We start from the raw sequence: 266,626 nt of genomic DNA on the forward strand, positions 1-266,626 counted from the left end.
TTCTAGCAAAATGAGTTCGTCAAAATGAAGTGGTGTGATTCATACAGGAAAATGTGTTTCTCGTTAAAAATGTCATAGAGGACACTTCTTGAAACTTGAGGAAATTCTTCTGATAAGAAAAAAATTGTGAAATGTCTGTTTATTTTCTCGTTATCATTAACTTTCTGCACCAATTGATCATTGGTGAGCATTGAGGGTTGTCCACTGCATTTCTCATCATTAACATAATTTTTTGGCCATCTTTTAAAGTTCTTACCCATTTGAATGCCATTTCATCACTCATGTTTGTCCATACACTTCATAATTCTGTTAGTGAAATTCAATTGCTTTCATGCCTTTAGCATCAAAATAATAAATAACACATACTTCACAGACAGTGGGATTCTCAATTGATGGGGGTATTTAAAATATAGATTGAAAGATGTAAAACGTTCGATTTTTGACGTTATTGTGTCTATGGCTTGCTAACAGATGAGGGTTAATGGTGCGCAAGTACGGGACACCGGCTGTAGTGCTGCAACGGCGGACTAGTACGTACTCAAAAAACATGCCTCGTACATATGGGATATCAATTACTCGAGTCTCTGTTATTTGTTACGTCTACTACAGTTTTATTGATGTTAAATCATTTATGACATTACGAAGAATGCTTACCTTTGAGAACACCTCAAGTTTAAGGAGTCGGGAGTGCCGATGGTTGAGCGTTCTAAGATACAAACGCTCAACCAGAAGGGAGATTTTGGATAATGTTGGATTTTCAAACTTTTATGCTCTTATTTTTTGGTTGTAGCTTATGGAAGATTCCTTATTTTAAAGGAATAATGAATACATATTTACACGCTTTTTAGTTTTTCTTGTAAAGTACATACTTTATGGATAGTTTGTGTTCAAATCCTGTCTGACTAACACCTTTTGACCTTGCCCTGTACTGACTCGCCTCCTTATCGTGTTTGATAAGATTGTTACACAGGCCAGTGGTCCATGAGGATGGTCAGAATAAGGCTTAAAGGGGGATCAACTTCTCTTTAAAAATGTATATAGTTCTACATGTTATCCTAAAGTATTTAAGTATAATGTAACTGGATGCAGTAGCAATGTACAACAAACGTCCGCAGTAGCAACGTACAGTAAACGTCCGTTGTAGCTGGACAACACAGTTATGCTAAAACGAGTTGCCTATAGAGCTGTACACACTTTGGCGTAATTTACATCTGTTACTGCTTATAAATTTGTTTTCGTTTTATTCAATTGAAAACTTCCATCCATTTTATTCAAGTTCATCCATTATTAATAACTATAATTATTGTAAAAAAATGTGAAATTACGTCTTTTGCTCATATTGGAGGAAAATTTCCATTTATTACAATAGGTAAGTACAATAAATATAAAACAGATATGTAGGGTGGGTCAAATTAAACAAGATGAAGAAATATAAATCAATTGTGTATTTCAAACACATCTTATAAATATGCTTATCTAACAAAATACTGTATTGTAAAATTACAACAACTATATAAATACAGACCTTGCCCAGTGTGGAATGTGTTGGATGATGATCACTGAACCTTCTGTATCCCAGGCCAACCAGTTTACATTATAGTAAATGTGATTCTCCTTATCCACTGTTTCATCTCCTGGGTTAATATTGACCAAAACTACATTTGTTTTGATGTCACATTTGATTGCAATGCATATATGGTTACCATGTCACTGAGTTTCACTGGAGATCATCATATTTTCAGGGTAAAAATATAGCTCCAGGAAATTTCTGCAAAACTAAAAATCTCCTGTTTTAATACACTTTATTAGTATATACAATGAAGCTTCTCCACTGGTAACACCAAATTCAAACAATAATACAAGTCCACAACACTGGGTGACTCAAGGCATTAAAATTCTGCCTAACACAAAAAGCAGTTCCATTTTGAATTAAATTGGAGTAAGGATCCAATTTTTCAATTACTACAACCGGTATGAAAAATTGTTTTTAGTAAGGTGTCCCTCTGGGAAAATAAAAATGCAATGATAAATTTGTAATGACAGCTGAAAACAAATCCAAAACTACTCGAGCAGTAATAAAAATGAACTAGGGTTAAACATTTCAAAATCAGACATGCCCATTCAAATTAAAGAAACTGGTGCAATGTCCAACACTTAATATTATTGGGTAATAAATATAGGAGCCTTTCACATAGTTGGGAATCCTCTTTCTAAATTGATTAATCAATCACTTGCACAAGGCATATTTCCAGAAAAATTCAAACATGTTAAAGTGAAACCATTATTATTCACAGAGGGCTGTTGTTCTCGGTAACCTATTTAAGGGCTTTTGCTGTGTCAATCATGAAATCCTAGAATAAAGTGATAAATTATTGGGGGGGGGGGGAATACAGAATAAGGTTGGTTTATCTCATATTTTTAAATCCAGAAAATAAAGAGTAATTGTAAAAATTTTGTTCACTTAACCCTTTGGACGCCAACGCCCAAGGCTGTCGCCCTACCCAACTGTACTAGCCAAAACCACCAGCCCTGTTTTGATGTTCTTGTTACGCTTTGCTCTGTATTATCCTTAGTTTTTATGTTAATTGAATGTTTATTTTTTTATTTGTAGGAAATTATATGCGCTATCGAATAGTGTTATTATAAACAGCATTTAGAATGGAACAACATTGTTTATGATGTGGTAATGCCTAACCAAAACATTTGTTTACATAAAAATTTCACTTCAGGCCAAAATATTGGTACGAAAAAAAAATATTTTTACCTATCGGTGATATTTTTATTCGTTACAGATATTATATATAAGACTACTCACAAAAAATTCAGAACTGAAAGTTGAAAAATAGTTTCACAAAAAATACTTTTAATTAGTGTTGATATTAGAAAAAATTACTATAACTAGAATTAATTTTACAGTAAGAAATACGTTTGTACATACTTACATAGTATTAAAATGAGAGCATCTTCTCACTACTATAAGTCTATATCATAGATTTTCTTCAAAAAAGTAAGAAAAATCTTTGTCAACAAAATAATTATTTACAAATAATATACATTTGTCCCCGTCACTTCTAACATGTGTGTTTAGGGAAACACAGTGGGTGGACACTAAACTGAACAAATTTAATTACAGATAGTCTTATTTACTTCTAAAATAGTCCTACTAAACAGTTTAAACAGACTTTTCAAGTTAAAAAATAACTTTTAAAAGATGTTTTTCTTGAATGGCTGATCAATCGGACGTTGGCGCTTTTCGCCCGGACCTCGGCGGTCCGATCGATCGAAAAGCGATTTTCGACTAGACTTCGACGGTCCGATGAACCGGACATTGGCGTCCAAAGGGTTAAAAGACCAAACTTGAGTAACCTACAATATGGTGTACCACAGGGTTCCATTCTTGGACCCTCTTTTTTCATAATATATATGCATAGAAAGGCTGTGAGAATTTTAGCAGGCATACTCCATGTGCCCATTGCAAAACCAGTTTCATTAATCTAAAAATGTTAACACTTTATATCCACTATATCTTGAAGATAGCATGTCCAGTAAAGTCCCAGTAACAGTACACAGACAAAACACAAGACATAAACATGTTATAAAACTATACGACATAGACGACGTTGTTACGCCTCAGTACAGTTCGAGGAATTTAGCTGCGCACATGTAGCCCAAATACTACCCTTTCAACAAATACACGCTATTTGTGTGGCGGGTTGCGTTTACGTGCTAGCCGCTGAGATGAAGGCATGACCATCTCTTTAACGACATTTTAAACTCACGATTCAATTTGCCAATTAGTATTGACAAATAAGTTATTTTCAAAACCACGTTAAACAACACAATAACAACTGAAAAACAAGTATAAGTCCTATTATTGCTATTATTTGGTATTCTCTTATTATTTGGTTTACAATCGCTTCAATAATATTTAGTTAACAAAATTCAAGAATAAATATAATTTTCTAATAACAAATGTGACTTAAAATTATTGTTTTTTCATTGGAGTTCTTCAATCCCACTCAAATTGTCCTCCTCTTTTGGGTCACTGTCACTGCTGTCTGTATTCGAACCAACTGATATAATAAGGGATTCTATAATATTGTCAATCTGGGGTTCTACGGCTGCACAGTCCTTTTTGGATTTTCTCTACGTGCTTGCACTTTACTGACCACTCTTCTGCGCTCATACTTGATATCTTGTCTTCACATAGAGCTTTAGCTTGAGACATAGTACAAGATGTATTTCTCATAGCCACATAACTTTTGACTTCAGCCCAAATTAATTCAATGGGATTGAGGTCTGGGTGGTAGGAAGGAAGTCGTAAGAAGTCATGACCCTCTAGTTGAACAGTTTCGTCAAGGCGTACTTACTGGACATATATAAGGCATATATACTGGACATTATTGACGCCATGTTATTTCTTGAAGAAATTAACAATAAAGAATTCTTTGATTTGATTTGACATGCCTTGGTTTATGTAGCTGCACAAGTTTGTTGAGTTCAGATAAAAACATATCGTCACAGAATTGTATCTTTTTTTAAAGCCACACCTTCATATCTAGCTTCCTACTTTTTGAAGAAATTTGTATGTTGTGGTAGGGCGTGTTATCGACTACCAGTCCTTTCTCTCCACCCACATAGATCATTATTATCACTCACCCTTGGAAATCGGCACGTGTAAACCTTCATTTGAGCCATCCGACCAAGTTTGGTTAGATAAGTGAGACGATAGTATATAAGATTTATCTAAATAAATCATTGGGCATCCTTGCTCCCTTTAATTTTTCAACGCCTTCAAGTATGTTATCCTTTTCTCTCGAATTTCTGGCTTTTCAATTAATAATTTCCTATTGTTTGCTGTCCTTCTCCAAGTAAATCCCAGGTCCTTTAATATCCACCTCAAACTTTTCTCAAAACCCTGGAAATTTAATTTTTCCCTTAGCGCCTCCCTTAATAGTTTTGCTGTTGGTATTCGATGATCTTCAATATGAAAATTGTATACTAGTCTTCTCACTAAACATTTATTGAAGTCATCTAAATGAGTAACTGTTCTACGTCGTTGACGGTTTTTGTTTGGCGTAGTAAAACTTGCCTCACACTGATTAACCTTCAATTTTTTAAGCTCACTGTTTTTTGAGTCACAATTCACTCTGACACTCCAGTTGCTGTAGCAGCTTTGGCGAGCCTTTGACAACGGAAGTTTAACAGTTTGATGGTCTGCCTCTCCCTTTATAAATGTATAAACATTACTCACAATTTCATGAGCCTGACTATGAATAATTCTACCTTTGACTTTCGACTTTAACTCAACAGACATTGTCGGTAAAAGCGAAGCACAAGCTACCACCACACTCAGCATTGTCACAAAACAGACTGATTGTAGCGAGTGTGATGAGTTATTTGGGCCAATACGATTTCTAAAAGAAGGGTTTTACCAATGAGGAATGGTTTCATGATGCAGCGCATAACGGTACCCTGCATCCCCTCCCGCCTATCACCTACACACTCAAGGTCACGCGCACCGCTAAAGTCCTCAAACTGTAAGTGGGGCCAAAAGTGTACAAGTTATCTATGCATATCTGAGATCACTGGCCCAAGTAAATTCAGAAAAATATACATCAGTGGCTTGAACAAAATACATTCTATTCTTTAATAGAATTTTTAGAATATCAGTATGAAATGTCATATATTTGGTCAATATACCAACATATTTCAGTTGCTGTTTTATTAATTATAGTTATAGTTGTTTATTTATTGTATTTTACATATTTTCAGTTATTGATCTGTTGTATTGTTTAACCCAACAAACAAAATTATTGAATGTACAGCCAGCCCCCTTAATATACTTTATAGTTTTTTAATGTACCATATTTTAAAATTGTTTCATTTATTATTTAGTCTATATTTTAGTATAGTTTAGTCTTTTAAGTTGTATTACAATTGACCTGTCATAAAATTATGCGATGCTTAGGAATAATTAAATAATTGTTAGAGATGAGTCATTTTAAAGATTGAGAAGCATCCACAGGTTTTTGAGCTCTTCTAACATGAATACTTTTTTAGTTATAAGAGGTTGCACTTTCACAATATACTTTTCGAATATCTAAACAATGAACAAGCAGGAAATTGTTCCTCAACTCAAACAAATAATATCATTTAAATATAATACATTATCTCAATCACTTACACATTATTAATGTACAGTATTGGTAATTCTGTTCCACCTCATAGTTTAGCAAACCAACCGATTAAATATGGTGTTGTTTTTACTTCTTTTTTATACATGTTTGTCCAAACATAGGTGCTTATTTCGTGTCTTATTTATTTATATAAACTATTTTTATTATCGCTTGAATGTTGCCTACGCATAAATAGGCACATCATGTCAAATTTATCCATAGTTCAGAAAAACTTAATACAAATTGAAATCTTGTCTTGAAACAGCACTTTGGAGGCTACTCTATAAAATAACACGCTGAAGTGAGGATTCATCCAACACATTGACCAACACACTGGGAAGATCTGTATACATTTTCTTAATATAATGACCAGAATGTAGCAAAGCAATAAATTAATATTAAAACATACAATTGTGTATCATTAAATGATAGCATCCACATTAATTACATTAAAACAATCAGAATAGTGGTTATTTCGCTTTCTTCAGCTTTTTTGTTTTCTTACTTTTCTTTTCGATTTTAGCTTTGACTTTTTTCTCTTTTTTAATATCATTTTCTTTTTTAATGTTTACTACGCTTTCCTCAATAATTTGTACTTCATCATCCTCTATAACACTATCTTCATCATTTATCTCAATTTTAATATCAATCTCTTCTTTAATTCTAATGTCCGAGTCCTCTTTAATTTGAACTTCTTTTTCTTTCTTAGTTTGAGCTTCTGAATCTGTTTTAGTTTCTGTTTCTTTGATTTCGATTTCTTCTTTTACTTCTATATTCTTGGCTTTGTTTTCTTCCTTACTGCTAGATCTGTTTTCTCCAACAGTGTTAATACGCTTATTGAGTGGTTTCTCGCTATCAGAATCACTTGAAGTATCCATCGCTGAGGGTGGGGACATTTCGTCGGAGCTGTCTTCAACTGGTTTTTTCTTTGCCTAGAAAATAACATTGTGCAATTACAATGATTTTTTCAGTCCCTCAATATTATAACTAGTTAGTATATTATTTAATGAAACTTGTCAACTCATCAATCTCCTCGCAAGCAGAAGAAATTACATAAAATAAAAATGAAGCAAAGGATATATTTTCTTCACTGAGCAAGACTTTTTGATGTTGAAAAACGTACCATTTGGTGTTTTAATTTATGTAACTGTTAAATTGTGTAGAAGACTATCGTAAGGTAAATAAATAATCTTTCTTCCTACTTACTGTAAACTTTGAGATTATTTATACTTGTTTTAATATTTTGATAATTCCTTGTTTTAATATTTTGATAATTCCAACTTTCATAAAATTACTTAAATAGCAAAATTGAACTGAGGTTGTGTAATAGTTCAGAGGAGATAGTGAATGCACAATCTAAGATGTTTGTCTTTGGATCTGAGTTAGAAATAACGTCAATTCAAATCCTTTCTGTGACTATAACACTTTTCATTATCATTGGCAACCTTGCACTTTTACAGCTCTCTTCTCTTCTTAATATCCTCACACAGGCCAATGGCCCATGAAGATGGGTAGAATAAGGCAAAAAAGGAACCAGGCTCTCATTGAAATAAATTAATAGATAAATGAAAAAACAACATTTAAACAAAAAACTAAGTGTGCATGTTGTGCGCTGCAATACACTGTTACCAAGAAGCACAACTGTTAATCAGGCAATACTAAAGATGGAGAAAATGGCCAAACCGTTGTTGGTATTCCTATCAATTCTTTCACCAATCAATATGTATATCAGCAAAAACTTTGAAATTTCAAATCATGAAAATTAAATCATGATGAGTAATAATTACAATTGATACATCTTATTTAAAAATTATTGGGCAATAACATCAGTGAATCAGATTGTTTATGTTTATGATATGGACAAATTAAAAATTATAGTAAGGGTTTTTTAATTCTTATATGAAGAACTAAGTGCATCATACATACATCATATAGACCATGAGGAATGATGATACTTTGGTATTATCCGAAGGCCACTACTTTTGAAAGAATTTTTTCTACCTGAGACCTAAAAAAAAACTACATTATTAGAAAGAACAGACTTTATTTGGCTTGCTATTAAAATTACATGTCATTATGATGACTTGTTCTTATTTTCTGCCTCCCAAAATGAAGTGATCTCGGCGGTAAGGAGGCAATTCTGTCCTTATCTACTATTTTTACATACATATTGCAAATATAAAAAGTTATGTGCTCATGAGATCTGAGCTCAAATTTAGGTACTATTTTGAGGGATTGTTTTCTTTTTCCCCAGAAGTGCAAGGCACCAATGTTCCACTAATGGCCAAGGGCATTTCCCCATCAGTACTTTCCCAACACGTTCCAGATCACCCAACTCTACCAACGTCATATCCCATTAGACAGTCTAGCATGTGATCTAAGGTCGGGAAAGTACCAATCGGAAATTCCCCTGGCCATGAGTGTGAGCTTCGACATCTGATAATCTGATAGTACCCAAATTCAAGTGTAACATATTTATGGTAATCAAATCTAAAACTACTTATTTAGTCTAATAACAGTTCGTAGATAGGCACAGAATTGCCTCCTTATCGCCGTAATCAAACCTTTTGGGGAGACAGCAAACAAGAAACGATCTTCATAATGACATGTAATTTTCACAGTAAATGAAATAAAGACTGTTCTTTCTAATAATGTAGTTTTTTAGGTCTCTGGTAAGAAAAACGCTTACAAAAATAGTAACCTCAGGATAATACTAAAGTACTAGAATGATAAGTATATATATATATCGTATGGGGGACAAAGGCAGCTATCCATAAATAAATAAATTAAAAATTACAATTATTAAAAAGTACGTAAGAACAAAGTTCTTGAGTCATAAATTAAAAATAATATTAAAATCTCCTCCCGTCACAAAGCAAAATCCAAATTACTGAGCCAGTTTAGAGACCCATCCTCTAAACCACTCAGACCAGCCAGACCACCAGAAAACAATCGCAAAGGGCAGTCGTTTACAATGTGCTCAATTGTCTGAGAGTTTGCGCCACAATCACCACGTCTGGTCGTCAGTAAGACCCCACTTGAATTTCCAGTGATTGCTTCTCCCAACCCCAGTTCGAAAACGATTCAATAAAACCCATTCCTTTCGAGGAATTTCCAAGCCACCCGCTGCTTTCGTAGGATCGGATATCAAGAACTTGTTCCGTCCATCGAATGATTCCCAGGATGACGCCCAGTTAGCATTAGGCGTAAAGTTCTCCTCTATCAACTGGGATGCTGTTCGTAGTGATGGCTTGCGTGATTTGAGCCGGCTATCTTGCTGAGGAAGGTCGCGCGTAACGGCAATTCGGGATTGGACACGATCTTTATTGAACTCTCTCTCAGAAGAGCCTCTTTGCGTCTAATCTCAGGTGGTGCTATATTGCTCAGCACTGGGAGCCAAGGTGTTGGTGTTGCCATGAGAGTTCCAGTAATTGTCCTCATGGCCCTATTAAGAACGACATCGACCTCTCGCACATGTGCACTATTAAGCCACACAGGAGCACAATATTCAGCAGCGGAGTACACAAGGGACAAAGAAGTGGTACGCAGTACTTTAGCGTTGGCTCCCCAAGTTGATCCAGCAAGATGCTGTACTATATTAGCCCTTGTTTTCAGCTTTGCTGCTGTCTTTGAAGGTGACTTTTAAAAGTGAGAGATCGGTCTAAGGTAACTCCCAGATACTGCGGATGTTCATTATGTTTCAATTTGACACCATCAAGAGTTATATTTAACTTGTAGTTCGCCAGTCTGTTATTTAGGTGGAAACATGATACTTCAGTTTTATTAGGATTTGGATTTAGCTTCCAGGCTCTAAAATAATCTGCGAGGACTGAAAGATCATCAGTGAGTGCCTGTTCTGTTTTCTTTTATGTCATTATGTTGGTAGGCTAAGGCAATATCATCCGCATAAATAAAACTTTCTGGATAACGTTGTTGGGATGTCGGCAGAGTACACGTTTGAACAACAAAGGAGCAAGTACTGAGCCCTGTGGAAGGGCCGTTTTTAAGTTGCCTGAAAGAACTTTCCTCACGGCCAAGGCATACTTTTATAAGCTGTCGCTAATCATTGAATTAAGAAGCCGCAGAAGGAAAGGGCAAGGAATTAGATTATAGAGCTTTACTAAAAGGCCTTTTCTCCAGACAGTGTCGTAAGCTGCAGTAAGGTCTATAAAGGCTGTAGAGGTTTTTTGCTCTCCTTTCAAAACCATTCTCAATAAAAGTTGTTAGCGCAAGCACCTGGTCACAGCAGTTACGACCAGGTCTAAAGCCAGCTTGATCTATAGGAATGCTGGCATTGAGAATGGGAAATATTCTATTATAGATCAACCTCTCCAGCAGCTTATAACACACACTCAACAGGGGCTATGGGCCTATAGCTCTCAATACGCTCTGGGTCTTTGTTGGGCTTCAAAACTGCGATTATTTTAGATCTTTTAAATGCTGCAGGCAGGTTACCTGTAGCCAGTATTTCGTTGAACACTGTAAGAAGCCAGTATTTAACTTTGATTCCTGAGTACTTTAGGAATCCTGGGAAGAACATTATCGATACCGGCTGCCTTCCCAACTGACAGAGCGGAGATGGCCACTTCAATTTCATCAAGTTCAAATGCTCTCGATATTTCCAACGGAGCTCTTGCCGACTGCTTATAAATTCGTTTAACTTGTAGTTAACCAGCTTGTCAGATGGGTGGCGAACTGACTTGGACAAAGCAACAATCGCTTTGCTATTGCACAGGTTTCGGATGTGACAAAGAACTGTTCGTCGAAGGCTTGCCGGTGTGGAGAGCTTTCTCAAGAGGGACCAAGCTTTACGGCTACTATGGGTGAAGTTAAGATTTTCCATTGTGTGTACCCACTTTTCTCTTCTTGCTTTGTCAAGTGAGATTGTAGCAGCCGATCAGCTGTTTCTGTGTTCCCGGTGTCATTGAACTCACTGTAAAGGTCCTCACACTCTTGACTCCAACCTGGCACATAGCTCTTTCGAAATCCTCGTGGAAATGCACAGTTTAGCAGTAGCCAGGACTAGCTTTGTGAAACCGGTCATAGTTTCTTATCGTGGGAGGGATGAACCTGATGCCATCATCAAGTCTAGAAGTAAAGGCTTTCCAATCAGCTTTGTTTAAAATTCCAGCGAGGCCGAGGGAAGGATCTTACAAGAGGAATCTTGATTCCGACTGAAATAAGCACAGGCCTATGCTGAGAATGAGGAAAGGCACCAAGAACTTTCCTCCCAACTGCTAAAGGCTTAAGAGAGCGGGCACAAGAGCAAAAACATAGGTCTGGAGTATAACCACGACGCCAGCGGGCTGAATAAAAAGTGTGGGCGTCTTTGGCATCATGTATTAATTATTAAGTTGTTATTTTCAGCCCAACTAGTTAAACTCGTACCATTGTCGTCATTCGATGAGTATCCCCACGAGCTGTGATGACTGTTAAAGTCCCCAATGTAAAGGACGGGGGTGTCCCCAAATATGGGAAGTACTGTGTCAGACCATTGTCTATTAGGTGGTTTGTAGACATTTACTATAGTTGTTTCTGACACTTTCACCACCAGTACAAAAATATCGTCATCACAGCTCTTGTTAAATCGGGGACACATCATCGATGCCCTGCCTAACATAAGTTGCCACTCCGTTATTTCTGTGGCCAATGGCTTCTACAAGTGTATATCCAGGGATATTGCCTCTTGCACAGGTGTTAGAATTCTCAATGTGAGTCTCCTGGAGTGCTAGGACATCGACGTTGTTCTTTATCATAATTTTTGCTTAGGCACTCACATTTAGATCTGCTCAGACCCTCGGCGTTAAAATAACATATATTTAAAAGAGAGCCAATATTTAAAAAATCAGTATTTGTTTGGCCCTGAGAAGGACCGTTTGTTTGGTCTTCGATAGCTGCCATAACTGGGAGATCACAAGAGTGACGGTCCAGCTACCAAAAATTGCTGTTCGTTTAGCGTTACCCAGGGGAGCACGTGTAGCAAGCTACGGACGCGAACAACTTCACCCCCAGAATGATAAGTGGAAGATTGGTGATGAAAACGGAGTAACCACAAATGATGTCTTAACTCTTCATTTCCCAGTCGTGAGTCTGGGACCAAAGAGTGATCTGGTCTAGGCAATCTTCCTCGTGCAAGCACAACATGCTACCATGTCTGATTTAATTACATTCCAAACACATGATTTGGTTTTATTTATTACATCTTCACAGCGACTCAATACTGAGTGAGACTAAATAGTATCAATCTGATTCTACGCCGTAAGGCATCTGCCGCAGTCAACATGTTAAAAAGTACCAGGATGGTTAGATTGAGTAAAAAATAGTTTAAAATCTTCTGTTTAGTTAGCTTTTTATTTGACAATATTAAGATAATATATTGTTTCTAAAACAGTGTTGTTTGAGGAGGAGGGTTTAAACCTAGCTTTCTTAAAAATATAGCAATAAAAAAAAGTCTGAAAAAATAAAATGGATATTCGGACTTATACTGATCACACTTTTTGTACCGTAAAGTGTTTTAATATTTTTTATACAAACGCTTCATTCTTCTGAGGTAGTTTATACCTTATTTTTTATGTAACATACATGTACTGAATGTTTTTTATGAAAGCAAATGTATAAAATTATTGGTTGGTCCAACAGTAGCTCAGAACAGAGTGATATTTCAGTATTTAAAAGTATTTAATTTACTCTTAACTCATGAACAAAATCTATAATTAATTTATTATCTGAAAGATCTGAATGAACCACAAACTTAAAGAGATGGCTTAAGTGCTTGCAGCTATCTCTTACCGTTTTCACTGGTATGCTTATCCTCTTCCTTCTCCGGTAAGTGGGCAGATACTTCTCTGCCCCAAGCTGCACTCTCCGGATGTCAAAATCTTGGTCGACTCTTGTCACAGTTTGCAACCTACAGCAAAACCAGTACAATTACATCTTATTATTTATATACACCCGATCCTCTTTACTGGAAGGTTTTTGGCCATGCTGTAGCACCTCTCTGCCAGGTGAATCTTTACAATCATCTATAGTATTTACAATGACAATTTCTTAAAATTAATAATTAAAATGTAATAGAAATGTATGATTGTGGATTTACTAACAATTAATTTACAATTTTATAAATTCTGTCCACATTAAATTCACTTCATCCAAAATAATTCTTCAGAATTGTCATATTGCTTATACACAATATCTTCGTCTCTATTACTACCGGTCTCTAACATACCAACCGATTACTATGCAGACAATAAACAAAAACAAAACATGTTGAACAACATTCAGTTAATTTCACAACATGAGCTTAGTAATAGTTTCACAGTTAGCCATTAGAATAGAATGCAGTAGCACTACACAAAATAAAATATCCACATTATTAAACAAATTTCTTGATTGTTTCTACAGATTTGAGGTATCACAATTATTATTATTATTGGTAATAATCAAAAGGTCTTACATTCTAGATATGCCTTTTGTGAATATTCTACATATGCCTTTTGTGAATTTTAAACATATCCGACTATAGGATCTCATGAGCTTCCAAGCTTCCAATGTTATTCTCATGAGAGTGTTTTTGTTTCATTTCACAAACAGCTGATTTACTCACATAAACACACATGTGCAGTTACTCTAAATTCACTAACCAACTTAATATTATCAGCTGATTGGTTATAACACACTTGTTTTATTAATCTTTTGAGTGATAAAAGTCAATGTGATCGGCCCATAGGTATTTCCGAAAAGTGCAGAGTGCTGACTAGATCGGCTTTTTGAACATTTATTATTCTGTTACAAAATGTTGAAATTGTACTTAGTCTCATATTATACATAACAAGTTAAATACACAAAGATTATCTATCTTGATTTGATATTTTACAGCTGGTAAAAGCTACTTGCCTAGAACAGACAGAAATGTGAGTGCAGATTTTCAATATTTTGCACTAATATGAAACGTCATATTCAGTATTGCACATACTTACATTTTTTAAACTTAGCAAGTTATACTTGTTCCTACTTACATAGGAAACAATGAAAAAGTGTAATGAGATAAAAAAATACAATCTGTTTATCAACACATAAAAAAATTAAAAATAAATATTTTAAATAAAATTTACATTTAAAACTTTCAACAGATTTTATGATACAAATAAATATTATAAGTCATATTTTACTTTTACGCCAATACAATACAACCAAAATCAACCCAGTATATGTATTTATTTTTGAAAAAGTTTTGTGGAACACACAACACAAAATACAATACAAATACAAACACACAAATACCAAACTTATAAAATAAAAACTCAACTATAAAAATAATCGCAACTCAGTCATACAGGTAACTACATGTTGAAATTTGGTATGTTTGTTCCTATGTACAGAAAAATGCCTAGAAATAAATTAAGACCATAACATTACAATCTTTTGTTATTCCAAAGTTTTAAACAATTTAAGTATTATTTTTTTATTTCACAATTTTAACATGTTTTATCATTCAAATAAATATTACAAGTTATAGCCTACTTTCCTTCCTACAAAATAAAATAAAAATCACATCATTATATTAATTTTTTTTAAGTTATGAATTATTTTGTTGTACACCAAGAGAGTGCTTGGCACTGAAAGAGGTGACCTGTCATAAATGCTTGTTACTGACATATGCTTGCTACCTCCTCAAACATGCTTAGCACTCAAAGGATAAAAAATCTGGTACTGTGGGATTATACCGACCACACCCAGACATGAATCGTTATTTGACATTTTGCTTCTACTGATTACTAGATTAGCGTAGAAACAATATTTCGTCAATATAAAACAGAAATTGTCTTATCGCAAACCCCTCCCCATCCTCAGACAGAGGTCAAAATCGAGCGGTCTAGTAGATAACGTGATTGCAGAGTCTCGCCGCCCGTTCAGCTGGTGCGTCGCTTTGTTGTACTTCCGTGTTTTACCCCTACATTTCTCCAAACACAAAAATTCAACAAAAACAAACATTACCAAACAAAAACTAAACTCTTTATTGAAAAAAACACTCAAAACTTGTTTTTATTCTTGATCACACTCCGCCACCCAAAAAGCGAGTGCCTCCGGCCATCAGCATGGGGTCAACGAAAGAAAAACATCCCTCGAGATAGTACCTATCAGTAAAATATCAAATTCTAGAGGGGCTGATCAGAAATATAAATTGAATTGTAATGGAAAGGCAATTATGTACAGTGCAAATCATGTGATGCCGCGCGGCCTGCCGTAATCGGGATTCTCGAGAAAGATAAGATAACAGCGACAAAAATACCGATCACAATACCTGGAAATGCTTGTAAGTTTGTAATTTTGCAATTAAAGAGTTGTTTTTTCGTTCTATCATGTCTATTTCTATAAATTTATATTTTTTTGTTCTTCATACTGGTGTGGTCGGTATAATCCCAAAGTACCAAAAATCTATTTACTTCTTCAATAACTAAAGTACATAGAAATAAAATACACCTTTAATTTATCACACATTTACTTGAAGGCGATAAACGTCCAATGCACCAGATTTTGGTGTATGTTGTGCGAGCATACAGAGTCTCCACGATGAGCCCACGTAGGTGAGGATGTATTTTGCCCATATTCCCACATATTATGACTACAGTATATATTTCTTTTCACAAAACACGACTTCTTACCTTGTTCATATTTATACTAATAAATCAAAGAAAGTATTGAAAAATAGTTAAACCCATTTACTGAAACAAGTGACACCAGTTATACCTGGAATTTTTTAGAATCACTGTAGCATTTTTAAAGCTGCATTGGTTGTTTTTTTTTATTAAAAATTAAATTAAATTAAATTTTTGGGAAAGAAATATTGGGATTTAATTTAAATTAGATTGTGAGAAGATAGGATAAATACGAATATGTAATCCTTTGGCAAGTTAGTGCTGGTAACTTTAGATTATTAGGAAGGCGGTTCACTGCCTTGAATTGATCAGAACTTGTCTTGTGCAGTTACGTCAGATCTGAGAGGGCTATTGTTCTCGAGTTGGATACGGCTGGGCCAATGAGAGAACACCGCAGATGTCCATCAGAGGGGGGGGGGGGGGGTGGAAAGGGAACTATAAAAACTGCTAGCTCATAATTTTCACTCTTCTTTTGGTAATTATAGTGAATTAAGTTGATGACAGTGCGAGCCGTGTTTAAAAATTTTTTCCGCGAGAGATTTTGAGGTAAGCCCTAAATTTATTGTACGTTATATTGAAATAGTCTTCCAGATCTGATATTAAATTATTTTGTTGTCTTTTTTTATAAGAAAAAATAAATTTATAGAAACTACAGAGAAATCTGCATAACTGATTCTTGATGAACAATAAAGCAAAATACAATCAAATAAGTTACATTTGGTTCAAACTTGCAAGAAAAGTGTATTAAAAGTGAACTTTGTTAATAACTTTGATTGAATTTTGGAAATTTAGTAATTTATTAATATTTAATTTGAACTGTTTTATTGTGAATTATTAATTGGAAATTAATTGAACTTAAATAATTGTTTGAGAGAGTTGTATCTGAATTGCAAAGACTTGAAAGTTAAGGTAACCAGATAATATTTAATAGTTAAAAATTTAGTAATAAATTGTACTGAATATTCACTCGGAGCTTACTAATAAAAAAATATTTTATATTGTCTTGGATATCTCATTGATAATTTAAATCTTAATATTCTGGAATATTAACCCTTTGACTAGTAATCTCACAACGCATTCGAAAGCGCCCTACGTGCCTCCTGCAGTAATCCCGATAGCCGTGCGGGAAGTGCTATGACGCTAAACAGTTTTCATAATAATGTTTCGTGATGAATAATCTCTCGCTTGAGTACGAATGTGATCTAGCAAAATAAATAAGAAACCCTTTCAAGTAGTTTTCGTCATTTCCCCATAGATCGCAGTTGTTCTTTTATTGATTTCTTTCAGACCCAATAGATGGTATTCAATCAGTTGTTCCAAGTAATCAGCTGATTCTATTTCTGTTTGTGTAGTGAATACAGGTTGTAACCTCACTTTTACATTATCAGTTGCCTTGATTGTACACGTTTTGTTGTGTTTATCGTGAGTAAATAAACGTGGCTCTTTTTGTAATTACTGATTACATAAAATGGCACAAGAAAAACTTACAAACGAATTTTTGGCTAAGATGCTCCCCTGAGACTTACTGCTTGGCATTTTCCTGCCACCATCCCTGCTACAGATAAGGACAAGCCGAAGAGAGCATGCCACATGTGCAGATAGAACAGCGTCGGCGAGCAGCGGCGTTGGGACACGGTGTGCCGGGATTGCGCCGTTCCGCTTTGTGTGCCCGACTATTTTCGTGCCTTTTATACCATCAAAGATTTATGAGGAGACTGGTGTACTGTTACTAACTTGTACCTAACCTGTACTTTAGTATGTTTATGAGGAAATGCTGAATATTTTATTTTATTCTCATATTTTGTAAATATAATAACTTTCGTGCATAATTAGATTAATTTCTGTATAAATACAAAAACTTTCAAAAACGTTTAATTGAGTGTTTTTCATAACACATCTACTATAGTAAACTCAAATCACCTAAAACAAAAACAAAATAAAAAAATAAAACACTCACTTTTTAGGGCATTCTTACTGAGGACAAACCCACCAGTCAAAGGGTTAATATCTACAATCCAAGTCGTTATAATCACATAATACAAATAACACTTTGATTACCTTCTCTCATTTGATTTATATTAAAAACTGTTCTTTATTAACTTCTGTATTTTTGTTTATCTTTTATACCACAAGTTTTGGACTATGCCAGATCCTTGTACGCTTTATAATGATATGAGCGGAGCTGTAAAGCAGTGTGAATTGCCTACAAAATTAAACGTACCTCGGCGATAGTGTGATACGTACCACATTCCTCACTAACAGACTAGCATACCCAGACATGCGCATTTGTGCTTAAAGAATTAATTACTAAACACTTTACTGGATAAAAACATATCTAAAAATATGGAACTATACCTAGTCAAAACAGTTCCAACTGTTGTAGATGCCCTCCTACAAAGAGATACTTCTGCTTAGTTTGCATTGTACTTTTCGACAAGAACGTACAAGAAGAGGTGTAACGTAATACAGCTGCACTCTACAACCTGTGTACGATCCAATGAGTTGTGACTGTGTGTGTGTGTGTGCGCGCGCGCACGCGCACAATAGGCCTATTGTTATACAGGTATGTTCTTATTTTTTATTCTAATTTATTTTTGTTGTATGTATGTGTTATTTTTAATTCTTGACAACATTATATGGAGCAATCACGTTTTTTAACCACCTGATCAAGGAAATTTTGTTCTGAAACATGTAAGTGGACGTCTATAACATTTGGAAATATTCGGATGAGTTTTAGATCACATTTTAAATTAATTATAAAGTTCCATGACTATTATGGACCATGAGTTTTGAAAACAAATCATAACAACACGTAGCTGATAAGACTAACCTCTGCTGTTCACTGGTAACGTACAGATCGTCAGGCTTATGGTACATGTTGTGATTCTGGTACGCCTTCTGACTGTAGAACAGTGCATCGCAGGTGGTACACTTGACTAGGTCCATGGGTGCATTGTCTCTCTCCTCCTTGGTGTGCTGCCTCTCCAGATGTTTCTGTCACAGAACATACATTCACGCCATCAGTGAGTGACATTAGGACTGTAGAACAGTGTGTCGCAGGTGGTACACTTGACTAGGTCCATGGGTGCATTGTCTCTCTCCTCCTTGGTGTGCTGCCTCTCCAGATGTTTCTGTCACAGAACATACATCAGGGTCCCCACCCCCGACCGTGAAACCGGGAATAAAGCCGTGAATTTCGTTCACCGTGAAAAAACCTTAAATAAGCCGTGAATTTTGTTTACATACCGTGAAAATCTCTACAACTTTTGAATAAATAAAATCAAACAACGGGTCGTCATCAGACGATCATATGGGAAAGTTGACCTTCGCTATTGCAAAGTAAAAAAGTAGCACAACAATGTAGGGATAGACCACGAAGTTTGACAGGTGCTGCTATCTGAGCGATTTTACTGATAATATGGTTTATAAACAAATGAGGAAAAAGGAAGAGCCGGTGGGAGATGACGCTTCCGGCTCAAATCACGTGAGGCCTGTCTATGTCTGTCGCCAGGTTCCGGGCCTTGGCTACGCTACGCGGGCTGTAAACAAGGCATTCTCTGATTGAACGCGAGGATTAATAACACAATTTAATTACTTGATAGATTGTCGTTCAATGTAAACACTTTTCGTATTGGAGTTTTATTGTATCAGATATAGTCTATTATTGTTTTCATAAAATAAAAAAGTATACAAATCCTTAATCTAATGTAAGGAATTTAAATTACATTTTAACTTAATTTCATTCTATTAAATCCCTTATTTTATTTAAATATTAATGAGAAAAATGCTATTCAGTACGATATCTATATCGTTGTGTGTAATGACTATTAACACAATGTAATAATTATAAAAAATTTTAATTTATAGTGGACAATAAATTGAATTAATTTAGGGTCTTGCGTAAATAAATAGTATAATAATGTGACGGACGATATGATACAGGAACTTAGCAAAAAGTGCAAATTCGTAATTCACTTTTATTCTAGACATTTTTATCAATTTCTTTATTTATGTGTACAAAATATAATTTTTTTTGTATAAACTGGTACCAAATAACTTTTCTTATAACGAGTTGTATATAATTTTTATTACATTTAACGTTTATATGTTATTTTAATTTCAATAAAATTGCCTTTTCTTATGTACTAATTAAAATGTGAACCTGTGATTATTGTGAAAATTTTCCTGTGGAAGAAATCGATCGAAATAATAATAATAATGTGTTAAACAAGAAAATAATTTTTAATAATCACGCAAGTGTACTTCATGGACTCAAACGAGTTAGCCTTAGCCAACGTACGAATCCTGTCACCCTGCATCTTGTCTAACCTGTGTCAACAAAGTTCTCTTCAGATTTCAACAAACTTGTAAGTTAAAGAAAATTATGACCTATGTGCATGCTAATTATATTGAAATTTGTCTTTGTCATTGCTTTGATTGACTGTTATGATGATGTTTTTGTAAAAATTAATATGCCTTGTTATATTCATTATGTAGCAAATCGCACATAAAATCGGGCGCTCGCCGTCCATTGCTTGCGTCGTAACCGAAGCCTATTGTTATTTCGTTTCTTTTAGACGTTTCCGTTCAATTCCTGCACGACCAATGACATCGTTAGTCAAATGGGAAGAAGTTTTATATTGTATTTTACCGCTCCGCCGCGTGTGTAGTGTTTACTGTCTCAACTTCGCCCCTCTCCAACACGATTTTGTTTGTACCGGTAACGTTGTTTATGAAAACTTTCCGACCTTGAATTTTAATTTTTTTAACCGTGTGAAAAAACCTGTGAATTAGCCGTGAATTTGAGTATTTAGATTGAGTGGGAATCCTGTACATTCACGCCATCAGTGAGTGACATTAGGACTGTTAGAACAGTGTGTCGCAGGTGGTACACTTGACTAGGTCCATGGGTGCATTGTCTCTCTCCTCCTTGGTGTGCTGCCTCTCCAGATGTTTCTGTTACAGAACATACATTCACGCCATCAGTGAGTGACATTAGGACTGTAGAACAGTGCGTCGCAGGTGGTTTACACTTGACTAGGTCCATGAGTGCATTGTCTCTCTACTCCTTGGTGTGCTGCCTCTCCAGATGTTTCTGTTACAGAACATACATTCACGCCATCAGTGAGTGACATTAGGACTGTAGAACAGTGTGTCGCAGGTGGTACACTTGACTAGGTCCATGGGTGCATTGTCTCTCTCCTCCTTGGTGTGCTGCCTCTCCAGATGTTTCTGTTACAGAACATACATTCACGCCATCAGTGAGTGACATTAGGACTGTAGAACAGTGCGTCGCAGGTGGTACACTTGACTAGGTCCATGGGTGCATTGTCTCTCTACTCCTTGGTGTGCTGCCTCTCCAGATGTTTCTGTTACAGAACATACATTCACGCATCAGTGAATCACATTATGATTGTTAAGTCATCAGTTATTAAGTCCATTAACACCTTTTGGCTCTTAATGAGTGATACTCAGTATTCTTAACCAGGGGCGTAGCTAACTTGGGTGGCACCCGGTGCGGAAGTTGGTGGTGTCACCCCATCGAAAGTAAAAAGCAAAAAAATTTATATGATAAAGGTCATGGATCATTTATTATTTATAATATTGAAGAAATAGCAAAACTAAGACTAAGACAAAAGGAATTGTTGTACAATTAAAATCTCTTCTTTCTAGCTTTGACAGCTGCAAACTCAGTAATAACTTCATCAAAATTTATATTTTGTGTTGCCTCGTGTTCGATGGGTAATATACCAAGATTGCTAAGCCGTGATTGGGTCATTATTGCCCGCAAATAGTTTTTTATTAATTTTTATTTACTGAAACTCCTCTCACATGAAGCTAAGGACATGCAACAACACACTTCACGAAACAAATGAGAAATGTTGCAACTGAAATGTCAAAGATCACGAGTATGGGACGGGGAATCCCCTATGACAGCGTCAGGTTCTTTAGCGGGAATCCCCGGATTATACAAAGAGCTGAGCTAGTGCTAGTGGAGGAATCCCCGAAAAAGAAATTTTTGTGCTTGTGATTTTTTTTTTTTGTACATTGTTCTTAAAGTTGAGAAACTGGGTGGGTGTCACCAAAAAAAAGGTGACACCCGGTGCGGACCCACCCCCACCGCCCCTCCCTTTGCTACAACCACTTGTTTTCAACAGGCGTACTATTAAAAAAGTACATTTCATTTGTGAAGAAAACACATGCTACGCTTTTAGGCAGGTGTATACTATGTCTATATGAAACAGGCATGGTAACTGATTTCAGTTAGTTTAACCTAGATAAAAAGTAAATCACCTGCAAGTTGAACTTGACGATGTACTCAAAGCCGCAGATGTGGCAGTAGTAGACACTCTGGGGATCTCCAGCATTATTGACCCTGATCTTCTTACTGGGCGGCGGAGTAAGCACTGGCTGGTACAGGGCAATGATCCTGTACACATCAAACATTCCAGGATCTCTTGTTAACGGTATTTAGCAAAATTCCAACACTTATTCAGTCAATAAGAGGATTTCTTTTCAATCTTATGTTAAATATGCTTCCAGCACTGAGAATTTATAATCTAAAGTTTATCTTTTCCTGAGGTTTCTTGGAACAACTGCTCCAACATGTACTCATTAAACGTTCACATTCAATTTTTAACATTAAACAGTAATGCATAATATGATTGAGAGCATCAATAAAATCATCAGATTGTAAGCTAACATTAGGAATATTTTTCCTTTAGTTTGTTAATAATTACGTGATATCAACAGGCATTTGAAAATAGTTTTTACTGTTCCATCTAACCATTTTGGTAGATGATTTGCATGTTTGGGTCATTTATTTGTTGCATATTTACCATGATAGATTAATCTCTATTGGTAGGCCACTTATATGAATGTTTTAAACTGGGGTTTGTACTAATAAAATATTTATTGTGGTTATTTATGTATAATAATATATTAATAGATATGTATTATAAGAGAAAAACATGCCAAGTGTTTTAATACAAAACACTTTAATTTAGTAGACCAGTATATGTTAATAATAAATAAATATACTTTAAGAAAAAAATCACATTGCCCTTTTTGAACTTGATTATCTGGATGAATGTTTTATCTCTATGTTAGTATCACTATCTTCCTTTACTTTTTGGTTAAAATACAATTTTCTACTTTATGATGAACCCCAACATTGGATAATATTACACACAAGTGGTCTTCTATTATGAATAGATTTCATTGATATCTTGGTATCATATAAAACACTGTGAATTTAAACAAATTTTAGTAATGCAAATGTAAATCTAATGTTTTGTTGATTTATAAAAGTCTGGTTTTTAGTAGTTTAATTGTTTTTTAACTACATAGCTCTGTTGTGTGATTCTTGTATCAATCCGCAATGCCTAGCTCAATTTACATTTATTTGTAGACACTACACAATTTGAGAATTCAAGTAACTTTTGAATACTATATGAAGTAGAATATAATAAATAATAAAATATATCATAAAGCATATCACAAAATATTTGGAAGAGTTGTATTCATCTGTATATTACCTCTCATAGCTAAAGACTTTCAATCAAAATTATGAAAAAAAAACAATAAAAAAGTAAAATACATGATGACTACAAAAGTAGTTATGGGATTTGAAAATAGATTAACAAAAACCAGCACTTATTAATACTTTATTGTTGTTTCAAAAATTATATATATTTTGAAAAATATTACATAATGTGTAATAAATTCTTGTTGGTGATGTTATTTAATTTTTTATTTATCTCATTATTAAGTTCTACGAATATTGTGTAAAGTTGTGTAAAACTAATTTAAATAATCATAAATTGTATACCCATGAATAATTTATTACTTTGCAAAATATTTGTTTAAAGCAATCGTTATCAATTTGACTCATTTTGTCATAATTGGTTTTTCTCTCTTATTTCCATTTATTTTCCTCTTTATTTCCATTCCTCCTGATCAAACAAAATTTACTGATTCAAAGACTATTATTAAGGGAAATGGCCTCTCCTTTTTTTCTAAAGATAAAATAATTTAAATGTAAAAGCGTATAAAGTGGTATGGTATAGAAAATATTCCTCGTCTAACCTTTGATGGGTGGACTTGGAATGGTATTCTAAAGCGTTTCTGTTGTAGAACTTCTCCCCACAATCGTTGCACGGGACTGTCAGGCGTGAGTTGGTGGGAGTGTGTTCAGCCAGGTGTTTATCTCGGTGTATCTACACACACATAACACCAATAATTTCTTTCCTTGAAGTTTCAATCAATCAATCAATCAATCAGTTTGTTTGTTTGTTTTTTATAATGCAGGGTTTGTAAAGGTAATGATATTTTTTTGGACATTTACCATCGTTAAGTGAAACAAAAACAGTAACACAACTTTCGAGATCTGCAATCTGATGTCTTCCTGGAAAAACCCTGAAACAAATATGCTATAAATTACGTTGAAGTTACCAAATCACATCAAAGCGTTGTGACAAGCAAGTCACAAATTAGATCAAACATATTGTGTGCCAACGTGATACACACTTTGAAACATGTCCTTAATTAAACTAACATTGATTATTATAAATATACTACAGAGCACATGACACAATACAACTCCTTGCATTAACCACTTATAGCAAAGGGTTTTTTACCACTTTGTAGGCAACAAAGGTAATTTTATTTTCATTTAGTAACTACGAGGGCTGTCCAGAAAGTAATAGACGTTTTTATGTTGCGGGGCAATGGGCAGGACTAGCGCCACCATCCTGGTGTCAGTGTTCTTACACTACGCACGAAACCAGATGTGGCATTGTTCATCATGCCTATCGTACTTTGCATACAGTGGAGTGTTGAGATGAGCGGTGCAATTGAAAATCCCCCAGTTGTGAAGTTTGATGTGTTTGCGGTGTTTGTTGGTAAAAAATCATCAACCAATTGAAATTTATCGCCAGATTTGTGGTTTGTACGGTCAAGGAATAATGAGTGAGGCAGTGTTGCAATGATTTAAAAAATGGACGACTCAGTGTTCATGATGAGCACCATAGTGGTAGGCCAAATCTTGTGAATGAGAAAATCAACAAAACAATCCGTGAAAATTGTCATTTCACAACTACAGAACTCTCAGAACATTTCCTCCAAATTTCACGGAGTTTAATTCATGAAACTGTGGTTGGTAAACTTGGTTACCACAAATCTTGTGCCAGGTGGTTTCCGAAAACTCCAACAGAAGTCCACTAAAAACAGAGACTTGCTGCAGCATAGACATTGTTGGAAGACTTCACCAAAATGGAAATCAAGTCATAAATCATATCATAACAGGCGGCGAGACTTGGGTAAAGTACTTCAACTGTAAAACAAAACGGCAGTTGATGGAATGGGAAGACAAACATTCGTCTAAGAAACAGAGGAAGTGTCTGCAAAAGCTGTCAGCAAGAAAAATCATGGCTATCCTGTTTTGGAACACTTAGGGAGCAATTCTCATTGATTTTCTCGAACATGGTCACACTGTCACTTCAGAGAGGTATTGTCAACAGTCAAACTGAACCCCAATCACTCAGGAGGTATTATGAGAATAAATGTAACTATTACATTTTTGCAAGGTACTTCATTTCTAAAAATAAGATCGAATTCAATGATGGTGCATGTCCATCCATGGGATTTTACTGAGCGTTAGCAAATACTATCACTCGAAGGGCTGGCAAAATTCTTCTCTATGTCTGCAGTAAATCTCAACAATGATACGTGCTACAGACTTTAAATTTTACAGTTTTAAGTTCTAAATGTGTAAGATCAAATATGATGGTGGTGTACATCCTCCAGGGGATTGCTGAACGTTAGTGAAGACTATCACTCAAGAGGATATCTAAAGAACAAATTGGACTATGTACTTGAAATTTTGCATGGAACTTTTTCGATGATAGTGTATGTCATTTCATGGGGGAATGGCCTTTTGATTTTATCTTTGTTATAGCCTATCATATTTATGTTAACATGAACTTATTGGCAATTAGTATATAGTTACTAAATATTGAATATTTACTTGATTTGTCATTAATTTTCTTGAATATATGCAACTTTAGAAAAAGAAATTGACAGAGGCATGGCTGCCCTTGAGATGCTGGATGGTTAAGATGACAAGTTAAACTGTTGGCAATTGATTTTTAATAGAATTATAAACAGATATCATGTATCTTCATGTATTATGTGACTGCTCTTGTCATGGAAAGTTTCTCAGTAGACATACGACCAATGGTCTTCCAACAGGCTGAGTGTCTAGGGAGAACCCACACGTCCACCATTTCCCCCTAACACTTTGGATGTTGTATGCAAACATAAAGACCCCATCTTTTTTGTCTCATCCTCTGCAGCAATACAATCCCCGATTCTACTTAGCTACTACTACTATTATGTCCAACCATGTTTTGTTGGTTTGTTATTGGTATTGATAAAATTTTCTCTACAAATAACGTCTGCATTGTCAAACTGATTGGGGTTATTCTTCTTGTATGTTCGGAGTAGAGGGAGGCTACCACATATGGTTTATGATGTTAGATTTTTTACACTTGGCAAGAACCGCTAACACTCAACTATTACCCTCAACACAAGAGTACAGCTGACATGAGAGATGGTTGTTTATATTAAATACAGTACCTACACCATCCCTCACAGCATGTGCAAAATTGCAACCGTTATCCTAAATGTATTGAGGAATTGACAGGCATATATGGCAGACAATGAATCTGTGCAGAATAACTTTCACAAACACTTACCAATTCATAACATAAACCACACTGAGCCTTACTGCTGATACTCATGGTATATGATGAAAGCAAAGTCCTCACCTTCCATGCTATTGTCCTCTTACGAATTCTCTTACGAATGAACAACCAGGAAAATTTTACAACTACAATTCCTTTTAAAATGTCCAACAATCTTTTTCCATTTTTCCTACCTCCAGGGAAAATATTCAAAAGCATTGTGACTGAAGTTATTGAAAAAAACTAACCGACCCCACCAATATTGCACATGTGAAAAGATTTTAGTCTGGTTACTAAGGGATTAGGTAGGACTGACCATTTTCCATCAGTTATTTCTTGGCTTGAACTAAATATACACAACAGCAGGCTAGAAGTGATTCATTTAAAGGACTGAGAACTAACCTTTAATGGAAACTGCATGCCACATTGGGGACAATAGTACTTCAGTGAGCTCGCCGGGTGTTTCCTGAACTTGTGCTGGATGGCTGTAGTATTGCACAAGAATTTCTCCCCACAGACATCACATGTGATCACCCCATCCACAAACTTTGATGCGGACCCTTTCTCGTACGCTCGACCTCTAAACTGGAAACAAAAAACAGAAAATAGCTCATAAATAAAGGTTTGCTTTATTTAATAGATAAAATATAGTTCTAATGTAAAATTTAAAAAGTATTCATTGATCTGGCAGTTATGTTCAATATTAGCAAAGTAAAAGAAATCACACGATCACTTTGTTTAAAAGTTTATGTTTTTATTATGTAAAACATCAATAGTGGATATTTATTAATACTTTCATATAAAAAAGAGCATTTAAAAACAGTTAATATGAAAAAATCAATTACTTTAGTCAAAGACTTACTGAGTTTGTAATTATAACATTGCACAAGAGTTTAGCGACTAGGTCTAGAAAGGTACTTATCAACTTATTAACTATGATGAAAACACAAGTTTTGGAATCTTTTATTCCAGATTTTTAAAAGTATCCACTAAAAATTGTCGTCTCAATTTAAAAATATTTCTTTAGAACCAATACTGTTCCGGCATAAACAGGGGTTCATATTTAAAAATTGAGTAGATTTATGATTGTGTAATGAGAAAGACACATTCTACAAATTGTACATTAGTTTTAGATGGAGGGAAATACTCTACAGAATTTTTAGACAACAATTTGGTTTATTATAAAAGAGGCTATGGCTTATTGTATTAAATATATTGTATTAATGTATCGTGCTCATACAGTAACTAATGTATTGAAAGCAGTAATTATTTAAGACAGGTGTTTCCCTATGGTGTTGTGATATGCAAAATGATATGACAAAAACCAAGTGCAATAAAATTTATCTCTCACTTCAGTAAATTTATATTTTCAAACAATATTTGTCAGAACAGACGACATATTCTCAGTTGAACAAATGTTAATGACAACTATAAGAGTGTAATTATTTTACTCTTGAAATATACGAGACTATGCTGCACAAATTTGGCAAGTGTAATCCAGAAAATACGAGAAAAGTACTCTAATTTGCAAATTACTTGGGTAAATTACTATGGCTGAAAAAATATTCAATGTGATTTGATCTTTATTTGTCGAAAGACTCTCTGCAGCAAAGCATGTGAGTATCTGAACAGCTGTTTTCACACACAGCAAGAGTGTATTACTCTTATATACTAAATGGGCTAGCACTACCCAGCAGGGATCACTTACGGTTGGTTTACACCTTCCAGTTGAACCTACCACTGGGCACAGCACACACCTCTGTAATCACTTAAATATAGACACCCTTATGGAGCAGCACATCACTAACCGCAAATGTCGAGATTCAAGGGTGCAAGGGTAATTTGATAGGTCTAGTCTACTGCGAGAGATGACTGTTGGAGTTGGTGGGGTCTGTTCCCTAAGTGTCAGAGGTTCTTGTGAGACTCAATATAAGGGTGTGCCACTCCCTGCCTGCTTTGACTGGAGAGGCTGGTTCAGAGCTGGTTTCCCCTTCTTTTGAGGTGACATGACTTGAGATTAATGCTCTAAATCCTTCCTCATAGATCTTGATAAGAAGTGGCCCCTACTTCCAACCTTACCCATCCAGAATATCCTGTCATTCGGGAATCAGCGCAAAGGTCCAATTTAGGTGCAATTTATAAGCCTCTTGTCCTAAGAGAACAAAAAAAGGGCTAGCAGTGACATTACAAACAATTTCTACCAAGTGTCATGCAGCATATACTGCATTATTCAATGAGAAATATTTTTTAATAAAGGCATGCCTGAAACGCTTTGTACTTTTCTGAAAGATGCTATGAAGGTAATTAACATTAGCTAGAACTATCACTTCTCATCAATTCATTGTTATGTAAAGATAAGGCGAGTAAGTCTAAAACTTTACTCCTTCACACTGCAGTAAGCAAGGTGGTCTAATGGCAGGACTGTAAACAGAATAATTAAGCTGGACTAAAGATTTTATATTTCTCAGTGAAATAATCCATTTCTGAATAATTACACTTTAAATTAAATTGGTCTAAGAGCCATGAGCTGGTTGGCCATTTTGGGTCCATGAAGTTTGAGATCTAAACAGTTTTATAAGAACCAATGAAATAAATAGAATTACTCTTATGATTTTCCTTATTTGATTAAAAGCTGCAACAGTTTCAGACCAACAACACTCGAACTGTTTTAGACCTTTGTGGAGGAATACCTAGATGAAGTCTGAATACAGTACATATTAAGCACATAGTATTTGAGTGCTCATAGTTAAAAGGATCAGAGCTTAAAATGAATTGCGATTGGCTCGTATTTTAGGTTTTACGTGTGCTGAAGCACTTCTGGTTCGAATTAATTATATTTCCAGTGCCACAGTTGTCTCGATCAAGAAAATATATATATATATATATATATATATATATATATATATATATATATGTACGTCTCGGAAGCCTACACTGGTCAAGAAGTGTCTATTTCCGATCTTTGTAATCTACGTTCAACATAGAGTGAAAAATCCTTTGTACCCTTGGTATTGTTCTTTGAAAGTATGAATCTTTAATCTTCATACAGTACAGATGCCATTGCTTCTTAATTTGTACTCTCTATATCATCATATTTCTTTAGTACAATCCAGTAATAATATAAAATGTTATAAACCTAATCAGTATCGTATCCCTTGGCAGTGTAAAACAGACTCACTAGTATACTCACAAGATAATAATTTGTACTCTCTATATCATCATATTTCTTTAGTACAATCCAGTAATAATATAAAATGTTATAAACCTAATCAGTATCGTATCCCTTGGCAGTGTAAAACAGACTCACTAGTATACTCACAAGATAATAATTTGTACTCTCTATATCATCATATTTCTTTAGTACAATCCAGTAATAATATAAAATGTTATAAACCTAATCAGTATCGTATCCCTTGGCAGTGTAAAACAGACTCACTAGTATACTCACAAGATAATAATTTGTACTCTCTATATCATCATATTTCTTTAGTACAATCCAGGAATAATATAAAATGTTATAAACCTAATCAGTATCGTATCCCTTGGCAGTGTAAAACAGACTCACTAGTATACTCACAAGATAATAATTTTCTGGCAACAAAAATAATTTGTACTCTCTATATCATCATATTTCTTTAGTACAATCCAGGAATAATATAAAATGTTATGTACCTAATCAGTATCGTATCCCTTGGCAGTGTAAAACAGACTCACTAGTATACTCACAAGATAATAATTTTCTGGCAACAAAAATAATTTGTACTCTCTATATCATCATATTTCTTTAGTACAATCCAGGAATAATATAAAATGTTATGTACCTAATCAGTATCGTATCCCTTGGCAGTGTAAAACAGACTCACTAGTATACTCACAAGATAATAATTTTCTGGCAACAAAAATAATTTGTACTCTCTATATCATCATATTTCTTTAGTACAATCTAGGAATAATATAAAATGTTATGTACCTAATCAGTATCGTATCCCTTGGCAGTGTAAAACAGACTCACTAGTATACTCACAAGATAATAATTTTCTGGCAACAAAAATAATTTCACTTTGTCTCATGTGATTTTATTTACTATGGTCATGGGCTCATTGCGCTTGCTTGTTTTCTCAAACTAGTCATGGAGTAAATAGTTCGTTGAATAATTCCCTCTATTCATTGAATTTGTACGTCTATTTTTGTCCCCTTAGCTACTGCAAGTATGTCGTCCGACAATCTCATATAAAGCCAATTTCAAGTAATTTACGTGCACACATTCATAATGTTATTTATGAAATTAAATTTGTTTGGCAATGTTTAAATGAATAATGTTCAGAACAAACTAGATAGATTGAATTTGTTGATGCTGCCAATTATAACAAAAGTTAGGTAACATTCCTATTTACAATAATACAGCTAGTATTGTATTCATTTTGTTCACTGAAGATATCCAGCTATTCTTTCAAGGAAATGGTAGAAATAATTGATGTGCATATTTATTATGTTTTAGTTTTAATGTTTCTAAATTTATATTCTTAACTAATGTGATAATGTATTTGACTTGCATGAAAAACGTTATGAATGACGAGGATTACGGGGCAGATTCTAACTTCCATATTTTTGTACAAGGGAACTCTTGGTGATGGCTTAAAAGTTATTTGTCCTATCGATATCAAGTTGTTTCAGTTTTAGGCCATACAAGTATTCCTCAGAAAATCGAGTATGGGGTTTTGCTGTACAGTACACATACAGTACTCTTGATAACTTGATTTTCTGAATTTTTGTAAAGGACATTTTTCTTCATGCGGACAACACCACTTTGTTGTTTGAGGGTAAAGATTGGAGGAAGTGAGGGATGTGGCTGAGCGTAGTAGGCTACTCATTGTCAAGCGTTGGTTTGACTAATGTCGACTCACAGTTAATACAGGGTCATCGAAAAATAATGCCTAGATTTTAAATAACTGTCATAAAAAAAACTATTAAAGGTAATTTAAAGGTTGTAGTCTTAAAATGTGCGGAAAGAAATACATTTTTTTTCATACCTTAGTATGTTTCAATGTGAGCACCGTTCGTTGCCCTGCAGATATCAAGTCTGTAGTCAACTTCCTGCCATGTGCGTCCAATCATATCTGGCGTAACAGTTAAGATTGCGGAAGAAATTCGCTCCCGAAGATGGTCCAAATACCGAATCTTTTCTACGTAAACTATATTTTTTATGTACCCCCAGAAAAAGAAATCCAAAGGGGTAAGATCAGGACTTCTAGGAGGCCATGAAATGGGGGCTGCTCTACCAATCCAACCGTTTGGGAAGCGTGCGTTTAGTGCAGCGCGTACCTCGCGATGGTAGTGAGGTGGAGCCCCATCTTGCATAAAAATGATTCGCTGTCCAGTCTGTTGTTCGATATCGTCTAATTGGGGGAACACAAACAGTTCAAGCATGTCCAGGTAAACTAAGCCTGTAATGGTTTTTTCTACAAAAAAGAAAGGTCCAATAACTTTGTCATGAAATAACGCGCAACACACATTGAGTTTGGGAGAATCACGCACATAATCATGGATTTCATTTGGCTGTTGCGATCCCCATACACGGCAATTGTGACGATTTACACATCCATTTATGTGAAACGTAGCTTTATCACTAAACAACACTCTCTGTAGAAAATTTGGATTATCATCAATTTCATTTAACATAAAACTTGCAAACTCAGTTCGTTTAGGGCGGTCGGTAGGTTTTATTTGCTGTTGTATCTGAATTTTATACGCATGAAGTCTTAGCCGTTTGTGCAGTACATTTTGTATTGTTGTTTTTGGAATGTTTAGTTGAAGACTTCGTCGAGCAATGGATTTTTTTGGGCTCCTAACACAAGATTGCCGGATACGCTCAACATTCTCTTCTGATGTTCTTGGTCGGCCTGGTCTAGATTTTTTGCCGACGGTCCCTGTTTCCCTAAACTGGCTAAACCATTGAACGATAGCTTTGTTATCAGGTGCTGTTTGACCCGGATATGTTCTCCGAAAGAGCCGCTGTACACTGACAATTGACTTTGACTCCGCATACCAAATCACGCACTGTGCTTTTTGTTGCACGGTCAACATCGTACTGAGCGGCAAGATGGATTTCGTCAGTATTTTTCCTCAATCTACAACTAAGTATGTTGTACTCTTGGTGCATTGAATTTTTATTATATGTTTTTGTAATACATTCGATGTTAGTCCGAGTGTGTGGTGAGGTTATGTAATCTTTAGTATGCAGACCAGAGAGGATGTGTGTTGTGTCCATGTGTGTGAGTACTACATACATATTCTTTAGGTTTTGTTTTTAGTATCTCTTTGTACAATAGACAGGAATTTACAATTCTTACCTCCAACAGCCAAAAAGAGGTATAAAAATCACCTTGATCGTGGTTGTAGTACATTTGCCAAAATATAGTTAGAAATTCATTTTTGGAAAATACATTATTAAAGAACTTCATAAGTAATTCCCATTTTGTGCAAATATTCTTCAATAAAGGTCAATGGAATCAAACCTATATTTATGATTAGACCAAGGAAAGTATACTCGCTAGGGGCGCTTCAAGAACCACGACCAAAACAGTACTAAACAAATGAACCGTTGCAGTGTCAAATACTCTGTGATGTTCAGTTTGCACATTAGTAAGACAGCACCAGACAGCAAAATTGACTTGCCCTGCCATCTAGCGGCAAATTCACCAACTAATATAAGCCCAAATATTTTAAAGTACCTTTCAGGATAACTCGCATTGAGTGTTACAGGGATTTCAATGCTTGCAAAACAACTTTGCTTATAGTGTTTAAAGGGTTTAATTAAATTAATTTTTTGTATGTAATCAATTAGTTATGCTTGTATTTTAAATCATCTGTTTTTTAAATCATATATTTAAGTTAACACGTTCACAACGACGTATACCCCATTGGGTACATGCGATCTTTCACAACTGGCGTCATGTACCTGAACAGGTACACACCGGGCCAATGTAGTACACGTTGCTATGCATTTCCTTATTGCGTTTTTACTGCTTGCATGTTTTGGTGGTTAGTTAAATTTTATCCTGCGCTTAAATAAATATCTCAGACTATTGTGTATCGGGCACACGATTGCTAATTTTGAAGGTAAATTAATTATTTTAGGTACCCTTAGGAAACACAGAAAAAAATTGAAAAACACATGGAAAAAATTTTTGTGTGTCAATTTCTACATACTTTTCTTGTTATACTGAGACGTTTAACGTAAAAAAAAACAGATTACGGTTTTTTGCCATTATTATTAAAAAATTCAACGGCAAATAAGAAGTACGGAAAAAAGCCGCCGTTGTGAACATGTTAACTTAAAACCACAAGCCATTGTGGCTACTATTGTTAGGTTATAACAATAGTAGTCTATTTTGAATATTTTTTTATGTATATTGTGTCTTCACCAGCTATTATAAATACAAGCTCGAGCCTGCCCTCTATTACTTAAAGTAAATAAGACATACGTTTGGAACTATGCGTATGTGGATTGCATATATTCTTACAAACTGATGATGAGTTAATAAACAAATAGTAATGAATTGGGAATATTATGTTTACTTTCGTATTCTACAGACTTTTAATGTAAAAAAAAAAATATGACTATACAATAGTTTCACATAAAATTATACGTATATTAAATAGTTATACAGGGTGTCCAAAAAGTCCTGGGTCAGTTAAATATTTTTCAAAATATTTAAAATAGAGCTACAAAACCTTACACAAAGTTACTGGACATAAAAATCTATTTTATCACATATTCAGTGATCCGCTAAATGTATGCATATCAACCTATGCTTACATTTAAGATTTTCTTCTGACTCCTGTCGGGCCGCCCCCCTGAAGAAGTAGCGGATCACTGAATATGTGATAAAATAGATTTTTGTGTCCAGTAACTTTGTGTAAGGTTTTGTAGCTCTATTTTAAATATTTTGAAAAATATTTAACCGACCCGGGACTTTTTGGACACCCTGTATAAATATAAATTAATACAGAACAACAAAATTTAAACAGGAATCAAGAAAACATAAATGGAAACACAGTGCATAGCATTTGATAAAGTACAACTAACGTTAAATTTTTCTAATTTAATTTTGGTGGAACAGTTGATTTTTGTAAAAAATTATATATATATATATATATATATATATATATATATATATATATATATATAAAACGGTTAATCCACATATGGTATATAAGGAAAAGCAAGTACCTTTGATACGTCAAGTATTGACTCTCCATTCGGACCAACCACCAATTTCCGGCCTTTGCTATCAATTTCCTTGTTTGCATGTTTCCTGGTAACAAAAGAAGATTATGGATCATATACAGTTCCAAGGTTCATAAATTGAAGAGAATTTATGATTACTTAAGTCAAGAGGGTACCTTGATATTATCCGGAGGCCACAATTTGTAGGAGTTTTTCTTACTGTGCACCTAAAAAAACTACATAATTAGTAATAACGGACTTTATCTGACTTACTGTTAATATTACATAACATTATGTTGATCTATTCTTATTTTTTTTCCTTTGAAAAGGAGGGGATTTCAGACAGGAGGCAACCTTGCTGTCCCTATCTACTATTTGTTATTAAACCTATATAAGTAGGTATAGATAGGTTATAAATAACTTACAATGAAAACCACAGTTAATGAAAATCTTCATGAGCGCTCACGTGATCTGATCTTGAATATGGGTACTATTTTGAGGGATGTTTTTCTTTTTTTAACCAGAAGTGCTGAAGCCCCGACTCGCGAAGTGAATTTCTGATCAGTACTTCCTGAAGTCAGATCATGTCCGACATTGTCCATTTTTTCCTACATCAGATTGGAAAAGTACTGATTGGAATTACCCCTTCATAGCGAGCTTCGGTGGACCCTGCACTTCAGATGAAAAAGTGAAAAACATCTGTCGAGATAGTGCCTAAACTTAAGCTCAGTTTACATGAATAATTGTTACCTTTATATATTTATTATGCGTAGGTGTGTATTGACCTACTTATAGAACCTAATAACAAATAGTACAAAACAAGAACCAATCATCATAATAAGGTAATTTTTACAGTAAGTTAAAAAGTCTGCTCTTTTCAAATATTGTAGTTTTTTTTAGATCCTCAGCAAGGAAAATTCTTCCAAAAATAGCCTATGGATAATACTAAAGTACTGTAAAAAAAATGCTTATAGTGGGTTATCTGAAAAAAGAGATAAAAAATTAAAATACTGAACACAGGCAAAAATACTTTTTTAACACAACACTAGTTGATAACCCAAGCTACTATCTTGTTATCCTACTACAGATGTTTCTAGTTATCCCAGCTACACCTGTCACACATTAATATAAGATTGGCAAAACCTCCGCTAAATACCACATATTACTAAGAGGCAAATGCAAGCTCCGTACAAGAGAGGGCTACAAAATGTTTGTGATATATATCAACAGTATTATAGCACAAAGAATGGTAGCAGGGTGCCTCTCTTTTTTAGAAGACTACTGCTATTTAAGAACCTGGATAACTACCAGAGAGACTTCTGATGTAGATAACGGGATATCAGGGTGGCCATTGTTTTTTTCTTTATTTTGGAAGGAAAGAGACTCAGTCTGCACATAGTTCTGAAAAATCCCTTGCACTTCTTTTACCTTAGTTTTAGACCCTCTGAATCTGAGACTTTTTACATTACATTGACTTCTTACTACATAGGCTACTTTACTCATTGGTACTATTATGAAAGATGTTATTCATTCATTGCCATTAGTGTGGCGTAATAGCATCAAAGATGCTGCAGTCCGCGCTGATGGCTTGAGGCATTACTGTCAGCCCATTCAATTTAATTGTTTTCTTTTCTTTATGTAATTTACTCTAACATATTTTCATTTTGAAAACCATAAAATAATGTGAAGTGCCTGTAAGTAAGTATTTACATTTCTTTACGTAACAAATATAAATGGGGTAGTAATGGTTCCACTCTGCTACAGTAACGGCTCGGTGCTGCTGTACATATTAACATGTCTACAGCTGTTAAGGAGTTAATGTTCTAAAATTCATTATTTGTAATTTTCATTCCCTAAAGTCTTAAATTGTAATTTCAGGAATATGATTGCAATAGGTTAATAGTTACCAGTGTGGATAAAAGCAAATTTGATATAATGCAAAAACAATTAACCAAACTTTTTACAAACCAATAAACAGCACAGTGTTAAAAATCCAGTAGGTTTAATAAATAAGCAAGCTAACATAACTATCAATCCTTATTTTGTATATACGTACAATCTATTTACAGACCACCAAGTAGCTTAACTTCCGATCATATACAAATGTATTTTCCTCACTTCAAACAATTACACGTTCATCTCGGTATCTATTGGGTTAACGGTCGACTCGGCAAACCACGGCTTTCAAGTTATTAAAGTACTCTGAACAAAATTATAAATAATTTTAGGGGGTGGAAATCACAAATACATTTTTTTTTTAATAATTGAAATGTAAATGTACATTTGTGGTTATAGGCCTATTTGTGTACTGTGCATCATGATTTTTGTGTCAGCTATGATTTTCAGAGTTATCTGCTCCCGATACCTTATTGAGTGTTCCGTGGTCAGAACAGTTTAGTTATGCACCTTCTACCGGTCCGTTCAGTCTATACAACGATGCCGACTACTTGTATTACTCAATCGCGGCTCGTTAACACTAATACAGTTAGTTTTTAACGTGTTTTATTACTGATTATGTGAGTGGATAAAATATTAGGAAATTAATTTTAAAATCCTGTACTTTGGGATTATACCAACCACACCCAGACATGAATCGTTATTTGACATTTTGCTTCTACTGATTACTAGATTAGTGTAGAACAATACTTTAAACTTATTTGTTACTGTTTTATACTTGTTTTGTCAATATAAAACAGGGATTGTCTTATCGCAAACCCCTCCCCATCCTCAGACAGAGGTCAAAGTCGAGCAGTCTAGTAGAGAACGTGATTGCAGAGTCTCGCCGCCCGTTCAGCTGGTGCGTTGCTTTGTTGTACTTCCGTGTTTTACCCCTACATTTTTCCAAACACAAAAATTCAACAAAAACTAAACTCTTTATTGAAAAAAACACTCAAAACTTGTTTTTATTCTTGATCACTCTCCGCCACCCAAAATGCGAGTGCCTCCGGCCATATCAGCGTGGGGTCAACGAAAGAAAAACATCCCTCGAGATAGTACCTATCAGTAAAATATCAAATTCTAGAGGGGCTGATCAGAAATATAAATTGAATTGTAATGGCAATTATTATGTACCGTGCAAAAAACTTAAATAATCATGCGATGCCACGCGGCTTGCCGTAATCGGGATTCTCGAGAAAGATAAGATAACAGCGACAACAATACCGATCACAATACCTGGAAATGCTTGTAAGTTTGTAATTTTGTAATTAAAGAGTTTTTTTTTGTTCTATCATGTTTGTTTCTATAAATTTATATTTTTGTGTTCTTCATACTGGTTTGGTCGGTATAATCCCAAAGTACCTAAAATCCTTTTTAACCGGTCATCGTGTTTTTCAGAGTTTTTTCAGTCGGAATTTTTTTCTGTAATCGTGTGTTACTTTTAAATCAAGGAAAGCTATTTTTATGTGATTAGACATTACCACGAGCTTTTTAAGTACATGTACGTACGAAGTTAATGGTTACGACAGTTTGCTTATTTATTAAAGTATTGTTTTTTTACACTATTAATTGATTTGTTGAAAGTTTAATTCAATTTGTATGTGTTATTTTTAATACTTACGTATTAATACCACCGCAGCAAAAGTTTGGTTATCAAATACAGACAATCTAAACCTAAATCTTTGGCGAGAAAATATTAAATAATCACTTTACTTGACATCAAAACACTTCAGAAGACGAAAAACCTTTATTTAAAAGCGAAGTATACATTAGGATTTAGATGGAAACTGGACCGATAAAGAATTCAAAATAGATTCAAAACTGATTTTATTCAACTAATGCTGTCGCCATATGAACTCTGATAAATAAGATACCAAATGATGTCTCGCTGTCAACCCATGTTAGATTTTTAGCTGTGTTAATATGTTGACTATATAAACTAAAGAAAAATACAAAATAAAAATGTCAAACCGAATAACATTGTAAGTATTTAAAGTTATAGTTCAGCTATGTTTTTATATTTAGAAAACTAATAATTGTACTTTAATATTATCCGGAGGCCATTACTTTTTTACAGTTTCTTGGTGTTAAATTTTTGCTGTTATAAACTTTTATTCTTAGAAGGTCTAATTGAGAAAAATGTTTTTTAATTGGGTCACATTCCCATGATTTTAACATTAATGTTATTTTATGTATCCAAAGATGGCGTAACATTTGACAACAGCAACCAACACGAGGTTAACTTATGACCATAACAAAACAACGAGGCGACAATACAACAATGAAATATTACTATGCACGAGAAAAGTAAACTCCACTTTTAATGTTCTATAACTTTGTTATTTGTCATTTCCACCCAGTGAAACCTCATATTGTTTTTTTCAGGAAGATTATAGCAATAGGTTAATAGTGCGTAACTCATATTTTGCTGTGTTGGCCGTTATCTTCACAATTACCCCACGTGCACTGAAACGTGTAATTTAAAAACGAATTGAGGGCATTAGAGTTAGTGTCGTGGTATAGTAATGACCTCCATGGTTTCTCAACAAGGCAATGAAGGCACTTCACGGGACGGTTGATGAGGCTGCATGAAGCTGTTCTGATCACAGAACAGTCAGATAAGCTATCAGGTGCAGGCATCATGGAAAATCATAGATAACAATGAAGCACAGTACACAAATTTAACCACAATATGAAATTTCCATTTCAAATATTAAAATAAACATAGTTATTTGTGATTTACACCTTCTAAAACCATATATAGTTTAATTCAGGAGGTCAAGCGAAATACATTAAATTTTTAATAGCAACTCCAGCAGTTAATTTCACTGATACCGGCCTATACCCTAATGAAGATACATTTTCAAAATAAGATCAGCTACAGTCTAGGCCTATGCTGTAAACAAAGAATTACAAGCAAATAATCTAATAATCAAATAAAAACATGCCCAAATCAGTTTTGAATAAATTAATGTACACCAAGTAATTATTTTCTCTCTACTGTTACCTGAAATGTTCTTTCAAAGCTTCTTTAGATTCCAATTTATTATTACACAAAACACACAAATGGCTTTCCTTTTTACTATCTGACATTGCTAAGTTATACAAATTACTAAACTAGTGACATAAACAAATTTTCACTCAAAACATATCAATTTTGACACTTCCCCACTTTTACTTCATTATGATTTATTTTCCTCACGATATGCCTCAAATCATCACAAACTCTGCCCCTCGGCCTGAAATAGAAAAAATTTCTAAACAGGCAGCAAACTAGACACTTTGCAGATGAGCACCTCACAGATTAACCAACAACAAAACAGGGCAAATCGCGCTAAACATCACACTCCATTACCATAATTTATATAAATCAGAATCAATTATTATTGTTATCAAACTCGTATAATATATACAACATTGATTGTAATATTACATCACAATATATAATTTATATATTTATTGAAATTATATATATATATATATATATATATATATATATATATATATATATATATATATAATATATAATATATATTAATCAATATATATTATGTCAATTAATCATTATTCCGTGTCACACCATTATCTAAACAAAAGCAATAACTAGTACAAGTAACATTTATAGTTTAAACCAATAATTAGTAATTGCATATAAGATCTGACTAAGTAATGAGATGCTCGAACATGATCTTTATAGACTGACAAAACTGCAATATCACCATGTTCATTTTCTGAGAGGTCAGCGGTATATAGCAAGTATAAAAATGGACAAAGTACACTTCCTTCAGAAATTCTGGATTATATTGAATGTAGCTGAGTAAGAACATCTTTGTATTTTATTTGAAAAGATTGGTTTGAAAGATATGATGTTAGTATTGAAAAATGAACAAGACACAATTTCTTAGTTTTGTATAATAGACCAGTATGCCACACATTATCAAACGCTTGATTGACATCTAAAAATGTAACCAAACAATAACTTTTATTTTGTAAGCACTCCCATTCATTCTATGGTCTTGTTCTATTGTGCCACGTTTTCGCATAAAACCAAACTTATGAGCAGGCACTACAGAAACTTCATGGATTAATGTTTGTAGTCTTCCTAGAAGAAGCTTTTCAACCAGTTTTGAAATAATAGGCTTATTTTTTTTTTTTTCAAAAGCTTTATTTCTGGTTCAATTACTACAAGTAAATAATTATACACAGAAGTTTGAATCATAGAGAACAGAAGAACATAGAAATATTAACATTAGTGGGGTTTGCTCCAATGGAGACACCCTATAACATAATACAGTTAACAGAAAATAAACAATAAAATTATAGTACTTGACAAACATGTAAGTTTCAAAATATAATAAAATGTCTTGAACAAGACGTGCTTTCAGTCTTCTGTTGAACAGTTCTTTGACCAATGTTAAAATGGACAGCACCTGTTGATTGGTCCAGAGTTTCTAGAAATGTAGCACATAGTTTTCGGATGTAGTCACAGATGGTCGGAATTTCTAATTCATTATGAATCTGTCGGTTCTAACAAACCATGGAGAATTTGTTGCTATTCTCAAAAACTTGTTTTGGAATACTTGAAGTTTGTTCATTTTTTTGATTTATGGAGGCAAGGACCCCAAACTGGACAAGCATAAGTTAAGAGGGGTCTGAATATTCCTTGGTAGATTAAAAGAGCGCATTTAAGTTTAAGAGATGATCTTCTATTGATAATTGGGTACATTTGTGCCAATCTTGTGTTTGCTTGATTTAATTTTGAATTTAATGTGCTGTTTATAAGTAAGTTTAGAGTCTAATAAGACACCCAAATATTTAACAGTTTCTGTCATTTTCATTCCATGGTATGATGTTTATCTTGAATTTCTATATTCCTTAAGGGATTGAATTTTCTTAGCGAAAATATTTCGCTTCACATTTTAGAGGGTTAAGTGCGATTTTCCAATTAACGAACCAATCCAACAGTAGGTCTGTATCAGTCTGAAGCATGTCAAACTGCTGTGTCAAAGTCTTGATGTTGGGAAATCAAGGCAGTGTCATCAGCGAAAAGAGCAAGCGTAGAATGAGCTGGAATGGGTAGGTCATGCATGAACATATTAAACAGGATAGGTCCTAAAAATTGAGCCTTGTGGCACACCACCCGGATTCTGTCGAACAGTGGAATGAGTAGAATTTTATTTTTACTGAAAAAGTCCGGTTTTTCTAAAAATGATTCGATGATGTTTTGCAAGTAATTTGGAAGTCCAGTTTGAAATAGCTTATACAGAAGGCCTTTGTGCCATACTTTGTCAAAGGCCTGAGCAACATCCAGAAACAAAGCAGCAGAGTGTCTTTTATTTTCAAACCCTTGCACTATTGTTTGTGTTAACCTCGCAAGTTGCTGCGTAGTAGAATGTTTTTGCCCTAAAACCGAATTGGTGGGGAGGAATACATTGAGCATCTTCAATGAATCTGCATAGTCTCTTCTGTATTAGCTTTTCAAATACTTTTTGCCAGAGTGGGTAGTAGGCTGATGGGTCTGTAACTAGAGGGATTTTTCTAACAGGCTTACCGGGCTTGTGGATAACAATAACTTCAGCATGTTTCCAGGATTTAGGAAAGTAACCAACGTGTAGGCATGCATTAAATAAAGTTTTTAATAGCTGATGGGCTGTTGGCGGGAGTTCCTTTAATATTAAGTTTGTTTATCAAGTCATAACCCAGGAGCTTTCCTCAACGGTAGGTATTGGATAACATTTCTAATTTCAGATGTTGAGATATACTGAGTGGGAAGCTCAGCAGATAAGAATTGTGCTATTTAAAAACCTGTTGACTTCATCTTCAGTTTGCAAATTAAACAGTAGGGTTAGGGGAAAAAGCATTTTTCAAAATAATTCGCAAAAACCTCACATTTTTCAGAGTCACTCTGGTACGTCTCCTGGCCTTGTTGAAGGGGAGGGATCGTAGAAGGCGTTCTGAGAATTCTTTTGGTTGCCAGCCACATTGAACTATCGCCTGGGTTTATTTCACTCAAATATTTCTGATAGTCATTAATTTTTGAAAATATCTAATTCTGATTTTATTTTCCTGATGAGCCTGTTAAGCTGCATGCGATCTTCTGGATGCCTGTGTCTCTGCCACCGTCTCCTAAAAACATGTTTTTCTTTAATTAAATTAAGAATTCTTTGCGGAGGGCGATTAGGACAAAACATGGTTTGTGATTGTTTTGCGACTGCTTTTTTAACCGAATTTTTAAATCAGCTCAGTGAATTGTAGTACACAGTTGTCAATATCTTCGAAAGACTGTAAACAATTCGGCAAGATAATATTAGTTTCTAATTCGTTATGAAATACAGCCCAGTCAACTTTACCATTTATTAGTTTCAATGGAGGATTGGTAAAATCGGTTTAATTGAAAAAGTTACAATTACTGGTAAGTGGTCAGACGTTAACTCGCATAAGGTTTGCTGTACTATCGGTTCAATTGAAATTATTAAACAAAAACAATATCTAATATGTCAGGTTGCTGGTTTCTCTGCCACGGATAAAATGTTGGTTCTACAGGAGCAGATATATTAATAGTTGTACGCATCAAGTAGTCATCTCAATTTATTACCCTTTGGGTTATTAGTGCGACATCCCCATAAAGTGTTTTTACTGTTTAGATCTCCCAATTAAAATAGTAGGACTATTATTATAGAGAATCCTATTAAAATCTTCATCAACAAAACGTTTGTTAGGTAGGTAAGTATGCTGATACTAATGAAAAGTTGAGTCCATTTTGTAAAAATATTTTTATGGAAACAGCTTCTAAACTTTGTAACTGGGGAGCAAGAAAATTCGTGGTGTTTTATGTTTCTTTTGATCAAAATTGCGACACCCCCAGAGGCATGAGGAGCCACTCGGTCCTGTCTGTAAATAGAATAGCCACTTATTTTAAATTTATCATTGGGCAGTAAGTGAGTTTCAGTGACACATGCAACATCTATATTATGTCTTACTAGGAAATCTGTAAAGAGAGATGTTTTTTGTCTTTCAAGCCATTGGCATTCCAATTGAGAACAATTAAGTTTTTAAAGAGAGTTGGGGGCCTGATTGTTAGTCACGTACAGGGCAATTTTTAAAGAAAGAAGCAATAACCTGCTGAATAACCTTTTTCAACTGGGTATGAGTATTTTTACTACATTGCTTATTATTTCGTCAAGAACCTGAGATGTTACCTGCTTCCAGAGATTGTGGATCCTCTACGGAGTTTGCAGTTGAAGGAATGTACGACGGATGAGCTACCTCAGCATAGCTGGGGGAGTTCATATTCAACGGAGAATCGAGGTTGGAGATGATTTTGGTTGAGTTTTCCCCTAGGTTCGTTGAGTTTTCGGGTCGTGTCGTTGTAACTTGTGGACGAGATTCTTGGTCGTTCCCCTATGGAGGATTTCTTGCGACCGGTCAATTTCTGCTTGAATGCCCTGGTAGTATTTACACCTCCTGTAATTTGAAGTATGTTCCTCGCCGCAGTTAACACACACTGGTTTGGTTTCTTTACTGACCGGGCAGTCTGAATAGAGATGGGATCCCGAGCACCGCACACACGCGAGGTCCAGTTTGCAGAAGTTTTTTTGTGTGACCAAAGTCTTGGCATCTCAGACACCTGTGGGATGTTTTTTGACTTCCTTTTAATTTCCACTTTAACTATGGCGTGAAACAATTGTTCAAGGTTCATAATATCACGACCACTTTCCGAATTCTCCAGCTCTACAAAACAGAGTGGCATTGGACTTTTGTTTTTGTTGAACAATCTTGATACTTTAATGGTCGGGTAACCCATGTCACATAACTCTTGATTGATTTCTTCGTCAGTTAGAGAGTACGGGAACATTACGAATGATCACTTCAAGGTTTTTGTCCTGGAAGGTTTAAAAACGTGAAAAAACTTTACTTGATTTTGTTTCATAAAAGTTAGTTAGTTTTCCTGTAGTCATTTATTTCTGTTAGGTTTTATCTTGATCGATTTAGCTTTGATTTCAGTTGTGAAACTTGATATTACATTACACTTAATATCTTTTATTATTTCTTGGTGGTTATTTACGTCACGCAAAAATATTGGTGGGAATCTTAGATCGTGATTTATTTTTCTTTATATCATCAGGAGATCCTTGTTCCATTTCATGTCCTTGTTGTGAGGAAGGAAGACAGTAGCTATGATCTGCAACATTGGTATGGGTTGGTTCAAGTATCTTGAATCGGTTTTTTTGAATGAATCTCACTCACATCGAGGTAGTACTTCTTAGGAGGTGGAGAAGCATTTGCAGTTTTAGTAATATGTCGCTTTTTTTTGGATTCACGAAGTCGTTGTTGTTATCGGGAAGAGAGAACAGTTAGCATTTCATTCATTTCTAACGTCGAACTTTGTCCGAGCGGGAACAATTCATTAGCCTGGCTGGCTGTCATAGCGGTAGGAGTAGGTTTAAAACATTTTAGGTTAAGCCTTTGTTTACAATATTTGAATTGAACATCAAATTTCTTGTGTGAACGAATCTTGTGAATTAATCAAACAAATACAATCTAAAACACGGTAAAAAAGTTAAAAACAATAATTAAAAACACTTTAAATAAAACTTTTGAACAAACAATTCGAAGAAAATAGCGGACTAGAAAACACTAGGTAAAACTGTTTTGTCAGTCAGCTGAGAGTATCAATAGGCTTATTGGTCTACATGAGGTCAGCTGGGTAGGGAGGCTTCCTACGTTTTGGGATGACAATCAGCTGGGCTCTTTTAAATTGTGGTATGTGAGGAATGTTGTAAAGGGTATGTGTTTCAGTCTCAGTATGGCGTTAAATAAGAATGTGAAGAATATAATCTCCTTTCTTGAAAGTTCTTTCAGTATTTTTCCGGTAATAGAGTCATAACCAGGAGACTCTGTGGATTGAGGTTGTGAGTAATAACTGAGCGAACTTCAAATAATTTGAATTTTCGTAAAGGGAAATCGAGTTGAAGTGGAGAATCTAAATACTTGTGTATTTCCCCTTCATTATTTACAAAGGCGTCATTTGGTTTGAAAACATTGGTGAAATATTCTGCAAATGCCTCAAATTTGTCAATGTTACTTTTCGCCCAGTTTACGTCAGTTAGGGGAAATGGATATCTTATGCTGCTTAATTATGTTAGGTACTTTCCATAAAGAATACTTCTTCTTTCTGTTCTTTATTTTTGTATGCACTAATACGTTCCCCACCTGACGAAGAGGATAGATTCTAATCCTCGAAACGTTGGATTATACCTTTTGTAACCATAACGTTGGCAAATATCCGAAATCCTGTTATTTTGTTATAACGAATAGTATGTAGCTTATGTTGCTGAGAGAGATTGGGTATACTTTTCAAACCACTGGTATTTTTAAATTACACCATAATCTTTTCAGATGTTGAACTGCCCTGTTGAAGTATGCCTTATCATTTGGATTTCTACTGTTTTGCCATATTCCTCTTATTCTTCTTTTCTTAGCGATTTTTTTTCTTTATGTAGGTAGTTAGGTTAATATAACCCTATCTTGTTATCTTTTGAAGAACGATGTAAGGGTGCAGCCTCTTTGGCAGAAGTTTGCAAACAATCAATAATGTAGTAGGTTGCATTTCTTAAATCTTCAACACTTTCAACCAAATATTCAACTTCAAATTTTTATTGAATGAATCACGAAATCGAACCCAGCTAGTAAATTTGTTATGCAACATTTCACTTAACTTTTTTAATACTGCTGTGCTTAAATTGAGTATAATCGGCGAATGATCAGAAGACAGATCAAGGGAGGATAGTTGTCTATTAGTGGCCAATCGAGAACCCCATTCTTGGTGTTTCGCGTTGTAATCACCTCCTGCCTAAAATGTAATCCCCAATGTAGTGAAAAACTAGTGAAAAAACTGCTCAGGTTGTTGTTTGGTTATAACATGTCTGGGGGGGGGGCAATAAATTGCTGAAAATTTAATAGGGCCTAACCAATCTTCAAGAACAATACTGGAAGCTTGATGGTGGTTCTCTCTAAACCTGGGTAGTTCATAATGTTTTGTGGACATACTAACTATGCTGAGTCAACCCGTTTGCATTCCATAAAGCGATTTTGAGAATAATATTGATTTTAGACGAGAAACAATAGTAGTCAGCAGATTTTGTAACCTATTGATCTGTTCTGCATGTTTAAATAAAATATTTTCAAATAGTTCAAAATATTTTTGCATTATATTGGCCAAACTTTCAGATTCATCTATGTATCCGTTAGATTCTTATTTCCTTGAAGGAAAACTGTCATTTCTGTAATTATTGTCTGCAACTTGAGCGATGTTACTCCTTCAGTAACTAAACTATTGAGAGGAGTTGTTTTGCTCAACATTAGTTGGGTTGTTTCGTCTAGAATGATCCTGGTTGGTTTTAAAAGTCTTTTTTCTAAGCAGAAGGAATTGTTTATTTTGTATTTCTCTATACACGGGACAATCTTTGTAGTTAGCCGGATGCTCACCAGAGCACGAAGCACAAGAAAGGGGTACTATTGAAGGTTTATTGCAAACCTTTGCATCGTAATCCTGAGAACATTTAACAAAACGAAATGCATTTTGACAATATGATTTTGTATGTCCATAACGTTGCCAACGTTTACATTGACTGACCAACTTCTTTATTTTTATTAGGTAGTTAAAAGAAAAATTTAGCGCTGAGTAAATATTTATTTATTACGATCGCAAGGTTTCAAATCAATAAAGAACAGAGACATTGGTTTTATGGTGACTCAATTTCTTACATTTATCAGATTTCTTACTTTGTGGCCGTTTTCTTTAATCGCTATTTTTAGGTTTTCAATGAATGTTCTTCAGCACAACCCTATTTGCTCATTATTGCTTCAACTGGTAAGTATGAAAACTTACGTTTAAGTCTGTAAGCCCTATTTTCCGGTAAGAGTCAGAAGACGTAAAAATGTAATTCTTTCTAGATTACGACACTTTTATGAGTATTCAGTTTTACTTACCATAATTTGAATCTAGTGCTTTGATCATATGTGAAACATTGTTCACTCTTGGCAAACATATGGGGGAGTGGCTTTGAATCATTTATTAGGTTGTTAGTGACGATATGTTCATCCATAGAATTTTCTTTACTAGAGGATAGTAATTCATAACTATTAGTGAGTTGAATAGGGTCATCATTTTTTCCGGTAAAGAATGGCGCCTGAGTCCATCATCTGGCGAAGAAGTAATGTTTCTTTAAGTGTTTCTTGACTTAACTGTTTGCCAATTATCTAATTCGTTATCACAACGTAACCATCCGATGATGTGTGCTGATTTAATTCCAATACGTCAAGGTTCTTCCTAAATGAGGAAATGATGATCATATATACAAGTACTTAACGAGATAAAACAAAAATAAACGGAATATATCAAAACCAAGAAATGTTCACAATTGAAACAAAACTAACTCACTGATTTTATCCATTGTGATTAATTTATAGCGCTTTAACAAATCAAAACACAAATATATACAACATACATAAAATCAAACAAGTAATTAAATAATGTTCCCACAGAAACATGAACGTGTAATGCGTGTTACTATCGCAATAATGATGAGTGAACAATAACGGAGTCTTCTCTTTAGTCGACAGACTAGATTGGTCGTCTTATCTAGTAACAGGTGAATAACAATCACTTTCAACTCACTCGTCTTATTCAGTTGTGCTTGCAACAGCAGTCAGTAGCTTCAACAAGACCGCGCGTGGAGCGTTATATTAACTTTACTGAAATGATAGAAGTCACGGTAAGTAAAAGTTAATTTCTAAGTTTCCTATTTTTACCAGCCCTTTTATTACTAAATGCTTCACGATAGTGGAAACAGAAAAAATTATATTTTAGGACTCTACACTGAAAATTATTACTTTACCATTTATTATTATCTACTGAATCCAATTTTGCCTTTTGTTATAGTATTATTATCATTCGATTTGTCATATTATAGCAGTCTACGTCCTGCATTCACACATTTACGTGTTAGGACCTGAAATTAAAGTAATAGTATGAAATAATGATACGGTACGTTTAAATGACTGATCAAATATATTTTAAAATGATTAGTAACTACTGTGTCTAATTAACGCCTGAATTGGCATCAATTTATTACAGAATTACTATAACATTCCTGTTGCAGTTTGGCCCATTATAATGATTTTTAATCCATTACTTCATTATAATTCCGGAAATTGACCATATAATATATAAACAATTTTACAAGCATAACTTATAAAAATGTAACAACCTTTTATACTACCGATACATATTTATAAAGAAGAAGTCGTAACTTTCTTTGTTAAGGGCCTGTGTTGAAGAAATTCTGTTCGTAATTCTAGTTCTGAGCGGTGACGGTAGGTAGTGCCATCATATTTTACAATTAAATCTTATGTTTAATTTTTAGAAGTTTAATTCATTTTAGTTATGGAAATGGCCTCGTTTTAAGTATTAAATTAAGTAATAATGTTTGGTATTATTTTATTATTTTTATTATTATTTAGATATATATATATATATATATTAATATTTGTTACTTTTCCCGCACCGTTTCTTTTATTAGTCGCCAGATAGCATGCAACCACAACGCTTCAAGTGGCAACAGAGTTTAATATTAGATGCTACATCTCCTCGTTGATTGTTACATAATCATTGGTGGTTAGTAACACCGCATAACTGATCACGTCCAGGTGCTAACACAGTTTAGCACATCTCGGCGGGGTGATTCATTTTTCTTGGACAACTGACTTTATATTCTTGGCAATAATAATTAATATGAAATGTGAATTAGCTCCAGTTCACCTTCTTCTTATAGCAGCGCCTGGAATCAGATGCTGTCACAGACTTACTTGTGGAATCTGGAGTCATGTTTGTTTGCAGACATCCAAACACGTTGGTGACGAAAAAGCAAAAAAATGAACTCTTTACATTGTTTTGACATTAGATTCCAGGCGCTGCAGTAAGAGGAAGGTGAACTAAAGCTATTTCATAACTCAGTTTGAATCAACCCTTCCACTATAGCTACGAGTAGAAAACTTGGTCGCTTAAAGATCGTTTCCTGAACATCGTAGTGCACTCAGTTGTGTACTTGATGAGACAATGAGAATACCTCTTCACCTCTTACACTATATCTTTTAGTCTACGTGTGTCTGTTAGTAAAACGGTGTAAATAGTTCATTTTGAGCTTCTTCGTTGCCTACGTTTTTGGATCTCTTCAGGTAAAGTTGACTAAATTCCAGGAGTCAAGTCTGTGACAACATTATATTCCAGACGCTGCAATAAGAGGAAAGTGAACTGGAGCTAATTCAAAATTCACTTTTAACCAACCCTTACCAACATTGCTACTAATATGAAATGTGTTAGTACATTAGTTCCGAGTAAATACTTTGAAGTTATATAAAGGAATACATTCCTTAAAACTTCCGCTAAATTTATGAACCATTGCACAAGAAAAGAGAACAAGATGAACAATTCTTATCAATGCGAGTATTTCTATACCTACATAACGTGTTATGTTTCTTAAAACTGATATTATCTATTTTTAATTATTATTCTTTATTCAAAAGGTAATAAATCTAATTTAAGTTGTCTATGCTCTAATACAGCTTAAATGAAATCTACAGTTTTTTTTTCATAGTATCTTTCAAAATTATTGGCCGGAGTTACCAATCATAATTTTAAAGTTATAAACATACTTTACTCGTCCTCTAGAACAAACCTGTATCTGGTTTTAAAGGGCGATAATCACATGATATGACACTTTTAGTATTAAAAACGGAAAGGTCATTATTGTAAATTATCCTTATTGTTATTTGAGATTTTCATAATTATCAGAGATGCATGGTTTCTCTGGACACTACTAACTAAGAAGCAGTTTTTCTTGAGTGTGATCTAGAAAAGTGTTCAAGTGTGATCAAATCAACTTAACCATTGAAAATACAGTTTAACTTGGCGTTACAATATATTCATTCTATTAATCTAAGTGTTGTGAATCTCACATGCCGTACGGTAATTTGGGATGATGACGTGTTGCTCTTCAGGATTTATCCTATCTTTGGCAACATGCTCTGTAATATTCCATCTTTAGACACATGCGTTGTAGTATTCCTTTTTTGGACACATGCTCTGTTACATTCCATCTTTAGACACTTGATGTTTTACTGTTATCTCACAGATTTGAAAAAATATTTATATATAAAAGATTGATATTTGTTTTACCTTAAAGGATTGTAGTATAATAACTAAAGCAACACTTAAGTAAATAAAAACAATCTAACACGACATTGAACACAATATAACAAAGACCAATATAACAGGAGATTATACTGCCGCAGCTGTTGTACGTTTCCACGATAAATCCAAGATCAAACAGCGATCCGATGACTGGAGTTTTATGTTCAATGTTATGTTTGTTTCTTTGTGTCTTGTCATTAAATGTTATAAAAATCATTACATGGTGACGATTAAAGGCGACACGTTATTTTAAAAATCTCTTGTTTTCAATCTTAAAATTACAGTGAATTTAACAATTTTATTTTTCTACATAATTTTTTTAATAAATTCAAACAGTTACCCTGCATGACTGAATGTAGGATAGCTCCAGAAAGGCGTTATGCTAGAATCTGTCAATAAATATGAGATTAACATATTTTAAGTTATTCTAAATAGCAATAATAGAGGCATAGTAACAGTAGGCCTAAGCAATATTCATTCATGTTAGTGATGAGTAACAAGTCTGAAGTATAATGGTTTTTTTAGGGGATACCTGTCAATGATGGGAATATAGTCAAGCAAAGTTGGTGAGTATGTATTATCTTATAAATAATAATAATGAATCGCTAAATGTTATGCTAAGCTCTGATCTCTAGAACGGTTGGTTTCGTTTGGGTTAATGTTTTTTAAAGTCCGATGTAGGTTTATGTGAAGAAACATCAAAAACGTTTCCCGGAGTAATTTGTAATTCGGAAAAGTAATGAGAATATTTATTTATGTTTCTTATCTTAATTTAACCGTCACTAAATAGTTATTGACACTTTCATCTGAAGTTTGTCAAAGAGGAAGAACATTTTTGTTTACGTATAAATATTAGAAAAATTGAAGTATACAGAGTTTGAACATTAGTGTAAAGCTAAATATCAAAGACAAATGAATGTACAACCTAAGTTTTACTCCAGATTGCGCCAGTAGCGAATTTAATACATCCAAAGCATTGGAAATACTGTTATAAAACCCGCCTTCAAGAAAAAAGCTGTAAATTTTGACAAATAAGGTACTCGAAACTGGTTAGCTTCCTGGAATTTGTAATATGTAGTTTTTTACAGTGGCCTAAGGTATAACCAAGACGGCCATTATTTCATAGACCACAGTCCAAAATAAAAACAAGAATTTTTTGAAGCAAATCCTATTACAGCTGATTATTCTGAAATGTAAGGATTTCCCCCCTTACACCGTAGTTTGATGCTTATTGGCCATATTTGCTTTCCCAGTCCTACGTGTGTATGTGTATTTATTTTCTTCGTCGAAATAACAAGGAAATTAAATACGGCACTAGAAATACATCGTAGTGCACTCAATTGTGTACCTGATGAGATAATGAGAACACCACTTTATCTTAACTACACTTGTTTGTAGTCCAGGTGTCTCTGATGTCGAAACGATGTAAAGAGTTCGTTTTAAGATTCTTCGTCGCCGACTGTTTTGGATCTCTTTAGATGGATTTTGATTCCATATGTCAAATCTGTCACAGCGTTAGTTTTCAGACGTTGTACTAAGTGAAAGGTGAACTGGAGCTGAACTTAACATTCTTATTAAATCGACCCTTCCCACCATTGCTCTACGTTATGTGTAGGAAATATAGTATCCATTATTTTTTGGAAGGTGTTTGCATGGTTCGGGATTATTATGTGTTTACGGAATAAAAGCCTCTTTAAAGACATATAGCCTTTCATCGGCGCAGCGCAAGAAATTGTGGTGCGATGTTGGTACTGCTGCTCTAAGCACGGCAGAAGTAGTTCATGACATTGCTGCTAGGTTGCGCCACTGCCTCAACTGTTGCATTTGAGCGCGCGAGCCCGGCACTATGACCAGGGTGAGATCGATTCGGCCACAAACCCTGTCCCTAACCGGGTGTTCAGTTCTAGAATGAACCTTCCCCGGGATCGCCGCGAAACTTACTCTTACACTTTGTTAACAGCGAACGAAGTGGGGCCCCGTTTGGAATTCAGCCGCCGGAAGAGGTAAATATATTTTTGTGATAAAAAGCGACCATTTTATTATTTCATTCATATCTTATTTCTGCGTGACAACCCCAACATCTGTTGATTGATAGATATTTCTTTCCAAATTCTCCACGTCAGACTACTTTTTTAATAGAAGATTTATAAATATTTTTAACAAATTTGAAAATCCAGATAGACAATAAGTCACGATATCCTTTTGTTTTCAAATGTATTGTTATCATTTTGTAAACATTGATAAGAAAGATCAAGGTCAATGAATGGAATACAGTGTTCTTAAATTCTTTCTCACTCAAGTGCAAGGGCAAATAACGTGTTTAGTTGCATAGTTATTATCAAATACATACTATACGAGTATACTCACAAAGATGTCATGTGCGGACTCTATGTACAGGAAACTACTCAATTTATTAATAGTTTTTGAAAATGTGGACCTGCATTTTGAAAAATTAGCTAAAAAGGAACGCCATATTTCCCATCGTGCTATTCATTTAGTTCGGCACACGTGAGTTTGTGTATTCGTTAAAAGATCCATAAATAAAAAATTGACTAAGTTGCAAATTTTGCACTTTTAATTGTTTATTTTAATACTAGGATTTTAAAAGTCCGTTTTGAAAAATCCAATTTAAAAAACACATTACTTCTTAAAAGTTTCAAAAAACTAATTTCGTTTTTGTTTTAGGCCTGTTAATTTTTAAAACTTTCTTCTTACAAACATTTACGTACATGTTATGAATGATATAAAGTAGAACGAATACCACATGCCTGTGTTTTACAATAATATATTTGCTAAAAAAGTAAAGAAGGTTGAGTTAGTGGCATTGTTAAATTTACAACTAACGCTCGAAGTGCATGCTATTTTTCGAGACATAGCTGATCCCGTTGTCCACGAACAGGCCGTAATATAGCCTACTTGTGTACGATAAGAATATAGCTAGGTTAGAGCGCATTGTTGAAGTTTTACTTATTATCGTAGCGAATACAGCGTTTCAAATATTTTATGTTATATTTTGGCCCTTTAATTGCATATCTACTACGTTTATTTACCGCAGTCTTTCAATAGTTAGAGATATAAAAGAAGTTTAAATGTGGACATTATTAAGTTTTGTACGGACTTTAATTTTAATGTGGCAGAAACCCCCATTACGATTTAAAGTTTTGAGATTCAAATATGGAACCACAGAGAAAGAATCACACGTATAGACATATACTTACTTAATCTGTGATGGGACACCTCTGTTTTAGGGACACCTGTATTTTTATAGATTTGAATTTATTTTAAACAATTTTTTGGTCTTTGATTTAGTAGGGGATCCGTTCAAACTAGATCTTTTCAGTGGGTCTTTTGACCATTTGACATTTGAGAGGGGTGGTCTGAAACGCCTGTATAGCTAAAACGTTAATTACATTTATTCGTAAATTGAATAATCTATTAAAGTTATTGTTGAGGAAGAATATTATTCAAACACACACACACACACATATATATATATATATATATATATATATATATATATATATATATATATATATATATATATATAGACATACTAATCCAATCTAAAATAACAGATTTTAGAAAGTTCTATAGAATTATGTGGGTAATTCAGTGATCTAAATCGATATTGAAATATTTGCAAACTGTCATGAAAACTCCTCTTTATACTTTATTCAATATTAATTAATAGTATTCACTAAACATGCGTTCATTTGCGGGTATTTTTTGACCTTGTATTATTTTATAAAGATCAGTGAGTGTCAAATTAGATGATTTTAATCGACCGTGGCATAAGCTTTTACAGTTTAGTTTGACATTTATTTTAGGATATTCATGGAAAAAGTAAGTATTTTAATCAAAATTGTCTTCAATAAAAATAATTTAAAAAATATAAATAGGCCTATTGCATGAAATCTTTCAATCATTTCGATGCAGTAACTTGTTTAATCAAAATGGGTTATATTGGGGAATTGTATCATTCAAAATGAGTTGAAAATTGTTCATGAGACAAAATTATGGTGACTGTACGTAGTGCCTGCATAAAAGAATGCTGCAAGAATACACATAGTATCGTTCTCCTTGCTGCATTCAATTTGAAGGCGCTACAAAGAGTTTGTTACATAATGTTTGTAGCTTCTGAAAGGTAACGTAAAATGTAAGTCTACGTTGCAGAAAAAAGATAGGAACTAAATATTTAAACTTACTGAAAATGTACAAATTCGTGTATATCACAAAGATTAAATTTTTACAATCTATTAGAGTTTCCAATAGCGATATTAAATTAATATTTTTCGCGAAGCTTAAAGGTCGCAATGCTTATTAGTATCTGTACCAGTTGGTACTGTATTTGCTATAAACTGCTAAAGAAAAATTTGTGGAGTTCAGTTTTATTAATTACACGTAATTAATCTCTTACTCGAAATTCCAATTTCAAGGATCGCATGTGGATGATTGAAAGTACACAATCTCACCGAGGATAGGATCAGGCTGTTCCGTCAAGACTCACCCCCTCCCCCCTCTCACTGTAAATAAATCAAACTGTCGAGGACTCATCATGAATATTTGGCGCTACGATTTATATATTTATTTTTCAAATAAAAAAGTGTTAAGAACGCTGCTCATATGTGTACGTTGTACATAATGGAGTTACATGCTGTTGGGCTTTCAGAGATAAGGCCTTGGAGACTTTTTGCATGGTTAGCAAGAAATCTAATTGTCATTGTTAATATCCTGATGTACTGGTGATCATCTTGATTGAATCCCCATAAGAACAATGCTAAATCTCATGTACTTTTACGAAGCCATTTTTAGTCGTGGACTCAAGAGAGATGTCTCATATTAAAGATGTAATTAATACGCTGTCTAAGGTTCTTTAACTTTTTCAATTTTTTTTTAATTATTCAGAAAAAAATCTGCAACTAATTGTTTGAATATTAAAAATATATACCTTAAAAAAGGGTTTGGATGCGTGTTAATTAAACATTTAAAATGAGATATCTCACATCACGCTTCGATCACAAATAAGGCCATTAAAGTACACGAGGTTTAACATCGTACTTATGTACAAAAACTATAGCAGGCCCTTAAAAGCATTTTGCAGAGTACCATCACTTTACAAATCAATAAGGGGATCTTGCTTTGCTTCTGTTAAATGTAGGTTTTACTTACAAGACTTCTATACATTTGTCTTGAACTTCTGAGGCAAGAATGTACACTAATATTTTCATTTATACTATCTCAGGCAACTGTTTCTCTACAGACTCTAAACACTTTTTTAAAGTAAAAAAATCAAAGTAAATTAAGCTATTTTCAACTCTTTTGGTCCACAATTTAAACGTCGTAACTGTTGCTTCAATCTTGTCTTTTATTCTGAAGACATAAAAATGCTCAAACATATCCATTAAGAGAAACACTCAAGGTCTCTGATATGAAAAAACATCTAAAGTAACAGTACGCGACTAAAACTGAATGTGACCATTCTGCATATCATTGCATAAGGCTTGAAATAGCCAAAATTGGAGGATTCGGGATTTTATAGAATTTATTATTTTTACAACTTTATCAAGTTGCAGGAATTTTCTTGACTGCTACAGTTTTCCTTTGGATACAATAACGAATCAGTTTAATGTTTAATACAATAGCCTGTAATAGTAGGCTACTAAAATTCTGTTTTATAGCCTGGGACTGCCAAGTCTACATTCTAGAGACAATATTATTGTGTATGTTTAAATTTGCTATGACTTACGTGGAGGCAGGGGTTCGCTTTATCAACAAATGGCCTGATTCATTAAAAATACCACAACGCCCAAGGCGTTAAAATCTCGTTGAGGACGCTTTCTAGTGTCTCAAACATTTTGCAGTGCTAAGGAGTTTACGAATGGGTGACCGCACAGTTATCAGACTGACCAGATGGATGTGGGAAAAATTGGCATGAATGAAATAAGTCTGATAGATGAAATTGTAAGTTTGACTGGGGTTTAAATATAGTAAGAAAGAAACTTTATTTCTCACATATAAAATGACAGATACGAATTTTATAAAATTGTACAGACTAACCAAAAAACATTACAATTACTTACACATAAACAATACATGCATATGCAACTACAACTACTATTACACTATACATCACTCTGAGAAATAAAGAGAAAAAACTCCAAGGCAAAGCCTGTTTGGAGTAATAATATAAAATTAACAGAAAACTAGCAGCTTCTGATATAGTGTGAATGTTAGAAATTTTAGGTTAACATTGACTATTGCTATACATTGTTATATTTTGGCAATGCAATATTTTATTGATTGATTGATTGACAACAAACCAGCATTGTAAGTTATAATTCCAACGCATCATCACAGCTTGTGCCTTGTTTGGAGAGAAAACGCTGGTTGAAGGTCAACTATCACATAACTAGTGCAAGCGCCAGTGTTGCCAGCCTAACCTGTTGTAATCACCAAAGTACCTGAAATATATAAATCTAACTAGTTGCCCACCCCCTGGAAACAACCACTTTTTGAGAATCACTACCCACTCTATTTCTGCCACTGCCTTCCCCCAAAAAAGGAATGGGCTCTATAATCCAGAATAGTACTTACTAATCGAAACTCCCTTCAAAATGGAAATGTGTCTTTACATAAAAATTTCGTGTCAAGGTGGTCGTGTACGGCTGAACCGATTTCAACGAACATTTTGTAGATGTATATTGTTTGGTCCACCTTAAAAGATAGGCTAACTTTGATCTCGATTAATAAACGTCAATTTTTATTGCGAATTTAAGGATTGTTTTATAGATAAAAGGTTGAATTCACTTCTAGAGCCACAATAACAATATACAATAACCAAGCCACAGCGAGTGTGGCCGGGATAGTTAGTTTCTTATAAAACGTCAATTGTTCAATACCCATTGTATTGCCATTTATTATTTTCGTTATGTATTGTAACTTTGTAAAAATAACAGTGGCTGTATAAATAAAGTTATAATTATTACGAGTGCGTGTATGGCGTGAATGTATTAACATATCGGTGTTTAGTTCTCAGGAAGCCAAATATATTTTTATAAAATTACATTATTTGTATTGTGTAATGAGATAGTTCTAAAATATATGTTTAAAAAAATATATAGCGTTTGGAATACGTCATGTCTGTTTTTAAAAAGAGTGGCAAAAGGTGAACAAATTCCGCTCCTGAGGTGTAAGTTATATCATTATATCATAATCATTAATCATAATCATTTAATTAACAACATTTTGGGGTGAGAATACAGTAATGTAATTCACAAGAGATGAGTCGCCTCGTTCGACACCTAGAAGCATCGGTCCACCCGTTAGAAGCTCCTATCGCTAGTGTATATATGGTGCTGTAACAATACACCATCAGCGCGAGAACCTCAACTTTAACATATTTTTTTCTTTATGTTAACTGTTAAAAACTTAAACTTAATAGAATATCTGTCTATTTTTAGAGTTTTTCTTTGCATTTAAATCGTTTAATTTTATTATTTTCGACACGATTCAATAAATTTAGTCGTGAACGTCATTTATCGCAATCTTTTATACCGACGTTTTAGTTCCTGTTGAGACCTGCAGGTAGCAGCGCTTGTCTGCTCTGCGTTACCAACATGTGTTGGTACGACACCAACACACCTCCTATGTACAAGATAACACTCGAGCGTCCTAGTAATCATTCCGATTCAAGATAAACTTCATTAGAATTTTATTTTATCTTTTTATAAAACGTATATTAAGTATAAAACGAACCTAAGTATCTAGAAGAAACGAAATTATTTGCCCTTTAAACTTCTTTTATGGTTTGATATTATTAACAGTAAAATACAATCTAGTAGCTATTTATAACAATAAATATCATAAAGAATTACTTAGCGTACAGAATCGTACACGTATTTTAATACTAGTTTTATTAGATCCATATGCATTAACAGTATTATTTTACTGTTTTCTAGTTTTACATTTGAGGATTTACAACAAATGGAAAACACTCATAGAAGAAACTGTGTCACGTAGAAGTAATCAAGAAAATCGTGGTAGTTACGAATTAAATTTTTACAATACAATGAACCCGTTCACCAATGGTCGTCTGCAGAATGCAAATGCTTGTCCTATCTTTGTCCTCAATTAAGGAGTAGTTTAGTCTGACTCAGGGTATAGGATACAGGTACTGCGTCATTTCGATTTAAAACCTTGACACATGTCTAGAAGGCTGTGACGTCACCAAGTCTGATTCTCGCGTTTTCAGACACCGTTTAATGCCCTGCCCTCATTTAAATGATGTAAAAGATATGATTGAAATTGCACTTTCCTGACCAACAACAACTACTCATTTTGGCCCATTATCGTTCCTTCGGAGACTGAAGACCTACCTGAGATACACAATGAAAGGAGGGAGTTTTAATTACTCTTGCCGTTATGACAATCGAACAAAAGTAAGTTTATATGTAAATGGAGAGTGATAAAATGTTTTGTGCTTTGTATTCTTGATGGAAGTCACCAGGTTTTAATATAAAAGACATTTCAGACACAATCAGTTATTGTTTTTATGTAAACAATAACTGATGATGACTTAACCGTCGAAGGCGCTTTTAAAATAAATTAAAATTGTGGAAGAATAAAAAATGTCTTTTGTATTAATGATAAAATGGACGAGTTAGCCAAAAGTTTTGCTAACAAAAAGCAAAAAAGTTAATGTTACCAGAGAAAATATAATTTTTTTTATTATTTACCCATTCAATAAAAGGCGTTCTTTTTATACGCAGTAAGGAAAAGGAGCAGATTCATAAATAAATACCCAATGCAAGAAGTTAATGAAGTATTTAAGTGACAGTCCATGTATAACTTGATTTACAACATGTTAATGAAAATACCGTAACCTGTTTACTTTCTAGTGCCTGTAAGTTGTATTGATGCAAATAAAACGTTTGCGTGTTGAAATTGCAGCACTGTTTATGCAGGAGTTCGTTAAACGACAATTTGGTACCACGTAACAGAAAGTACTGTTTTTTCATTACACTGTAATACAAACTGTATAATAATACAACTGTAGGGTTTTCTTCATTGCAGGTACAGTTCTTCTAGGAGCTTCACTCAAACAGTTTATAATTATTCAATTTTTAACTGCATACAGGAGCAACAACAATCGTTCCGCGACCAATGAGTAAATCGAAAGTTGTAAAAAGAAATACGCATAGAATGATTTATCTAGATTTTTTTATTGCATAGAGTACACTGTAATTTTGGATTTAACCCAACAACTATACGTTTGTATGTTTTAGGCATATCGGACGTATCTATAGGTAAAACTTTCAATGTGGTTTTGAATATTTCCTTTGTTGCAGCAGAATAAGCTTTTTAACAATGTTGCTACGAATATTAAGGCTTTAACCTACGAGTTATGGAGGTTGGAACCTAATATTTTTCTTCTTGTGATGCTTGATATTTTTACCATGAATTTATTTTAAAATTTAATAATTGATTCCATTTAGGCGCCACATTTTTTTACTTTAACTTTTATTCCACAAATAATTTGTTGAGAGACGTTTTATTTCAGTTGTTGTATTAGTAATTTCATATCTTTATTTTTGTGTCTCTTACAAATTTCCAGATGTGTCCCAAAGATAACAATGACCCGTTTAAAGAAGGGTTAGCAAATATGGTAGAGTTGCAAAATTTTCTTTCCCCAAGTTATCAAACATTTTTTGACGTTCCTTAATTAACTTAGGAGATAGGGAATCTCAATCTATAGTACAAAGCATACTATCAAATTTTAAATTTCATACGATCAAATAAACTAGTAAGTCGAGCAGTGTTGCCAACTGACCGAGAACATGGTTTCAATTTATTTTTTATTGACGCCCTTCTAACATATACCGTTTCAAGTAATATACAGCAGTGTTGTATAATAACTACACAACTATTTTATAATTGTCATCGTCGCTGAACGCTCTGAACATTGAACATGCACTGAACAGGATAATTAACTTATTACTGAGGCCACGAACTAATTTGCATGATCTATTGAGTGTAACGACAATCATTCAATTATAATTTCAACCTTCATCGTCGCTGTGGACAAGGTTACTTGGATCTTCTACCTCCACAACTGCACCGAAGACTACGTATTTATGGAACTCTTGTGATTAAAATGTGCCCACGAAAATGTAACACCAACCAGTTGCATGTGATATGAATGACCAGATCGCTACGTTCGTGACACGGATGTTGCGCAACACTCGACTACCTTGAAGCAGTGTTGTGTTTTAGAAAGCGCTTCTGTCCCTTCACACAAAGTTTAGCTCGTAGTTGCATCGTAAATGTCACTTCATGCCGAAGCATATGTAGCAAACCTAGAGTCCTTGTTTAAAGTCTGTTATTGACGATGGAAGGTTTGAAAGGATGACAGGAATTCGGACATTTGCCATCGTTATAGGGTATAAAAGGAATAACACAACGTTTCGAGGATTGGAATCTATCCTCTTCGTGACTGACCTAGAAAAATAAATTCTTTCTCGTTATTTTTTCATCTCCATCCAGTCTGTGTACATTTGTAAAATCCCTAGTGAAACAAAAAGGAGTTATTTTACCATGTGTGGTGTAACAGGCTTCGCTAAGGTTCAATGCAAAATAACAGGTTTATAGATAATTTCATTATTGACAGATAGTATTACAGTCAATCATACGGAAAGAAATTTTTACACCCCTCGGCAAACAAAAGAGAAATGTGTTACCTACTGAGTGATAGGCTTCAACGACGCTCAGCCAAACTCCATGGTTGAACATGCACCATCAGTTTATTCTCGAATATGTAGAATTAAAGTTTCATGCAAAACTTGAAGTCTCCAGATGAAGTCTTTCTCAAGATGTCTTATCACACGATACATTTTCAGTTTTGCTCATTAAACTAGGTTTAATATTAGTGTTTAAATAGTAAAAGCCTACACCCAAGTCACCGTAAAATTGTGTTGTATGATTAGGCTACATGTGTTAATATTTCACATGTTAAAATCTCGAATGAATGTACTGAGCTCGTTTACAAATGTATTTATGCTGCTATTGTCTCGTTGCTGGCATGGTTACCCATAAGACTGATGTAAAGATATATATTATAAGGAACACTCAGCCAAATTCCATAAAGAGACACAATCGAACTCAGCGATATAAAAATGAAGCGTCACGCACAATTTTAAGCCTATAGGTAAGTTTGTTTTCGAGATATCATGAGGACGGACAGACAGACAAACTTTTCCACCCCCCTCCAGTGATATGCTTTACTAAATCTCAGCCAAAAAGTTGTTCGATATTGTCTATTAAGACAATAATATACTCGTATATTTAAAGTAAGCGTAGCTCAAGATGTACATCGTTACGTACAAAGTGTAATGTAAAATGTATAGTGCAATCAATGAAGAATTATTGCTCCGAATTTTTTTTTACTGTGAACCGAATTGCATACAATTTTGGAATTAGGTTCATCTTACCCTTAAATTCAAAAGTAAAAATGATTTGAACTCCGCAACCACCCTGGGGGTGGTTGCCACCCCTTCTCGGGGGTGAATTTTTTTGTTTCAAAATAACCTCGGATATCGATAGAAGGCATCATTTTTAAGCAAAAATTCATCTATAAAGTTTTTCGAATAATCCAATATTTTTCAAGTTACTGGCAATTGAAAATTTTTTTCACGTTTTTTTTCATCGGTTTTTTGCAAATAAATCCAAAAATATACGTTTTATCGAAAGTTTTATAAAGAACAAAATTTTAGCAGGTAATAAAATGAACAATTTGGTTTTTTATAAAGTATTCTAAGTGCAATATTAAGCTAGATATTAAAGATCAAAGCCGTTTTTTTATTTTGTCTGAAATTTAATCGATGTTGTCAATGCCGTCTAGCGGCGAGCAGATGCATTTTAGGGATTCTAACAAAAAAGAGTTTTGTAGTGCTTGAAATAAACTTTAAAATGAGCACTATTAAACGTCTTTTGAACGTAAATTAAGTGAGCTGTATTGCAAATAAGAGGAGCATCTAATGTTTTTTTTTTCTTTGAAATCAATGGGTTTCATAAGTGCCATTTTCCACCAAAATTAAAATTAATCGGATTCCGCCTAGAATTAACTTTATTATGAAGAGTTTGATAGATTGTATCAGTTTTGCTGCTTCTGGACACATATTTTTCCAAAAAGTCACGATTAAAAAAAATTTCAAATTAAAAAATACCACCTTTTTTCATAATATCTCGAAAATGACTACAGATACGTATAAAAGTGTTGGATAAAAAAATTTAGGTATTTTCTTACAAACAATTTTTGTTTTTTATTTTTTCTGACACACAAAAATTGACGGAGATATGATTGTTTAAAGAGCGCGTGGCAGCGCAATCACAGCCTCTCTTAAGCCCTTTAACCCTTCACCGTTTGAGGAAAAGGTTTTTTACTATATATTGCAATTGAAGGATGTTGTAGCTCTCTTAATTACCTTTACAATGGTTTTTTTAATAAATTGTGATAGCATGAAAATTGAAGGAGTTGTGGTCCAAAAACTAATCATATTTTTTTCTACTTAGTAACTGAAAATTGCTGAATATTTTGAGCAATGTGAAAGTACGCATCATAATAGAGACCCAAAACTATTGTAATGTGTGTATATATATATATAATATATATATATATATATATATATATAAATATATATATAAATACATACTATGGCTCATATATTTTGGAAACGTAGGCATGAATACATACTAACGTTCTTATATGTATATTATAACACATTTGAGTGAATTTTATATAATTTGAATTTTTTTTATTCTATAAATGGCAATTTTTTTACTCTAAATTAAATTGTTTTTAAATATGTAATCATATATATATTTACTGTTTTAATTTAGGGGTAGTTTTAAGGGTAGAAAAAGCTTAAGAATATGATAATCATTTTCGAGAGTGGTGGAATAATATTTAAATCCTTTTCATTTTATCAAAACAAAATGTTAACCATTTTTTTATCAAGGGGTAGTTTTTCAAGGGTTGAAAGGGGATTAAAAATTTGATAATTATTATAGAGAATATAAAAATAATACTTACTCTATACTTACATCTTTTTATGTCATACCAAAGTATTTTTTGTGATGTTTTCAATTTAGGGGTTGTTTGCAAGGGTTGTAAGATTTTCAAGGGGTTGAAAATGATATGAGGTAATTGTGTTATAAAACACTACAATTTCACCACTTACTATTAGACATGTGTTCTAGCGATAAAACGGCTCAATATCACTTTTTCCATTAAGGGGTTGTTTACACCCCTTAAAAATAATAGGCGGAGTTCAATCATTTTCACAGTTAAGGCGATGACCTAATTCCAATATTTCATGCAAATCGGTTCACAGTAAAAAAATTTCGGAGGTAAGACCGTATTTTTTCGCTTCAATGACTGCACTAGTAGGCCACATAAAGTAAAGTCCAAAGCCCAAGCTAAAAATAAGAACTATCAGTTATAATAACTGATACCAGGATTTTCCCTTTATCATTCATCTCTGCTAGACAACCCACTTATAACAATGTACACCTTTATCTATGCTTACTTTAATGCATATACTTTGCCGAAGTCCTTGTAGACCATCATTCATTGTATGTGCGATCAAGTGCCTTAAAAACTATTTCCTAAGTCCAGTATTCATTTACTAATTTTAACTTCCACAATTAATTTGAGTCAAGATAAAAATATTAAACCACCTAGAACAGGGCTTACATTGTACAGGTTTTAACATTCGAATCAGGGTAACCTTTTAAAGAGAGAAACTTTTGAGGTCGGATTTGCGGTATTGTGTTCTACTAATAAAGAAAATTAATTAGACATACTACTTTACGTATGCTCTCATTTAAGATTTCATTCTGAGTCCTTGCAGGCCATCCAATTGGCATGACAAAAATTTGTCGTTTCTTCAAAAACTAGATTTATAGGTGCAGTAATGACGTACCAAGTTTTATTGCTTTACCTATAATCGTTCGGAAATTATAAAACCCGTGCGGGTCTCTTTTTAGATACTGTATAATTATGCCTCAGAAAAGAAAATATATTAATTTACATGAAAAGAAACTATTTTTTATTTAACCCTCTACATTTGTTTTTCTTGCTTTTATAACAACAATGACCTGGTAAGAAGGAACACACACACACACACACGCGCGCGCGCGTGAAGAAAACTTATAGCGAATATTTTTTTTATTTTGTTGATGTTAGTAACAAAATGATAAAACACAAAAAAGTGCGTTTCTGTGTTGATTGAATTCATAAAAATTTGAATCCGTTTACTATTTAAAAACACCCTATCTTATGTTTTATTGTCCTTTACTTAAATAATAAATTAGCTTATTTTATACCGATAAAACGATATAGTTGAATGAGTTTTATCAAAGTTCTTTGGATTGGGATTTTAAATTAACGAAAAATTATTAGTCACAATAACAGGGTATGTCGCTAAACATCGATAGGTTTGTGTGAATTTCCAAATCAATTCATTTTCATTCATCTAAATTGTTTAAGTTTGTAGCACTGTGAAGCGTGTATAGTAGAGTTTATGTTTAACACAATATTATAATTTGAATGATCGGCGGAGATTGATCACTCGTCGAATCGATGGTAGAGCGCCGTGGCTCGCGCCGGCGCGACACCCGAGGGGTGGGTATCGATCTACGCCCTCAGCGTAACACTCGAGAGTCAGTAAGGCACGGGAGGCGAACCGAGGGCGAGGAGCCGAAGTCCGCGGTCGAGGAAGTGATGGAGGTGGAGGGTGTGTATGGCTTTGCGGAGACTGACCAGCGGCCGTACCGGGGCAGTCGCTAGACTCCGGAGAAGGCGGTACAGGAGGGTTTCGCGGGAGGCGGAGGTCCAAACCATCCCGGAGGTCGAGAAGAGGTAAGCGACCTGAAGGTGACGGTTCAGGGTTGGAGGAAGTGAGAAAGGAGGGAAGCTGAGAAGACTAACTTTTTATGCCAGGGATTGCTTGGAAAAGGTGCGTTCAAAGTACGCCATAATTGGATTCTCCATAAAATACATAAATGAGGTAGTGCTGAATCCAAGGAGTGTGTGATATAATACTTAGGTACATCACGAAGTAAAAGTTTTTGGGATAATTTTGAGTAAACATTTAGATCAAACGCAGGATTATCATTGTACACAAGATGGGTGACAGCCGGGAACACACGTGTACTTACTTATAGAGGGGTGGCATATGGTGGGTTTTAGCATAGAGTAACGTATTGTATCTGATTGGTTTGATATGTTACTCTATGGTGGTAGTGTGGATCATTTTCGCCAAACCTCCCATACATTTTGCATTATATCTCTCAACTATACAGCCTTTTATGAACTAAAAGGCTGCATCACAAATATAAATTAAAACCGTATAAATACGTAAGGTTGGACTTAACTAATGGGTTTATAGAACCTATATGTTTCAAATGTTTATTTGGTTTCGAGTACTGTAGTAGATAACAATAAACGAATTCTGAAAAAAGTTTAAAAATATAACTAGTGAATAAGCAAACAGTAATGTAAATAAAATGTAAACCTGCTGAACAAATTTACGACGGTCTGGTTCGATTACTCCACCGATCGTTGGCCCAACGACCCAAACATTAGTTTAATTTTAAATAAGACGGTCGTTGGTTCAACGATCAGTGGTGTAATCGGACTGATTTGTTTCACAAAGTAAAACATAACCTAAACGGGTCGTTGGCTCAACGACCCAAACATTAATTTAGTTTTAAATAAGACGGTCGTTGGTTCAACGATCAGTGGTGTAATCGGGCTGATTTGTTTCACAAAGTAAAACATAACCTAAACGGGTCGTTGGCTCAACGACCCAAACATTAATTTAGTTTTAAATAAGACGGTAGTTGGTTCAACGATCAGTGGTGTAATCGGACCGATTTATTTGATAAAGTAAAACATAACCTAAACGGGTCGTTGGCCCAACAAACTTTATTTACAACTTATACAGTGAATCTACAATCAAGGTTCGTTGATCCAACGATCCACAATTTACTTACAAATACTAATAGCTTGTATGGATGTGAAATTAATTTGAAATATAAAATTTGTATGACCACTAAGATTACACATTGAAGATAAATAAGAACGAGGTTTTCGAATTAGATTGATAGGATAGGACCAATAAAATAATACCATTTGCCTTACAGATAATTCAAACTGCTCAATGAAACAGACTTAGTTGTGGGCAGCTATATTGTTATACCGCAATAATTATACCTTTATCGAGCGAAAACATTGTGATTGTTTGCTTTAATACGCTGAGTATGAAATTGCATACTCGGCAAAACTATGGCGTCAATCGTTAAACATCCGGTCTTTACCCTGTACTAATATTATGATTAGTCAAGCAGTCAGTACTACTATTGACTGACGTGTAGTATTACGGTTGAAACACGGATTGACAGTATCATGCTTGACAGTCTGACTGACAGTCCAGTTGACAGTATTGTTATTGACAGTAATGTGATTTGCAGCTTTCCTTACAATAAAACATTGTGCCCCCATACTCATCAGTATTCTCTTTAGTCCTTTATGATAAATTTTAAACGTGGTAACATTTAATGGTCAGTATACAAAATTAGCTGTTTTCAATTTTGATTTGTTGATAAACGCAAAGTATGTTTGTATTATTCCTAATCATATTCGTAAAATATTTGCATGTTAAATTAAGTATTAAGACAAGCGAAAGGCTGTAGTAAAAACAGAATTGAAACTAGATGATCAATCCCGCAATTCTTTCAGAATCTGATAGTGATGCCGTTTGAATTAAACTACCAATATTGATTTCACCATTTTTAAAAGATATCAATCAAATAGTTCGTATAGAGCCCGGTTTGGAATAGCTAAATAAATCTTGGTCTTTTTGAAAATGGCCAAGCAATCGCCGATTGAAATGCACCCCATAAGAACAAACAATGGTGAACTTTTGTTTAATAGCTAATCATTGTTTAATAGGATGAAATTATTGTTCTTTTCATTTTTTGGTCACATGTTTTTACAAGATATAATAATAACATTAAAAGTATGATATATGGTGATTGGATTTTTGTAAATACCTAGTGGTTTTTTGGGATTAAGATTAAGAAATAAAACATTTTTTTTATTTGGTCTTACCAGTATTATTAGAGGAATAATCTGAAAAATATTTAGATCTGAATACATTATATAACAAACATGACACATCTCAAACATTTCTACGGTTATAAAAACGGTGAATTGGTGTAAGGATCATTGTTCTTATGGGACAAGAACATTTATAGAAGAAGGATGTCAATCTGTATGTATAGACGGTTTTAACGTGATGTTCGTATAAGGTAAAGTTCCAAGTCGTCTCACTACAACTGGCTTGGCCAGTGTCACAATATTTTACATTATTTGCTATAGCAGTACTGTACTAACAAATTTGTTGCATTTTACGTAAATATGTTCGTAGTATAATTCCAAACCTTCAGAATTTTTCATTTTTAGAGATCCTTGTCACTTTTTGCTATGTTTTTTATTAAAATAAATACATCCATTTTGTTACATGTATCAGTTTTTTACTGCATATATCATATCTAAGGATAGTGAATAAACCTCGGATATACAACAATATCTGTTGTAACTCCCCTTACTTTAAAAGTTTTTAAATGTTTGTTCTCTTATTATTATACTTTAGGATTAGATTCTATTATCAAATTAACAGAAGAGTTCTTCTAACTGTGTAGACTCCCTAAATTCATTTGTATTTTATCTGTCTCTATTTTTACAAAAGAATATATTCGTATACTGTTGGAAGTTGCAGGATTGTATTCTGCCTTTATCGTATTAAGCTAACTTAGAGTTTATTAATTTTTGTATTATTATACAAAAAGGTTCAATGGTTTTAAAATTGTTGCAAAAAATTAGCTACTTAATTTAACGAATATTGGCAAATTTAAATTTATATATTACATATAATATACGGTTTCAAACAGGAAAGTATTGGTACCTTACTTTTTCGAAACTGTTGGGAAGTAAATGAGAAAAAGATTTTTATACTGCTTTAATGTAACAAAATTTAATGAATGTTCATTGGACTTATGTTTGTTTAAATGTTAAAATTGTTCCCCTCATTATTAAAGACTCGACAGAGGTCCGTTTCAAGTTCGTGACGTAACCTGTACGTCTATCTGTCCGTCTGTGCGATGACTCGGTAGAAGCTTGAAACTTGGTACGTAAGGTTTGTTGCTTCAAGGAGAACTCAATTTATTTTTGGATATACAAAGGTCAAAGTATTGCAAAGTTATGACTTGAATTAATTAGTATGAAAAAGGAACATTTTGAGCTATTGATTATTCATTTTTCACTAGCCCGGAAACAAGTTAGGCTACATACAGTTCGGTAAACACTAACGTGAGGTTTTCTCGGGTTCTATGATACTAAGTTGTCCCTTTTATCGGTTATTTTTTCAATCAATTCTCAACGTTTTCATTTTTTGATTGACCTAATTTGTCGTTACTGTGGTTCCATGGAATTCATACATCAACATCCGTCCATATCTAGGGGCAACCATTTTAAAACCAATTCCGTACACATTAAGCATTATTTTTAGTACAGAGAACAAGGGCTTGAAACAAATACCTATGCAGGATCACAATAATTGAATAATGAGGATTTTTATGTCTAGAATTAGATTCAAACATGCCAGTGTGTTTGATCCTCATGTTTTGATCGTGGAGTCGTTTATTGACACGTGTACGATCACGTGACTATCACAGCTCATCTACTGCGCAGTCAGATAAAGTCAGCTGTTTCTGTTTGTAAGAGAAGAGAACAAAACACCTGCACCGTATCATTCGTCTTCGCCGCTGTAACGAACAGTGACTAATATTATCATAATGGCCGTGTCTGTGAGTCATTCAAAACAGCTGATAACTCCGTGATAATGTTCTCCAAGTCACGCCGTTGTTTAACCACAACTTGGTTGACTGTATTTAGACTAAACATAATAAATGTCTTTTTCGCCATCTTCTATATATAATTTCTTTCCCAGTGCAATAACTGCTGCTGATTGTGTATATCATTTCAAAATGTGTGAAATGAAGGAAAACCCATGCATGCATTGAAGTTTGGCGCATAATGTTGTAGAGATAATTCTCGTTACAGACCACAATAGAAGTACATCGATGAACAAAGAAATTATATTTCTAGTGGGTGTTGTAAAAGATAAAACAATTTTTTGATAGTTTTAGTAGACTATTTTACAGTGTGCGATAAACATTGTAAATATATTTGAAAACTTCCCACCGCAAGTAGAAGTCTAATTGTTCATAAGCACACTAAAAATATAAAATTACTAAAAAGCGAAATGAAATTTTAATGATGGCATTTTTAATGTATAGAACTTTAATTTATATTTAAGAATATAAAATAGTTCAAAAATGTATAGATAAGTTTTAATATATTAAGGATACCATTCTGCAGCGACAAGTGACTTTTTTTGCCTATTTAATAAATAAAATATGAATTTAACAATAACTGCAGTCCATTTGTATTATTGTTTATATTTATAATTAAGTTTTCAACACTCAACACTTTCATTTATATAAATTTATATTGTTTTATATTTGGCTCGAAAAATCTTAACTTGCTTTGCAATACATTTACCCGTTATTGGCATAGGTGATGTAATCTTTTATTATGAATAAATCATCAATATTTCTTTCCAGGTGAAATTAATAAATAAAAGTATCAGTAATGTGCCTCTCTAAAATACCGATTTCTATTACTGATCCTTGTATATCCTAGGTCGCAGAGGATAATCAAATTTGTATTTCGGTAGAGGGAAGAGTAAGAAACAGTAGCCTATATGTAAAGCAAGATTAGCCTACTTGTATATATAGTTGGTTTCTGTTATGGTATATGCATTTCAATCTTGGGATTCAAATTTCTTTTGATCATGATTTCAAATGATCTCAAATTGATTTCAAATTTCAAATGATCTTTTATATCATTAAATTCGTGGAGGATTCATACCCGATCTACCCCCTGGATACGCCCTTACTAGTTTGTATATAATCTCTTCGTCATCATTATTACTGACTCGTAAAATATTGCTTTAGCTGTATGATTTTAGACTCGACTACGTATAAATTTGTTTATGGTATTTTTGTACATTCCATTTTAGTCCTTTCAGCAAGAAGAGATGAATTTGTTTCCCGGAGTTGGTAAGACTTTTTTCTCCATATCTAAAAATAACCACTTGTACGATCTTGTGAGTAATAACTCAACACCAAATAATATATCTTTCAACACGTAGATATAAACCGATGGCAAACATTTCCAACAAAATGTGTATACATGTTTTAAACGTTGCTGTAGCAAATTTAATTTGCTGGCACTGCGAGAATCGAGATCGTTCGCCACGTAGTCTTTGTTCTGTTTTGAATAGTCCCGTTACAGTTATGCGAGCTCGAGACTCGCTCGAGGTCAGACGAAGGCGTTGCCTCTTGGAAGGAAGGAGGTGTTAAAAATAATCCAGTCATCATTTCTGTATAAATAAACACTGACTGTAAGACAGCAGAAGCACGGCTTTCTTGATCTACTTTGCTTGCAAGTGTCAACAAATTTTCCTTATCCTATATCCACTTATCAGATCCATTACTCTATGCGCTCAGTAGTTTGCCTTCTCTGATTCTTCCCGCATTAGGATGACAAACGATGTAAAGCAATATGATACAATAACTGTGACCTATTAGCATATAAACATTACTATTTACTTTCTAGGAGTAGGCTATTGCACACATCGTTTTACAGTTTTCTTTACACTTGTCACTTGTTTATTTTATGACCATTCTTAATTCAGATATTTTTGATAAATATCGGCTAATGCAAAAAGACGTGACAATTTAATAAAAATACAGATTTTGTATTGTGATTATTGCACTTGAGAATATAGATGAGTATTATTGCCTATATTATTGCTTACCAGGTTTAAAATCTAAATCTTTGACAAAGGAATATTCAAATATTTAAAAACTGCCGGTTTGTACTGTAATTTGCATAATTAATTTTCAATAATGCGCTCTCTACGAGATGTATTAAATGTTTCCAGATGCATTTAATCTGTTGTTGGTGGTAGTGTATCCTTATATTTTCCCAATATATAACCATGAAAATTCCTTACCGCTTGACATTATACATACAAATTTCCCTATGGCAAAGGATACTACAAAATGTCGTGGTTAATTTAGTTAATTAATTGCTTTGCGCCAACACTATATAATCACTAGTTGGAACTGAAAACTGAATTAATCTATATAGTCAGCATTACTTTTATCGTTCTTACTGTGATAGTTTGATTAAATGAATTACTCTTATCTACATTTTGTAGGGGATTAATGTTAATTTCTAATATGTAAATTATGTATAATTTAAAATGTAAATTCTAATAAACATCAGCATTTGTAGATACTTATAGATCGTCCACGCCAATTTGTGCTGCGTTTAGTTTTTGTGTTAAAATGATACAATTGGTGTTCGGTTGAGTCTACTTTATAACATTTATTTTTAATCACAGGCCTTTAACATATATTTCCTGAGGACAGGAAAATAAAATAATATTTTGATCATTCTATGAAGTAGATAAGTAGAATAAAAGGTAAGTAGATAAAATGTAATAATATACTGGGGTATCTCGTAATCAGGTCTACAGGAAAAAACTACTAAAGGATATGCAATTTTTACATTCCGCTCAAAATATTACTATAGTAAATGGCGGTAAAGTAAGTAAATCTTATCCTCAGGAAAAGATATATTTTTCTTAAATTCTATTTCAGTTTAGAATGTCATATTCTTAGGCCGTAAGTCATTAGAAAACATGTCATTGCCTGAAGTCATTAATTATTCTTCTACACATTATTGTAATTTTACATTCTTATCGCCGGCCGTTTTTCCTTAGGCCTGGTTAGAAAATTGTCAACAATTTCTTCTTTAAATGTCCATAATTTCTGATGAACTGATCAAATTTTTTCTATTTTCTGGCTTCAGGAAAGTCAGTAACTGCCTTAAAACGATGTCACTCTGATCTTTAAAATAAACCACCAAACATAAATGGATTGTACGACAACTATTTAAGGCAGTCTTGTGTTCTAGATGTCTCTACATTATTTATTTAGAGTACAAACAATAATACAACTTTAAAAACAAGGATTGGTAATAACACAAACTAACAAATACGTCGGTATACGCGCGTAGTACGTAGATATTTCTGTATAGAAATATATTCAGTCCGTGGTACTACGCACGTAGCCTATACCAAGGTTGACGCGACTCCAGATTAGGCACACGCGCTGTCATTGACTCGAAGGCACCATAGAGAACGCCAAGGTGGCATACCGTCTCTTCTTGCCACGCGCGGTGGGGCACACCAGCTATTGACCAATCAATAGGGAAGTGAAGTAATAACATGTTCGTTAATGAGTTTCTCCTTGTGGAAAATTCTGCTATAAATAAAAGTCCGTTCTTTCACTCCATGACATTTAGATTGTTAAGTACTTTACATCACTTTGAGAGATATCAACAACCTCCCTCCCCCCCCTTTCCTTATGCCACCCGTAATATTTCATATATTTTATCTTGTATTCCATTGTTTCGTCATCAGCGTACATGAGATGAGTGTATAGACAAGAGCGTAACCGGGAAAACATTTTAGGGGTCCAGACAACTGATGTTTTCCCGTAGTAGACAGAGTAAGGTCCCAATTTGTTCCTTAAGAAAGATCTTGATCCGTTTCTTTGTTGAGAACGATCTTTCAGCAGTACATGTCAGTAATACTGAAATATTTAAATAATAATAATCCTTTACTAAAAACGTAATTATTGAAAAAATTGAAAATTGGTGGTGAGTCCGGACCCCTTATGCCCCTCGGTAGCTACATCCTTGTGTATGAAATGATTTTAATGCTCTGTGTAGTGTTGAAACCACAGGGCTCACAATTTAATACGAGATCAGAATCTTTAAGTATTGGTCTGTTTGATTGAAAAAGTTCAGTTCTTTCCTGACCAAAGAGAGTTGCCTGGATCACGTCATCAGGAATTATCACACTTCCGGTGCTGTGGTTGACTAGAAACTGCACAATTACACGCAGTATTAAAATAATAACTATTATAAATAAATATCATAAATACATTTTATTTGTGAAAATATTAGCCGTCATCGAACGTGTTTTTTATTCGCTATACAAATTTCTTTATTTATTTGTAACTTTTAAAATCGCAATAAAGTCACTTACATTAGAGTTTTGTGAACATCTTCGCTTCAACGCCATTTAAAGAAGTTACGCCGTCTGTAACATGACCAGTATATCCTTTATTTAAAAAAAATGTATAATTGATTATATTTGATTTTTTGAAATGCTAACAGGATTATCATTTGCCATCCCTATATGTTCCTGATATTTTTAAATTGTGTCTTATTGAAGTGTATCTAAAATAATCTCTTTCTGTGGGCCATATTAATTTTTAAATTTAAAAATCTATTTTGCTTATTAAGAGAACCTAATACACAAATGTATTAAACAGTATTTAGATTTTTTGACATAATACACATTTAATGTTTTCCCAGACATTAACAGTAAATTGCAATATAAAATTAATTAACCAATACCAATTAAATACGATATTAATTACAGCACCGTTAATATTTAAATAGGCTCTTTTTTAATAGCCCTACTGTAAGTAACCTACTGTAAAGTAAATGAGTGAGTCACTAATTCCGTTGCGTCTTTACAAGTACCACGATTCTCGGTAACTGTCTACGCTTTGAGAAAGTGTCAGTTTTATTGACAAAGTCAAGGGGCTAATGACTTGGCTTCTTGTTTGACCATTAAATCTTTTGTCATGAACAAAAGTCATAACGTGCACGCACCCTAGTCCTATGTTATACATTTTGAAATCACCGCTTTAATAAAAAAAGTCAAGAATTTGAAAATAATTACAATTGCGAATATTGAGTTTATCTCCATTTCACCATCCACTTAGAGCAGCATCTCTCTGTCACTGCCACTGCCACAGACTTGACTACTGGAATCTCGAGTTTCAGACGCTACGCTGAATGGGAAGTAAAACGGAACTGAACTCAATATTCGCATTGAATCAACCCTTCCTACGTTATGTCTAGAATTGCAATTGCATAAACAATTATTATGAATACTCTTTTTTAAATTAATCGGGCAGTTATAAGGTATCCTATGAATAATAATAATAGTATGTATGCCTAAGTACAGTAATAACTCTGATCTATATGTGTGTTATTTGATATTATGCAGTATTGCAATGGCTAAATGCGAGTATATTTCTCATTTAAAATGGTTTAAGACTGTATTTTGTATAAAAAATAGAAATTTTGTATAAATCTGTAACTAGAAATTACAATTTCATCTCTTCCTAAAGAGAAAATTGTTGAAAAAAGTTCCAGACACTTGATCTGGAAAGAACCCAATTTGCTTTTGGTCAAAGGATCTTTGCGTCTACGCGATAACTATTGGCGGAAATGTCATAGAAATTTGAAACTTGGTACATAGTTGATACGAAAAAAGAACACTATATATATCTTGGGGTCTAAAAGTCAAAGGGCAGTCAGTCTGTCCTTCTCAGTGATTAATCTACATAAAAAGATCCTAGAGGTTTGAAACTTGGTACACATCTTCTTCTTGGTCCTGGAGAGATTTTGGGGTAACAGACCAATGGGCAGTCCATGTGTCTATCCGTGTAATCCACCTGTGTGATAACTCTTGATAAGAATGCTGCAAAGGGTTCTCTTGATCCAAGAAAGAACCCTATTGATTTTGGGGTCAAAGGGTAGTCGGTTCGTCTGTCTGTCCGTCTGTGATAACTCTTTCGTTGAGTTTCGTAGGGTCCTTCCATATATATTAGCATCGCTTTAATTCTAATTAAAGAAATTATTATAGAATGTTGAACTCTGGACCACTAGCAAACAAGGTGTACGCGTAATTATAACTTTATTCGCAATGAGCGGATCGTGGTTATAGGAGTCGGGCTGCGCGTCAGGTTGGGTCAGGTCATTAACCCTTACCTGTCTGAACTTAGCTTGTCAACGGGCAGGACTACATATATTTCCTCTTTGAATATATATTAGAATCTCAGTGTGAGACTTCTTGCCGGAGGGGGAGGCTAGTTCTAACCTAGATAATCCTAGCCATTTTACCACTCCACTGATCACTGTAAACGATACAATGAACAATAAAACATATACTAACGGGTGCCTGAATGGCACAAAAGTGGATTTTAGCACCATAATATATGTCTATGTCCGAAATAGCAAGATCTGAAAAATGAAGTAGTCTTTTACTGCAGTCAGGGCCGTATTCAGCTTTGGCGGGCCCCGTAATAGATATTTGGCCGAGCCCCCTCATGTTCCGCCACAAGCAGTCTGAGAAGGGCCTGGCTACAGATAAAGCAGTTTGTAAATCTGATAAAACATTTGTATGTGTCGATTATATATATATTACATTGTATTTTGAGGTCGTAACATCAACTCCGATATTTTGGTTCAAAATCATCCACAGATTTCACTCCTGCTGCAGTCAGTCAGAAATAATGCAGTTTCTATTATTCTATTCATTATATTAATGGCCATTGAATCTGTTTTGATTTAGTTCACCCTCGAGATTATTCTCTACCACTGTGTATTGCCAATTCTTAAATGCACCAATGTTGACCAATATTTCATTAATATTTCTCCAAATTATTCATTAACGGAATATTTTAAGTAAGTTAAGTTTATTTTTATCTGATCTTCTTGAATGCCTAAGAGTCAATGGTCAATTATTTATATTAAATCCGTTTTTAGATAACTTCTTTAAGCATAAACTTCCAGTGACCTCTCGATATTGCCTCTGAATTATTATTCATTTCTTGTCCACCTCTGTTCTCAGGTCCGGCCTCAGGAAGCGGTACGTGTTGGTGTCTTGTGCAGCTATATTGGTGGTTTCTGCGGCTACTGCTTTGCTCACTTGGCAGCTAGCAGCCTATCACCAGCCGCTTCCGCCACTTCTCCGAGAACCGCCGGATCCAGAAGACCACCAACCACCCTCGCCCTCTTATCAGCATGTGTTCCGCCGCGCCGCTGTCTGCACTGATGGCACCCCTTGCTCTAGGATCGGCAGGTAGAAGGAATAACTTGTTGAAGAAAGTAATTAGCTTTGATTTTGATTTTTACCTCATAAAAAACACGTTAAACATTTTTAATGTTTGTTTGTAGAATTCTGCGTGATATAATTTTTAAAACGTTACTTATATCCATCCAAAATGCGTTTAGTTTTTATATATTATTGCTCGTTATTGCAAATGTCAATTGTATTCCATTAATTTAAAGACCTTGACAAAATGTACAAATTGAAACTCCTCCGAAAGGCGTTAGATGTTTGTATGTATTATTTGTAATCATGTCATATTACGGAGCCGTATCTTGAATATGAACTATCATAGATTTTGCCCAAAAAACAAGGAAGAAATATGTGTTTAAAGTTTAAATTTATCCTTATGAGAGAAAACTCAGGGTTGTATCGGTCCATTCACCCTTTAAATTATACAGTTACAATGAAATTAAGATTTGTATAAATGGTATCCAAATGTCGGTTTTATACAACCATAGGCTATATAGAGCAAACGGTTTTCCACAGTTCTACAAAAGTACTATACATCATACAAATATTAGCAAGATCGAAAACTTGAAGTACATAACAGCCCTAAATAGTGGAGATTAATCATAAAAAATATTTCAAAGAAGATTTGAAATAGGTACTTTAAATTTAATTAAAATTTAAGCATAGAGGAAAGCGGTTCCTTGCCATTATGCCGTTCTCGCAGTTTCTTTGTTCACCCATAATGCAATTGACCTTCATTCGACCAATCGGACAAGAGAGCGTGCGCATGCGCTAAGCGAACAGGTTATCTGCGACGAAGGACGGTTGGAAATTAGATTTGTGCAATCCAATTCTGAGTTCGTTCAGGATCAGGTGAAGTTGAAGACTCGTTTCTAAAGTAAATCACACTCAGTGTTTTAACGGTTACTTTGCGAAGTATCAACAATCCCAACCATGTCTGAGAGCCATTTTGATGACTACGAGCACTACAACTATGACCAGGACAAACAGCTGTATTGTGGACATAGTGGAAAACAACGTTCGAAGAAAGAAGCAAGTGAACATACGAACCATTTCGACCCCAGTGGACACACAAGAAAAATCGCAGACAAACTTCAAAAGACCGAACAGCACAAGAAAAACGGGAACTCTAAACCGAAGGGTAATTAACTTAGTGTAATTTTTGTGAATGGACTTGTACTTCGGACTCGTTTCTTCGATCTCTGGACTGACTGAATTTTCGTGAGTTAAGTATATAAGTTATGTTTCTTGTACCCAAGCAGTTGTTGGGATTTTATTAAAATGGGACTTTTACTGGAAATGTTCGATGAAGTTTGTTTATCAAAGCAATGGACTAAACATAGGTTAAAGTTGTTGAGTGGCATTTGATGTCCAACTTCAAGGCACTTACATCTGCCGTGCTCTGCGCTTCAAACTTCCAGGAGCTTATTCCCTCGCTCGCCTTTGTAAAAATGTGTCCTATGGACTTGCTGATATTATTTTGTACCAACATACGATTGTGTATTTTATACGCATTTAAATAAAATTAGTTAAGTGTTTTCAGTGTTTGTGTATCGCCTGTTGTCCTTGTGAGTAGGATTAGACTATTATTGCATCTAGTACTCAAAATGTTAAATATGCTTAATTTAACATAGATTGCTTAAACCTTGAGTCATATGATAAACTTCAACTTCCACATTCAGTGGTAACCATCATTATAGGCTTAATCAAGAGATACTGAGTAATTAACCTGAACTTAATCTAAATCATCTGTAAACATTATCAGATTGCAAATATAGTATAATATTTGATTTAAAAGTGATTTTATTTAAATGTTAAAGACAATGGTAAGACTTAACTAAATAGGTCTAGCCCTATTCCTAGGGTTGTTGCAATATGAGGCTAGTTCCGATATTTGTTATCGATATCAATATCAAGCTTGGATATCGATATTATCGAATCCAAATATCGATATCCTTAATATCGACCTATATCGATAAATAAGGGAAGGGGAATGATTAATTTGGTGTATACAAACAACCTTTGATTGTATGAGTGTGTGTAACTAGTATAATCAAAGATACAACTTACGAGTTCATTTCCAAAATAATGTTTTTAATACTAGTACAACTTAATACATTAAAAAATAAACCATTATTTAAAGATAAAAAAGAAATTCCTTAAATTATTCTATTTAACATTTTTTAACTAAGAACCATTTGAAGCACAATTATTAAAAAACAATTGTTAAAGTAAGAATAAAAATTACAATTTTACATTTCAATATAAATCTACAAGAATCTAAATTGAGTTTTAAGAACAACAATTACATTTTAAAAAGCAACTATATTATATATGCTTAACTGAACCAAGCATCGTCTGGTTACTTTTTACTTAATATGCAAAGTTAATTTCTTTGCTGGCGTTGCATTTAACAACTGAACAAAGCAAGTTGTTTGAGTTTTGCTTTTGTACAACTAATACAGCCAAAATAATAAAGAATTACAACTTTTCATTCAATATGATATCAAAACTCCGATATTTGTATATTTCTTCCGATATCACGATAATATCGAATAACTTATATCGATATCAATATAGGACATATCGAAACGATAATATCGATATATATTTATATCGATAATATCGCAACATCCCTACCTACTCCTAATTGTTTGGTTTCTTTTTAACTTGATGGGTTTTTTCATTATTTAAAGAGATTTTTCCTATTTCCTGTGTGGTGTTCCACAATGGTTATGGTTCCTGTGATAGATATAAGATTAAATTGTATAAGCTTTTAGTAAATTAATTTCAGTACTTTGGTAATATCTCCAAGTTACTATTTTTTCTCAGTTTATCTTACCAGAAACTTAAAAAGAAACTACATTATTATAGGGAACTTTATTATTTGACTTACTGTGAAAATTAAATGTCATAACGTTCGGTTCTTGTTTTTGTCTTCCGAAAGGAAGCGATGTTGGCGAGAAGTAAGCCACTCTGTCCCCATCTACTATTTGTACTAGGCTATAGGATACATTGTTTTATAAATATAAAAAGTTAATCAACATTATCAGCAATCATGTGATCATCTGAGCTTGAATAACCCTTTGAGCCCCAGCCGCCGGTATATCGTCGGTAAATTTCACTGTCTAAAAACCCCAGGCCGACGATATTCCGGCGGTAAAAATAGTGCGAGAAACCCCAGCCGACGATATGTCGTCGGCATGATATAAGTTATTATAAATGGCTCTTAAGTGTTTAATTTTAGCGACACCAGTGGTTTTAGAACTTATAATTTTATTTTCATACATATACAATATGATTTCATGGTCAAATGTTACTAAATAATATTTACACTACTCCTAAAGAAAGAGTAAGAAGATCAGCTGTTACTAAGAACAACATCTGCATCTGCTGTGACATTGTTTACGTTTAGTAGACTGTGTTGATGTTCATTACGTTTGTGTGAGTAGACAGTTATATTATTGTTTCGGTACTTTCAGTATGAAATATTGTTTTATTTTGTAAATAATGGGTGACTCAAACCGGTACTTTGGGATTATACCGACCACACCAGTATGAAGAACACAAAAATATAAATTTATAGAAACAAACATGAAAGAACGAAAAAACAACTCTTCAATTACAAAATTACAAACTTACAAGCATTTCCAGGTATTGTGATCGGTATTGTTGTCGCTGTTATCTTATCTTTCTCGAGAATCCCGATTACGGCAGGCCGCGCGGCATCACATGATTTACAAGGTACATAAATGCCTTTCCATTAAAATTCAATTTATATTTCTGATCAGCCCCTCTAGAATTTGATATTTTACTGATAGGTACTATCTCGAGGGATGTTTTTCTTTCGTTGACATCAGCGCGGGGCAGCACCGAAGGTGCTGTCAATGCCCGCGCTGATGGCCGGAGGCACTCGCATTTTTGGTGGCGGAATGTGATCAAGAATAAAAACAAGTTTTGAGTGTTTTTTCAATAAAGAGTTTAGTTTTAGTTTGGTAAATGTTTGTTTTTGTTGAATTTTTGTGTTTGGAGAAATGTAGAGGTAAAACACGGAAGTACAACAAAGCGATGCACCAGCTGAACGGGCGGCGAGACTCTGCAATCACGTTATCTACTAGATCGCTCGACTTTGACCTCTGTCTGAGGATGGGGAAGGGGTTTGCGATAAGACAATTCCTGTTTTATATTACCGAAATATTGTTCTACGCTAATCTAGTAATCAGTAGAAGCGAAATGTCAAATAACGATTCATGTCTGGGTGTGGTCGGTATAATCCCAAAGTACCCTCAAACCTAGCAGAACATTCAAGTGACATTGACAGACAATTGAATATTGACTTTTCAGATGACGATTCAGTATTATCTGATATTTTTGACGATGATAGTGACCTTGATCCGATGTATGATCCTAAATATGATAGTGACAATGGCAGAAATGTAGGCCTATTTAGTGCTAAAGACTTAACACATGAGATACCATCTACATCAGCTCAGAATAATGTTACACAACCTAGGCCTAGTACGTCACAGGTTTTTATGTCATTAAAAAAAAATATTTTACAAAATATTTATTATTGAACTAATCTGTCTGAAAACTTTTTTCTATGTTTGCAATAACATGACAAATGAAATAAAATGATTTCCCACACGTTAATTGTTTCTTGTTTTATTTCTAAAAAATGTTAAATGTAACTTTTTTCTTTTTTTTTAGTTTGCACATATGCGTTATTTTACATATATAAAAGTACACAAACATTTTTTAGCCCTTATTAAATTTTTTATTTGTAAAGTACCTTATTTCTAACATTTTAATGTATTATTTAGGTCATTAGCTAGTATATTAGTGATGTTATGATTTTTCAAATGAAATCGTACAAAATCACTGAAAAGGCCTTGGGGTTTTTAGACAGTTACTTGCAAAACTAGACTTGGTAAAAATTTGCACAAACAATATTTTTAGGTCCGGGGCTCAAAGGGTTAAGCACTATCTCGAGGGATGTTTTGAGTTTTTGCCAAGGAAGTTGTCTCTGATGACCAGAGGCATTTCTGATCAGTACTTTCTCGACTTCAAATCACGTGCAAAATTGGCCAACTTGATCTGATGTCGGAAAAGTTGGGTGATCAAGAACATGATCTGAGGTAAGAAAAATCCATGGGCATAAGTGCGGAGTTAGATGGTGCCTTTCATCCCACACTGCTGGTGAAAAAAGAAAAACATTGCTCGAGATAGAACCTAAAATCAAACTCAGATCAATGAGCGTACATAAAAATTATCTTTGACTTCGGTACTACTAGTAACATATTTATATCTGTTCTGAAGTTACTTGTTTTGAATAAAAAAAAAAAAAAAAAATAGTTAGGCATAAAGATAAATATAACAAAATAACACTAATTATGATTTACTGTTTTGAGATGTTTGTTTCGTTATTGCATTTTCTTCATTATTTAAATAACACTTTCCCGTCGCCTGTCTTTATTTTATGTTTGATTATTGATTTTTTTTGTATTATTTACATAATTACATAATTGTTTAAAGTAGGCTAGATTAATTTAAAACATAAGACTTTAATTTATTAGTTGATATCGTTTAATGGTTCTGTTATTCAATAAATTTTAATAAGCGATTTAAAAACCGGGTCTGCTTATCGTACTCCACCCATCGATCTTCATAAAGACATGTCATTTTCATAGTGAGTCAAATAAAGTTTGGTCATTTAGCTTATATTAATAGGCCACAAAGACTATAACTATCAATTAGATATATCTAAATTATCAAATATAAAAACAATTGACCTATTTATAATAATTTCCAGCTGTTTTTTCGTTACAGAATAAAAACATTGCTTAAAATTAAGCTAGTTCAAACAGTAAAATCATTTGCGAAATGAGTAATGGCATTGGGAAGAACAAAGGGTAATGGACATTTGCTTTATATGTCAAAATGTATTTTTAAACAATGAAAAATGTTTCAAATGGCTACAAGATCTTGCTTCTGTAATTCAAAGTGTCCAGTTTGCAGTGAGGAGATGAAAACTATAACTAAACAGTGTTTCGTTGTAAGAAAAGTAAAATAAAAAACCGTTACAGAAAATGCACTTGAGAATACTTTTTCTAACAATAAATTTTGGTTGGAACCAAACCAATTATGACTCTCTAATAAATGAATGTAGTGTTGATAGCACCAGTATGTGCAGAAATACTATAACAGATTGGCTACAATTTTGTAGAGAGGTTTTGATTTGTATGGTTTTAAAAATAAAACTAAAGTATTATTTTCTATAATCTTAAATACCTATATTTCTTTAACAATAAAATATAATATAAAACCTATAATGTAATTCGGTTCGACATTATTTTTCCAAATTAATTGAAACAATGTCAAATCGTGTGTATGGTGTATAAGTAATAGCTAGAAGTACATGTATTACTTGAGTTACAAGGTGTCGAACACATTTATCCTTCAAAATAGTAAAAATTAACTAAATGGCTGTTTTGGCTGTTTAATTTTATAACTGTCTTATCCTTCATAAAAATTTTTTATTTATCATTAAATTATTACTTACAAAAAGCCGACCTATAATGTGATTTCAAATATCTATAACGAAACTTGCTGCGGGATTTGGCTTTCAGTAGTTTTAGATCATGAATATCAAGGTTTCGATTGTGGTGGTGGCTGCTTATTATACCACAGCAGATCATTCTCTATCTTTCCACTTTGTTCCTATCTAGTAGTTGTAATTATAGTTGCTATATAAGTAGGTAAATTACATATCTACTATAAAGAGAAAAAGTTAAAATAATATTTACATGTGCTCACGTGATCTGAGCTTGCATTTATTTACTATCTCGAGGAAAGTATTTCTTTTTTGTCAGTAGTTTGAGACGTCACCAACCCCCTCAGATCGTGCAACTTTTTTGAAGTCAGATCACGTTAGATGATCTGGCATGTGGACTAAGGTATGGAAAGTACCGATCGGAAACGCCCCTGGCCATCAGTACTCCTTTGATCTTGGCACCACTCTAAAATTTTTGAGTTTTTCTTCCCAGAGACCTATAATAAACACTACATTATTAAAAAAAAAAAAAAAACAACTATTTTTACCTATTATGAAAATTACGTACCATTATGCCGTTGTTGGTTTTTACGTTTTAAAAGGAAGTGATTTCAGTTAGAGTGAAGTTATTCCGTCCCTATCTGCTATTTTATATTAGGCTATATGAGTATGTAAAAACATACATGTTTATTCTAAATGTGAAAATTTATTAAGCGCTCACATGATCTGAGCTTGTGTTAGTACTATCTTGAAGAAAGTTTTTCACGTGAAGTGCGGGAAGGTGCTTTAGAACATTTAAACAAATTTTATTGTGTTTTACAATTAACACATACTAATACACACAGTTCTATAACCTTACAAATAAATAGTACATATGTCGCTAAAGTAAATTAATTAAATATTATTTGCTCCAACCATAGAGAACAATAGTGGTTAGATTTAGTAAAGTACAGTCTTATTGACTTTAAATCGCACATTAAAGTATCATCAGATACATTATGTCTTTGGAATTTTGGCTTTTCTGAGCGTAAAACAAGCCTTTCTTGCTTGAAATAATAACTTTAAACTTGGATGAAAAGAATTAAGAATAACACCAAAGTTTATAAAGCACAAATTAACTTCGCCCAAACTTGAGTTTCATGATATATTTTCAAGTTTAATTGGGGTGGTATGAATATTATTTTTTATAAACCAATTCGAGCAATTAACATTTTACCCAAATTGTTTAGTTCAATTTCTGAGGTAACATCTTAGCTAATTGAAAGAAGTATTATAGTTATAAGTCAAGAGTACTACGCTCTTTGCCAACTTGATTTAACAGAGATATCCTGGCCAAGAATGGTTCAGCAGTGGATGCAGCTGTGGCCGCTCTCTTCTGCAACGGCGTTGTTAATATGCAGAGCATGGGCTTGGGTGGCGGCTTCATCATGACACTGTATGAACGAGCCACCAGGACCGGTCACTCCCTTGTTGCGAGGGAGACTGCCCCAGGCTCTGCCACCAAGAATATGTTCCATCGCAACAGCACTCTGTCACGAGATGGTAGGTTTTATATATCTCTTTTTATTTCCAACTTTTGGATAACTTTGTCATAGAATTAACGTAATATACTAACTGAAATTTGGTTTTTTATTTTTGTTCATGTTATGTATAAGTTAGCAGTGATGTAATAAAACCTAAGTTATAGTGTTATAAGATTAGACATAGCTGTTTTTGGAATGTAAGTAACTAACTGTTGGTTCTTGAAACTTTTACCAATTTTCTTAGTGGATTGTAAATTTCAAACGATTATATAAGAGATTAAAATAAAAAAACTACGTAGTAACAACTAAGTGTTTGGTACAATAAATTAATATATACATGAACTGAGCAAGTTTACTTCTGAGTAAGTAAATTTACAGTATTCCCTTTAAATTCATATGTATCATGCTGATTAAAAAAAAGTATTAATCAAAATTGGATTTATTTGTTATTATACTGGAGAGGAAAATATGTATTTATTTTTTTGCCATTGTTTTAGTAACTTTCAAGTACTGTGGTTTTTGTATTCAGTTGTGGTAAAATTTTGTTTTGCACCAATGCAGTTTAGAATTTTTAACAAACTGACTCGGTTATTTAGAAATTATTGAAATATCAAATCAAATCGAAAACATCTTTATTTCCATTAAGGTACAAATAATTTAGAAATCATAGGAGCACAATTTTACATTTATAATATAAAATTACTTAGTAATTAACACCATAACATAAAATTGCAAAAAAAATTAATACTTATACTTATATAGACTGCTCTAATGTTCTTGGAAATATTTCCTCACATAGGTGCATAGCACTTGTGCGTGAGAGAATGAGTCCCATTAATTCAAAAATAATTTTCTTAGGGAAATAAGACGTTTAAATAATGTTTACTAAAAAAATATATATATAGAAAAATAGTTGATTTAATGGATTATAAATACAGATAATGCTCATAGTGGTAAAGAAGAAAAAGCAATATGAGGTTATAGAAGAGACACAATAGCAAACACTTATCAGTGAATGAAGGTAATCAAAATAAGGATAAACGAGGAACTGTTAGATGATAAGAAATAAAAAACCGACAGACAAACGGACTCCTCAGTCGGGACAATGCTTGAGGCTTCTGCCCCTCCTTTCAGTTATCCTACCCCAAACTAATCTTACCCCGCACCTCTACCGGTTCTTTTCCGTTAATTCACTACAAATCCAATATTTTAAATAATATCTCTATTAAATTTCATTATGACAAGTCACTTAAGACCCTAGCTTGCCTATTCAAAGCTCAGATCACACGATGCTTGCCCTCTGCGCAGCGCTTCGCGCTGCTTGCTCTTTTGGAAAAAAAATTAACTCGAGCTTGCAAACTCCAAGCCCAGATCAAGCGGTGCGCGTTTATCACTAAAAAAAAAGATAAATCCTATCGTTTCCGTATTCTGTATTCCGATTGGTCCATCCGTAGGAATTTCCTCACTGCGCATGTGCGTGGAGATAGAATATATAGGGTGAACTGTTAACACGCTTATATAGGTAGGAGGTGGCCAAACTCGTGATTCGTCGGTTAAAAGTGACCAACCAGAGTTTAAGGATTTCCCGCTTTTCAATAGACAATGAATTAACCACTTTAATCGGACGATCTTTGTTCGAAATGAACCTTCAATCTTCATGCGACCGCAGTGATCAGTACTATTTACAACAATAACAATTGTACATTGGTTATCCTTTTGAATTATAAATAAAACATATGACGGCGTGTAAAATGTTTTTTAGATGCTATTTAAATCACTTCATTCCAGGTATTTACTATTATTAACTAACACAATTGGCTAAAGAAAACCAAAATTAATCTAATTTAAGTACAAACATCATTGGTAATGAATTAACGGAATTCCAGACCATAAAACTAATGGTAGTGAATTAACGGAAAAGAACCCCTCTACCTACCACGCTGGCAACCACACCACACGCACGCACGCGCACACACACACACAACTATCACAATAGACAATAGACAATATTCTTTATTTGCAGTTTCTTTAAGAAATACAATGGCGTCAACATGTGATAATCTTGCTTTACAATTTTATGTATCTATTTGTTTATTAATTTTTTGTAATGTTTTGTCATCTTATAAAAGGTCAAAAAACTCCTTGGTCGAGTATAAGGGTCGCTCCACTAGCCAGTTCTGAAGTTCATTTTTTAACTGGTTTCCTCTCTTGTCCTTAAGGTTTTGTGGCAATGAGTTGATGATTTTGCGGCCCATGTATGAAGGTTTTTTGCTAAATGTTGTTGTGTGGTGAATAGGAAGACTGTAGTCGGCTGCTCTCCTAGTGTTGTAAGAATGTATGTCTTCATTTCTTGGAAGGTCCAGCTGATTGGTGTAGATGACAACTGCAAGTATGTAGAGTGATGTGACGGTCAAGACCTTAAGTGACTTGAACGCTTCTCTGCAGCTATCTGTAGGGCCTAGGCCTGCAAGTGTTCTAATAGCTTTTTTTTGGAGGATCAGGATTTTGTTAAGGTTGGCCTCGGATGTTGAGCCCCAAGAAATTAATCCATATCTAATGTGAGATTCCACCATCGCGTAGTAGGCTGTTTTGGCTAATTCCGGGCCTCCCATCCACATCATTCTTTTGACTACAAATATCCCAGATGAGAGTTTCTTGGTCAGTGCATTAATATGATCTCCCCAGGAAAGGTCAGCATCAATTGTGAGCCCCAGTAGTTTTGTCTTTTGTTCTGTTGAAATATTGGGAATATCTGGTATTTGTTCATGTCTTCTGCTAAAATTGATATGTGTGGTTTTGGATGGATTGATAGCTAAGTCGTTTTGAAGACAGTATTGGAGTGCTTTGTCTGTAGATGATAAAATGCTAGTTACTAATTCATGTGATGTGTCATTTGCAAATAGAAGAGTTGTATCGTCTGCGTACATTATAGTCTCTACATTGTCATCATTGATAAAAACAGAAAAGTCGTTGGTGAAAAGAATAAATAAAAAGGGGCCCAGTACTGAGCCTTGAGGCACTCCTCTTCTCACTGGCAGTGGCTTTGATCTGTATACACATTTTTTTTTTTCCATTCAGATTTTGTTGAATTTCAGTAATTTGTGTGCGATCTTTCAGGTAGCTAGCCACCCAATCTTTTGCTAGGCCGTCAATACCTAAAGCCAAGAGTTTTCTCAGGATGAGGTCATGACCCAAGCAATCGAAGGCTTTGCTGTAGTCAAGTAGAATAGCTGAGACATGTTTGCCATCTTCCAGGTTGTCTGTGATTTTTTCAAGTAAATTGGTAACAGCTGTGGTGGTGGATCTACCTTTGAGAAATCCATGTTGATTTTTTGTAATAAGTTCATTTCTTTCCATGTAGTCTAGCATTCTTGACAGAGCAATCTTTTCTATTATTTTTGAGAGTGTTGATATTAGCGAGATAGGGCGGTAATTCTCTGGTTTGATGAGGGATCCTTTCTTGTGTTTTGGATATATTTTAGCAGTTTTTAAAGCAGAGGGGAATTGTCCTGAACTAAATGATTTGTTTATTATGCTGACTAATGGAGGTGCTAGTTGTTTGGCACAGTGTTTTACGACCTTTGATGGAACCTCGTCTACTCCACAAGATAACTTAGATTTTAGTGAGGATATTGTTGCAATGACTTCCTTTGTGTTAGTAGGTTTTAAAAATAGTAATCGGGTATCACTTTGTGGGAGGGTAATTTGGTGAGTTATTATTGTGTTTTTAAATTGTTCCCTGATTGTTATCCAATGTGGAAGCTGCTATTTTCGAAAAATATTTATTAAAGTGTTCAGCCACAAGAACAGGGTTATCCTCTATTTTGCCATCCATCTCCAACTGCATATTTGCTTCACCTTTTTGTTTATTTTGTTTCTCCGAGTTGATTGTGTCCCAGATGGCTTTACTCTTGTTGTCAGCCTGATTAATATATTCTGCTGTTATGCTTCGTTTGAGATTTCGGAGTTTAAGGTCGTAGGTTTTCTTTTTTTCTGTCATTGCTATTTTGTCATCATTATTTCCAGTTAGTTCATATCTGTGTAAGGCAGTTAGAAAGTCTTCTTTTAGAATTTTTACTTCTTCATCGTATTGTACATTAAGCTTCCTACTTGGTTTTGCTTGTACTTTCTTCTTAGGACATACATGGTCTAGTGTTTGTCTTACTGTTGTTAAAAACAAGTTATAGCTCTCTTCAACATCTGGTGCAGCATGCACGCTCTCCCAATTTTCCAGAAAGAATTCGTCTTTAAGTATGTCAAGATTTTTCCTTGAAAATATTCTCCTCACAGTAGCTTCTTTCTTAGAGGACAAATTTGTTTGCATGTTGACGGTGCAAATCTGGCCAGTGTGATCTGATATCCCAGTCTGTACTACTGTGAAGTTCACCATATCTTCTGATATGTTTGTGCAAATACAATCAATAGATGTTCTGGAGTGATAAGTAGTCCTTGTCTCTGGGAGAGATAGCCGCTTGATACCAAAAATTGATAGTTCATCCTCAAAGAAAGTGTTGTCTGTATTTACGGTTAATCTGTCTATATTGACATCTCCCATTAAGATTTGGAGTTTAGCTTCAGCTTTATATGTAGTAAGTACGTCAGCTAATATGTCAACAGCTAATTTGACTTGTCCTCCTGGAGGACGATAAAACACCAAGTACATAGAGTGTTTTATTCTGGATATTAATTTTTGTTAATGCAGTTTCACATACCAGTTCCACGTTCCTATTAGATATGTCTATTGCTTCTGTTTTTAGGTTACGTTTTTCCTGTACATAGATTGCAACTCCTCCCATTTTATGATTTTTCCTACTGTAAGATGTTACTAATTCATATCCACTAATCTTGGTAAGTAATAGCTTTTCTGTGCTCAATCCATGTTCAGAAAGTATCAGTATTGTTGGTTTTAAATCATTCATTAGATGGTTTATTCTCTCTACTTTTTTTGATAGTCCTTGGACATTTTGATGAAATATAGTTATGGGAGCTATTTCATCTTGTGTAGGATAGAATTCCAAAATATTTTGATTTTGTGTTTTTTTGTAGCCTGTTTGTGCCTTGTCTTTCTTGGACGTCGAAATTCTAAAAAAGGAGCTTTTTCAGTATGGTAATATTGATCTGAAGAGGTGTTGTTCGTGAGTTTTGTCTCATGTCCATTTTCCTGGGTTTCTTGGTGGTCTTCACCTACTGTAATGGGTGGCAGCAAGGTGTGGTGTGTCATGGTTGAGTTCTCTTGAGTAATCGGCAAGGGTGTGTTATTACCCTTCTCCGTATTTTCCAGAGTAGAGGCACTGTGAGTCTGAAGTGTAAGAGATTGACTTACTGGGATGTGTTCATCTGCTTGCGTGTGTGGTACTATGTGTGATTCAGCCCTAAGATGTTTTGCTAGATCATTGTCCGAATAACTGTTCATTTGCTTCACCCATTTGCTTAGTGTGTCATTTGCCACTGGTGAGAAATATTTGAAGGTTTTTCTGTGTCTTGTAATTGCCACAATGCAGTGTGATTTAGAGTTGTAGAGCTCCTCTTCTGGGATCTTTGATGTTCGTACAACCGCAATGTGGTCAGTTTGTTTTCCTTGATATTCGTGGATAGATGACACATCATACCCTAATTTTTGTAGCTCCAGTTTTTCAGATTGTTTAAACACTAGTACTTTGTGTTCATGTTTGTCAATGTTGAGTTTTTTTATGTCATCCAGTTGAAAAGTTTGAGTTTCTTTCTTTATGGAGCTGCATGTTGTCATTCCTTGTGGGTAGAAATGAGACATTAGAGCTGCCACACTGTTTGTGCACCTGTATGAATGGTGTAGGATTTTATCAACAGTTGTCAGCTTCGTGATGTCGTAGTAGGTTAAGTCATGTGTTGTTCTATTTATATAAGGTATCTGGTTAATGTCACCAATGAGAAGGGCTTCCTGAGCATTTGCTAATGCGCATGCATAGAGTATTTCACCAGCGTGCATCATCAGGGCTTCGTCAAGAATCACTCTTTTGTAGGTGCCTCCCGATTCCATATATTTTGTCTTGTTTATCAGGAATGAGTGGACTGTCCTGCATGCATCCTTTGTGTCATCACGGTTTGGTTGTTTCTGGCTTAGTCTCTCTCGAAAATCTTTTGCCCCTTCTTTCGTAGGGAAAAGCACTAGGTCTCCATCTTTATAGTTATTGATGATAAAAGTGGTTTTACCACACCCTGGTACTCCCTGAACCAATTTGATTTTGATGTTAGAGGGATCTTTAATTTGGAGGTGTTTTACACTTTTGTAGAGTCTGATTTGGTTCATAATGACTGTTTCGTCAGAGACTAAAATAATTTCATTTGTTGGTTTGGCACTCGAGGGAACCGAGTACTTGAAATTGTTGTTGCATTGAAGTTCTATGAAATGAATACCATCAAAGCCAAATTGATAATTTATTTTTGGATGGTTACCTAAAAGCAGTTTTCCCGTCTTAAGATCAATTACATCGTAACTGAATTTCGAAGCACCATGCGATCACAAATATAAAAACACACTCCCATCATGTAATCCAACTAATTGTAATCATGTAACTTCCAATATGTCTAGTTGCAGTATGAAAAACAACTGGCTTGATTATTATGTTTAAATTAATTCAATGAGAAATCGGTAAATGAGTTGAAAGAATCTCTTTTGTAACGAACGCTAACTGAATGACCTCATTTCATGTTTGATTACTCAGTGGAATGTTGATTTTACAAGTAAAAAGATAAAACCTTTGCCTGAAGTGTGATGGAATTAACTGTACACACTAATTTATTATTATGGTAATATATGTTTATTTTCTGGCAACAAAATGATAGTCTAAAGACTTAATTAGGTATATTTCACAAAATCTAAATATCCATTGGTGGTTTTTTATATCATCTCTGAGAGGTTATACGGAATGAAACTGACTGACCTTGCTGGCTACTGATACAGTAGTGCGGTGAACATTGTAAATGAATTTTTACTTATAACTCATAGTTATAGTAGTCTTTTTAACTAGAATTTTTAACTCTTTCACTGCCAGGAAATGTTACTATATATTACCATACTGCTGGTTCTTTCACCAGAGACATTTTTTCAAAGGATCCACCCAGTTATAGACATTTTGTAAAGTTTTACATAAAAAAATTCATATCTTATAGACGGCTAAAATTTGTTTTGTTTATTTTAGAATTAAAACTTATATTAGGAACAGTAAAATACAATTTTTCTTTTTTTTTAAGTTTAATGATTTTTGAGTTTCACTTTGTACGCAATATTAAAGATCCAGCTCAGTATGTCCTCTAGATTTACAGGTATTAGTCAGTCCATGCACAATATACTTCTGAATAAATAGAAGTGGATGGAAATCTTAAGTCTTAAATTCAAAATAGGGAAATTATATGCAACATTAACAAAATATTTTCCTCAAAGACAATACAATGTTGGGTATTTCTAATTTAAAGACCAATTGTATAATCATCAAAAGGGAACGAATTATAAAAATTAGTTTATTTAAGAAATATTAAAATATTTACAAGAATCAAAATTTCAAAATTTTTAATATTGATGAGTCATATGCTTTTATGTCAAAACAAACCTTTTAGACAAATATTAAATATAAAGGTAGATAAATAAAATACACTTGTGTTATACTGTAAAACTTGAACACAACAGAAAGCTTTTTAAAGTATAGTTTATTAAAAAATTATAAATATATTTACAAGAATAAAACTTCTTTTAGTAGGAATGAAGAAGTTAACACTTAGAACTGAACTTGGGTGCTTGCAAAATGTTACTATAAAAGAGCTGACAGTTATGTTAGTTTTTTAATGTTAGTAAATCTCTTTAATGGAATTAAAGAGTTCAAGAAATATGGTTTGTAATATTAGCGAGTAGTTATGGCTAATATTAGCTGTAGTTACGGCAATAGTTACATGCTGTTATGGCTAATTTTTTATTATATTGGCTCGTTGGTCTGTTTCATAAGCACACATACAGACATCAAAGCATTTGAATACATGTTCTTGCTATCAAAAGACTTCCAACAAAAATTTTAATACACTTGTAAAAATAATGTTGCCAGAACGATATTGTTTCTCCCATATACTTTATATAGGAATACACGTAATATTTTTTACAGCTTGACAGTTGTAAAAGTGGTTATTTTGATCTATAACTTTAATTTGTATATTTGAGCTCTCCCCCCCCCCCCCCCACCCCCCCCCCCCCCCACCCCCCCCCCCCCCCACCCCCCCCCCCCCCCACCCCCCCCCCCCCCCACCCCCCCCCCCCCCCACCCATGAGTTTACGCAGTGTTTTGCTGTTTTACGTAAAGGCGTGAACAGCGTTACAGGACCCATACGCACTATGTATGAAGAGCATACAGTATGATAAGGATTAATGGTAATGATTGGTTTCAACATAATTTCATACACACAGTGTTATTTATTGAGTATTTGCAAAGACACTGCAGTTGTTTTCTAGCTTATTAATGAAGATAGCGTTGTTGGTTAATTTCTTGGAATTTTGGTTAACAATGACAGCTGACATGTACTGCAAAAATCTTATCTAAGTGTGATCAGAAATTGACGTGGTAAAGTTCAGGCAACAACCACAAAATGCATGACCTTTCACCAATTCTTAACCAAAAAGAAGATTAACTATAATCCTGACTTTGCACCAGAAACAACGTTCTTTTCTTACATTTGAAAAAGTGGTTTAGTGGACAATAACTAGAAAGTGAAGAGGAATTCAGAACTATTGTTGGTAATTAATTCAATTCCCAGATGGACTCAATACAGTGGGTTTGGAAAAGCTGCTGCAGCATTATGAAAAGTGTTTGGTTTTTAGTGACTATTATGTGGAAAAGTAAGATAGGAACACAGTGTAAATATAATACTGTAAATAAATCCTTCACTCACAAGCTTATTTTTTACAAACTATCATATAGCTCTTAATTTAAGAATATACATTGTACTTATGGATTTGGAATAAAATTTATTTTTAAAACTTAAAATATATCATCGGTTGGTTTTAAAAGGGTTAAAGCGTTTAGAAGTAAAACAAATTAAGTCTCTGATGTAGAAAAAAGTACACACAAAATTGGGCTCTATGAAAGAACCAAATTTTTTACTTATTTATCTGATACAATATTTACTTATATACCAGATCCTGATACAACCAGGCAGAGAAAAATTATAGCTGTTTGGAAAAACTTACCAGTTTAAGAAACTTTTATATTAAAACTAATATACTGGTTTTAAATTTACAGGTTTTAGAGTTTTAGGCAACATCAAAGAAACAACACTAAATAAAAACAATGGCAAGCTAGACCTCTACATAATATATTTTCTTATAAAAAAAAATATATATAAATATTATTGTTAGTAATATTTTCGTCGTTTTCACAGGTAGTACATATTTTCTTTCAAAGACGCACATACAATACTAACTAGAGATTGACGGTGCTGGTAACAGAGACTGCATCACCGTTTGGGGCAAGGATTGAGATGTGCGCCGTGCCAGAATCCTCCTGGTTGTAGTAGACTGCACCGTAGTGCTCAGGCTGCTCTGAAGTCTCATTGTCCAGGATCTTGGCGCGGATATGGTTTGCGTACTCGTCTGACATTAGATTCTTCAGGTACTGTTCAACGAGAATTAGGTACAAAAATGTTCTGCTGATATGATTTACAAAAATCTTTACAGATTAATACATTTCTACACTAGCCAAGAAACATAATAATGAAGAAGGAAAAAAGGAATAAATGCTAACCCAAAAGGCTACGTGATATGAGGGTGGTCCAAAACGTCACCTCCATTAGCACTAAATGATACAAAAATTAATTTAATTACACTTCTGTTTGATTTAAAATGTTGTACCCCTTTACATTTTGTATTGAAAATGTGTCACAGTGAAAATAATTTAAACAAGTAAACAATTTAAACTTCGGTTCAAGGTATGAAAGTAGATGGTCTATGTACACCTCTTTGACAAGCATGGGATAAAGAGAATGCTGACCAGTTTAATGCAAAATCTGTTTCTTGCAAACATATGTTTCCTTACTACTCAACTAGGCAACATTAATGATATTTTGTGAGATAAAAGAAATGTTAAGTTGATTACAAATAAATGTTAAATCATTGAGGAGGTAGAATCCTGCATTTAGTTCAGTGCCAAGTTCCTCATTGCTAAGAGCAATACTACTATGTTGTGAAGACTACACAATACTCAAACTGTTTTGTTAGCTGTCTAAATGAACATAGCAAAACATCAGATAGTTAGAATTCTGATTAAAACATTTCATACATAAGACAACTTAAAAGTTGATATTCTATTTACTAATGACATTCAGGGTGAGGCAGACCACCTGTCCGTGATGCATAGAGGCCGAACAGTGAAACTTAACTTCTTCGTTTTAAAGAAAACCCCCAACTTTCAACCCCAAAGATTCGGGAAAATAATTTTTAACACCCAAAAATAACTCAAAATGGTACTTTTGGCTGGGTAGAGTGCTTAAATTATTTTTGAGAGGCCTATAGAAAACTTTACTTCCAGGGTAAAACTCTGTTTGGAAAACAACGGATTACAGTTCAAACATCTGAAATAAGGTTAGTTGAATAACATAATTGCAGGAATAATAATTAGTTAAATTACAGCATCTAACGGAGAAAAAAAGATTTAAATAATTAATCCACTACAAACCTACAGCAAATTCAGGAGCTCAAAACAATGTAATGCAAAAAATATTTTGAAAAATAGTATTTTTGGCACCATTTCTCAACCATCCAAGATAAAGCTAAACTTTAAATATAAACTTTTTTTATTTTAAGAGAGCTGTTAATAAGTGTAATGAAAGTCATACATTGCTATTTAAACTTTTAGCATTTACAAGTTTGAAATATCCTAAAATTCAACTATTTAAAAAGATTGAAAATGAGCAGAAAAGTGACAACAGTAAACATATTTTTTGAAACAGTACTTCTTTGGTAAAATTGGATAAAAATTTGGATTTTCTATAATTGTAAATGAGGTAACAGTAAAAAAAATGTAAAACCGTACAACTTTGACATTTTGGACCACCCTATATGCTAGAATCAATATAAGTTAAAACTTTCTTCAAAATGATCAGTCAACCTTTAAAATGAAGTACGGCTTGATGTACTTTGCACTTTTTAAACTTTAAAAATGACCCCAAACCGCCCTGTCATTTTGGAGTATTTTTAATGAATTATTTGGGGTCGAAATATGTAGCGTTTCTTGGTTCAGCCTCTATACATCGTGAGGACGGTAAAGTTGGTCTGCCTAACCCTGTATAAGCACAAGTAACTGAACTTCCAGTCTCTGACTGCTAAATCAGCTAGTTGTGACCACTGCCGATCCAACATACCTGGGTGATATTGACGAAGTCAGGGTCACCGATCTCAGTGCGCCGTGCATAAGCATACTTGAAAGCCTCGACCATGCGGTGTGTTGTGACTGTCATGTTGGCAAGAGTGTCCATGCTGTGTTGAGTCATGTTGAAGCCATCCAGGATGTTGAGGATGAAGGCCAGAAAAGCTCCACTGCCTGGGGGCGGGGATGTGTACAGTGTGTTTCCATGGAGACGAACAGTAATGGGGTCCCGCCATAGTGGTCTGGAAGTGATTGAAAATAAAGAAATAAGTGTGCTGTGTGAATCAGTAATTTCAATGGTACTTAATTGTAGTTAAGCTCATGCTTAATAACAGTTTATGTTTTAGTTATACAAAAGCATTACAGAATATAAAACATAACATTACTTATGCCACATAAAACAACACCTGAAACATATTAAACATTTCATATTGCAGTCTTGGATTCTTCATTAATGTAATGCAAACAAATAATGTTTACCCTTGTATCCCGAATCTAGCGCAATGCTAAGACAACGATGGTTCAGTTCCTCTGTATGACTGTAGCATTTTGTGTACTCCTGATCTTGTACTTCTCCTTAATCTGTTTCATAAGATCCTAACACAGGCCATTGGCACATGAGGATGGGGATTGCCCTCTCCTTCTTAAAATAAAGAGTTTTTAACCTGCAATGTAGAAATAGAACTCAATAATTTAGAATAGTTGGTAATAAACTAATATGGGGATAATTTTTAACAAGTTATTTTAACTTAACAGATTTTAATCCATGGTACGAAATACATTTTTTTTCAGGATAAAAAACTTAGTGGTAGGTTTCGATGCTACTTCTGCAAAGGCCAGCCTATTTTTGAGCTGGTTATCACTGAAAAGATGATTCAGAAGCTTCAATAGTTTGATAAGGAGTTTATGAAAGAAATTTTGGCTCCATAATTTGAAAAAAAGGAAACTATAAAGTATAGATTGAGTACCCTAGTCTCTTTTGAATTTCAGATATCTACAGTTGTTGCTCATTTCTGAGTAAGAATCCTTTGAGCAATGTAGGATAAGGATTTCCACAAGCTCTTTTAGCATCAACATCTAAAATAACACAAGACTAGGAGAGTAATTTTACGCAATAAGGAAGTAGAAGAGCCCTAAGTTAAGGATAGCTTAGACCTACAGTATCCATTTGTAGATTTATAAAATTACATTACTCTTAACCCACCTGAATTTCCTTAGGTCGGCCTCCGTGATGATACCACCCAGAGCCTGTATGTCCTCTGCAAAAGTTTGTGTAAGGGAGCCATTGTGTATAGCTTCCCCACCTTCACGCGCGATCACCTCCAGTGTTGCGCACAGTCGACGTGGTCGCACAAGACTACCTGCTGGGTTCATCTGACCGGTCCCCTTGTTGAAAAACCACTCCCTGAACAAACAGGATCAGTTATGGACTCCAAATTGAAATTGAATTTACAAGTGTTCAGCCCCTATATCAAAAACAAGAACCAATGAAAAACAGTTACTACAATACTTATTCCAACAACAAAAACTCATTTACAAACAAAATTTTTCTGTAAAGTGTTTGAGCAAACCAATATACAGTATTCCAGATTAACATGTTTTGACTGAGGCATTCTTTTTTCAAGAAACTATTCTTTATTTCTTAATGACTTTCAGGATTTTATTGACCATACAAGTTAATTAATTGCCTTTCCATTCATATAAATTGATAACATAACACTTCATTTCACACACTGAGCAATTGACTGTTAAGATTCATCATTAATCTGATCCGGTTCAAAACAAAATCACGTGAAATTTTCCTTTAATACAACCTCCAAATCAAGGCATCAACAGTTACTAAATTTAATTTCAGAAGAATATTGGAGCAAACACTATAAATTCCCAACATCTAAGCCAGAAAGTCAGTCAAAATTACTGGTAATGCTTTTGAGACAGTTCTTGTTGTAATACATGATCTCATTTATACTGCTTGGGTACTGCTTTATATAAATAACTCCTGAACCAATCTACTGATGCTCCTATAACCCCAGTCTTTTTGTTTTTTGAGGAGCAAGTCTTGATGCAAACAATTCAATGCTTTAGTGAAGTGTAGGAAAATGGCAGTTGTATATTTAAACTGTAACAAAACCGTGTTGATCTTGGGGTAGCAGATGGTCTTTATTAAGATATGCTAAAAATCATATGAGAGCAATTTTCTCACTAGTTTTGGATACTACAGAGAGCAAAAAGATTGGCTGCTGTCTTGGGTTGGGTGTACTTTTTGTACTTGGGATAAAATTTTGCTGATTTTGTTGGAAAAACACCTTGTGTAAATAATTTGTTGGTTTTAGCTGTCAGTGGGTGTACTATACTTAAATTTGAGTTGTCGGCTAAAGAACAAGAGTACTGTGTATTTTCTGCCTTGGAGGCTGTATAAAAAAGACACCATCACAGACAGATTGAGTTAGTGCATTATTGGACATATTCACAAATTATTTATTTAGTTGTTCTGCTACTATCATGGGGTCTGAATGATGTCAATGACCCATTAGTGTTAAGTTGTATTGTTTCATTTGTACATTTTTGCACCTTTCTTTATGTAGTACATTACTCTGTTTTTGTTGTTAGCATTATCAACTAATTGAGATATGATATGATTTCTTTGGGCCTTGGGGTGAAGGCCTCAAGTTCTCTTTCTTTCTATTTTAGTAGCTTTGTTTTCATCTGTGCCAGCCAGTAGGCATTCTTCTTGTGCTAAGAGAAATGTACTGTGCTTTAATCTAGTTTTTATGTCATATTTAATCAATTGTCTTTTGTTTCTTCATGTGAGTGTGAGTATAATGGCATACTAAACCCATGTAAGTAAAAATTCCCAGAAAATTGTGAATAAGATTCTTCTGCTGTTCTGGACCCAAGTACATCACTCCATTTTTCTTTTTTCAATACATTATTGAGTTACACCAGGTTTCCATCAGAGAGAGAGAGATTTCTGCTGTATATAATTTGAGGAGGTAATTTGTTTATAAAGTTTTTTTATTACTGCCTTGTATGGTCAGAGATGAAGGAATTGATGGTGGAGACTTTCAGGAGAAAAAGGTAGCAGAGTTAGAAGCTGGTCAGAGCAGACCATATCTATGGATGTCGCATTTTGTGGGGTGATACAGATGATAGATGTAGTGTGATGTGCGACTTAAGAGTATCTTGGAGTTTTTTTTTTTATTTGTATTGATCTCAAAGCAATCAAAATTGATGTCACCCATAATTAAATATGGGCTATTCCATGTAAGCTTGATGGATACCAATGGCTTCCTCAAAATTATTGGTCTGTAGATTCCAATAATGTAGAACAATGTGTTTTGCAATATCCGTTTTATTGCACACATTTCATAGACCTGCTCCAGACTGTTTGTTTTCATCCAGACCAGTTGCATAATTTTTAATCTCATCTTCAACCAAAATATGTGACACTTCCCTTTTGGTGGTCCACTCTATAGAAACTTTCAATTAGTGAAGTAGATGTTCTGTTATGATTAAGATATTGAAACTTATAATGTCACGAAGGTGGCTCATAATGTATATTTGATTGGAGAGACGATCAACATTTTGTTGGAAGATTTTTAATTCTGCAATTCTTTTAATTGAGATAGCTTCTGCAGTTTTGTTGTTGTTGAATAAATCTCTAAACATTGGTTGATCTTATTAGGGCTTTCAGTGGATTTGCTTGGGTGAATATTATTGGTTACTTCAGCTACCAACTCCATCACAGTTAGGGTACTGATAAATAATTGGGCAGCAATTGAAGTTCTTTGAAAGGTAGATGTTGCAAAGTGACTAAACAAGCCTGGTGATTGTTTCTGGTTCTGTATGTTTTGAAGTAATCTATGTGCTATGTGAAAAAATCTTCCAAACTTTCTTCACTATCCCGTATTTTACTGACATAGGTGGATATCTCTTTTTTGGTTTCAATTTTTAGTAGGAGTTTGGCTTTCTATCCTAGTTATACAGATGTAGTAAATTACTCATGACATATTTATAGAAATTCCCAAATATTTGGGTTTATTTTCAATCAAAGAAATCATGTTTTAAGTAATAAAATCAAAGTTTTATTTAAAATATCTCTGGAGCTCTCATCTATATTTTTATTTTATTTCGTCTTTAAAACTAGTGCAAACTGTATCCATTTAAATATAATTAGTTATTAAACATGTATTTAAAGTTTTAGATTATATATATGACAGAAACGGAGTAATTAAATCGTAAAAAGTAAGGGCTTTATGGTGTAGTGGGTAACATACTCGCCCGGCAAGTGAAGGACCCGGGTCCGGTGGAGCAAATACTTTTTGTGATTTAATCTTCATTGAAAAACTAAATCAGGCTATTGCCACTTACACAAATTCAATTAATGTTAAAAGTCGTTTTACAGGTATTTGGTCTTCCTTTCATATGTTAGCTAGCTAATTTAAAACACATTTGTGACAGAAATGTCCATATACAAAATAATTGAATTATAAACAGTAAGGGCTCTGTGGTAAAGTAGTAACATGCTCGCCTGAAAAGTGAGAGACACAGGTTCTAGTCCCGGTGGAGCAAGTACTTTTTGTGATTCTATCTTTATTGAAAATTAAATTTTATATATATATATATATATATATATATATATGTGTGTGTGTGTGTGTGTGTATGTATGCATATAAAATATATCTATCTATATATAAAAATGAATGATGTTTGTCCTTTATGGAATCGTGAACTATTGGACCGATCATGATGAAAATTTGTACGTATATGTATTTTTCCACGGAGAAGGTTTATAAGCTATGCCCATCCCTTTCCCGATTCAGGATTCCGCCCCACTGGTTACAGAAATACCCATAAGAAATGCATTGCAGCAAACATATGTTAACGTCTTTTCAAATTTTTAATCAGCTGTTCTTTGTAAACATATATTACACTTATAGTTTTTAAAGCATAGAGTAAGCTTAAGAGAAACGACAAATTTTGTTTAAACTGTTTTTGCAATCACTGTTAAACATAGACTTTACTATCCAGATAATACAATTCAAATTTGACGTAAAAATTCACCTTTAACTGCAATATTTATTTAATATAAACCATGCTCATGCTTGATCAGAAGAGTAATGCAGATATCATAATTACTATCTTACGTTGGCTACAAATATAAAGAATGTTATAAAATCAACCTTAGTTGTTTTTTTTTGACAGAAGTATGGTTCTCAAAACTCCGTGTGTACATATTCTCTCGATCAAGACAACAAAGCAAGCTCAATCGTGGCATCGGAGATATAACTAATTTAATCTAAAATTTATTATAGTAAAAAAAAAAATTTACTAAGTAATATAAGGACTTCGGTTCTTAAGATTTGCGTGCGAAGGGCGTGAGAGCAGAGGCACAGCTAGATACAGGAATGAGGCTACTCATAATACTCAAGGCTCACGATGGAACGACATATCAATGTTTAGATGTAGAAGAATGAAGTGAATAAGTTGTAATATGTGTACGGGTTTCGGGAAGCGTGCGAAGCCGCGGGCAATTTTGCAAAAATTGCCGCAAGCGCGGCAAAGTAGTACTATATATAATTAACCAAATCTGCATGAGTATTATTAAGGACCCGACAGTATCTTATTGAAATCTTGTCATCGTGTGTATGTCCATCCTTTCATCAGTGTGACCTTTATGTATCTTTAAATTAGCAAGCTGTGATATTTTATTGTTGGAACTGACGAAGCCTATTGTAATTTTGTATTACTTAATGGCCAATAAAGATCTTGATTCTTGATTCTTGACCTATCGATAGAAAGGTCCTGACGACATGAAACTTGGTTCATAGGTTTCCCTTGGTCCAAGTAAGATCACTACTGATGTTTAGATCAAAAGGACAAAGGAGAGTCTACCTATCTGTGCGATAACTCTTGGTAGAAAGGTCCTACAAACTTGTAAAATAAATTCCTCTCAGTCCAAGAAAGAATCCAATTGATTTTATGATCAAAAAGTTGAAGGGCAGTCCGTCTGTCTGTGCAATAACGCTTGATAAGAAAGTCATAGATACTTCACAATTTATATACAGTTTTCTTTTGGTCCAAGGAAAACTTAATTCGTTTTAGGATCAAAAGACATATGGAAATCTCTCCGTCTATGATATAACTTATTAGTTTCAGTCCAATCCTTTGATACATAGTTAGTTTTAAAATAATGATTTCATTATGTTATTGTATAAAAATGGATTTGAAATCAACAGAATTTAAACCAGAAATTAAAACTCTGGTAATGTGAAAACAGGTATGTATTTTGAGGAAAACAGTTAAACAGAACACGTTAAGACGCAGTTACACTCCCTTTCTTATCAGCAGAAGCAATAAATGACTCATGTTCCATTTTCTCGATAAACTATTGTTTTGAAAGAACATTACAGACTGTGAGCATTTGTGTGAATGTTTCTATAACTGAACATTTTCTCTAAACTACAAGTAAAGTGGATGACACCATAATTAATTCAGTTAATTAAAAAATGTTTAAACATTGTGCATATTAATTCAAATGTTATAAGATTAGCTTTTCTTAACAAATGTTTCTTAAATATTAGTAATATTAGAGACCATTTAAAAATATTTTGTACTCTTCTTTGCATTTGATAAAAACTTATTTAGTATGAACAGTAACGTCTCAGTATAATGGATCTCTTGAGTCCAAGAAAAAAATTAGTTTTATTGGGATTTATTACAAAAAAGGTTTGGTATATTTAGATTAAATGCACCAACATTCACTAGAAAGGGGGTTCTTAGAGCTGAATAAGAACCACTGTGCATCTCAGAGCTTAATCTCTATTTTAATTTTACTTTTCTTTTCTTACAACTTAATTGCACCCCCAATCGGTACTTTTTAACCAGTTTTAGATAATGTGGAGGAAGAATACACTTCTCCTCCATATCCAAATCCTTCACTTCTTTAAAATCATTCCTTTTTGAGACCTCTTCTTCAAAGCCATGCACATTTCTTTGATAACCAATGGCTATTGTTATCAATATAAGAATTTTTGGAGAAAAAACAATTTTTTATATTTACCGAAATTTATTGTAATACTCTCCACAATGGTATTGCATTGTAAGGGATAAAACATTAACACTCGAGAGAGTATACCATTACGGGTGACCAAATATGTTCCAATTTATGTGTTTCTTAGTTTGATCAATTTCTGAAATATTGGTCTCACTAAAGATATTACTTTTAATATGCCAATAAAACTGCACTATAACTCTTTTGTTCTAGAAATTTTTATAACTGTATGGCCTTCATCCAGCTTGCCCAAATCACTTTAAAAAATAACCTCTAAACTCCTGGTAAAAATTATATTCAGAACAAGAGCACAGCCACAGGTACCTACATGGTTCCTTCTTACACCAAAAAATGTATGGATTGGCTAGAGAAGTACTTCTTCCAGAAACCTTACCCAGATTGGATTACACCTTTGTTTCATTGGCAACATTTTTATGATTTACACTGACACTGACCCAATCTTGAAATATTCCTCGAAATTCTCCAAAACTTCTCATCTCTTAATTTAAATTTACCTTCCCCCACAGTGAATTCCTTGGTGTGGATTTTGTAATATAAGGAAGGTTTTCCTTTAAACTTACATCCAAATCGAATTCACATCATCTCTGATACCCTACAGTTAAGCCACTTAAGCTGAACATATTATTTAAAGTTCCATGTACTGGAGGCCCAATTAGTCAGTTCCTTTCTCAGCAGAAGCTACCTTTTCAGGAACAAAATTTGACTAACCCAGTTCATTGTAAAGCCGAGCCCTAAAAACAACTACAAGAACATATCCCTCATAACTGGTCACCACTCTGGTCCCAATAATATTTTAAGAGAAAATTTCAACATCCTCAAAGGCTTTTCCATACTATAATATAAATCTTCTTGGTAAACCTTCCACAATTATCTTTCAAACAAACCAGGAATCTCTGCAAAATGCTGTTTTCTACCCACCGTTATGTTATCTGACCCAAACAAGGTTGTTGATCCATTGAGAACAAACCCCATGGATCAAATCCCTGCCAAAAAATCATAATGTCTTCTATTTTAATGTTGGTGTTGTGTCACCCTACACAACTTGTGTTACTGCAACACAAGACAGGAGTTGTGTACAGTCAAATAGTTTTCGCAATCAATTAAAGAGGCCCACTCGTTAAAAATCTCAGTGGTATTATGGGGTTTCTTTAGCTAGTTAGTATCTTATTCATACTTAGTTGAAAATGATTTTCTTTGTAATTTCTGATGTTTTTACTCAGTGGAATTCGTTTTAACTTATGGTAACAATTAATTATGTTCAGAACAAGAGCACAACCCAGATACCTGCATGGTCCCTTACTACAAAAAATATTTATGGATTAGCTAGAGAAGTACTTCTTCCAGAAGCTTTACTGTTTTTACATGTAATTTATATAAATTTTAATAATCTGTTATAACGAATTTACCTATTAGATGGACATTATGAAAATAAAATTAATGTTAAAAACAATCTAAAGTAATATAAATTTATAAGACAAATCATTATTTACAACCAAAATTTAATTGGACTATTTTTATTTTTACGCTACTCAAACAACAAAAGAAAACAGACAATAAAATTAAAGACAGATAAAAAGAAAACGTTTTTAGAACACTGATTTGATTACATAAAAAAATAAAATCATTGGAAAATAATAAGTAATTTTAAAATAGATTTAATGGTATGTGACTAACATTTAATTGTATTCCTTCTTTGAATGTTATGAACTTCACAATAAAAGTTTAAAAACTAAGTTAAAGTTAGTTCTATTACATTGACTGGATTCATATAAGTTAATCTTTTATTATTTGTAACAATGATTACATTTCTGATTTTGTGACACCATTCATGTACACCTGTGTATCTAATGGAAAAAGTAGTGTCTAATTCTAATCCTGATTCCAGTGCTCAATTTGGGTGAGTCTAACTCGTTTCGTATCAAAATGTCTTAACCATTCTGGCCCAGTAAAGTTCTCACAAGTATTGTATTATAAACCAAAAACAAAATAATTACATCAATAAATTTGAGGTGGAGAACAAGATAGTTCTTGCTGGCAAATTTTATTTTTCACCACAACCAAAATAATGATTATGGGTCACAAATATCAGTATAAAGTGTGTTGCAATTTAACATACTGTACAAGCTATAATAAAATGTAAAATAGTACCCAGTACACAAAACACTGAATAGAAATGTTTAGTTATGCAATGACATATTTGCATTTCACAGTAAACAGAAAGTGCCACAAGGACATCCAGTTGTTTGGACACATTCCAAGCACAGTTGGTGAATTTACTAAAAGTTGTCATAAAAACTGGTCAAACTTCCTCCGAAATCATCCAAGCTGCCTCACCTGAGATTCGGGTCTCTGGTGATGAGATAGCTACGGATGCTGAGAACGTCCGACTGATGCTTGGACATGTGATATCCGTCCCGGCAGATCTGGAGAGTAGGTTCTACGACTTCGGCCCACGGCAGCTTTCCGAACCTCTTGTGAGCTTCCCAGTATCCCCGTAACTCCCCTGGCACCCCAGCTGCCAGAGCACCTGCATCAACACGTCATTTACCTAACAAGCTCTGGCTTGTCAAGCACATCTAAGGCCTCTTTCAATCACGAGGTTTCATGTTGTGATGTAACATGCTTACGCATTATGATTACTGATAGGCCTAATATTACATTGCACAATGTCATAGATTTATTTTTTCTAAATTTTAATTTGAAAATGTGAAAAAACAAACTTGTTTTAATTATTTCAAATATTGTTTTTGAATGATAATCATTGTTACATCAATTGTTTTAAAAATTGTGTTCCTATACTCACATTACAATACAACAGAGCTGTCCAAAATGAATCTGTGATCGTTGAAAACATACATTGTCTTACAGAACTTGACTTGTAAAAAGGAAACAATACGTTTAATAATTCTATATTAAAAATATTGTAATTAACGTCATAGTGTTATGTTAATTAATACATTTAAGATGTATTTTATTATTTATGCTAACTTATTCTATTAATTGTTTCAAATATTTTTTTATGAAACTCTTAACTGCATGAATTATTCAAAAACTATGTTATCATACTTGTATTAAAATTAAACAGCTGTTTGTGATAAATTCATTAATATATAACTACCAAAAACTACCAACGAAAAGCTAGCTGTTTGTTTTCGTTGAGCTTAGTCTACTAATGAATTTCTTTTTTATTAATTTTGTATTTATTTCTTTCGCCTGTTCCAGCATTTTATTATTTTTATGACTAAGACGGAAGCAACTGGCCTACGTACAGGTACAGGACTGCCCATGTAGCTTTTCCTATAGATTATTATTTTAATGTAGTTACATTTTTTTAAATAAGATGTCTATAGATTAGCAATCACACAAAATTTATAATATGTATTTATAATAGTTTAATAATATCTTTTGTATACATGTTTTGGCTGGAATAAACTTATTAATTAATTCAAATGAAAAATGTAAATTTACATACAAGACTTGACTTGTATGAAGCAAACCATACATACATCTATATTAAAATGATAAAAATTTTAAATTTAAATTCTAACAAAAGTTTTAAATTTCCAAGTCTATTACTTGTTCATAAAGAGTTGTGATAGCTAATAACTTAAAGATGTATTATATATATTACATTAAATTTATTAATTATCACAACTCTTTATGAACAATTAATAGACTTGGAAATTAAAAACATGGTAAAATTTAAATTGAAATTTTACTGTTTTTAATATAGAGGTATGGTTTGCTTCATACACGTGCACACATATATAATTAAACCAAAATTGTCATTTCCATTTCACCCAATTTATTAGCCAGTAAACTGCTTCACGATTTATAAATTACACTCATGTATGACACAAAGGTTTTATACAGCTAAAGAATCAATATCTGAATTAAATTTTTTCTACATAAAACACCAACACAACTGTGCCTCTTGTCCTATTTTTAGTTCAACTATATTGACAGTTCTTATCAAAGTTGTTGCTCTACACATGTGGTTTTAATCATGCCTGTGGGAGTTATCACTTGTTCTCTGACCTTTGCTAAAGTGTCTGCCAGCAAAATTTTACAGACCGCTGACTCAGTTGACCCTTTGTACCAGATTTCCATGGAAAAGTTTCAAGACAAGGTTAAAGATCTTTTATTACTCTGTTACTCAACAGTAGCAAATGATGATTGATGTACCAATACAATACATTTATTTTCAGTTTTAATTCCAATAACTAAACTTCAATGGAAAAATAATAATGTTTTTAATCTCATGAGTGAATTTCACCATACCGTTGACATTTTACAATTTGACTCAGTTCAAAAATTAATATATAATAATAAATAATGAGTCTTGTAAACTGAGCGTGTGTACAGGTCTTTTACTAATGGACAAATGTAATGTAATCTATCTGTCCACCAGCAAATGGAGAAAGCACCAAGATACGTTTAATCATCGTACACATACAACAACATATTTTCTTCGATCCTTTCCCGACCTCATAAGTCAAACGCCTTCATATCCAAGGCCTACACATTGTGCCAGGACTGGAATAATTACAATTTGTGAACAGTTTTGTTTACAGCTTTGAGACTTATAAAAAATTCTTTCAGCAGTTTGTTTCTGAGTAAATTAAATCAAATTTTTTATTTGCAATTAACAAAATGCATTGTATACCACACATAATTTTTTAAATCTGGCATTTAAACAAAACGTTGAAACCACATTTAAATATACGAACATCCAACTAGAATGGGCGACTTAATTCACTACGCGAATGACACAACTCTGATTTAGTGCAAAGTAAAACTTTGAATTAAGACAATTAGCAATTTAGATGTTGCTTCATGTATTCACAGATTTGGAAATTGGAATTAAAAAAAACTTGGGGTTGAGAGACTTTAATTGAAAAACCAATTAACAGTAACATTTTGTCAAATTCAATTTAGGAAAGATATATAATGACAAGTTTATATAAAGAAAAGATTCTCTAAGTTAATATTACAAAGGGTGGAAAGATCAGAAAATAAATTTATTAAAATTCTTTGTTTGGCAAATAATCTATGATTTTTACTACAGGAGATATGAAACTACCTTCTAGAAGGAATAATTTCTACACCTTACCTTGCATTAAAATTTTATTAACATTTTACTTAAGGTTCAAATGAAATTCTAAGCTGAAACATTCATAACAATAACACAATATTTAAAGTATATAGACTTCCTTAACACGTATTGAAATGAATTGCCCTCAAGCTTGTCAAGTTAATGAACAAGCCTTACAGCGAAATAAAAAATCGAACCAACTTAAAAAACCCCAATAACTTAATTTTGCGTTGTACAAGTGTTTTTAAAACTATAAAATAATCTTATGTCGCACATGACAATATACTTATTATTATATTGTGATAAATAAATGTTCGCTTTGAAGCAAATCAGTGCCCAAAGGTAACCGTATCGTAAATCATATGTTTATAGTTCTAACCAACATAAAACTTCACATTAACAGACAAACACACACACACACTTATTAATCTCTGCGATGGCATGCACTGCAACAATTCGCTCACATCTTGTAAGATTGTCTCTCACTCTCATAATTGTAATCTTTTTAATATAATAATACTTTTAAGTATTGTTTGGTATGTTTCCTTTAATATATGTGTTGATATCATTCAGTAATACTTCTTCAATATTGTTTTATAAATTTTATCACAACATCGTGCAAAATCGTAGTGTTATTTAATTACACCACAGCACGCACTATCACAGCAAAGTGCAGAGTCTCTGTTAATCTTTGCTATTGACGTGAGAATATTTTACTTTCTTGAAAGAAACGTGCTTATAATAAGATGCGGTAACAGCTTTCTGAACCACATATTGAATAGTTTTTAATTTTAAAAGACATTACACAATAGTACGCTCATGATAAAATTTCTAACATCAAAACACGACGGCATGCGCGTTAGCAAATTGCTTACAATTGGGGCAGTTTTTGAGTTTAGGAAGAACTGCATGTCTCTGTTTAAAATTTCAAATAAAAGCATAGTTTTAATTCTAGGTTATATTTTACAAAAATGGGCATTATTGTAATATATCTCAGTACGGATTTTCATGATAATTGCTGCATACCAACACTGAATATGACCTTCACTATTCAATCAAAATTTTCAAGATGGCAGTTGTAAACAACTCTATTGTAATAAAAAAAAACAATTGTTTGAACGGCTACTCTAAGAAATGTAATAGTGAAATTTTTTTACCTCAATTGTTGCTCCCAATCTAGACAAGAACAAGCACTTTTCTCAATTATTTTGAACTATTTCAAAATAGTTATTTATTGTGTACATAAATTTTAAAACATGATAATGCTATGACAAGATAGAAAAACTCAGCTTTGTATGTATTGACCTTTTTATAGCTCATACGAATCATATTTTATACATGATATTTCAGATAACAGATTCATATGAATATGAACCTTACTGTGCCAGATTCTGCTGGAAGAGATATCTTTCTATTGTAGTCATCACTCAAAAAACTTATCTATCACAATATAAAAAATATGGGGGTATAAAACATATGGATACTCCTCTTTTGCCCATAAATTATATAATATAGTTGAAAAATGATGATTTTAGATCCCAGGACATGAGTTTGATTGATTGTATGTATATTTTTTAATTGCCAGTAACATTTACTAGTATACAATTTACATTGTTCATAATAAACACTAAATATATGAATTAAACTATATAAATGATTGATTATGAAGTATTAAAAGTGGATCTGATTACAATATCTGTGATAAAATAAAACTTGGAATACATAACAAAAAATGTATAAAAAGCTGCCTATATGGACACTATGTTATTGTTATAAAATATTTCTGTTACTCAGTAAGACAACAGTAATGTAGATTGAATATCAGTAACTGTAGCAGGTTTAACTCAGTGAGATCCATGTGATAAAAATTTCACCTTGTTTAGCAATAACAGCTGAATAAATGTAATACACCTGCTCCAACAACATTCAGCTGTGAGGTATGATTAGAGAGGAAACCTGTGTAACGTATGACTAGAGCTCAAATATCAAAATTGTGATTAGAGCTCAAATATACAAATTAAAGTTATAGATCAAAATAACCACTTTTACAACTGTCAAGCTGTAAAAAATATTACGTGTATTCCTATATAAAGTATATGGGAGAAACAATATCGTTCTGGCAACATTATTTTTACAAGTGTATTAAAATTTTTGTTGGAAGTCTTTTGATAGCAAGAACATGTATTCAAATGCTTTGATGTCTGTATGTGTGCTTATGAAACAGACCAACGAGCCAATATAATAAAAATTAGCCATAACAGCATGTAACTATTGCCGTAACTACAGCTAATATTAGCCATAACTACTCGCTAATATTACAAACCATATTTCTTGAACTCTTTAATTCCATTAAAGAGATTTACTAACATTAAAAAACTAAAATAACTATCAGCTCTGTTTAGTTCTTTTATAGTAACATTTTGCAAGCACCCAAGTTCAGTTCTAAGTGTTAACTTCTTCATTCCTACTAAAAGAAGTTTTATTCTTGTAAATATATTTATAATTTTTTAATAAACTATACTTTAAAAGCTTTCTGTTGTGTTCAAGTTTTACAGTATAACACAAGTGTATTTTATTTATCTACCTTTATATTTAATATTTGTCTAAAAGGTTTGTTTTGACATAAAAGCATATGACTCATCAATATTAAAATTTTGAAATTTTGATTCTTGTAAATATTTTAATATTTCTTAAATAAACTAATTTTTATAATTCGTTCCCTTTTGATGATTATACAATTGGTCTTTAAATTAGAAATACCCAACATTGTATTGTCTTTGAGGAAAATATTTTGTTAATGTGCATATAATTTCCCTATTTTGAATTTAAGACTTAAGATTTCCATCCACTTCTATTTATTCAGAAGTATATTGTGCATGGACTGACTAATACCTGTAAATCTAGAGGACATACTGAGCTGGATCTTTAATATTGCGTACAAAGTGAAACTCAAAAATCATTAAACTTAAAAAAAAAGAAAAATTGTATTTTACTGTTCCTAATATAAGTTTTAATTCTAAAATAAACAAAACAAATTTTAGCCGTCTATAAGATATGAATTTTTTTATGTAAAACTTTACAAAATGTCTATAACTGGGTGGATCCTTTGAAAAAATGTCTCTGGTGAAAGAACCAGCAGTATGGTAATATATAGTAACATTTCCTGGCAGTGAAAGAGTTAAAAATTCTAGTTAAAAAGACTACTATAACTATGAGTTATAAGTAAAAATTCATTTACAATGTTCACACCGCACTACTGTATCAGTAGCCAGCAAGGTCAGTCAGTTTCATTCCGTATAACCTCTCAGAGATGATATAAAAACCACCAATGGATATTTAGATTTTGTGAAATATACCTAATTAAGTCTTTAGACTATCATTTTGTGCCAGAAAATAAACATATATTACCATAATAATAAATTAGTGTGTACAGTTAATTCCATCACACTTCAGGCAAAGTTTTATCTTTTTACTTGTAAAATCAACATTCCACTGAGTAATCAAACATGAAATGAGGTCATTCAGTTAGCGTTCGTTACAAAAGAGATTCTTTCAACTCATTTACCGATTTCTCATTGAATTAATTTAAACATAATAATCAAGCCAGTTGTTTTTCATACTGCAACTAGACATATTGGAAGTTACATGATTACAATTAGTTGGATTACATGATGGGAGTGTGTTTTTATATTTGTGATCGCATGGTGCTTCGAAATTCAGTTACGATGTAATTGATCTCTAAGACGGGGAAAACTGCTTTTAGTACCATCCAAAAATAAATTATCAATTTGGCTTTGATGGTATTCATTTCAATAGAACTTCAATGCAACAACGAATTTCCAGTACTTCGGTTCCCTCGAGTGCCAAACCAACAAATGAAATTATTTTAGTCCTCTGACGAAACAGTCATTATGAACCAAATCATAACTCTACAAAAGCGTAAACACTCCCAAATAAAGAAACCCTCTAACACAAAATCAAATTGGTTCAGGGAGTACCAGGGTGTGGTAAAACCACTTTTATCATCACTAACTATAAAGATGGAGACCTAGTGCTTTTTTCCCTACGAAAGAAGGGGCAAAAGATTTCGACGAGAGACTAAGCCAGAAACAACCAAAACCGTGATGACACAAAGATCATGTCAGGACAGTCCACCTCATTCCTGATAAACAAGACAAAATAATATGGAATCGGGAGCACCTACAAAATAGATGATTCTTGCGAAGCCCTGATGATGCACGCTGGTGAAATACTCTATGCATGCGCATTAGCAAATGCTTCAGTAAGCCCTTCTCAATGTGACATTAACCAGATACTTATATAAATAGAACAACACCATGACGTTAACCTACTAACGACATGCACGAAGCTGACAACTTTGATAAAATCCAGACACCATTCATACAGGTGCACAAACAGTGGTGGCAGCTCTAATGTCTCATTTCTACCCACAAGGAATGACAACTGCATCCTCCATAAAGAAAAAGATACTCAACACTTTTCAACTGGATGAAATAAAAAAACTCAACATTGACAAACATGAAACACCAAAGTACTAGTGTTTAACAATCTGAAAAACTGGAGCTACAAAATTAGTGTATGATGTGTCATCTATCCACACGAATATCAAGGAAAACCAACTGACCACATTGCGTTGTACGAACATCAAAAATGATCCCAGAAAGGAGCTCTACAACTCTAAATCACACTGCATTGTGCAATTACAAGACACAGAAAAACCCTTCAAATATTTCTCAACCATTGTGCAAATGAACACACTAAGCAAAATGGGTGAAGCAAATGAACAGTTATCAGGACAATGATCTAGGCAAAACATCTTAGGGCTGAATCACACATAGTACCAACACGCAAGCAATGAACACATCCCCAGTAAGTCCAATCTCTTCGTACACTTCAGACTCACGAGTGCTCACTCCTGGAAAATACGGAGAAGGTAATAACACATGCACATAACACAACACAGTCAACGGACACAACTCCACCAACACACAACCACCCAGTACCAAAACTCAACAAAACACAACAACACACAGCACACAACAGCCCCACACAGCCACAACAACACACACAAAAAGCACAATAACACATACAAACCCATTAACGCATATACCAACCCAACACACAATCACAGGACCAACATCACAGCTCACCCCGGCAACCCCAGGTCGCCACCCACAACCAACACGACACTACAACGCCTAATTGGCAAGAACCCGCAAACACACCATGGAACAACCTAACACTAATGACAACAAAACACAACACACAAAACACGGCAAACACACATCAACATGACACCTGCCAGCACAACACTTGCCTCGGCCCACACACCATCAGACAAACACGAACCCACCCAACCCGGCGTACCAACCGGAACCCGTCACAACACCCACAAAGCCGCAAGAAAAACAACACCATAACACAGGGTACCCAACCAACCACGGACACAAGAGGCATATAGTAGCGAAAAAAACACCAACTGTCAACCGCTGGACCAACGCACACGGACATGACCCAACCCCCACCAAACGTCCCTGCGCATAAGCGTACCAACATTTCCATACTTTACCAATCCCTCAATCTCCCCACGACAATGAAACCCTTACAACACACAACACCACGCCACAGTGATACATACGCCCCAGCAACCCACCCGACACACAATCGAAAACACCCGCAATCACAAGGCGCTCCATTTGCCGTTTAACTCAAGAGAACTTCAACATGACACACCACACCTTGCTGCCACCCATTACAGTAGGTGAAGAACCACCAAGAAACCCAGGAAAATGGACATGAGACACAACACGTCACGAACAACCACCTCTTCATGATCAATATTACCAATACTGAAAAAGCTCCTTTTAGGAATTTCGAGCGTCCAAGAAAGACTAGCACAAACAGCTAGCAAAAAAAACACAAAATCAAAATATTTAGGATTCTATTCCTACACAAGATGAAATAGCTCCCATAACTATATTTCATCAAAATGTCCAAGTGACTCTCAAAAAAAGTAGAGAGAATAAACCATCTAATGAATGATTTAAAACCAACAATACTGATGACATTTCTGAACATTGATTGAGCACCAGAAACGCTATTACTTACTCATATTAGTGATATGAATTAGTACCATCTTACAGTAGGGAAAAATCAAAAAATGGGAGGAGTTGCAATCTAATGTACATGAAAAACGTACCAAAAAACAGAAGCCATAGACATATCTATAGGAACGTGGAACTGGTATGTGAAACTGCTATTAACAAAAATTAATATCCAAACAAACACTCTATGTACATGGTGTTTAACGTCCTCCAGGAGGACAAGGTCAAATTATCTAGTTGACCATATTAGCTGACGTACTTACAACATAAAAAGCTGAAGCTAAACTCCAAATACTTAATGGGAGAATGTCAATATAGACAGATTAACCGAAAGTATCAGACAATACAATATCTTGAAGGAGTGAACTATCAATTTTTTGGTATCAAGCTGTCTATCTCTCCCAGAGACAAGGAACACTATCACTCCAGAACATCTATTTGATTGTATTTGCACAAACATATCAGAAGATATGGTGAACTTCACAGTATTACAGACTGGGATATCAGATCACACTGGCCGAGATTTGCAAACCGTCAACATGCAAAACCAAATTGTCCTCTAAGAAAGAAGCTACAGTTAGGAGAATATTTTCAAAGGAAAAATCTTGAACCATACTTAAAGACGAAAATTCTTTCTGGAAAATTGGAGAGCTTCATGCTGCACCAGATGTTGAAAGAGAAGCTTAACTTGTTTTTTACAAACGTAAAGTACAAACACTAGACCATGGTATGTCCCTAAGAAGAAAGGTATCAAGCACAACCAAGTGTAGGAAGCTTAATGTACAATACGATGAAGAAGTAAAAATTCTAAAAGAAGACTTTTCCTAACTGCCTTACAACAGATATGAACTAACTGGAAAATACATGATGACAAAATAGCAATGACCAGAATAAAAGAAAACCCTACGACCTTAAACATCCGAAATCTCAAACGAAGCATAACAGCAGAATATATTAATTCAGGCTGACAACAAAGTACAAGTCCAATCTGGATCAACAATCAACTCGGAGAAACAAAATAAACAAGAAAAGGTGAAGCAAATATGCAGTTGGAGATGGATGACAAATAGAGTATAACCCTGTTCATGTGGCTGAACACTTTAATAAATATTTTTTTCGAAAATAGCAGCTTCCACATTGGATAACAATCCAGGAACAATTTAAAAAACACAATAATAACACCCCCCCCCCCCCCACCCCCACAATCACCAATTACCCTCCCACAAAGTGATACCCGATTACTATTTTTAAAACCTACTAACACAAAGGAAGTCATTGCAACAATAACCTCACTAAGAATCTAAGTTATCTTGTGAGTAGAACGAGGTTCCATCAAAGGTCGTAAAACAGCTGTGCAAACAACTAGCACCTCCATTGTCAGCATAATAAACAAATCATTTAGTTCAGGACAATTTCCCTCTTGCTTTTAAAAACTCTAAAATATATCCAAAACACAAGAAAGATCCCCTCATCAAACCAAGAATTACCCCGCCCTATCCGCTAATAGCAACACTCTCAAAAAAATAATAGAAAAGATTGCTCTGTCAAGAATGCTAGACCTTACATGGAAAGAAATGAGACTTATTAACAAAAAATTCAACATGGATTATTCCTCAAAGGTAGATCCACCGACCCACAGCTGTTACCAATTTACTTGAAAAATCACAGTCAACCTGGAAGATGGCAAACATGTCTCAGGCTATTCTACTTGACTACTCTACAGCAAAGCCTTCGATGCTTGGGATCATACCCTCATCCTGAGAAAACACTTGTCTTTAAGGGTATTGACGGCCTAGCAAAAGATGGGGGCTAGCTACCTGAAAGATCGTCACACAAATTACTAGAAATGTCAACAAAAATCTGAATGGAAAAAAATGTTTATACAGATCAAGCCACTGCCAGTGAGAAGATGAGTGCCTCAAGGCTCAGTACGGCCCCTTTTTATTTATTCTTTTCACCAACGACCTTTTTCTGTTTTTTATCAATGATGACAATGTAGAGTACTATAATGAACGCAGACGATCAACTCTTCTATTTGCAATGACACAATGTCCACATGAATTAGTAACTAGCATTTTTACATCTACAGACAAAGCACATCCAATAACTGTCCTTCAAAACGACGAACGACTTAGCTATCAATCCATCCAAAACCACAAGGCATATCAATTTTTAAGCAGAAGACATGAACAAATACCAGAATATTCCCAATATTTCAACAGAACAAAAGACCAAACTACTGGGTCTCACAATTGATGCAGACCTTTTCCTGGGGAGATTCATATAATGCACTGAACCAAGAAACCTCGATCTGGGATATTTGTAGTCAAAAGAATGATTGTGGATGGGAGGAGCCCCTGGAAATTATGCCAAAACAGCCTACTACTGGCGATGGTGGAATCTCACATAGATATGGATTAATTTCTTGGGGCTCCAACATCCCGAGGCAACCTTAACAAAATCCTGATCCTCCAAAAATAAGCTATTAGCAACACTTGCAGGCCTAGTCCCTACAGATAGCTTGCAGAGAAGGCGTTCAAGTCACTTAAGGTCCTATGACCGTCACATCACTCCTACATACTTGCATTGTCAATCTACACCAATCAGCTGACCTTCCAAGAAAATAAGACATACATTTCTTGACAACACTAGAGAGCAGCCAGACTACAGTCATTCCTATTCACCACCAACAACATTTAGCAAAAAAACCTCATACATGGGCCGCAAATCTCAACTCATTGCCAAAAACCATTAAGGACAAGAGAAGGAAACCAGTTAAAAAATGAACTTCAGAACTGTGCTAGCGACTGGAGCGTCCCTTATACTCGACAAGAGTTTTTTTGACCTTTTTATAAGATGACAAAACATTACAAAAATTAATAAACAAATAGATTACATAAAATATGTAAAGCAAGATTATCACGATGTTTGACGCCATTGTATTCTTAAAAAACAGCAAATAAAGAATATTGTCTATTGTCTATTGTGGATCAGTTGTGTGTGTGTGTGCGCGTGCGTGCGTGTGGTGTGGTTGCCAGCGTGGTAGGTAGAGGGGTTCTTTTCCGTTAATTCACTACCATTAGTTTTATGGTCTGGAATTCCGTTAATTCATTACCAATGATGTTTGTACTTAAATTAGATTAATTTTGGTTTTCTTTAGCCAATTGTGTTAGTTAATAATAGTAAATACCTGGAATGAAGTGATTTAAATAGCATCTAAAAAACATTTTACACGCCGTCATATGTTTTATTTATAATTCAAAAGGATAACCAATGTACAATTGTTATTGTTGTAAATAGTACTGATCACTGCGGTCGCATGAAGATTGAAGGTTCATTTCGAACAAAGATCGTCCGATTAAAGTGGTTAATTCATTGTCTATTGAAAAGCGGGAAATCCTTAAACTCTGGTTGGTCACTTTTAACCGACGAATCACGAGTTTGGCCACCTCCTACCTATATAAGCGTGTTAACAGTTCACCCTATATATTCTATCTCCACGCACATGCGCAGTGAGGAAATTCCTACGGATGGACCAATCGGAATACAGAATACGGAAACGATAGGATTTATCTTTTTTTTTAGTGATAAACGCGCACCGCTTGATCTGGGCTTGGAGTTTGCAAGCTCGAGTTAATTTTTTTTCCAAAAGAGCAAGCAGCGCGAAGCGCTGCGCAGAGGGCAAGCATCGTGTGATCTGAGCTTTGAATAGGCAAGCTAGGGTCTTAAGTGACTTGTCATAATGAAATTTAATAGAGATATTATTTAAAATATTGGATTTGTAGTGAATTAACGGAAAAGAACCGGTAGAGGTGCGGGGTAAGATTAGTTTGGGGTAGGATAACTGAAAGGAGGGGCAGAAGCCTCAAGCATTGTCCCGACTGAGGAGTCCGTTTGTCTGTCGGTTTTTTATTTCTTATCATCTAACAGTTCCTCGTTTATCCTTATTTTGATTACCTTCATTCACTGATAAGTGTTTGCTATTGTGTCTCTTCTATAACCTCATATTGCTTTTTCTTCTTTACCACTATGAGCATTATCTGTATTTATAATCCATTAAATCAACTATTTTTCTATATATATATTTTTTTAGTAAACATTATTTAAACGTCTTATTTCCCTAAGAAAATTATTTTTGAATTAATGGGACTCATTCTCTCACGCACAAGTGCTATGCACCTATGTGAGGAAATATTTCCACAAACATTAGAGCAGTCTATATAAGTATAAGTATTAATTTTTTTTTGCAATTTTATGTTATGGTGTTAATTACTAAGTAATTTTATATTATAAATGTAAAAATTGTGCTCCTATGATTTCTAAATTATTTGTACCTTAATGGAAATAAAGATGTTTTCGATTTGATTTGATATTTCAATAATTTCTAAATAACCGAGTCTCAGTTTGTTAAAAATTCTAAACTGCATTGGTGCAAAACAAAATTTTTTACAACTGAATACAAAAACCACAGTACTTGAAAGTTACTAAAACAATGGCAAAAAAATAAATACATATTTTCCTCTCCAGTATAATAACAAATAAATCCAATTTTGATTAATATTTTTTTTTAATCAGCATGATACATATGAATTTAAAAGGAATACTGTAAATTTACTTACTCAGAAGTAAACTTGCTCAGTTCATGTATATATTAATTTATTGTACCAAACACTTACAGTTGTTACTACGTAGTTTTTTTTTATTTTAATCTCTTATATAATCGTTTGAAATTTACAATCCACTAAGAAAATTGGTAAAAGTTTCAAGAACCAACAGTTAGTTACTTACATTCCAAAAACAGCTATGTCTAATCTTATAACACTATAACTTAGGTTTTATTACATCACTGCTAACTTATACATAACATGAACAAAAATAAAAAACCAAATTTCAGTTAGTATATATTACGTTAATTCTATGACAAAGTTATCCAAAAGTTGGAAATAAAAAGAGATATATAAAACCTACCATCTCGTGACAGAGTGCTGTTGCGATCGAACATATTCTTGGTGGCAGAGCCTGGGGCAGTCTCCCTCGCAACAAGGGAGTGACCGGTCCTGGTGGCTCGTTCATACAGTGTCATGATGAAGCCGCCACCCAAGCCCATGCTCTGCATATTAACAACGCCGTTGCAGAAGAGAGCGGCCACAGCTGCATCCACTGCTGAACCATTCTTGGCCAGGATATCTCTGTTAAATCAAGTTGGCAAAGAGCGTAGTACTCTTGACTTATAACTATAATACTTCTTTCAATTAGCTAAGATGTTACCTCAGAAATTGAACTAAACAATTTGGGTAAAATGTTAATTGCTCGAATTGGTTTATAAAAAATAATATTCATACCACCCCAATTAAACTTGAAAATATATCATGAAACTCAAGTTTGGGAGAAGTTAATTTGTGCTTTATAAACTTTGGTGTTATTCTTAATACTTTTCATCCAAGTTTAAAGTTATTATTTCAAGCAAGAAAGGCTTGTTTTACGCTCAGAAAAGCCAAAATTCCAAAGACATAATGTATCTGATGATACTTTAATGTGCGATTTAAAGTCAATAAGACTGTACTTTACTAAATCTAACCACTATTGTTCTCTATGGTTGGAGCAAATAATATTTAATTAATTTACTTTAGCGACATATGTACTATTTATTTGTAAGGTTATAGAACTGTGTGTATTAGTATGTGTTAATTGTAAAACACAATAAAATTTGTTTAAATGTTCTAAAGCACCTTCCCGCACTTCACGTGAAAAACTTTCTTCAAGATAGTACTAACACAAGCTCAGATCATGTGAGCGCTTAATAAATTTTCACATTTAGAATAAACATGTATGTTTTTACATACTCATATAGCCTAATATAAAATAGCAGATAGGGACGGAATAACTTCACTCTAACTGAAATCACTTCCTTTTAAAACGTAAAAACCAACAACGGCATAATGGTACGTAATTTTCATAATAGGTAAAAATAGTTGTTTTTTTTTTAAATAATGTAGTGTTTATTATAGGTCTCTGGGAAGAAAAACTCAAAAATTTTAGAGTGGTGCCAAGATCAAAGGAGTACTGATGGCCAGGGGCGTTTCCGATCGGTACTTTCCATACCTTAGTCCACATGCCAGATCATCTAACGTGATCTGACTTCAAAAAAGTTGCACGATCTGAGGGGGTTGGTGACGTCTCAAACTACTGACAAAAAAGAAATACTTTCCTCGAGATAGTAAATAAATGCAAGCTCAGATCACGTGAGCACATGTAAATATTATTTTAACTTTTTCTCTTTATAGTAGATATGTAATTTACCTACTTATATAGCAACTATAATTACAACTACTAGATAGGAACAAAGTGGAAAGATAGAGAATGATCTGCTGTGGTATAATAAGCAGCCACCACCACAATCGAAACCTTGATATTCATGATCTAAAACTACTGAAAGCCAAATCCCGCAGCAAGTTTCGTTATAGATATTTGAAATCACATTATAGGTCGGCTTTTTGTAAGTAATAATTTAATGATAAATAAAAATTTTATGAAGGATAAGACAGTTATAAAATTAAACAGCCAAAACAGCCATTTAGTTAATTTTTACTATTTTGAAGGATAAATGTGTTCGACACCTTGTAACTCAAGTAATACATGTACTTCTAGCTATTACTTATACACCATACACACGATTTGACATTGTTTCAATTAATTTGGAAAAATAATGTCGAACCGAATTACATTATAGGTTTTTATATTATATTTTATTGTTAAAGAAATATAGGTATTTAAGATTATAGAAAATAATACTTTAGTTTTATTTTTAAAACCATACAAATCAAAACCTCTCTACAAAATTGTAGCCAATCTGTTATAGTATTTCTGCACATACTGGTGCTATCAACACTACATTCATTTATTAGAGAGTCATAATTGGTTTGGTTCCAACCAAAATTTATTGTTAGAAAAAGTATTCTCAAGTGCATTTTCTGTAACGGTTTTTTATTTTACTTTTCTTACAACGAAACACTGTTTAGTTATAGTTTTCATCTCCTCACTGCAAACTGGACACTTTGAATTACAGAAGCAAGATCTTGTAGCCATTTGAAACATTTTTCATTGTTTAAAAATACATTTTGACATATAAAGCAAATGTCCATTACCCTTTGTTCTTCCCAATGCCATTACTCATTTCGCAAATGATTTTACTGTTTGAACTAGCTTAATTTTAAGCAATGTTTTTATTCTGTAACGAAAAAACAGCTGGAAATTATTATAAATAGGTCAATTGTTTTTTATATTTGATAATTTAGATATATCTAATTGATAGTTATAGTCTTTGTGGCCTATTAATATAAGCTAAATGACCAAACTTTATTTGACTCACTATGAAAATGACATGTCTTTATGAAGATCGATGGGTGGAGTACGATAAGCAGACCCGGTTTTTAAATCGCTTATTAAAATTTATTGAATAACAGAACCATTAAACGATATCAACTAATAAATTAAAGTCTTATGTTTTAAATTAATCTAGCCTACTTTAAACAATTATGTAATTATGTAAATAATAAAAAAAGAATCAATAATCAAACATAAAATAAAGACAGGCGACGGGAAAGTGTTATTTAAATAATGAAGAAAATGCAATAACGAAACAAACATCTCAAAACAGTAAATCATAAATAGTGTTATTTTGTTATATTTATCTTTATGCCTAACTATTTTTTTTTTATTCAAAACAAGTAACTTCAGAACAGATATAAATATGTTACTACTAGTAGTACCGAAGTCAAAGATAATTTTTATGTACGCTCATTGATCTGAGTTTGATTTTAGGTTCTATCTCGAGCAATGTTTTTCTTTTTTCACCAGCAGTGTGGGATGAAAGGCACCATCTAACTCCGCACTTATGCCCATGGATTTTTCTTACCTCAGATCATGTTCTTGATCACCCAACTTTTCCGACATCAGATCAAGTTGGCCAATTTTGCACGTGATTTGAAGTCGAGAAAGTACTGATCAGAAATGCCTCTGGTCATCAGAGACAACTTCCTTGGCAAAAACTCAAAACATCCCTCGAGATAGTGCTTAACCCTTTGAGCCCCGGACCTAAAAATATTGTTTGTGCAAATTTTTACCAAGTCTAGTTTTGCAAGTAACTGTCTAAAAACCCCAAGGCCTTTTCAGTGATTTTGTACGATTTCATTTGAAAAATCATAACATCACTAATATACTAGCTAATGACCTAAATAATACATTAAAATGTTAGAAATAAGGTACTTTACAAATAAAAAATTTAATAAGGGCTAAAAAATGTTTGTGTACTTTTATATATGTAAAATAACGCATATGTGCAAACTAAAAAAAAAGAAAAAAGTTACATTTAACATTTTTTAGAAATAAAACAAGAAACAATTAACGTGTGGGAAATCATTTTATTTCATTTGTCATGTTATTGCAAACATAGAAAAAAGTTTTCAGACAGATTAGTTCAATAATAAATATTTTGTAAAATATTTTTTTTAATGACATAAAAACCTGTGACGTACTAGGCCTAGGTTGTGTAACATTATTCTGAGCTGATGTAGATGGTATCTCATGTGTTAAGTCTTTAGCACTAAATAGGCCTACATTTCTGCCATTGTCACTATCATATTTAGGATCATACATCGGATCAAGGTCACTATCATCGTCAAAAATATCAGATAATACTGAATCGTCATCTGAAAAGTCAATATTCAATTGTCTGTCAATGTCACTTGAATGTTCTGCTAGGTTTGAGGGTACTTTGGGATTATACCGACCACACCCAGACATGAATCGTTATTTGATATTTCGCTTCTACTGATTACTAGATTAGCGTAGAACAATATTTCGGTAATATAAAACAGGAATTGTCTTATCGCAAACCCCTTCCCCATCCTCAGACAGAGGTCAAAGTCGAGCGATCTAGTAGATAACGTGATTGCAGAGTCTCGCCGCCCGTTCAGCTGGTGCATCGCTTTGTTGTACTTCCGTGTTTTACCTCTACATTTCTCCAAACACAAAATTTCAACAAAAACAAACATTTACCAAACTAAAACTAAACTCTTTATTGAAAAAACACTCAAAACTTGTTTTTATTCTTGATCACATTCCGCCACCCAAAATGCGAGTGCCTCCGGCCATCAGCGCGGGCATTGACAGCACCTTCGGTGCTGCCCCGCGCTGATGTCAACGAAAGAAAAACATCCCTCGAGATAGTACCTATCAGTAAAATATCAAATTCTAGAGGGGCTGATCAGAAATATAAATTGAATTTTAATGGAAAGGCAATTATGTACCTTGTAAATCATGTGATGCCGCGCGGCCTGCCGTAATCAGGATTCTCGAGAAAGATAAGATAACAGCGACAACAATACCGATCACAATACCTGGAAATGCTTGTAAGTTTGTAATTTTGTAATTGAAGAGTTGTTTTTTTCGTTCTTTCATGTTTGTTTCTATAAATTTATATTTTTGTGTTCTTCATACTAGTGTGGTCGGTATAATCCCAAAGTACCGGTTTGAGTCACCCATTATTTACAAAATAAAACAATATTTCATACTGAAAGTACCGAAACAATAATATAACTGTCTACTCACACAAACGTAATGAACATCAACACAGTCTACTAAACGTAAACAATGTCACAGCAGATGCAGATGTTGTTCTTAGTAACAGCTGATCTTCTTACTCTTTCTTTAGGAGTAGTGTAAATATTATTTAGTAACATTTGACCATGAAATCATATTGTATATGTATGAAAAATAAAATTATAAGTTCTAAAACCACTGGTGTCGCTAAAATTAAACACTTAAGAGCCATTTATAATAACTTATATCATGCCGACGACATATCGTCGGCTGGGGTTTCTCGCACTATTTTTACCGCCGGAATATCGTCGGCCTGGGGTTTTTAGACAGTGAAATTTACCGACGATATACCGGCGGCTGGGGCTCAAAGGGTTAAATTCAAGCTCAGATGATCACATGATTGCTGATAATGTTGATTAACTTTTTATATTTATAAAACAATGTATCCTATAGCCTAGTACAAATAGTAGATGGGGACAGAGTGGCTTACTTCTCGCCAACATCGCTTCCTTTCGGAAGACAAAAACAAGAACCGAACGTTATGACATTTAATTTTCACAGTAAGTCAAATAATAAAGTTCCCTATAATAATGTAGTTTTTTTTAAGTTTCTGGTAAGATAAACTGAGAAAAAATAGTAACTTGGAGATATTACCAAAGTACTGAAATTAATTTACTAAAAGCTTATACAATTTAATCTTATATCTATCACAGGAACCATAACCATTGTGGAACACCACACAGGAAATATTAAAAATCTCTTTAAATAATGAAAAAACCCATCAAGTTAAAAAGAAACCAAACAATTAGGAATAGGTAGGGATGTTGCGATTTTATCGATATAAATATATATCGATATTATCGTTTCGATATGTCCTATATTGATATCGATATAAGTTATTCGATATTATCGTGATATCGGAAGAAATATACAAATATCGGAGTTTTGATATCATATTGAATGAAAAGTTGTAATTCTTTATTATTATTTTGGCTAGTATTAATTGTACAAAAGCAAAACTCAAACAACTTGCTTTGTTCAGTTGTTAAATGCAACGCCAGCAAAGAAATTAACTTTGCATATTAAGTAAAAAGTAACCAGACGATGCTTGGTTCAGTTAAGCATATATAATATAGTTGCTTTTTAAAATGTAATTGTTGTTCTTAAAACTCAATTTAGATTCTTGTAGATTTATATTGAAATGTAAAATTGTAATTTTTATTCTTACTTTAACAATTGTTTTTTTAATAATTGTGCTTCAAATGGTTCTTAGTTAAAAAAATGTTAAATAGAATAATTTAAGGAATTTCTTTTTTATCTTTAAATAATGGTTTATTTTTTAATGTATTAAGTTGTACTAGTATTAAAAACATTATTTTGGAAATGAACTCGTAAGTTGTATCTTTGATTATACTAGTTACACACACTCATACAATCAAAGGTTGTTTGTATACACCAAATTAATCATTCCCCTTCCCTTATTTATCGATATAGGTCGATATTAAGGATATCGATATTTGGATTCGATAATATCGATATCCAAGCTTGATATTGATATCGATAACAAATATCGGAACTAGCCTCATATTGCAACAACCCTAGGAATAGGGCTAGACCTATTTAGTTAAGTCTTACCATTGTCTTTAACATTTAAATAAAATCACTTTTAAATCAAATATTATACTATATTTGCAATCTGATAATGTTTACAGATGATTTAGATTAAGTTCAGGTTAATTACTCAGTAGTATCTCTTGATTAAGCCTATAATGATGGTTACCACTGAATGTGGAAGTTGAAGTTTATCATATGACTCAAGGTTTAAGCAATCTATGTTAAATTAAGCATATTTAACATTTTGAGTACTAGATGCAATAATAGTCTAATCCTACTCACAAGGACAACAGGCGATACACAAACACTGAAAACACTTAACTAATTTTATTTAAATGCGTATAAAATACACAATCGTATGTTGGTACAAAATAATATCAGCAAGTCCATAGGACACATTTTTACAAAGGCGAGCGAGGGAATAAGCTCCTGGAAGTTTGAAGCGCAGAGCACGGCAGATGTAAGTGCCTTGAAGTTGGACATCAAATGCCACTCAACAACTTTAACCTATGTTTAGTCCATTGCTTTGATAAACAAACTTCATCGAACATTTCCAGTAAAAGTCCCATTTTAATAAAATCCCAACAACTGCTTGGGTACAAGAAACATAACTTATATACTTAACTCACGAAAATTCAGTCAGTCCAGAGATCGAAGAAACGAGTCCGAAGTACAAGTCCATTCACAAAAATTACACTAAGTTAATTACCCTTCGGTTTAGAGTTTCCCGTTTTTCTTGTGCTGTTCGGTCTTTTGAAGTTTGTCTGCGATTTTTCTTGTGTGTCCACTGGGGTCGAAATGGTTCGTATGTTCACTTGCTTCTTTCTTCGAACGTTGTTTTCCACTATGTCCACAATACAGCTGTTTGTCCTGGTCATAGTTGTAGTGCTCGTAGTCATCAAAATGGCTCTCAGACATGGTTGGGATTGTTGATACTTCGCAAAGTAACCGTTAAAACACTGAGTGTGATTTACTTTAGAAACGAGTCTTCAACTTCACCTGATCCTGAACGAACTCAGAATTGGATTGCACAAATCTAATTTCCAACCGTCCTTCGTCGCAGATAACCTGTTCGCTTAGCGCATGCGCACGCTCTCTTGTCTGATTGGTCGAATGAAGGTCAATTGCATTATGGGTGAACAAAGAAACTGCGAGAACGGCATAATAGCAAGGAACCGCTTTCCTCTATGCTTAAATTTTAATTAAATTTAAAGTACCTATTTCAAATCTTCTTTGAAATATTTTTTATGATTAATCTCCACTATTTAGGGCTGTTATGTACTTCAAGTTTTCGATCTTGCTAATATTTGTATGATGTATAGTACTTTTGTAGAACTGTGGAAAACCGTTTGCTCTATATAGCCTATGGTTGTATAAAACCGACATTTGGATACCATTTATACAAATCTTAATTTCATTGTAACTGTATAATTTAAAGGGTGAATGGACCGATACAACCCTGAGTTTTCTCTCATAAGGACAAATTTAAACTTTAAACACATATTTCTTCCTTGTTTTTTGGGCAAAATCTATGATAGTTCATGTTCAAGATACGGCTCCTTAATATGACATGATTACAAATAATACATACAAACATCTAACGCCTTTCGGAGGAGTTTCAATTTGTACATTTTGTCAAGGTCTTTAAATTAATGGAATACAATTGACATTTGCAATAACGAGCAATAATATATAAAAACTAAACGCATTTTGGATGGATATAAGTAACGTTTTAAAAATTATATCACGCAGAATTCTACAAACAAACATTAAAAATGTTTAACGTGTTTTTTATGAGGTAAAAATCAAAATCAAAGCTAATTACTTTCTTCAACAAGTTATTCCTTCTACCTGCCGATCCTAGAGCAAGGGGTGCCATCAGTGCAGACAGCGGCGCGGCGGAACACATGCTGATAAGAGGGCGAGGGTGGTTGGTGGTCTTCTGGATCCGGCGGTTCTCGGAGAAGTGGCGGAAGCGGCTGGTGATAGGCTGCTAGCTGCCAAGTGAGCAAAGCAGTAGCCGCAGAAACCACCAATATAGCTGCACAAGACACCAACACGTACCGCTTCCTGAGGCCGGACCTGAGAACAGAGGTGGACAAGAAATGAATAATAATTCAGAGGCAATATCGAGAGGTCACTGGAAGTTTATGCTTAAAGAAGTTATCTAAAAACGGATTTAATATAAATAATTGACCATTGACTCTTAGGCATTCAAGAAGATCAGATAAAAATAAACTTAACTTACTTAAAATATTCCGTTAATGAATAATTTGGAGAAATATTAATGAAATATTGGTCAACATTGGTGCATTTAAGAATTGGCAATACACAGTGGTAGAGAATAATCTCGAGGGTGAACTAAATCAAAACAGATTCAATGGTCATTAAGATAATGAATAGAATAATAGAAACTGCATTATTTCTGACTGACTGCAGCAGGAGTGAAATCTGTGGATGATTTTGAACCAAAATATCGGAGTTGATGTTACGACCTCAAAATACAATGTAATATATATATAATCGACACATACAAATGTTTTATCAGATTTACAAACTGCTTTATCTGTAGCCAGGCCCTTCTCAGACTGCTTGTGGCGGAACATGAGGGGGCTCGGCCAAATATCTATTACGGGGCCCGCCAAAGCTGAATACGGCCCTGACTGCAGTAAAAGATTACTTCATTTTTCAGATCTTGCTATTTCGGACATAGACATATATTATGGTGCTAAAATCGACTTTTGTGCCATTCAGGCACCCGTTAGTATATGTTTTATTGTTCATTGTATCGTTTACAGTGATCAGTGGAGTGGTAAAATGGCTAGGATTATCTAGGTTAGAACTAGCCTCCCCCTCCGGCAAGAAGTCTCACACTGAGATTCTAATATATATTCAAAGAGGAAATATATGTAGTCCTGCCCGTTGACAAGCTAAGTTCAGACAGGTAAAGGGTTAATGACCTGACCCAACCTGACGCGCAGCCCGACTCCTATAACCACGATCCGCTCATTGCGAATAAAGTTATAATTACGCGTACACCTTGTTTGCTAGTGGTCCAGAGTTCAACATTCTATAATAATTTCTTTAATTAGAATTAAAGCGATGCTAATATATATGGAAGGACCCTACGAAACTCAACGAAAGAGTTATCACAGACGGACAGACAGACGAACCGACTACCCTTTGACCCCAAAATCAATAGGGTTCTTTCTTGGATCAAGAGAACCCTTTGCAGCATTCTTATCAAGAGTTATCACACAGGTGGATTACACGGATAGACACATGGACTGCCCATTGGTCTTTTACCCCAAAATCTCTCCAGGACCAAGAAGAAGATGTGTACCAAGTTTCAAACCTCTAGGATCTTTTTATGTAGATTAATCACTGAGAAGGACAGACTGACTGCCCTTTGACTTTTAGACCCCAAGATATATATAGTGTTCTCTTTTTTCGTATCAACTATGTACCAAGTTTCAAATTTCTATGACATTTCCGCCAATAGTTATCGCGTAGACGCAAAGATCCTTTGACCAAAAGCAAATTGGGTTCTTTCCAGATCAAGTGTCTGGAACTTTTTTCAACAATTTTCTCTTTAGGAAGAGATGAAATTGTAATTTCTAGTTACAGATTTATACAAAATTTCTATTTTTTATACAAAATACAGTCTTAAAAACCATTTTAAATGAGAAATATACTCGCATGTAGCCATTGCAATACTGCATAATATCAAATAACACACATATAGATCAGAGTTATTACTGTACTTAGGCATACATACTATTATTATTATTCATAGGATACCTTAGAACTGCCCGATTAATTTAAAAAAGAGTATTCATAATAATTTTTTATGCAATTGCAATTCTAGACATAACGTAGGAAGGGTTGATTCAATGCGAATATTGAGTTCAGTTCCGTTTTACTTCCCATTCAGCGTAGCGTCTGAAACTCGAGATTCCAGTAGTCAAGTCTGTGGCAGTGGCAGTGACAGAGAGATGGTGGCTGCTCTAAGTGGATGGTGAAATGGAGATAAACTCAATATTCGCAATTGTAATTATTTTCAAATTCTTGACTTTTTTATTAAAGCGGTGATTTCAAAATGTATAACATAGGACTAGGGTGCGTGCACGTTATGACTTTTGTTCATGACAAAAGATTTAATGGTCAAACAAGAAGCCAAGTCATTAGCCCCTTGACTTTTTCAATAAAACTGACACTTTCTCAAAGCGTAGACAGTTACCGAGAATCGTGGTACTTGTAAAGACGCAACGGAATTAGTGACTCACTCATTTACTTTACAGTAGGTTACTTACAGTAGGGGCTATTAAAAAAGAGCCTATTTAAATATTAACGGTGCTGTAATTAATATCGTATTTAAATGGTATTGGTTAATTAATTTTATATTGCAATTTACTGTTAATGTCTGGGAAAACATTAAATGTGTATTATGTCAAAAAATCTAAATACTGTTTAATACATTTGTGTATTAGGTTCTCTTAATAAGCAAAATAGATTTTTAAAATTTAAAAATTAATATGGCCCACAGAAAGAGATTATTTTAGATACACTTCAATAAGACACAATTTAAAAATATCAGGAACATATAGGGATGGCAAATGATAATCCTGTTAGCATTTCAAAAAATCAAATATAATCAATTATACATTTTTTTTAATAAAGGATATACTGGTCATGTTACAGACGGCGTAACTTCTTTAAATGGCGTTGAAGCGAAGATGTTCACAAAACTCTAATGTAAGTGACTTTATTGCGATTTTAAAAGTTACAAATAAATAAAGAAATTTGTATAGCGAATAAAAAACACGTTCGATGACGGCTAATATTTTCACAAATAAAATGTATTTATGATATTTATTTATAATAGTTATTATTTTAATACTGCGTGTAATTGTGCAGTTTCTAGTCAACCACAGCACCGGAAGTGTGATAATTCCTGATGACGTGATCCAGGCAACTCTCTTTGGTCAGGAAAGAACTGAACTTTTTCAATCAAACAGACCAATACTTAAAGATTCTGATCTCGTATTAAATTGTGAGCCCTGTGGTTTCAACACTACACAGAGCATTAAAATCATTTCATACACAAGGATGTAGCTACCGAGGGGCATAAGGGGTCCGGACTCACCACCAATTTTCAATTTTTTCAATAATTACGTTTTTAGTAAAGGATTATTATTATTTAAATATTTCAGTATTACTGACATGTACTGCTGAAAGATCGTTCTCAACAAAGAAACGGATCAAGATCTTTCTTAAGGAACAAATTGGGACCTTACTCTGTCTACTACGGGAAAACATCAGTTGTCTGGACCCCTAAAATGTTTTCCCGGTTACGCTCTTGTCTATACACTCATCTCATGTACGCTGATGACGAAACAATGGAATACAAGATAAAATATATGAAATATTACGGGTGGCATAAGGAAAGGGGGGGGGAGGGAGGTTGTTGATATCTCTCAAAGTGATGTAAAGTACTTAACAATCTAAATGTCATGGAGTGAAAGAACGGACTTTTATTTATAGCAGAATTTTCCACAAGGAGAAACTCATTAACGAACATGTTATTACTTCACTTCCCTATTGATTGGTCAATAGCTGGTGTGCCCCACCGCGCGTGGCAAGAAGAGACGGTATGCCACCTTGGCGTTCTCTATGGTGCCTTCGAGTCAATGACAGCGCGTGTGCCTAATCTGGAGTCGCGTCAACCTTGGTATATACGTGCGTAGTACCACGGACTGAATATATTTCTATACAGAAATATCTACGTACTACGCGCGTATACCGACGTATTTGTTAGTTTGTGTTATTACCAATCCTTGTTTTTAAAGTTGTATTATTGTTTGTACTCTAAATAAATAATGTAGAGACATCTAGAACACAAGACTGCCTTAAATAGTTGTCGTACAATCCATTTATGTTTGGTGGTTTATTTTAAAGATCAGAGTGACATCGTTTTAAGGCAGTTACTGACTTTCCTGAAGCCAGAAAATAGAAAAAATTTGATCAGTTCATCAGAAATTATGGACATTTAAAGAAGAAATTGTTGACAATTTTCTAACCAGGCCTAAGGAAAAACGGCCGGCGATAAGAATGTAAAATTACAATAATGTGTAGAAGAATAATTATGACTTCAGGCAATGACATGTTTTCTAATGACTTACGGCCTAAGAATATGACATTCTAAACTGAAATAGAATTTAAGAAAAATATATCTTTTCCTGAGGATAAGATTTACTTACTTTACCGCCATTTACTACAGTAATATTTTGAGCGGAATGTAAAAATTGCATATCCTTTAGTAGTTTTTTTCCTGTAGACCTGATTACGAGATACCCCAGTATATTACTACATTTTATCTACTTACCTTTTATTCTACTTATCTACTTCATAGAATGATCAAAATATTATTTTATTTTCCTGTCCTCAGGAAATATATGTTAAAGGCCTATGATTAAAAATAAATGTTATAAAGTAGACTCAACCGAACACCAATTGTATCATTTTAACACAAAAACTAAACGCAGCACAAATTGGCGTGGACGATCTAGATAAGTATCTACAAATGCTGATGTTTATTAGAATTTACATTTAAAATTATACATAATTTACATATTAGAAATTAACATTAATCCCCTACAAAATGTAGATAAGAGTAATTCATTTAATCAAACTATCACAGTAAGAACGATAAAAGTAATGCTGGCTATATAGATTAATTCAGTTTTCAGTTCCAACTAGTGATTATATAGTGTTGGCGCAAAGCAATTAATTAACTAAATTAACCACGACATTTTGTAGTATCCTTTGCCATAGGGAAATTTGTATGTATAATGTCAAGCGGTAAGGAATTTTCATGGTTATATTGGAAAATATAAGGATACACTACCACCCAACAACAGATTAAATGCATCTGGAAACATTTAATACATCTCGTAGAGAGCGCATTATTGAAAATTAATTATGCAAATTACAGTACAAACCGGCAGTTTTTTAAATATTTGAATATTCCTTTGTCAAAGATTTTAAAACCTGGTAAGCAATAATATAGGCAATAATACTCATCTATATTCTCAAGTGCAATAATCACAATACAAAATCTGTATTTTTATTAAATTGTCACGTCTTTTTGCATTAGCCGATATTTATCAAAAATATCTGAATTAAGAATGGTCATAAAATAAACAAGTGACAAGTGTAAAGAAAACTGTAAAACGATGTGTGCAATAGCCTACTCCTAGAAAGTAAATAGTAATGTTTATATGCTAATAGGTCACAGTTATTGTATCATATTGCTTTACATCGTTTGTCATCCTAATGCGGGAAGAATCAGAGAAGGCAAACTACTGAGCGCATAGAGTAATGGATCTGATAAGTGGATATAGGATAAGGAAAATTTGTTGACACTTGCAAGCAAAGTAGATCAAGAAAGCCGTGCTTCTGCTGTCTTACAGTCAGTGTTTATTTATACAGAAATGATGACTGGATTATTTTTAACACCTCCTTCCTTCCAAGAGGCAACGCCTTCGTCTGACCTCGAGCGAGTCTCGAGCTCGCATAACTGTAACGGGACTATTCAAAACAGAAACAAAGACTACGTGGCGAACGATCTCGATTCTCGCAGTGCCAGCAAATTAAATTTGCTACAGCAACGTTTAAAACATGTATACACATTTTGTTGGAAATGTTTGCCATCGGTTTATATCTACGTGTTGAAAGATATATTATTTGGTGTTGAGTTATTACTCACAAGATCGTACAAGTGGTTATTTTTAGATATGGAGAAAAAAGTCTTACCAACTCCGGGAAACAAATTCATCTCTTCTTGCTGAAAGGACTAAAATGGAATGTACAAAAATACCATAAACAAATTTTATACGTAGTCGAGTCTAAAATCATACAGCTAAAGCAATATTTTACGAGTCAGTAATAATGATGACGAAGAGATTATATACAAACTAGTAAGGGCGTATCCAGGGGGTAGATCGGGTATGAATCCTCCACGAATTTAATGATATAAAAGATCATTTGAAATTTGAAATCAATTTGAGATCATTTGAAATCATGATCAAAAGAAATTTGAATCCCAAGATTGAAATGCATATACCATAACAGAAACCAACTATATATACAAGTAGGCTAATCTTGCTTTACATATAGGCTACTGTTTCTTACTCTTCCCTCTACCGAAATACAAATTTGATTATCCTCTGCGACCTAGGATATACAAGGATCAGTAATAGAAATCGGTATTTTAGAGAGGCACATTACTGATACTTTTATTTATTAATTTCACCTGGAAAGAAATATTGATGATTTATTCATAATAAAAGATTACATCACCTATGCCAATAACGGGTAAATGTATTGCAAAGCAAGTTAAGATTTTTCGAGCCAAATATAAAACAATATAAATTTATATAAATGAAAGTATTGAGTGTTGAAAACTTAATTATAAATATAAACAATAATACAAATGGACTGCAGTTAATGTTAAATTCATATTTTATTTATTAAATAGGCAAAAAAAGTCACTTGTCGCTGCAGAATGGTATCCTTAATATATTAAAACTTATCTATACATTTTTGAACTATTTTATATTCTTAAATATAAATTAAAGTTCTATACATTAAAAATGCCATCATTAAAATTTCATTTCGCTTTTTAGTAATTTTATATTTTTAGTGTGCTTATGAACAATTAGACTTCTACTTGCGGTGGGAAGTTTTCAAATATATTTACAATGTTTATCGCACACTGTAAAATAGTCTACTAAAACTATCAAAAAATTGTTTTATCTTTTACAACACCCACTAGAAATATAATTTCTTTGTTCATCGATGTACTTCTATTGTGGTCTGTAACGAGAATTATCTCTACAACATTATGCGCCAAACTTCAATGCATATGGGTTTTCCTTCATTTCACACATTTTGAATGATATACACAATCAGCAGCAGTTATTGCACTGGGAAAGAAATTATATATAGAAGATGGCGAAAAAGACATTTATTATGTTTAGTCTAAATACAGTCAACCAAGTTGTGGTTAAACAACGGCGTGACTTGGAGAACATTATCACGGAGTTATCAGCTGTTTTGAATGACTCACAGACACGGCCATTATGATAATATTAGTCACTGTTCGTTACAGCGGCGAAGACGAATGATACGGTGCAGGTGTTTTGTTCTCTTCTCTTACAAACAGAAACAGCTGACTTTATCTGACTGCGCAGTAGATGAGCTGTGATAGTCACGTGATCGTACACGTGTCAATAAACGACTCCACGATCAAAACATGAGGATCAAACACACTGGCATGTTTGAATCTAATTCTAGACATAAAAATCCTCATTATTCAATTATTGTGATCCTGCATAGGTATTTGTTTCAAGCCCTTGTTCTCTGTACTAAAAATAATGCTTAATGTGTACGGAATTGGTTTTAAAATGGTTGCCCCTAGATATGGACGGATGTTGATGTATGAATTCCATGGAACCACAGTAACGACAAATTAGGTCAATCAAAAAATGAAAACGTTGAGAATTGATTGAAAAAATAACCGATAAAAGGGACAACTTAGTATCATAGAACCCGAGAAAACCTCACGTTAGTGTTTACCGAACTGTATGTAGCCTAACTTGTTTCCGGGCTAGTGAAAAATGAATAATCAATAGCTCAAAATGTTCCTTTTTCATACTAATTAATTCAAGTCATAACTTTGCAATACTTTGACCTTTGTATATCCAAAAATAAATTGAGTTCTCCTTGAAGCAACAAACCTTACGTACCAAGTTTCCAAGCTTCTACCGAGTCATCGCACAGACGGACAGATAGACGTACAGGTTACGTCACGAACTTGAAACGGACCTCTGTCGAGTCTTTAATAATGAGGGGAACAATTTTAACATTTAAACAAACATAAGTCCAATGAACATTCATTAAATTTTGTTACATTAAAGCAGTATAAAAATCTTTTTCTCATTTACTTCCCAACAGTTTCGAAAAAGTAAGGTACCAATACTTTCCTGTTTGAAACCGTATATTATATGTAATATATAAATTTAAATTTGCCAATATTCGTTAAATTAAGTAGCTAATTTTTTGCAACAATTTTAAAACCATTGAACCTTTTTTGTATTAACAACTCTAAGTTAGCTTAATACGATAAAGGCAGAATACAATCCTGCAACTTCCAACAGTATACGAATATATTTCTTTTGTAAAAATAGAGACAGATAAAATACAAATGAATTTAGGGAGTCTACACAGTTAGAAGAACTCTTCTGTTAATTTGATAATAGAATCTAATCCTAAAGTATAATAATAAGAGAACAAACATTTAAAAACTTTTAAAGTAAGGGGAGTTACAACAGATATTGTTGTATATCCGAGGTTTATTCACTATCCTTAGATATGATATATGCAGTAAAAAACTGATACATGTAACAAAATGGATGTATTTATTTTAATAAAAAACATAGCAAAAAGTGACAAGGATCTCTAAAAATGAAAAATTCTGAAGGTTTGGAATTATACTACGAACATATTTACGTAAAATGCAACAAATTTGTTAGTACAGTACTGCTATAGCAAATAATGTAAAATATTGTGACACTGGCCAAGCCAGTTGTAGTGAGACGACTTGGAACTTTACCTTATACGAACATCACGTTAAAACCGTCTATACATACAGATTGACATCCTTCTTCTATAAATGTTCTTGTCCCATAAGAACAATGATCCTTACACCAATTCACCGTTTTTATAACCGTAGAAATGTTTGAGATGTGTCATGTTTGTTATATAATGTATTCAGATCTAAATATTTTTCAGATTATTCCTCTAATAATACTGGTAAGACCAAATAAAAAAAATGTTTTATTTCTTAATCTTAATCCCAAAAAAACCACTAGGTATTTACAAAAATCCAATCACCATATATCATACTTTTAATGTTATTATTATATCTTGTAAAAACATGTGACCAAAAAATGAAAAGAACAATAATTTCATCCTATTAAACAATGATTAGCTATTAAACAAAAGTTCACCATTGTTTGTTCTTATGGGGTGCATTTCAATCGGCGATTGCTTGGCCATTTTCAAAAAGACCAAGATTTATTTAGCTATTCCAAACCGGGCTCTATACGAACTATTTTGATTGATATCTTTTAAAAATGGTGAAATCAATATTGGTAGTTTAATTCAAACGGCATCACTATCAGATTCTGAAAGAATTGCGGGATTGATCATCTAGTTTCAATTCTGTTTTTACTACAGCCTTTCGCTTGTCTTAATACTTAATTTTAACATGCAAATATTTTACGAATATGATTAGGAATAATACAAACATACTTTGCGTTTATCAACAAATCAAAATTGAAAACAGCTAATTTTGTATACTGACCATTAAATGTTACCACGTTTAAAATTTATCATAAAGGACTAAAGAGAATACTGATGAGTATGAATGGGGCACAATGTTTTATTGTAAGGAAAGCTGCAAATCACATTACTGTCAATAACAATACTGTCAACCGGACTGTCATCAGACTGTCAAGCATGATACTGTCAATCCGTGTTTCAACCGTAATACTACACGTCAGTCAATAGTAGTACTGACTGCTTGACTAATCATAATATTAGTACAGGGTAAAGACCGGATGTTTAACGATTGACGCCATAGTTTTGCCGAGTATGCAATTTCATACTCAGCGTATTAAAGCAAACAATCACAATGTTTTCGCTCGATAAAGGTATAATTATTGCGGTATAACAATATAGCTGCCCACAACTAAGTCTGTTTTCATTGAGCAGTTTGAATTATCTGTAAGGCAAATGGTATTATTTTACTGGTCCTATCCTGTTAATCTAATTCGAAAACCTCGTTCTTATTTATCTTCAATGTGTAATCTTAGTGGTCATACAAATTTTATTTTTCAAATTAATTTCACATCCATACAAGCTATTAGTATTTGTAAGTAAATTGTGGATCGTTGGATCAACGAACCTTAATTGTAGATTCACTGTATAAGTTGTAAATAAAGTTTTGTTGGGCCAACGACCCGTTTAGGTTATGTTTTACTTTATCAAATAAATCGGTCCGATTACACCACTGATCGTTGAACCAACTACCGTCTTATTTAAAACTAAATTAATGTTTGGGTCGTTGAGCCAACGACCCGTTTAGGTTATGTTTTACTTTGTGAAACAAATCAGCCCGATTACACCACTGATCGTTGAACCAACGACCGTCTTATTTAAAACTAAATTAATGTTTGGGTCGTTGAGCCAACGACCCGTTTAGGTTATGTTTTACTTTGTGAAACAAATCAGTCCGATTACACCACTGATCGTTGAACCAACGACCGTCTTATTTAAAACTAAACTAATGTTTGGGTCGTTGGGGCCAACGATCGGTGGAGTAATCGAACCAGACCGTCGTAAATTTGTTCAGCAGGTTTACATTTTATTTGCATTACTGTTTGCTTATTCCACTAGTTATATTTTTAAACTTTTTTCAGAATTCGTTTATTGTTATCTACTACAGTACTCGAAACCAAATAAACATTTGAAACATATAGGTTCTATAAACCCATTAGTTAAGTCCAATCTTACGTATCTATACGGTTTTAATTTATATTTGTGATGCAGCCTTTTAGTTTCATAAAAGGCTGTATAGTTGAGAGATATAATGCAAAATGTATGGGAGGTTTGGCGAAAATGATCCACACTACCACCATAGAGTAACATATCAAACCAATCAGATACAATACGTTACTCTATGCTAAAACCCACCATATGCCACCCCTCTATAAGTAAGTACACGTGTGTTCCCGGCTGTCACCCATCTTGTGTGTACAATGATAATCCTGCGTTTGATCTAAATGTTTACTCAAAATTATCCCAAAAACTTTTACTTCGTGATGTACCTAAGTATTATATCACACACTCCTTGGATTCAGCACTACCTCATTTATGTATTTTATGGAGAATCCAATTATGGCGTACTTTGAACGCACCTTTTCCAAGCAATCCCTGGCATAAAAAGTTAGTCTTCTCAGCTTCCCTCCTTTCTCACTTCCTCCAACCCTGAACCGTCACCTTCAGGTCGCTTACCTCTTCTCGACCTCCGGGATGGTTTGGACCTCCGCCTCCCGCGAGACCCTCCTGTACCGCCTTCTCCGGAGTCTAGCGACTGCCCCGGTACGGCCGCTGGTCAGTCTCCGCAAAGCCATACACACCCTCCACCTCCATCACTTCCTCGACCGCGGACTTCGGCTCCTCGCCCTCGGTTCGCCTCCCGTGCCTTACTGACTCTCGAGTGTTACGCTGAGGGCGTAGATCGATACCCACCCCTCGGGTGTCGCGCCGGCGCGAGCCACGGCGCTCTACCATCGATTCGACGAGTGATCAATCTCCGCCGATCATTCAAATTATAATATTGTGTTAAACATAAACTCTACTATACACGCTTCACAGTGCTACAAACTTAAACAATTTAGATGAATGAAAATGAATTGATTTGGAAATTCACACAAACCTATCGATGTTTAGCGACATACCCTGTTATTGTGACTAATAATTTTTCGTTAATTTAAAATCCCAATCCAAAGAACTTTGATCAAATTCATTCAACTATATCGTTTTATCGGTATAAAATAAGCTAATATATTATTTAAGTAAAGGACAAGAAAACATAAGATAGGGTGTTTTTAAATAGTAAACGGATTCAAATTTTTTATGAATTCAATCAACACAGAAACGCACTTTTTTGTGTTTTATCATTTTGTTACTAACATCAACAAAATAAAAAAAATATTCGCTATAAGTTTTCTTCACGCGCGCGCGCGTGTGTGTGTGTGTGTGTTCCTTCTTACCAGGTCATTGTTGTTATATAGAAGCAAGAAAGAAAAATGTAGAGGGTTTAAATTAAAAAATAGTTTTCTTTTCATGTAAATTTATATATTTTCTTTTCTGAGGCATAATTATACAGTATCTAAAAAAGAGACCCGTACGGGTTTTATAATTTCCGAACGATTATAGGTAAAGCAATAAAACTTGGTACGTCATTACTGCACCTATAAATCTAGTTTTTGAAGAAACGACAAATTTTTGTCATGCCAATTGGATGGCCTGCAAGGACTCAGAATGAAATCTTAAATGAGAGCATACGTAAAGTAGTATGTCTAATTAATTTTCTTTATTAGTAGAACACAAATTTACCGCAAATCCGACCTCAAAAGTTTCTCTCTTTTTAAAAAGGTTACCCTGATTTCGAATGTTAAAACCTGTACAATGTAAGCCCTGTTCTAGGTGGTTTAATATTTTTATCTTGGCTCAAATTGTTGTGAAAGTTAAAAATTAGTAAATGAATACTGGACTTAGGAAATAGTTTTTTAAGGCACTTGATCGCACATACAATGAAGAATGGTCTACAAGGACTTAAGTATATGCATTAAAGTAAGCATAGATAATGGTGTACATTGTTATAAGTGGGTTGTCTAGCAGAGATGAATGATAAAGGGAAAAATCCTGCTATCAGTTATTATAACTGATAGTTCTTATTTTTAGCTTGGGCTTTGGACTTTACTTGATGTAGCCTACATCTTACATTACACTTTGTACGTAACGATGTACATCTTGAGGTACGCTTACTTTAAAATATACGAGTATATTATTGTCTTAATAGACAATATCGAACATTTTTTTGGCTGAGATTTAGTAAAGCATGTCACTGGAGGGGGGTGGAAAAGTTTGTCTGTCTGTCCGTCCTCATGATATCTCGAAAAACAAACTTACATATAGGCTTAAAATTGTGCGTGAAGCTTCATTTTCATATCGCTGAGTTCGATTGTGTCTCTTTATGGAATTTGGCTGAGTGTTAGGGAAAATTTTTACATCAGTCTTATGGGTAACCATGCCAGCAACTAGACAATAGCATAATAAACACATTTGTAAACAAACTCAGTACATTCATTCGAGATTTTAAAACGTGTGAAATATTAACACATGTAGCCTAATCATACAACACAATTTTTACGGTGACTTGGTGTAGGCTTTTACTATTTAAACACTAATACTAAAACCAGTTTAAATGAACAAAACTGAAAATGTATCGTGTGATAAGACAGCTTGAGACAGACTTTATCTGGAGACTTCAAATTTTGCATGAAACTTTAATTCTACATATTCGAGAATAAACTGATGGTGCATGTTCAACCATGGAGTTTGGCTGAGCGTCGTTGAAGCCTATCACTCAGTAGGTAACACATTTCTCTTTTGTTTGCCGAGGGGTGTAAAAATTTCTTTCCGTATGATTGACTGTAATACTATCTGTCAATAATTAAATTATCTATAAACCTGTTTATTTTGCATTGAACCTTAGCGAAGCCTGTTACACCACACATGGGTAAATAACTCCTTTCTGTTTCACTAGGGATTTTACAAATGTACACAGACCGGATGGAGATGAAAAAATAACGAGAAAGAATTTATTTTTCTAGGTCAGTCACGAAGAGGATAGATTCCAATCCTCGAAAACATTGTGTTATTCCTTTTATACCCCTATAACGATGGCAAATGTCCCGAATTCCTGTCATCCTTTCAAACCTTCCATCGTCAATAACAGACTTTAAACAAGGACTCTAGGTTGCTACATATGCTTCGGCATGAAGTGACATTTACGATGCAACTACGAGCTAAACTTTGTGTGAAGGGACAGAAGCGCTTTCTAAAACACAACACTGCTTCAAGGTAGTCGAGTGTTGCGCAACATCCGTGTCACGAACGTAGCGATCTGGTCATTCATATCACATGCAACTGGTTGGTGTTACATTTTCGTGGGCACATTTTAATCACAAGAGTTCCATAAATACGTAGTCTTCGGTGCAGTTGTGGAGGTAGAAGATCCAAGTAAACCTTGTCCACAGCGACGATGAAGGTTGAAATTATAATTGAATGATTGTCGTTACACTCAATAGATCATGCAAATTAGTTCGTGGCCTCAGTAATAAGTTAATTATCCTGTTCAGTGCATGTTCAATGTTCAGAGCGTTCAGCGACGATGACAATTATAAAATAGTTGTGTAGTTATTATACAACACTGCTGTATATTACTTGAAACGGTATATGTTAGAAGGGCGTCAATAAAAAAATAAATTGAAACCATGTTCTCGGTCAGTTGGGCAACACTGCTCGACTTACTAGTTTATTTGATCGTATGAAATTTAAAATTTAGTAGTATGCTTTGTACTATAGATTGAGATTCCTTATCTCGTAAATTAATTAAGGAACGTCAAAAAATTTTGATAACTTGGGGAAAGAAAATTTTGCAACTCTACCATATTTGCTAAACCCTTCTTTAATGGGTCTTGAAATTTGTAAGAGACACAAAAATAAAGATATGAAATTACTATATACAACAACTGAAATAAAACGTCTCTCAACAAATTATTTGTGGAATAAAAGTTAAAGTAAAAAAATGTGGCGCCTAAATGGAATCAATTATTAAATTTTTTTAAAATAAATTCATGGTAAAAATATCAAGCATCACAAGAAGAAAAATATTAGGTTCCAAGACCTCCATAACTCGTAGGTTAAAGCCTTAATATTCGTAGCAACATTGTTAAAAAGCTTATTCTGCTGCAACAAAGGAAATATTCAAAACCACATTGAAAGTTTTACCTATAGATACGTCCGATATGCCTAAAACATACAAACGTATAGTTGTTGGGTTAAATCCAAAATTACAGTGTACTCTATGCAATAAAAAAAATCTAGATAAATCATTCTATGCGTATTTCTTTTTACAACTTTCGATTTACTCATTGGTCGCGGAACGATTGTTGTTGCTCCTGTATGCAGTTAAAAAATTGAATAATTATAAACTGTTTGAGTGAAGCTCCTAGAAGAACTGTACCTGCAATGAAGAAAACCCTACAGTTGTTATTATTATACAGTTTGTATTACAGTGTAATGAAAAAACAGTACTTTCTGTTTACGTGGTACCAAATTGTCGTTTAAAAAACGAACTCCTGCATAAACAGTGCTGCAAATTTCAACACGCAAACGTTTTATTTGCATCAATACAACTTACAGGCACTAGAAAGTAAACAGGTTACGGTATTTTCATTAACATGTTGTAAATCAAGTTATACATGGACTGTCACTTAAATACTTCATTAACTTCTTGCATTGGGTATTTATTTATGAATCTGCTCCTTTTCCTTACTGCGTATAAAAAGAACGCCTTTTATTGAATGGGTAAATAATAAAAAAAAAATTATATTTTCTCTGGTAACATTAACTTTTTTGCTTTTTGTTAGCAAAACTTTTGGCTAACTCGTCCATTTTATCATTAATACAAAAGACATTTTTATTCTTCCACAATTTTAATTTATTTTAAAAGCGCCTTCGACGGTTAAGTCATCATCAGTTATTGTTTACATAAAAACAATAACTGATTGTGTCTGAAATGTCTTTTATATTAAAACCTGGTGACTTCCATCAAGAATACAAAGCACAAAACATTTTATCACTCTCCATTTACATATAAACTTACTTTTGTTCGATTGTCATAACGGCAAGAGTAATTAAAACTCCCTCCTTTCATTGTGTATCTCAGGTAGGTCTTCAGTCTCCGAAGGAACGATAATGGGCCAAAATGAGTAGTTGTTGTTGGTCAGGAAAGTGCAATTTCAATCATATCTTTTACATCATTTAAATGAGGGCAGGGCATTAAACGGTGTCTGAAAACGCGAGAATCAGACTGGTGACGTCACAGCCTTCTAGACATGTGTCATGGTTTTTAAATCGAAATGACGCAGTACCTGTATCCTATACCCTGAGTCAGAACATTCTGCAGACGACCATTGGTGAACGGGTTCATTGTATTGTAAAAAATTTAATTCGTAAACTACCACGATTTTCTTGATTACTTCTACGTGACACAGTTTCTTCTATGAGTGTTTTTCCATTTGTTGTAAAATCCTCAAATGTAAAACTAGAAAACAGTAAAATAATACTGTTAATGCATATGGATCTAATAAAACTAGTATTAAAATACGTGTACGATTCTGTACGCTAAGTAATTCTTTATGATATTTATTGTTATAAATAGCTACTAGATTGTATTTTACTGTTAATAATATCAAACCATAAAAGAAGTTTTAAAGGGCAAATAATTTCGTTCTTTCTAGATACTTAGGTTCGTTTTATACTTAATATACGTTTTATAAAAAGATAAAAATAAAATTCTAATGAAGTTTATCTTGAATCGGAATGATTACTAGGACGCTCGAGTGTTATCTTGTACATAGAGGTGTGTTGGTGTCGTACCAACACATGTTGGTAACGCAGAGCAGACAAGCGCTGCTACCTGCAGGTCTCAACAGGAACTAAAACGTCGGTATAAAAGATTGCGATAAATGACGTTCACGACTAAATTTATTGAATCGTGTCGAAAATAATAAAATAAACGATTTAAATGCAAAGAAAAACTCTAAAAATAGACAGATATTCTATTAAGTTTAAGTTTTTAAACAGTTAACATAAAGAAAAAAATATGTTAAAGTTGAGGTTCTCGCGCTGATGGTGTATTGTTACAGCACCATATATACACTAGCGATAGGAGCTTCTAACGGGGTGGACCGATGCTTCTAGGTGTCGAACGAGGCGACTCATCTCTTGTGAATTACATTACTGTATTCTCACCCCAAAAATTGTTTGTTAATTAAATGATTATGATTAAAATGATTATGATATAATGATATAACTTACACCTCAGGAGCGGAATTTGTTCACCTTTTGCCACTCATTTTTAAAAACAGATATGACCGTAATTCCAAACGCTATATATTTTTTAATAAAATATATTTTAGAACTATCTCATTACACAATACAAATAATGTAATTTTATAAAAATATATTTGGCTTCCTGAGAACTAAAACACCGATATGTTAAATACATTCACGCCATACACGCACTCGTAATAAATTATAACTTATTTATACAGCCACTGTTGTTTTACAAAGTTACAATACATAACGAAAATAATAAATGGCAATACAATGGGTATTTGAACAATTGACGTTTTATAAGAAACTAACTATCCCGGCCACACTCGCTGTGGCTTGGTTATTGTATATGTTATTGTGGCTCTAGAAGTGAATTCAACCTTTTATCTATAAAACAATCCTTAATTCGCAATAAAAAATTGACGTTTATTAATCGAGATCAAAGTTAGCCTATCTTTTAAGGTGGACCAAACAATATACATCTACAAAATTGTCGTTGAAATCGGTTCAGCCGTACACGACCACCTTGACACGAAATTTTTATGTAAAGACACATTTCCATTTTGAAGGGAGTTTCCGATTAGTAAGTACTATTCTGGATTATAGAGCCCATTCCTTTTTTGGGGGAAGGCAGTGGCAGAAAATAGAGTGGGTAGTGATTCTCAAAAAGTGGTTGTTTCCAGGGGGATGGGGGCAACTAGTTAGATTTATTTATTTTTCAGGTAACTTTGGTGATTTACAACAGGTTAGGCTGGCAACACTGGCGCTTGCACTAGTTATGTGATAGTTGACTTTTCAACCAGCGTTTTCTCTCCAAACAAGGCACAAGCTGTGATGATATGCGTTGGGAATTATAACTTACAATGCTGGTATGTTGTCAAATCAATCAATCAATAAAATATTGCATTGTCACAAAATATAAACAATGTATAGCAATAGTCAATGTTAACCTAAAATTTCAAACATTCACACTATATCAGGAAGCAGGCTAGTTTTCTGTAATTTTATATTATTACTCCAAACAGGCTTTGCTCTTGGAGTTTTTTCTCTTTATTTCTCAGAGAGATGTTATAGTGTAATAAGCTTAGTTGTTTTTGCATATGCATGTATTGTTTATGTTGGTAAAGAATTGTTATGTTTTTTGGTTAGTCTTGTACAATTTTATAAATTCGGATCTGTCATTTTATATGTGAGAAATAATAAGTTTCCTTTCTTATATATTTAAACCACAGTCAAACTTACAATTTCATCTATCACGACTTATTTCATTCATTGCCAATTGTTCCCACATCCAACTCTGGTCAGTCTGATAACTGTGCGGTCACCCATTCGTACTAAAAACTCCTTAGCACTGCAAAATGCTCGAGGACACTAGAAAGCGTCCTCAACGAGATTTTAACGCCTTGGGCGTTGTGGTATTTTTTTAATGAATCAGGCCATTTGGTTGATTACAAGCGAACCCCTGCCTCCACGTAAAGTCATAGCAAATTTTTAAAACAAACACAAATAATATTGTCTCTAAAAATGTAGACTTGGCAGTGCCAGGCTATAAAACAGAATTTATTAGTAGCCTACTATTACAGGCTATTGTATTAAACATTAAAACTGATTCGTTATTGTATCCAATAGGAAAAACTGTAGAAGTCAAGAAAATTCCTGCAACTTGATAAAGTTTGTAAAAATAATAAATTCCATAAAAAATCCCGAATCCTCCAATTTTGGCTATTTCAAGCCTTATGCAATGATTATGCTGAGAATGGGCCATATATTCAGTTTTAGTCGCGTACTGTTACTTTAGATGTTTTTGTTTTCATATCAGAGGACCTTGAGTGTTTCTCTTAATGGATATGTTTGAGCATTTTTATGTCTTCAGAATAAAAGACAAGATTGAAGCAACAGTTACGACGTTTAAATTGTGGACCAAAAGAGTTGAAAAATAGCTTAAATTTAACTTTGATTTTTTTTACTTTATAAAAAGTGTTTAGAGTCTGGTAGAGAAAACAGTTTGCCTGAGATAGGTTATAAATAATGAAAATATTAGTGTTACATTTCTTGCCTCAGAAGTTCAAGACAAATGTATAGAAGAAGTCTTGTAAGTAAAACCTACATTTAACGGAAGCAAATGCAAGATCCCCTTATTGATTTGTAAAGTGATGGTACTCTACAAAATGCTTTTAAGGGCCTGCTGTAGTTTTTGTACATAAGTACGATGTTAAACCTCGTGTACTTTAATGGCCTTTATTTGTGATCCGAAGCGTGATGTGAGATATCTCATTTTAAATGTTTAATTAACACGCATCCAAACCCTTTTTTAAGGTATTATATTTTTAATATTCAAACAAATTAGTTGCAGATTATTTTCTGAATAATTATAAAAAAGAATTGTAAAAGTTAAAGAACCTTAGACAGCGTATTAATTACATCTTTAACATGAGACATCTTCTCATGGGAAGTCCACGACTAAAAAATGGCTTCGTAAAAGTACATGAGATTTAGCATTGTTCTTATGGGGATTCAATCAAGATGATCACCAGTACATCAGGATATTAACAATGACAATTAGATTTCTTGCTAACCATGCAAAAAGTCCCAAAGGCCTTATCTCTGAAAGCCCAACAGTATGTAACACCATTATGTACAAACCTACACATATGAGCAGTGTTCTTAACACTTTTTGTTTATATGAAAAATAAATATATAAACCGTAGCGCCAAATATTCATGATGAGTCCTCGACAGTTTGATTTATTTACAGTGAGAGGGGGGAGAGGGGTGAGTCTTGACGGAAACAGCCTGATTCCTATCCTCGGTGAGATTGTGTACTTTCAAATCATCCACATGCGGATCCTTGAAATTGGAATTTCGAGTAAGAGGATTAATTACGTGGTAATTAATAAAACTGAACTCCACAAATTTTTATTTAGCAGTTTATAGCAAATACAGTACCAAACTGGTACAGATACTAATAAGCCATTGCGACCTTTAAGCTTCGCGAAAAAATATTAATTTAATATCGCTATTGGAAACTCTAATAGATTGTAAAAATTTAATCTTTGTGATATACACCAACGAATTTGTACATTTTCAGTAAGTTTAAATATTTAGTTCCTATCTTTTTTCTGCAACGTAGACTTACATTTTACGGTTACCTTTCAGAAGCTACAAACATTATGTAACAAACTCTTTTGTAAAGCGCCTTCAAATTGAATGCAGCAAGGAGAACGATACTATGTGTATTCTTGCAGCATTCTTTTATGCAGGCACTACGTACAGTCACCATAATTTTGTCTCACGAACAATTTTCAACTCATTTTGAATGATATAGCAATTTCCCCAATATAACCCATTTTGATTAAACAAGTTACTGCATCGAAATGATTGAAAGATTTCAATGCAATATTTTATATTTTTTAAATTATTTTTATTGAAGACAATTTTGATTAAAATACTTACTTTTTGCATGAATATCCTAAAATAAATGTCAAACTATATACGGTAAAAGCTTATGCCACGGTCGATTCAAAATCATCTAATTTGACACTCACTGATCTTTATTAAAATAATACAAGGTCAAAAAATACCCGCAAATGAACGCATGTTTAGTGAATACTAAATTTAATTAATATTGAAGTAAAGTATAAAGAGGAGTTTTTCATGACAGTTTGCAAATTAATTTCAATATCGGATTTAGATCCACTGAATTACCCACATAATTCTATAGAACTTTCTAAAATCTGTTATTTTAGATTGGATTAGTATGTCTGTATATATATGTGTTTGAATAATATTCTTCCTCAACAATAACTTTAATAGATTATTCAATTTACGAATAAATGTAATTAACGTTTTAGCTATACAGGCGTTTCAGACCACCCCCCTCTTCAAATGTCAAATGGTCAAAAGACCCACTGAAAAAGATCTAGTTTGAACGGATTCCCCCTACTAAATCAAACGCCAAAAAATTGTTTAAAAAATAAATTCAAATCTATAAAAAAATTACAGGTGTCCCTAAAACAGAGGTGTCCCATCACAGATTAAAGTAAGTATATGTCTATACGTGTGATTCTTTCTCTGTGTGTTCCATATTTGAATCTCAAAACCTTTAAATCGTAATGGGAGGTTTCTGCCACATTAAAATTAAAGTCCGTACAAAACTTAATAATGTCCACATTTAAACTTCTTTTATATCTCCTTAACTATTGAAAGACTGCGGTAAATAAACGTAGTAGATATGCAATTAAAGGGCCAAAATATAACAATAAAATATTTGAAGAACGCTGTATTCGGCTACGATTAATAAGTAAAACTTCAAACAATGACGCTTGCTTAACCTAGCTATATTTCTTATCAGGACACAAGTAGGCTAATATTAACGGCCTGTTCGTACGGACAACGAGGATCAGCTTATGGTACTCGAAAATAATAGCAATGCACTTCGAGCGTTAGTTGTAAATGTAAACAAATGCCACTACACTCAACCTTCTTTACTTTTTTTAGCAAATATATTAATGTAAAACACAAGGCATGTTGGTATTTAGCTTCTCTACTTTATATCAATTTCATAACAATGTACGATAAATGTTTTGTAAGAAAGAAAGTTTTAAAAAATTAACAGGGAAGCCCTAAAACAAAAACGAAATTAGTTTTTTTTGAAACTTTTAAGAAGTAAATGTGTTTTTAAATTGGATTTTTCAAAAACGTGAACTTTTTAAAATCCTAGTATTAAAAATAAAACAATTTAAAAAGTGCCAAAATTTGCATAACTTAGTCCTATTTCTTATTTTATGGATCTTTTAAAACCGAATACACAAAACTCACGGTGTGCCGAACTAAATGAATAGCACCGATGGGAAATATATGGCGTGCCTTTTTAGGCTAATTTTTCATAAATGACAGGATCCACCTTTTCAAAAAATATGTAATAAAATTTGAGTAGTTTCCTGTTACATAGAGTCCCGCAACATGACATCTTTGTGAGAGGTATACTCTGTATAGTAATAGTGTATTCTGATAATGATAACTATTGCAACAGAAACACGTTTATATTTGCCCTTGCACGTTGAGTGAGAAAGGAAATTTGAAGAACATACTGTATATCCATTCAATTGACCTTGTCTTTTCTTATCAATGTTTAACAAAATGATAACAATACATTTGAAAAACAACTAGGATATCGTGACTTATTGTTCTATCTGGATTTTCAAAATTTGTTAAAAATATTTATAAATCTTCTATTAAAAAAGTAGTCTGACGTGGAGAATTTGGGAAAGAAATATCTTATCAAGCAACCAAGATGTTGGGGTTGTCCACGTCAGAGGAAATATAGATATGAATGAAATAATAAAATGGTTCGCTTTTTATCACAAATATATTTTTACCGTCTTCCGGAGGGCTGATATTCCAAAAGGCGGCCCCCACTATTCGTTCTGCTGTTTAACAAAGTGTAAGAGTAAAGTTTCGCGGCGATCCCCGGGGGAAGGTATCATTCTAGAACTGAACACCACGGTTTTAGTGTGACAGGGTTTGTGGCCGAATCCGATCTCTCCTGGTCATATACTGTGCCGAGGCTCGCCGCGCGCATCAAATGCAACAGATTGAGGCAGTGGCGCAACCTAGGACAGAACAATGTCATGAACTATCTGCCGGTGGCTTAGAGCAGGCCCAAGATACCATACATCGCACCACAATTTTCTCATTGCGCTGCGCCGATTGAAAAGGCTAATAGTGTCTTTAAAGAGCTTTTATTCCGTAAAACACATAATAATCCCGAAACCATGGCAAGAACACCCTTCCGAAAAATAATTATGGATAACCTAAAAAAAAAAATAATTTCCTACACATAACGTAGAGGCAATGGTTGGGAAGGTGTCGATTTAAGATAAGAATGTTAAGTTCAGCTCCAGTTTCACCTTTTCACTTAGGTGGCAAAACGTTCTGAAGTTCTAACGCTGTGACAGATTTGACCATATGGAATCAAAATCCATCTAATGAGATCCAAAACAGTTCGGAGCGACCGAAGAATCTTAAAACGAACTCTTTTACATTTACATCGTTTCGACAATCAGAGACACCTGGACTACAAAACATAATGTAGTCAATGCAAAATAAAGTGGTGACTTCTTCATTATCTCATCAGGTGTTACGACAATTGAGGTGCAATACCGATGGGGGGTAAAAATAAAAATTGTCTAGTGCCGTATTTAATTTTCCTTGTTATTTCGAGACCGAAGAAAATAAAATAGCACAATTTACACACGTAAGGGATGGGTAAATGCAAATATGTGCCATTGGCCCAATAAAGCATCATACTTACGGGTGTTAAGGGGGGTAAAATCCTGTTACATTTGTCAAGAATAATCCAGCTGTAAGAGAGATTTTGCTTATATAAAAAAAATCTCTTGTTTTTTATTTTGGAACTGGTGGTCCTATGAAACATAATGGCCGTCCTTGGTTATAACTGTAGGCCACCATGTTAAAAAACTGCATATTAACAAATTCCCATGGGTGGCTAACCCAGTTTTCTGAGTTACCTTATTTGTTCAAAATTTACAGCTTTTTTTCTTTGAAAGCCGGGTTTATATAACAGTATTTACCAATGATTTTGGGAATGTATTAAATTCGCTACTGGACGCCAATCTGGAGTAAAGCTGTTATGTTGATACTCATTATGTCCTTTGATATATTTAGCTTCTACAACTAATGTTCCAAACTCTGTAATACTTTTCAATTTTTCTAATATTTATGACGTAAACAAAAATGTTCTTACCCTCTTTGAGAAACTTCAGATGAAAAGTGATTAATAACTATTTAGTGGACGGTTAAATTAAGATAGAGAAACATAAAATAAAAATTCTCTATTACTTTTCTTCCGAATTTACAAATTATTACGGGAAACGTTTTTGGATGTTTCTTCACATAAACGCTTACATCGGACTTTAAAAAAACATTAACCCAAAACGACACCAACCGTTTTCTAGAGATCAGAGTTTTAGCATAAACATTTAGCGATTCATTATTATTAATTTATAAGATAATACATACTCACCAACTTTGCTTGGGACTATATTCCCATCATTGACAGGTATCCCCTAAAAATAAACCATTGATACTTCCAGGACTTGTTAACTCATCACTAAACATGCAATGAAATATTGTCTTAGGCCTACTGTTTTACTATAGCCTCTATTATTGCATATTTAGAAATAACTTAAAAGTATGTTAATCTCCATATTTATTGACAGATTGTAGCATAACCGCCTTTCCTGGAGTCTATCCTACATATCAGATCATGCAGGGTAACTGGTTTGTAATTTATTAAAAAATATTATGTAAGAAAAATAAAATTGTTTAAATTCACTGAGTAATTTTAAGATCGAAAACAAGAAGATTTTATTAAAATAAACGTGTCGCCTTTAAATCCGTCACCATGTAATGATTTTTTATAACAATTTAATGAACAAGGACACAAAAGAACACAAACATAACATTGAACACAAAAACTCCAGTCATCTGGATCGCTGTCTTTGATCTTGATTTTAATCGTTTGGACAACGTACCCCAACAGCTGCCGTGCAGTATAATTCTACCGGTTATATTGGTCTGTTTTTGTTCAATTGTCCGTGTTAGATTGTTTTTTTATTAACTTAAGTGTTCTGTAATTATTATACTTACAATCCTTTAAGGATAAAAACAAATAAATCAATCTTTTATATATAAATATTTATTTCAAATCTCTGTGAGATAACAGTAAAAACATTCAAGAATGTCTAAAGATGGAGATGTAACAGAGCATGTGGTCCAAAAGGACTAAGGAATACTACAACGCATTGTGTCCTAAAGATGGGAATATTACAGAGCAATGTTGCCAAAGATAAGGATAAATCCTTGAAGAGCAAACACGTTCATCATTCCCAATTTACCGTACGGCATGTGAGCATATCACCAACACTTAGGATTTAATAAGAATGAATATATTGTAACGCCAAGTTAAACTTGTATTTTTCATATGGTTATGTTGATTTGATCTACACTTAGAAACACTTTTCTAGATCACACTCAAGAAAAACTGCTTCTTGGTTAGTGGTCATCCAGAGGAAACCATGCTATCTCTGTATAATTTATGAAAATTCCTCCAAAAATAAACAATAAAGGATAATTTTACAAATAATGACCTTTTCCGTTTTTAATACTAAAAGCGTCATATCATGTGATTATCGCCCTTTTAAAACCAGATACATGTTTGTTCTAGAGGACGAGTTAAAGTAATGTTTTATAACTTTAAAATTATGAATTAGGTAAACTCCGGCCAATAATTTTGAAAGATACTATGAAAAAAAAACTGTTGATTTCATTTAAAGGTCTGTATTATGAAGCATAGACAACTTAAATTAGATTTTATTACCTTTTGAATAAAGAATAATAATTAAAATATAGATAATAATCAGTTTTATGGAAACATAACAACGTTATGTAAGGTATAAAAATATTAAGTAAGTTTTATTAGTATTAAAAAAGTTAAGTGAAATGTTGCAATAACAAATTTACTACAGCTGGGTTTCGATTTCGTGATTTCATTTCAATTAAAAATTTTGAAGTTATGAATATTTGGTTTGAAAGTTGTTGAAGATTTAAGAAATGGCAACCTACTACAATTATTGATAGTTTGCAAACTTCTGCCAAAGAGGCTGCAACCCTTTACATCGTTCTTCAAAAGATAACAAGATAGGGTTATATTTAACCAGACTACCTACATAAAGCAAAAAAAAATCGGCTAAGAAAAGAAGAATAAGAGGAATATAAGGCACAAAAAGTAGAAATCCAAAATGATAAGGCATTACTTCAACAGGGCAGTTTCAATACATCTGAAAAGATTATGGTGTAATTGTAAAAATACCAGTGGTTTGAAAAGTATAACCGTCAATCTCTCTCAGCAAACATAAGCTACATACTATTCGTTATAACAAAATAACAGGAATTTCGGATATTTGCCAACGTTTTTATGGTTACAAAAGGTAATATCCCAACGTTTTTCGAGGATTTAGAATCTATCCTCTTCTCAGGTGGGGGAAACGTATTAGTGCATACAAAATAAAGAACAGAAAGAAGAAGTAATTTCTTTATGGAAAGTACCTAACATGAATTTAAGCAGCATAGAGATATCCAATTTCCCCTAACTGACGTAAACTGGGCGAAAAGTAACATTGTACAAAATTTTTGAAGGCATTTGCAGAATATTTCCACCAATGTTTTTCAAACCAAATGACGCCTATGTTAAATAATGAAAGGGGAAATACACAAAGTATTTAGATTTCTCCACTTCCAACCTCGATTTCCCTTTACGAAAATTTCAAATTATTTGAAGTTCGGACTGAGTTATTACTCAACAACCCTCAATCCACCAGAGTCTCCCGGGTTATGACTCTATTACCGGAAAAAATACTGAAAGAACTTTCATGAAAGGAGATTATATTCCTTCACATATCGTATATTTAACGCCTTACTGAGTAATGAAACACAGTACCCTTTTACAACACATTCCTCACTTACCTCAATTTAAAAGAGCCCAGCTGATTGTCATCCCAAAAACGTAGGAAGCCTCCCTACCCCAGCTGAACATCAATTTTTATTTTTTGGTAGGACCAATAAGCCTATTTATTTCAAAAACTGGTGGAAAAGCTTCATTCTAGGAAGACTACCAACATTTAATCCATGAAGTAGTTTCTGTAGTGCCTGCTCATAAGTTTGGTTTATATGCGAAAAAGTGCGCACAATAAGAACAAGACCATACGAATAAAAAAAGAGATGGGATAAGTGCTTACAAAATAAATAGTTATTGTTTGGTTACATTTTTAGATGTCAATCAAGAGTTTGAATAATGTATGGCATAACCTGGATGCTATTATTACAAAACTAAGAAAAATTGATGTCCTTGTTCATTTGTTCAATATTAACATCATATCTTTCAAACCAAATCTTTTCAAATAAAATACAAAGAATGTCCTACTCAGCTATCAGGTATCATTAAATATACTCCCAGAATTTCTGACGAGGAAGTTGTACTTTGTCCATTTTTATACTTGCTATTATACCGCTGACCTCTTAAGAAAATGAAACATGGTGATATTGCAGTTTTGTCAGTCCTATTAAAGAACATGTTCGAGCATCTGCATTACCGTTAGATAGATCTTATATGGCAATTACTAATTATTGGTTTAAAAAACTATAAATGTTACTTGTAATAGTTTATTGCTTTAGCTTTTGATAATGGTGTGACACAGGAATAATAGATTAATTGCCATATATATATATGTATCTATAAGTTACAAATAGATCTACATATTTGTTAAATTAATAAAGAAGTTTAGCCCAAACATTAAAATGACTTAATTTAATACTTAAAACGAGGGCCATTTCCGATAACTAAAATGAATATAAACTTCCCTAAAAATTAAATCATAAGATTTAATTGTAAAATTATTGATGGCACTACCTACCCGTCAACCGCTCAGAACTAGAATTTACGAACAGAATTTCTTCAACACAGGCCCGTAACAAAAGAAAGTTACGACTTCTTCCTTTATTAATTATGTATCGGTAGTTTATAAAAGGGCTGTTTTACCATTTTTTTATAAGTTTTGCTTGTAAATTTGTTTATATATTATTGGTCAATTTACGGGAATTATAATGAATGTAATGGATTAAAAATCATTATAATGGGCCAAACTGACTACAGGAATGTTGATAGTAATTCTGTAATAAATATGAATGCCTATTCAGGCGTTAATTTAGACACAGTAGTTACTATTCAATTTTAAAAATATATTTGTGATTCAGTCATTTAAACGTACCGTATCATTATTTCATACTATTACCTTTAATTTAAGGTTTTCCGAACAACGTAAAATGTGCTGAATGCAGTGTACGTAGACTGTTATAATATTGACAAATCGGAATGATTAATAAGTACTATAAACAAAAGGCAAAATTGGATTCAGTAGATAATAATAAATGGTATAAAGTAATAATTTTCAGTGTAGAGTCCTAAAATATAAGTTTTTTCTGTTTCCTCCACTAAATCGTGAAAGCATTTAGTAATAAAAGGGCTGGTAAACAATAGGAAACTTAGTAATTATAACTTTTACTCTACCGTGACTGCTGATCATTTATCAGTCAAAGTTAATTAAGAACGCTCCACGCGCGCGTCTTGTTGTATGTTAACTGACTGCTGTTGCATAATCACAACTGAATAAGACGATGAGAGTTGAAAGTGAATTGTTTTATCACCCTGTTACTAAGATAAGACGACCAATCTAGTCTGTCGACTAAAGATGAAGACTCCGTTATTGTTCACATCATCATATATTGCGATAGTTACACGCATTACACGTTTCATGTTTCTGTGTGGAACTTTAATTAATTACTTATATGATTTTTATGTATGATGTAATATATTTGTGGTTTTGATTTGTTAAAGCGCTATCAATAAATCACAATGGATAAAATCAGTGAGTTAGTATTAGTTTCAATTGTTGAACATTTCTTGTTTTTGAATATATTCCGTTTATTAATGTTTTTTAATCTCGTTAAGTACTTGTATATTATGATCATCATTTCCTCATTTAGGAAGAACCAAGACGTATTGGGAATTAAAATATCAGCACACCTCATCGGATGGTTACGTTGTGATAACGAATTAGATAATTGGCAAACAGTTAAGTCAAGAAACACTTAAAGAAACATTACTAACTTCCGCCAGATGATGGACTTCAGGCGCTATTCTTTCAACCGGAAAAAATGAAGACCCTATTCAACTCACTAATAGTTATAATTACAATCCTTCTAGTAAAGAAAATTCTATGGATGAACAGATCGTCACTAACAACCTAATAAAATGAATTCAAAAGCCACTCCCCCATATTCTTATTCTCCCCAAAGAGGTGAACAATGTTTTCACATATGATCAAAGCACTAAGAATCAAATTTTATGGAAAGTACAACTGAATACTCATAAAAGTGTCCCCGTAATCTAGAAAGAATTACCATCTTTACGTCTTCTGACTCTTACCGGAAAATATGTGTCTAACAGACTTAAACGATAAGTTTTTCAAAACTTACCAGTTGAAGCAATAATGAGCAAATAGGGTTTGTGCAGAAGAACATACATTGAAAACCATAAAAATAGCGATTAAAGAAAACGGCCACCACAGTAAGAAAACAGATAAATGAAAGAAATTGAGTCACCATAAAAACCAATGTCCTCTATTCTATATTGATTTGAAACCTTTGCGATCGTAATAAATAAATATTTAACTCAGCGCTAAATTTAATTCTTTTAACTACCTTAAAAAAATAAAGGAAGTTGGTCAGTCAAATGTAAACGTTGGCAACGTTATGGACATACAAAATCATATTGTCAAAATGCATTTCGTTTTGTTAAAATGTTCTCAAGGATTAACGATGCAAAGGTTTGCAATAAAACCTTTCAACAGTAACCCCTTTCTTGTGCCATTCGTGCTCTGGTGAGCATCCAGGCTAACTACAAAGATTGTCCCGTTGTATAGACAAATACAAAATAAAACAATTCCTCACTTTCAGCTTAGAAAAAAGACTTTTTAAAACCCAATACCAGGATCCTTCTAGATGGAAACAACCCAAAACAATGTTGAGCAAAACAATTTAGTTACTGAAGGAGGTAACCTCGCTCAAGTTGTAGACAATAATAACAGAAATGACAGTTTTTCCATTCAAGGAAATAAGAAACTACAAAAATGGATACATAGAAGAATCAGAAAGTTTTGAGGCCATAGATAATGCAAAAAATAATTTTTGAACTATTTGAAATATTTTTTATATAATACATGCAGAACAGATCAATAGGATACAAAATCTGCTGACTACTATTGTTTCTCGTCTAAAATCAATATTATTCATACAAAATCGCTTTATGGAAATGCAAACGCGGTTTACTCACAATAGTAAGTAAGTCCCACAAACATTATGAAATACCCAGGTTTATGAGAGAACCACCATCAAGCTTCCAGTATTGTTTCCTTGAAGATTGGTTAGAGGTCCCTATTAAAATTTTCAGCAATTTAATTGCCCCCCCACCCAGACATGTAATTAACCAAACAACAACCTGAGCAGTTTTATTCATCACAAGTTTTATTCAATACATTGGGGATTACATTTTAGGCAGGAGGTGATTACAACGCGAAACACCAAGAATGGGGTTCTCGATTGGCCACTAATAGACAACTTAACCTCCCTTGATCTGTCTTCTGAACATTCGCCGATTATACTCAATTTAAGCACAGCATTATTAAAAAAAAATTAAAAGTGGAAACTGTGTGCCATAAACAAATTTACTAGCTGGGATCGATTACCGTGATTCATTCAATAAAAATTTGAAGTTGAATATATAGGTATTAAAGGTGTAATGTAAGAATTTAACAAATGCAACCTACTACATTATTGATTATGTTTGCAAACATGCTGCCCAAAGAGGCTGCACCCATAACATCGTACTTCAAAAGATAAACAATGATAGGGTTAATATTAAACCTAACCTACCTACATAAAGAAAAAAAATCGAGCCTATTAAAAGAAAAGAAGAATAATAGGAAATATGGCAAAACAGTAGAAAAATCCAAATGATAAGGCATACTTCAACAGGCAAGTTCAAACAACTGAAAAGAATATGGTGTAATTTTAAAAATACCAGTGGTTTGAAAAGTATATAACCCAATCTCCTCTCCAGCAACATAAGCACCTACATACTATTCGTTTATTAACAAAATAACAGGATTTCGGATATTTGGCCAATATAAATATTGTTATGTAATTATTACATTCAATGTTGTATATGATTTATAGGAGTTTGAGTAACAAATAATAATTGATTTCTGATTTAATTAATTATGGTAATGGAGTTTGTAAGGTGTAGCAGCGATTATGGCCCTGATTTGTGGTTGTTGGTTAAATACTGTGAGGTGCTCAATCTGCAAAATGTCCAGTTTGCTGCCTGTTTAGAAAATTTTCTTCTATATTTCAGGCCGAGGGGCAGGGGTTTGTGATGATTTGAGGCTATCGTGAGGAAAATAAATCATAATGAAGTAAAAGTGGGAAAGTGTCAAAATTGATATGTTTTGAGTGAAAATTTGTTTATGTCACTAAATTTAGTAATTTGTATAACTTAGCAATGTCGATAGTAAAAAGGAAAGCCATTTGTGTGTTTTGTGTAATAATAAATTGGAAAACTAAAGAAGCTTTTAAAAACATTTTAGGAACAGTAGAGAGAAAATAATTATTGGTGTACATTAATTTATTCAAAACTGATTTGGGCATGTTTTATTTGATTATTAGATTATTTGCTTTTTTTTTTTTGTTTACAGCATAGGCTAACTGTAGTGATCTTATTTTGAAAATGTAACTTCATTAGGGTATAGGCCGGTATCGGAAATTAAACTGTGAGTTGCTATTAAAAAATTTTTAAAGTATTTTTGCTTGACCCCCTAATTAAACATATATGGTTTTTTGAAGGTGTAAATCCAAATAAAATTGTTTATTTTAATAATTGAAATGGAAATTTCTATTGTGGTTTTAAAATTGTTACTGTGCTTCAAATTTTTTCTATATTTTCCATGATGCTGCACCTGATAGCTTTCTGACTGTTCTGTGATCAAAAGCTTCATGCAGCATCATCAACCGTCCCCTGAATGCTTTATTGCCTTGTGAGAAACCATGGGGTCATTACTATCCACGCACTAAAAATCTAAAGCCCCCAATTCGTTTTTAACTTATTTAACGTTTCAGTGCCGTGGGGAAATTGTAAAGATAACGGCCAACACAGCAAAATTTGAGTTTTCGCACTTTAACTATTGCTAAATTTCCTGAAAAAAAAAAAATTGAGGTTTCACTGGGTGAAAAAAGACAAATAAAAAGTTTTAGAACATTAAAAGTGGGTTTACTTTTTCGGCTTTGTAATAATTTTATTGTTGTATTGTCGCCTTGTTGTTTTGTTAGGTCAAATTCCCCCCCACCCCCCCCCCCCCCCACCCCCCCCCCCCCCCACCCCCCCCCCCCCCCACCCCCCCCCCCCCCCACCCCCCCCCCCCCCCACCCCCCCCCCCCACATTTCCGGGTTTTTTTTGTGATCGGTATTTGTTGTCGCTGTTATCTTATTTTTTCCTCGAGAATCCCGATTACGGCAGGGCCGGCGGCAACCCACATGTTTTACACGGTACATAATTGCCCTTTCCATTACAATTCAAATTTATATTTCCTGATCAGCCCTCTAAAAATTTGATATTTTACTGATAGGTACGATCTCGAGGGATGTTGTTTCTTTCGTCGACATCGAGCGTCGGCCGGCTTCCGGCAGCACCTTTGGGCTTGTTAATTAACCGCCCATTAGGATGTATAATTGTTTTTACTTTTTCTCTTTTACTGTACCAAATTTGTTTTGTGAAAATTTTGGTAGTTTAGGCAGTTTATTTTAGTACTGTATTTAACTACTCCTATAGTTTAAAGCCAGCCAGCTGACGGTCATTTTGACCAATGCTGTCCAAGTGGTTTGAAGTTGGGTTCACCTGTGGGGACCTAAATGTGTATACACAACTAAAAGGAAAATAAAGCACTTTTTCTCATCTTCATTTTTTTCTATCTCGTATGGATTGTTTTTCTTTCGTTGACCCCAACGCTGATCATGGCCGGAGGCACTCAGCATTTTGGGGTGGCGGAGTGTGAAATCAAGAATAAAAACAATTTTTGAGTGTTTTTTCAATAAAGAGTTTTAGTTTTAGTTTTGGTAAATGTTTGGGTTTTTATTGAAGTTTTGTGTGTTGGAGGAAATGTAGAGCTAAAACACGGAAAGTACAACAAAGCTGACCCATGCCAGCAGAACGGCGCGGCGCCACGGGTGTAAAGAACTCTGCAATCAACGTTTTAATCTACTAGACCCCGCTATCGACTTTGAAACCTCTGTCTGAGGATTGGGGAGGGGTATTGCGATAAGTACAAATGCCTGTTTTTAGATATTGACGAAATTATTGTTGCTAGCCCTAAACTATACGCTTCATCTAGTAATCAGTAGAAGCAAAATGTCAAATAACGATTCATGTCTGGGTGTGGTCGGTAATAATCCCAAAGTAACCAATTTTTATTTATCATTAAATTATTACTTACAAAAAGCCGACCTATAATGTGATTTCAAATATCTATAACGTAACTTGCTGCGGGATTTGGCTTTCAGTAGTTTTAGATCATGAATATCAAGGTTTCGATTGTGGTGGTGGCTGCTTATTATACCACAGCAGATCATTCTCTATCTTTCCACTTTGTTCCTATCTAGTAGTTGTAATTATAGTTGCTATATAAGTAGGTAAATTACATATCTACTATAAAGAGAAAAAGTTAAAATAATATTTACATGTGCTCACGTGATCTGAGCTTGCATTTATTTACTATCTCGAGGAAAGTATTTCTTTTTTGTCAGTAGTTTGAGACGTCACCAACCCCCTCAGATCGTGCAACTTTTTTGAAGTCAGATCACGTTAGATGATCTGGCATGTGGACTAAGGTAGGGAAAGTACCGATCGGAAACGCCCCTGGCCATCAGTACTCCTTTGATCTTGGCACCACTCTAAAATTTTTGAGTTTTTCTTCCCAGAGACCTATAATAAACACTACATTATTTAAAAAAAAAAAAAAAACAACTATTTTTACCTATTATGAAAATTACGTACCATTATGCCGTTGTTGGTTTTTACGTTTTAAAAGGAAGTGATTTCAGTTAGAGTGAAGTTATTCCGTCCCTATCTGCTATTTTATATTAGGCTATATGAGTATGTAAAAACATACATGTTTATTCTAAATGTGAAAATTTATTAAGCGCTCACATGATCTGAGCTTGTGTTAGTACTATCTTGAAGAAAGTTTTTCACGTGAAGTGCGGGAAGGTGCTTTAGAACATTTAAACAAATTTTATTGTGTTTTACAATTAACACATACTAATACACACAGTTCTATAACCTTACAAATAAATAGTACATATGTCGCTAACGTAAATTAATTAAATATTATTTGCTCCAACCATAGAGAACAATAGTGGTTAGATTTAGTAAAGTACAGTCTTATTGACTTTAAATCGCACATTAAAGTATCATCAGATACATTATGTCTTTGGAATTTTGGCTTTTCTGAGCGTAAAACAAGCCTTTCTTGCTTGAAATAATAACTTTAAACTTGGATGAAAAGTATTAAGAATAACACCAAAGTTTATAAAGCACAAATTAACTTCTCCCAAACTTGAGTTTCATGATATATTTTCAAGTTTAATTGGGGTGATATGAATATTATTTTTTATAAACCAATTCGAGCAATTAACATTTTACCCAAATTGTTTAGTTCAATTTCTGAGGTAACATCTTAGCTAATTGAAAGAAGTATTATAGTTATAAGTCAAGAGTACTACGCTCTTTGCCAACTTGATTTAACAGAGATATCCTGGCCAAGAATGGTTCGGCAGTGGATGCAGCTGTGGCCGCTCTCTTCTGCAACGGCGTTGTCAATATGCAGAGCATGGGCCTGGGTGGCGGCTTCATCATGACACTGTATGAACGAGCCACCAGGACCGGTCACTCCCTTGTTGCGAGGGAGACTGCCCCAGGCTCTGCCACCAAGAATATGTTCGATCGCAACAGCACTCTGTCACGAGATGGTAGGTTTTATATATCTCTTTTTATTTCCAACTTTGTCATAGAATTAACGTAATATACTAACTGAAATTTGGTTTTTTATTTTTGTTCATGTTATGTATAAGTTAGCAGTGACGTAATAAAACCTAAGTTATAGTGTTATAAGATTAGATGTAGCTGTTTTTGGAATGTAAATAACTGTTAGTTCTTGAAACTTTTACCAATTTTCTTAGTGGATTGTAATCGTCAAACAATTATATAAGAGATTAAAATAAAAAAACTATGTAGTAACAACTGTAAGTGTTTGGTGCAATAAATTAATATATACATGAACTGAGCAAGTTTACTTCTGAGTAAGTAAATTTACAGTGTTCCTTTTAAATTCATATGTATCATGCTGATTAAAAAAAAATATTAATCAAAATTGGATTTATTTGTTATTATACTGGAGAGGAAAAATATATATTTATTTTTTTGCCATTGTTTTAGTATATTTCAAGTACTGCGGTTTTTGTATTCAGTTGTGGTAAAATTTTGTTTTGCACCAATGCAGTTTAGAATTTTTAACAAACTGAGACTCGGTTATTTAGAAATTATTGAAATATCAAATCAAATCGAAAACATCTTTATTTCCATTAAGGTACAAAAAATTTAGAAATCATAGGAGCACAATTTTTACATTTATAATATAAAATTACTTAGTGATTAATACCACAACATAAAATTGCAAAAAAAATTAAATACTTATACTTATATAGACTGCTCTAATGTTTGTGGAAATATTTCCTCACATAGGTGCATAGCACCTGTGTGTGAGAGAATGAGTCCCATTAATTCAAAAATAATTTTCTTAGGGAAATAAGACGTTTAAATAATGTTTACTAAAAAAATATATATATAGAAAAATAATTGATTTAATGATTATAAATACAGATAACGCTCATAGTGGTAAAGAAGAAAAAGCAATATGAGGTTATAGAAGAGACACAATAGCAAACGCTTATCAGTGAATGAAGGTAATCAAAATAAGGATAAACGACGAACTGTTAGATGATAAGAAATAAAAAAACCGACAGACAAACGGACTCCTCAGTCGGGACAATGCTTGAGGCCTCTGTCCCTCCTTTCAGTTATCCTACCCCAAATCTTACCCCGCACCTCTACCTACCACGCTGGCAACCACACCACACGCACGCACACACACACACACACACAACTATCACCATGCGATCACAAATATAAAAACACACTCCCATCATGTAATCCAACTAATTGTAATCATGTAACTTCCAATATGTCTAGTTGCAGTATGAAAAAACAACTGGCTTGATTATTATGTTTAAATTAATTCAATGAGAAATCGGTAAATGAGTTGAAAGAATCTCTTTTGTAACGAACGCTAACTGAATGACCTCATTTCATGTTTGATTACTCAGTGGAATGTTGATTTTACAAGTAAAAAGATAAAACTCTGCCTGAAGTGTGATGGAATAAACTGTACACACTAATTTATTATTATGGTAATATATGTTTATTTTCTGGCACAAAATGATAGTCTAAAGACTTAATTAGGTATATTTCACAAAATCTAAGTATCCATAGGTGGTTTTTATATCATCTCTGAGAGGTTATACAGAATGAAACTGACTGACCTTGCTGGCTACTGATACAGTAGTGCGGTGAACATTGTAAATGAATTTTTACTTCTAACTCATAGTTATAGTTTTTTTTTTTTTTAACTAGAATTTTTAACTCTTTCACTGCCAGGAAATGTTACTATATATTACCATACTGCTGGTTCTTTCACCAGAGACATTTTTTCAAAGGATCCACCCAGTTATAGACATTTTGTAAAGTTTTACATAAAAAAATTCATATCTTATAGACGGCTAAAATGTTTTGTTTATTTTAGAATTAAAACTTATATTAGGAACAGTAAAATACAATTTTTCTTTTTTTTTTAAGTTTAATGATTTTTGAGTTTGACTTTGTACGCAATATTAAAGATCCAGCTCAGTATGTCCTCCAGATTTACAGGTATTAGTCAGTCCATGCACAATATACTTCTGAATAAATAGAAGTGGATGGAAATCTTAAGTCTTAAATTCAAAATAGGGAAATTATATGCACATTAACAAAATATTTTCCTCAAAGACAATACAATGTTGGGTATTTCTAATTTAAAGACCAATTGTATAATCATCAAAAGGGAACGAATTATAAAAATTAGTTTATTTAAGAAATATTAAAATATTTACAAGAATCAAAATTTCAAAATTTTAATGTTGATGAGTCATATGCTTTTATGTCAAAACAAACCTTTTAGACAAATATTAAATATAAAGGTAGATAAATAAAATACACTTGTGTTATACTGTAAAACTTGAACACAACAGAAAGCTTTTAAAGTATAGTTTATTAAAAAAATTATAAATATATTTACAAGAATAAAACTTCTTTTAGTAGGAATGAAGAAGTTAACACTTAGAACTGAACTTGGGTGCTTGCAAAATGTTACTATAAAAGAGCTGACAGTTATTTTAGTTTTTTAATGTTAGTAAATCTCTTTAATGGAATTAAAGAGTTCAAGAAATATGGTTTGTAATATTAGCGAGTAGTTATGGCTAATATTAGCTGTAGTTACGGCAATAGTTACATGCTGTTATGGCTAATTTTTATTATATTGGCTCGTTGGTCTGTTTCATAAGCACACATACAGACATCAAAGCATTTGAATACATGTTCTTGCTATCAAAAGACTTCCAACAAAAATTTTAATACACTTGTAAAAATAATGTTGCCAGAACGATATTGTTTCTCCCATATACTTTATATAGGAATACACGTAATATTTTTTACAGCTTGACAGTTGTAAAAGTGGTTATTTTGATCTATAACTTTAATTTGTATATTTGAGCTCTAATCACAATTTTGATATTTGAGCTCTAGTCATACGTTACACAGGTTTCCTCTCTAATCATACCTCACAGCTGAATGTTGTTGGAGCAGGTGTATTACATTTATTCAGCTGTTATTGCTAAACAAGGTGAAAATTTTTATAACATGGATCTCACTGAGTTAAACCTGCTACAGTTACTGATATTCAATCTACATTACTGTTGTCTTACTGAGTAACAGAAATATTTTATAACAATAACATAGTGTCCATATAGGCAGCTTTTTATACATTTTTTGTTATGTATTCCAAGTTTTATTTTATCACAGATATTGTAATCAGATCCACTTTTAATACTTCATAATCAATAATTTATATAGTTTAATTAATATATTTAGTGTTTATTATGAACAATGTAAATTGTATACTAGTAAATGTTACCGGCAATTAAAAAAATATACATACAATCATGTCAAACTCATGTCCTGGGATCTAAAAATCATCATTTTTCTACTATATTATATCATTTATGGGCAAAAGAGGAGTATATCATATGTTTTATACCCCCATATTTTTTTATATTGTGATAGATCAGTTTTTTTTTGAGTGATGACTGCAATAGAAAGATATCTGTTCCAGCAGAATCTGGCACAGTAAGGTTCATATTCATATGAATCTGTTATCTGAAATATCATGTATAAAATATGATTCATATGAGCTATAAAAAGGTGAATACATACAAAGCTGAGTTTTTCAATCTTGTCATAGCATTATCATGTTGTAAAATTTATGTACACAACAAATAACTATTTTGAAATAGTTCAAAATAATTGAGAAAAGTGCTCGTTCTTGTCTAGATTGGGAGCAACAATTGAGGTAAAAAAATTTCACTATTACATTTCTTAGAGTAGCCGTTCAAACAATTGTTTTTTTTTTATTACAATAGAGTTGTTTACAACTGCCATCTTGAAAATTTTGATTGAATAGTGAAGGTCATATTCAGTGTTGGTATGCAGCAATTATCATGAAAATCCGTACTGAGATATATTACAATAATGCCCATTTTTGTAAAATATAACCTAGAGATTAAAATTGTGCTTTTATTTGAAATTTTAAACAGAGACATGCAGTTCTTCCTAAACTCAAAAACTGCCCCAATTGTAAGCAATTTGCTAACGTGCATGCCGTCGTGTTTTGATGTTAGAAATTTTATCATGAGCGTACTATTGTGTAATGTCTTTTAAAATTAAAAACTATTCAATATGTGGTTCAGAAAGCTGTTACCGCATCTTATTATAAGCACGTTTCTTTCAAGAAAGTAAAATATTCTCACATCAATAGCAAAGATTCAGAGACTCTGCACTTTGCTGATAGTGCGTGCTGTGGTGTAATTAAATAACACTACGATTTTGCACGATGTTGTGATAAAATTTATAAAACAATATTGAAGAAGTATTACTGAATGATATCAACACATATATTAAAGGAAACATACCAAACAATACTTAAAAGTATTATTATATTAAAAAGATTACAATTATGAGAGTGAGAGACAATCTTACAAGATGTGAGCGAATTGTTGCAGTGCATGCCATCGCAGAGATTAATAAGTGTGTGTGTTTGTCTGTTAATGTGAAGTTTTATGTTGGTTAGAACTATAAACATATGATTTACGATACGGTTACCTTTGGGCACTGATTTGCTTCAAAGCGAACATTTATTTATCACAATATAATAATAAGTATATTGTCATGTGCGACATAAGATTATTTTATAGTTTTAAAAACACTTGTACAACGCAAAATTAAGTTATTAGGGTTTTTTAAGTTGGTTCAATTTTTTATTTCGCTGTAAGGCTTGTTCATTAACTTGAAAAGCTTGAGGGCAATTTATTTCAATACGTGTTAAGGAAGTCTATATACTTTAAATATTGTGTTATTGTTATGAATGTTTCAGCTTAGAATTTCATTTGAACCTTAAGTAAAATGTTAATAAAATTTTAATGCAAGGTAAGGTGTAGAAATTATTCCTTCTAGAAGGTAGTTTCATATCTCCTGTAGTAAAAATCATTGATTATTTGCCAAACAAAGAAATTTTAATAAATTTATTTTCTGATCTTTCCACCCTTTGTAATATTAACTTAGAGAATCTTTTCTTTATCAATACTTGTCATTATATATCTTTCCTAAATTGAATTTGACAAAATGTTACTGTTAATTGGTTTTTCAATTAAAGTCTCTCAACCCCAAGTTTTTTTTAATTCCAATTTCCAAATCTGTGAATACATGAAGCAACATCTAAATTGCTAATTGTCTTAATTCAAAGTTTTACTTTGCACTAAATCAGAGTTGTGTCATTCGCGTAGTGAATTAAGTCGCCCATTCTAGTTGGATGTTCGTATATTTAAATGTGGTTTCAACGTTTTGTTTAAATGCCAGATTTAAAAAATTATGTGTGGTATACAATGCATTTTGTTAATTGCAAATAAACAATTTGATTTAATTTACTCAGAAACAAACTGCTGAAAGAATGTTTTATAAGTCTCAAAGCTGTAAACAAAACTGTTCACAAATTGTAATTATTCCAGTCCTGGCACAATGTGTAGGCCTTGGATATGAAGGCGTTTGACTTATGAGGTCGGGAAAGGATCGAAGAAAATATGTTGTTGTATGTGTACGATGATTAAACGTATCTTGGTGCTTTCTCCATTTGCTGGTGGACAGATAGATTACATTACATTTGTCCATTAGTAAAAGACCTGTACACACGCTCAGTTTACAAGACTCATTATTTATTATTATATATTAATTTTTGAACTGAGTCAAATTGTAAAATGTCAACGGTATGGTGAAATTCACTCATGAGATTAAAAACATTATTATTTTTCCATTGAAGTTTAGTTATTGGAATTAAAACTGAAAATAAATGTATTGTATTGGTACATCAATCATCATTTGCTACTGTTGAGTAACAGAGTAACAAAAGATCTTTAACCTTGTCTTGAAACTTTTCCATGGAAATCTGGTACAAAGGGTCAACTGAGTCAGCGGTCTGTAAAATTTTGCTGGCAGACACTTTAGCAAAGGTCAGAGAACAAGTGATAACTCCCACAGGCATGATTAAAACCACATGTGTAGAGCAACAACTTTGATAAGAACTGTCAATATATTTGAACTAAAAATAGGACAAGAGGCACAGTTGTGTTGGTGTTTTATGTAGAAAAAATTTAATTCAGATATTGATTCTTTAGCTGTATAAAACCTTTGTGTCATACATGAGTATAATTTATAAATCGTGAAGCAGTTTACTTTTGGTTTAATTAAATGTGTGTGCGTGCGTGCGTGCGTGCGTGTGTGTGCACATGTATGAAGCAAACCATACCTCTATATTAAAAACAGTAAAATTTCAATTTAAATTTTACCATGTTTTTAATTTCCAATTCTATTAATTGTTCATAAAGAGTTGTGATAATTAATAAATTTAATGTAATATATATAATACATCTTTAAAGTTATTAGCTATCACAACTCTTTATGAACAAGTAATAGACTTGGAAATTTAAAACTTTTGTTAGAATTTAAATTTAAAATTTTTCATCATTTTAATATAGATGTATGTATGGTTTGCTTCATACAAGTCAAGTCTTGTATGTAAATTTACATTTTTCATTTGAATTAATTAATAAGTTTATTCCAGCCAAAACCTGTATACAAAAGATGTTATTAAACTATTATAAATACATACATTTTGTGTGATTGCTAATCTATAAACATCTTATTTTAAAAATGTAACTACATCAAAATAATAATCTATAGGAAAAGCTACATGGGCAGTCCTGTACCTGTACGTAGGCCAGTTGCTTCCGTCTTAGTCATAAAAATAATAAAATGCCAGAACAAGCAAAAGAAATAAATACAAAATTAATAAAAAAGAAATTCATTAGTAGACTAAGCTCAACGAAAACAAACAGCTAGCTTTTCGTTGGTAGTTTTTGGTAGTTGTATATTAATGAATTTATCACAAACAGCTGTTTAATTTTAATACAAGTATGATAACATAGTTTTTGAATAATTCATGCAGTTAAGAGTTTCATAAAAAAATATTTGAAACAATTAATAGAATAAGTTAGCATAAATAATAAAATATATCTTAAATGTATTAATTAACATAACACTATGACGTTAATTACAATATTTTTAATATAGAATTATTAAACGTATTGTTTGCTTTTTACAAGTCAAGTTCTGTAAGACAATGTACGTTTTTCAACGATCACAGATTCATTTTGAACAGCTCTGTTGTATTGTAATGTGAGTATAGGAACACAATTTTTAAACAATTGATGTAACAATGATTATCATTCAAAAACAATATTTGAAATAATTAAAACAAGTTTGTTTTTTCACATTTTCAAATTAAAATTTAGAAAAAATAAATCTATGACATTGTGCAATGTAATATTAGGCCTATCAGTAATCATAATGCGTAAGCATGTTACATCACAACATGAAACCTCGTGATTGAAAGAGGCCTTAGATGTGCTTGACAAGCCAGAGCTTGTTAGGTAAATGACGTGTTGATGCAGGTGCTCTGGCAGCTGGGGTGCCAGGGGAGTTACGGGGATACTGGGAAGCTCACAAGAGGTTCGGAAAGCTGCCGTGGGCCGAAGTCGTAGAACCTACTCTCCAGATCTGCCGGGACGGATATCACATGTCCAAGCATCAGTCGGACGTTCTCAGCATCCGTAGCTATCTCATCACCAGAGACCCGAATCTCAGGTGAGGCAGCTTGGATGATTTCGGAGGAAGTTTGACCAGTTTTTATGACAACTTTTAGTAAATTCACCAACTGTGCTTGGAATGTGTCCAAACAACTGGATGTCCTTGTGGCACTTTCTGTTTACTGTGAAATGCAAATATGTCATTGCATAACTAAACATTTCTATTCAGTGTTTTGTGTACTGGGTACTATTTTACATTTTATTATAGCTTGTACAGTATGTTAAATTGCAACACACTTTATACTGATATTTGTGACCCATAATCATTATTTTGGTTGTGGTGAAAAATAAAATTTGCCAGCAAGAACTATCTTGTTCTCCACCTCAAATTTATTGATGTAATTATTTTGTTTTTGGTTTATAATACAATACTTGTGAGAACTTTACTGGGCCAGAATGGTTAAGACATTTTGATACGAAACGAGTTAGACTCACCCAAATTGAGCACTGGAATCAGGATTAGAATTAGACACTACTTTTTCCATTAGATACACAGGTGTACATGAATGGTGTCACAAAATCAGAAATGTAATCATTGTTACAAATAATAAAAGATTAACTTATACGAATCCAGTCAATGTAATAGAACTAACTTTAACTTAGTTTTTAAACTTTTATTGTGAAGTTCATAACATTCGAAGAAGGAATACAATTAAATGTTAGTCACATACCATTAAATCTATTTTTAAATTACTTATTATTTTCCAATGATTTTATTTTTGTATGTAATCAAATCAGTGTTCTAAAAACGTTTTCTTTTTATCTGTCTTTAATTTTATTGTCTGTTTTCTTTTGTTGTTTGAGTAGCGTAAAAATAAAAATAGTCCAATTAAATTTTGGTTGTAAATAATGATATGTCTTATAAATTTTGTATTACTTTAGATTGTTTTTAACATTAATTTTATTTTCATAATGTCCATCTAATAGGTAAATTCGTTATAACAGATTATTAAAATTTATATAAATTACATGTAAAAACAGTAAAGCTTCTGGAAGAAGTACTTCTCTAGCTAATCCATAAATGTTTTTTGTAGTAAGGGACCATGCAGGTATCTGGGTTGTGCTCTTGTTCTGAACATAATTAATTGTTACCATAAGTTAAAACGAATTCCACTGAGTAAAAACATCAGAGATTACAAAGAAAATCATTTTCAACTAAGTATGAATAAGATACTAACTAGCTAAAGAAACCCCATAATACCACTGAGATTTTTAACGAGTGGGCTTCTTTAATTGATTGCGAAAAACTATTTGACTGTACACAACTCCTGTCTTGTGTTGCAGTCACACAAGTTGTGTAGGGTGACACAACACCAACATTAAAATAGAAGAAATTATGATTTTTTGGCAGGGATTTGATCCATGGGGTTTGTTTTTAATGGATCAACAACCTTGTTTGGGTCAGATAACATAACGGTGGGTAGAAAACAGCATTTTGCAGAGATTCCTGGTTTGTTTGAAAGATAATTGTGGAAGGTTTACCAAGAAGATTTATATTATAGTATGGAAAAGCCTTTGAGGATGTTGAAATTTTCTCTTAAAATATTATTGGGACCAGAGTGGTGACCAGTTATGAGGGATATGTTCTTGTAGTTGTTTTTAGGGCTCGGCTTTACAATGAACTGGGTTAGTCAAATTTTGTTCCTGAAAAGGTAGCTTCTGCTGAGAAAAGAACTGACTAATTGGGCCTCCAGTACATGGAACTTTAAATAATATGTTCAGCTTAAGTGGCTTAACTGTAGGGTATCAGAGATGATGTGAATTCGATTTGGATGTAAGTTTAAAGGAAAACCTTCCTTATATTACAAAATCCACACCAAGGAATTCACTGTGGGGGAAGGTAAATTTAAATTAAGAGATGAGAAGTTTTGGAGAATTTCGAGGAATATTTCAAGATTGGGTCAGTGTCAGTGTAAATCATAAAAATGTTGCCAATGAAACAAAGGTGTAATCCAATCTGGGTAAGGTTTCTGGAAGAAGTACTTCTCTAGCCAATCCATACATTTTTTGGTGTAAGAAGGAACCATGTAGGTACCTGTGGCTGTGCTCTTGTTCTGAATATAATTTTTACCAGGAGTTTAGAGGTTATTTTTTAAAGTGATTTGGGCAAGCTGGATGAAGGCCATACAGTTATAAAAATTTCTAGAACAAAAGAGTTATAGTGCAGTTTTATTGGCATATTAAAAGTAATATCTTTAGTGAGACCAATATTTCAGAAATTGATCAAACTAAGAAACACATAAATTGGAACATATTTGGTCACCCGTAATGGTATACTCTCTCGAGTGTTAATGTTTTATCCCTTACAATGCAATACCATTGTGGAGAGTATTACAATAAATTTCGGTAAATATAAAAAATTGTTTTTTCTTCAAAAATTCTTATATTGATAACAATAGCCATTGGTTATCAAAGAAATGTGCATGGCTTTGAAGAAGAGGTCTCAAAAAGGAATGATTTTAAAGAAGTGAAGGATTTGGATATGGAGGAGAAGTGTATTCTTCCTCCACATTATCTAAAACTGGTTAAAAAGTACCGATTGGGGGTGCAATTAAGTTGTAAGAAAAGAAAAGTAAAATTAAAATAGAGATTAAGCTCTGAGATGCACAGTGGTTCTTATTCAGCTCTAAGAACCCCCTTTCTAGTGAATGTTGGTGCATTTAATCTAAATATACCAAACCTTTTTTGTAATAAATCCCAATAAAACTAATTTTTTTCTTGGACTCAAGAGATCCATTATACTGAGACGTTACTGTTCATAGTAAATAAGTTTTTATCAAATGCAAAGAAGAGTACAAAATATTTTTAAATGATCTCTAATATTACTAATATTTAAGAAACATTTGTTAAGAAAAGCTAATCTTATAACGTTTAAATTAATGTGCACAATGTTTAAACATTTTTTAATTAACTGAATTAATTATGGTGTCATCCACTTTACTTGTAGTTTAGAGAAAATGTTCAGTTATAGAAACATTCACACAAATGCTCACAGTCTGTAATGTTCTTTCAAAACAATAGTTTATCGAGAAAATGGAACATGAGTCATTTATTGCTTCTGCTGATAAGAAAGGGAGTGTAACTGCGTCTTAACGTGTTCTGTTTAACTGTTTTCCTCAAAATACATACCTGTTTTCACATTACCAGAGTTTTAATTTCTGGTTTAACTTCTCTTGATTTGAAATCCATTTTTATACAATAACACAATGAAATCATTACTTTAAAACTAACTATGTATCAAATGATTGGACTGAAACTAATAAGTTATATCAGAGACGGAGAGTTTTCCATATGTCTTTTGATCCTAAAATGAATTAAGTTTTCCTTGGGCCAAAAGAAAACTGTATATAAATTGTGAAGTATCTATGACTTTCTTATCAAGCGTTATTGCACAGACAGACGGACTGCCCTTCAACTTTTTGATCATAAAATCAATTGGATTCTTTCTTGGACTAAGAGGAATTTATTTTACAAGTTTGTAGGACCTTTCTACCAAGAGCTATCGCACAGATAGGTAGACTCTCCTTTGTCCTTTTGATCTAAAAATTAGTAGTGATCTTACTTGGACCAAGGGAAACCTATGAACCAAGTTTCATGTCGTCAGGACCTTTCTATCGATAGGTCAAGAATCAAGATCTTTATTGGCCATTAAGTAATACAAAATTACAATAGGCTTCGTCAGTTCCAACAATAAAATATCACAGCTTGCTAATTTAAAGATACATAAAGGTCACACTGATGAAAGGATGGACATACACACGATGACAAGATTTCAATAAGATCCTGTCGAGTCCTTAATAATACTCATGCAGATTTGGTTAATTATATATAGTATATATTTTATATGCATACATACACACACACACACACACACACACACACACACACATATATATATATATATATATATATATATATATATATATATATATATATATAAAATTTAATTTTCAATAAAGATAGAATCACAAAAAGTACTTGCTCCACCGGAACTAGAACCTGTGTCTCTCACTTTCCAGGCGAGCATGTTACCACTTCACCACAGAGCCCTTACTGTTTATAATTCAATTATTTTGTATATGGCCATTTCTGTCACAAATGTGTTTAAATTAGCTAGCTAACATATGATAGGAAGACCAAATACCTGTAAAACGACTTTTAACATTAATTGAATTCGTGTAAGTGGCAATAGCCTGATTTAGTTTTTCAATGAAGATTAAATCACAAAAAGTAATTGCTCCGCCGGACCCGGGTCCTTCACTTGCCGGGCGAGTATGTTACCCACTACACCATAAAGCCCTTACTTTTTACGATTTAATTACTCCGTTTCTGTCATATATATAATCTAAAACTTTAAATACATGTTTAATAACTAATTATATTTAAATGGATACAGTTTGCACTAGTTTTAAAGACAAAATAAAATAAAAATATAGATGAGAGCTCCAGAGATATTTTAAATAAAACTTTGATTTTATTACTTAAAACATGATTTCTTTGATTTAAAATAAACCCAAATATTTGGGAATTCCTATAAATATGTCATGAGTAATTTACTACATCTGTATAACTAGGATAGAAAGCCAAATTCCTACTAAAAATTGAAACAAAAAAAGAGATATCCACCTATGTCAGTAAAATACGGGATAGTTAAGAAAGTTTGGAAGATTTTTTCTCATAGCACATAGATTACTTCAAAACATACAGAACCAGAAACAATCACCAGGCTTGTTTAGTCACTTTGCAACATCTACCTTTCAAAGAACTTCAATTGCTGCCCAATTATTTATCAGTACCCTAACTGTGATGGAGTTGGTAGCTGAAGTAACCAATAATATTCACCCAAGCAAATCCACTGAAAGCCCTAATAAGATCAACCAATGTTTAGAGATTTATTCAACAACAACAAAACTGCAGAAGCTATCTCAATTAAAAGAATTGCAGAATTAAAAATCTTCCAACAAAATGTTGATCGTCTCTCCAATCAAATATACATTATGAGCCACCTTCGTGACATTATAAGTTTCAATATCTTAATCATAACAGAACATCTACTTCACTAATTGAAAGTTTCTATAGAGTGGACCACCAAAAGGGAGGTGTCACATATTTTGGTTGAAGATGAGATTAAAAATTATGCAACTGGTCTGGATGAAAACAGACAGTCTGGAGCAGGTCTATGAAATGTGTGCAATAAAACGGATATTGCAAAACACATTGTTCTACATTATTGGAATCTACAGACCAATAATTTTGAGGAAGCCATTGGTATCCATCAAGCTTACATGGAATAGCCCATATTTAATTATGGGTGACATCAATTTTGATTGCTTTGAGATCAATACAAATAAAAAAAAAAACTCCAAGATACTCTTAAGTCGCACATCACACTACATCTATCATCTGTATCACCCCACAAAATGCGACATCCATAGATATGGTCTGCTCTGACCAGCTTCTAACTCTGCTACCTTTTTCTCCTGAAAGTCTCCACCATCAATTCCTTCATCTCTGACCATACAAGGCAGTAATAAAAAAACTTTATACACAAATTACCTCCTCAAATTATATACAGCAGAAATCTCTCTCTCTGATGGAAACCTGGTGTAACTCAATAATGTATTGAAAAAAGAAAAATGGAGTGACGTACTTGGGTCCAGAACAGCAGAAGAATCTATTCACAATTTTCTGGGAATTTTTACTTACATGGGTTTTAGTATGCCATTATACTCACACTCACATGAAGAAACAAAAGACAATTGATTAAATATGACATAAAAACTAGATTAAAGCACAGTACATTTCTCTTAGCACAAGAAGAATGCCTACTGGCTGGCACAGATGAAAACAAAGCTACTAAAATAGAAAGAAAGAGAACTTGAGGCCTTCACCCCAAGGCCCAAAGAAATCATATCATATCTCAATTAGTTGATAATGCTAACAACAAAAACAGAGTAATGTACTACATAAAGAAAGATGCAAAAATGTACAAATGAAACAATACAACTTAACACTAATGGATCATTGACATCATTCAGACCCCATGATAGTAGCAGAACAACTAAATAAATAATTTGTGAATATGTCCAATAATGCACTAACTCAATCTGTCTGTGATGGTGTCTTTTTTATACAGCCTCCAAGGCAGAAAATACACAGTACTCTTGTTCTTTAGCCGACAACTCAAATTTAAGTATAGTACACCCACTGACAGCTAAAACCAACAAATTATTTACACAAGGTGTGTTTTTCCAACAAAATCAGCAAAATTTTATCCCAAGTACAAAAAGTACACCCAACCCAAGACAGCAGCCAATCTTTTTGCTCTCTGTAGTATCCAAAACTAGTGAGAAAATTGCTCTCATATGATTTTTAGCATATCTTAATAAAGACCATCTGCTACCCCAAGATCAACACGGTTTTGTTACAGTTTAAATATACAACTGCCATTTTCCTACACTTCACTAAAGCATTGAATTGTTTGCATCAAGACTTGCTCCTCAAAAAACAAAAAGACTGGGGTTATAGGAGCATCAGTAGATTGGTTCAGGAGTTATTTATATAAAGCAGTACCCAAGCAGTATAAATGAGATCATGTATTACAACAAGAACTGTCTCAAAAGCATTACCAGTAATTTTGACTGACTTTCTGGCTTAGATGTTGGGATATATATAATATTCAATATATATACAGTGATTTTATACTCGTACGAGGAAAATATATTAGTATATGGGCAACCAAAAGCAGATAACTACCGGAACAAAAAGTTTAATGCTGCCTTAAAGGAAGCTGAAGAAAAGGAAATCAATCTCACACAGCCCTGTACCGAAGTAAATGAAATTAGCAAAAAGATTGACAACCTTGAGAAGACTGATGACCTTGACCTAGAAACATCCCTGACCCTAGAGCCGAAGCAGGCAATGCACTGCTGACAGAGAATACCAAGCTTAGGCAAGACTTACAATTTCTACAAGATGAAAATGTAGAATTGATAAAAGAACTGGAAAAGAGAAGTAACAACATACAGTTTTTTATGGAAGTAGAAGCTAGTTGTAAGGAAAAGGATGAAATAATCAAAGGGCTGACTGATAAGAAAAATGAGCTTCTGCAAGAGACCAGCTTTTATAAGGAAAAGAGCAGATGAAGAACGGAATTTGAAAGAGGAACTGATACAACAGTCAGAACTTGAAATCCAAAGCCTAACTAACAAAATTAAACAACTCCAGTGTAATCTAATTGAACAAACTAATCTATCGGAAACAATCTGAAAAAGCTTTGAAACAAGAACTTAATTCCCTGTCAAATCGTGAAGAAAGGCTAAAACAAGAAAATTATTGACAAAAACTCAACTATTGCAGCTATGAGGAACGACACAGAAAAGCTTCTGCTTAAACTTACAGAACAAGAAACAAATTAACAAAATCCTACTTATCCGCCTTTTTCAGCAGAATCAAAAGTCACACTAAAACATTCTAACATAGTTCTAAAACAATAGTCATCTAGACCAATTAACAACTCAAACTCTTTATACCAACTCACTGCCTCTTGACGTCTCCCTTCAAGACGAACTGTCAATTTCGTGTTTTGAAAACACAAGGATGAGTACCACAGCAAATAAGACAAAAAAACCTAACTGCAGTAGGTAACAATGCAAGCAACTTTTTGACATCAGGAATCAGACAAACCTGCAACCAAAAACTGGAAAAATCATTTGACTACAACTCTGACAAAGCCCAAGCCACTCTTTGACATCAGGAATCAGGCAAACCTGCAACCAAAAACTGGAAAATCATTTGACTACAACTCTGACAAGCCCAAGCCACTCTTTGACATCAGGAATCAGGCAAACCTGCAACCAAAAACTGGAAAATCTTTTGACTACAACCCTGACAAGCCCAAGCCACTTTTTGACATCAGGAATCAGGCAACACCTGCAACCAAAAACTGGAAAACATTTTGACTGTGTCCCCAACAAAACAGAACCACTCCCCTGATATCAGAAATCACACATGCCATTGACCAGAAACTGACTGACTCCGTGATAGCTCTAAACACATCAACACATCTGGCCGAGAAGACAGCCTGACTACTCACAGTACACCCAGCACACATCTCTCCTAACCAAGAACACAAAAGGAAACTTCTACAGTGTTTCTTTTCAAGTTGCAACCGCTAGAAAACATAAAACTCTACAAAACACAAATGTCTGTCAACTCTAAAATAAAATTGAATGTGAACAAGTCACCACCAATAAATGCAAAAATAAGACTAGCAGATGAAAAATATGGAAGATTTCTTTTTTAAAACACATAGAGTTCTATAAAAACCTTTTGAGAATAGGTAATACCTATGTCAGGACCAACCCGCCACTAGGCGACAATACTTCTGCAACTGCACCCTTGACTCAAGAGCTCTCTACACAACAGATTCACTCTTTTCCCCAAGACCCAAAGTCAGAAAACTACTGGCAAGCTGATGTGCAACAACCTAATCATTTTTTTATTACACAGCAACAAGACAAACAGCAAAAATAAAAATACAATAATAAGCAAAGGAAAAAGACACTCTTCAAAAATTAGTATCCTCCACCAAAACATAAGGAACCTAGAGAACAAAAGAGAGCAACTCAACCACTTATTACATGACACCTCTCCAAACATATTAGTACTAACAGAACATGGTCTAAAGCAGAAATGAATTGTTGAATACAATAATTCCTGGATACAAGCTAGTCACAAATTTCTGCAGAACACAACATAAATATGGAGGAGTAGTTATTTTCACAAAAGATGACACAGTGATTGAGGCAGAATCTATGAGTGTGGGAGATCTTAGTGAGGAACTTACATGTGAAATAGCAGTAGCAGCCCTAAACATCAGTAAAACCAACATTACTATAATTGGAGTGTACAGACCCCCACAAGCAAAATTTAGAAGATGCACTCAGAATTTTGTCACAAGTTTTAGAGCAAACTGAACCACATAAAAGTAGCGTTGTTCTGGTAGGTGACATAAACATTGATTGTTTAAAGGTACACAAATCCAAAAAACAGATTTGAAGAGACTCTAGCAGCTTATAACTTTAAACAGACTAAACCTTCCGCCAACTAGAAATTAACTTATCACTCAGCTTCCTCGATTGATTGTGTTTGTACAAAACTTCCCCATAGAGAGCCTCAAAGTGCACATACTTGATACAGGTCTATCAGATCACAAATGGACAACTTTGTGTGCTAGATATTACCACCGAGCAAAACCAAGACAGACATCCCAAATCAGAAGACAAATAAATGTTAATACACTTAACCACCTTAAACTTGGCCTTGCACAACAAATGTGGACCGAAGTCTACTCAACGATATCAGCCGATGAAGCCTATAACAATCTTCTAAATACTATGACTATGGAAATAAATGCTGCATGTCCACTAAAGAAACTTAGGCAGAGAAAAAAGCAAAACCTATGTTAACTACAATGACATAGAAATTACCCAACTAAAGCAGGGGACTATCTTCAGTTGCTTCGTATGTATGAATTGACAGGGCTAGAGAGAAACAGATCTGCCATGGCTAGTAAAAAGAAGCAATATGACCTAAGGACTGAGGAAATTAAGGCAAGAGAGTGCAGCAAACCATATACAGCAGTCCAGCAATAAATCCAAAGCAGCTTGGGAGATAGTGAACTCTGAGAGGGCTACAAAAAGAGGGGAGAAGAACAATCCACTCATCAAATTAATTACTGAAGGGAAAACCATAGAAAAACCTGAAGACATTGTAGAAGAACTCAAACACCTATTTCTCAAACATCGCAGAGGACACATTAAGAGCAGCTAGCAACCTAAATCAACCATCTACTAGAGTCACAACAACCTAGGCCTAGGCTAACACAGACAAAGCTTATTCTAACAGACACAACTGTGAGGGAAGTTGAAGAAATCATCTCCTCCCTGAAGAATAAAACCTCCAGTGGTCTAGATGAAAATCTCTGCTAAGCTAGTAAAACACTGTGCTGAAACAAATCATTGCTCCTCTTGTTGATGTTATCAACAAATCCTTCAAAAGGGGCATTTTCCCCTCGGCTCTCAAAGTATCAAAAGTGTACCCAAAACTGAAGAAAGGAATCTCAACCAACCTCAGTAACTAACTATCGCCCCATTTCAATAATTCACACCTTTTCCAAAATCTTTGAGAAAATCGTCCTGAAGAGACTCATAGACCATTTGACACAACTTGACCTCCTCACTAACTGCCAACATGGTTTTTTAAAGGGTAGATCTACAGCCACAGCCTTAACAGACCTAGTAGAATTTATTATTGATCACATTGACAAAGGAAAATACACACACTGCTGTTCTCCTTGACTACTCAAAAGCGTTCGACTGCCTTAGCCATGATATCATTCTTGATAAGTTAGAGGCACTAGGGGTCCAGGAAACTGCTAAACCACTGGTTTGAAAGCTATCTCAGAGGACGGAGTCAACTGGTAGAGCTCAGTTACATGGAAAATGGTGTTACTCGAACAGTAAAATCAAAGTTACGTTCGATTGAAAGAGGAGTACCACAAGGATCGGTGCTTGGGCCTGTACATTTTTATACTTTTGACAAATGACTTCCCTGATTACATTCAAGGACTACAGTTCGGTGGTGATGTACGCAGATGACACAAACCCTTTTACTGAAAAGGAGGACACACCAGAGGACATCAGCATCAGTGCATACATTGCCCTAAACATGACATACGACTACTGCCTTACAAATAACTTGGTAGCAAACCCTTCTAAAACAAAACAGATCAATTTCAGCAGAAGAGGTGAACAAATCCCGGCCCTTCCTGATATTGGACCTTGCAGACCAAACTGACCTTTTGGGTCTCACTCTAGACTCAAATTTGACATGGGGCCCACATGTTGACATCCTGTGCAAGAAACTCAACTCTGCTCTCTATGTAATAAGAAGAATTAAAATGCATCAGCAAACATAGAAGCAGCAAAGATGGCATACTTTGCTTTATTTGAGACATACTTGAGGTATGGTATAGTAGTATGGGGTGGCACATCAACTACCAACTTAAATCGTATTACTCACCATCCAGAAAGTCAGCTATAAGATCCATAGCAAACCTAAAAGCACGAGACAGTTGCCGAGAAAGAATTTAAAAACCTCAAAATTAAAACAGTAATCTCAATTTACATACAGGCAGTCATTACTCCATGTTGATAAATTAGGACTCCCAAAAGAAACAAGATTACATTTTTCATGACACTAGACATTCATCAAGAATCCCCGTTGCGAGACATAGGACAGCTCTTTATGAAAGAAAACCATCATTCATCGGGGCTAAACTCTACAACCATCTCCCTGCTGACTTCAAGCTACTGACAGGCGAAGCGCTGATAACACAGATTGAGCTCCTGGTTGACAGATAATCCAGTCTACTCAATCGAAGAGTTTCTTGACAAGACCAAAGACAGTGGACTTAACTTAAGAACATGATATACATTGTATATTCATCCAATATTGAATTGTCTAACCTCAACATACTTGACACCATTCTCTGTACTTGATGTTCAGAAATAAAGCATTATTCTATTCTATTCTAAATAAAGAATAGTTTCTTGAAAAAAGAATGCCTCAGTCAAAACATGTTAATCTGGAATACTGTATATTGGTTTGCTCAAACACTTGACAGAAAAATTTTGTTTGTAAATGAGTTTTTGTTGTTGGAATAAGTATTGTAGTAACTGTTTTTCATTGGTTCTTGTTTTTGATATAGGGGCTGAACACTTGTAAATTCAATTTCAATTTGGAGTCCATAACTGATCCTGTTTGTTCAGGGAGTGGTTTTTCAACAAGGTAACCGGTCAGATGAACCCAGCAGGTAGTCTTGTGCGACCGCGTCGACTGTGCGCGACACTGGAGGTGATCGCGCGTGAAGGCGGGGAAGCTATACACAACGGCTCCCTTACACAAACTTTTGCGGAGGACATACAGGCTCTGGGTGGCATCATCACGGAGGCCGACCTAAGGAAATTCAGGTGGGTTAAGAGTAATGTAATTTTATAAATCTACAAATGGATACTGTGTTGTTGTAGGTCTAAGCTATCCTTAACTTAGGTCTCTTCTACTTCCTTATTGCGTAAAATTACTTTCCTAGTCTTGTGTTATTTTAGATGTTGATGCTAAAAGAGCTTGTGGAATCCTTACCCTACATTGCTCAAAGGATTCTTACTCAGAAATGAGCAACAACTGTAGATGTCTGAAATTCAAAAGAGAGGCAATCTATACTTTATAGTTTCCTTTATTTCAAATTATGGAGACAAAATTTCTTTCATAAACTCCTTGTCAAACTATTGAAGCTTCTGAATCATCTTTTCATTGATAACCAGCTCAAAAGTAGGCTGGCCTTTGCAGAAGTAGCATCGAAACCTACCACTAAGTTTTTTGTCCTGAACAAAAATTTATTTTATACCATGGATTAAAATCTGTTAATTAAAATAACTGGTTTAAAATTATCCCCATATTAGTGGATTACCAACTATTCTAAATTAGTGAGTTCTCTTTCTACATTGCAGGTTAAAAACCCTTTTTTTAAGAAGGAGAGGGCAATCCCCATCCTCATGGGCCAATGGCCTTTGTTAGGATCTTATGAAACCGATTAAGGAGAAGTACAAGATCAGGAGTACTGATACACAATGCAACAGTTATACACAGGAACTGAACCATCGTTGTCTTAGCATTGCGCTAGATTCGGGATACAAGGGTAAACATTATTTGTTTCTTTGTTTAAAGGTTATTTTTGACGATGGAAGGATTGTGAAGGAAACAGGATTTTTCCGGACATTTGCCATCGTTAGTAATAAACCAATGCGGAGTCACAATATGGTTTTAAGAAGTTCATCTCGCATGAACCAATAATAACGAAAGGGCCCATTCCTGTTCCCCTTCCCTTGTATTTCCGCCATCTTGTTTTAGCCAGCCGTCACGATTGCCATTGGCTAGTCCCTCTGGTCAGTCGTAGGTGGTTAGTAGACGAGTGAAGACGTATTGTGACCTATATTCCGTAGTTTAGTTTTAATGATTAGTGTTTTGTATAGTTTTGTATTAAGTGCATGTCTTTAGTGTTAGTGAAGTTGACGACAACATGTAGGTTGTGATTCCTGACTTAGGCGTGCCACAGCGCTTTGGTAAGATTTGTTTATTTTAACCTAGTTTGTAATTATGTGTTAGGTTAGTTCTTTACCTGAAGAAGAGATCAGATTGCAGATCTCGAAACGTAGTGTTACTGTTTTCTTGTTTGGCAAATGTCCGGAAAAATCCTGTTTCCTTCACATTATTTGTTTGCATTACATTAATGAAGAATCCAAAACTGCAATATATGAAATGTTTAATATGTTTCAGGTGTTGTTTTATGTGACATAAGTAATGTTATGTTTTATATTCTGTAATGCTTTTGTATAACTAAAACATAAACTGTTATTAAGCATGAGCTTAACTACAATTAAGTACCATTGAAATTACTGATTCACACAGCACACTTATTTCTTTATTTTCAATCACTTCCAGACCACTATGGCGGGACCCCATTACTGTTCGTCTCCATGGAAACACACTGTACACATCCCCGCCCCCAGGCAGTGGAGCTTTTCTGGCCTTCATCCTCAACATCCTGGATGGCTTCAACATGACTCAACACAGCATGGACACTCTTGCCAACATGACAGTCACAACACACCGCATGGTCGAGGCTTTCAAGTATGCTTATGCACGGCGCACTGAGATCGGTGACCCTGACTTCGTCAATATCACCCAGGTATGTTGGATCGGCAGTGGTCACAACTAGCTGATTTAGCAGTCAGAGACTGGAAGTCACTACCTGCAGTAACTGGAATTTCAGTTACTTGTGCTTATACAGGGTTAGGCAGACCAACTTTACCTCCACGATGTATAATGAACCAAGAAACCTACATATTTCGACCCCAAATAATTCATTAAAAATACTCCAAAATGACAGGGCGGTTTGGGGTCATTTTTAAAGTTTAAAAAGTGTAAAGTACATCAAGCCGTACTTCATTTTAAAGGTTGACTGATCATTTTGAAGAAAGTTTTAACTTATATTGATTCTAGCATATAGGGTGGTCCAAAATGTCAAAGTTGTACGGTTTTACATTTTTTTTACTGTTACTTCATTTACAATTATAGAAAATCCAAATTTTTATCCAACTTTACCAAAGAAGTACTGTTTCAAAAAATATGTTACTGTTGTCACTTTTCTGCTCATTTTCAATCTTTTTAAATAGTTGAATTTTAGGATATTTCAAACTTGTAAATGCTAAAAGTTTAAATAGCAATGTATGACTTTCATTACACTTATTAATAGCTCCCTTAAAATAAAAAATGTTTGTATTTAAAGTTTAGTTTTATCTTGGATGGTTGAGAAATGGTGCCAAAAATACTATTTTTCAAGATATTTGTCGCATTACATTGTTTTGAGCTCCTGAATTTGCTGTAGGTTTGTAGTGGATTAATTATTATTATAAGGTTATTCAACTAACCTTATTTCAGATGTTTGAACTGTAATCCGTTGTTTTCCAAACAGAGTTTTACCCTGGAAGTAAAGTTTTCTATAGGCCTTTCAAAAATTATTTAAGCACACTACCATGCTAAAAGTGTAATTTTGAGGTATTTTTGGATGTTAAAAATTATTTTCCAGAATATTTGGGGTTGAAAGTTGGGGGTTTTGTTAAAACGAAGAAGGTAGGTTTCACTGTTCGGCCTCTATACATCACGGACAGGTCGTCTGCCTCACCCTGAATGTCATTTAGTAAATATAATACTTAATAAGTTTTAAGTTAACTTGTGTATGAAATTTTTTTATTGGAATTCTAACTATCTGATGTTTTACTATTTTCATATAGACAGCTAATAAAACAGTTTGAGTATTGTGTGGGTAGTATTGCTCTTAGCAACTGGGAACTTGGCACTGAATTAAATGCAGGACTCTCTACCTCCTCAATGATTTAACATTGTTTGTAATCAACTTAACATTTCTTTTATCTCACAAAATATCATTAATGTTGTTGAGTAGTAAGGAAAGCATATATTTGCAAGAAACAGATTTTGCATTAAACTGGTCAGCATTCTCTTTATCCCACGCTTGTCAAAGAGGTGTACATAGACCCTCTACTTTCATACCTTGAACCGAAGTTTGAAATTGTTTACTTGTTTAAAATTATTTTCACTGTGACACATTTTTAATACAAAATGTAAAGGGATACAACATTTTAAATCAAACTGAAGTGTAATTAAATTTATTTTTGTATCATTTAGTGCTAATGGAGGTGACGTTTTGGACCACCCTCATATCACATAGCCTTTTGGGTTAGCATTTATTTCTTTTTTCCTTCTTCATTATTATGTTTCTTGGCTAGTGTAGAAATGTATTAATCTGAAAAGGTTTTTTTAAATCATACCAGCAGAACATTTTTGTACCTAATTCTCGTTGAACAGTACCTGAAGAATCTAATGTCAGACGAGTACGCCAACGATATCCGCGCCAAGATCCTGGACAATGAGACTTCAGAGCAGCCTGAGCACTACGGTGCAGTCTACTACAACCAGGAGGATTCTGGCACGGCGCACATCTCAATCCTTGCCCCAAACGGTGATGCAGTCTCTGTTACCAGCACCGTCAATCTCTAGTTAGTATTGTATGTGCATCTTTGAAAGAAAATATGTACTACCTGTGAAAACGAAGAAAGTACTACTAATAATAATATTTATATTTATATATATATATTTTTTATAAGAAAATATATTATGTAGAGGTCTAGCTTGCCATTGTTTTTTATTTAGTGTTGTTTCTTTGATGTTGCCTAAAACCCTAAAACCTGTAAATTTAAAACCAGTATATTAGTTTTAATATAAAAGTTTCTTAAACAGGTAAGTTTTTCCAGACAGCTATAATTTTTCTCTGCCTAGTTGTATCAGGATCTGGTTGATTTTATCAGATAAATAAGTAAAAAATTTGGTTCTTTCACAGAGCCCAATTTTGTGTGTAGTTTTTTCTACATCAGAGACTTAAATTGTTTACTTCTAAATGGTTTAACCCTTTTAAAACCAACCGATGATATATATTTTTAGTTTTAAAAATAAATTTTATTCCAAATCCATAAGTACAGTGTATATTCTTAAATTAAGAGCTATATGATAGTTTGTAAAAATAAGCTTGTGAGTGAAGGATTTATTTACAGTATTATATTACTGTGTTCCTATCTTACTTTTCCACATAATAGTCACTAAAAACCAAGCACTTTTCATAATGCTGCAGCAGCTTTTCCAAACCCACTGTATTGAGTCCATCTGGGAATTGAATTAATTACCAACAATAGTTCTGAATTCCTCTTCACTTTCTAGTTATTGTCCACTAAACCACTTTTTCAAGTGTAAGAAAAGAACGTTGTTTCTGGTGCAAAGTCAGGATTATAGTTAATCTTCTTTTTGGTTAAGAATTGGTGAAAGGACATGCATTTTGTGGTTGTTGCCTGAACTTTACCACGTCAATTTCTGATCACACTTAGATAAGATTTTTGCAGTACATGTCAGCTGTCATTGTTAACCAAAATTCCAAGAAATTAAGCAACAACGCTATCTTCATTCATAAGCTAGAAAACAACTGCAGTGTCTTTGCAAATACTCAATAAATAACACTGTGTGTATGAAATTATGTTGAAACCAATCATTACTATTAATCCTTATCATACTGTATGCTCTTCATACATAGTGCGTATGGGTCCTGTAACGCTGTTCACGCCTTTACGTAAAACAGCATAACACTGCGTAAACTCATCTATAGTTCTAGAAACATCTGCGAAAGTTCTTCATAGTGATATTGCTAAACAATGTTTGAAGGCCACAAAAACTTCTGATTCAAGGTCAGTGACAGAGTATTGGTTTGTTTTCAGAACAAAACAAACATACAACTGGCTCATCTGGAGTTGTTATGCTTAAACGCCCATAGAAGTGACATCTACTTCAGTCAGATGTTACTACCGATATTCGTTCTTAATTGTTCATGAGTATTTCTTTCTGTTGTATTTCAATTAGTTATTATTTTAGTTTTTATCTTGCATTGTGCTTGATTTATTACAGACAATGGGAAATCCAGATGATACATATTTTGAAATATCTGTCAATAGTATAATAAATATATCATTTTCAAGTAAATAATATATATTTATTATATTTGGTTAGGGTTTTTATCTCTTTATTTGAAATCCAAGAGACACTTGAGAAAATAATAAAACAATTTCTTGATCTAAATGATTGGTAGCTCACAAAGTAACTTGGTGCTTTAAGGGTTAAATATAAATCAATTGCTTTACTTTATGAATGAGCCTCATAATATTTCTGAAATTTCTGAATATTTTTGAAACTAGCAACTTCCATTTCTCATGTATCAGGAGCACAAAAAGAGTTTTAAAAAAGGTTTTTTTTTTTGGAATAAATTAAAAATGCCAATATTATGTAAAACATGAACTTATTTTTTAAAAGAATAAATATGCACCTATGATTTCTATAGACTGGCCTCTCAGCTGCTTTTAAATTACCTGTAACACAGAATTTTAATAAGTTGAGATTGATTTGTTAATCAATGAAATATTGATAAAGCTTTTTCAATATGGTAATTTTGCAATTTATTACACATTTCACAGTTTTGGTGGAGGAGTGACATCAGAGAGGCTCGGTATCATCCTCAACAGTGGAATGGACGACTTCTCAGTGCCTGGGGTGGTCAACTATTACGGTGTTTACCCCTCTCCTAGTAATTTCATTGTACCGGGCAAGCGTGCCATGTCATCAGTGAGTCCGACCATCATTGTCAACAGCGATGGTGATGTCACCATGGTCATCGGAGCATCAGGCGGCACCAAGATCATCACCTCTGTGTCTTCAGTGAGTAACTCTGATGAGCTCTGTAATAATATCAGTCTTGTATCAATCACTGAAATCCTCGTATTATCTCAGTCCCAGGATGCAAATCCTGATTCCAAGATGAGCCATATATAGGTGTTGTAATCATTACAAATAGCTCTACTCTACTTACAAAGAGAGGAAGCTCTGTTGCTATAAGTCTAGCTATACATGTTTGATCTAGGTACGCCTTTCCAAAATTCTTAGTTTACCTTTGGAGACACAAAGAACATAAAAAAATTATTTCTCCTCTTCAAACCTTTAGACAAGATGGGCTATCAGTAAATGCCAGTACATTATGGAGTTAATGTAACTATTAAAGGAGTTATGACCCATAAAATGATTTATCCCTGATCTCAATGAGGGTACCTCCAGGAGGTCACCTTACTTCCTGCACGTTGTACTCGTACAAAGACTGGCCTTATCTGTATGTTCCCAAGCACACATACTTGGTTTTTTCAATTTTACTCCTACATACATTGCTTAGAGTTCAGTAACAAGCTATGGAGCAAACAGACTACATTTGTCCTTTTTCTTGTGAGATCACCTGTTATATATCTTAAAACCCACTCCTTAATTGCTAACACACCAAGTCTAGCATGAAAAAAGGTGGATCCAGTCCTAAATTTCTTAATGTTTACAACACGAAAATAATTTTGTTTTTCCCATAAAAACGTGTTTCTTTCTTAAAAATTTTGGAGGGGATGGAGATTTTGTAGTAAACAACTATTTTATTGCCACCTCCCTGTTATTACAATCCAATACATTTGTGAGTAAGCAATCAAGTAATACATGAATCACCTTAATATAAAATAACATAACAAAATTTTTTCATGGAGGAGTTATCGTATACCGCTTGAAAGATATGGAAATATCTTCACATCTCTTAAGTGTATACACCTGTTTCAGCCCTCCTTCCTTCTTAAACCCATCCAGACCATTCTTATCTACTGAAAGCATTTGTCACCCATCAAACATGCCAATGGCCTGTAGTATCAGTGAGCTGAATACCTCTGGGTATTAAGGGAATATCTCATCATCAAACTTCATTGAAAGTGTTTTTGACACTGCTTCTTAATTTCTCATTATTTTATCTTAACACAATCATGCGGCTGATGGGGTATACATTGTCAATATAAATTCTGTTATATGTTGTGAAGAATGGAGGCCAAGATTTGACACCTACAAATCTTACAAAATAGGCTTAAGTGTGAATGCTTGGAAAAGCGCTCTGAACCCTAATATCTGGCCAGAGGGAGTTCTGGTTAAATCTTTCCGGAGTGCCTGAAGAAATGAGCGTGACTCTTGTGACTGATTTTTTTAGGGAAAGGCAAAAGCTCAAAAATACAGACGTAATAGGCCTAGCTGCCAAGCAGCCTGTGTTGCAATTTGGTGAGTCTAACCTAACCCCTAGTATACTTTTAAGTAAATTAAATGTACAATAGTCTGAGGTAGAATTTAACAAATGACCAAGATGGGCGAACAATAAAAACGCAATAAGGAAATGTATAACAACGAGTACCGCTATCGAGCACACGAGCGCTTTACGAAAGCCTGGTGTGTACGCGATTGAGTACACAACAGCAGTTGTAAAAGACCATGTGTACCCGATGAGGTACATGTCATCGTGAATTTTACTACATAAAGTAAGCAGTGCCTGGAATCCTTAAATTGCAATATAACCTCAACAGTAAGAGTCTGAAGGAGATTTGAGAAACAGTCTTGCTGTCACAGAACTCTTGTAGTTGAGGTTCATGCTATCAAGGTTGTATAACCTAATGTCATGCCTTCAATTTTAGACTGTTTTATCCACAACATCTTTGAAGTAACTGCATTTTGGGTCAACCCTCGCTGTCAAGTTTTCTTTTAAAAAGTACATTTATAGTTTGGTAAAGCACCAAACATTATTATTGTAACAGAGTTAGCAATTAAAACTCACATTTTAACAGAAAACTTAGTTTAATTATTCACAAATTGCTACTATAACAATAATGGATTAAAATTTAAAAAAAAACAAAAAAAAAAAAAACAGAAGAGTAGTAAAATTAACGTAAGTTACACTAAAACTACAGCTACTGTACTGTAAAAACACAAATAAATACAGATCATCGCACAGATTTGACTACAAACACCGATCATAACTAATTGGCGATACTGGGTATTGGAGTTCACTTGACTCGTGCACAATCTTGGAGGAGGAGGTTTTCATGTCAAGATCTGTGACTAAAACATTTTTGCCCTTAAAACACGTGTTATGGACTGTGGTAAATATGCACTGAAAAGAGTGTACTCGTGTTAAAAAAAGTTGTAATAGTTTGTGATATTACCTACTACTGAGGTAAAAACTTATATAAAAAGTAGTAGTACTCTCTGCTTGGACGTCCACTTCTCTGGATATTTTGCAATATCGATTATCCTGATTTTCTATTTGGAAGGCTTTATTAGCTTACTTTAGCGTCATGTTATACAAAATTGAAATCTTCTAAAAAATTATCTTATTATAGAGAAAACCCACACTTTTATGTATTTGCTGATCGTGAGAGAACCCTATCTCTCGAGGGGCTGGAAAACATGTTAACAAATGTAAATTTTAACATGTATAAATTCCACAATCAGCTATACCCTTTTAATGGGCTAAAATTTGTATTATATGTAGCCTAACATGAACTGTAAATCCGTTATGATATTTAGAGAACGATTTGATGAATAGACATTAAATTTTCCATTAAGCTTAATTTATATATAAGAAAGACCGAGTTTTATAGTGGTGATACATGTAATTAATAGAATTAGGCTGATCGTTATCGAACATTTTTACACATTTCTTATGGGTAACCATGATGGCAACGATGACATCATGGAATAAAAAAAATTGATTATAACTAGAACTCAGTTATATGTCATTATTAAGATGTACATAATAATAGATGTAGCCTAACTCATACATAGGTTCTCAAGAAAAAGTGTTTCTGTACACTTGAAATTTTCATGAAGCTTTCTATTTGACAAGAATGAATTCTATGATGGTGCATGTCTATCCATGGGATCTTGTTGTACATTATTGAAGCCTATCACCCTTGATTATAGATCCTTCTGAGGATCTATAATCAAGGCTATCACTTAGTAGATTGGTACAACTTTTCTGTAGGATGGAAGTAAAAACATATATCTCCATATGATTGCAAGTCTGTCTGTCTGCAGGTTGATTAGATTGGCACCTTCCTGTTGTAAAAATTTTAAGATTTGCTAATTCATGTGTTTACTGTTACTTTAACTAGTAGATCTATTCTAATATTTAATCAATCTTTAATTTCTCATAACATTTTATTAGTTTTTGGTTTGTTGCTTTAAAATGTTGAATGTTTAGCTGTTATAAGTAACAGGAGAATACAACTTTTATTCGGTAACATTCGGTTTTACGAAAAAGCATTATATATAATAGTTGTGATGTGAATTGGAAAAAAATTCTCTTTCCTAATGAAGTTTAAAAAAAGTAAAAGTTGTACTATGAAGGTACTTTTAGCATTGAGTATTATGGTGATTTTAAGGTGGTCAGAAAAATTTGTTATCAAGAAGGTTTGCGCTATCAAGGATCATGTTAGCAAGAGTCTACAATACTAGTACCCCTGGTTTTGATAACAGTCCATATCCGATTATTTACTGATATATAATGATGGGACTTGCAGGTGATCATGAGATATCTGTGGTTGGGCAATTCCATCAAGGAGGCGGTGGATGCTAGCAGAGTACACCATCAGCTGTACCCCATGGAAGTCAGTTATGAGTATGGAGTTATAGCCGTAAGTATCCATAATTATTGTTGTCAATGAAAATCTTACAATATACTTGTATAACATCTTAATTTTTGGCCATTACTCTCATTATTTTAACAATTAAGATGAAATTATTTTACTTTTAATAACATAATATAATTCTGGCATATACTTATTAACTGGTGTATTTGGATATACAAAAAGGGTTAGATATTTAATACTGTCAGCCCATTTGAATATAGGTCAGGATAATTATACTTGATACAGATTATGATAGACTGCTGGGGTTGAAAATGTTAATTTAATACTGCAGACACATTTGTAATTCTTACTCAAGCTGGGATATAAGAAGGAATAAAACTTTAGGTATGTAAAAAAGGTTTCAGTGGTGACTAGTTTTGTATTTTTGAGCTTAAGTCAGATTAATCAGGGTTACTTTTAGTCTTTCTTCAGATTAAGTTCAGGTTCAAGTTTTGGCCACTGAACAGTTTTTTATATTTTAAATCAACAACTCTTAATTTTTCAATTCTTATTGGCAGATGATCCATTAAACAAAGTAAGTTGCAGATCAGCAACAAATTGTAAGCTATGTCAGCTTGTGAAAGTGATTATTTCTTACTGGGGTGGTTCCAAAACGGATACTTATAAGAACACTTTCTCCTATAGTACAATGTAGGATTACTCCACACTTTGTGTCGTGTAACAGACTTTGCTGAGGCTGTACGCAAAATTTCAAGTCATTTTTGAGATGTCCTGTGGACAGACAGACAATCGTACATTAATGAAAACTTTTACATCCTCCCAGCAAACAAAAGAGACATTGTCCCATCCTACTGAGTGACAGCAGTCAGTGACGCTCAGTCTAATCCTATGGATGGATATGTACAACATAGAACTCATTCTTGTCTATTTAGAAATGAAGGTGCATGCAAAATTTAAAGTTTACAAGTGAAATCTTTCTTGAGATATCTTAAAGATATTTAGGCTACGTGTTAACACATGTATATGATTGTCCTCTGTTTCTACATTTATTTTTTCACAATTTTCTCCTTATCATTATAGTTACCCTTCAGAACAATATAAAAATGTTCACTAAAAACACATTAATATATGTAATTTTAAAATTAAAACGTGTATGTTTCTTTACATGAATTCTTTTTACCATGTGGACGAATACTTTAGTATGTCAGAGTCAGAATTGAATACATTTTTGAGTACTTGGTGGTAGGGAATTTTAATTGTGATTAGATTTTAATTATTTTTTTATATTTTCTTATTTAGTTATACTTGCCTTTTATTCAACTGTTGATTGTTTATTTATTATTATTAATTATTCGTAGCATGTTTTTAGTACAATTTTCACCTTAAACACTATTTATTATTCTAGCCACTAATGCCTGTTATGTCAGTCTTGATCACTTCATTACTTATAATACTTTAAAGAACCAGTCTCAACTTATGTCTGGAGCACTATTAACGTACAATATATAGGTATATATGAATCATATTGATTTGTTAATTATATGGAAAGAATTACCAATACATATCTTATGTCTTAAGTGTAGTCTTATCTTACGTCTTAATAATGTTTTCAGCCGCTGATTAGAAGTCTGCAGGCCATCGGACATAAAACGAAGAGGTACCGTGACAGAGGCTCCATTGTGTGCGCCCTGGCCAGACAAGACGACAAGATCTACGCCAACGCTGATTATCGCAAAGGCGGTGAAGTATATGGAATGGACTGATTCTAGGTTGTGATCAAAGGTTTGTCAGCAGTTCATACAATGTAAAATTGTGATTTCGTATTGTGATCAAATTGATACACTCCATGCAAAGTTGATTTTTATAATATTTTATACACAGTAATGTTACTTTTTTTGTACAAAAAAAGTCATAAGGGTCTAATATTAGTTCATCAGTATTAATCATCAGTGTTAAGCATTGCTAATATTGTTAGTTTATATTTTTACTTATTACATATCAGAATATCTTTTATTGAATTAGAATATTCAAGAAACATTATCAGGAGCGTACTCAGAATATTATTTGGGGGGATTTTGGGCGTAACGTTATATAAATATGTATAATCACTATTGCACGAATTGTTACTTTTGATTGTTGCAGAAGTAAACTCTACATTGACCAACATTAATGACTGCTTAAAACACATACAAAAACTAAGATAATAACTCATTATTCTACAAAAATTAATCTTGGTGTATTCAAAATTTTTGGGAAGACCACCAAAAAGGTGGGTCAACCTGTTTTCTCCCTAGATACGCCCCTGATCATTAGCATATTTCTTGAATATCAAGAACCATTAGTCATTGATCTGTGTGATACTACTGATACTCTTTGAGTTTTTCAAATTGTTAACAAAAGTTGAAACTATGTAATTTATAGATTTTATTAATCGTATAACTTTGTTCACTGTCAGTTGACTCAACTTGTTTTTATTTGTAAAACAATGAATAAATGTATGATTAAAACATAATTCTCTATTCATGCTTTTAAACATTGACTGTGATCTGCTTATAATTGTGTTGCTTATTGTTTTCTGGTTAACCACGATAGTTGTAATAAAATCGCCTTAGTGAACTCAGTACTGACTTGGTGGCTGGATGCATTAAACTGGAAACTCCAAATTCTGGGTTCTTGTTTTTCCGTCATTAATTAATAATCTTTCCTTGCACTCAAAGGCCTCAACAGGTGTACATTTAATTAGTAGGCAAATTAAAATTATTTCTTGTTGAATTAGTGCCTCTTTTATAGTACTTAATTAACTGTAAGAACTGTTATGCATATATAACCTACAGTGATTTTTATACTCAAGTTTTTTGAGCATCTGTGTTTGAGACATAATACGACACATATGAGCTTCATTTTGTAAGTCACATTTAAGTTTTCATTTTGAATGTGAAAAGATATTAAATATATAATAATTACATTTTATTTTGTGTGTTCCTTTGATACCTCTGTACATTGAAATGAACGTTTTAGTGTCCCATGGACATAAGGTCCATGATTGCTGCAAGAAAAGGGTTTACCGTTTTAGGAGATTTAGGATTTGTGGAATCCATTTTCTTGTCCACCAATACATTTGAGGTTCATCCTCTTTTAAGTTATATTTAAAATTTGTTTTCAAACAACTTTTAGACTACTTAGTTTCATATGGAAATCCAGATTGTCGTACACAATTGATTATTACTAACATTGTTGGACCATGAAATTGTTTTAAAGGAATAACAATATTTCAAATTCTTTTATCATTTATGCAATGAACTTTTCTCATGTTTTGCTTCTGAGGACTAAGTTCTCACTCAAAATAATGTACAGCTTTCTCCTAAATATCCTGATAATTGTGGCAATCAGCTGGTTGAGGTAGAATAAGAAAAATCAGTTTATGTTATGTTTTCAAGATTACATTTTTTTCCAGCTTTAAATCCATCATATTTTTGACATATTGTTTAGTGCTAGTTTTTAATGTTAACCAATTTAAAATTATAATATTATTATTTGAAAGTTCCTATCAAAAATGGTATTCAGCTTCTGTTATTAAAATTTGTGTGTAAACGCATAGATGATGTGCAGCATGTTGGCTACTTGTACAACATTTCTGTCAGCAGCATGGTGTACACAAATTTACACACAAGACAACAGCAGTGTGCCTACATTTTGGGTTCCGCAGACCGCTGTACAGACGTGTACTGCAAAAACAAGAATTATCTGCAGGAATTGTCACTATGCAGATTATTATTTCAAGCAAAATTTTTAATTACTAATTTTTTGTTCCTGTTATGGAAAATGGTCCAGAAAAGAACCATTCTGGAAAGGGAGTCAGTCAAAAGCCTACCAAACAGGAATAAGCCATGTTCTCGATAAAGGAATAACTTAATTCTTAATTCATTAACAATCAAGAATCTGTATTGCCTTTAAACACTTGTGCAATTAACAAAGTCAGATTTACAATTAGCATTATCTTAATATAAATATAAATCTCTGTCTAAAGGACAGTTGTCAAATACTCTGTAGTTACCTATAAGGTGATAACAGGTAGCAATGTAGTTATAATAATTAAATAAATATATAAATTATCTATACTAAATAATAAATAAATAAATATATATATATATATATATATATATATATATATATATATATATATATATAATTTGTACTAAAACTATGATAACAATAACACATACATACACTTAATACACTAACAGAAATAAATATAATATAAAACAATATATCAATGTAGTATTACAGGCTAAAAAACTATCAGCATAATAAAATACATTCTCTTTTAACCAGCTTTCCACTACTATTTAAAATTTTTTTATAGGTACAGACCAAGCTGTTTCCGGTAATTTGTTAAATAGCTTAATTTATATATATATATATATATATATATATATATATATATATATATATATGTGTGTGTGTGTGTGTGGCTGCTTTTACTTTTTTAAAGTTTGACAGTAGGTAAATCTAGAATATGGTTTTTTCTAGTAAAATAAATATGAATTTCCTTTCTAGTTAAAAAATTACATAATGATTCTTATAAATACCCTGAGAAACTTATGGTACCACCAATTGGCTCTTAGCCAAAAGTGGAGATGGTTGCTTTGTATTGTACCAAATGTGTTTGAAACGCTTCCACTAAGATAATTAAAAAGGATAGAAAGCTTAAACTGTTTGAGTGTTAATTCGGATCAGACTAGGAGAAGGATCAAAAGTATGAAATTAATGGTAATGTAGTTTGTACATGTTGATTGTTCTTATGGACAAAATGTTAAGTAAAGATAATATTACTGTCCGTACCCAAAGTAACCGAAAACAACATTGTATGTGGATAGTGTGGTGCAATTTCAAGCCCTAGAAGAGACAGGATGCATCTTTATTGACATATTGGCTACACAAAAATAGTTCTACTTTCACAGACCAGTCATCTATGCCCTATTTGAACTCAATAAAATAGACCAGTAGGTTATATTTGCATCCCTGCCCTGTAGAATAATTAGTTACTTTCTTTCAAAATAAATCGTTTCAAGCAATTATTCCATTAAAAATAAAAAGTATCTATCTCATCACACAGCATGGTACATTAAATACAGTTCAGCATTGAACGTGTTAAATGGTCTTACTTAATATAGGGAAACCCCAAAATTGAACACTTACTCCAATGTCGCATGGAAAATATCTCGAAACTCCCAACCTAATTATTTTTTTACATTACATTTTTTCCTATGTGGCAATAGGAGAAGCAGAACAACGTCCCACATCTAAGAACACCCAGCCCATCAGGATACCACAAGGTCAAGGAAAATAGAAACACAGTTATATCTGATCTGGAGCTGAGCTTGAGTGCTGTAAAAAAACAAAGGTAAAAGATCAAGAGGGACAAGAGGAAGATGATCTTGAGACATCTCTGGCATTGGCAGCAGAGGTGGGCAGTCTTCTTTTGGCTGAAAACTTGGAGCTGAAAAAGGATGCTGAGGACCTAAGCACCCGAAACTCAGCGCTGGAGGCTAAACTTGCTGAACTGGAGGCAACACTGGAAGATCGAACTGAAGCCGAGGGAAAAATACCTACAAAAAAATTGAAGAATCGGGAAGAAAACTACAAGAAGCTATAGCCCAGATCGCAAAGGAAAAACAAAATAGACAAGAACTACAGAACTTTTACGAGGATCATGACACAAGACAGACTCTCATTTTTGATGAACAAGCAAATAAAATATTAGAACTAGAACAAATAATCCTTAATCTCAAAAGAGAAAAATCTGGACAAAGAGATTTGCTGGACAAAAACCAACAAGACTCAAAGAAATTCAAAAATGTAGAAACGCAAACCATACAACCAGCCACAGCCTACACAACAGCACCGTCAAGTCCAAACACCAGTGAAGCAATTACATGTAATAATAAACAAACCGAAATTAAACCAAGATGACAAAACGGGGCCTACCTCAGACACCTAAACTCACTAGCGCTTCAGAAACACAAAACAGATTACTCAGAATTTTATGTTCCCAACTACTCTGCCTCTCTATTAATTGAGCTGACTCAACTGAAGATTCGACAAGACCAACTAGAATGCTCTGTGGTAACTTTGCAAGAAAAACTGCTTAAGCAAGGTGAACAAACAAACCCTGCAACACCACCAGCACTCACACAAAAGTACACCCACTGCAAAGAGTCTTCCTTGTTCTAAAAACCATAACATAAGTAAGAGCAAAAAACAAACTGGGAAGGAGAGGAAACCATTTCAGTGTAATCTCTCCAAGTAGCCAAAAACAAAGCTCGGCATGAAGAACCTGCCAATGTAGAAACAGGCTTGAGAAAGACTACTGTAAATGAAGGATTAATTGAAGGGATCAGAAGAGAGAAAAAACCACCACTGAGTGCTAAAATCCTCCTAAGTGGGAGAAAACCCTTGAGGAGTTTTGTAACTAGAGAACTTGAAGCCCTCAAGGGATGCTCAGAAAATGACCATTTTCAAACCAGCAACGCCAAAATAAACCCATCAGTAAAAAAACTTTTCTAACCAAAGTCAACCCCCACAAATATACATCAATATGGAAGGCGCCTCAAAAAATGAAAACGCTTTTTTTAGAAAACTGCCAACCAAAACAGGAAAGACACAAAAACATACAAAAAACCACAGGATTTTCATCAACTCCACTCTGAAAAAAAGGACTCAGCCTCAGAAAATCTCAATTTTCCACCAGAATATAAGGGGGACTGTCTAAAAAAGTTGAGAGGCTAAATCATTTTCTGAACCAGTTGCGCCCAACAGTACTGATATTAACTGAACATGGGCTAAATCAAGATAATCTACGCTCAATATCAATTCATGGATATAAACTAATTACAGCTTTCAGCAGAGGCAATCATAAACTTGGAGGAGTTGCGATATATCTGGAGGAAACATCAGGCATTGAGGGAGAAGCAGCGGATATTGCCAAAACTACTGCATAGAATTAGTGTGTGAAGCAGCCTTGATAAAGATCAAAATTAACAAACAATCACTACATATATTGGGAGTTTATAGACCTCCAGGAGGACAAAGTAAACAAGCAATCGAGATGATAGCTAGTATCCTGGAAAATATTCGAGCAGAGACAAATCCAATACTTTTAATGGGTGACGTTAATTTTGACAGACTAACTGACAATCCAGAAAACCAACATTTTGAAGAAGAGCTGCTAAGTCATGGAATAATACGCCTCCCCTCTCCCAGAAACACGCATAACTAACACTTGCAAATCATCTATAGACTGCATATGCACTAAACATGCCCAATTCAACTGTCAAATTCAATATTTTTCAAACAGGCTTATCAGATCACACAGGCCAACAATGTCTTTTACACCTAGAAAGTAAAATCCCACAAACATCAGTGAGTGAACACAGAAGAAAATTTCAGTAAAACAAAATCTTAAAAATCTTAAAACGGAGCTTATGAAAGTAGACTGGAGCTGTGTGTATAATGAGCCTGATGCTGAAGAAATGTACAATGCCTTTTACAGGAATGTAAGGCTGAATCTGGACTTAAACTTTGCCCAAATAAGAAATCAAGAACCAAAAAAAAGATCTAAGCAAAATGGCAAGTACGATGAAGAAGCCAGGAGATTGAAAGAAATTTTTCTCAGGGCCTTTCGGAAATATGAAGTAACTGGCAATGCTGCAGATAAGGCTGAAATGATCACTAAGAAAAAAGTCTACGACCTCAAGCTTAGAAACCTTAAACGTACTGCAGCAACAGAATACATAAAATAAATCCGACAATAAATCAAAAGCACTGTGGACCATAATAAACTCAGAGAAGCAGGCTAAAAATCCAAGTGTAACACCTCTTCAAATGGAAAATAAATGGTACATTTGAAAACAATCCCTCGTTGATTGCTGAAAACCTAAATAAATTTTTTGCAGAAGTAGCAGAAAATACACTGATAAAAAACAGAAATGATCTGCATTATGTCCCGCAGTCAATTCAAAACCCTCCCATTAGGCAATACATCGAAGTGTTCAACTTTGCTCCAACTAATGAAAAAAGAAGTTTTAGAAATAATTAGCTCTCCTCAAATCAAAAATTATCATGTGGTTTGGATGAGGTACCATCCAAGGGCTGTCAAGCATTGTGCTGAACAACTCGCTGCCCCCCCCCCTTGCTGCTGTGATAAATAAATCATTTGAACAAGGACACTTCCCATCATTACTAAAATTATCGAAGATTTACCCAAAAACACAAGACTGGAACAACTACAAAATTAGAGAGAACTATCGGCCAATCTCATTGATATCCACATTTTCAAAAATAATAGAAAAAAATTGCAATCGAAAGGATGACTGAACATCTGCAAAACCCAGAGCTGCTAACAAAACTCAGCACGGCTTCTTAAAAGGAAGATCAACACTAAGTGCATTAGTCAGCCTAGTTGAATTTGTCACAGATCAGCTGGAGGACAACAAACTTGTAGCAGCTGTTATGGTTGACTATAGCAAGGCTTTCGACTGCTTGGGACACGACCTCATTCTAACTAAACTGGCAACTCTAGGTGTCAGGGGAGGGTCGGGGAACTGGATAGCGAGTTACCTAGAAAGGACGCCAACAGCTTGTAGAATTACAAACATCAACAAATGGTAAGAAGACATCCTTCAAATCCACCTTTTCAACCCTCAAATAGAGGAGTACCCCACAAGGCTCAGTTTTGGGCCCTTTTCTGTTTTGTCCTTTTTACCAATGATTTTCCAAATTCCATAAATTATAACTCTGTAATGTATGCCGATGACACTACTCTCCTTCTAACCACAAATACTGCTGAAGAGCTCCACTCTGACATAATATCATCAACGCAAGAAAACACTTCACTACTGTCTCCAAAACGACCTGCTAATAAATCCAAAAAAGACAACCTGCATAAACTTTAGTAGGCGACTGGACGAGATACCAAAAATTCCTGATCTCTTGGTAGAAAAAGAAGCCAAATTACTGGGAGTTACCATAGACTCTGATCTTTTCCTGGACTACTCATGTCAATAATTTGAGCAAGAAGCTGGCATCAGGGGTTTTTGTTGTGAGAAGAATGAAGTGGATTGGAGGACTCGATATAGCGAAAAGCAGCCTACTACGCCTTGATTGAATCCCACATTAGGTATGGTTTGATAGTGTGGGGTGGCACAAACCAAACAAAACCTAAATAGAATCCTAGTCCTACAAAAGAAAGCAATAAGAACACTTGCTGATCTAAAACCCAACAGAGAGTTGTAGAGAATCTTTCAAAGCACTAGGAATTCTAACAGTGATAAGTCTCTATATCCACACTGTTGTTACCCACACACACCAGCAGGACTACAGACGAGGGGAGAATATCCACCACTACAACACGAGACGAGCAAAAAGACTACATACTTCCACTACACCACACTACACAGTACAGCAAGAAGCCGTCGTACATCGGACGTAAACTGTATAATGCACTACCAGAATCACTGAAGAACCTGAACACCCAACAACTGAAGAGACAACTACAGGACTGGCTGGTGGAAACGACCGCTATACACTCATTGGAGGAATTCTTCACCATGACACAAACCTACTAATTTTGTAAAGCAAAGAAGCATGAAGACAATTCTGTATTTTGACGCCATTACATTTTCTTGATGAAATTGTAAATAAAGCATTTTGATTGATTGATTGATTGATTGATTGATTTTTACTCACAGCACAAACAAGAAAATGCTGTAGTGGGGCTTAGGAGATCTTAATTTTCCACTAAATGTGCATCAAAGTCATTTCAAATCTGACTATTATATCCTTACTCCTTTGCAAGGATTGAAATTAAGTTAAAACAAATATATTAATAAACTGACATACTTCTAATTTTAAAACATTTTATAAAACCTACTATTTTTAGTGACAATGTTTTATTAAATTTTGAAATACACCACTCTGACATGATATACTGTATTGACATACAGTGGAGTCCTGCTAATCCTAACACGTGTAATCCGAACGTCGGTTAATCCGAACAGGTCCAGGAGGAATTATTTATAACGATAATCAACAGTTATAGGAACTAATTACATAAAAAATGAAAATGGGTGCATCATTTCGTACATAAACAAAGAAAACTTTAATTAAATAGACATACAGTATTTTATTAAGGCAAATTGTGTACGGTACAGTACATAAATAATGAAGTTAAATACAGTACCAAATTGAAACTTATAGGTTAAGTATGAGTTAAATTACTGTATTAAGAAGTGAAATCAAACAAAAATTGGATGTACAGTACTGATATTATTATTGAGTACAATATTAATTGTTAAAAGACATTAATTCAGTTATCGTCTTCTGTCGCATTAAAGAGAGTCTATTGGATGACGCGTAGTTTCGTACAACTATTGAACGCGTGGACCCGTACAATATCCAGTACTCTCACATTGCTTAACAATAGAACTCTCACACTAAATACGGTAAATGTGCTTAGTATTCGAAAACACGTTTATTTGTCAAGAAATACAATGCAACAGTCAGATAACATGTTTTAATAAACAATGTTGATAATTCTATAACAAAATAGACCCATTCTCAAGTTTAAAACCGTATTTTTCTGTAATTCTGGCTAATCCGAACAATCACATAATCCGAACAGGGCTCGGTCCCAATTAGGTCGGATTAACGGGACTCTACTGTACTTGTAAAGCTGAGAGAACAGTTTTGTGTATTGAAAAAGCACAGTAGTGTTTTATTATGTTTTAAACACCATCACATTTTGATGTGATTATTTTATTCCCCCAAGTCAAAACTTCAATTGGATCAAAGATTGAAGATATCACATAGATTTTACTAAGTTTGACAAAGTAATTTTTGTTTTTTCCTAAAAGTGATTAGGAAATGACATGGGATGAAGTGACTAAAGTTTAAATTATTATAATAAATCTAATCCATGATTTAAACCAACCATTGTGATAATTCCAAGCATGATACTTTATTAACCGTTTTTGTAAGTTCTGAATTTTGGTTTCATTTTGATCCCTGTTTTCCTGTCATTCAGGAATCATGACAATGTCAAAAGGCCATGGTCATTGTCAGAAGCATCATGATCATTGCCTAAAATGAGAGTGAGGCTGCTGTTTATTGGAAGACTTCAGGAAGTTGGAGTTACTTTTAAATTTTCATATAAAAGGGAGGGAAAACTTGGGAGCTATCAAAGCTGCTTTCTAAAACTCTTCTAAAGCTATCATGTATCCAAGAAAATAGCCAGGAAGAAAATTTGGGGTAGTCCAGACAACTGATATTTTCCTGTAGTAGACAGAGAGTAAGGCTCCATTTTGTTCCTTAAAAAACTCTTGACCCGTTTCTTCGTTGGAACAATCTTTCTGCAGTACATGTCAGTAATACTGAATTATTTAAATGATAATAATCCTTTACTAAAAAATTAATTTAAAAAATTGAAAATTTGGAGGGGATCCGGACTCCTTAGACACCCTCGCTGGCTACATCCTTTCAGGTATCAGCATGTATTATAATAATGACTCTTCATATTAATAAGTAAGAGGAACACTAATGCTACTAACAACGGTGCAAGCAATAAATTTTTTCATCTTGAATGATTAGACAATTTGAAGTAGTATTTTAAGTTAACCCTCAGTGGATTTATCCTTTCCCAGGGGAAATTATTTAATTTGGTTTAAAACGTACTGTGTTTAATTACTTCTCTTTTAGTTAGTGGTATTACCAACAAAAAGAGTTGCTTGACAATATTGAATAGTGGCACACTCTGAAGGAACTATTTTCAACTATCTGGATTTTCATAAATGTACATAGGTTTGAAAAATGAAGCTAAAATGTAGAAAAATGTCAAAAATAAACAGGCCTTTTAGAATTTGTTCACTATATTTTAGCTGCATTACTAATTGTATAAAATATACAATTATTTTTATTTTATAAGAAAGTATTTTCCACATTTTGATCCCTCAAATCACTAGAAAAAAAAAAAAAATTCATTCTCTGTACTCCTTGCAGAGGAAGAGTCTCTTACAAGAGAAAAGCCAGTACACGTCAAAGGATAGGCAAACACAGAAAATATCACAGAATATTTGTATTAAATATTAGAATTTTAATAAAAACGTTTGTTCTAAATTGTTCCTGTGAAAGTGTTAAAATACAATATTATTTAATAATTTATTGTTGTAGCAATATCCCTGTTTAATTTCTCTCTCCCAAGCATGTTGAATCACAGATCAAAGAGCTCATTCGGTAAGAAAAGTTTAGAGCAGATAGTAAAAACGTTTGTTTGCTCTGCTAAAACATAGAGTTTAGGGAAGTGAGTAACCAGGAGCAGATAACAGCCATGTGTCATACTATTTCATTTATTGTACCACACATTTATTTGGAACCTAAAGAAAGTAGGGAAATCTACAGAAGTTATTGTTAAAAATGTATTAAATTTTAACCATTTCATTATTTAAACCGTCACCAACATTATTATATAGTTTGGTGATCTGCACAATCTATCTCTCCTGCACAATATGTTACATTTTTTCAACACCAAAATAAATACTGCAGTATTATTAACCAGGTTTGTGTACCACAAAACAAAGAGTGTACTTAAAGATGGAATGAAATTTATGGACTTAATAAAATAAAAACTGGCATTTATTTAAATTTGTATGTTGAATTGGAAAAACTTGAGTTAATTAGCATGATGAAACTCATATAAAAAATTGCATACTTTGTGTACGTGACTGAGTTGTTGAAGGGGACATCAATAGTTTTATCTCTTGAGATAACCTCAACAAGAAACTTACTGCACTTCGTGTTTTTTGTCTGTCGAACAAGTGATGCAGCAATTTATAATGATTCCTTCTTTAATATATTTTATAAACAGCAAAATGACAGGAAATTCTTGTTTTCTGTAGAGCTATATTGTTAGGTTCACAATAGTAGTGTACCCTGAAAATATGTTAATTGTAAAAAAACATAAAACATGAACATAAAATATGTTTTATTAACATTTTCTGAACATTTATTTGATCATTTCATCTCTATGACAATGATACATCCTTTCTGAGTACATTGTATGTAAAAAGTGTTTAATGCAATATCAATTTTAAGATTGTCTGTTGTGAAATGTTTTTGATAATGCCGCCGCCGCCTTGGGTAGATGTAAACACAATATTATTGTGAACTCTTCCCCATTATCATCAGGGCAGTGCTATCAAAGCTCTACACAGATAACCTCACTTAGGGACAAACATGGCATAAATATGTCAGGGTGGAGATATATAAGTAATTATTGTATAGATAGTTTTTTACTCAATCCCCCAGTACATTGTATAGGTAGTACAGGATATTGTAATGATTTAATGATCAGATTTTGGTTTTCAATAGAAATATACATTCGGGGTATTCAAAAGATTGTAACCAAACATATGATTGAAGAAATTGGGAACTGATAAAGATTATAAATACGTACATATATGTGTTTTCCATGTGATACTTTTACCATTCTTTTTATTTATTTATTTTTTGTTACTTAAAACTAACATCAACATTTTCTCAAATTGTTTCAAATAAATTATTCTAAATACTTAATACTTATGTTAACAGCTTATGTAAATGCATTAACAAAATGACACAGATATTTTTTTTTAAGTTATAAGAAGTATCGTACCTTTTAATTTTGAGTAAAATACAAGTTAAACTTATGATTTTTATCAATGTTTATTTTTTATCCCATGATATTTGTAACTTATATATTTACAGTATATATTTTTTATTGTGGTGGTCAACTTCATATTTTCTTAGGGGATACTCCTTAACTGTGATTTTGGACAGGAAACATAATTTTAAGACTTTTTCAAATTCTTTGTAGTGTATTGGTACAATAGAGTATGGCACACTATCTAGAAGAATTGAAGAGGCACTAAGAGTATGAATTGATGCTGTTTACTTAACTGGTGGCGTACTAGGGAACCGATTCATACAGAGCAATAGCATAGAGAGCTTTAATATAATGTTAATTAATAAGAGGAAAATTAATATTTATTGCTATAAATAATTTAGTCCAACGGATTCATTTATCTTTTCGAGACAAATATTATGTTCCAACAACAACAGGCTACAAGACTTGACAGGTTTGTACAAGGCTTTTGACAGTATGGATGGCAACATTTAAGTAGCAAAATTAAAACATGGTTTCTGTGGACCATCTATACAGTTTTTTTTATTCGTATCTGAACAATCTGAAACAAGCCAGCAGCAATATGTGTACAACTAACACAGATCAATTGTAAAAAGAAATGAAGTTAAAGCTGCAGATAAGAAAAGAGATAATTTGTGAAGGCTTATTTTCTGATGATTGCAACCCTCAAGATCAAGCTGATCAAGAAGGAGAGGACAAGGTTGAATTTCCTCATAGTGATAATCAGTCTAAAGTATCTCTTGCACATTTGGTAGAAAAACAGAAGAAAATGTAACCTATACTTAATGAATAAAATAAACAAAGGAATAGTGGTATTGCAATACAGAAAAGAATTAAAGAAAGAACAAATCATAAAGAAATTATAAGTTATGACATAAAGACCACAAGACAAAGGTCTAAATAACTAATGTTATTTAAGTTAGAGACAATGAAACTCAATGGAATGCCCACATGTCAGATGAATCACTGCATGGGCTTATAACATAAATAGAACAGAAGAGGTGTTCAGTTACCATGTTTAAAAAGAGCTCCAAAAAATTCTAGGACTGTCTAGACATTAGAATTCTAGAAATTATATTTCCAGACGAACTCACTGACAAAATTGTTGAATTCACCAATATTTGGGTTATTAAGAATCTAAATAAATATATTAGGGAGAAGAATGCAGAAGACACATGTAGAGCATAAATTCCGTGTTTGGATTACTGCTTTTAGCAGGATTGATGAAATCCTCTACAACTAATTTGGAAGATTTGTGGTCTTTGTACAATTTCGTATCAACAATTCAGAATAACTATGTCAATAAAAATATTCCAATTTTTATTGAGAGCATATGTTTTGATGACATTTAGAGGTTGAGAAAACATATCAATAATCTCACACCTATGTGTTTGAGAGCTTTGTTACTATTTCCATAGTGTTTATGTCTCAATAGATGAAATGTTTGAACCTTTTCATACATTCAACTCTTCAAGCAGTACATTCCTAATAAGTATGGCATGAATGTGAGTGATTCAAGAACCATTATGCATCCGAGTGAGAAATATACGCTGAGAAACAACTCCCAGAGCCAATTATGATATGATACTAAAGGGTTGATAAGGCAAACAAACTCCCCTGTCATTGTGACCTTGAGGGTCTATTGAAATATATACAACCTAGTTTATTTTGAGGCTTTTGATAAACCTCAAGACATCCCCTAAAATTCCACCTCAGCAGGTTTTAAAAATGCCCTGTGCAGGTGTAAAACCTGATCAGGAATCACTTTACACTCACAAGCAACATGCCTTTGACTCAGAGATACCCAGGACCATTTAAGGCGAGCTTCTATCCTTAGATGTCACCATTAGAATGATCACTCCAATATCTGGTACTGGCCATCACATTACAGTTAATAACTGGCACGGTTTTATCCCTTCTGCAAAGTAGCATTTGTATCAACATATGATAATAGTTGTCAAGACTGAAAATAACAAAGAAAGAAATATTTCCTTTCATCGACTAAAGATTAAGGCCACACTATTCGAGTTTCTTATTCTATCAGGATGACACAACTCCCTTATCATATGTGCCAAAAAAGAATAAATGCATTCTTCCAGTATTCACCTTCCATCACACTGATTCAGTTGATGAAAGCACATGAGAGAAACAAAAACCAGACATTTTAACATGTTACAATAAGTATAAAGGTGAAATGGACACCATGGACCAAATGAAGTCCCTTGCTTGAGGAAAAGCAATTAACAGTATGCCACTTACTTTGTTTCTTTCTATGATAAATGTTGGTGGGATATACACTACATACGAGAATTATTGTAAAGTAATGTTACAGATTTAGGTAATAGAGGAGTATTTCTAAAAGAGCTAGTAGAAGCTTTAGGCAAGGTGTAAATTACCAAATGATCATTTCTACCAATGATGCCTTCTTCTCTGAAAGCGAGGAATTGAAAGATGACTACCAGCCATTGATACAACGAAGTTTACCAAAATTTGAGGGCCATCTCTCAGCAACTGGATGGTATTATTTATGTTAAATTTGGGAGATTTGGGCCCCTTGAACCCCCTCTCTACGCCCTTGGTGTTAGACAAGAAAATCAGGGGGTCATTGTTTGACAAGGACACTTGAAACTTACAATTAAGTTTTACATTTACATATGTACACTAATTTTGAACTGTCCACTTATAATTGTTTACTATTATGTGTAATGTTATTCTGTTACAAGTAAAACCATGTTACGTAATACATAGAAAAAAAAACACATTACAGTAAAAAATTATAATTAATGTAATGTGTGAGTTATGCATTATTCTGACTTATGTTTGATTAGTTACAGTACATTGCCTTTGATTTTCAACATGTACATTCAGTACTGATATAGGCAGTAACAATAATGTACACGCTTTTCTTAAATTTTACTTATTATACATTTAAAAAATAAAATATTTTTTAAATTTGGATACAAGTAACTTAAAAGTGGTATTTTACACTAACTTTACATATTATGATGCTTTACATAACAAATTGTAATTTGTATCAATGAAGGGAGGGTTACAAACCCCCTCTCCCATGGATATGCCTATGTTATGTTCTGTTGAAACCTTCAATATTCCATTGTATCGGTTTATTCTTTTGTAAAATGATAGTTTTGTTCTCTGTATTTTGCCTGTGTAATTCCATTCACAATAATTCCTTGAAGTAGTGTGAGGAAGTGGTATGACCTAAAAAAAGTATTAAGGGTGACCTAGATTGGTTCTAGTGGTAATTCCAGTGATTCAACTACACTTGCACACAATGCAAACATTCACTTTCATTTTGTGATTTACAGTGACCTTGATCTTTAAGAACTTAAATTTTGGGTCTATTACAAAGTTATGTTACTATAAAGTATAGTGAAAATTGAACTGTAAAGAAGTAAAGTGTCAAATTTTGAAACTTTTAATGAAATTGCTTTTAGAATCTGAGTCTTATAGATTGCTTTAAACTTTTGATCAGTCTTTTCATAACTCATTATTATCTAAACAAAGAAATAAGAGGTTTGAGTTTCTAGTTTCCCTCAAAGGGATTTGTATTTATACTTTTGATTCAATCTAAGATAAGGTTAAGTACCTTTCAAACCATACCTAACCTTAATAATAACTTTGCTTAGATAATTATCAAGTTGATATAGTCAGTCAAAGGGGTACAGAAACATTACATAGTTTAATTACGGGATAAGCTAATCCTGAAGGACCCTGACTGAAAGATTAACCATGAGCTTATACATCCAGAAACATTCTTTGATCAACAGTTTTCCTTTCTTTTAATCACATGGTTAACTAACACAATGAGGCAACCACAAGATTCTGAATAATTCAATAGAGGGGAGAAAGATAATGCAAAAACAGACAAGTATACATAAAAGTGTTTAATGTTTGATGAGGCTTTTTGGTTCTCATGCCTAGCCTGTCTCATTATAATATTGGGACCAACAAAAAGGTTAAAAAAATTCTACACTGAATGATCATGCATGAATAATCTCAATCTGATTCTGCACCATAAGGAATCCGACACTGTCTATATGTTAAACTACTGTACAATAACTGCCTAGGTATGTAACTGTATGTGTGTCGGTATGTAACTGTAGGTAACTGCCTATACATTTTTCATTTTTATTTATTGTCATTTGTCAATTTTACATTGCTATAGACAACATCAAGAAATAAAAAGGGTAATACATTACACTGTACAAAACATACAAACTATACATTATGTTAATTTAAAATACATAATAATATATTAGCCTAAACATGATCAAGTGTAAGACTAAGGTAAAGTCCACACTGCCCAAAGGCCTGTACCATCAAGACACATTGAAGTGCTTATATAAAACATGGAAAGAATACTAGTAATAGATTCAGGTCAGCCCAAACAGAAAAAGCCATCTTCAGAGAGTGAGAAACTTCCACACATCCACGTATTCTAAGGTAGATTAATATTAGTTGTAAAAAATTCCTCAAGTGAATAAAAGGCCTTACTTATAAGCCAACGTGACAATTTACATGCATATGGTTGAAATTCTAAACTTCTGAACTCTTGTGGTAGTTTGTTGAAACACTTAATTTGCAAATGTCTATGACTAGCTATAGTCTTCTGTAGCCTGGAAGAAGGTATAATATCCCGTGCCCTTCAAGTATAATAGTCATGGATCTCATTAAAACAACAAATTCATTTTGGTTTTTCTTTATATGTATTAAATTTTGAAATATAAATATTGAAGGAACTGTCATTATATTAAAATCAATAAAACATTGCTTACAATCATCCTGATAAAGTAAATTGGCCAAAATTCTCACTGCCTTTCTTTGCCATGTGAAAACCTCGCTAGCACCCTTACTATTTCCCCAGAGCATTGCAGAATATAGCAAGTGAGATTGAAATTCACTAAAGTAGGAGATAAGCATCATATCTCCACCAACACAAGATTTTAATTTTCTAAGTAGAAAACAGGCCCTAGACAGTTTTGAAATTACTGTGTTGGTGTGAGCCTACCAAGAAAGCTTCAGGTCAAAAACCACTCCAAGCAACTTAACTGGTTTAGAACAATTTTCCTTTACATTCAACTTTTTCAATGTGAAGCAAATTGATTCTGTTTTATCAGTATTGACTTCTAGATTATTACAATTAAACCAAGAATAAGGAATCTCCATTACCTCATCACTAAGTGTTTTTACCTCATTAAGTAATTCACCAGTAACTATAAAGGAAGTGTCATCAGCAAAAAGAGTGGTCTTACATGGAACATTGAAAGGCAGATCGTTAATATAGATAATAAACAAAACATTTAGTTTAGATATGTAGTTAAACAATACTACAATACGATTCTGCACCAATCAACATGTCAAATGACATCATTGTTCATATTTCATGGACTTAAGATAAGAGTAAATAGTAGAACCACTTGAAGTTAACACCTTCATTGCAGTTAGTATGGTAGTGCAATATTATATTAATAATTACCTTGTTTTCATCAGTACAAAGACTAATTACATAAAATTTGGAAAGTTTAAAGAACAAGCATCAGGTCCACCAGAACTCGAGAGTTCAGACTACAAAGGTCCCTGGGACTGACACTTGATGATCATCTTTCTTGGGATCATCATAAAAAACTTGGGATGGCTCTTTTTGTTTTGTTAAGGCAATAAGCACAACAACTGCTACAAGATCTGCATACCATGCCCTATTTGAATTACACATTCGCTACAGAATAAGCTTATGGTGATGCTCCTCAAAGGAAAATTCACATCGTGTTTTAATCCTACGAAATCATGCAATAAGAATCTTGGCCGATCTTCAACTCCCTCTGACAGTTGCAGTGGAATGTTCAAGACATTAAGAATCCTAACCGTAGCATCCCTATACATTGTAGAGGAAACATCCTTTGCTCTTAATTTTGATATGCCAAGAAGAGAAGATAACCATGAACATTACATAAAGCGTGCCAATGACTTAGACCTGCCAGTGGATAGGACTACCCTCTACACCAAAAATGGTGGTGCAAGATCTCTCACCGTACTCTCTCCTAACATAAAGAACGAGAATCAAGATACATTCAAGAAATTACTGGCTAACATACTTGTAGAGATGTCCATGTACACTATTTGAAGTTTGCTCTATTATTACCTAATTATGACTTATAAATAGTATAATAATGGTAAAGATAGAGTTTAATATGGATGTCGCGTTTCAACTAATCACATTTGCCACATTAACATTTTTCTCAACCACCTGACACCAACTAATTCAAATTCAAATTCAAATTCAAATTAACTTTATTCATATTATTTGTACAATTACATTTGAATTTATACAAATAAGGAATGGCATCATCTTACATTTTTTATTTTATTATATCCTATGTGTCCATATATTCTCCAAATGAATACAAAGCCTTATCTGTCAAAAATCTTTTAAAATGTTTTTTAAACAATAAATCATTTTCTATGTTAAATAAATTCCTAGGGACTTGGCTTATAAATTTAATACCTGCCGAGCTAGGTTTTTTATAATGAAATTCCAATGCATGTTTATGTACTGCCAATTGATTTCTATTTCTAGTAAAGTAGTTGTGATTTGACCCCAATCGGGGTAATTTGTCAAAATTTGATGTAACCATCATAACAGTTTCCAGTATATACATTCCGTAAATAGTTAAAATTCCTAATTTTGAAAAATACTCTTTCACAGATTCCCCATCCTTTAAGTTCATGATTATCCTAATTGCTTTTTTTTGAAGTTGAAGAATGCTTAACAGATTTGAATTACTAGTGGCCCCGTACAACACAACACCAAAGTTTATATGAGAATGTATGTGGGCATAATAAATGGTTTTCAAAATTTCAGTTGAGCAATATTTTGACATGGTTTTAAGAGCAAACAATCCGGAAGAAATCTTTTTTTGCAAAGCCAAAATATGTTCGTTCCAAGTTAAGTTCTCGTCTAGAAGTAATCCTAAAAATTTAGTGTTAGTTAATTGAGAAATTTGTATATTGTCTATTGTTATGTTTGGCATAAGTTTTTTTCTATTTTGTTTTGTGCAGAAAGAGATCATATTTGTTTTATTAAAGTTTAGTAATAAATTTTTACTGCAAAAATAATTATTAATACACATGAGTTCCGTTTTACCTGCAATTTCTATTTCATTCAAACTTTTACCAGCAACTATTAAATTAGAGTCATCTGCATATAGACACAGCTTGCTCTGATCTTTTGTCAGAACATTTGGCAAACCCAACATATAAAGTAAGAAAAGAATTGGCCCCAGAATGGAACCCTGTGGCACTCCATGCCTTGATATTTTTAAAGAAGATTTTGCATGAGTGATTTGATTTAATTTGGTTACAAACTGCAAGTCAACATACTGTGGTCTATTTGAAATATAAGAAGCAAACCAGTTTAATGTAACATCTTTAATACCAATATTTTTTAAAATTTCTATTAATATTTCATGTGATACACTATCAAAGGCCTTGGTAAGATCCATAAAAATGCCAACCACATAATTCCCTCCATCAATATTGTCCACTATGGTTTCAATAAAATCCGTCCCAGCAGTTATGACAGACTTACCAGCTCTGAAGCCATGCTGTTCTCTGTCAAATATATTATTGGTTTCAAGAAAATCAACTAGTCGTAAATACATCACACGTTCAAAGATTTTTGAAAAAGTAGACAAAATGGATAAAGGTCGATAATTATTAGGGTCAGTTTCACTTCCTTTTTTGAAAACGGTTATAATTTTAGAGATTTTCAGTTTTTCAGGAAAGATTCCAGACACAAAAGAGGAATTTATAACATGAGTCAGGGGCTTAATCAGGTACATTTTAGCTTGCTTGACAATTGGCATTGGAATTTCATCGTGGCCTGCTGAATATTTGTTAGGAAATGACATTATAATCTGATTTAATTCTTCCTCACTTACTGGTTGGGTGTGGAACTTTTTAGCATTAGAAGTTTTAAAGGTACCAGTGTTAACAGTGATGTGTGATGACAATTTTGGTAATATTTCATTATCTACAATGTCAATAAAATGATTGTTAAAAATTTCACAGATTTCCTCTGGTTCAGAATATTCATGGTTTTCATAAATCAATTTAATATGTTTATTAAAATTGTGATAATTTTTTGTTTCATTATTAATTATTTTCCAAGTAGATTTACATACGTTTTCAGAATTTCTAATTTTATTTTCAATATATTCCTTTTTTGAAGAGTTTAATTTTTTGCTGTAATATTTTTTTCAACTGTTTTAATAGCTTATTTAGTGTTCTATCTTTGGTTAATCTTGTAGTTTGACTTAAACTTATAATTTCCGCTTTTTCTTTTTCCAAATCATAATTTATCCATTTGTCTTTATTAAAATTTACCCTAGACTTGACCATAGGAAAACTAACATCAAAATAGTACATCAAAATTTTATGAAAAACATTGTATTTAGTGTCTACTGTTGCATTGTAGACTTCCAACCAAGTTTCATTGCTCAACATATTTTTAAAGATCTCAATGTTTTCTCTTGTATATTTTCTACAAAACTGTGTTACGGTCTTAAAAGACAGTCGCGTAGTGAGGATTTTGGCGCCATGGAGCGACTCAGTCGCTGGCGCCCCTCCCAACTTTTACCTACATGATCAATCAGTGCCGACAGTTTCACCTCACTACCGTAACAAACCTTTCTTGGCCATCATTTCATCAGCAATGTAAGGCGTCTTTGACCAAACATCATTTTTTTATAATAACTTACAGTCTACTATTCTTTATAAAGTTTTTGTTCCTTGTAAGAGACCTAGTTTACGTGTATATAGCAATATGTATTTAAATCTCAATTCAATTCCATAGGGTTTGGAATGAAAGTACAAATTTCAATATATTTAATAAATATGTATTGAAAACCCTAGTTTAAATTTGGGCACATTATCTAAAACGTGAACATAGTAGTTAAGTAGTTACAAAACCAACTCGTATATTACTATCTTAACTAATCTTCTTTCGTGACTTCATGCTAGCAAACTGTGTTATTGTGTCGTCCAAGTTGATGTGCCTGGCTCTGCTGCGCTCTATAGATATGGTTGCCAAGGCACTCAGACGTTCTTGGGACTTGGTGGCTGCGAAAATAGTTCTTTATCAGTTTAAGTTTTGAAAATGATCTCTCTGCACTTGCATTTGTAACAGGTAGTGTCAAAAAATCAAACAAGCATTCACAACATCTGGAAAGCTGGAACCAACTTGAGCACGTACTATTAAAGTATCTGCAAGATCCCTTATACTTTTGAGTTTTTCCACGCGACTTAAAAACAAGTTTTTAGCCTTACAAGCTGTGGACCTAAGTTAAGGAAGACGTCATCTTGGTAGTTTAATATCAAAATTTTGCTTGATTCTAAGATTTCTTCATCACTTGCTCCAACTAAAAACAGATGGCTTCAGACATTGGAAAACTACTAGTAATGTGAGTAACAGCCTCAAAACGCTCTGTCAGCTGTGTTGTGATTATGTCAAGGCTACGGTTGAACACCTCAACCCGGAAACGTTTCTCATTGTCTTTAATAGGGTCATCAACTTGCACTTCATCAAACATTCTTGTCTTCTTTTTTTGTTCTTGAGTCAATGAAATGTGGTACAAACTTTCCATTGCAAACAAAGCTTAGTTGCATCTGCTTTAACTGTTTGCCACTCATTCCTAAGTTTTGTTAATTTTTGTTTTGAGATTTACGAGCATTTTTGTTGCGTGTTCCAAGTCTTCTTCGGTACTTTGAAGTTTTTTTTAGAAATTATGTCCATAGTTTCAAGCAACACACTTTCAATAAACTATCAATATTACTATGATATTGAAAACAACATTTGATAAGTATTCTGATTTCTGGCTTTCCACTTCCAAAAAGCCCCCGAACGCTTCTTCTATGACTAGTTGTACTGGCCTGTCGCCTTCGTCAGTTTTTATCTTTATATAACGAAACACTGTACTCAGCGGGTCGGTTTTCCGCTATATCTTGAGTTATATCAAAGATAATAGACACATAGGAACTTTTTTTCATTTCTTTCTTGATTTCTTTTTTTATCTCTTTGGAAATCAGGTTGATCAGCTAATTTTGAATCTGAGGACTAAGGTAGTTAACACTACGTTTTGGTAACTCAATTAAATCTGCAAGGACCTCGTCATATCTTGCTAGCATATGTAATTATCTCAAGGAAATTTCCTTTCGATTTAGTTTTGCATCTTCATCGTCATTACACAATCTGTGCTCTCTCAGTGGTAAGTCGTTTGTAGCTAACGTAATAATGACGTCCACCACTCGCCTTAAAACTTGTTTCCAGTAATCAGTGGTTTTTTTAATCTCCTCCAGATTCTCACTATCAACTGTTAGGCCTAACTGCCAGCGATAGTATATTTCACACACAATTGCATGACTTTGCGAATCTTCTTCATGGTCTTTTATGTTTCGACCTAAATGTGCCCAATCAGACGTACCTTTCGAAAATCCCACATCAGTATAGGCCATATTGAAAAGCCAGCATGGCTGAAAATAGCAAACATTGAGGATGTTTGAATAGCATAACCAATTACGTTTTATTCTCAATTGGTTTTCTTTATTCTTTTGAAAATACCATTTCTCGTCAAATCCCCTATTTTTTATTTCTCCCTTCTGATTCTTTTGAAAATGGCCCTTTAGGCTGATGAGGGCCTAATTTTATTATTTGCCGTTTTTGTTTGGCTGTAAGAGTGTTTTCAAAATTACCCTTATCAGAAGAACTTATAACAGCTGTTACATTTTCTTTAAGGTTTCAACTCGCAATCGGTACCTTCAGCTTTAACTAGGCCTACCTTAGAAAAAGGTTCCTGAAGAAGGAACGTGGTCTTCTGCATCTTCAGGTAAGCCTACAGGTGTTTGCTCCAAGTCCTCATCGCTTGTAGGTACTTGTGAGCTACAAGTGGGTTCTTGAGAAACTGCAACTACTGAAGTGTCCCTCGAAAAGTAGGTAGATAAACTTCTTTACTTTCTTAAGGTTCAAGTCAAGATTTTCTGCGTGACCTTTTCTCTAACCTTCGTTTCCGATACTCAGCACCACTTAGTTTTTTTGACATTATATACCAAAGGTAATAAATCAACACCACACAAATCACATCACAACAAAATAAATAATATAATCAATACTTTGCACTAACGCTAAATCTGCAATCACTACGCAAAGGTAAATTGAAGTAAGTCAATCACTCGGTGGGTCTGTACGGGACGCCTTTTGTCTCAAGCCAAGGTCAATGACAGACTGACTGACACAAAGACACTGCGCGGCCGTGATGCGCGTGGAAGGGGCTGCTTCCCGCAATTTTAATCGTCCCGCCCCCCTGTCGCCCCCCGCCCTGGAGCGGTCGCTCCACTCGCTCCTCTGTCGCTACGCCACTGTTAAAAGATGTCTTTTTATTACAACATACATTAATTTTCAAAAGTTGGGCATCATGATCAGAGAGCTCAGTAATAACACCTTCAACCATAAGTGACTTTTTCGGTAAATTTGTTATAATATTATCAATTGCACTTTCACAATCTAGGGTAACTCTAGTCGGAAAATTCACCAAGTACTGCATGTTATGTTGCCTTAAAATATTACTTAATCTATCATGACTTTTAGAACAATGCAATACATTTATGTTTATATCCCCAGCTAAAATTACATGCTCATAAGTTTCAGTTAAAATAGTTAAAACAATATCAAGTTTATCCAAAAAGAGGCCATCATAAATTAAACCTGGAGTTCTATACAACCCCACTAATACAAAAGAAAAATCAAAAGCTCGGCAGGAAACAATACAGCATTCAAACTCTTTATCTATACATAAGTTATTAATTCTAGGAATTACAACTCTCTTAACTTGGTAAGAGTTGCTGCCTAAAATCATAACTCCTCCACCACCACATGTTTGGCGACAATAGTTGGTTATAACAGAATAGTTATTAACTTTAGCAAATTTTATCTCATCAATTTTTAGTTTATGTTCACTCAACACTATTAGGTCTGGTTTCAACTCTTCAAGAACTATTTCCAAAGATAATTTCCGCGATAAAAAGTGTTGGATATTTTGATGTAGAATTTTTATTGTAAGATTTGCATTTCTTGAATCCAAAATTTTTTTATATATTGTGGAGGAGCTATTTACAGTATGTTTTGATCTATTTGAAATATCTACTTTAATGGTGGAAACTGATTTAGGCTTGCTAAAAAAAGGGAGTCATTGTGCTGTTGGTGTGGCGTATATAGTGTTGGTGTGGAGTATGTTGGTTGTGCTAGTGTTGTTTGTGGAGACATATGAACAGTTGTTACAGATGGACTCAGGAAAGAACTTTGAAATTCAGTAGACACCTTCCCACTCTCCCACACACTCCCTTCACTTATCACAAAATCGCCCATTTCACTTTCACTACTCTCACAGACACTAGCTTCAGTTGTTGCTGGAAGTGAAGTTATTTCTTGGGTTGGAGTATGTGAGGAGAAAACAAGTTCGCTCTTGTAGGCCTGCGGCTGCGGAGTCGACCAACCTCTCCATACTGGGGAAAATGGAACTTGGGAGCTTATTTCCAGTTCATTACTCGCAGTTTCGGTTGAGGGCTGCGATGGAGTACCACGAAGACAATCTATAGAACCCTGAATCTGCTCGAGAAATTCATCATGTGACAGTCCTCTCCTGAGTTTTCTCTGAGATTTTTGATCATAAGAAACTATGGTTACTGTAGCTCCAGTAGCCAATTGAAATTTTGAGAGATTGGAAATTAAGTGTTCAATAGTGATCTCATCTCGAACAGCACCTATTGGAGAACAAATCAGGTGCTTGAATCCCCTCCTCTCAAAATCCATAGCCAATTGATGAAAGGCCAAATCATAATCAGTTTTCTTTGGCTTGTTGTAGTACTTGGGTTTAGTAATGAGGCTGTAAATTCCTGCACCATGTCTGTGATTCTGGTACGCAAGATGTGAACTGACACAGTTTAAATCAGAAGGCTTTCCACATTGCTGCTTAAATATCACGGCAACTCCTGCTGTCATGTGGCGATCATGATCGAAGTCTGCTGAAATTGAATGAGCAAAAGCCACAGATGCATTCTCTTGATGCTTGACGATAATATCTTTCATATTTGCAACAATTATTTGAAAAGGTTGTTTCTCTTTTGAGATTTCACAATCATTGGTGGGTTCTACAGTGCACACTTTATTCTGTAACGAATAGTCACAATTATTTTTGAAACCAGTTTGTTTCGGAATGTCATAGGCATTTATTTCCTTGCATATCCTGTTAACTATCAATTGCTTTCCTAAGAAGTTTAAGTGGATGCCATCTCGATTAAAACATTTTTCAGATAAAGCTGTCATGTCCACAAAAGAAACATTCTTCATTATTCTGGTTTGCTCATAGTAATGTAGATTTAAATTCATAATTTCCTCATTTATTCTATGGAATAGGGGTAAATCTTGTCTAAAAGGTATGCCACACAATATAACTCTACAATGCCTATAAGACAGTAAGACAGATTTTAAATTAGTGTAAATGGTTTGAGTGCTTCCATTGTAAACATCATTTGCACCTCCCATGATAACTAAAAATTCTTCTGGTGCAAAAGTTATATTTCTTGTTTGGTCAATAATATCCATGAATTTAGCACCAGGTGATACCAACTCATTTACCTTGGAGGTTTTCTCGAGTTTATCATGAATTTTCCTGGCTAGATACCTGCCATGGCTGTCACCAACTATAGTAACATAAGGAGATGGTATTGGTAAAATGTCCTGTTTAGGGTAACCTGTAGTAGGGGGGGCCTGTTCAGTTTGTATAGCTTTTTCACAGAGTATTTCAGGTTTTGTTTGGTTCCGAGGGTTTTTTATAGACAAATCATTTTCCCCGATGTGAGTTTTTATGCTATCATAGTCATTATTATTAGAACTTGGCTGGTTAATAAATGACAACACAATGTCTTTAGGAGTTAAAATTCCATTTTTTATAACATAAGCAATGTAGGATCGTTTTTTAGCACAATCATTTTCAGAAAAATCTGGGATCTTTATGTTCTGAAAGAAGTTCTTGCTGTTGAAATTAAGTAAAATGTAGTCAACTGCATGTAGAAGATACACCCCACAATCAAATGAATTATTTTGATTCGGGCCATCAAGTGATATTAAATCAGTTGTTGGTGAGTTCTGAAAATAATGAATAAGTTTCAGAGACACCAGCTTAGCAATTTCAGAGTTACCACTACTTCTCATAGAGTCATAGTGATAATATTTATTTGCCACTTTTTCATACACAAGTAGACTCCAATGTGAGCCATTTACTGACTTATAACTATCAACTTCCCCACTGTCATATTTGGCATTGTTTATAGGGATGAATAGTATGTCCTTTTCATGTAAGGCAAGGGGATCCAGAAGAAATGATATGTCCTCCAGTTCTTTAATTGCTTCAACTATTGTTGGGTTCATTAAAAAGCGGTTCTCTTTATTCCCAATCACTTTAACGGTAAGTACCTGGAAATAAGAATTTATAGTGTCATCTGTTAACCAGGTCTGGCCTAAAATATCCAGTTTTAGATCTGCTGATTTTACCTGTTGTTTTAAACTCTCATTTTCTTTTTGTAGGGCATCATATTTTAACTGTAAGTCCGAAAAATTGGTTTCAGACTTATTGTTGCTATTTTCTAAGGTCTCCTCTTGATTTCTGTAATTTTTTGATAACAAGGGAGATGGATCCTGATGGGCAAAATGTTTTGTGGGTACTTTTTCTGTTGATGTTTTATTTGCATATTTCAAGTTTCCACCTTTATCCTGCAATGAAGAACTTCTCAGGGGTCCTATTTGTGTTTTATTTTTAAGTTGTGCTCTTGTTTTAATGAATGGACTAGTTCCTGTGTTGTCCTTGATTGAAGATTGTTGTGACATTTTAAATTATATATAGACTATGTATAATATTAATAAAACAATAAAAAATGTCTATGTAACTGTTTACTATCCAGGGATTTAGTTTAATATATTTTATTTAATAACTAATATTTGAATTCACTCTAAAAATTACTTCCAAGAGTAGCAAAATTATTCAGATTCCAAATGGACTTGAACCAGGTATCTTGAGTGTGGAAGGCAGTCGCATTGCCAACTGAGCTACACAACCTTATCTAGGTAGGACTGATAAGCTTCACTTCACTCATTCAGCTTTACTACAGATAATACTGGAACCTGTTATCTCTGGAAAACCCCAGGCCATTCACTTGTTAATCACTTCCATAAAAATGTCATATCAGCTTTTTAGTGTTATCTTTGATGTTTACTTCTTTGAGCTAATATATTGTCTCATATAGTGTCATTGAAATTGAATGAATATTAAAGGTAAATATTAAAATATATACTTAGTTTATAGATTAGTCCATCAGTTAAAACTTTTTGTCCTGTTAAATAAAATAAACTTAGCTCAAAAAGTAAGTCCTGATTGCTGAGAACTTAAATCCTATCATAGTCTTGAGTTATACATTAAAAAATTTCACTACTTTTTATGGTTTTACATTTTAAAACTAATAATACCAGTCACTATCAAAACAAAACATGCACTTCACACAACATACATTCATACATTCCAATCCATACATACTACTGTGTTCAATAAAAATAATATTGAAAGGAAATATTGTTTTATTTAAAATTAATATAAAATGACAATTAATTAATAAAACCAATTAATAAAATAACAATATTTTATAACAATACAGAAGAACTGGAAATACGAAACAGACCAAATCTCGTAAACAGAATAATACCATCCAAGTACCTGTCACACAAAACAAAAATAAGACTATATAAAACATTATATAAGCAAGAAAGGAGAACAAAAATTAACAAGCAAGAAAGGGGAAAATTAACAGTCTTTAAGGGCAGTCCGACCTCCATAAGAACATAATGTTAACTTGGGAACCTATATCTCTGTAATGGTTATAGATAGAGTCCTGATTTTTATTTTACTTATTAAATAGCTTATAATCTAGGTCTTATCATGAGGTTTTTTTTAAATTTGAAAAAAAAATTAAAAAAGTTATAATTTTTTTTATAATTTATTGTTTTTTAACTAACTTTTTTATAAGTAAAAATGTTTACTGTGCCTCATTGACAAGAGATATTTATAAATTCCCATGAGGGGAACTAGGCAATAGTAAGTAGAATACTGTATAAAAATTTGACCTGGGGGTAGGCCTAGTAGTTTTTTGAGTTATAGGGCCCCAAAGTTAAAAAATAACAAGTTTTCGGCAAATCAAGAAAAAGCAAGAAGGTAGCATATTTTGGACTCATACCTTGGTTTAATGATGGCCTGCACTGTAGGAAGGGTTGTCTGGATCCTCTGCTTCTTGATACAGATCCTCCAGCTTCCTTTTGGCTAAAGTCCTTGATTGCCTGATTTTTTTTTTTCAATGTCGGTAGCCGCTTTATCTGCTTTGCGAATCCGCTGGGGTGTCGAGACGTTTTAAAGCTAACCGCATATTCAGTCCTGGTTCTAGCCCAATGTGCTCTAAAACTTTCACTTTGGAGCTGTACCCATCATTGAATGATAGGACTGCCTCATAGACAACTAGCCTAAGAGCACCTAGTGTAACAAAGGTGCGTTTAGGGAGCCGAGCCCAAAATGACATTATTCATAGACTCATTAGGATTTTGAGATTTTCCTTTGAGACATTTTCTGAGTAGTTCTAGGCTGCACAAAGATTTAAAAATAGGTTTTGATTGCTTTCATTAGAACAGGTGAGAGGTGAAAATGCTGGCTGTGGTCATATTTAGTTTTTTCTTTGGCGGCTTTGTTATACTTACACCATGTGTCTTCGGTGTCTGGGCATAAAATATGTAAAGGCGTATCGTTAGTAGACTGAACATGACAGTACAACGCCCAAACTGCTCGCCTCATGGCTTCCACGCTGTGTGTATTCCTACGGATGGCTAGTCCATAGTATATTTGGATTTGTTGGATCGCCTTCCCTGTTAGCCTACCTTTCCCAGAAAGAGATTTTCCCGTCAGAAAGCTTCAAGCCTTTATTTTTTCATGATAAAGTCCCTTATTCTTTGTCCCCATCCTCTTCTGGACGTGTCCCTACACATTCCAACTTCTGAATGGACACATCTGGGCCATATGGTGCTTCTGCCACAACTGCTGCATAGCCATTGGAGTCACATCTCCAAGGTACTCCACATAGCGAACACCGTATTTAGTCTCGGATCTTTTTGAACATTGCAGTCGCACCTTCAGCTTCCATACCTCCACTGCTACCTACATAATTTGCCTTGCATATTTCTAAGTGTTGGTTGCTTGTTCTCTGAGGGCAGTTACAGTATTTTGACATTGAATAAATATCTATTACTTTACCCGTATCTGCTGAAGTAATTGTGACAACTCGCCATTTAGCGAGGTGTGGCCTCGCTTTTGCCAGCTTCCGTCAACCGCAACACATAAGTCATTAGAATTTCCATTTTCAATACCTGCTTCTGTCACTGCTCTCTTCATAGAGTTTTCACACACACTTTCTACATGGCCTGGACAAAAACTGTTCATGTTGATTGAACTTGCTGGGGCGGAGCGGGTATAAATTCATCATGCCGCAAAGAGTTTGGGCAGCAGTATAGCCCTTTCCTATTACACGCAAGCCGTATACTAACCTTAGGTTCAAGTCATAGTAGCATTGTGAACTTTTGCTTGGTGCCTCAATAGGCCTAGGCCTAATATCTGTTGCTTTGGGACAGTTGTCAAAAGCTTTTGTCATGCCACAGCTACAGGAGACGGAAATTTGTACTGCGAGCCCTGCTAATGGTTTTCGACTAAATGATAGGTTGCCATGACAAACCCTACACACTGCAACATCTTTCAAAACTGATTCTAGCTGTACAATGTTTACTATGTCATACTGTAAGGTATCAGTTTGAATTATCATAGCAGGCCTAGGTTAGGGCTCAATTTCTCATTGGATGTGGAAAACAACTTTGGGTGTTCTAGGCCTATCCTCTTCATTACCTGAAGTTACTACTGTTTTCTTGCTACGAACAACAGTCTTCTTCTTGTAACATAGTTTCTTAGTTCCTACTCTCTTCTTATTACCCATTTTAATCTACATTCAATTACAATAAACTCCTTTACAAATAAAAACAACAGGGAAACTTGCAAATCACAAAACACAGTATTTCAAAACTTCACAATAACCTCCAACATAAAATAATAACAACAGATGACATCTGTCATATTGCTGACAGTGTGTGATATCAGCTAAAACCAGACTAAAAGCAAAAACAGTACCAACATAACAAAACCAATTAATATATCTATTTTATAGATTGTTGTTTACTATAAGGAGTGGTGCTCAACGCCAAACAACAGTTGCAAGCCTTTATATATATATTTTTTATATAAGGTTAATATTATAGTAATAAGGTATATTATATACCATTTTAAAGAGAAAAATTCTAAAGAATATTAATAAATAAAAAACCAAAATTCCCCCAAAAAAAATTTTTTTCATGTCAGACTGCCCTTAAGAATAAAGCACTGCGGAAAGTATATGTATCAACATATGAAGAAGGTGGATGTAGAAGAAAGCACAACAGAGAGATCAGAGATCTTTATTTACCAGAGTAGTGACATAGTGAGTGTGATAAAGTAGAGAAAAATCAGGTGGGTTGGACACAACTTGGAGGAGAAGAAGGATGTCTACTAAAAAAGTGTATAAAAAGAAACTTTGAAGGAAGGAGACCCTGAGGAATGCCAAGACAGACATGGTGGAGCCCAGTGAAATCTGATATGGATGTAATTGGGGCTAAAGAGGAAGATGCAGAGAATCATTCAAGATGGTGGAGACTAGTTGGAGCACCTAATATCAACTCAATATAGATGGCACTGGGAGTAAGAATAAGTTCTAAATAACCAATCACTACATTGAATAATATTTCTTTTTGTTCTAAAAAGCATATAGTAGGTAATATAAATATATTGTATTAAATTGCATCCAAATATGAAAAAAGTTGTTCATTGGATGTGAGTAACTATATTTTCACAGTGAGCTCAAGGATACTAATAAAAATTTAGTAAACATAAAGAACTTCATTACTCTTCAGGCATTATCAATATAGTTCAGTAGCTGAGAGCTAGTTTCTATTGTATAAGCTCACAAACTGGTTTATGTGTATACTGATTATCTTAGTTCAACCAATATAAAGATATTACAGTGCTTATACTTTATGTATTTTGTATATCTTTTCAATAGGAAAATTAAAGAAACAATATGTACTGAACAATAATAAACATTTCCTTATTGTATTGTTGAGTAAGTTTATCTCATATCAATGGGCGATCCTTTAGCACAGTGGTCCATTATAGTGAGGAATACCTGGCCAAAAATGATAAAATAAACTATTTTGCTGAGCCCTGTCTCATCTTTAGGGCTGAGCATGATTTAACTGTTTATATTTTGTTTACAAGTATAATTTATTTCAAATTGACCATAATTCATTATGCCAAACTATGGAACAAGTATTCCCTTTCAAAAGGAAAAGAAAGTAGTCAATTCAATTCATTTTATTATTCAAAATAATGTTTTGACTGTGAAACTATAGTTTCTAGACATTACTTATTTAGTCACATGATTATATTGTAAATGTTAATATTATTTTTTATTTATAGAGACTGTATTTTTTAATGTATTATTGTTATATAATTCTGTTATAGCAATTTTTTAGACTCTTTCATAGTTCTTTTCGTTATTTATTTATTGGTTATACACCTGTTTTAGTATGTCATATTACTGTTATTTATTTAAAATAATATTTACTTTGTAGGCAACTTCATGTGTTTGCTACCAAATTTTTCAATCTGGACTTCTGCTAGTTTTTATGTTTGTCTGATACATGACTTGTGTTGATGCTTTTGTAAGCTGTATATAACAATAAATGTATTCTTATTCTTCATCTTTAGAACCTCTATTTACTGTGTCTACATTGCCAGAAAGTTCTGGTAAATCAAGGTTAGAATGTAGTTTTGACACTTATTATGCTTTCAATTTTACTTAAAAAAAAAAGAATGCATTTCTTTAAAGAGGAATTTATGCTGGTTCTTAAATCTTTGAAATATAATAATGACAATGTAATCAAATTAATTTGAAATTTAAAAACTTTGCTTTTTGGACCAAAGTTATGATTCATTTGGGTAAAAATAATGATTTATATAAGGCTGCAAAAACTTAAACATTATAAAATATGAAGAGAGTTGTTTGGACATATTTCAAAACTATAAATGCATGCTGTAAGGAAAATCCATATGGTTTCTATCACAGATTAATTGCATTATTATATTTTAAAAAGTTAAAAAAATTAAGTTATGTAGAGTTACTGTGGTACGTTCTATCTTATTACATGACTAATGGAGTGTATAAACAGCAAAAGCTTAAGAAAAATTTATGAGTGGTTTAAATTCTCATTATCAAATAAAACCAAATTTTTGTGTTAAATTTGAGAAATATGTTTTTAAAATTAAATAGTATCACTAAACATCCATCTACATGCCAAATGTTGTCAGATAAGTTAGTTTGCTTGTTCTTGACCATGCATGTACAAGCATTTCACAAAAATAATATTTTTGATTTAATGGTTCCAAAATAGATTAGTAGATATTTGCACTGAAACTCCAAATTAAATTTGTATTCTTTACTGTATTAGATTGGAGCTATGATAAAAATGTGTAACTGAAAATATAATTAGGATGGAATAACAAATATATACAAAGGAATAAATAAATAAATACAAGTGTGTCAGAATATAAACAAAAAATAAGTGCCCTTTTGAATCTTAAACAGATTCATATGGAAATTTACAAGTTCTCAAGTTACTGAACATAGAAGTAAATTCAAAGAAGTCTCTGCATTTATAAGATTAAATTAGCATTTTGATAGATTATAATAGTGGCGCAAGTGCTTTATCAGCAACTTAATTAGCAAACGTATCACGGGTCACTACAACTGATGAAAGGAAAACCCAGAAATTAAAAGACAAAAGTTATCAATGTCATTCCTCATTTCTTTTTAATAGCTGACTTTTTATTTTCCATTAAACAGTAACTTGATAGTGTCATAGAAAATTACCAATGCGTCTTTTCACCCAAGTTAGCTATAATTAACTACATCACTTTCAACTATTATATTAACTCTATAATAGTTACTTCGACCGCGGTTATTTATTATTACAGCTTTCTTCCTCGAGAGCGAGCAAGAGCGGTTGTGGCACAGCGTTCCCCCTCTCTTTGAAATCACCGCCCAAAGGTCACTTCGTACAACTCCGTCAGTCGTCAAACGAACCGACATGGAACGAAGATGAGAGTTGGAGGGTGAGGTCGGATTAAGATGGCGAGTGTTGTGTGGTCTTGTCCGTGTTGTTTGCGGTTTAAATTTAGTCCGGAAGAAATTGAACAGCGAAATAGGAGTCAAGAAATCGACAAAATGTTGGAAAAGGATAAACATTTGTTCAGGAGACAAGTGAAACTGTTATTACTCGGTGCTGGTGAAAGTGGGAAGTCGACGTTTCTAAAGCAGATGAGGATTATCCATGGGATAAAGTTTGAACCTGAACTTGTCAAAGAATATCAACATGTGATCTATCAAAACATTGTGAGAGGTATGAAGGTGCTGGTAGATGCTAGAAACAAATTGAACATTCCTTGGGAAAACCCTAAGAACTCCGAGTGTGGTAATTACGTACTCAATTTTGAAAACATTGCTGCTCTTGACACAAGACTTTTCATTCATTTTTCTCCTTCGTTATATAGTTTATGGAAAGATTCTGGGATCAGACGTGCTTTTGAAAGAAGAAGAGAGTTCCAACTTAGTGATTCAGTGCAATATTTTTTAGACAACTTGGATAGGATAGCAAGACAGGTAAGTTTTGATGTTGATAAGACTTTTAGGTTAGGTTGACCTATTTAAACCTATAATTTTCCTCCATTACTTGGAACTTGCTTATAAACATACAGACCTTACTGCTGAAAACATGAAGATAGCATGACTACAGAATCAGGTAAACTTAGTTTATTTAATATTCTTAAATTGCAAGCATAAGCTGCATAAATATGGTGTGAGTGACTAGCTTTGAGAATTCTCATTTGCAAGTTATAATTCGGCTGCAGTTCAGTATCAAGCCGTCAAAACAATTGAATATCATATCTAACTACAATTATGGATAAATCTACTTTGCAGACAAATAATTCAAATCGATTTAATGATACTCAAAATATACAATTTTAATATGATATACCTAAGTGTAAACCTAGACCTATGTTTCTATTATTTTGTCAATCGATTAAAACTATTAACATTACTGTTGGTAACTTAACTAACTTACTGTTGGTAAGCTAACTTAATTAATTAATTACCATTATATATAAGTGATAATATTTTAAAAAGAAGAACTGAATTAGCCTATGGAACATTTTCCTTGTGTTTCGGTTCCAAATTTTGATAAATGTGATTCATATGAGGAAGATAATGGGATAAGGTGAGAATTAAAAGTGAAAACAAGATTTTGAGGAACCTTCTTTTTCTCAAAATATACTAAACTACCTTAGAGTTGAATATATCAAAATAGTAAATGGGGAGGATCTGTTTAATTTTTAAAATATTTAATTCATATAAAATATTTAATGTAACTTTACTCCACTACTTATTTAGAAATAACTTTACTTATTTTGTTAGTTAATTGTATTTAACCGTTATTGATAAAACCATGAGTTAATAAATAAATAAGTTACAATTAGGATATTGTTTATTGGAAAACAGTAGGTTTTGTTAGATTATTTTAATTTTAAGTAATATATTGAAAGTTAGGTTTGATATTCTTTTTGACTGTGTTGGTGACCCAATATGGAACTGCAGGATATAATTTATTCTAAAAGTATTTAAGATACATATTTAATAAAGATGCTTGTTGCTAGAGTACAATAAGCAGGCCTGGTGTTTTACATCGAAATTGACAAACAATATTATTACTTAATTATAACCATCAGTATAATCAACCGATAGCCTACTGATTATAATTCATTTGAAAATTTAATCATTTGTATCAACTGTAAACACTTTCAGGTAAAAAACGTTATTTTAATAAGCTTTAAAAGATGACTAAACTTATTTTTCTTGGCTTCAAGATGTTGGCCTGGTACTGAAAAACCCATTATGTGAAATTTGCAAGAAAGATACAAAATCAATTGAGAGAAGAGCAAATATGGTTGTGTTCAGATATCAAAAAGAAGGTAATGGTGGATATAATTTCAGTATAAATGGATGAAGAAGTTTGGATTACACAACATAGTGACTTTAATGTAATTTTTTCCAGAAATCAGACAAATTATGATTTTTAATTGTTGAGTGCAGTTCAGATTTACATAGCCCGTCAAGTATGGTATCTGACTGGCTGTCGTCATTTTGTATGGATTTATGATGAGTTTAATAGAGAAGAAAGGCTTGAAGGTCATGGAGTGGTGGTAGAAATATATGAATTTAAGGTACGAGGGGTATTAGAAAAATAAGGTTCCCATGATTTTTTAAAATAGACAGCTCTATATTTCTACTTAGTGTTGTACATCAATTTAAAACTTACAAGTTAAGCGATTTTTCCACATAATCACCGTTTCTGTCCAAACACTTTTGTAGACGATGCTCCAACTTTTCTATCCCCATGTTGTAGAATTCTGCCGCCAATCCTTAGAGGAATTGAGTAACCCCTTCCTTGACTTCATCATCGGTACTGAAGCGTTGGCCACCTAAGTGTTCCTTTAATTTTGGGAATAAGTGATAATCACTTGGAGCTAGGTCTGGGCTGTAGGGGGGATGGCCGATCTTCAAGCAATATTGTCTCAACTTTTTCAACAACTCAATCTAAAACTGAAGGCCGTCCACTACGGTTTTCATTGTGAATTTCCATGCGCCCTTCACTGAATTCTCTACACCATTTCCGAACGTGTTGAACAGATATGCAGTTTTCCCCATAAACGTTGATTAACTAACGATGAATTTCAATAGGTGAAATCAGTTTTGCGTTTAAAAAACGTATCACATCACGAATTTCACATCTGGCGGTAACAACGATAGGGAACTCTATCTTCGAAGGCAGCTAGGCCGGCACTGTTGGACGTAGCGAGGCGCGAGTGGTATGGATAGAGAGAGGGACAGCTGATGAGTAAGACAGTCTTGCCAGATTTCACCCAACATATCCCATTCTGTCTCGGCGGGCATAGGGAACCTTATTTTTCTAATACCCCTCGTAGGAAAATGAAAATATAACAAGGAAGGTTGACAGAAGAAACATGGATATTAGGTTTATTTCAAAAGATACCAGAAGGTCAAAAACATGGCGATAGATAGGCTTCATAATTAAGGTTTGTTGTGAAAACGAGATGAAATAACCCCCATTCCTCTTGTTTTGAAGCATGTTACAAAGCCTGGAACAACTCCATAGTCACAGACATGTAGAAGGCATATTTTGAATTGAGTGAATGTGGTTTTGTTCATTTTACTGTCTTAATTGACTCGGCAACTGGTGCTAATACTGACTTTTGAAAGCTCGTGGAGAGTCGTGAAAATAAATTTTTAAAGTGCCATACTAGCTTATCTGCTTACAGATCATCTCTATGTGTATTTATACAGAAGAGAGGTATGGTTTTCTGAAGAGGATGCATTCAACCATTTCTTGAAATCGGTTAAACATTGATACCCAGAAGAAATATACAGATAGTTCTTCAAATTTCCTATTTTCTGTTCTAAATGTGTTATGTTTTCATCATTTTTTTTCTATTCCAAATGTTTGTTATGTTGTTATCATTTCTTAATTACATACGGGTTTTTCCTATTTTATTTTCGATTTATTTGTCTGATCATTATGGTTCCTTTATTATTTATGAGATTCTCACTGTATTTATTATATTCACTATTTTAATTTCAAACATATGATTGCTATTCAATACTGTAGATACTTTGATATCGATTGATAGTCTAGTAAACCATATACAAATATTATGAATCGATGATTATACTAATTGATATCAAAAAACTGGGTCCACTTATCGTATTCTGCTATGCTGGACTTGTATAGCCCACTATTCGTTGGTATAAAATACTTTGGGTCCCACAATACTATGTTTAAAACTTAACCTAAACTACATTCATAGTAAACTTTCAGTCATACACATCTTAAATTGATGATGTATTAAAATTCACTCATTTATCTGCTACATATACTGCTAGCCTATCCTCAATACTACCATGCTCATACTTTCAAAAGTATAAAAATTCTCATTTTCAGAGCCCTGGGGGCTTAACAAAGTTGTTTGCAATCTTGTTACAGAATTTTGTCGGAACATAATTTTATTTGTAAATTATTTAAATTAGTTATAAGAACCGAAAGTTTGACTGTATCACACAATTGTCAATGATGAACCTTTTTCATTTTAGATGATGTTATAGGAGAATGGTGATTTCTCCCCATTTTAATCATTTGGGATAAGTTTGGATCGAAGAATGACTCCAAGAGCACTTGGGGAATGGGGTTTTAACTTGGAATTTTTAGAACTTTTAACTCTCATAGTGGAACAAACCTGAAAATTCTAAAAAGTTAGTGTTTTCCTTTGATGTGGGGAGTTTTGGGAAGCTAGAGTTCATTATGGGCTAAGTAACTATAAAATACGTGTTGACTGGTTCGTTCCCTCCTCCACACACTAAGTATATAGCATACACTGTACCTTTAAGTACTGTGTTTGTAACTCAGAACATGTTAAAGTAGGGCTCGCCATTAAAAAAATATAATGTGATTAATAACAGCACGTAGGGTAGGCTATTAAATATTTATTTTGTAATAACGTATTTTGTAATAACGTAAAATATGTTAATACATCAAAGTAATAAACTATTTTCAGTATCTGAGGCTGTTGCTTAAAAATAATTTTTCTGTTAAATGTTTTTGTTAGGTTTGACAACCTCTTGTGTAACTGATATGTTTTTAATCTGTATAAACTTTGTTTTTTTTTATTAGCTCTGCATTACAACTCTTATTTGCCTTTAAAGTGTCATGAGATGGAAGACTAAACACAGTTAAAAAAATAGACGCAATGTAGGTGTCCTAGTAGGTTATGTGTGTTAATACCAACAAAGACCATTCATTGTAGTGCTGCAACTAATTTGTGAACTTAATTTAAGCTTGCGCACAATTAAAAAGGTTATTGAACATTCTAAATTGATTCGATCAAAATTTGAAAACAGTTTATTAATAGTTTTGAAATAAAATAATAATTGGGGCCGTTAATTTCTCTACTTTCAAATAATCAACCAGTCCCCGTTAACACCAAGATCAATACATGTAAATGCATTCATTGTCATAGCAAAGTACAATAGATAGGCTGAAATATTCTCATTTAGATCGTCGGTTTTCCTTGATTGTATCGTATCAGTTTGGAAGGTTTTATTCTTACAGCTGATCAGTCTTATTTGAGATAAGTTAGGATGGCTCATGAAGGAGCAATGAACCGATGAATAGAAAGTGCAAATAGTGCTAAACATAACAAAGAAGTGTCCCTGAATGTACAAGAGAGAGGCAAACAAGGGGTCCAACAATTAGTTTGTATTTGCTAAAGTGTTCTGGGAATGGAATGGCGTAATGTCCTCTTTTCTTACAATTGTATCAAAACTGTTGAATAATAACATTGGATAGCTTTATTGTTTTAGACTACAAAAATTAATTTTTTTTAGAAACTATATTTCATTTTAAAATAGCCTCCTAAATCTTAGGTTAAATAAATAATGCTAAAGAATGGGTGAATTATTTGTCTCTACATACTAGAGACATGTACCACTATTCCCAGGGAAATGTGGGAATCCTAGGTTAGGATATTATGTCCTCTATTATTTTGCTTAAGTGTTTGTATAAATACAAAATTAAAATGAATCTTTTGTAAGGTAACTTGTATAAATTGAACTATAAATTGTTTACCATTTAATGGACTAATATATATATATATATATATATATATATATATATATATATATACACAGTATGAATAAAATTCAATTCAGTACGATACATATAAACAATATCCACCAGCCATCATTTTGTATTTTTTTATTAACAAATTATTATTTCTAAAACTAGTAAAGCTAAAGAAACCAAATTTGGCATAGATTTAAATAGGTAAGAGGAGAATAAAAATAATCATTGTGTTATTTTCTCTAATATTAACAGAATGGAGTCTGTTGAAAATTTTTAGTCATATAACAAAAAACCAATATAGTTATAAAAAATGTACTAGACACCAACTATTTGGACAATGTTATTACAATGCCAACGGTACTCATTTCAATGAATTGTTACTTGCTTTCAAAATTCACACACCTCTCAGAGACTGGTTAAGCCATACATTAATACAAAACATTTTTTTAAAGGTTTTCTCTCATTGGGTTTTTGAGAGTTATACAAAAAACACGTTTTATAACAAAAGTTTACGTGCTAGCCTACAGTTTACAGAAGAAAAAGTGGTTCTAATCGAGCTAAATGAGTTAGTCAAAGGTCATAGATTAGCTATCGGAGTGCGGTCGTACATCATCATTGGTGACCTTACAAATTGTAATTTAGATAATTAAGGTGGTGTAAATCGGTAGCCAATCACATACAAGTCCTTGTCTGTTCACACTTTTGCTGTTGGGATGGCAGAACAGAACTGGTTGTTTTGAAATGGCAGTTAAAATGTGTCATGTCACACATTTCACTATTAATTAGTTAACAGTAGTGGAACTATCATTAAGTAGAACGAAAAACACAACTGATAAGATTGTAGAATGTCGTACTATTGGTACTTTAATGAGTTGGAATATATATTTTTTATGTGCTGGTTTTTATTACAAATTCAGTAAAATTCTGTATCATCTTCAGCGTGTTCCCTATAATTTTTCAATAGCTGCAGATAGCATAAAAATAGTTTTAAAATGTCCTGCAGAAATTTTTCCTTCAAACAAGCATTTCCTTACTTCATCATTACTTGAAGGGTTCTGGAAAGTCTGGTTTGGGATATTGTTTCAACCCTAATCCCCATGGTTTCAATAAATTCCATTTTTGCCCAAACCAAAACTAATTGTTAGACTCACTACTTTGAAGCTTACATTATTCTTTATTTATTAGTTCACTACAGATGCCACACACTTTGTTTAGCGCCATTTCCGCTGCTCGTAGCGGGGCTTTAAATAGACTTTTTTTAAAGTTGCTGCGTTGCATTTTGTTAAATATCTCCGATACATTGGTATCCTTTCAGCTGACATTTAATTTCAAATAAAACAAAAGTCAAGTCATTTCCAGAACACTAAATGAGATCTTAAACAGCCAACAAACAATCATCTTTTTACTAAGCGAAAGCAATTTCAAGACAAACCTTGCAGGTACACCTATCTAATCCAAAACATTATTGAAAATTTTAGTAATATTCATTATAATTGGTTAAGTTCATATTATTTGCTTTCATTTCTAAAACTTAAAAAATGTAGTCTTTAGCCATTAAAAATCTCTTTGTCTTCTGTAATAATCTTTGTAATTATAATAGTAATGTTTTAAATAGTCATACAATCAAATGAAATCATTTCTATTTATCTCAGTACATAAACATTTTGTTGAAATATATACATTGATAGACGTAATTCTATAATTTCCTTTTGCATTTATAACAAAAACAATTTACTATATAAATGGATAATGAACTAACTGTCGCAAACTGTAACATGTTTTACAATATGAAAAAAGAATCAAACTAAATTTGATAAAGATTTTAGGTTAAAGAATGAAAATTTTAGATACCTTAAGATAACTCTGAAAATAACAATATTTGATACTCTTATATATTACTTTAGAACTTTGTACTTAAAACATTCTGCATTTGTATTCTTTAATTCAAGTTCTGTAATTTAAATTTTAAAAATTAGTTTTGAAGTACATTTTGAATTCATTTTAAATGAATATTTAATTAATAAAACGTAAAAATAAAAATTCATTTAATTAGTAATATTAAATGAATATTACTTCTTTTAAAAATTATATTTGTATTTTGAAAATTTTTCATAATAAATGGAGTTCTTAAAAGAATTAAGCAATATTAGCAAATATTAGAAACTAGAAATTTTTCAGAGTTTATTTTTCACAATTTATTTACTTTTGACTATTTAGTAAAATTATTTTGTTCATAAAATTGTAATGAAACTTTTAAAATTATTAAGTTTTTTTAAAGAATTTTGTTCAATTTGAATGATTTTTTAATTGAGTTTTAAACATTTAATTTCTTTATTAAATTATTATGAATTCTTGAAGATTATTATTAAGGTTAAACACAATTTCTTTTAATAATTTGATTTACCAACATCGATGTATTTAAAAAAAATACCAAAATGTTTATAGCGTTTTTTAGTGTTTGGTTACAGAAGATCACTTATTTATAAAAAACATGGGTTTATTGAGATAAATAAAAGTTCTTATAATTTGATATCCCCCACTGAACAAAGTCTGCAGTAATTATTTGCAAAATAGAGTTTTGAGGGGTGAGGGTTCTGAGCACCAGTATTTTCTAAAAAAAAAAAACTAAGAATATTTTTGGAATTTCGGTATTTGATTTTTTGGATTGTTTAAACCCAAGATCTATCACCACAGCACACTAACTTTAAACTTTCTAACACACCCATAAGTAACCAATGTTCAATCAATCACTGATTTAAAATCATTCAGCTTTATCCTATTACATTATGACTATCTTATGACAAAATATTCGCAATTCCTGTGCCGGCACTGTGTGCATAAGAGTCAGTTTGCACGAGCACAAATTGTCTAGTTTACATTGAGACCTATCACAATGATAAGGCCTAGTCACGTCGCACCAACTACAGTCATTGAATGCACTCAGTAGAGCTTTGATCCAATTGACTCCTTATTGTTGTAAATCATTTTATAGTGCAGAGTGACACTGTCTGATGTTCAGTGTAAACCATAGGACTAGCAGTCTCAATCTCTTTGTGTCATGAGATTTGCTCATTTATTTTTTTTGAGCATTGAATGTCTATGATAACTAAACACCCACTTAACATTGTATCTAGCGAGGTTCGTTTTACAATGAAATTAAATGAAAAATGTCTTTATTGAACAACACAAAGAAAACATGTTCAATTGGCGAGGTTAGGACGATTAAGTCCTCTCTTACACCTAAACATAAATTTATAAGCGATACTTTTAGTGTAAAACAGAGCCACAGTATAGTCTACATTAATGTTTTACAATAAAAAATAATAATCTTTATTTATATAAAATAGTAAAATGAAAAGAAGGTTCTTCATTAAATTAAAAATAAATAAATAAAATAAAAATTGGAAGAAAGTTAACAGACATTCACCCATCACCATTCATAAAAAGCCCCCATACCCTATACCACGAAATCGTCAACCCGATGATGCCCACTACAGATGTTCCTTAAGCACCCCCCGAAACCGCTCCCGACTATGAATACCTCTGATATGATCCAGGAGATTATTCCAGTCGACAAGCAGAGATTGTGAATAATTTACTGTAAATAGTAGAAGATCTATGAACAGGAATAGACAACAAGAGGCTCCACGTCGAATATTCCAATTGCTTGTTTCAGAAATAAAAGAAAAGCATTCAGACAATAAGAATGGGAATAAATGTTATACAAAATTGAATGTAACATGTATTAAAATGCAATTTAAAATAAAATAACTCTTTAGTTTAAGAAAAAAATACATTAAAAATTTAATTTACCTTAAGTTAACTCCTAAAATGTTTTTAACATGAAATAATTTATTTAAATAAATTATTTATTTTTGTTTTTTAAGTTACAAGGTTAATTTCTTTTCTTGTTTTAACATTAAACTGTTAAAGTTGGTATTTCTTTCTTGTGATTAAAAGCAAACTTTTTGTTTGATTCTCTGAAGATGAACACTGATATGAGAGAAGCCCACAGATAGTTGAGAGTCCGAAGGTGGTGTTAGTGTAGGCCCAGCCGGAGTGGGCTGTACAATGGTTACTGGTTCGACATTGCAACACCAACAGGTCCTCAGCACTTGCTGTCGGCGGACAATTAACCTCATCATTACTGTAGGCTCAATTGATTTGTATTGTCTCTCTTAGACGTTTTCAATTTATTTATTAGTAATTAAGTAAAGGACATAACAAAGACCACTTGAAAAAGTATGTTCAGTAAAAGCTAATCAATATTGTGAAAAATTGAAAAATAAAATACCAGTAAGGGTTAACATGCCATAATAAGGGAGTTTCAATAAGAGCCAATCCATCAACTGACAGTTTAAATTTCGTAACTGACAATCCATTTATTTGAGTTTTTTGCATCTGTATTTAAAAATATGAAAACAATACATAATATGTTGTTTTGTTTAAAATTTATTGTTGATTTCAAAGGACAACAGGATTTTGGGATATTTGCCATTAAGGCTAGTACACATTTCGAGGATGTGTAACCTCTTCTTTAGATGTAAAAAGACAAAGCATAAGGTTAAAGAAGCAAAAAATGAAGACTGAAGAGATGTTTGGCCCAACAAACAAATGCATTTATCCAAATAAAATTACAATACAAAACACAAACTGTACATCCAAAAATTTTCAACATTATACCTTTTTTCATTTGAACTATTCTAAAATCAAAATCAAAATGAAATTGTTTGGACCATTACAATGTATTCCTATGCATTCTGTACCCTAGACTAGTACTACATATAATGGGAAAAATTAAAATAATACAACACAGCATTTATGATTTTATGGCCATAATAACGCATAAACATTGAGTAAGAGCTGTGATAAAAGAGTGAATGCCCCCTTGACATAGGTTTCTAATATTTGTAAACACGAGTCACCTGATGTCAGCAAGTTTCTAATGCTACAGGGCCCTCTCTCTGGCTGTTGTTATATTACATTGCAGGTGTCAAGGACAAATTACTCTATTATGTGGTTCCATTACAAATTTAATATATTTTCTAAAGCATAGAACACAATGAAAATTGTATGCTACTGTATGCTATTTTCAGCATTTGTCTTATAAAATAAAAATAATTAAAGAGCTAGGTTACATTTATAGCTCAATGTAACAGAACTGAGGGTTACAAGGAACAATTAAAAATAATGGTGTAATTTGACAGTTAAAACAATTTTTTTAACTGATACCAATTTATGAACTACTGGGTTTTTTAAAGTCAAAATCGTCATTTAAAATTTCTCTTAAGTTGTAGTGAGTGAGCTTTTAGTTGAAAAGTGTTCTTAATCTCTCTAAGTGCTAATTAATCTGTAACAATATTTTTATTACAATTGTATATATTATTTATTCTTTAACATGCTGTATAGAAAGGAAAGTTTTCTATGTTTGAACATTTATGTAGTGGGAATTGCAAAAAGTGCCGTCTTGTTTTGTATATGTTTGTCAACTTTTTTGTAAATTTATCTTTGTTTTTGTTTATACTTACATATTCTATATTGTATATAAACTTGATAGTGTTAATATTTTTTTAAGAAATCTAATATTGGCTTACAGTGTTTATTGAACAGTCTCTCTTTATTTGTATGTTTAACGTTCTTTTTGAAATAATTCTAAATGTGATTTTAAACAACTAGACGTATAAGTATTAACTTTACACACAATGTGTTTGTCACTAAATTAATTTTTTCTAAAAAGAACACAACATTCAAAAATTTTAAATACTCATTCTAACTGTGTGAATGAAACAATTATTACATAAAAACTTGACTTTCTGAATCGAACGAAACATATTGTGAGTTTGCTACTTAATCTTATATTTGTTCTTGTTATGTATAATTTATTAACGGTGTCAATGTAGTACCTAATACTAGTTCAAGCATAACAAAATGTAGTTATTGGATTATTTTATGTTACAAATATAATGACAGTATGATCAAAAAATAAGATCATATTTTGAAAATGTTTATATTTTGGGATTTATATTCAGTAAGTTTAAAACAATTCTCTAGACATGGGTTTCTCCCCATAATGAGAAAAATGGCACTTTCTTGATATTTTTAAAACACAAACAACTAAAAAAAAAAGAATACTAAACATCACATATTTCTTTTTATGAAATTTATAAATCAAGTAAGTTTAGTATTTTCTTTGGAATGTGTCCCTTGTAATACCAGTAGAAATTATCTGCCAATAGAGGTGAATAATTTCTTTATTTGTACATAAATACAAAGGCGATATTAGGGCCATATGGACCTTTTTTGCATTTAACCTCAGGTGTTCGTTCAGAGATGATATAGTTGCTAGTTGATGGTTAAACAGAATGGGTCAATCTACACCTCTGTACATAATTTAATAACTTTATTGCATTAGATAGAACCCGTTAACTTTGATTGTATTTCAGATAGATTCTTTCCTGTCACTGACGATACTTATTTGAGGAAAGTTCATAAAAGGTGGTTGCCCACTAGCCTAAGTGTTGAAAACAATTCAAGATTATATTCTGTCATATAAATACAAAAATTAAGTATTTATTGATTTTTCAAAATTGTACATCCCTTACAAACACACAAGTGTTTTATAATTTAATTTCAATAAGTGAGATTTATAATTTCATTGCATTGGAGGATAGCTTTAAATTAAAAACTAAAATTACATTCATAGAAACCTAACTCTGTGGTGTATTAAAAGAACAAGATGAGGAGGATGAAATGCCCCCAAAAGTCATAAAAATAAAAATACTTATAACAGCAATCCAAAAACATGCAGCAGTTGAATGTTTTACTTCCAACTAGGCCATTCTAATTTCTTAAAATTTAGATTTAGTTACATTTATTTAACTCCTTTCCTCGAAGCGAAGACCTAGTTACGCCATTGAAAGAACTTATTTCTTAAATGGAACTGAACTATTCTTTTGTTGTTGTTAAAAACTGATATTAAATGTCAAATATTAGTTTCAAATTGTTTTCTGGATTAAAATCATACATTTAGTACATAGCATTAAAATTAAATTTGTGTAAGCTCAATAGAAAAATATGTTTTTTACCTCTTTAGAAACAAATTATTAAAAATCCATCCTTTTACATCTTTATAATATGGGGAAAGTAGGTCATGTTTTTGCCATATAGTGTAAACTTTTAAGAAACTTTTATATACAAATCTTATAAGATCTCTGATGATATGCTTAGGAAAACGATACTGCTAGATTGATCTCCTGGGGGTTATTTCACATGGAAAGTTTTTTCATAAAGGACACTCTCTGTATATTTTTATATTTGCCAACTCAACTAGATTAATAGAATAATAAATCACAGACTTTCATTAATTAAATTTAAAGGTCTCAGTTTTTAAGTTGTAGTTGTAAAATGGTAATTAACCATGTGGTTTTTGCAGGAATACATTCCAACCAACAAGGACATACTGCACGCCCGCAAAGCAACCAAGGGGATCTCGGAGTTTGTGATACCCATCAACAACATCCCGTTCCGCTTCGTGGACGTAGGTGGACAGCGTTCTCAGCGACAGAAGTGGTTTCAGTGCTTTGACTCCGTCACCTCCATTCTGTTCCTGGTGTCATCGTCTGAGTTCGACCAGGTGCTGGTGGAGGACAGGTGAGTCGGATCTTCAATATAATAACTTACCAGTTGTGTCACGTGATGTCCAAATGCTCCATATGACGTGATGTGTACACAGTTTTGTTTCTATGCAACATATAGCTGTGCAGCACTGCCACATATTTAGTTTGCTAATACGCCTAGCTACTAATACGTATTCCACAGAACAATAACAAAAGGAACGAGGAATCAGGACCATAACTAAATTTTTCACTTTGTAGGTCGCATAAATAAACAATGTAAACAAATCATCTTTTTTCCAAACATTGTCTGGACAGCTGGCCCACATTTCCGAGTCAAATTAAGGGTCAACAAGGAAATTTATTCCATCTAGAACAAGCTTGAAAAGTTTCAAGTGTCTGCTGCAAGAGTGCAGCACTTATTAGATAAAACAACAGAGCGCTGTAACACTACTGTCCCCAGACAGTGTCCTGCAGAATGTTCGGGCCATTTTTGTGTAGTTGCATAAAAATATTAAATTCTTCTCTAATGTACAAGAACATGGAGTAAATAAACAAAAATGAAACAGAGAGAACGGTCGGTTTATAACAAACTTATGTTGTGTTTTGTTTTGTACATTTAAAAATAGCATTATTCATTTTTCCTGTGAAATAAGGCATAATAGATGCAGAGAGTGATATCATATGTTGCATACCATACATTTATATTATACCCCTTTGGAAGTCTGCCAAATTAGTAAGCTGCCTTTCTAGGTCACACTGTGAATAAATTTCAAAAAAGTTTAGGGTCCAAGCCCTTACAACTTTAATGGCTAAGCGTGAGACTATTATTCTTCTCTGAATTGAAGATATGTACGGGTGAATCTCACCAAATGTAGTAATTTAAGTCCTTGGCAATTTTTTCATAAATAAATATATATTTTAGGTAAAAGTCTGTTATTTTATTTACCTAAACACCTTACTTTAGCTCTTTAATAATTTAAAAAACAATAACTCATATGATTTACTTAATTATGCCTTCTTATTGGAAGAAAAATACAAATCGGTAACTGTCTTTGAGCTATCGTCTGCTAATTCACCTCAAAATATAAGTCATAAAACGTACGTATAAAAATAAAAACTATTAGTCAACAATACAGCTAAAGACAGTGGCTCAGTGAAACCAAAGTCCTACAAAAAGAAATTTTAGTTCATTAATAATATTCAGTTTGCCTTTGGTCCTTGTCACCGAGGGAAGTCTACGTCAACGACCTACTAGCTACGATCCCGCAAAAAGTTAGCAAGACTTGATTTGAGCGGTAAAAAATTACGTCTTTGTATTGTATGTGAGGCGAATGTATCGAGTTTACTTGCTGTTTTAGTGAAGATTGCATTGAATCCAGAAGCTTCAAACAATTAATATTCAGGTAAGAAACTATCAGTACCTTTAATTCCTCAACAAGTCGGTAACGCTATTTTTTTGTAAACTATACAGTTAAAACATTTCTGAAAGCTATCATATATGCCGCCGTTATTAGTAACGAACATAACCTCAATCTCCTAAACCTTTGTTCTCAACATTAAACACGGCAGTACTAGGTTATATCTGAATATTACAAATCGGTGACGCACAAATCGGTGACGTTAACGATGAGGTATAGCGTTATCGATTTGTTGGAAATAACGCTTCTAAACTATGTGACTTGCAATAACTGTTGTTAAATAATTTTTATTTATATAATGTTTGAAAGTTATGATTAAAAATTCATTTTAATGTTACTTTTACTTTTCTAAATTAACGTGATTACTACGAATAGTATAAAACAGCCTTTAACAGTTTTCATATGCTCTGTTAGCATGTTGATTTAGAACAAACAATTGGATTATAAATTAACAACAAATTTGTTAAATTACTATTTATTGGCATATTGTAATTATAGAAACTTTTGATTTTCCTCAAAAATCTTAAATTAACCAAATCTCTAATACATTTATTTTTTAATTTAAAACATACGTTTTTAAAAAACTTTGCAACACTTTTCTCTGTTTTTGATTCTAGGTCGTGAAGAACCATGGTACGTTCCTCAAAGCTATCAGCAAAGGAAAAGTATGAGAGACAGAAAGCATTGACAAAGGAACGTCAGCGAAGGTATAGAGAACGAATGAGTGAAGAAAAGAAAGAAGAAAAGAGGAAGTATGACAGAGATCGTCTTGCTCGATTGAAAGCAGAAAATAAAATAAAGAAAATATCAGACATGACTCCTAGAGAAACAAAGAAAAATGCGAAAGTATTGGAAAGAAAGAAATCTTGTTAGAAAGCCTGAAAAAGAAATCACTGAAAGAAGTTACAGATACTCCCCCAGCTTCTCCTTTACAGGACGTGAGAGAGGAATCTGAACAAAAAAGAAGAGGGCGCAAAAAAAATCCGAAGAGACAAAGCAAAGGCCTATAGAACTATAGCCAAGCAACAAGAGAAGATTAAAGAATTAGAAAAAAAAGTTAGGAAAGTATAAAAAAAAAAGCGGTTGCACAGAGAGAAAAAGAAACATTTAATTGACTCATCCCCATCTCCAAGAAAAGAAGTACGTAATATATTAAGAGGTGAAAAAGTCTCCCCGCGAGTGAGGAAACAATTGTTCTTGGGCTAATGCCCTGGAAAAACAGCTGAAGTCCCAAACAAAAGAAGTCGCACACTCAAAAATAAAAAATCAAATATTACACAAAGTGGTCGGTAACCAAATATTGAAAAAATACCGAGTACAAACACACTTCAGAGATCTAGTGCCTTATACTGCAAACAAAGTTATCGAAAACAGCCCCAGTACCTCTTTTGAGTATACACGGCCAACTAAAACTTCCATCACTAAAGAATTGTCTGAAAAATTAATGAACTTTTTTGAAGACGACCGTGTGAGCAAAATGTGCCCAGGAAAAAAGGAGTTTGTTAAAAAAGGGTGGCATTAAAAAACAAAGAAGAATTCTATTGGACACTTTATCTAATCTTCACAAAAAATTTCAAAAGGAGACTCATGGAAATATTTTTCGAAGGCATCATTTTGTCGTTCCAGACCCTTTTGGGTTACATTTCCCAAAATGAATGACAGGGAAACATGTGCCTGCGTGAAACACGCAAATATGGATTTGCTAATAAAAGCATTAAAAGGTAACTAATGTTATAGCGCAGCGGTCTCCTGCTGAAGTAGTAAAATTTGTTGTGTGTTCAACTGATAGCAAAAAAATGCATGTTAAATATGTGTTCACAGTGCAAAAGTAATGAAGTCAAGTTCTGCCTATGAAGAAGACTTTTTGGTTAAATACCAGAAGTGGAAAATGGTAGAAGAGCAAAAAGTAATAAAAAAATGAAAAGAAAATTGTTAAGAAAACTATCAAGGTGAAAGAAGTAGCTAAAGTATCTGTCTTAAAAACGTATTTAAAAAAAACGAGTTAGCTATCTTTAAAAAACATGTTTTTTACGCAAAACACCAGCAGGTGCTTCTAAAAAAACAAAATTGAAAATCTTTCAGAAGGATAGCTTCTCTTCAGATTAGATTTTTTCTGAAAATTATGTAGCCAAGTACGAAAAGGAAGTACAATCGGTTCACTTTGGTGCTAGTAAAAGGCAGCTATCCTTAAATACTGGTGTGTGGTATGCTAAAGTAGGTGACACCACAAAGACAACATTTTTTGCCTCTGCCTCCGATAACTTGGACCACCAAGCCCCGCCGTTTGGGTCACATGAAACCTGTTTTTTTAAACGCATCCCAACAGTTCCCTGCAACTACCGCTGTTCATATATTTACTGACAGTCCCATCTAGTCAGTATAGAAACAGGATAAACCTTTATTTACTGAAGACTCTTCTGCCAAAATACTTTACCCAAAATGGAATCGTTCACCTGGAAACTTCACTGAGGCCGGTCATGGTAAGGGGCCAATGGACGGTGGGCGGTACTCTTAAAAGGGAAGCTGATAAAAAGGTGTTACGTGGATCTGACATAACTTGTGCCAAAGATTTTGTGGATGCTCTTAGTAGTTTTAAACATTGATTTGTATGAGATCCCATCAGCAGTTATAGAAGACTTAAAGTTGGAAGTGAATAACCTCAGCATACCCCTTATAAAGGGAATTATGCAGGTTCATCAGGTAACTTGTGGACTTTGTACTGGCATTATGTATTGTCGTACACTTTCTTGTTTTGAGTGTTCAGCAGAAACATCCTGTAGACACTACAAACTCTCTGAAGTCTTGCCAACTGATGATCAATTATTAATTACTAAAAATAAGATCGATTCAAAACAAAAAAACCCCTCAAAATTGTCAGTTGATGACGTATTTACATCTTCAGAAGAACGAAGAGTATATATCAACCACTATGACCAACCTGAATTAAAGGAACAAAAGGATTTGACCCAAATGTATAAATGTAACACGAACAAGGAAGATTTTGCAAAGAAAGTTACTTCTGGAGTTCATGTTTTGGTTGAATACAAAATTGACAAAGGAAAGAAATCGAAGATTGAACAATTTATTGGTGTATGTCAGAACGACCTCTCTCAAGAAGATGTCACCGTGATGTTTTTGAAATTTTGCAACAAAGATAACCAATTATATTTTGCTAATGAAAAAGATGTTGTTTCGGTTCATGGTGATCAAATTAAGGCCATATTACCAACCCCAACTGTAGTAATGAAAGGGAATCGGGTTTTTTACAAATTTAAAAAAGCAAATGTGGACTAACTAATTAAATATTACTATTAAGTTTTTAAGTATTTGTTTTCAATTAAGGATTTTAATATCACACAGGTTAATAGTATCACACTTTATTGTATGAGTTGTAACAAAATATCCTTCTAATTTGTTATTATACTACACTAAATTTAAAAGAAACTTTTCTCAAGCAAAATATGTCAAGATGTAAACAGCGTACGATATTTATTATTTTCTGTAATACTAACTATGCAACATAGTTTTCTAAGATAAATTGTGTTAGTTTCTAAGAAATAATTATTGCATTACTTTTTTTGTATCGAGTGCTTTGAATTTATAATATTCTGTTACCCAGTTTTTTCTCAAACTATGAATATTATATATTACACTAAGTAAGACGTTTTTTCAAACAATTTATGTCCAATATTGTTAACAGCATAGGACATTTTATTATTTGCTATAGTACTAACTATGTAACATATTCCTTTTTAAGATAATCATATTAGTTATTAGTTTATAATTATTTCAATGGGGTTTTTTTTGTATAGAGTGTTTTGGAATTTATAATATTCTGTTACCCAGTTTTTTTCTCAAACTATGATATTAAATATTACACTAGGGTAAGAACGTTTTTTTTTCAAACAATTTATGTCCAGATATTGTTAACAGCATAGGACATTTTTATTATTTGCTATAGTACTAACTATGTAACATATTCTTTTAAGATAATCATATTAGTTATTAGTTTATAATTATTTCAATGGGGTTTTGTATATGAGTGTTTTGAATTTATAACACTTTGTCATCTAGTGTTTTCATCAGAATATTCTTAAAAAACATCATCTTGACTATTGTCATTTGAGAGTATATGTTATAGATTATAAACATATAAAACTCACTGCGTGCTTTTTCTTACTCCTTATCATTAGAATTCTTTCTGTCACTTTGATCTTACAAATCGGTAACCTCGCGACAACAACTCGGTAACGGCTGCTACAAATCGGTGACGGCTGCTACAAGTCGGTGACGCTCGTGAAATCGGCAATATTGAGGTTATTTTTATCTCTTAAATTTTTTTATCCTATAAATTGTTATTAGTTGTTAAGAACTTATCCTTTCACATATAACAAGCTAGTTAAAGTACTTAAAAGAATTTCGGGTTTTTATTTGCAAAGTTTGCAATGTAAATGACTAGATAGCTTACAATTTTCCACTTAAAAGGCATTAAAAATGGTAAAAAATTATTACAAAACTTTGTGACAGTAACTGTTTTCATAGTTTTTAGGACTTCAAATCTTAAAACAATGATTAATTATTTGGTAATAATTAATATTAATACAATTTTATCGTGATTTTTAAACGTTACCGATTTGTAAAAATATGGTGTCTTGAACTTTGTAAAAATTGAAAAAAAAAATAGAAATGATTCAAATTTAGCTCTGCTACTCACAAATAACTATTCCTTACAATACGTAACTAACAGTTACACCAATAATAACAAAACTTCTGATTTAATTGTTTTTATTTCTTTTACATAATCATTTTCTCCTATTTTGTGAGATTCACCCGTACTTTGTTGACATTAAACCACAACTACTACATTTTATGAGTTATAAGTCTGCAATATTGTTTCCAAACATGTTCTGTTGAAAAGGATGAGATCTTTTTAGAGAGTTGTACTTTAAAAACAATAATTGAGAACAGTGTACTTACATGAAGAGGGTCTAGTATTACAGACGCTTAATTTTTCCATAGACAACGTCAAGATCGGTGATGGTACATGTCTTCTCTCCATGGGATTCAGCTGAGCTTTGGAGAAGCTTAATTTTCCACATGATATCTCAAGAACGGATTGAGTTATAGATCTGAAATTTTGTACACATTGCTACCAATCAGTGTGATGGCGAAACTCATTTTCTGTCTGATTGTCTTTCGTAGAATATGTTGAGAACAAAGTATGCTATAGGCTTAAAATTTTCTATGAAGCATCATTTCTACATACAAAACATGCAGCTTAAATATGATTCATATCTGGTCGTGGTATTTGGCTGAGCGTTAGTGAAGGGGGATATCTTAAGAATGAATTTACCTGTAAACTGGTCACTTTTAGATAAACCTTCATTTATACAAAACGTAAGTTTGAGTTCAATGATGCATATCCATCTAGATGAGATTTGGCAGGGTGTTAGTGAAGCCTTTTACTCAGAGGAATATCCTGTCTAATTGTTGAAAAACGTGTAATTCTTCTAGGAATTTCAATCCCAGTGGGTGGCGAATCTTCATGTCAAGTCGTTTATTTGTCTGTTGAGAGGATTTTTGTGTCAAATTTCATTGTTGCAGGACATTGGAGATTTAAAAACAAATTGTAATTCTTCTAGGGGTTGTAACTCTATTTCAACGCATGTTGATGATTGATAATTAAGAAATTTATTTTGATTGTCTTTGTGAGTCAAGAGGTATGTGAGTGTCAAATTTCATCTCTCTAGGACATTGGAAAGTTGGAAGAACAAAAATATAATTCTTTTAAAAGTTAAAACTATTTCAACCCCTGTGGGTGGTGCATCTTCTCTGATGTGTTTAACCTGTATAAGTCCATGGGGTCAGTATCAACCCTCTACTATTACAACCAAATGTTAGAGTAAAACTTTATCTGCTCCTTATTCTGTGTATATATGGGTTATGCCGATCATGTTGTCATCAGTGGTACAAGAGGTTGAAAGATGGCCGAACATCCACAGAAGATAATGCTTGTTCCGGACGCCCTTTAACATCAATCAACGATGGCAATGTTGCTATAGTGAACGCTCTCGTGCGATCAGACCGTTTCACAATTAACTTTTAATTCTAGTCTCTTGATGAGGCTTCTTGACATGAAGACATTTTGTATATTGCCACTTCTTACAGAGGCCACATGGGAATTTTAACACAGTGGAAAAATATAGTAGTAAATGTTAATTGGCAGTTTTTTAAAGTAAGATTTGTCTGGATTCCTTCTGTTCATAAATAAGTCGATTGGCAGTTTTGCAGGCAAGATTTGTTTGGAAGTCTTCTGTTAATAAAATAATAATAATTGTTGGTTGGCAGATGTTGTTGAGATAACATTCACAGCCTTAAAACAGTTACACGACACATGGACTGCTATGCCCCTATCTTGTTTGATTTAATAATTGCATTTTGAAATTACTGAAGTGGAAATTTCAATGCTGAAGTTAAATAAATAAATAGATTTTTAATTATTGTGTAGATTGGTCTCCAAATAAATAGATTGTTTACAATTTGAAGTCCGCTGTAAGTTTTCCCTTGTGAAAGTTTTAATTTAATTACAGTACATGATCAAACTTATGTAGAGCACTGATAACTGTTCCAAGATGAAAGAACATATATTTCTACACATAAGCATGTGGAGCAACCAAGTTCTCTACACGGTACATATGGTGGGAAAGGTTCATTCAATGCGAATGTTGAGTTTAGCTCCAGTTCACCTTCCTCTTAGTGCAGCGTATAGAATCTTAGATCATGCCTAAAATATTGTAGTGCACTCAATGTGCACCTGATGAGACAGTGAGAATACCTCTTCACCTAGATTACACTTTACTTTGTAGTCTAGGTATCTCTGATATTGAAATAATGTAAAGAGTTTATTTGATCTTCTTTGTCACTGACTTTTTTTGGATCTCGAGACGAACATGACTCCAGATTACAGTAAGAGGAGATGAGCTGGAACTAAACTTAACATTCACAATGTGTGTGTGTGTGTGTTGGTGCGCGTGCACATGCGCTATTCAATATGAGTCACTATGAGAATTGTTATACATTAAATTGTCCTGAACCTCACTGATTGATTGATTTTTATAGTTCTTGGGGATATTGTCTGCTAATAAATAAAAATAATAATTTTGTTGTTATAGGCGAACAAATCGACTGGAGGAATCGAAGAACATATTCGACACAATCGTCAACAACCTGGTGTTTCCAAGGCGTGTCGATCATTCTGTTCCTGAACAAGACGGATCTGCTGGCAGAGAAGCTCAAATCAGGCGAGACAAACATTCGCTGGTTCTTTCCCGAGTTTGGCGGCAACGAGAGGAACTTGGAGGATGTGCAAGAGTTCCTCGTGGAGTACTTCCGTTGTGTGAAGCGTGACCCACGCAAGCCGCTTTTCCACCACTTCACCACTGCTGTGGACACGGAGAACATTAAGGTTGTCTTCAACGCAGTCAAGGACACCATTCTCCACCGGAACCTCGAGTCTCTGATGCTGCAATGATGCAGCGGAGGGTACCTACACATCTATTTATTCTAAAGAATCTTCCATGTTATCATATTTATTTTTATAAGCACACTATCCAACTGTTATTATAATATTGTATACATGTAAAAACTATATTGTTGTTGTTTTTGAAACACTTGTACATAGACAGAGATATTAACTGTTTTTATATTAGTACAATATTGTATGACTTCAACAACCTGGAGGTTACAAAACTCAAGGAGGTTGTACACGAAAGGTGGATCTCTACTTAAGACAATATGTGATACGGAAATAATTTTCATGATCAGGTGATCGATGCAATATTAAATACATGCTGTAATTTAGATTAGTGGCGTACATTTGTTACTGCCTTATGACGTGTTCATAATAAATCACAAAGTGCCTCAGGGAGTAAATGATTCTCATTTTTGAAATATACATGCCTAACTGTACATTTTTGATAGACAGTACTGAGTTGTCATGGGAAAATTGAGGAATTATTCATTTAAAAACATTACATGGGTTGTTAAACCCCTGCAATAATTTACAACAATTTATAAATAACAATTTAAAACACACAGTTCGATCCAGTGAAGTGAAATCAGTGCTACTCAGATATTAGCCTACAGAGATATGAGTGACCGGTTGCGTCAAATTGTACTCTCAACTGATAATTTAATTTAGGAAACATTTAAATAGAAAATCACACAGAATTTTATGTTGATAGTATTTTGTAAATTTAAACATTTAGAGAAAGCGTGTTTAAATTTTTTAATTGTTAAGAGGACTTTTAAATTTTATTTGAGTTTTTTATTGATGATATATTCTGTATAAAAGGGATGCCCTTTAGTAGAAAAACACCGAATATCTTCAATCATTTCGTAATTTTATTTCAACTACTATGAAGAACTTTGAATAATTAGCACAAAAGTCTGCACAATAGTCTTTTAGCTTAGTTCAATCTGAGGAAATATTTTACATTAGTGTATTACTGAGAATACTAACTTCACAATTTAAAAGATTATATTTTATACACTTAACTTTGTCAATTGTACTTTTTTACAATAACTTAAAAAGTTATAAAAGGTGCTCCAAGTATTGTGTTTGTGTATAAAATTTAACGGAATAATTTTTAAAAATTTACTTTTAGTATATATAATTTCTTTACAGATCCAAAATGTATTCTGTTCACAAACACAAAAAATTGTAATATTTTTCAGTGACTACTGGCAGCAACGTTATTGTTATATAATTATTTCAAAGTTGTAATGCTAAGACCAGATTTAGCTTTCACTGTTCTAGTGTACAAGCAATCAACACCGTGGTGATATATCACTTCTACAGAAAAACCACACTATCGGCCAAGGATGTGTTTGAAGTCTGATAATAATTAATGGCAATGTCCAGTTGTCCAGCAGTTTTGAGTGTTTTGAAAGCACTGAGCAGTGTTATCACCGGTGAGTCACAATACATCAGTTGATGCTGACTCACCCACACACTACTGCGAGTCAGCCATGTCAATGGACAGTAATGACTATCTGAATAGGTCCACAACTCGTGTACCAATGTATTATATTTATCACTGACACTGAGAAAATTAAAATTTTTAGTGACAAATAAAAAAAGTTAATTAGACTATATTATGGTCTATTCCTCAAGCGCTGTTTTTATTCAATTGAGGTTTTTTTCCCATACTTGTGATCGGTTTTCGCTTACTGTAAAATGTCTCCATCGCCTTTTTTGTCCAGTTTGTTTTGAACTTGTGACATTAATCGCTTGTTTGAATAAAAATGCATTTTCAACCATTTTTTTTTTAGCTTCTCCTAAAGAGTTATGTACCATTACAATTCAACCAATGTATGCCTTGTTACTCATAATTGTTTTCCGGTAGTGCCAAGTAATAATAAGTAATACATTGGATGGAGTGGTTTTTATAACGTTTTAAACTACGTAAATTATATTGAAAATATTTTATAAGTTCTGTTCAGTTAGATTGTTTAGAATACAGTTCTGTCTCTTACATAAACAGTTCTGTCATTATGTAATAACTTCATACTAGTGTAACATCCTATTTGAGAAGTTTATATACATTCCAGAACACAGCAGATTATTTTATTTACGAAAAATCTTCCAACTCTGAAAGCAATGTCTATTTCATGTACTATCAATAAACATTAATTGTGCTAAGACAGTTTAATTTTTTTACCATATTTAGTTGATCAAATAATATGTAAAATGTATAAATCTGATTAAGATACGCAAATTTATGAATACACAATGAATGCACATTCAATACAGGGTTATAATAACCTGTTGATATTGTATAGTAGAATACATGGATAGTAAAATCAAAATACTCAAATATCGTATATAATACGATTTAATAAATACATCTGCCACAAATACTAAATAAAAAGAATTTTATAAAAAAATATATTTAAATAATTAAACTCTAAACCATTAAATAAAAATGTTTGGGCACTAAAAAATTTTGTAAAAAATTAGGTATACCATTTTTCAATTCAACTTTTATTCCTTACATAAAAAAGTGTAATCTCTAAAAATTGTATAATGTTATCTTGTCGTATAATTATTATTACAGTAATTAGTTGTATCCATTATTGAAAATTATTTATATTTATTATTTTGAATATTAATGTTAATCACTTGTAATCGTTGAGAACATTGTGCGTATGCAGCAGTTATGGCAGATTTAGACAGCTTTAGCTAGCAACTATGTATACTGCCTGTTTGGTGGTGGATGAAAATTATATTGGCAAATTTGATATTGCAATGGAAATATTACAAATAATATATTGTTGGCTTATATGTTTTAATGTGAGATTGTGAATACAACATTTAACTACTGGTATTGTGATTTCTGACCAGTACATTTTCCAAAAGTGGTATGAAGGTTGTACAATAGAGTTAACATATTTGATGTAAACCGGTGACCGTAACGTAAGTCAATTTAAAGTCAAATAGTGAGGAAAATTTAAGTAAATTTGAGTAAAAAAACTTAACATTTGAATAATTTAAACATCACATTTATATTAAAAAATCACTCATATGATTTAATAACATTTAATGGGTTTATTATAAACAACAAATTTGGTTGAGATTAAAGTATAATTTTCAAAAGAATCACATAACCAGTCTGTTACGAGTTTGCATTGTAAAATACTTTAACTAGAGTTACAAAGTGTAGTGTTACGGTACAGTTGGTGGGAAAAAAACTGAACACTTACTGAACATTTTGTAACGATTTGTTAGTACAAGTACCTATGTAACGCATAAAACGCTATGCAACACAAAGTTATGCGTTGTTAGCATTTAAGTCAGTGTAGCGTTGGATAAGCAAGACTACTGTACTTATAATGAAAAAAATGTTTTGGTCTTTCCATTTGATCTTTGAACACCAAATAAATGAAAAAAAAACATACACACTGTTACTAAAAGTGGTATACCCCCAAGTTTGTAGCATGTTGAAAATTGAATTCTTTTTATTTTGTAATTTTACTTTGTTCTTTTTGTAATAATGTTAGTGTTTGGTTCTGATGCAGACACGATGCATGTTTAGTGTGAATGTACTACTGGAGTTCAAGGTTTATTATAAACTATATCAGCTGTTTTATATTCCTCAACATCAATTTTTTACACACAAGTTTTTAACATGTTGAAGTGCATTGTACAATGTGATAGTTATTCTAGAGCTCTCCAATTTGTACAACCCCAAATATACTCAATAACAGTCAGTTTCTGTTTGTAGTGTATAGTATAATGCTCTAAACAACAAAAAATGCTCAGAATTAGATCTGTTTTGTGTAAAATCTCCCCATCTGGGTTTGATTGGTTTGGACACAGAATCATGTAGATTCATTGATTTACTGCACTTTGCCAAGTGGTGAAAAATCGCTTTCTGGTGTATAATTACTTTAATATTTGACATTAGCCTGTTTCCCAATAAAACCCTTTTGAGATTTTGGAATTTACTTTACATGAGACCCAAATTAACATCCTGGTTCTTAACCAGTTCCTCAAAAAATTAATCAAACATATTACTAATTTTTTAATTGTTTTTTAAATAGTTATTTTTCGAAAAGGAGGCAGGATCAAAAACAATCTTTGAACCTACATGTCAGCGTTCCAACCAATCTATGTATTATATTTGTTATTTTGTTATTCTTGTGTTTATTTTTATTGTTATTTTGTATATAATGGTGCTAAGAGCTCCCAAAGTGAACACCAAAGTTGCCTGTAAATTTTGTATAAACTGTAATTTCTAACCATATTGTGATTTGCTATTTCATTAACAATGTGTTCTATCATTGCAACTCTGTTAGACAGACTTTAAGACCATGTGCATTTGTTGTATGTCGGACTGAATAAATGTTCACTCTAATTTTCCATCTATTCAATTATAGATTTGCGTTTATTATGTGATTATTCAGACTCAGGTGTCAAACCGTTTGTCTCATTGTAGTTTTTCATGTATTCCCAGGACAGTTGGGAAATCTCCTGAGGACGGTTTGTTTGGGTCTTCAGTTGGAGTGTTTAAAAAAAAATATTTTTTATGCATTTATTTTCTGTATCCAACGTAAATAAAAACATATTTATACACTGTGTTTGTTGTAAGTTTTAGTTATTATTATATTGGACATTTATTATGCAATTGAATAATTGTCACATGCAGCAATAAAATTATTATTATTTTATCTGAATTTATATTTTACAAACAGCAGAAGAACATAAGTATTGATTGGTACATTTAAGAAAGAAAGCTTGTTATACAATTTTGTGTGACACGTTTGATACGATTAAAAAGTCTACTTTATCAATTTAAAACCTTTCTGCGTATTAAAATTTATTTTCAATTTTTAAAATTTCTGCCGTAAAATGTTAATTTATTGCTGAAGTTACAATACTTTGTAAATGAGCTAATTGTTACATTGTTACATATTTTTTCAAACGGTAGCTTTGTTAGAATTCTGTTTAAAATATTATACAAAGTGTTAAACTTACTGTAAAATTATCATTTGATAATTAGGTAGATTCTTTCAAAATCTTGTTGATATGATTATGCTGCAATGTTAAATGAGGGTGTAAAACTGCATGAGGTTTAACATTAATCTTCTGGGGATAATCTCAAGGTCATTTTACTACAGCTATATCTTATAAGGTCAAACTCACAGTTCTTATAATAAATTATTTGTTTTGTTAATCACCACATCTTGTTTAGTTTTGTGCTTCACATGTACAAACAGTAAATTGTGATGATAAACTTGATTGACAAATATATGCACTGAACTTTGTAATGATGACTTGTCGTTAATGATAATGATTTCAATCTAGCTTATGATTCCAATGATGATTTTTTTAATTAGGGTAGTCGTAATAAATGTTTATTCATTGATATGAATTTGGTTATTAGTCAACTAAATATTGCAATTGAATTGAAAACACATACTCCTCTACTTCGCCACCTCTGATGGATGCTGTGTTTTGCAATAAAATAAATGAACATCTGTAAAAATATTTTTTTTACCTGTTAGTAATTTTGTATGATTTTTTTATATATGATTGTTTGCATATGCCAATGATAACATAAAATAGATTGAAACACAGCATATATATTTGTTCTCGTATAAAATCTTAAAAACTAAACATATAATGAGGAAACAATTACCTTTTAACCAAAACATTACAAAAATGCCTTTACATCTTCTGCGTCTTCTGCAATCATTGCATTAAAAGACCTTAAATTTTACGCTTACCCAAAAAAGTGTGGCTTTTTCGTTTGGAAAATTAATTCATTCTGTATTATCTGTTCTAAAAGTATTTCCAGTTAGTGCCTGAAGTAGAAGTTGTTCAGCGGTTAGAAATAGGTAGCCTACTGAAAGAAAATTATACATAATTAATTACAATAACTGGTTAAAAAACTTTTTAGGCTTAATATTTTAAAGAGCTAACTGCTCTTCGGTTTAATGCTGCAATATAGGAACCCTCCAATTTCCTTATATTACTACCAATTATTATATATGTACAGGCATTTTTAGTTTCTTTACTCAACTCAAAAGTCCTAGACCTTTTTGTACATTCTGAAATTACAGGATAAGACTTCGTTTTGTTTTGTTTTTATATTTCAATATTTTGGAGTAAAATTATTGGAGAAAAAAAAACGTTGTGAGAAACTAATATAATATGTGTATGATTTCTTTCATATCTTATACAAATTATAATATAATAAAGTAAATGTCAAAATAATCTTTAAAAAAATCAAAAGATGGGTTATTACAATTTACAATAATTGTTACTGAATCACTGAGGAAAAAGAACAACTAGGCATCTATATTACTAAGTGATTGGGACAAAAATATAAAAAAATAATTTATACATTTACCGTTAGTAAGAGCTATCTGATGTAATGTGTGTTATTTTTAGAGTAAAATTATTGGAATCATCCAAAAAGTTGTGAGAAATTAATAGAATAAGTGTATGATTTCTTCCATATCTTATACAATTCTAATATAATAAAGTAAATGTCAAAATAGTCTTTAACAAATCAAAAGATGGGTTATTACTATTTACAATAATTGTTACTGAATCACTGAGGAAAGGAACAACTTGGCATCTCTATTACTAAGTGATTGGGACAAATATAAAGTAACCATTTATAAATGCACTGTTTGTAAGAGCTATCTGGTGTAATGTGTGTTTTATTGGTGCATATGCTCCCTACTGGCTGCTAATTTTTAAGTCAGTCATTAATGTGGTGCAATTGAAAAATATTAACTTGAGATTTTGTACTGGGTAAACCTGTATTCCTAAAAATGCACAAGTATATGAATGTAGGTAAGTTAAGCATTCAAAAATACATTCCATACTCATCTGTAGACTTAATTGTACGTGTACTAAGAGACTGATATGTTGCAATACAGATTTTGCCTTAGGAGTTTTATCTACTGTTCTGTTGGAAGTTTTCAGTTGATACTTGTTGATTTGACAATACAGAGTATATCTAAATCTGATAATTGCAGCTATGCAAAGATAATATATTATTTTTATATATTTATAGCTTGATGTATTTGCTAACAAACTATTTTTGTACTTCCAACCATTTTAATATGTATAAAGTTTTGTATATGTGTGTAATTATATATAATGTTTATTTTAATAAATATATTACTGCATTTTTACTTGGTAATTGTTTCATTGATTCTCAAACCCTTTGTATTGGACAGGGTCTCTGGAAAAGAATGCTAGGATTTTTAACGGCCGTTAGTTTAAAAATATTAAAGATAACTAAACGATTTATTTGTCGAAAAAAAAGAAAAATTGTTTTTGTACCTAAATAAGTTTTGATGTGAGCTCTACTTATTGCTCTGCAGATATCAAAGCGGTATTTGATTTCTCACCAAGTATTATGTGCATCTCTGGTGTCATATTTGTGATCGCTTCCAAAATTCACCCACGCAGATGTGCCAAATCATGAATATTTACAGCATAAGCAATGTTCTTTATGTAACCCCATAAAAAAAAAATTCAAAGGGGTCAAATCCGGACTCCTGGGAGACAGAGGAATGGGGCAATTTAATATCCTTTCAACACACTTCCGGTGTCTCGAAACTAGTTAAACCAGTGACAAATTGCTTTATCATCTGGCGAATCTTTACCTTGATAGGTAACTTGAAAACTCGCTGCACACTAAGAATCGATTTCAATTCTGCGAACCATAAAACACACTATGCCTTCTGTCGTGCCGTAAACATTGTGTCAAACTGGTGACAGGTGTATCAGTCACGATAGTGGACTGCCACCACGCGCATTTATTTTGCACATGCCTAGGTCAACGTTTCCTCCCATGCTACACGTAATTCACAACATAGTTATTTCAACTTCAATTTGACATTTAAATCGTTAGTTATCTTTAATATTTTTTAAGTAATGGTCATTCAAAATATCAACATTCTTTTTTGGAGACTATTATTGTTAAAGACGTTTCAATCAAGTTGGTGCATCAATGTTGTATTATTATAGAGATATATTCTTAGTACAGCAGATATTCCAATTAAGCCAGCGAAACGGGACCAGACTACCTCGGCTACAGAAAAATTCATATTATACAGAGGTACCTATAAAGTATTTTAACCCTCTTACTGCCAGTGACTCATTTTGAATTGTGTCATCCTCTTCTATGATGTATTTAACCTAGACAAATATGATATTTATGTGTTTCCAATGAACTAAACTATCCTAAATGGGTATTGAGATTTTTTTATAAACTTTTAGTAATACTTTAACGGATCGTCAATAATTTGATAAATTATTTTTTTGTTGAATAAATAATTTTGTTTATTAACCTGTTGTTGAGTGCACACATCATATAGTATACCACGCATTATGACGTATTTGCCTAAGAATGCATTTGGCCTTGACTTTAGCAACTTATAAAGTAAGTGCATAGTACCAAGTTGTGACAGAGGTATAAAAACTACTTATATTTCCAAGTATCACACCAAATTAAATTTTAATTTTGTATTATAAATCAATAAAATGTTTAAGCTTATAAAAGTTCTACAATATTGGGAAAAGGTATTGAATTCGCAAAATATTTTTTAAAAAACATAATATAATTGCACTTTTTATATTTTCAAAGTTCAACATTTACCTTTTTTTGCTTTGAGTTATGGATTTGCATATCCCAAATAGAATATAAATTTAGGATTAGGATATAACATTATTTGTTTTGTTTGTATGTAAAGCAATATTTTACACTGACCTATTAAAAACTGTATTTTTGTTTAATTTGCTACATTTTGTATATGTTAGTATAATATGTACATATACGAGGTATGTTCAAAAAGTTATGGGAATTTTCAACTTTTGTTACAGTACTGTTTTTAGCCAAAAAATCCATGAACAAGTACTGAAGTGTAAGCAGGTACTTTGTCATAGTGGAAAAGCTATGAATTGTTTTGCCACAAATCCAAATGTTTCTTTGGATTGTTTCAATGTTGAGCGTACAGTTAGTTCTCCTTATTGACCAATTGACCTTGTGGCAAGAATTCATGATGCACTATGCCATTAAAATCTAAGAACACAGTGAACATAACCTTCATGTTCGACTGCACCTGGTGCCTTTTTCGGTCTTGGCGATCCAGAGTGCCTTGAGTAAGCATTCTCTTTCCACCTTTATATTGTACAGATTTTTTGGTAGGGTATTGTATAATTATACACTGGGATGAATGAACCTTAGTTTTGAAGTCATATCTATAAACCCATGTTTTATCACCTGTTAAAACATGTTTCAGTAAATCTGTATTGTCGTTGACTTCATTTAGTGACTCTTGAGCAACTTGCATTTGCTACTGTTTTTCTTCAGAATTCAACAATTTTAGAACAAATTTTGCTGCCACACGTTTCATACCCAAAACATTCAGATAATTTCATAGCATGAGCCAATTGATATGCCAACATTATCAGTGACTTTTCTGTTCGTAATTTGGCAATCGTTCATAACCATTTCTTCCACTTTTTTTATGTTTTCAGAGCCTTCATGGTCATCTTTATGTTTTTATGACTCGTAAACCCTTGTTTTACTCATAACAGACTCGCCATAAGCATTTGTTAACCTTTCCCACACTATTTTACACTATTTCATTTTTGACACAAAATTTGATACAAATTATTTTATTTATTTTCTTAAACAAATAAAAATTGCTGAGTTCATAAAACACGTCTAATATTATTAGCTGCCACTGAAATAGTAAATAATGAATACAGTTGGAAATTTTATGATACTTCAGGAGCATGAGTAAATAAAAAAATCTTGACAATCGGACTGACCAAACTTGCAAACATTAAAAACTACCGTTACTTTTAGAACACACCTTATATAGTTTTACATAGCATTTCATACTTTCAATGATAAATTCTGATTCTAATTTATTTTGTGGTTTTCCACTAAAATTGCACAGCAACCATTAGTTTTTGCAAGGGAATTTGTTTGTATAGTTGAAATTAAAAACAAAGTAAAATGAAGCAGCTATTGTGAATAAAAGAGAGTAAGATCTCTATTAAACACACATACAGTGCTACTGAAGATACAGACAACAGCATATAATCATATTCAGCTTCAGATGTATTTTTATGGTTTGTATGAGCCATAAGTAAACTGGAGTACTGTACTTTTAAACCTAACATACATCAGGGGCACACCAACAGGGGTGGACGACTGAGACCTGTCCCTCCCCCCCCCAAGAGCATTTTATTTCAAAATAATCAATCGTCTAATAATCTATTTTCGACCAAAAATAACATTTATGTTGGAACTTTGAAATCAATTACAATCAAATATGTATAAGTTCAAACTTTATAACCTCTGGACCCATCTTCTGATACAGGAGGTTCCCATACCCCCAACTGCCTGGTGTTCCAGACACCCCTCAGAGAATATTTCTGGGTGTGGCACTGACATATATGCAAGGGCGGATTCAGTATTCATTCTTGGAGAGAGCCACCTTGGTTTCAGTTTACTATTATCCTTACTGTAAAAGGTGATTTGGCATTTCGATTCAACAAAAATAAAATATTTGGATACAAATTTAGTTCAAAGTAAAGTTGATTTTATATTTTATTGTTACAATACGAGAGTGTTTAAGTATTCGTTATAAAAAGTTTTATGCCACTTACATCAGATTGAATCGATTCTAATATTCTAATCCCTCCTCCTGCAACAACTGTGGGCTCAAAATATGTGATAACAAGAAACAAGATACTTCAAACTTACAACTATCATTCTGAGACAAAGAATACAAGGGAGATGAATAAAACAGGTTATTATTTTAAGAAAAAATTGTATTATCAAAATAATAATACAATAAAAAATTCTTAATCCTTAATTGTATTATTAAGACCAATTTGATTTTTTTTTAATTTTTAACAATTTATTATTAGGTATCTTATTCAATAAAAATACAATTACAGGAGTATGGGGCACTTTCTACATTATATGTTACAAACTCTAAACATGTTTGTTTGTTACTATCTCTTTTGTTCAAATATCAAATCCAGAAAGAAAATCAAATCAAGAACTAATGTTATTTTACTCTGTAACAGAAAAAATTCCTGCTCTGTCTCCACAATCCTCCTGTGGTACAAAGATGATGATATAAGGATAACAGGGTTGAAAAATGTTTATGGTTTACATAATGATGACAAAGGTCAAAATCCTGTTGTGCTTTCAAATAAACATTTGTGATAATGAAATTCGAGCAAAAAATAAAAACTACGCTGCAAAATATAATGGAACTTAGTACATTTGTTTTTTGTTCATCCTTTGCAGGTCTAACGGTGTGATCATTCAGATAAGTACCACTAAAATGTACAGTAAAAAAGTACTTGGATATAGTTCTTGTAGCTCAAACTCAGTAATTCTGGTACAAGAAAAAATATTTGTTCTTTGCACAATGCATTGATGAAAGAAATCCAACTCTCACTCCACTATTCAAACAAAGACAGTATTTTTATTAATATTTGTGACTTACCAGAATACTTGTCAACCTGGAAAAGTCAGGAAGTTTTGTTCTTATCGATCAACTATGAAGCCTACCTAATTATATAGAATATAATGTAGTTTTTGCATTTCTTAGTTACAAGGTTGTGTCCCTTGCAGCAGAAATCTTTTTAATGCACCAAAAAAAAGATATTTCTAGTTTTTTGCTTATTACAATAAAATAAATGTTTGAACCGGAAAACAATCCTTCAGTAAAACAAATAGCATACAATTTTCTATAATTTATGACTTTGAAGTTTATTATGAGGCGCATTCTATATTAAGAAAAATTGGATGAAAAAAAATAAAATAAAAACCTGCATTTTATTTAGCAGCATTTCTTAGTATTTATTTACACACATACTGTCCATTATACTATGTATACAATCGATTTTTATGCGTTTTGATCTGCCATTGTGAATTTGTTGTGTAGGCTTACACTGATGTGGCGAAGGTGGTCATTACTATGCGTCTAGTCCCATTGCACATTCATATTAAACTGCATAGTGTAACAACTGATTAGTGTTTTACACCAATTTGTTCAAAAACACTGAGTGGAAACATGTTGTACGATAACTTTGTGTATACATTTCAAAAAGTTATTAAAAAGTATATATATATAAAATATACAAGGTGTTTGAAAAGTATGGGTACGGCTTAATATTTTACAAACCATAGCAGATAACATCTATAAACTTTGCACAGTGTCATATGGCTATGTAAACTATTTTTCCTTGCTATTACCATGACATGCCAACCATGGGGGGACGGCCCACAGAGGAAAACATGGAAATCCTAAATGAAAGCATGGGTCGAGTGATACCTCATTTGAAAGAGCTCACTTAGTAGAGTTGAATGCCGCAAACCGCATCTCAAAAGATTTATCCAATCAGAAATGGCGGGTTGTTTTAGTTAAACATTGTGAAGTACATTATGCGCTGCCATTTCTGACTGGATCATCGTATTCTGATGCGGTAGGCGGCGTTTCACTCTACTAACAGATGTGTTTTCACTGACTTTTTTTAATTAGCAAATTATGTCATAAATTTATAACACAATAAATCAAACTAAAAAACATCGGTATTTATTGCAATAACTACCGATGTTTTTTAGTTTGATTTATTGTGTTATAAATTTATGACATAATTTGCTAATTAAAAAAAGTCAGTGAAAACATCGGTTAGTAGAGTGAAACGCCGCCTACCGCATCAGAATACGATGATCCAGTCGGAAATGGCAGCGCATAATGTACTTCACAATGTTTAACTAAAACAACCCGCCATTTCTGATTGGATAAATCTTTTGAGATGCGGTTTGCGGCATTCAACTCTACTAAGTGGGCTCTTTCAAGGTATCACTCGACCCATGCTTTCATTTAAGATTTCCATGTTTTCCTCTGTGGGCCGTCCCCCCTTGGTTGGCATGTCATGGTAATAGCAAGGAAAAATAGTTTACATAGCCATATGACACTGTGCAAAGTTTATAGATGTTATCTGCTATGGTTTGTAAAATATTAAGCCGTACCCATACTTTTCAAACACCTTGTATATATATAAAACGATTGATATATATATATATATATATATATATATATATATATATATATATATATATATATATATATATACAAGCAGGGATGTATTCTTCGGCTATAATCCATTCTATTTTAACAAGTAATCTGAATAGTATAAAAGACCATTCACTTCTTAATTCTCTCTCGTTTTCTCGGAAATGTTATTCTAAAATGTATTAATAATTATTAGAAAATCAATTAATACTGAAACATTAGGTTAAAGTATAAAATATGTTTATTCAACAGATTAAATTAATTATTTAGCCACAATTTTACTAGTTAGTGTTGTTTACAAAACTATTGACCCAACCAGTGACTGACAGTCTGCTGTTCAGTCGTTCACCAGACTGACCACTGGACCGGATTTACCAATGGAAAATATTGAAACCCGTTGACCGAATTACAACACGCTCTCGCGGAGGGTTCAGTAACTTCAGTTACTGATGAACTGGTTGGTCAATTATTGAACGGATGTGGTACTAAGTGAACGAGAATGATTGAACCAGTTCATCGCTTGAGGGTACAGAGCTAATTCAGAACAGTGAATGTGATCATGAAATCCGCGTGACGTCATCGCCGGGGGGTTATAAGAAAGCCATGAGATCAGTCACATATCGCATTCAGATTCAGCACAATCAAGTACGGTCAGATTCCGTTATATGCCCCCAACGCTTAAACTTTTTTCAATGAACTTAGAACGTTATAAAACGATGTAGTTGAGTAACAGAACTAATATTCCATCAATTAACAAACATTTCCAGGTATTGCGGTCGGTATTGTTGTTGCTGTTATCTTATCTTTCTCGAGAATCCCGATTACGGCAGGCCGCGCGGCATCGCATGATTATTTAAGTTTTGTACACGGTACATAATTGCCTTTCCATTACAATTCAATTTATATTTCTGATCAGCCCCTCTAGAATTTGATATTTTACTGATAGGTACTATCTCGAGGGATGTTTTTCTTTTGTTGAAATCAGCGCGGGGCTGCCGAAACCCAAGGTTGGTAGAGGGACACCCGCGCTGATGGCCGGAGGCACTCGCATTTTGGGTGGCGGAGTGTGATCAAGAATAAAAACAAGTTTTGTGTGTTTTTTTTTCAATAAAGAGTTTAGTTTTTGTTTGGTAATGTTTGATTTTGTTGAATTTTTGTGTTTGGAGAAATGTAGGGATGTGGTCGATATAATACGTAAGTACCCTTTTTTCTTAGCTAGTAACCAATTATTGTAATTCATTATAATCATCCGTAAATGAAAAATTAACGTTGGGGGCATAATGTTAGTTCTGTTACTCAACTACATCGTTTTATAACGTTCTAAGTTAATTGAAAAAAGTTTAAGCGTTGGGGGCATATAACGGAATCTGACCTCAAGTACCAAATTTGAGTTCTATCACAGAAAAGATCCTCATTTCTCCTTAACTGTAATACCGTACCATACATTACTGCGTCACCTAATCCTATTTGACCAGGCAACTTTAAAGAATGTAGGCTACTATAAGTTAATTAATTTAACATGCGAACTATGGTCCCTATCTTTGTGATCAAATTGATTAGATGCATTATGAATATAATTTTCATATCTTTGAAAGACGAGATTGTCACTAACAAATGTGCATTAATTTGAATATACCCCGATTATAATACAGTACTATAATAACGAAGTACCGTATGCTACAAAATATATTTTTATATTAGATAAATACAAAAAAAACGACTTAATTCCTTAACAATTAAGTAACATCAAACCATACACACTTAACGTTAAAATAAAGAAACCTATACTACCATCATGATTCATGTTACAGTGTGATAAGAAGCTTTTACCAGCCAATCCGTGGCAGTTTGACAATTTAATACCACAACTCTACCATCTGGCGGACAGAGCTGAAACCGAGTTTTCATGGCTAAACACAGTACTAAATGTAAATACCTATTCTTGCCTTGATAAAATACAATGTTAAGCAAACGTTTATTGTACTATTCCTAGGCCGAAGACACTAAAATATAATATTCCAAATTTCATGTACTCAATTATTACTCGAACAGCCCACATTTAATTTTTTCGCTTACCTATTTTTAATTTGAGAACGGCTTGTTGCAATAAGTTGAGATTTGGTATATACTAAAATACAGACACCTAATTACAGAAACAATAATAATGTTTTACAAGCTTTACTTTTAAAATGGTGGCTCCCTTAAAACTATAATTGTAAGTATGTTAAAAAGGACATATAAAATAAACGTTATAGTTAATACATTTTATTTAGAAAATTTAATTACGTAGTAGAAGTACGCAACGCAGTCAGGGGGCAGACAGACATACGAGAACAATCACACAGAGAGGAAATTGACACACAATTTACACTCAGTCACATTTCATGGTTGGAACACATTCTTATCTATGTAGAAATGAAGTTTCATGCAAAATTTATTGTCTACGGATGAAGCCTTTCTTAGGTTACTTTGCCACATGATACATTAACAGTTTTGTTCAATAAGTTAAGTTTCACAGCAGTGATCACGTAATAAAAGTCCCGGTGAGTTAGGGAGGGTACTACAACGTAAGAGTACAATAAAATAAAACTTTGTCACGGTCTTTGAACTTCAACATTCCAATTTATTCTATTACTTTTTCCTTTTACTATATGAATAAAAATATCACACGTTCAAAACTCGTATGATTGTTCTGTTTGTTTACAAATTTATTTATTCTTCTATTTTCTCGTTGCCGTGTCATTACCCATAAGATCAATGTAAAAATATTCGCCAACTCTTAGCCAAATCCAATGTAGTGACATGCACCACCATCGAACTTCGTGCTGGTTATATAGAAATGAAACGTCGTGCAAAAGTCTATACTCGTATGTAGTAATTTAGTTTTCGAGATATCGTACGAATATACAGGAAGATAAACATACAGACATTGAAATTTTTCCGTGTCCACGAGTAATAAATAGGATTCGCTAAAGCTCGTCCAACAAATCCTCAAAATGTAATTATTGAGTTTTTGATATTGTGAATATGATATTTTAGCGTCTATGGACCAGGAATAATCCATGAAGACGTTGGAATAAGAGTTCTGGGAAAATCTGCATAATACTATAATCCTTGACTATCAGATCTGATAGGCAAGGCTATAGCGTACAATACAAGCATAGATTATATCGACTAGTATAATCATCGATACTTAATATTCATTTATTGGATAGCTTATAAATCATATCAACACATCTATAGCCATAATAAAAACACATTTTAAATTAAAATAATTAATACAATGCACATAGTGATAATCTTATAAATAATAAATTAGCTCTAATGATCACATAAACAATTAAAACTGGGAATAGTAAAAAACAGTAGCAGTCGTGGGACTGCCGATAGAAGTGAAAACGGAACTATTAAGTTGAGAGTAATTAACAATACGTTATAGTAGCAGTACATCTGTAATTGTAAATGTGACGCGTTTTTTAATTTTCCAATTTTAAAATCCACGAAAAAATATTATCAAATAACTAGAAATCTATTTTACCACGCTAGTAAGATAAATCTTATACCGTAATAATACTCATTTCATGATGAAGAGGTTAAATATTAAAAACATAATTAAAATGAATAATGCTAAATTTTAAATACAAATATTCGTACAAATATTAAAAATGTTTAAAAATATATTCGTTGTTTTCATTATTCATTTATCTGTATAAAAATATGTTGTAATTGCTCAATATTAATAGTTAGTTAAACATAGAATACAAGTGAGTAAACACCGAGTGAACAACAGTGAGTTGAACACCTTTGTAAATAATACAGTTATTGCTACGGATAAAGTATATAATTGCAATAACAATTAAACCCACAATATTTTTAAAACTAATAAATTAGTTAAATTAACTTGGTTCTTTCGTAAAGGTATTTTTATTGCACAATAAACTAATTTATTGAGTTAATACGGTATCAGTGAGCCAATGCGCCAACTACAGTTCCGGCAGAAACGTTCACTCATCACTTCATACGCTACTATAGGCTAAACTAAACTTCCAATAAAAAAATGATAAATTACAAAAAAAATATTCATCTATTT

General features: G+C 33.2%; 6 protein-coding genes across 9 annotated transcripts; 3 read left to right on the forward strand and 3 right to left on the reverse strand.

Moving 5' to 3' along the window:
- Positions 1 to 1,430: 1,430 nt before the first annotated feature.
- On the reverse strand, positions 1,431 to 39,998 carry LOC124367588 (zinc finger and BTB domain-containing protein 16-like). Its single transcript, XM_046824544.1, has 8 exons — positions 39,756 to 39,998; positions 34,814 to 34,898; positions 26,983 to 27,165; positions 23,924 to 24,054; positions 22,130 to 22,265; positions 18,666 to 18,829; positions 12,969 to 13,086; positions 1,431 to 7,111 (listed from the first exon to the last, which is right to left on the reverse strand). The coding sequence occupies exons 1-8, from the start codon at positions 39,839 to 39,841 to the stop codon at positions 6,650 to 6,652; spliced, it is 1,365 nt and encodes a 454-aa protein (XP_046680500.1). The 5' UTR covers positions 39,842 to 39,998; the 3' UTR covers positions 1,431 to 6,649.
- Positions 39,999 to 52,898: 12,900 nt separating this feature from the next.
- Positions 52,899 to 195,054, forward strand: LOC124367589 (scoloptoxin SSD14-like). 3 transcript variants are annotated; one of them, XM_046824546.1, is made up of 10 exons: positions 52,899 to 53,005; positions 76,976 to 77,206; positions 162,486 to 162,706; positions 170,165 to 170,357; positions 182,194 to 182,394; positions 183,923 to 184,169; positions 185,867 to 186,057; positions 188,071 to 188,311; positions 192,016 to 192,129; positions 193,698 to 195,054. In XM_046824546.1, exons 1-10 carry the CDS (start codon positions 52,911 to 52,913, stop codon positions 193,845 to 193,847), a joined length of 1,884 nt encoding a protein of 627 aa, XP_046680502.1. In that variant the 5' UTR covers positions 52,899 to 52,910; the 3' UTR covers positions 193,848 to 195,054. The 3 variants fall into 3 exon arrangements, with proteins under 3 accessions (XP_046680502.1, XP_046680501.1, XP_046680503.1); XM_046824545.1 differs by lacking the exon at positions 52,899 to 53,005 and adding an exon at positions 65,697 to 65,919; XM_046824547.1 differs by lacking the exon at positions 52,899 to 53,005 and adding an exon at positions 65,900 to 66,016.
- Positions 77,967 to 78,744, forward strand: LOC124367592 (nuclear protein 1-like). The gene has a single exon (XM_046824551.1). It carries the CDS (start codon positions 78,140 to 78,142, stop codon positions 78,353 to 78,355), a length of 216 nt encoding a protein of 71 aa, XP_046680507.1. The 5' UTR covers positions 77,967 to 78,139; the 3' UTR covers positions 78,356 to 78,744.
- Positions 94,642 to 139,545, reverse strand: LOC124367591 (glutathione hydrolase 1 proenzyme-like). 2 transcript variants are annotated; one of them, XM_046824549.1, is made up of 7 exons: positions 139,216 to 139,339; positions 128,024 to 128,254; positions 119,927 to 120,147; positions 106,073 to 106,265; positions 97,868 to 98,068; positions 96,659 to 96,905; positions 94,642 to 94,914 (listed from the first exon to the last, which is right to left on the reverse strand). In XM_046824549.1, the coding sequence occupies exons 1-7, from the start codon at positions 139,236 to 139,238 to the stop codon at positions 94,723 to 94,725; spliced, it is 1,308 nt and encodes a 435-aa protein (XP_046680505.1). In that variant the 5' UTR covers positions 139,239 to 139,339; the 3' UTR covers positions 94,642 to 94,722. The 2 variants fall into 2 exon arrangements, with proteins under 2 accessions (XP_046680505.1, XP_046680504.1); XM_046824548.1 differs by having other exon boundaries at positions 94,643 to 94,914; positions 139,313 to 139,545.
- On the reverse strand, positions 126,485 to 127,262 carry LOC124367593 (nuclear protein 1-like). Its single transcript, XM_046824552.1, has one exon. It carries the CDS (start codon positions 127,088 to 127,090, stop codon positions 126,890 to 126,892), a length of 201 nt encoding a protein of 66 aa, XP_046680508.1. The 5' UTR covers positions 127,091 to 127,262; the 3' UTR covers positions 126,485 to 126,889.
- A 32,106-nt stretch (positions 195,055 to 227,160) lies between the features above and the next one.
- LOC124367594 (guanine nucleotide-binding protein subunit alpha homolog) lies at positions 227,161 to 256,611 on the forward strand. The gene is given in 4 exon segments (XM_046824553.1): positions 227,161 to 227,773; positions 240,298 to 240,515; positions 249,072 to 249,132; positions 249,134 to 256,611. Coding segments are annotated over 4 exon segments (1,107 nt in total). The 5' UTR covers positions 227,161 to 227,242; the 3' UTR covers positions 249,431 to 256,611.
- The last annotated feature ends 10,015 nt before the right edge of the window (positions 256,612 to 266,626 follow it).

This window comes from Homalodisca vitripennis, chromosome 8 (assembly GCF_021130785.1).
Source record: "Homalodisca vitripennis isolate AUS2020 chromosome 8, UT_GWSS_2.1, whole genome shotgun sequence".
Classification (NCBI taxonomy): domain Eukaryota; kingdom Metazoa; phylum Arthropoda; class Insecta; order Hemiptera; family Cicadellidae; genus Homalodisca; species Homalodisca vitripennis.

Coding starts and splice junctions, on each gene's coding strand:
- LOC124367588 (XM_046824544.1), bottom strand. CDS start 39,841: ATGTCAGATAGTAAAAAGGAAAGCCATTTGTGTGTTTTGTGTAATAAT. Junction 22,266..23,923: donor TCCAAGTCCACCCATCAAAG/GTTAGACGAGGA, acceptor TGATGTGTACAG/GATCATTGCCCTGTACCAGC. Junction 13,087..18,665: donor GTTACCAGTGAACAGCAGAG/GTTAGTCTTATC, acceptor GTTTTGCTGTAG/GTTGCAAACTGTGACAAGAG.
- LOC124367589 (XM_046824545.1), top strand. CDS start 65,801: ATGGCTTTGCGGAGACTGACCAGCGGCCGTACCGGGGCAGTCGCTAGA. Junction 77,207..162,485: donor CCTTGCTCTAGGATCGGCAG/GTAGAAGGAATA, acceptor TTGATTTAACAG/AGATATCCTGGCCAAGAATG. Junction 184,170..185,866: donor ACTTCGTCAATATCACCCAG/GTATGTTGGATC, acceptor CTCGTTGAACAG/TACCTGAAGAATCTAATGTC.
- LOC124367592 (XM_046824551.1), top strand. CDS start 78,140: ATGTCTGAGAGCCATTTTGATGACTACGAGCACTACAACTATGACCAG.
- LOC124367593 (XM_046824552.1), bottom strand. CDS start 127,090: ATGTCTGAGAGCCATTTTGATGACTACGAGCACTACAACTATGACCAG.
- LOC124367591 (XM_046824548.1), bottom strand. CDS start 139,431: ATGGCTTTGCGGAGACTGACCAGCGGCCGTACCGGGGCAGTCGCTAGA. Junction 128,255..139,312: donor ATCCCGGAGGTCGAGAAGAG/GTAAGCGACCTG, acceptor CTCTGTTCTCAG/GTCCGGCCTCAGGAAGCGGT. Junction 96,906..97,867: donor GCCGACCTAAGGAAATTCAG/GTGGGTTAAGAG, acceptor AATCACTTCCAG/ACCACTATGGCGGGACCCCA.